At 31.5% G+C, this 219,598-nt stretch overlaps 24 protein-coding genes across 32 annotated transcripts; 11 read left to right on the top strand and 13 right to left on the bottom strand.

Moving 5' to 3' along the window:
- Positions 1–6,344: 6,344 nt before the first annotated feature.
- On the bottom strand, positions 6,345–38,160 carry LOC113396924 (uncharacterized). Its single transcript, XM_064215836.1, has 3 exons — positions 37,993–38,160; positions 11,647–13,380; positions 6,345–8,328 (listed from the first exon to the last, which is right to left on the bottom strand). The coding sequence occupies exons 2-3, from the start codon at positions 13,378–13,380 to the stop codon at positions 6,550–6,552; spliced, it is 3,513 nt and encodes a 1,170-aa protein (XP_064071906.1). The 5' UTR covers positions 37,993–38,160; the 3' UTR covers positions 6,345–6,549.
- Positions 38,161–45,274: 7,114 nt separating this feature from the next.
- LOC113396996 (B9 domain-containing protein 1) lies at positions 45,275–51,753 on the bottom strand. Its single transcript, XM_026635124.2, has 3 exons — positions 51,448–51,753; positions 50,934–51,161; positions 45,275–45,455 (listed from the first exon to the last, which is right to left on the bottom strand). Exons 1-3 carry the CDS (start codon positions 51,695–51,697, stop codon positions 45,355–45,357), a joined length of 579 nt encoding a protein of 192 aa, XP_026490909.1. The 5' UTR covers positions 51,698–51,753; the 3' UTR covers positions 45,275–45,354.
- Positions 51,754–52,063: 310 nt separating this feature from the next.
- Positions 52,064–67,703, top strand: LOC113396994 (proteoglycan 4-like). Of its 5 annotated transcripts, none has more exons than XM_026635120.2 (8): positions 52,064–52,675; positions 54,615–54,743; positions 57,764–57,876; positions 62,584–62,666; positions 62,829–63,142; positions 63,248–64,237; positions 64,316–64,584; positions 64,707–67,703. In XM_026635120.2, exons 1-8 carry the CDS (start codon positions 52,604–52,606, stop codon positions 64,999–65,001), a joined length of 2,265 nt encoding a protein of 754 aa, XP_026490905.2. In that variant the 5' UTR covers positions 52,064–52,603; the 3' UTR covers positions 65,002–67,703. The 5 variants fall into 5 exon arrangements, with proteins under 5 accessions (XP_026490905.2, XP_026490907.2, XP_026490902.2 ...); XM_026635122.2 differs by having other exon boundaries at positions 54,609–54,743; positions 57,779–57,876; XM_026635117.2 differs by having other exon boundaries at positions 54,609–54,743.
- LOC113396995 (diphthine methyltransferase) lies at positions 67,691–73,454 on the bottom strand. 2 transcript variants are annotated; one of them, XM_064215740.1, is made up of 5 exons: positions 73,243–73,454; positions 68,923–69,060; positions 68,384–68,863; positions 68,176–68,308; positions 67,691–68,101 (listed from the first exon to the last, which is right to left on the bottom strand). In XM_064215740.1, exons 2-5 carry the CDS (start codon positions 69,053–69,055, stop codon positions 67,777–67,779), a joined length of 1,071 nt encoding a protein of 356 aa, XP_064071810.1. In that variant the 5' UTR covers positions 69,056–69,060; positions 73,243–73,454; the 3' UTR covers positions 67,691–67,776. The 2 variants fall into 2 exon arrangements, with proteins under 2 accessions (XP_064071810.1, XP_026490908.2); XM_026635123.2 differs by having other exon boundaries at positions 68,384–68,851; positions 73,243–73,452.
- On the bottom strand, positions 72,693–73,043 carry LOC113396997 (cyclin-dependent kinase 2-associated protein 1-like). The gene has a single exon (XM_064215856.1). The coding sequence runs from the start codon at positions 73,041–73,043 to the stop codon at positions 72,693–72,695; it is 351 nt and encodes a 116-aa protein (XP_064071926.1).
- Positions 73,455–73,683: 229 nt separating the features above from the next.
- LOC113396993 (uncharacterized) lies at positions 73,684–87,991 on the top strand. Its single transcript, XM_026635115.2, has 22 exons — positions 73,684–74,217; positions 75,290–75,443; positions 78,256–78,474; positions 78,543–78,648; positions 78,904–79,044; positions 79,507–79,665; positions 79,778–79,917; positions 80,113–80,380; positions 80,715–80,968; positions 81,353–81,476; positions 81,681–81,801; positions 82,063–82,303; positions 82,398–82,519; positions 82,594–82,747; positions 83,120–83,276; positions 83,368–83,514; positions 83,878–84,009; positions 84,177–84,339; positions 84,721–84,859; positions 85,110–85,201; positions 86,142–86,268; positions 87,707–87,991. The coding sequence occupies exons 1-22, from the start codon at positions 74,031–74,033 to the stop codon at positions 87,837–87,839; spliced, it is 3,480 nt and encodes a 1,159-aa protein (XP_026490900.2). The 5' UTR covers positions 73,684–74,030; the 3' UTR covers positions 87,840–87,991.
- A 4,473-nt stretch (positions 87,992–92,464) lies between these two features.
- Positions 92,465–100,892, bottom strand: LOC113396936 (putative E3 ubiquitin-protein ligase UNKL). Of its 2 annotated transcripts, none has more exons than XM_026635019.2 (6): positions 100,540–100,892; positions 100,227–100,457; positions 99,132–99,415; positions 98,848–98,948; positions 98,500–98,737; positions 92,465–98,399 (listed from the first exon to the last, which is right to left on the bottom strand). In XM_026635019.2, the coding sequence occupies exons 1-6, from the start codon at positions 100,596–100,598 to the stop codon at positions 97,303–97,305; spliced, it is 2,010 nt and encodes a 669-aa protein (XP_026490804.1). In that variant the 5' UTR covers positions 100,599–100,892; the 3' UTR covers positions 92,465–97,302. The 2 variants fall into 2 exon arrangements, with proteins under 2 accessions (XP_026490804.1, XP_026490805.1); XM_026635020.2 differs by having other exon boundaries at positions 100,227–100,436; positions 100,540–100,891.
- A 1,279-nt stretch (positions 100,893–102,171) lies between these two features.
- LOC113396925 (N-acylneuraminate cytidylyltransferase A) lies at positions 102,172–103,330 on the top strand. The gene is made up of 4 exons (XM_064215855.1): positions 102,172–102,182; positions 102,489–102,688; positions 102,788–103,001; positions 103,158–103,330. Exons 1-4 carry the CDS (start codon positions 102,172–102,174, stop codon positions 103,327–103,329), a joined length of 597 nt encoding a protein of 198 aa, XP_064071925.1. The 3' UTR covers position 103,330.
- Positions 103,331–103,441: 111 nt separating this feature from the next.
- On the top strand, positions 103,442–107,036 carry LOC113396939 (sorting nexin-8-like). Of its 2 annotated transcripts, none has more exons than XM_026635025.2 (7): positions 103,442–103,714; positions 104,376–104,590; positions 104,948–105,168; positions 105,413–105,518; positions 105,603–105,735; positions 105,919–106,144; positions 106,348–107,036. In XM_026635025.2, exons 2-7 carry the CDS (start codon positions 104,515–104,517, stop codon positions 106,504–106,506), a joined length of 921 nt encoding a protein of 306 aa, XP_026490810.2. In that variant the 5' UTR covers positions 103,442–103,714; positions 104,376–104,514; the 3' UTR covers positions 106,507–107,036. The 2 variants fall into 2 exon arrangements, with proteins under 2 accessions (XP_026490810.2, XP_026490809.2); XM_026635024.2 differs by having other exon boundaries at positions 103,443–103,714; positions 104,943–105,168; positions 106,348–107,029.
- A 3,349-nt stretch (positions 107,037–110,385) lies between these two features.
- LOC113396945 (histone H3.3A) lies at positions 110,386–111,737 on the top strand. The gene is made up of 3 exons (XM_026635031.2): positions 110,386–110,620; positions 110,755–111,042; positions 111,150–111,737. Exons 2-3 carry the CDS (start codon positions 110,761–110,763, stop codon positions 111,276–111,278), a joined length of 411 nt encoding a protein of 136 aa, XP_026490816.1. The 5' UTR covers positions 110,386–110,620; positions 110,755–110,760; the 3' UTR covers positions 111,279–111,737.
- A 601-nt stretch (positions 111,738–112,338) lies between these two features.
- Positions 112,339–113,302, bottom strand: LOC113396946 (uncharacterized). Its single transcript, XM_026635032.2, has 2 exons — positions 113,141–113,302; positions 112,339–112,777 (listed from the first exon to the last, which is right to left on the bottom strand). The coding sequence occupies exons 1-2, from the start codon at positions 113,164–113,166 to the stop codon at positions 112,396–112,398; spliced, it is 408 nt and encodes a 135-aa protein (XP_026490817.1). The 5' UTR covers positions 113,167–113,302; the 3' UTR covers positions 112,339–112,395.
- A 118-nt stretch (positions 113,303–113,420) lies between these two features.
- On the bottom strand, positions 113,421–114,570 carry LOC113396926 (uncharacterized). Its single transcript, XM_026635009.2, has 4 exons — positions 114,486–114,570; positions 114,196–114,398; positions 113,570–113,841; positions 113,421–113,475 (listed from the first exon to the last, which is right to left on the bottom strand). Exons 1-4 carry the CDS (start codon positions 114,568–114,570, stop codon positions 113,421–113,423), a joined length of 615 nt encoding a protein of 204 aa, XP_026490794.2.
- A 382-nt stretch (positions 114,571–114,952) lies between these two features.
- On the top strand, positions 114,953–116,580 carry LOC113396942 (UPF0193 protein EVG1 homolog). The gene is made up of 5 exons (XM_026635029.2): positions 114,953–115,090; positions 115,174–115,354; positions 115,434–115,591; positions 116,089–116,304; positions 116,391–116,580. The coding sequence occupies exons 1-5, from the start codon at positions 114,967–114,969 to the stop codon at positions 116,531–116,533; spliced, it is 822 nt and encodes a 273-aa protein (XP_026490814.2). The 5' UTR covers positions 114,953–114,966; the 3' UTR covers positions 116,534–116,580.
- Positions 116,581–116,654: 74 nt separating this feature from the next.
- On the bottom strand, positions 116,655–118,660 carry LOC113396937 (ATP-dependent DNA helicase Q1-like). The gene has a single exon (XM_026635021.2). It carries the CDS (start codon positions 118,551–118,553, stop codon positions 116,667–116,669), a length of 1,887 nt encoding a protein of 628 aa, XP_026490806.2. The 5' UTR covers positions 118,554–118,660; the 3' UTR covers positions 116,655–116,666.
- A 600-nt stretch (positions 118,661–119,260) lies between these two features.
- LOC113396927 (sucrose-6-phosphate hydrolase-like) lies at positions 119,261–120,787 on the top strand. The gene has a single exon (XM_026635010.2). It carries the CDS (start codon positions 119,261–119,263, stop codon positions 120,785–120,787), a length of 1,527 nt encoding a protein of 508 aa, XP_026490795.2.
- Positions 120,788–123,075: 2,288 nt separating this feature from the next.
- LOC113396940 (glutaminyl-peptide cyclotransferase-like) lies at positions 123,076–133,285 on the top strand. The gene is made up of 5 exons (XM_026635026.2): positions 123,076–123,307; positions 124,886–125,216; positions 126,053–126,285; positions 132,114–132,339; positions 133,031–133,285. Exons 1-5 carry the CDS (start codon positions 123,218–123,220, stop codon positions 133,180–133,182), a joined length of 1,032 nt encoding a protein of 343 aa, XP_026490811.1. The 5' UTR covers positions 123,076–123,217; the 3' UTR covers positions 133,183–133,285.
- A 3,607-nt stretch (positions 133,286–136,892) lies between these two features.
- Positions 136,893–141,284, bottom strand: LOC113396938 (serine protease HtrA-like). Of its 2 annotated transcripts, XM_026635023.2 has the most exons (6): positions 140,840–141,271; positions 140,410–140,559; positions 139,807–139,984; positions 138,939–139,129; positions 138,311–138,496; positions 136,893–137,933 (listed from the first exon to the last, which is right to left on the bottom strand). In XM_026635023.2, exons 2-6 carry the CDS (start codon positions 140,548–140,550, stop codon positions 137,169–137,171), a joined length of 1,461 nt encoding a protein of 486 aa, XP_026490808.2. In that variant the 5' UTR covers positions 140,551–140,559; positions 140,840–141,271; the 3' UTR covers positions 136,893–137,168. The 2 variants fall into 2 exon arrangements, with proteins under 2 accessions (XP_026490808.2, XP_064071847.1); XM_064215777.1 differs by lacking the exon at positions 138,311–138,496 and having other exon boundaries at positions 140,840–141,284.
- Positions 141,285–142,257: 973 nt separating this feature from the next.
- On the bottom strand, positions 142,258–145,311 carry LOC113396941 (probable enoyl-CoA hydratase, mitochondrial). Its single transcript, XM_026635028.2, has 6 exons — positions 145,030–145,311; positions 144,006–144,182; positions 143,598–143,746; positions 143,013–143,217; positions 142,644–142,831; positions 142,258–142,476 (listed from the first exon to the last, which is right to left on the bottom strand). Exons 1-6 carry the CDS (start codon positions 145,136–145,138, stop codon positions 142,411–142,413), a joined length of 894 nt encoding a protein of 297 aa, XP_026490813.2. The 5' UTR covers positions 145,139–145,311; the 3' UTR covers positions 142,258–142,410.
- Positions 145,312–145,859: 548 nt separating this feature from the next.
- LOC113396943 (nucleoside-triphosphatase THEP1) lies at positions 145,860–146,972 on the top strand. Its single transcript, XM_026635030.2, has 4 exons — positions 145,860–146,004; positions 146,090–146,346; positions 146,424–146,618; positions 146,847–146,972. Exons 1-4 carry the CDS (start codon positions 145,962–145,964, stop codon positions 146,910–146,912), a joined length of 561 nt encoding a protein of 186 aa, XP_026490815.2. The 5' UTR covers positions 145,860–145,961; the 3' UTR covers positions 146,913–146,972.
- Positions 146,973–147,277: 305 nt separating this feature from the next.
- LOC113396989 (leucine-rich repeat and IQ domain-containing protein 4-like) lies at positions 147,278–149,616 on the bottom strand. The gene is made up of 3 exons (XM_026635111.2): positions 148,431–149,616; positions 147,933–148,021; positions 147,278–147,729 (listed from the first exon to the last, which is right to left on the bottom strand). The coding sequence occupies exons 1-3, from the start codon at positions 149,486–149,488 to the stop codon at positions 147,467–147,469; spliced, it is 1,410 nt and encodes a 469-aa protein (XP_026490896.2). The 5' UTR covers positions 149,489–149,616; the 3' UTR covers positions 147,278–147,466.
- Positions 149,617–151,590: 1,974 nt separating this feature from the next.
- LOC113396971 (uncharacterized) lies at positions 151,591–153,117 on the top strand. Its single transcript, XM_026635075.2, has 4 exons — positions 151,591–151,876; positions 152,024–152,142; positions 152,217–152,371; positions 152,910–153,117. Exons 1-4 carry the CDS (start codon positions 151,738–151,740, stop codon positions 153,076–153,078), a joined length of 582 nt encoding a protein of 193 aa, XP_026490860.1. The 5' UTR covers positions 151,591–151,737; the 3' UTR covers positions 153,079–153,117.
- A 1,708-nt stretch (positions 153,118–154,825) lies between these two features.
- On the top strand, positions 154,826–156,683 carry LOC113396928 (uncharacterized). The gene is made up of 4 exons (XM_064215920.1): positions 154,826–155,116; positions 156,042–156,165; positions 156,274–156,300; positions 156,484–156,683. Exons 1-4 carry the CDS (start codon positions 155,035–155,037, stop codon positions 156,596–156,598), a joined length of 348 nt encoding a protein of 115 aa, XP_064071990.1. The 5' UTR covers positions 154,826–155,034; the 3' UTR covers positions 156,599–156,683.
- Positions 156,684–156,826: 143 nt separating this feature from the next.
- Positions 156,827–158,896, bottom strand: LOC135193433 (uncharacterized). Its single transcript, XM_064215854.1, has 3 exons — positions 158,880–158,896; positions 157,580–157,821; positions 156,827–157,083 (listed from the first exon to the last, which is right to left on the bottom strand). Exons 1-3 carry the CDS (start codon positions 158,894–158,896, stop codon positions 156,827–156,829), a joined length of 516 nt encoding a protein of 171 aa, XP_064071924.1.
- Positions 158,897–159,492: 596 nt separating this feature from the next.
- On the bottom strand, positions 159,493–160,870 carry LOC113396929 (uncharacterized). The gene is made up of 3 exons (XM_064215903.1): positions 160,755–160,870; positions 159,917–160,153; positions 159,493–159,658 (listed from the first exon to the last, which is right to left on the bottom strand). The coding sequence occupies exons 1-3, from the start codon at positions 160,834–160,836 to the stop codon at positions 159,504–159,506; spliced, it is 474 nt and encodes a 157-aa protein (XP_064071973.1). The 5' UTR covers positions 160,837–160,870; the 3' UTR covers positions 159,493–159,503.
- Between the last annotated feature and the right edge of the window lie 58,728 nt (positions 160,871–219,598).

Below are 219,598 nucleotides of genomic sequence, written 5' to 3'. Positions count from 1 at the left end.
AATTTAAATTAATATTTTACTACATTTTCTTGAAGTTTTAAATATAGTAAGAGGTATTCTTAAAGTCGGCTCTAATCTAAATGATCAATGAGCTAAGCTCAACCGGCCATTACGGTTAACGCCGGTAGCATATAATTACGAATCCGGAATATCCTCACATAATAAATAAGAATTTAAATGAATATTAATAATATATTTACTTTAGATTAATAATTTTATAATAAGCAGAAATATTTTGTCACTAAAACATTTTTTAACATCAAAACAAAAAAGCCAATGTACCCATGTTTTAAATATTGTCATAATAAAACCTATTTCACAAGCAAATAAGTTGTTTCTTTTCGCGTAAATTTTATTGATGATAAGAATAATAAATAATTAAACGAAAAGTTATAATTACAAGATATTAAAAATTAGTTTAATTTATAGATTATGTTGACGATGCTTCTATTTTTGTTCACTTGTAATAGACATGCAAATCAAATATTTTATAATTTATATGTTAGTTGATTTGTAAATGCTTTGTATGTATGTTTGTATTTTAAAAGTGTATTTTCTCATTTTTATGATGGATTTTACATTTACTTTGGTATCTTCAAAATAGTGGCCTTGCAAGACTTTATAAGTACATTATTTTCTAAATCATGTTTATAGAGGGTACCTAAAGATAAAATAAGTATCCTCGTGTAAAGTAAGTGTCTCTCAATATTATTAATATGGATTAAACTTAGTGGCATTGTTGGATAATATTCGGTAGTATAAATCGAATAAGAGACTATATAACTTCCGACGTCTGTCTTAAAAAAAGTTATTTTTAAATTTTTAATTAATTTATTAACCAATTCTAGAAATCTTAATAAATAAACGCTTAAATGTTAATTTCAGATAACCTATGGCTATTGTAGCACCATTCTAGCAATTTATGGGATTTCATACATTTCAGTAGACATTTTTTCGGTTAAAAAACTTAGCCGACATTCAAAACGCTTTTATAACGCCATGTCAAATTCAATCTCAATGTTGTTTATGTTTTGAGTAGAATTCTTAAATCTTTGGAAAATATTTGAATTTATTAATGTTATATAATGGTCTAAAAACATAAAGTATTCACGTCAAAAATTAATAAACAACCCAGATATCTATGCAAATTACCTTATATGCAAGGAGTTTTAATTTTAAATATAATAATTCGAATAAGCTTTGTCAATGAAAAATTATTATTATAATTAGATTCCCAATGAAAATTTTATATTTTTAATCAAGTCTTGTTTATTTATACAATATATAATTTATGCAATTTTACTCGCTTTTTAGGGATTGGTCGTTAGGTTTTAGGCATATAAAAGGCCGTGTAATTCAAGCTTGCTTCATAACAAATCTCATCAAACTCTCTTCAGTGGTTTGGCCACATAAGAGCAACAAACAGACAGAGTTACTTTCATACTTATAAAATTAGTATAGATTGTCACTATATATTAAAACTACTTCAACATGTGATATATTAAAAGATTTTTTTTGTATTTATCAATACTTACTTTTTGTTAACGTTAACATTTTTTTAAGTCGCTAAAGAAACAATAAAGCTGCAATATTATTATCTTTGATTATTAATATTATGTCTTATTAAGCTTAGAACGTTTCAATAAAATAGTGGCCAACAGTTACCTCTAATCACACGCACACAAAAGTAGTATGACGTTTGTCGGCTATCAAGAGTAACCGTCACGCACACCAGGTTAGTAAAGTTGGCTTGTATGGTTTAGTTCTTTTGTACTGCGATATTATATCTATATATATAAATAATATATAGCCTATTCCAATGGAAGTCAATATCAATATAATGCAAATCAATATTGAATATTACATATTAATCAAGCTCTCGGCCAACGATATCGCGTCAATTTGCTGTCAAATCTTGTTTATTTGGCTTTTTTCCTGTTATTATTGGAATAGAGTATTTTCTATTTATAAAGGCGAGACGGCTCAAGGGCTTGAGCACGTGTATCTTTATCTTAAACCGACCTGGTGTTTGAAATTTGAACATCGGCAGACTTAGGAGATCATGCATATCGACAAACGCAAAATTATAATCTACTAATAGCAACTAAACCAAAGAGTAAAAAAAGTTATTTTAATAACAATAAGTCTAATTGTTTTTTTTTATATGTTTCTACCTCATATTATCCCTGGTGCACCGCCCTAGTCCTACACTCACAGATTTAGAGCAGGCTAGATAGCACAAGTCATCCGAACAAGCATGCCAGAAGTTTTTACTGTACACAAATTGCCGCGCGACAACTCAAATTTATATCCATGTAATTGTGGCGTTATAAACTTTTTTAGGGTAGTGATCGATTAAAAGTTGGTATTACCTAACATCAGTAATTTTGTTGCTAAAATAGCTAGTAAGTAATTTAAAATATATATTATGATCTTCAAGTATGGCTGGGGTGACGTCATCGTAGGTACGAAAAGAAAAAAGTACTATCTAATGAACATGTCGTATTTATTAGATTACCTTCCTTCCACAATAAAAAATAAAAATAATAGTAAATAAAAATAAAAAATAATAACTACTAAAAATATGTGATGACGGTCTCCGCGTGATACATATAACATATATCATATTTCCATGACTTTTTGTTGTCGTTATCTGTTAATAGCGACTAGCAAGTACACGCAATAATAATTACAATAATTCATGTACGAACACGACTCCTTTCCAGTTCAATGATATGCTTAGAATTAATTTAACAACGAGAGAACTAACACATTAGTTCAATACATTGTTACTAAGCGCCACATAAACATACGACACACTAATTACAGACAGATCAGGCATTAATTAAGGCTAATTAAAGCAATTAGGTATGTCTAAAGTCTAAATCACACGACAGCAATTCTCAATAAATGGAATGCTTTAGTTAAATGTCTTTGCTAACAATAAAATTATACACTACATCGCACAAGTCTTTCCTTGTTAGTCATAATATTTTTTTATCTCTATTTTTTTGTATAATAAAACCTAATACTACATATATATACATAGGTACTTATTCTGTGTACCAGTAGTTCTGGTATGCTTCCTTGTAGGAAAAAATAGCAATATTAGAAGATAAGATATTTTTATAAAATATTCAAGTATCAAGAATATCAGAATCTAAAGGATTTGTAGAAAAAATTAAATATATTCCATATTCTATATATCTCGAATAACAATATTGTTTTGCTTATTTTCGTGTAATCATACATATTAACGGATACACTAAGATTGTAGTGAAAATATTACGTATTAATAAACAGAACGACGATTATTATTCTATTCTACTCGTTAGTTTTATTACTTGTCATTGTGCTGTTTGCGAGCTCAGCTAATTTTAATATAAATAACGATTTCTACGAACGTTAATGTTGTGCTATTATTTTATTAGGGCTTATAAATAATAAATAATCAATTCAAGAATATGAAATGAAGACATAATTTTGCATTTGCATAAATTTGCAATAGTGTTCATCCCTATTTATTGGCTATTTTTAATTAAACATGTTAATAACTAAGATGGCACGGTGTTTAGAACACGTGAATCTTAGCCTATGATTGCAGATTTAAACTCAGGCAAACACCATTGAATTTACATGTGTTCAATTTTGTGTTTATTGTCATCTTGCGTTCGGCCGTGAATGAAACCTGCATGTATCTTTTTCTTTTGTATTATTGTTCGAAGAAGAAATTATGAATATCAATGGACATTGATGGTATGACGGTGATGATGATGAGGAATATGCATGAACACTTGTGACAAGATATTTATTTAACCCTTTACCTTTTTCGAGCTTCCTGTATTATATTTTTTCTATCAAAGGATTTTTTTTTAATAATTAGTACCTATATATTTTTAAAATTTTACGAAGATATGCTATCATTATTCAAATAATATATACTGTATATTATATTTGGATTCAACAATTTCATTAACAACATTTTTTTAAAACCAATTTTTAATCTACACTCTATTGAATAGTTCGGTCGTATTTAACCAACAAATTGAAAGCATGATTAAGTATATATATTTTGATTTAATTAATTATTTTTATTCATTCAATTTTGTTTTTAATAACTATCATCGGACAACAAATATTATTCATTATAGCAATCAAAATGTACCTACTTAACTAATACATCTAATAATATAAGCCATTATAATTATGTATTTTGATTAGTACATATTCGCAAGCATATCATAGGTACCTACTTAGCATAATCAGTATTGTGTCAAACCATTTATACTGTATCCTTCCGTATTTAATAATGATGGTAACGTACACAATAATGGGCGCAACGAATAATATATTGGATTTATTTGGTACAAAATAATATATTATTTATTATATGGACTTTTTTTTACATAAAAATGCTTAAACTTAGTATTTTCGTTAAGGATGTGTAACAAATAAATTAATTTATGTGTTATAAAAATAACAATAATTATTATTTTTATTTTTGTAACACAGAAATTGTATGTATCGTATGTTGTAGCGGACATTGTATAGTTATTATGGAGTTTTTTATATGTTATAAATTCAAATTACAGCACACACTTTTATTTATTTATTTAAAATACTTTATTGCACAGCACGTGAGTGCATAAGAGAAACCAAAAATATTGGCAAATGGTGCGTAAAGGCGGTCCTATCGCTTATAGCTCAATGTTGTGCATCTATATAAGAAAATAAAATTGAAGATCTATGATTTCAAATAACGTCGCCCTTTTTAAGTTCATATGGCTATTTACGAATTACCCAAACCAAAACAATATAATCTTTATTTTTATCTATGTTTGTCCGGAGTAATCTTCGAAACGGATGAACAGTATTTCCTTTTTATTATTACATAGGTATGCGGGCGGCCAAAGGGCCACCGGATGGTCAGTGGACCATTGACCGTTGACATTAGCGCTGTAAGAAATTATAACAATTCCTTTCACCGCCAATACCTTGGAAATATAGATGTTACGTCACTACAGGCACAAGGGACATAACATCTTAGTTCCCGAGGTTGTTGGCGCATTGGATGATGTAAGAAATTGTTAATATTTCTTATAGCGCCATTGTCTACGGATGGTGGTGACCACTTACCATCAGGTGGCCCATATGCTCGTCCGCCAACCTTTACCATAAAAAAAAACAAACCGAATTCCACGCAAACTTGATAGAAATCACTTCGGAAGCGCAAATTATATAAAACAATAAAAGTTTACTTGTGAGATGCTTACTTCATACACGTGACATTGTCATAATAAAATAAGCAACATATTATGAATTATACATAAAGGTATTGATTGTTTTGAAACCTGATCAGTAGGTATATGAAAATTTTATAGCAATCAGATAAGTTGTGTTTGCGTGAATTGAAATGAACATAAGTAACATTTTGTTAAGTATGATTATAATACTATCATGTTTGATCTAACGAGACGCTTAGTGCGTATAGTGAATCGCGTTTCATTTAACGACTTCGCATTATAAGATATCAACTTTATTTTAATTATTGTTAATTGCAGGTAAAAGGAAAAACTTGCGGAGATAATACGCACAATTTAAAACATAAAAATATAGTACATATATATAATATTTAATAAGCCTCATATATAGATAAAATACTTGAAGTTTTACAAGTCCTAATTTAGGATTCTTGTTCATAATAGCATTTTATTACTGATATATAATTCATTGTAATTATTATTGTTTCTTAATGAAAAAATGTTTGAATTAAATCTTCTCTATCGACTAAGCCCAACCCATCATTGGAGCAGCGTGGTGGAATAAACTTTAAATCTCCTTAAGATTAAAAGATTTTTCCCAGCTGTGGGATATCAGTCTGTTACTTTACTCAGTAACTCTACTTTATTATATTTCTAATAAACCGCTTTAACTTACATCTTTAATTTGCAGCTTACGTTTGTTACATTATTATATCACAAACTAAGTTTAAAAAAAAACAATAATTTATATAATTTTATCGTCTGTAATAATAATAAATAAGTTATAAATGTTATTGTAAGACTCTTTATTTATAAGTATAAAAACGTTATCAATAGTTTTTTCTCGTTTTTATAATAATGATATTGAAATAATTTTATTACTATATATGTTTTAATACGAAACTATTACATATGTAATACATTTGATAAGAAGTTGGGATATACATGTTTACATTGAAAATGCTGATCTATAACTAACAATTCATTTATTTATAATATAGTCTTCCCTATTGGTTACTGGATTACGTTAAATTTACAAGTTAATTACCTTGTATGCTTAGGGTATCAATAAATAAATGTATGGAAATGAAAAACAGTAGGTCTTTAATTACAACATTAAATTATCATTTAACTGTTAATATCACATTTAACTTAATAAATAAATTACAATACTTTTATATTAAGTAATGTATAAAACATATTTTCGCTTATTTCGAAACGTATTTTACAATACAATAAAAAAGTTGCTATAACTAGTCTAAACTTAACTTTTTAATATTATTATGATTTATAAAATTAGGCTAACAGAAGGAAAAGGGTCAACTGGGTTTTCAACAAGTATCATAGCCTTGCCATATCTTTGTAACAACTCGAGAATCACTCCGTTCGTCCAACCAAAACCATCTTGCACTATATACTCTCCCCCACTACCCTCATGACCTGGCTGTTCTGCATCATATTTCTCAAACATTTTCTGCCATATACTAAAACCTATGTAATTAGATCGAATCCATAACTTGGCTTGCTCTTTAGCTAATTGTTGAGCCTCTTCGTTACCACTAGCCTCCAATCCACCAATTAATATACTCTGAAGAGGTGGCCAAGCATTTGGAAAATCCCACTGTTCGCCGGAATTTTGTATCGATGCTGGTATACCACCAGGAAAGTTGAGCGCACCGGTCGATAGGAGATACTTCACTAATCGTGCAGCATATTTCGGTGCATTGTATTCCTCGACTGCACCTGCCCACAATGGCGTTGCACAACTTGGATAGAAACGTTTTCTAGATGATTTAGCTTGAGCGTCATAATCATACCAAACACCCTCTACAGGATCCCACAGAACATTATCTATAGCATTTCTCCAATATTTTGCTAAGCTCCACCACTTTTGGGCCTCTCTTCGGTCTTTTAGAGTATTACGAAAATTACCAGCAAGTTGAAGGGCTCCAGCAAATATTGCATTTAAATCAACTGGTAAAATTCGAGTCGCATGTACGTCCGTTAGATTTCCAACGACTTTGTTACTGTCTGTGACAAACCACCTCGAAGAAAAGTCCCAGCCGCTCTCTGCAGCGCTTTTGATTTCCGTGTAAAAATCTTCTCGTTTATCTTCATTTGGCAAAATTCGAGCGTTTGAATAATCCTCAAAGTACGATTCTGGCCGTGGCCCAATTCCTTTCCTATCTGCCAAATATCTTAGTAACATATATTTACTTCCTTTTACTTCGACTGTTACCTTTTTTTTATTTAACCAATACTTTAATTCCTTTTCAACAGTTCCAATATGTTTCTCAAGCCATGAAATATCTCCGGTAGTCGCAAAATAGCTAGCTACCATGGCAGCCAATAAAGGCGGTTGACTCCTGCCTAAGTAATACGCGCGACTACCGTTGGGTATATAACCATATCTTTCAACTAAATACAATAGGTTTTCTATCATGCCTTTAGCGGTCTGAGTCATATTACTAATGAGAAGACCACGAACCATCCAAAATGAATCCCAATAATATAATTCCTTGAACCTTCCACCTGGTACAATAAAACCGTTTGGCACATAAATGAAACTGTATTGTTCTGGATGGGTTTTTACATCATCTTGAACCTTTCGTCCTAATTTTTCCCATATTGCTATAATATTTTTAGCAAATGACCTCAATTTAGGATCAGCAATCTCTTGCAAAATCGGTGGATCGGGATCAAAATCTGGAGGTCTCCACTCTTCAAGTTCTTTACCTTCTTCGAAATGCTTATCAATAAAGTTAACAAGTTGTTCACGCGTGGGATTGTGATTTGTTTCGGCCATCAATTTCGCAAAATCTATTAGTGTTTCATTTTCAGAATGTTGTAACTTCAGATCAACAAAAGTTTTCGAGTCGGGAAAAATGCGTGCAAGTTGTACTCTTCGTAAGAGTTCTCCAGAACAGTAAACAGATGAATTGCAAGTTGGAACTAAGGTGATAGCGTGCGCACAAGCACCCAACAAACTCAGTACCGGGTAAAGCGGCACATAACGTCGAAGCCGTTGTATCAGCATGTTTAATTCAGTTAAATTCTTTTTCGCATTCTAGCCGGCGAGTGTGCGGACGCGTTTGATAAACATAACCTTTGTGTCGTAACGCAAGAACAAACCGATAGGGCGAACGTCCGCCTTGTGACTGCTATTAAGCACATAATCCGAGCCATGACCGATGTATGTCAGCGAGTCTTACTCAAATGCCCCATCGCAGCGGACGTAAGCGCTTTCACTGCAATCTAGCCAGCATTAGATCAGCTGGAACACGAAAACACTGCGATATTATAAGTTACGCTCCGCGTACCGTTCACTAGTCGCATCAGATGTAACTGTCAGTTTGACTTTATAATATTACGTGATAAATCTGTCTTATCATCGTTGGTCTTGTCAATTATTATTGCTTGTGAACGCACGCCTGCGTACACGAGTAGCAGTCGTCATAGTTACGTCACGTGCAACGTTAAATAACTCAATTTTAATGTAACAAGTTTATATTACATAACATTAATAGTATTTAATTACTTCATTATTTATTGTTTTATAGCTGCAAATATTAATATTTATTATTATCTTTAAGGTAATAAAATAAATCAGATATAAAAATAAAAAAATGTACAATAATTTTATAAAAGATCGCTTAGCAGTTTAAAGATTTCATTGCGCCTGTATGTTTTGTAAAATTTTGTTACTATGTAAAAAATTGCTAATAGAAAAAAATGCGTTTGCTTTTTTACCTATGCTTTTGGGCGGATGAGGTTGTATTTGAGCCCCTGATCCACTTAATGTGCCACTGTTCCCAAGTTAAGACAACCAAAATTATTGCATGAAATATATGTTGAAGCAGGCATGTAATATAATATTATACAACACGTGTATTTTACTTACGATGATTTCCTCCGCTGCCGATCATGAGATTAATTCTTTTTCTGTGTTTGTAATGAATTATTTAAAGCAAAAAACATTATAAACACAAATTACCACATGAAAATTTAGTACTTGCCCGGGCCCCGGCCATCTTTGATTTAATGTTCATATCTCCAAGCGGTTGGGCTCATCTCAGCTTCATTATTATCATTACATAGTATAAAAAAAGTCGCTTACCGCTGTCTGTCCCTATGTATGCTTAGACCTTTAAAATTACACAACGAATTTTGATGTTTTTTTTTAATAGATAGATTGATTAAATAGGAAGGTTTATATGTATAATACATGCACAATATAGAAGAGAAACACTGACAATTTTAGAAGTTTCGGAAATTATGTCGTAAATAAAAACATTTTTTGCGTTTACATTGCAAACGCTGGCTGAACCCTACGAGATAGATCAAAATTATGTACTACAGTATTGTACACCTTAAAAATGTCTCTTCTCTTACGGATAGCCCACAACAATCATTTTTTATCCTTTCCTTTTTACTAAAAATAATGGCTTATTTTCGAAGCGATTATAAGCAAAACAGCATTAATCCTTATCCAATTAAGTACCTTAAATACATTGTGAATTTAATTCATAGATCAATATGGCCCTTTACAGCATGTAATTTAAATGTATGTTTTCGAAAATATTACAGATTTAAAATGCAGGGACATAGCGGTTTGTATTATCTAATGACTAAAAAACTGTGAACCTTGTAAGACATTCTTTAGTATATTTACTATCAGCATTGCACCCGTGTGAAGCCGGGGCGGGTCGCTAGTAACAAATAATATTTTCTAATATTTGCTCACTATGTCGGAGCCTATAAGTGTCTAAGTGACCACATATCAAAAAATGGCTTATTTGCTAATTGTAATAGTAGTACTAGTGTTTACTTATCTTTCTAAAGTATAGAAGTACATTTTTTAGTATTCTACCTTACTAGCTTTTCGTGCCGACTTTGCATGGGTAAAACAAAGTTTTGGTTTTGTTTTTGGACCAAGAACTTTACCGGCAGTCTACAAACCAAAAAAGCATAGAGGACAAACATACAAACATTTATGTATGTATATAAAAATGTTTTGATTTATATAAAACATTTAACTTTACTAAATGTAAATGATTGAAACAAAAACTCGATCACGTGTAAAATTAATAGAAATAATAATTTAAAATGTTTTTATTTATGTATATAAAACATTCATCTTTACTAAATGTAAACGATTGAAACAAAAACTCGATCACGTGTAAAATTAAAAAATATAGTAGTTTTATAATTAATTGATTCGTTTAATTAGAAGAGAACAAAAAAAAACACGGATCAACGCTTTTTTATGTATCACACTACCCGATATAAATATAAAAGATTAAAAAAAAAAAAACAAAATAGCTAGTTAAGACACAGCCTTTTATTATTAAGTACGTCATTTATATTCCTTTGTTAGTTATTAAGGTATCAAATGGGTTTATAATTGTGATAGTACATTTAAATATATGTTTACATATGTTTAACATTACAAAAATAATTCTCAATTTTTTTGTTATGTTTAAAACTTATTTCTCTTAAATATATCATACTGTAATATATTCATAGTTATTCATTAAAATGATAACATTAAAGAATAATTAAACATTCTTATATACCGAATAACAAAAAATAATTAAACATAACACGTTAAATGTGATTTAAGAAGAAAAAAAATAAATTATGTTTGTATACATAGGTATCATAAGAAAATAGCCGCCTAATAATTATATTGAACATCATTAAAATACATTGAAGTGACATTTATAAAAAAAAAAACGTTTCCCACGTTAAATAATAATTGTTAATATATTTAATTTGTTCGGATTACAGTATTTGGCCGTATTCAGGCCTGAAGAATTTCTAGAACGTGCGAAGTTGAAATATGTTGATTATGAGAAAAATATTTGATCAAGATCTTAACTATTATTCCTAATCAATTACCAGTAACAAAATTTGCTTATATATAGTAAATGCCTTTTAAACTAGGCGTATATTTTTAATTTGTAATCACACGTAGGTCCTAACCGTCATATTGACTGAAATGAACAATAATACTTATTTATAACTGTATATAGGAAAATATAATTTTATAAATATATGTACATAATATTTTTATTTATACATTTATTATTATTTAATAGGAATAAAAACTAGTTTGTGCTTATTTGTAAATGGCACGCGACCGATCTTAAAATATATTTATTATGTAACTGGTAACTCTTACTTTCTTTCTATACTCAGAAGAAATATTTTTTAGGTATTAATGTTATGCTACTAACGTTTAAGGGTTTTCAAATCAATTAAGCCTGCCTTAATTTTTCGCTAGCATTGAATACTGTTAATTATTTATTTTATAAGGCATAAGTACTTGTTAATCCTTTTCTTCACTATCCGAATCTCTCTTTTTATCTTCACCAATCTAAGATCCCGTATTCTTTGATGATGCAGTATTAGATGGAATTACAGTAAGTAAATCATCTGTTGAGTCATGCGAGGTCATTTTATGACCATATTTTCCTAGGAACTCTAAAACTACACCATTGGACCAACCAAAACCGGTTTGGACTGTGTATTCTCCACCACCACCGACCCTTCCCGGTATTTCGGCATCGTATTTCTCAAACATTTGTTTATTCGCAGAAAATCCAGTGTGACACGCTCGAACCCAATTTTGGGCAATTTCAAAAGCCATTCGAATAGAATCGTTGGTGTTTAAAGCCTCTAAGGAATTTACTACAATACTAACTAGAGGAGGCCATGCGTTAGGAAAGTCCCATTGTTCGCCACTTCTTTTTAAGGAAGTGGGAATACCGCCAGGATAATTAAGGCCATTTGACGCTTTTAGCCATCCGAGAATTTTAGGGGCATTTTTTCTGATGAATCCTTGGTCAACAACACCCATCCATAATGGTGCTACATTACTCGGATAAAAATACTTGCGGTGTTGTTTGTTTACTAAATCCCAATCGTACCAAATTCCATCATCATTATTCCATAATACTTCTTTTATTGTACTAAACCATTGCTTAGCAAGGTACGCCCAGTGTGCGCTTTTACGACGATTTTGCAAAAGAACTTGGAAATTTGCGACGTCTTGAAGAGCATTTGCAAATATGGAATTTAAATCAACGGGAACGATTTCACTTGCGCGAATAGTCCTCAAACTACCATTGTTATTTCCTTCATCATTAATGAACCAACGCGTGGAAAAGTCCCAGCCGCTCTCAGCAGCGCTTTTTATATCGATATAGAATTGACTTTGACGTTCCGGTGTTTCAAAAGTTTGGGCTTCAGTATAATCTTCATAATATGATTCAGGACGTGGACCCTCACTAGGTGCGTAATACCTAAGCAGTGTGTAAACTTTATCGTTCGCTTCAAATGTTATTAATTGCGTTTTCAGCCAATAATCTAGTTCTTCTTCGAGAGCATCGATATTTTCTTTAAGGAAATCTATATCTTTCGTTTCTCGAATGTAAAGAGCCATCATTGCCGTCAATAATGGTGGCTGACTTCGTTCTTGATAATACCATCGGCTTCCATTTGGTATGTGTCCAATTGTCTTTAACAATTCGATGAGGTTACCTATAACTCCCTTGACTGTTTCTTTCATTCCACTTGTGAGAAGGCCTTCAATAATCCAATACGTGTCCCAATAATAAAGTTCCTTAAATCTTCCTCCGGGTATAATAAAACCATGATCGACAGGAATAAGACTAAATCGGCCAGGATTCTCGAGAACTTCCGCTTTGACTTTTCTACCAAGAATAGGCCAAATATCATTGATATCCTTTCCGAATTGCCTCAACTTTTCATCTTTAATAGACGCAAGAAAAGCTGGATCTGGCCTGTAGTCAGGAGGAGTCCAATTCTCGAGTTCACTCGTCGCATCGAAATGATCGTTTACAAATGTTTGAATTTGTTCTTTAGTAGGATTGTTATTGGTTACCATGAGTAAATCATCGAAAGCGGCGAGTGTGCTGTTTTCGTCATTTCTCATCGTAAGGTCAACGAACGTTTTTGAGTCTGGATAAATGTTTGACATCTGAACATAATGCAAGAGTTGGCTGTTGCAGTACACTGGCTTACTGCATGACGGCGGCAATTCAGATGCGTATGCCACAGACAAGGACAACACAGCTAGTAGAAACCGCTGCATCTGAAACAGGAAAAAATATAAATATTATATTTTTTTAATTTAATATATAAAGGTGTTCTTAATGAAATCTCGATACCATGAATATAAATACGGTAAAAAGTATTACCGGAATTGATCATTCTTGTTTCTGTCGAAAGACATTTTTATTTACAAATGTATTATATAATTCTCCCGATTGATTTATAATAAATAATAATAAAAATAGTTTTATATGAGTACATAAATTATACTAATGACATATGTATAAATACATTAAAACTTCCTTAATTAGCCGTTACTACTAAGACTAGGTGGTATGGCTTTTCACCCGTCTGGGTAGCTACCACCCACACATACCACATACCACACATACCACTCATCACATATTCTACCGCCAAACCGGTTATATATTAATATCGGTTCCGGTTCGAGTGAGCCAGTGTGACTACAGATACGAGAGGCATAACAACTACATTCCTAAGGTTGTTGGCGCATTGGTGATATAACCAATGGTTAAAATTTCTTGCAGCATCAATGTCTATGGGTGATGATAACCAATCAGCAGCAGGTATCTATTTTATATGAAAAAAAATTGGGTAAAAAAAGGTTAGATGACCGATGTCAATTGGTAGGATTCATTAATCAGTAGCACAATATACCGTCTGATAAAAAGATTTAAACAAAGGAAAACATTCTATGTTTCGATGTACTCGTACATATACATTACACTCGCGCGGACGTTTACGTGTAATAGATAAATTAAAGTGAATCTATTTTCCCTAGTGTGAGCTACCTTAACTGATTACGCGGCTGTATTACATAGATTAACGTTTATCAATAAGGTCATGATCTTATAATACTTCAATCACATACTGTATACATATAATATAATTAGAGTGTCTGTTCTAATATTAATAAATTTTTGTCTGTCTGTCTGTTTGTTCCGGCTGATCTCTGGAACAGCTGAACAGATATAAATATGGAGTAACTTCGGTTAAAACAATAACATTTTTGTTAAATTCGAACGCGCACGAAGTCGCTGGTACAACTAGTAACTACTAGTTCCATATAGATCTTAAGTATTACAATTTTTCGAATTTATCTTAAGTATTAAATTTTGGCTTACTACGGCCATAACATCATTTTACCTCGATCAAGGCACACAAACTATGTAACGACAAACGTTAATTCGTCCATTCCTTTATTGAAATTTTATTTAGTAGTTTTTTTTATGAACAAAATCCATTTCTGTTCCATAAAATAATCTTAACAATTATATCTGTACAACCCAGCACGACTAATCTCTGTGTCTAGTCGTAAATATTGTATGGATTATTCTCATACTTCAACTGAAATCACTTTCAATATTTGATAATAATAATCATTTAAATCAAATAATAACCAATCAACAATGCTGTTATTCGTATTGATTAGGTAAATTTGTTTACAAGGCAACGAACGATTCAAGTATGTTATTGTTAACACTTTAAATATCACTGCAATTTAACATGATAAGGCTGGGATTGAACAAATAAACCTATTCAACAATTTCTTATTTAAAGCAATCTTGAATTGTAATGAATATTGTTCGTCATATATAACGTCAATTCATGTACGTCTTACGACTTATCCTTAAAGGAAAACCAGCCAAAATTACGTGCTTCTCGCTTCAGCAGCGCTTCCTGGAAAACTTTAGGAAATATATTTGTTATCGACTTGTTCAAGGACCGTGTTCTTATTTTATAAATATTTTTTTTGTGTTACTATTTTGCTAGTAATTGAAACTTTTTATGTCCCAGCAGTGCTATTCTACATATCTGTATTCTAACTGATAAACATATGTACAATTTTACATATATAAGTATATCAGTTAATTAGATTACTTACCTTATTAATCAAGTAGCAAGCACCAAAAAATATTTTAATTATATTTAAAGATTGTGTCCTCGGGCTAGGCGTTACCATGATCAGAGCAATTAAAATAAAATGATATAAAAATAATTCCTGTGCTATCAATTCCTACAAAAATCGTATTAGCAAACTCTCTTCCAGTTAGTCTTATTTATTTGTAACATCCTAATTATCCTAATTTGTCTCATGTTTGTCCAGCTCGAAACTGCATAAAAATCGCACCAACTGGTTTATATTAAGCTTTCCGAAATGTCATGTTGCAGAAATTCGTTCCATGTCCTGGCTTCCTATACGTTGCTACCTGTTATCCTTCTTATTTATAGTTTAAATTTAAATTTCATGAAAATTTATTAAAGAAAAATATGATTTAATAATGTAAAATATTCTATTTATTTCCTTCTTCATTTATAAGATCATCAAAACTTAGGAGGCTATCCGGGATTGTAAGTTTTAGTTAATAAATGTTTGTATGTAAGTCTGTGACAGAACTCCATGTAAAAAATGTACAGATTCCATGTAAAAAAATGTCGTTGTTTGTCTCACGTATATGATTATTGCTACGATTTTTTTCTCACTATATTAAAGCAGTCTAGCTACAATAATAAATGAAAAAATCGATCACCACGAATGTCTACAACTATCGGAAATCTAACTTAAAATATACAATTGCTAATTTTTTTAAATTTTGTAACATACCTTTCAAATGTTTTTGAAATAAAAGAGATTCAAATTAGTAGATTTATCATTTTCGTAATCATATTTCAATTTGCATAAAATTGCTCTAACAGATTTTTTTACCTTGACCAATTTGCAATGTTTCTGTTGCAATCACGTTTTAAAATACCTAGATAAGCAAGTAATAAAATCCATGAAATTTAAATATACATCCTTTTCTGGAATCATACAACACATCATTACAAAATATTTTATTATCTGTTCATCACTCTGTGGATAAGTTTATTATTAATTTACAATAATTGCCTTTTGATATTAGGCGCAGCTGTTGATCTTATTTAAGAGTGACTTTGTCTTTTTCTTTAAAATAACGAATTAAATTTAAAGGACTGTTCCTTAATAATATTAAATATTTTCTATATAATATGCTGTTCTTCGCCCCATCACCTTCATCTTTTCCAAACAAAGCATAAATAAATAGACCAAACAAACAAATCAAGTTTAGTATTGTTAATTTATTAAGTAATTTCAAAAATATATATAAAAGAAATGAACTTGTTCCGTGGGGAACACTTGATTCTTGACTGAAGATAGGGTTAACAAATAGTGCCGCAGTGACAAGCACTGTGTCAAATTTATCTTTATCTTGTATTCGGCGGTAAAGTATCGCGAAGAAACCATATACATGTCGGATTATAGTGTACCAGATAGGTAAACATCCATCAACCCGCATCAGATAAGTATGGTTCAGTGAGCTGCAAACACGAACATTATTCAAAAAGGGCTTCACTTGGTAAGAATTTGTGCAAATTGGTCAGGGACGGTACAACAAACTTATCAGATATTCTACCGCCAGCAGCTGTTGTTCCAGTTTGAAGAGTAAGTGAGAAAATGAAACTAAAGGCACAAGGCATATTAGCTCTCGACGTTGACTGCGCATTGGCAATGTAAGGAATGCTTAATATTTCTTACTGCGCAATGTTACCTGGACGGTGATGACCATCCCGTATTATTATAAAAAAAGGCCGTCACACTTTAAACTTCACTTTACAAATCAAACAATCTGTTTTAACATTACATAAACATTATAACAACAATAAACAAATATTACATTCTTGTGATAACAATAAAATGGGTTTGACTTTTTTTTTGCAAACAATAAGAAATATAACCTTGTTCTTGGTTTTTTATCACATTATCTATTTGTGTGCCATTACCCCTGTAAGACGTGACACTTTTTTATTTAACATAGGAAGACAACACACGTTCTTATCTGTATTATGGTTTTTTTAATATCTAGGGCTTAGATAAATAAAGACTTAGTGTATAATTATCATTAAAGACTTCTCGAGTCTTGTTTAGTTATCATTTAAACTATGATCGATTCCGGCAACGGCGGGCAAACTCAAGGGAGACCAGCCAACTACGCTGGACATATAATAGAGCATAAGTGAGTGCACAAATACAGATGTACTCTAGTTTACCTAACCCTTATAATCCGATGGGACGGAAAAATCCGACACGGCACGGAGAGAGTTCATATGCTGGACCAACCGCCTTACGTGCTTTACAGGTTCACACTTCCTATTTCCAGACTCCTGGCTGTTACTGAGAATTTTTTCTATAATAAAAACCCCAATAATTATTTATCAGTCCGACCTCGACCTGATATCGACCGATCGAAAAATGTACTGCGTTTCAACTTCTAACTTATTTACAAATAAGAAATTTATATATTTTGGTTAATTTAATAGCTAGGTATTATAAAGGAAGAGTACAACCACGTAAAGTTATATCAGCTGTGTGAATAAAATTCTAATGTGTAAGTACTTGTGAAATGAAATAGTATATATTGCAAATATAATAGAGTTCGATATCGACACTTATTATTATAATTATAATGTTTTAATTATTTCCAATTTTAAATATCCGGGTCTATTAGCAGGCTTTATAAAGTCATAAAACGTGAACGTAATATGTTTAATATTCTCGTATATAATAATTTTACTTATTTTTATTTTCAATCAACATATGTACACGCTATTGGCCCTCGCATCGTAAAAACTTTATTGGTTTTAATAAAAGCAATGATTAAATTAACAGCAGTATAAGGACAATACTTTTATATTAATTCGAGTCTTGTGAATTATTTAGGAATGTAATTGTGACTTTTGAATTCGAAGTATTGATTCTAGAATTTCTGTTGGTCAAAATATTTGAAAAATAAAACTCTGATAATATATTTCGGGGTCATTCGTACATTAAACGAAACAGAGAGGGAGAAAGAGATGAAACAGGAATGTATATTATAAGAATTACGTACATCCAAATTTCAGGCTAAGAATTTCACTTCTCCTCAAAAAAAATAAGCAAGATCACACGTATAGGTATTTATTTTAATTTCCATTAATATTTGAAATAAATGATAATGTGAATACTTTTTTAATAAATTAATTCAGAACCAGGAGGAAAAGACGTATGTTTGTAATATGTGGCGTCATTCTAAATATAATATGGCCAATAGGCTTGGACAGTGATAAAAATGAATGCCAAGCGCTATAATTAATAACCAATACGGAACGACGGACAAAACAAAAATTTAGTAACCAATAAATAAAATTGTGAGAATAGAACTCTCAATAATAAAACACCAAATCAATTGATTTCAAACGAAGTTATAAAAATACATTTATTTCATACAGAGTTTTAATTTTAATTCAAGAAATATTATTTTCTTTAAAAGATTTATTGCTCAAATCGAATCGTTTAATACGTTACGAATTCATGTTAAAGTGTACCGGAAAATAAAATAATATGAAAATCAAGCGTATTAAATGTAACATTGGGGATATTTTTTCTTACGGGAAAGTCTCTCACAAGTTAAATAAATATGCATTTTAATTTCGTTATTATTTTATTAATAAACTAGATGAAAACCCGGCTTTGGTCGGGTAAAATAAATCAAACTAAACAAATGCAGTATATCATTTACTAATAATTTATTGTGGATAAGTTCCCAACGAGTTTACCGTACCTGCACGAAATTATTATTTGGAAAACACTTACTGAACGCACCTTTAAATTTAAAACATGGCCGCCCGTTGACCATCATGTCATTGAATTTAATGGAATTCATATTGAAATATCTCGATTATACGAATTTTGCGGATATATGTTGTCGACTAAAAAATTATTATTTTTTAACGATCAATAATTAAGTATAGATTTCGATCGGGTCTATCTTAGACCTGTACGAAATTATTCATATTAATTTAAGTGTATTAAATAATACTTTTATTATAAATGTTCGCATGAAAATATTGCGCTCTTTTTGCTTGCCAAAACTTACATATTAAATATGAACTATTTTGATAAAACAAAACGAACTGAAAACTCGTCCAACGAATTTTGTTTCAAAAGGTTAAGGTCACGATCGACATCATACAAGATAAAGTCGGTTACAAATAAGGAAAGTAAGCAGTTTTCATTTTATATTTAATTTTCATTTAATTAGAAACAAAATATAACCGGTTTCTAAAAATTTAATAATTTAAATATAAATATTCAAGATATAATGTGATGAATACATTTTTTATTATGTATTCATTATATTTTATTTATGAAGACAATAAAATGGTATTAGTTAATATTAAACTTTAATTATAGCTAATACGCTTGGGGCAGTTCAGTTTGTCCTGCTTGTCGTATTTACCTTATTTATTTATGATAATGTATGTCACTGAGAAGGAGGCGTCTTCTAACTTGCAGTGTTAAACTACCCATTACATAGGGTATCTTTTTTAATACATGGCAATACGCCAAGTGATGGGAAGTGGCCACCATTGGCATAAGTGCTATAATAAATATTACTAACATCACCAATACACGACCAACCATAAGAACTAAGAAACGATAAACCTGTGTGACAATCACACACAAACAGTACTTATTAATACTGTTTAGCGATAGAATAAGTTATTAATAGTTTAGCCATACCAAGAGACCAACAATATTAAAAAAGCATCAAAACCGAAATCAATTAAATGGTAAATAAAATAATTTTATAAATAAAACAAAATAATCCGGTCGCTAATATACGTATTCATCTATAAGAAGTACTTGACCTTTTAAGAATGTCACCTTATTCTAAATACCTACGTTCTCTCGTAATATACTACCTGTCGACATCTAATACCAGGTTTACATAGCAGACTTCCGCTGCTCCTCACACAGCCGTATTTACTCCCCGAAAATACTTTATTTACAAGTTACATGGCTGAGTATTTACCAAAGGTTTACTTCCTTGCTCGATAAGAAAAGCTGAATGTATACTTGGTATATAACTAATAATAGATTTGCCAACATCATATATGAATACATGCTTAGGATTATTAATATCGACGACCAGAAATAAAATGTCACGTATGGATAAAATGATTTTGGCAAACGTTGTATTTATTTTTAATATAACTGTTGTAGGACTTTCTTTCTTTTTTAAGTAAGGACCATTATCTTAAGGTTTTCGAATAAATTCTAAATACTAATATTTTTTATACCAAATTATAGCGAAAAAAAAATCGAATCACATCGAATATTTTCAAAGAGGCTTTTACAATCACTTTATTTTCCAGAATTATATTAAAAGTTAAGTTACCTATACCATTGTACTAATGCTAGTAAGTATGGTTAAGTGTTGTTCACAATAATAATAGTGTAATAATATATATTTCTTATTCCTGTTGACAGAAGCTTGATATTTAAACTTTTTAGATATCAATCGCGAAATTATTTCCAGCCTTGACGTAAAATTGTTTCATTACACAGTGTGACATATTCGTCACAATATAAAACATAAGTGCCCATTGTCTGTGCAATCACTCATTGAACTCATCTTGGTTAGTTTGACGCTAACAACTAATATTCGCCCTATTCGATTTAATTTATGACAGATATCGTCCTTGGCATATTCCTATCTGTTTTTTTAGTATATTTCTACTATCTAAAATTTAAAGTATATTTATTTAATAATTATTTGAGAAATTAAATAAGAAATCGAAATTTAAAAACTTCTGCATGGAATAGTAGCAAAAACTGTACCAGCATTTTTAAATTGAATTACTTTTCCGGTTCCCTGGGCGAAAAAATGTGGTGTTTCAGAAATATTTTTACATTTTTGACATATACTTTTAGATCGGCAACAATAACAATTATTATAATCTTGTTATTATTTGTATATATATATATGTATGTATATATAATATAATATAATATAATATAATATAATATAATATAATATAATATAATATAATATAATATAATATAATATAATATAATATAATATAATATAATATAATATAATATAATATAATATAATATAATATAATATAATATATATTTGTATATAATATATATATATGTTTGTATTATATTCTAAATACTTATCAAAAACTATTATCCTCTCCTGTAATACTGGCGTAAATATATTTTTTTAAATTTATGTTTTGATAATGAAATAATTTGTTAAGATTAAAAATATTGATTTCTCTTTTTCATTTGTTGGTATAAAAAAGGATAGATAGTCTTTTCATCTTGTATAAGTTAACGATTGTATTGAAAATTAGCAGCCAGCTCTGGTATTCGATGAATCAATGATGTTCGCGGGCCAAATCAAAAACTTAACATAATCTCTAAAACTTATAATTGTTATACCGTGGGGTTCATAAATTTTATTAGTTTTTAAATTAATTGCCACACCTCTTCTATCCGAACTGTCATCACCATTATGTTTGTCTTCAATATTTACCTTTAACGTATCGCATCTCATAAAATAACCTATGAAGTGACAGTAAACTATTTTCCTTTGAGGCAAATGTGTTTTTAATATCATATTGTCTTCAGGGATTTCCCTCGTGTTAATAAGTACAATTCTTCTTCCATTTCACGCCTTTCTCAATCAAATACTTTAATAAATAAAAAACCAACACTAAACTAACACTAGGAATCCTTACTAATAATATAAAGGCGAAAGTTAGTATGTATGGATGTTTCTTGCTCATTCCCGCAAAAACTACTAAATGGATTTAAATGAAACTTTACAATAATAAAGTTTATATATAAGAATAACATATGGGCTATAATTTATAAAAAATATAGTGTAAATAATACCCGACAACTGAACCCTAAAACGCGAGCGATGCCGCGAGCGAAAACTAACATTCAAAATAACGATAGCAGTTAATATTTATCTTAACAGCTGTATAACGACAATATTTGCAGTACATTATAATAATAATAATGTTACATTTTCTTTACGAGTAATTTATATAATAATGGAAAATGGTTAAGCAAAACATTTGTATTTGTTATGCAAATACATATTTAAGAGAATTGTTACATGACTTTGTCTTTGTCAAGGCTAAGGCGTTTCACGATCTAATTCTTATTGTTAAATTATTATTAACATTAATTAGAAATTAATTCATAATATCGCTGAGACTCCTTGCCTGTATAATTAACAACGCTTCTCTGCCCATCCGCAGACGCAAATTAATCAAAATCAAAATATACTTTATTCAAGTAGGCTTTGACAAGCACTTTTAAATCGTCATTTATAACTACAAACTATATTAAGTGAACCTACCACCGGTTCGGAATGTAGATTATATAGAGAAGATCCGGCGTGAAACTCAGTATTTACTCTTTTTCAACATTTAAAAATACAAAGTCATGTTAGTTAAATACAAGTGCGTTTTCAGCGCGACAAATACTTACATCGTATCCCAAATATCATATTTAAAGAGTTGATTTGATTAAGTTCAAGATAAAAGAGTAGAGTCACAGATAAACTCGAAATTTCGTCATCGTCAAAATTATGCCTTGAAACTTAATAATTAATATAGCGACGCACTCTCTATATTAATTACTAGCTTCTGCCCGCGACTTCGTCCGCGTAGATTTTTTTTTTTTTAAATAAATAGAAGATGTATTTTTTAAACTTTGCGTAAATTATGAAAACTTTATAACACTATACAGACCATGGATGTGATGTAAATAGTTATATTATGACTTGATTTTTGATTTTGTAAAATTATTTATCGACAATTTTGAAATTTTCTATACATATAATTAAGGAGTAAATCGACCGAATCTGTGTACATTGAATATTTTTTGAAAATTCAAAGCTTATTATATTTTTATATGTTTAATAGCGGTCGCCCGCGACTCCGCCCACGTGGATATCGGTTACCGTTGCAAAAAGCCTACCCAGGAAAGACACGGTCAGCAAAATGATCCCCAGGTCAATTCACAGACACCGACACTAACATCGACGACGCAGTCATTATCCGCAGGCTGCATAGATTGTCTTTATGTGGATGTTAAAGTTGTTAATGATGAATGAATGAATATTTAAATGTAATTAATACTAAGTTTTCACTTCTGCCGGCAGTCCCGGAGTGCAACCCGTTGTTTTAGAATAGATAACTAAAGCGATTATTGTAGAGCTTCTCTATAAACAACATTTGACGTTTATTTTCAGGTAACAAAATATACTGATGGTCGGGAGCCCCGACCCGTGGTAGGACAGCGTAAAGTCGCCCATGCGTAAAACATTATTTTCGTAAATCAATTCCTAATTTGAATGTTTGGGCCCTGGGATTTTTTTATCGTTAGTGCGAAAGAATTTTTTACTGGAAATTGGAGCCTTTTGAAGGGTATAGGCAAATCAGTAGGAATCATGGGTATTCTTGGTATATGAGCTAATTCACCAGCTCCAGGGCCGGTGATAATAATCTTCGCTACTATTAAATTATCTTTTATTTCCTTTATAAGAAGTCTCGTGTTGTATTACACACGTTGGGGGGGCTTAAATTTCTGAGAAGCATTATCGGCGTGCCAAGTTTTAACGACAGTTCATGAGGTGGTAGCCCAGCGAGGTTCAGAGATTTTTTTTAAATTTCCAATATTTCCTGGGGGTAGTGCACTGCGTTCTCGATGTTAGTGACGGTGTCTATGGATTTATACCACTTAACTTCACCCGGTACTTTCTGCATAATTAAATTGTTTATTTCGTTTCATTCCTGGGAGAAATTATTTTGATAAGTATTAATAGCACGAGTAAAATAAATGCGTTTAAATGTAGTCCAAATAAAATTCAAGATTTTTAAATAAAAAAATGGTTGTTGTGCCTCACTCGACATAGATAGGTATAGTGTGTCCAGGACTTTTTTGTAGATATTTATAAGATCTACAATTAATTTGAACATTTTATGGTTGTATCTTTTATAGTTTAGGCAGCGTACGCAAAATAAGTAACTTTTTTGGTTGATTTTTTACACCTTGTGTCCGAAAAACCCAAATATCTTACGGAACCCTATTTTTTCCAAAACAAAATTTAGCATATGTTACTCGTGGATAATGTAGCTTTCGAATGGTGAAAGAATTTTTTAAATTGATCCTGTAGTTTTTGAGCCTATTCATTACAACCAAACAAACAAAGTTTTCCTCTATATAATATTAGTATAGATATAAGTTTCTATCCTCCTTGATTTTTTGACACCCTGGCCAAAGATAGATTAACTAACTTGGCTTTATTCTGAACGCTGATTGGTCGCCTGTTGCGTCATAGGCTTTCACTGACCAATGACCATTCAACTGGCAGATTAAATAATCAGCGCTTCACAAGCAGTCCGTAGATATAACCTGTTAGTCATAACATTGCCTTTTATTTAGATTGATTTGAATTTCAATTTCATTTAATTTGATACATTTATTGACATTGTTTGGTGAGCAGTTTCCTGTTGCTTCGATATAAAAAAACTTGACCGCTCACGTTTATTTTTCTGGATAATTTTACTTTATATACAGTTAATTAGCTTAAATGCCTTATTATAAGACTAGCCCCATCTATTATTATTTGTTTGGCTAAAACGAAGCTATTCGATGAATAACAAAATAAGCTAATAAATAGCACGTCAATTCCAGGTCAAAGTTGTTTGTTCAATTTGACTTCTCCTGCCATTAGAATAGGCTATGTTATATATTAAAGGCACATTCTCTTGTTGCCACCAATGTAAGCTATAATCAAAGTTATTAATATTATAAATTTGAATGGTCATAACTTTTTTTGTGTGAGACAAAAACATATACTATACGATATAGACTCTAATAAAATTTGGCATAGAAATACTATACTAGGAAATTGAGCAATTTTTAATTATTTATAAAAAAATTACTAAATTTAATTTAAGGCCAGCATAGACATTTAATAGAGCATAGATTTAATTTACCGAAATTACAGATTAATTAATTATTTCTTCTTGTTAAATAAGTATTTTGAGATGACATTCATCATAAAATCCATTGACAAATAGCTGTATTATAGTTATCACTTATGTTATTAGGGCGGTATCACATTGTAAATGTTTGGTAATTCCAATAACTATTAGATATATTGTAAGTGACCACTTATCATCAAGTGAACCATTGATAATTCAATCGATATTAAAAAATATACTTTCAAGTAAGCTCTTGTACGTTTATCGTGTTGTTGAAAGTTTGAACGATCCTCGAAATGGAATTTTCGTTCTACAAATTATTTACGGGAAACTCTGTTGGTTTTCTTTTATACGAATACAGTATTTACTATTACTTTTATACTAATAATTCATCGTTCGCAATATTTGATCCTATTTATTTTATCTGCGGTCTGCGCAGTGGCGGACTAACAGGGAGTAGAAAGGGACGGCTCGCCCCGGGGCTCTTATCTTGGGGGGGGTCCAAATGCATCCGCGTCATCCTAAACAAGACTTTAAAAATGTGCTTAGTACCTTAATTTCATCAAGATCAAAACACTACACTCCACAGCCTTCTAGACTTTTTACGCGGTGCTAATGTTCTTTTAACTTCTGAACGCGTCCTATACGCTGGTGGAATCCTCTTCTTTGTATCGGGTACTTCCCCAGGAATCCCTGAATGAGTGAAGTGCAAATAATTCCCTCTTGTACAACGTTGATATTAATTAATAGTTTATTAGTGTGTAAAAAGTAAAAAAAAGAATATTTTTAAATTGGACATGGGAATCGTTAATCTGGGTTCAAAAACGAAAGATAATGGATGATTGTAGCAAAAACTGGGAAAATAAATATTGTAAACTATATTAAATATTGTTAATTATTTGACGTTCCTGTTTACTTGAAGCTGGGTCTTCCAGCTATTTTGATATTTTCGCGAACGGATAAGACTTTTTTCAAATTAACATAAACACGAATTTATACACACAAACTGAATAAAAAGCTTGTAAACCACTTCTATTTTAAAAGCTGGGGCTTCGTTCAACTCTGCCGCCCCGGATCTCTGAAGGGCTTAGTCCGGCACTGGGTCTGCGCAGTGCGTAAAATGCCCATAATTTTTACATCGTCGCTAACGTACTTGATGAATTGCGCTTAAAAAATATTCCCTCAGTCAGCACTAACGACACCACCGTATGGAAATGGGGTGGCTAATCTTAGGTACAGTAGCTTGGGGAAGGACTTAACTCCTACCTAAAGTCTACCACCAAATAGAAATACTTAAAATTGCTGTGTTCCTGTTTGAACAGTGAGTGAGCCAGTGTAACTACAGGCACAAGCGACATTTATATCTTAGGTTGTGGTGGTGGACGATGGTGCATTGGTGACATGACAATCGATTAATATTTCTTGCTCTACAAATGTCTATTACCCAATGGCTTATTTACCAGTCCACCTAACTAAGTAAAATTAAGAGATGCTGTTATTAATTTTATATATAGTTTATACTTAAGCTATTGATGTAAATAATTCTTAAGTAAATAAAATATATTATAAATATCAAACCAAATATTCGTTGTGTATAAATTGACATTGGTGGTGGGTGTTTGTACTTTGGTTGGTAGTTATTGACCTCCAGAAACAGAACAACAGCGAATAATAATAATTTTCCTTACAATGATAATTTAACTGCAATATTTTTCCTAATCAAATGAACCAATAGAATCAACTGTTATATTATAATCGGTGATTTGTTTTGTAAACGAAATGTAGAAAATGTTTAACATTCATGATTTATGCTGTAATTCTGTTATTTTTCTGTAAATATTATTATATATTAGACTTATCTTCTTATCTTAAATATATCTCTCTCCCCTCCAAAAAATATTTATAAGACACCTCACTAATTGTCCAAAACTTGCCATAGTTATAATGTATGTGATATATGTATGTATATAATAGGTCAAGTGCGATTCGGACTCGCGTAAAGAGGGTTCCGTTTCCCAACAATTAACAGAGAAACAGATGGTCGATATTTTAATTACTAAAACCGTTTACATTAAAATCATTAATTAAATTGCCTCCCAGGCTTAAAACGCACATTTTTAATTCGGTTATATATAGATATGTATGTACTCTATGTGAGTTACTTTATGTGTGAATTACAACTCTCTTTTGTCCAGTAGATTCGGAAATAGTTAGAAGTTTTTAATTCATCCAACAAATAGAAACATTAAGATATTTGAGTTAATGTAATTATGGACAGTTAAACTATGATAAAATGACAGAGGTATAGGAATATATTATCATGCGTCTCTGAAATGATACGTTAACCTCCAAAACGAAATGAATCACGGTCTGACACCGTGACAGTTTTCCGTGCGCTTGCGCCGTGCAGTTACTTGAACGAATAGTAATCTACGTCACGGCCTCCCGTAACTAACAATGTCATAACACTTTTATTTTTACAATAAGATAATTGAATTGGTTCAGTTAATTACGTGATAGAAATGAACATCTTATAATATTAAAAAAACCTTTGAGTGTACGAAAGATTATTACGCAATCACAAATGATTCTGGGCGGATTCCGATTGAAGGATGACATATATTTCTCAATCTTAATATATTTTAAGGGGGCCGTTATAATGCAGAAAAAAATACGAGTTTACTCGTTGATCAACGATATAAATCGACGTTATGTTCTGTTAAAGTCGACAGTAGTAGACAAGATAAGTTTTCAGTACTCGTCCGTGACATTGATGAATCAGTCCATTTCTAATAACGTTATCATTATTTACTATATGGATAGGTTATAAATGGTATTACAATGAATAAATAAGTATTATACGAAATTTTTGCCATGTACATAATATAATTAAATTTCGATAATTTTGCTTAACAGTTTATACGATAAGTACATTGAAATTTAATACCTATCTAAGACAACATTATATAAGATTTGTATGGTCGGTATGGTTATTAAACTTCGATTGTCACATCGAATCTTAACTCAATACTAAATGCATTATAATATTATACATTATAATATTATAATAGAAAAAAATAAGTATATCTAAGTATTTTCACAAATAATTTTAATATTACCGAAGTCACAATTTTTCAATAAAAATAGTTTTACTTCACATTAATTTCATAAATAAACTAATTCATTATGTACATTTTTATGGCGTCCTTATTATTTGATTAAGTATGATCTGAGTATTTTTTTAATTGTACAAAAACGTAACAAGGCAAACGATCGCGTTGTCACTTGCACGTAACGATGGAAGGTCTTATGTTTATGTAATTGTTACTATTGTCTAATAAATAACGGCCAGTAATATTAACGCTGACAGGTGACTTAAAAATATATAATAGAGAACAAAGTTTTTATATTTAAGGCTATAAATAATCATAAAAAAGGCTTTATGCAAAAAACAGTACCGGTTTTAAATTAATATAATACAAGCATAAGATTGAAGTCCGTATTGAGTTTTTTGTTTAATATGCTAATTATTAGCGTTTATTATTAGCTATAAGTCGACCTGATATTAGAATAAACTTATTCCTAACGATAAAAAAATAAATAGGTAAATAATTATGTTCATTTATTGTGTATAACTAAATTATTTTATTTATTTACAAATAATATTTTTAATTTTAATTACTAATACTTAAGGAAATTTAATTTATTTTTAAATGAGTATTAATTTAAATTCAATAGGAATTAAAGCTGATGTGTTTTTTTAAATCAAATTTTAGCAATAGGACTTTAGTTATAAACATTACTAACTAAAGTGTTATAATGTACTTCCGCTAAACTTAATCGCATGACTAAATACAAGCATGTTATTTTTTTTAGAACTACTCTACTAGTTTTAACTCAGATTGGTGATCACTGGTGATTCACTTCCATTTACCTCTAAATATAAAACATTTATCAAATACAGGGAGTGTGACGTAAATATTTCTATAATTTTAGATATTGCATATTCAATAAATTGAACTCTCTGTAATATATAAAAATCATTATTCTAAATAACATATTTATGTCACTATCAAATAGCGATAATAAATTATAGATTTATTTTACTTGCACAGCCCATTAAATATTTTATTAATTTAGTACGTAGTAACGTTTCTGATTTTTAACTAAATTAATGTTGTACTTCATTTTTATTTGGAACTGGTTTCTCGAAAAATTTAGAATATAAACTTATAAATATGTATGAAAAATATGGTTAGGAAAGAATCGAGCAAAGTTTTTATAAGATTGACTCCTTAGGTTTCTTAATTTCCAAAGAACGCATTCTGAGATAACACAAAGCCTGATATTTCCATTATGGAATTCTAGTATTAGTATGATTTAAATCAATGAAGCAATTGCACACGCGAACAAATTAATAATGGATCTAACTCATTTTTTTTACAAATTTATAACAGTATAATATAAAAATGCGAAAGACCTTAACCAACTGGATCAAAACGATCTAAAAAAAGAATAGTAGCAATTCCCTAAATTAATTAAGGAATTAGTAATATTCCTATCGTAATTCCATATAAATTTAAATTTAACACTTGTTTTAAGCGTGGGGAGGATAATAGCCCAAGGGGTCAGGATCGATCCTGCGATTTTTAACATCGCTAGTCGGCCCGTAAACCAGGGCGCTATTGACGCTTACTAAATCCTTTCTAAAAGATTGCATTAATCGAAGCTAAAACCCTATTAATGATAAGCAAATCTTACACCTTAAATTGTTCATATATCTTGATAGTGTCGCACTACAAAAGAACTAAAACAATCGTACCACGTTTATTATCTTGGTCTGCGGTACTTTATTAGTTTGGCTGTACTTAGTTGCAAGAACTTAGTTGCTAGATGGCCATTACCTATTTCGAGGCGTTCTCAGTTTGTACAGTCTTATCTAGACAAAAATAATCAAAGTCTTACACGTACAGAAAAAAGTCATCAGCTCTAATATAGTCGTTTGATAAAATCATAATTTTATTTTTAACCTGCCAGTATAGTATTTAAAGCCTACAGTAGGTCGCTGAACCATTATTTTTTTATTTTTTCTTTAGATCGGCGTAATTATTATTTAACAACATTACATATAAATAAAATAATGATGTACAGATCTCAAACAAGTAAATAGTTTTTACCGCCTACTTATATATTTTTATCTACGATTTTTTTTTTTATTTAACAGAATTATATGTTTATGTGATAGATAAACTGTGTTGTTTATCTATCAAAAAGAAACTACTAAAAGTGACTCTTCCTAACAGTTTTGAATCATTATTTAAAAATATATGTAATCTACCAGTGGTCGCCCGCAGCTTCGCTCATCGTTTTGGGGGTTGGTTGTCATGTGTTAGCCAAAAAAGCCTATGTCCTTCCTTGGAGTTCAAGATTGCTTCATACCAAATCTCATCAAATTCGGTTTTTTCGGAATTTGCGACAGACAGAGGGAGTTGTTGGAAATGTAGACTCTACCAAGAGACTAATTAACTCTTTTCGAGTAATTAGATTACATTTGCATGATCATTAAATATAATATAATTATTATTTCTCGATCTCAGTCATTTTTGTAACACCATGTATAACGTATGTATATGAATGATAATATATAGAATACTTCAATACCTACACGAATATAACCCATACCATTACATACATTCACCATGTGTAAGAAGAGAATACGAACAGTTCTAAGAATCAAGATCGAGTACTATAATCATTTAGACATACCTTCTAATGGATGTACATACATAGTTTCTAATTACTCCTACGAATGTATGTGTTATGTTTTTAGCACAACAATTGTCGAGATATTGGGAATTGTTGTAATAAAATGCTGGTTTCGTGTATTTTATATCGACACATTATGTTTTCGACTAACTTTATGAAACAATATAATTTTTATTATTTTTAACAATTACATTTCAAAATGATCTTGACAAATGTTTTACTACACTATAGGTAGGGTCACCATGCACTATCATATTGCAGAATATGTATTAAAAATATAAATTTAACATAATCAATGATTACAGATAATACATTTTATTAATAATAATTAATATAACCAATAAGATATAACATAAAATTATAAACGAGCCCAGATAAAATTCTTCATTTTTCGATTGAACTGAGGGCGGCTGTCGTGACATATGTCTAAATCTTTTACTTGATTACAATTGGTCGTATATAACAATGATAACCTCGATATGATGGATTTTTTTCCTAATTACGTTCTATATAATCCGGTATAAAAAAATGACTATAAAATAATGAATATGGTAATAACACCGTTATCATTTATGCTCCTAGGTTAAGATAATATTTTTAATAATGAATGAATAGTAAGAATGATTCCGCCTCCTTCTCTCCTTTCGAAGAGAAGATTAAAAGGTTATTCCAGCTCACTGCTCCATTACGGATTGGATATACAGGTGGCAGATTTTCATCTCGATTTTTGCTTTACCGATGAATACGAGATCACAACCATGTAAAAGTTCAGAAGCTTGCCCGGATTTGAACCGGTAATAATCGGTTAAGATTCCCGTGGTTTTATCTTATAAAATTAAAACACATTGTTATATACTCATAAGACATAAAAAGCCTATTTGATGGGTTCACTGACCTGATACAAATATTATTAAAGGATGTGTGTACACAAGTAATTATTTAATTGAAATTTAAGAGAACCTAATCGAGCAACCGATCTAAATAAGCATTATCATTTAAAGTCTCGAGATTTAAATCTACAATATGAACTGTATGTTACAATGACGTGTAGTTCATAGAAGTATGTTGGTGAAGAGCAAGGCAAGGATTGGCCTCGACTTTTCACGAGTAAACGCAAGGTTTATTATTTCTTTAAAAATAATTAATTTCTTCACTTAAAAAATGTATAAAATTAATAACAAATACATAAAAATGTGTTTACTATAAAAATCAATTTTTGAAACATTCATCCATTTTAATGTTTTGCAGTGATTGAATATTTACATATGTACTTTACATAACATTTGTTTCCAATAAAAAAATCTATAAACAGAATTAAACATATTGTATGACAAATCGTGACTTTCGAAACGACGATGTGGGTCGATTGAACAATCATTGAGATAACGTTAGATAAGAAGATTTGATAATAAGTGCTCCACCAGCTACAGGTTAAATTATACTAGAATTATTTGTGGCTGGACCAATATGTTTTGCACATATATGTATATACCGCAAAAGCTTTGATTTTGTTGAGTATTTATGCTCAAAATTCGTCAGTTTTTTCTTATATATCTTCGGCACATATTGTTGTGTTGTATTTCATAAGAAATACTTTAAAAAAAGTATCTTTACGTATTAATATATCACATTATATTTACACAATATCTTCATAAATTGTGTCACAACTCACAAGCCAAGTCAATATCTCCCAAACTTCGCGCCAAAAAGTATATCTCTGTGAAAGGCGACAGCGTATTATCTTTTTTTTTTAATGTAATACGTGTCAAGATGTTGATGCAATGCATGTTAAGATAGATATACTTTTACACAACCAGTAATCCTTACTGATATATAATATATAAATACAGTAAGGATCAATGATAGTACTGACAGTTTTGTTTTTTTTTTATTATTGTTTTGTGTATTGTTATGTGTATTTGTATATTGGGGAGATTTAAAAATTATAAGAATAAATAATTATTTAAAAATGTACAAATATATTGATAGTAATATTAACGAGCTTACTTTTATGAATTAAGTTTTATTCGCGATTTTTTTGCTAATTTTTGAATAAGGAAAACTAAGTCGTCGTGTATTAAATATTATAATGACGTTTGGCAATAATATATAATTCATAACTAAAATTTAAACTTAGCATATTTATTGAACGATTATACGAATATTCATCAAAAAGTATTCTAGTTGATGAGTTAATCAAATTGTAATAATACTTGAATAAAATTGTAATAATACATTAAACTGTAACTTTAAACTCCTCTCTCGATCAAATATACAAAATATTTATGCTTTATTTATTAGCATTTTTCTTTGCTAAAAAATATACATAATCTAGAGTTTTGGTACACTATATAAAAGTAAATACTAAGTATTAACAAGGATTTATATAATTACGTACGTAATTGGCCGGACCGTTTTAGCAATGCGACTCGATTTCGTCTTTATCGATCCAACTTTCTATCATGCACAGTATATCTTATATATTTTTACATAATACATAGTCATATTATTTCATGTTATATTTAGAATATCATAATTTACCGTCATAAGTATCAATACACTTATATCCTCTATATAGAACATTAGCAACACGAAAGCGGTAAAAGAAAAATATAATTGATGTACAATTATATTCATTTAATTTCAGTGAATGATATAATTTGCACCGCCATTATTAGTCTGTGTCTTAGTCAAAGGACTTAAACTAAAATATTAAAATAGATATTTATCAACTAAAAAAAAAAAAAAACTAGGCATGTTCTACATCACTTTTCGATGATTGAGAAACTATTTTTCTAATCGTCTATGCCATTCTTATAAAATAATGTAGTGTGACGTCCAAGTATTTTTTTTTTATTCATATGCGCAAAGACCGAAAATATGATAATTGTTGTATCAATAAAAATAATGAATTCAATTATAAATAATAATTTATGATTAGAACAGCGATTTATTAAAGATATATTTAATGTAATTTTATTTCGTACCAAAACCGTATTATATAAAGTTTTTATTTTATCTAGAACACAAAGTTCCGTAGTTTTTACTATCAGCAACTCTGACTTCGAACAAATTAGCCATATAAATCACAGCTGCAAGACTGAAAAACGTGCAGTTTTTACCAATCTATTATAGTGTCAAGGCGAAATAAAATAAATATCTTATGGAAATATGTTTTATTTTAACATTAGAAACATTAAAAAGAATGAAATGGATAGCATGACTCGTGTTATATAACTGAGCAACTATATTTATGAGTATTAAAATATATTAAACACTCATTACTATTATAAACATTAACAAGACAAAATAAAAATTCAACTGATCGTTATACTGGTGAGAAAAATGTGTAGTAATATATAATAATAACTAGTACCAAACTGAATTTAATTGTACATAATTATTTAATCAAACATCTTTTTATTAATATGTATATCTTTTACGCTATGTCCGCGGCTTCGTCTTGGATAGTGGTTTTATTCTTATATCTCCGACTGTCCTCGTCATATTATGATATAAAAACACATCAGTTCTTAAGTTTAATAATCAGCGTTTAAACAGAACCAGTTTAGTCAAAATTCGTCCTTTAAATATTGCATGATATATACTAAGAAGAGGATCGAACTGCCTGATTTATTTGATGCCTAGTTTTCATCATATTCAAAAGGTTTTAAGTAGGTAGCCATTAGCAGTGTTTACATTTCCGTGTAAATAAATAAATATCATTGAGCTATCGGATTTGTGCCTAAACTCTAAACCTATAGTGTCAGATGGCAAATCCACCGGATTTTGAGAGTGAAATTAGAAAGCTCATCTGCATCATAATATCCTGCGCCGTCACCATTGGTAAAAGGTACCGTGGCGGAATTAGGCTTGGAACATCTTTTTTATAGCATAGTTTGGCGGGACGTGCCTCCTTATGGTAAGTAATAATTGGCACCGTACCAAATTACAACTCTTTCTATATCCCCAAATCGCCATTAACCTTCATAACTAACCCTTCAACTGAAACTCAAACCAGAAAACAATAATAAAAAGTATTGCTGTTTGACCATAGAATATATGACGAGTGGGTTGTACCTACGAATAAATAAATATGTCTACATGAATACAGTTCATCCATTGTAGCCCGCGTTTTTGTCATATTAGAAATAAGAATAAAATAAAATGTAACATTTTTTTAAATCTGATCTTGTATCTGAAATCTTATAATTATTTAATAACATAAAATTAGCTTTATCATATGAGGTCATTTTAAAATATTGCATACACGTTTTAATGTTTTTATACTTTTCCTTATTCGGTTGTTACATTAAAATTCTGTGTTTCATATTATGTTCTTGCATAATGAAAAGCTATACGAATAATACATTTTTATTTTAGTATATTGTTTAATTATTATGCCTTTATGTAACAAAAAAATAACCCAATCGATTTAAAGATAAAAACTCAAATGTCGATAATGTATCCTTAGGCAAATTTTTTATCGTGCCATGTTAAAAATAAACAAAACTAAGACACACGTAACGGATTGAATTATTAATAAGTATACCGATTCAAAGGCTCAACATTTTCTTTCTTAATCTACAGATAAAATGATGAGCCTTTGAATCTCTTTAAATGTTACTTCTTTAAATATTTAATTCTGTAGAATTAAATATTTAAAGAGTAACATTTATCATTTCTGTAACATCAAATCATTACATTTATAAAATATATGACAAAATGTTTTACTTTCCGCTACGAAATCAATAATTTTTAATTTAATTAAAAAATAAATGAACATCTGTTTTTTTCATTAATATATGTAAAGTTTACCAGGAGCTTCTCATGTTGTTCAAATCGAAGTTTTTCTATAGGATATATACGACTTTCAGGCGTATAAATCTATTCACTCCTGATGGCACGCTACTTCACGCTAAATTGCGTGTATTGACGTGACGCTCATTTTTACGAGATGTCAATAGAACAGATTATTAGTCTATATTATTTTAAATTCTTTCTCAAATTGGGTACATTTGAAGCTCCATTTTAGTACAAGTGATATTTAAAATATAAAAATAAATAGTTTTATATTAAATATCAAAATCGACAAATAACTTTGTTTCTACTAGAAATACAAGAAATATTACTATTCGACATCGATAGATCTGAACGGATCTTAAAACACTAGTACTTAAAATTATGTTATTTAATTACAAAATAAAAATATGTGTTATAATAAATCGATGTCCTTAAAGACTTATTTTCAAATTTCGTCTGTCCGTTTTATGAAAGTAATGTGAAGGTATTATAGGAGAATCGCATTAAATTTAGTTCACTGATTTTTGTTTTTGCATTCTACATTGTAAAGCCACCCATTCTGTTCGAAGCATTATTTGTGTCTCATATAAAAATATTTATTATCACAATCATATCTTTAGACGTATTGTCATTTACGGCCGTCTTCAATATCCTATCTAAGTTTACGGATAGATCGCTATCTCCGATTATCAGTAAGAACTCATCTATCTTTAATTGGGTTTTCACAATCAAGGATAAGTATTATCTATCTTTAACCAATGACAGATTATTTTTTCCCCTCTCACCTATCTAAACTTCTTCAGATGTTTCGTTTTACTATAATAAAAATATATATATGATAAAATATAGATAAATTATTGTAAATACAAACAAAATATCAATATATAAATAGGTTTGTTTTGTTTGATTTTCTTTGCTTTTTAAGAAAGTGAATACTGAAACAAAACGTTCGACAGTTTGATCTTTGCTTTTCGGGAATATACCATGACTGAAAAAAGTTAAAATATTATTGAATTCTTATATAAGTTACCTACATAAATGTAACGAAATTAGTATGACAATTTTTTTTACATTTGTTACACTCAAATATGGCTGTATTAAATTTTTAAATTCATTTAGCACTTTTATTCAGTCTAAATCGATATGCAAATTCGGAATGATTTAATTTAGTCTTAAAATTCGCAAGAGGCGACAAGGCGAAAAGTGTATAACTTTCTGTGACCGTATGATATCGGTACCACTGCCTGCATCATAATCTAATATTCGAAATAATTGTACATTATTGTCATCACTGTTATGATAAACGAATGACATTACTAGAGATAGATTCGTCTATCCGAGAGTAACTTAAAGATGTTTTTGAAATACTAGTAAGCACGATCGGTATGAGCGTTCCTATCTCTAGTAAGCTATCCTATGGCTAGTTTCGATAGGAAATGCTGACCGTGATAGGTTATTGAAAAGAAAATACGGGCAAAAGAACAGATTTGTCTATCTTTAGTTACTGAAATTAGGGATAGATGAGTTATTGAAAACGGCCGTTAGTCAGAATCACCCACATAATTACTTTTTTAATTTATGTTTGTAGATGTTACATGTACAAAAACATATATAATAAAATATATAATATTAAATTAATGATTGTAAATCAAAAATTAATGATGCTAGTTTGGTTACAACTGAATTTAAACTAACCATGAGTTTTAGCTGTATTTTATAAATACGTATAGTGACGATTCGATATTTCTTGAAATTCTTATAAGTAACATTTACAGAGAGCGTACCAACTCAATCGCGCCTTCAATTACTACGAAAACTTTAATGGCATAAACCATTAAAATAAAATTAAGAATTTTATGATCGAAAATTATTTTACTGAAATATAAAATTATTTAAAATACCGCTTTGATCATATTTAAAATATTTACTTAAATCTTTTGTTCCTGTATACTTCCTAGTCGGTTTTTTTTTTAAATGTAAAGTTAAGTTTACTAAGGAGGTAGAGTATTTAAGTATATGTATATAAAATACAAATAAATAAATACATACATAGAATAATAATTAGAAATAGAAGCTGATGTATATTTGATTTAATAATGACAAATTAATTTCTACTATAAATTTATAATACTTAAATAAGCGTTATTAAGAAAAACGATTTATTCAATATATAAAATAATTGCCAAACTACAAATGTACATACCTTAGTTAGTTGTTCAGCACTCAATATAGTCACTAACACAATATTTTTAGTTAATTATAATCGTTATTGATACAATTTATGTCATTGTTTCGCTACGGAACGTGTACCACGGACGTTGGTCGGATAGCGACTGTTTATATCGTATTAAAAGATTGCCGATATAAAGTGATGCGCTTGCGCAGGATACAGGTATATTGATAATGATAAGCGGCTAATGGTCTGTAAGCTCGTTCACTAAAGTGACTATTACTCGTTGTAGAAATTAGTGAGATTTTATCAATTTTTTTACATATTTTGATATTTATTTGAGATGGTTGAAAATTCTAGTATCTGTTACTATGACGCATTATTGATTTTGAAATAAGAACATGTTTGTGGTAAAATTATAAATCGCAATATTGTAACGGTGATGTAGCGAATTTATTCGACAACTTTAAACTTCACCTTAGATAATGATCTCATTAATAACATAACTATTACTTTTCTAAATGTCGAGTCCGATTAAAGGCTTGCTTTTTCTCCTTTCAAAGGAAGTACGTTTCGAAACTTATTGAATGTTTTTGACATATTTAAGTTTTATTTATTTATATATGACATACAACATTACCAATATGTACATGTAAATTTTTTTTAATTCTCGCGCAGCAAAATAGCTCTTTAGTCTGCATTGCAATCTACGTTCTACGTTTGCACTAATTGAAATAAATTATGTACCATAGTAGCAAAAAAAGAAAATCACTTATCCAGAATTTATTTCCTACAAGAGATTTCTGACAGAAATTTTACAGTAGTTGGAAATTATTTCTATGAATCATTTAGTTTCAAAATCAACACACAAATAATAATAATTATTAAAAGTTTTATTAATTAAAATACAAACACAGCTTAACAATCAAACATAAAACGTAAAATCAGTAAAACTCATAAGGTTGCGTCAAAAAAGCCTGATGTCGCGTTATTAAGGAATTAAAACAAAAGACCAATTATTTTATGTTTGTCTATGGCTACTTTACTAGTACGCCTGTACTTAGTGTGTACAACTATTGGACACAATTTTTTTTCGAAGCATTCTCTCGATATTTGTCTAATACTTATTATTTATATATTATTGACGACTGCAATCACATAAAAAATCAGGTAGAGACAAATTAGACGACCTACTTTATTTCGATCAACTATTTATACCTATAATTCTTTTTTTCAATACTCAGCTTTTTTTTTTTATTATGACAACCCATATCCCAGCCATTCTTCGAATCACTATAAATTACAAAAAGTTACAATTGATATTTTCATCTATCAAACCAAAAGGGTGGATGGGGCAGCAGTTCGTAGCCTAATTCGACCAGTTTGGCCGTGGCGAAAATGGAGGTGTGAATCGGGGCGTTGTCATGATGGAAGAGCATGACCTGGGGTTTACGATTAATTTATTTTTATTTATAATACAACACTATTACACTTAACTACTTATATCTACTTCAATTTTACTTCCAAACTTCTGATAACAGTTTCGTCGATGTTCAAAATGCCATTTTTTGCTTAAAGAAATTATCGTAATAAAATTCTCTCATCTTAAATATGAAATATTTCATCACGTACGTACGTACGTAAGTAAATGGGAATTACATATATTTTCCCTATGCGGGTTTCGTGGGCGTGTCACATACGTCGCGGTAGGTAAAACGCAAACCACACTATTTTATTAAGTGTTTTCATAGGTAATTTATCTGTTTTCTCATAATTTATTTGGTGTTAGGCTTTATGTTAGCCCTAATGGGTAGTACCCCCACTCGTCGCATATTCCACCGCGAAACAGCAGTACTTATTAGAGTATTTTTGTGTTACTGTTTAAAGGGTGACTGAGCCAGTGTAATTATATGCACTAGGGACATAACATGATAGCTCCCAATGTTGGTGGCGCATTGGCGATGTAAGGAATGGTTAATATTTCTTACAGCGCCAGTGTCAATGGACGGTGTTCACTTACCATCACGTGACTATTTGGCACGTTCTAAGTTATAAAAAAATATTATATTAACTATCTTAATTTTTCGTTTATAGTTTAATAATATCATAATTTTTTCACCTATTACTACCCAAACTTCTGATTAAATGTGTTAATTGAACAAAATTTTATGACAGTAAAATGACTTGCAATTAATTCAAATCGATGACTGTGTGTGGGTGACTTATACACATTATTACGTATTACGAATATAATTTAGGTACCTATAAAATAAAAAAATGCATATTATTTTAAAGAAATTTGACGTAAAAATATCAGTTTTAATTGAACTGCACTTATGCTGCTAATAAAATAACAAAGATTATTATATTTTTTTTCTATTTGAATTTATTTTTTTATTAAACTTAAAATTTTATAGAAATAATTATGTACAATGAACCACCGGTTCGCAATGAACTTTTTTTTTAATGTGATAGTTGGCAATCGAGCCGGAGGCTCACCTGATGGAAAGTGACTACCACCGCCCATGGACATCTGCAACACCGGGGGGCTTGCAGATGCGTTGCCGGCCTTTAAGAAAGGAGTACGCTCTTTTCTTCCCAAAAGGAAGGTTCCCAAGTCGTATCGGTTCGGAAAAAACGCCGCGCCGTTGTGGATTTTCGGACATCTAGGCAGTGCGGGTGAAACTTAGAATTTTGACGAGGTGTCCGAAGGTGAAATTCAGCTGCCAGGATTAATCCAAACAATTCCTCGGAACATTCCCCGTAGAAAATTCGGTAGAAGATGCAGAGTGATCCAACATCTCTACGCAAAGCCAAAGGATCAAGCAGAAAAGAAAGGGCTTGATCGTCGATAATTCGAGCTGCTCTACGTTGGATACGGTCAAATGGAAGGAGCTAGTACTGGGGAGCACCCGCCCAGAGATGAGAGCAGTACTCCATGTGAGGCCGAATTTGCGCCTTGTATAGCCGGCTCATCGCCTAAGACTATTCTTAGGCGATGAGCCGACGTGAAATATTAGATACTATTGAGAAAACCGCCACGAAACTCAGTAGTTAATCTTTTTCTTGAAATAAATGCAACGAAATATATTATCAGAATCACCTCGAATACTGTGTTAATTTACAGACAGTTAAAATAACATTTGGTTCAATGTCTCCAAATACTTTATCTATTCATTAAGAACAGCAGGCATATAGGGAACTAGATACGATAATTGATCAGCGTTCAGTGACTAAATCATATGTCACCTTTGACTATATATATAAATTAAAAAAAAACGATATTGCATCAAAATATATCAGCTATCCAATGAACTCGATCTAGGATAAACTAGGTTGCTTAAAGTTATAAATTACCTAGGTTAAAAAAAGGTTTTAGATATTTTGTTACTTTATTAAAATATGTTTGGTGTGCTAGTATATTGGCGCGCTTTGAAGGTAAGACTCAAATTCCGTGACGGCAAACAGCATGCCGCTCTCTCATGCCGTCATGTCTATGCTTGCATACTGTGCATTTTCCATTTAATAATATTAATCGGTTTAATATCTGAACTTGGATTATTGAATCGGCATTTGTTCACACTATCAATACCAGTTTGTTTTGTAAGTTTACTCAAAATGTATTGTAACGAATGCTTATCTATATTTTATATCAAATATCTAAGTGGTTCAGGTTACTGTAAGGCAATTTGTGATCGAGGCATATTAATTAAGTTTTAAGTGACATTTAATTGATTTTTTATTTAATTGGAAAACTGTAATAATATTATATACGTGCATATTATTATGTTTTACATTATTTTGATAAATATATACAATCATGTGAGTTTATAAACTCAGATATATTCTTGGTTATATTTTTAGTACTTTACTAATATCTAAATTTAAATCATATGGCAACACTGTACTCTTTTGGATTATAACAAATTATTATTTTGACAACGACAATGATTAAAAGAAAGGTAATATTTGTGAAGATATACTTATTGTCAGGATCGACCTCCGGCGTATACCCCACTCATACATAGCGGTCTTATGAGTTATTATAATATGCGTCAAATAGATACTACTAAAAATCAATGAGATTTAGACAGAGACCATAACTACTTTTTTATATAAGATTTTAAATTAACATGGTTATTTTTATTACTAACAGTATTTAAAACGGGATATTTACCATGTTTGCCGTCAAAATCTACCCGCAAACGTCAGTCTCGAGAACAAGACCTTCGTAGATAATGTCGAAATATCGAGCTCCACCAAATAAAAATAAAAAACATTTATAATTAGATCCTAACACAAATAATCAAAATTACACCTTCATTTTGTATTTCATTGCCCATTAACAATGTCAATGTCTGAAATTTTCTCATCTATCTTAGTCTAATCTTTTATCATTTGGAAGTAAATAAACATATTTTATTATATTTACATATTAAATAGACAAAAAGGTATTTACAATACAAAGTGTGTTTTTATTACCTTTTCTAATACTTAAGTTTTCTTTTGCATAACTGTAATATTAACATTTCAAGAAGTATTTTATAGTTAATTTTATGTAACTGTCAACAATTACTATTAATTTTGGTTATTTTGGACCTGGTTGCCTGTGTATACTTAACTGCACATAATGAATCCCTAAATTCGAATCCCGCTTCCAACTTATAAAAAATATTTGACATTCCCATCAATATTTGTAATACAAATTAAACTAAATAAATACGGTTTATCCTTTACTTTTCATATAACATATAACTATTTTAGTAATTATTTTTTAACAATAATATTTTTTCTAAAATTGTGGATTGTTTTTGATCGGGTCTATGGTAGATCTGCACGAAATAGGTATAAATCTAATCTATGTATATGTATAAAAGCGAAATACCACTCACTGATTAATCACGAAATCTCAGAAAATATAACACCTACAAAGTTGAAATTAGGCAGGTAGGTTGTTTATAGGGTGTAGACATCCGCAAAGATTTTTTATGTTTACGGATTTTACGAAACTTCACGCCTGAACTAACACTAAAACGGCGATTGGAAATTTGTGTTTTATAAATTTGGCGCTAGTAAAGCCGCAGGTTCAGCTACTTATTAATATAGAAACGCTATGTATACCCGTACCTTAAGGTTGCCTGGAAGAGATCTCCGTTCTAACGCTGAGGCCTCCTCTGATATTTTTCGTGAATATGATTTATGTGTGTATGGTGTACAATAAAGAGTATTTTTATTTGATTTTATTAATAAAAGACCAAAATTGAAAACTTTTTACTGTTAACGTGCCTCAGAAAGATGTATAAGGATGTAAGAGGTTGCATATGGTTTCTTGCATACGACCCGTGCCTGATCTCCAGTTATGCCGTTTTGCTCTCCTTTCGGTTTATGAAACTACGTAGCCTTCTGCTCTACCTACTGTCAGACTAGCTCTATAATTTTAATACGCTTTCTCTGAATGTACACGATTACATTTTACTACTTTTTTCATTTATATTTCGTGACAAAAACAAAATATTTTAACTTTTTAAGACTTCATATGTTTAATGAGCCGTTAATCTGGTACAAACAAAACCTTTATCTCTAACATAAATTATTTCAACCTCGGCTCATACTATAGGGGCTGACATAGAAAAATATTAATTATTTTTGACTTAGAATTAATTTCAATGTCGAGGAAGCGCTATGTTTTTTTTTATAAAAAAGTGTTATTAATATAGGTACGATTCTTAAAAACATTTCATTTTTATAGTGGTAGCGCCACGCTGCATACCTTCGGGTTGCAGCCGAATGGGCCGGCACGCCCGGGGAAGTACCACTCTCTCACTTAAAATCGGGACGTAAAGTGGTAGCTATACTACCGCGTTTCATCTGGTATGTGAGAGTACCAAAACATGGCAGTTGTGTTGAATTCGGTTATATTACCCCATAAGGGTACCAACAGCGTTTGCGGTGGAGAATCACTCTCTGGGCATCCATGCTCAGGACGTACACCACCTGAGCAGGGATGCCCAGCCTGCCCTCCGAATTCTGGGGGGGAGCAATTTTGCGCTCGCAACTGTTTGGGGCAAGCGGAGCAGGCATACGAGTAAATCAACCTAACAACCTCGCTGTGGACTTCTGCACCATAAGGGGACTCAACTCCAACTTGAACGCCGTTCACTTTCACCTTGAGACGGCGAAGCCGGCCTTGCTCTTTCTTACCGAGACCCAGATATCCTCTCCTGTCGAGATCACTTTTCTTTCTACCCAGGATACAAAGCTTTGAAGGGCAGGACCTATCGATTATCTGGCTGCGTGTAGACTGTCACGACTATCCGCGAATCTAGGCGTGCTTTTATAGGTCCCATAGCGGTAATACCGAAACCGACCGACTGGTTGAGCACGTCCAAATGATTACAGATTCCGTACTGCAGCAGATCCCAACCGCAGAGATCGTAATTCTTGGCGATTTTAATGCCCACCATGCCGAATAGCTTGGATCACGCACTACAGATCTGTTCTCGACTTCGCTTTAACATATGATTTGACACAACTGGTCACCTCGCCAACGCAAATACTGGACATGGAGGATCATACACCTTCCCTGTTGGACCTTCTACTGACTTCCCTCTCTAGGCTCGTCGGACCACTGTCTCGTCCGGAGTATAGTGCCGGTTGCGCGGTACGCACGACCTCATTTTGTGGGCTGCCGCGTAGTGTGGAACTACAAGTCAGCAGATTAGGATGGGATGCGGTCCTTCTTTCAATCTTACCTTATGAGGCAGGCTTGTTTCTCGCCGGATGATCCGAGCATTGCTGACTCTGTTGCTGATGTGGTTCTTCAGGGTATAGCACTGTTGAACTGGAAAATCAATACCTATATTTTTTAATAAGAATTGATATTATGTGATATATTTTAGTGTTTCTGGGACTACATGTGTATTTTTTTGTAGAACATTAAAGTTGCATATATCACTCATACATATTTGTATGTTGAGATTTGTCAGCGACGTACAAGTTATATCTTCTGGGGACTTCCAGAACAGCAGCCGTCAAGATAGCAACACTTAAGCAACAAAGCATTCAAACCGATAACATTTCATCATCATCATGATCAGCCTGTATTATTCCACTGCTGGACGTAGGTCTCCCATAAGGCGCCACTGAGTCCGATCTTCAGCCCTTCTCATCCACGTTCTACCAGCCACTTTCCGTACATCATCGCTCCACCATACCACAGGGCGTTCTACACTACGCTTGCCGATTTGCGGTCTCGACTATCAGTTCTTCCACAAGTGTGATATTTACATTTATAATGAAATAAAAATGAAAAAAATTTGTATAATAAATACTTTATTCACTCAAGTATATAACAACTGTTTGATATTGGTTTTAATTAGACTTTATTATCTACATTTACAAGAAATGCGCCATGTTATCGTAGCCGAGTTTCCGCATATCTTTCGACACCATCGTCATTTTTAACCTGACGTGTCCATACGACTCGGTTCTTAGCACTGCAACAAATATTAAATACTACATGAACTCGCGGATGCACCAGAGTAAAACTTATAAAAAATTATAGCATCCAAACCTTAGTTTGCCTCCATAGTTTAAATTAAAAAAAGGAGTTTATTTCTTTCCTCGCGGCACAAACTATTCAACATACCAAATTTCATCAAAATCGGTTCAGCGATTAAGCGTGGAGAGGTAACATACAGAGTAACGTTCACATTTATAATATTATTAGTGATTGAAATTACTACATTTAACAATATTTTATATTATTTCGAAAAGTAATCATTTATTTATAAATGTAAATCTATCTATTAAATTGACAGTTCTCACGTACTTTCTCGATTCCTGAATAAATAAATGGAATTTATTGTCACACATATGTATGTGGCGGTACAATATATTATATTTATATTATTATACAATAACACAAGCCATAACCCATGTACACCAAATGCAATAAATGTGACGCAAACTGGGATCTACGATATCAAGTCCCTTGTACCTAAAATAACTCTGGCTAACTCGCCCTTCAAACCCACACAAAATCATACATAGTATTAACGTTTACCAAATAGGACGAAATTAGTACGATTTGTATATAAGTAAGTACCCAGTCGATCCTTCATAAAGCTCTTCTACCAATGTTGATTCAAAAATAACTTTAAAAACTTGATTTAACTGTTAACCAATCAACAGATTCGGAAAATCAGCTTAATTAGTGATTTAATGAAATTATTAAAACAATAATTACCCAATAGAATAATTTATATAATTACACATAAAAATACAATAATGAAATGAGAGACTTATTCAAGGTTTTTTTTTTATGTTTAATCTATCTAATCTCTACGAGCGCATTGTCCTTGCATTTTGTATTATTTAAACAAGCCTGTATATTTTTTTTCCATCCAGCATCACAATAAAAATTTCCGGATTACAAATTTTCATTTGTGTGTTCTTTATTGTTCTGTAACAATTGTCTTCCATGTGTTTTAGGCTACTCTGTCCCTGCAATGGTCTTTCATATATATCACTATTACAAGGTAGTAATCTAGAATCTCCTTGGTGGTCACTGTTTGCCCCCTTTCCATCAGTTTCTAAGCGACATCGTCACTGACGTCGGTGTCACATGTGTCTTCTCGTGACGCGTCATTGCAATCACTACATGAGATCACGTGAAACGGGTTTTCCTATTTTGTTTGTTCATAGTAAAAGAACTGTGGGTTGCAAAAACTCATGTCAGTACTGTTAAGGTCTTTATTCTTTAAAAACTATAACAATGCCATGATACTAACATAATTTTTGGACAACATATTAAATATATAAAGACAAAATAGCTACGTACGTTTTTCTTCCGTGGTTTTCAACCAATTTTTTGTTAGCTACTGACACACTTTAATGTTATCAATAATAAAATTTAGGTTTAAGAGTAATAAAACAAAGTCCGATTCATGCAAATTCATAAGTTTTTTCCTCAAACGATCTTTTCGACCAGAGTGTGAACACTATTTCAAATAAATGTCCAAGTAAGTCAACCTGATAGTTATGACGTACATTTTATTCTATGTCATGAATTATAATCATCTGCTATTTTTATCTCACCAATGACCCAGGCCTTTTCCAGATAAAATAAATATATAGGATTAGACTAGAATGTTAATTAGAATTGCTACAATTCCTTATAAAATCCGTTTGAAACGAAAGATTCTATGATCAGCTGATTTACTTTATGCTTTTATGTTAAATAGAGAAAAGTTTAAAGGCACGAACTTATTTATAATACTTCATAGACAAGGTGCAGCGAAGCATGTTCAGTAATAATATAGAATATAATACGTCAAAATGTATTAAAGGAAAATGTAAAAAAGGCACGGGCAACTGTGAGCCCGTGGATGTTGTTAAATTAAATAAAAAAAAAGAAGATGCAGATAATATCAGAGAACGAAACATGTTATCCTGTATACACTTTGCAATAAGTCTTACACTTGAATTGAACATTTCCTTCCTGAATCGTTTTCACACACACGTCTGAATTTTCAGAAGATATGCATAAAACAGGAAACAAATTTCTACGAAACTTTCTAGGATGTATTTAAATATGTTAAAAAGTAAAATTCCTGGGGACAAAAAGTTTTGGATTCAGCACCTACATTTATCGTTGTATTTGCTTTCCCAAATTTCCGATACATATATTAATCCAAAGACAATCAAAAATCAAGTATTAACTGTTGCTTATAAAAGCTGGTTGATCAGCTTAAATTTAGACTCAACACATCACACATAATATGCATTACTACGTACACGTACTGTGTACTAAACTAATAACATTGTTTTGTATACAATTATGAAATAAAGATAAAATCAGAGAATATTAGACGAAATTACTTTAAATATAAAATATGTAACACGCGTATCTCCCAGTCACAATCATTTTGGTGTATTTTATTTAAAAAAAATGCAAATGCATAACTTTACGTTTTGATTGGTAAAACCTAAACGTTTTAATTAAATCGAAGCCATATGGTAAAAAAGACAAATAAAATAAATAAGCGGAAACAAATCCTTAAATTAGTAGTAACAACATTATTATTGTTTGTAAGCTAGTTTTTATAAACTAGCTTACAAAACAGTGACTTGTATATTTTTTCGAGCATCCCGCAAAAACTACTGGGCCACTGATTCTTACACACTAGTACATATTCATATTTTATCCAGCCGGAATCGGAATAAAGCAATAAAAACACTTATAAAAAGTAGCCGATAGATAAATATCGACTCTTTAATAAACTAAAATCTACGCGTGGGAGACTGCGGGCATAATATTGTATTAAATACATCTACAATATGCATCTGAATCAGAAGGGACCAAGGAGAAACAGATTTTCGGTGTACAAAAGTAGAGCCAGCCCTCAAGGGCGGCGGCGGGTAACCCCAGACGTCAGAGCCGAAGGGGCGCGCTACTGGGGTGGCTGACCCACGATTGGATCGATAAAAATGAATCACTTAAAAAAGCTACTACTAATATATAAAATTCAAAATTACTTTATTAGCCGCTCAAATTTAATGCAAAGATATATACATATTTTTATTGTATAAGAGTAACCTAAAAATGCACAAGGCGTCTGCTGATACTGCTTTAAAGCATTTGTCATTATATTTTTTTGTTAGCTGACGACAGTGATCTTAACGTAACCGATACTATAGAAACTTTAGGGGCATTGTAATTTATAGTCCATAACGGGCACGAACAATTCTTATATTCTGGTCCGCAACATACCCTAGAAGGAAATAGAGCTAAAGAGATATCTAACTTACATTATCATTCCTCGATTGTAATATTTACGTTATTTTAAATGTATTATGTCATACGACACATTACAAAGAAGACATATCCGAACTATAAATTTGGAACTCGAAATTTCCTTCAAACTGTTTTAGTATGTTAGCAATACTTAGGGTATACCGTATAGTTCATCATTGATTAACATCAATAATATATATACCGAAATACATAAATATACTGCATTTTGTTAAAATCAGTACCAACTTTTCCGAAACCACTAAAAAATATGACAGAGGTTATCAGTTCGGTGTTTTCGTCTTTTTCTTTTTTTTTTTTAATATTATATTATAAAAAATCGAGAAGGAAAGATAAAATAACATAACAACAAGATTAAGAATCCGCACAGTCAATTCATCCCTTCGGGGACAAAGTGTTTGTTTACTTCGGAAAAAAAAATCTTTACTAAGCTTAATTCTACTGACATACTAATCATTTATTTAAAAAATAATTATTTACATTAAGGTCTTGACTATATACGAATATAACTTAAAAATATCATCATATCATCGTCGAATGATGGCAAGAATGCAGCAAATCCAACTTAAATCTGGATTGGCATTTTACCTTTTTCAAAGAAATATGGGTTACGATTTTCCTTAACCGTAAAGCATGAGATGAAATAAAAAATTAAATAGGCATATCAAAATTCTAGACCTGTTTTCCTCGTTCAATTAGTAATCTATTTACAGAGTACTGGCCTACCAGGATGATTAAAATATGAATTAAATAATCCATTCCGTCAGTTTATACCACAAAAAAAATATGCGTAACGGAAAACACACCGGATAACAAATATAACTGATTCTATCGTCATAGAAACGTCTACTGATATTAACGATTCAATAATTTATAAATGAATAAAATAAATCATACGTCATAATCACGAAATCATATCGTGGATACATAACAGCAATGAATTATTCGTTTGCTGTAAAGTAGTTATGCCATTAACGCGTGTATGTGTTTGTCTATGGCATCGTTACTGTTGAATGAATGAAGCGATTTTAATTAAGTTTTTTTTTTTAATTGACTTGATTTAGGATTTTCTTAGTTATCATTCATTTAACATCTTGAAGATCAGCTGTTCTTTTCTAGTTGGTGCAGGGATGTGAGCAATTTCTGCTGGCCTGATCAATTCAAAATGAAGTATACTTTGACTGGATACATCATAGCTCTAACTTAACAGACTGGCGGTTGAGCTTAACGTATTTATTTGCGGTCATAAAATCTATCACTAAAAGTCGTTCGCTTAAATATTTCTGTACCAAATACGTACGTAATAAATAAAATGTTTTTTTTTTTTAATGTAGATAGTCCTAGCCTTAATTAAGTATGACGCAACTTTGGATGCAGTCAGTGGCATAGCTATCAGGGGCGATGCGGTGCTACTAGCCCCCCTAGTTTAGTTTAATTATTTCTTAGTTTAATTATTTATGGTAAGGTATTAACTGACTGCTTACATCTTTAAAGAGTATCGCATAATCATGTTCTTGTGACTAATTTGGGCAGGATATATTATAACCAATCGTAAACCGATGAAACAACAAAACGCTACAATGTAATTACACACAAATAACGCGTATGTGTGTATAACACTAACAACAGGGATAAGAGACATCATTATTCAATGACATGAACGTCAATTGAGGCTTCCTTAAAACTTCTTATTGTCATGCAACGTGGCGTTCGTGCCAGAGGTCGAGACAGATCATCAGAAATACCTACATGTTTATTAAATACCAATTATATATTTTTTTTAATATTCATATAAAAATATACTAAAACTACTATATACATATTTGTCTTTACTAATATTATAAATGCGAAAGTTACTCTTTTAAATCTTCACGCTTAAACCCCTGAACCGATTTAGATGAAGTTTGGTATGGTGATAGTTTGAGTCCCAGGGAAGGACTTTTATTCACCCCTCGAGAAGATAAAATGGGGGGACCGTTTGTGCGCTATATGTAAAGTTTGACAGGGTAGAGCCGCAGTTTCAGTTAGTAATAAATAAAATTTAATTGTGATTGCAATAGGATGAGCGATATACAGCCTAAATCCTATTAAAAAATAAGATTTAATCAACTGTTGAGACATAGTAAATATCTACTTTTTACCATTATTATAAACTTACAATAATTTTCTTTTCCTGTAGCAAGCATCCTAGGATCCACTAGCTCAGGTTGCCTGCCCGTTAGCCAGGCGAGCCACTCCCCCAGCATCGTAGCCGACCTTGGTATAACTAAAGGTGCCGTCATTTCATGTGTACCAGCCACAGGCGGCAGGAGAAACAGGGCGTAGCCACGAAGCGTATCTCCACTGAAGAAGTTTTTTGCTCTGACTGTTACTACTAACTGCGGCCCTAAAAATATACCATACTAATCTATATCATAAAAAGCGGGTTTCCATTTTTTCTAAATCATTATTAAGTTATTAAACTACTAATACTGATATTATATTTATTATTAGATAATTATAAGGCCTAGCCTTACTTACTAATTTAACTTAAATATTCTTAACAAAAAAATATCCTGAATAATATGTATATATATATACACATAAATATAAGAACGAAATAGACTTTACGAGATCTTGAAATTACAGGTTCGATTGAATTGAAATTTACAATTATATAATGTAGTCCTTACACCCAAATATGTTTGTACTGCCTAATACCATTTCAACGGGCATATTAAATATTACTTTCTCTGGATCGCTGCCCGGTCGTGCCATTTGACTTGTTCCTGTACACAAGCCAGATTTAGGGTCCCAATCTATGCCCCACACTACTTCATACTGAATATACAGTTGCTCGTCAAATACGCCTGCAGGAAATATTACATACTCTATGTGTCCATTGAAAGAAACTAAAAACTTTGTTAATTCGATTTCCTTCATGTTACTCTAATTTGTAAATGTATCGTGTTTTATTTATCTATAGAAAATCTTTACATCGTAAACAAGTCCAGCACTCGTGGGTCAATTACCAAAATCCAAACAAACGTCGCTATAGCAACGAGTGCTGCCATTTAACTAATTAAATAACCGTAAAATAGTAATCTAAAATGTATGTGATAAAATATTTGTCTTATGCAAATTATACTTTATTAAATAATATGAAATAGAATTATTATTTTTTAAATAGAAAAAACTAAATTGACATATTCATTTATACTTTATCGGTTTTTCAAAGTCAAAGACAAGAAAAAAAACATGTTTCCGTTTGACTGCTTTATCGACGGATATAATTCGTATGTTGATTCGCAAGATGGCGTTGTACAAGCTTTCAAAATCCCAATCGGCCACCATTGTTGGATGTGATCCTTGTGCATAGTTTGATATAATTTGCTTTATTCTAATAGCTATCAGTGATATTTATAAAATTCCGTAAAAGGATAAAGTGTTCATCAATCAACGAACATTAATTCAACTTTAAAGTATCGGTGCAGTGCATATTTTCAAACCTTAAATGCGTTCAAAATGTCACGCGAAGTGAGCTTCAGATTTGTGAACACCATACCGTACTTGAAATAAATGTGGTTTACTTTTGAATAAACCTATCAATAAGTGAATATATGTGCGGTGTTTATTTCACGATGTCCACTAAATGCAATGGATGCTTAAATTTATAACATAAGCTAATGAAAACGTTTTAGAACTTTCTGTACACGTCGTAAGGGAGCGCAGTTACGCGGGCGAAGGCTTCAAAGTTGCCGGCAACATTATGGTGGACTAAAGGAGTGTTTGTTACGAAATAGGAATTAAATACATTTTGTAAACAGTGCCGCGAGGACTCCGCACACGATGTCTGGCGGGTCGCAGCACAATCCCAATGGTAGACAGTCGCAAATCGGATCGGGTTGGAGCCCCTTGCAGGTGGTGCTTATTATTCTTATTTTAAATTTTCTTAATTAATTATTTGTGTGATGGTGTAAAATCGCATCGGACTATAATTTTAATGCTCATAAATAAACAAGGCTATTTTTCATATTAACGTGAACGTTAACGATTTGAAGTTAATCTCGAACTTAAAAGAGCGCCCATTGTTTTTATTGAAAAAAATAATAACGAAACAAGTTTTCACATTGTACACTTGACTGAAGATTCATTGAATACCTATATAAATATGTATGTTGCAATACAAGAATCAGCTGTTTGCATGTTTGACCTCTTTAGTTAAAACACTGGCTGACACAGTTCTTTGAGCCAATGTTGCCACATTATTTATATTCAAACAAAAGTTTTCTGCTAATTAATACACTAAATAATTAAATAATACATTTGTGTATTTAAAAAAAAATACTTTTAAGACATAATTTTCATACACCTACCAAAGATCAAAGTAATACTTAATATGATGATTAAATTAATTGTTTAAAGTGATACAGTGTGTTTGAATAATTACAGGTATGTGTAATAATTGGATCCCATTTTAGGGCTTTTTTTTAGAACAAAAGTGACATTCTAATGAATATGTGTAAAAACAATTGTGTTTAAAAAAAAAACTTGCATTATTTAATTAAATATAAAAAAAAATTATAATACTAAAAAGTTAGATTAAACTTTAAATAAAAGTATCAAAGTTAAATTGAAATATTACATTATAGTGTAAATATTTTTCAAAAGCAAAAATTATATAAATTTATAAATATATAATAACTATTGTATCGTTCCAAGCACCTGATGGTCTATTTAAAATGCTATTTCATTTGTCATGTGCATCTTTGTTATCAATAATTAAATAAACTTTGAACTTACAAATTATATAAATATCTTCTTAATTACCTCATATCATCAAAGGTAATAAAAATTAGCACATTCTTCAATAGAATCTATGAGTTATAGTTAGAATTATTATTAAAAATTCTCTGTACCAAGTTTGTTTTATGTTCAAATTATATTTTATGATATACATATGTATATCATATAATTTTAAAGTAAAAAGTTATTGCTCTTTGGCCTGTCAGTCTATAGATTTATAACATGCTTAGAAATTTCCTTCAATAACTAAGGTCTAAGGTCAAAGTTCAATAGCTTATATAAAATTACATTTATACAGATAATTAATTATTTTATTTTAATATCTATGATATTATCATATACCATGGAGGAAAATGCAAATAAATAAAACACTTGATAAATATTTCTTAAAAGTAAATGATAACTTGGGAATCAAAATGTACTTAATTAGAGTGTGCTCTTATAAACACTAAGAATTGTAATTTTACAAGATTTATTTAAATATATATGTCATGTGTAGTTTTGTTATTTAGTTATAAAGTTAAGCTATAGTTTAAATAAATATTAGCACAGGTTGAGTTTCTCAGCTCAGTGGTAAAGTAACTTGGCAAAAAACTTAAGCAAAGGTCATAAGGGTCATTGTTGGGCAAAAGGCTACTATATTCTGGGACTTGTGCCATTCTTCTGTGCAAGTTAGTAGATATATGAGTCAGTATACAATTAGTTTACCAAAACACAATAGTTTATTACTGGGAATTGAACCCAAAGAGGTTGTTGTACTTTTCGTAACAACTGTAAGTTTATGTAGATATTCATTTTTTTTTTTTTTTACATTTGACTGGCCACCTCATGGTAAGTGATCACAAAGCCAGACATTAGCACTGTAAACTCAAGAACACAATAACACTAACAGAAGATAGAATCAAATAAGATTGGTCTGCAATCTGCGTACAGTAAAATTACAAAGCCAGAATTAAATAAATGAGTAAAAAGTCGTTCTATGTAAAAGTACTCCATAATCCCGGGTGCAGAATATTTTTCAGACGTAATTAATAAGTGATGAATTTAGTTACAGGTGGCGAACCTCCTTGCGCGCGCGCCGCAAGCCCACATGGCGTCGGAGCGCGGCGTGACGTGGCACACGCCGACGCCGCCGCCCCACCTCTACCACGTGCCGGCGCCCTCGCCCCCGGACCCGCTGCAAGTGAGACTCTCCATCATTCACATCTGATTTCGCTTAGAGCATGGAGTTGCAAGACCAGAGCTAGAACGGCATACGATGCGATAATGCATGGTTTGATGATCGTGATCACTAGAAGCTAGAACTGTAATAGTTTTATTGAATTTCCCTTCTAACATTACGTAAAACCAAAATGAAAACATATTTTTTTTCCTAAACGGAAGGTGATCTCTTCTTAATTATCATGTTTTGTTAATTGTTTCGTACAATGCATTATGATATGCTTAATCAAACTCAAAACGATTTCACTTAAATGTACCTGTTACCGGCAAAAATAATTTCATCGTGACGTAGCTAATATATAAAAAAAAACTTATATAGAAGGATCTTTGGTAACTTGTTAATGCATTATCTTTTTTTTTTATGTCTAATGTAAATATATTTTAAACGTACATTCGTTTTAGTCAATGTGTGGTTAATTTTTGGTAATGTATACAACACAAGTGAATAATTATATTCATTGCAATGTGGCGTCCCAAATAGTCGCTACCCTGGGGAATTCTACTGCGTTTTAACGATTCTGATACGGTCCCGATTCTATTCAAATCCAAATTCGATTCTTCACACAAATAATTCTAAACTGAATGGTTACTTGGGACCAATTTTAATAGTTTATAGCCCTATTTTCTTCCGATCCCAATTCGATTGAACTGCAATTGATTGTGTAATTAGAATAGGAAAACGGCTAAAAGGCTACGATTTCCTTTCGATTCGATTGCGATAAAATTACATTTTGTTAGTAGATTTAGTCCCCTTGGTACGGAACGGATAAATAATATTTTATTTCATTATGAAAGACTTCGCGTCTCCAGTAAATAAAAGTAAAAGCCCTAGTCTTTGCCTTGCATATTCGAATATGCTAGGCAAACCCATCTCCTAGATTAACTATTCCAAAATGCTATTCTGTCCATATAACATATATATTAGATAGCTTCTACTGAGACACGCAGGCTTCCTAAAGATGCTTAATACGAATTGAAATTTGAAACCGGCAAACAAAAATAACTATGTTGTTTTTCGATATGATTCCGCAATATTCAGTTACTATAATTCTATTTGAACAACTGTCTTATATCATACTCTTGGCTCTATCCAAAAAAAGTATATCGCCAAACAAAACTATCGAATACGATTCTGTAAACTGTAAACACATCACGAATATTTAACATGTTTTTCTTAAAATGTTTCGTGGAACCCTATTGCCGTTGTAATTCTTTTTATTTAAATTTATGAATACCTCGATCATTTTGCATTTGAGGTATATTGTAAAAATTATCATGCAAATTTACATGGATCAAACGTGTTGTACTTTTTGTCTCTAAAGGAGTATGACCTAATTGAAACTACTACTAACTCCTATCTGCACTAGAAAAGAAAGCATTGTGGTAAAGCTGTAAATACTCAGCAAAGTTTTGCCTGACTAATTATATATAAAGGTAGAATGCAAATAGATAGCTCATTTCATAACTAAATGAATTATCTAAAGACACGGACTAAACCAATAATGATAATGGACTTATATTCATTTTTGTTTGTACTCAAAATATTCTTGAGAGAAATTATATGTGAGATTCAATTTTTAATATTTTGCGTAGTATCAAGCTAAACGTTTTACCAAAGATGCTCCTTAGACGAATGTCGTGTAAGTAGATTTATAGAGAAGGCTTTGTGTATACTGGCAGGGTTGAATGAAACCTCGTAGTATGTGTTAAGACTTAAAAAAAATTGATAAACACCGGTTTTAAAGTAACTTAAATCTATAGAATTTAGTTAACAGCTTGTTTCCGAGTACCTGCTCTATGCAGCTATCCAGTACCAATATTTGCATCCCTCTTTCTAGTATGTATTATTTTTCTTTTTTTGTTGTTTGTTTAGTGCATCGCATGGATACCATCTGAATGTATACATATAAACTATCATATACAGAGCTGGATTGACCATATCAGGGCCTCAAGGGGAATGTACTTGTCTAACTTCCTTAAATATATATTTTCCTTCGACATTCATAATTAGGCTCTTTTTCATTATATTACGGAGTATTCTTATTTAAATGAATATTTAATATCAACAATCTAATTAACAGTTAATTTCGAAAATTCATTACTCAGAGGCGCCAAGCGGATGCGGGGCCTCTGGGCAGTTGCCTATAGTGCCTATTGGTCAATCCGGCCTTGATCAAAGTGTGTGCTTTTATTTTTTTAATACCTCGTATAAGGATAAGTTCTTAGATTTCTATTATTTGCAAAGATAATCCTACATACAGCCCATTCAAATAACAGGAATAATGAAAATATATAAACAATTCAATCCTTAAACGACATGAATTGCCGCAATCTAAAATATTCTAGGATATTAATGATAGATTCGTAAAAAGATTGCGTTTTGAATGTCAGCGAAATCATTATCGGAACTTTGGAACTCAAATGATAGTGGATATAAGTATTAAAGAGGAACTGATACCATGAATTGTACCAGCATGTAGCAGAGCTTAAATCGCTTGGAATATGTTAAATTTTGTTTAAGTTTTGTTTATCTCTACTCCTGTTGGAATAGGCTATAAGTTATTACGTCTAGCCTACTAGGTCTTCTATTCCGTTTCGATTTGAAGAATAAAAGAGCCATATTACTATAACAAGGAATATAGCATCATTGCAGGCATTTCATGGAGTTCACAAGGAATGGTTTGTGCTTCTTGAAACTGTAATGTCTACAGACATAGACATTATAGTTTTACGGCTTGCAATCATATTGTGTAGTGCATGCCTTTGTAAATACATTAGATAAAAATAAATAATCTTTAACACATTACAAACTGTGAAAATAATATAAAATATCCACATGGCGAACAGTTGCCATTATCTCGAAATCTTTAAACTAGATATAATCCGTGGTCGTGTTTTCGTTTGTTGTGTTTTAACTGTAAATTTGAAAGTTATACCCCAAGTAATAACTAGTTAACGCCACTGTCTATTGGACTACGGTAGGGTCTCTTGTTGCAGGCGATGAAGAGCGGCGCGAACTCGGTGTTCCGTCACACGGCGACGCCGCCCGAGCTCTACCGACACACGCCCACGCCGCCCGACAAACACATGCTCAGGTATGTACACACACACACACACCAGCCGCCTTCCCGACATCGCCCTTTTGAAATAAGACATTTATTCACTTTATAATTGCAGCTCAACCTACCGCCTCCAATCTCCAAAGACCCATTCAAATTTATATATACATATAAAAAAATATATATATCGATTTAGTTTCAATACAACTGTTTAAGGGGAGTTCAGTTATATACACACGTACAGAAGATTTAGCCGGCTTCGCACGGTACAGCAAAGTTCTATACAATTTTTAGATTGAAGAACAAACATAAAGAAAATCTTTTTACTATAATATATGTGTATAACACATATAAACCTTCCTCTGTTAGTTGATGAAAACCGATGCGTAATTAAACGTAGTTTGAAAGATCTACGCGGACTACAGACGGCGGGAAGCCACTCTTGTTTTATACTGTGTAGAGAAATAAAGATGACAATGCACTAGAGACATTTGAACTTTAAAAAACTCTGAAAACTATATCTACACTAATATTATAAATGTGAAAGTAACTGTCTGTTACATCTGCACGCTTGAACCGCTGAACAGATTTAGATGAAGTTTAGATTTCGTTGGTTTACTTAGTTTGACTCACGGGAAAGGACATAGGTTTGTCTTTATTTCGGAAAACCACCCTTAACGATGTGAAAAAAGGGGTGGAAGTTTATACGGAGGATCAATTTTTTTTTATGGGGGTAAAATAGAGATGAAAGTTAGTGTTCTACGAAGTTTAATAGATTTCAAAGAATAGGGTGTAGCCGTAGACTCAGCTAGTCAAATATAGTTTGTAAAGATGGCGCGAGTTATATATGTATGGATTATATTAGGATTCTTAGTGGGTGGGATATCATTGTCAAATTACAATACTTATTAAAGTATATGTACCGGTGTTTACTTTACAACATGTTCCAATATCCTTATGTTGTGTCGTCTGCTAGTCAGTGCGAGAAATAATTGATCCAACGTAACATTGCGCTTGCCTGCTCTGAACCCGTAATCATCGGTTAAGATTCATATGTTCTAATCACTGCCTGTCTGGGTACCTAACTACAGCCATTTTACAAACAGCGTGGAAACAAAACACAACTATACTAAGTAGTAATACTACTTAAACGATTAAGACTTAAAACGATGCTTTACAGTAAAATATGTTAATAATATTAAATAAATTCATATTACGATACATTTTTTTTTATCTGTCGGAGCTACGGAAATTTTGTTAAATATGTGTTTGCTGTAAACTAACGGGGCGGTTCAAATACCGTAATGTTACACGTATTTCTTAAGGAATGAGTAATTTACGTCTAACATACAATGTTATGTTGTGTACTGCTTTGTAAAAATTGTTATCGGTATTAATAATTTCGTGCACGTTTACGATAGACTCGATCGAAACCTATCCACGATTATAGATCATTAAAAGATAATGATTTTTAGTCGACAACGCAAATTATATTATACGCAAAAACCATAAAATTCAATGACATGAAGTTCAACGGGCGGCCATGTTTGACATTTACGGGTGCGTTTAGTAAGTGTTTTCAAAATAATAATCTCGTGCAGGCGTGCGGTAAACTCAATTAAAACTTATCCACAATTAATTATTAGTAAATGATAAACCGTATTTGTTTAGTTTTATTAATTTTACCCGAGCGAAGCCGAGGGTTTTCGTCTAGTAATAGATAGTTTACTGTTATTATTAAAACAGAATAAATCAGTTTAAATCCAAGAAACATTTTAATAAATTATGCTTATTATATATTTTTTAATTTATGAATATACTTTTTTGGCATACGAATTATAGAAATGATTAATTATTTATTGAATTCTTGTCACTGGTTGAATATCAAAATCGAACTATTAGCCAAGCTACTTAAGACAACGAGTTTATACCTAACGGTTTTGAATATTATAAATTTACTTTCTAAATATTTTTGAGATTTTTTAGCGATAAATTTATTTTATAGAATTTTTGCATATAGCCACCCGTGCAGGATATATTTTAGAACAATTGAATGCGCAAATACAGGTACAATTTCTGTTCCCTCACTTTACATGAAAACGTAATCGTGTCAAGTACTCAAATGCAGGCGATGTCGTAGGAGAAAAGTAGTAATAAATAAATAATTCTACATCAAAATATATATGATACTTATTTGAGCACGATGAGCATAAAATTTTTAATGTCGAACGTCTCCGATGCAATAAGGTTTTACTCGGGTCATAATACAGAGTTGCAAGAACTTTAGTTCATTAAATAATTAGTTTTAGACGTTATAGCAGTAACTTTTGTTTTGTGACTTTTGATTAAAACCTGTTCCAATTCTATGTTTATCGATTGGAATAGAGACAACGGCCTTACTTTTTCCAAATCCAATATATCGAATACTGTCAATATTTCAATTATTTTAAACAAACTTGTTCTTTTAAAACTCACCAAACTTTCAATAAGGTGTCCACAATTACTGTTCTTAATCAAAACCGTACATGCTTTAACCGTAGACTTAGTTAAAATGTAATTGAATATTTGGCTAGTTATAATAAAATAGTTATTAAATTCTGATTAAGTCGCGTATAAAATAATTCAGCCAAAAACGGCTACGGAATGGCGAAAAAGTATTTTCATTAACATTCTATGCATGGTACATATTATTGTGCACAAGTGTGTGTGTGTGCGACCACTAGTGCTCTGCTAGTGAAACGATCGAAAACAGTTCTGGTTCGGGAAAAACAGACTCTGCCTTCCGAAGCACTTGAGTGTAAACACTGAAAATTTCCAGACCTGAGCACATAAATCCAATAACTTTTTAATACACACGACACGCCTTCCCTACTAAAAAATATATATGTATAGAAATATTATAAGCAATCCAACAAATATTTTCAATAAATTCACATCATCTCTCTCGCTTGAAGTTTGAGCTTGGGTTAAATAAGACCCTCAAACCTTTTGAGCCATTGATTCTAACAATAGTAAAGGCAACAAAATCAGTAGTTAGTAACCTCCGTGGTCGAGTAGTGTGTGCACCGGTTTTCACGGGTACGCCACTCCGAGGTCCCGGGTTCGATTCCCGGTCGAGTCGATGTAGAAAAAGTTCATTAGTTTTCTATGTTGTCTTGGGTCTGGGTGTATGTGGTACCGTCGTTACTTCTGATTTTCCATAACACAAGTGCTTCAGCTACTTACATTGGGATCAGAGTAATATATGTGATGTTGTCCAATATTTATTTATTAAATGAAAACACTTACATTAACAATGTTCAATTAATTTATATATGTTACGTATAATCAAGTAATAACTGGATCGTCTATATACATACAATCAGACGACGCGCCAAGATGATTCAGTGCTTGAACGTATGAATCTTAACAGATCTTGTTTTTGTATTCGATCCTAACATACTATTTCTCGTGAAAATTAAAAAATGACGTGTTTTTGAAAATTTGATCTTCTACTCACTACAATCACTCTCATCACTATTTTGCAAAGGACAAACATCCACGATTAATAATTTCCGATTCGAATGTGTCGGACAAAAAAAAGTGTCATGTTACTCGTGATCTTGTCCAACCAAATATTTTTTATATCCTGGTAGTTAATATCTTGTCAAACTCTTACACCAAGCTATATTTGATAGCAATCGTAAACCAGCCCATATGAGTTTAGACAACGGCCCAGTACGCTCGCATTTTGACGGTAACAAAATGTTAACGTAGAAAAAACAACAGTCATTATGCATTTGAAACAATAATAGTACTAATTTGAAGGAACTATAGAGTTTGCTTCTTCGAGTAACGTAAATCAAAGTCGGCGAGACACCTTGAACTAAAAAAAAACATCGGGATACTCTCAAACCGTCATATTTTGTTGCATAATTTTGTTTTCATAAACGTTTAAGTTCTGTTATTAGGTCTAACGTTGACTATCAAAGCAATGACTGATGTTAAAGTTTTAGTTTTGTAACAATTTCGCTGAGGAGTGCAATGACATGTTGTTTCTATTCACGATTAATTACAGGTCTAGTATAAAAGCTACATCACGAACATTTTTCTGAGGTCTCACTCGGTCACACATCAATGACTTTTTTATATAACATATTCAAAATGTAATCTGTTTCGTGTCTGTGTCCTCGTGAATGGAAATAACATTAACGCATACGTCTCGTAAATTAATCTAACGATGAGAACTCTAAGCCGTGTGCCAATTTTCGTATACGTTTTGCAACAAAGTAACGACTTACTCCAAATTTCTCATATACGGCTATACTTGTATATATTTAATTAATTAATTATTTAATACATTCTTAAAATTGCACCCGTGCGAAGAGGTGGTAGATTGCTCGTTAGTGAAAATAAAGTTTTTGCATTATTTTTTTTTTTTTTATTAAGATGGTCTTCCGTGAGATTGTAGGTTGCACTAAAACTTTTACTACTAATCTAATGTCAAATATCAAATATTTAACCTGTAGATAATAAGGTATTTAAAGAAGTAATATGTATCACTATCAAAGATTATCTCTTCGTGTATAAAAACTTTCTCCCGTACTAATAAATATTTACAAAATGTTTTGTCTTCTTTTGTACGTCTAGAAAGAGACCAATCGATGTGGTAGCCTACCTTTACAACTTTCATCAGCAAATCGTTGTTTATAGTTAAATTCAAAACGTATTTATTTATGTTCAAATCCGTTGCTTTTTTTTTAGGCATACTCCTTCACCGGGCGATGTTAAAGCAGGGGCAGCTTTACCTCCGAACGATCTTTATCCTCATTTGGCGCCAGGAAGAGGTAAGTTTATGAAAGTATTATTTTTCAAGTTAATCACGAAGTGTCACTCAGGAATCATATCAAGTAAAAAACTATCCAGGTGATAGCGTTTATAATACATATATTATATATGTTCTCATGGTGTCGTGAGTTAATGTTAAGAAACTGTAATAATTATTTCAGAGAAACTAATGCGAGCAGACGAACTCTTAGCATACGCGCGTGGTGGCGTGGATCTCACTGTGGGTGGACCTCGTGGTGCCAATGGTTCCCCCGCGCCCATTCACCCCTCCACGGGAGCTCCTGCCCTGTCAGTACGGGATGCACCCACGATCAACAGTCTCATCGCTCGTGCGGCGCCGCATGCGCGCCCCGCGCACGCGAGGGTGGATGCGTTGCTGGAGAGACTGTCCGCAGCGCCTGCACCCGCGTCTCCACACTCGGTCATTGTGCACTCTCGTGCCGCACCCACGCCGTCGCCGCCGTCCTCCAATGAGGTAGGGCTTATAACCAAATAATATATCATAATTGATCAAACTCCTCCGTTCTTATCTACTTGACAAAATGCATATAGGTTATATCAAATATGTATATATTTTTAGGACTCGGCAGACTCTTGTGGAGCACCACCGGGATCGAAACGAAAAAGGAAACCTGAGCGCACGTTACGTGTGCCCGTACCGCCGCCCCCGCCTCTTGATATACCTAGACACTCATCTCCGCCTCGAGTTTCACCTTTAACTACACAACCACCTCTTGAAAATGGCGACATAGTACATTCAACTCAAAACGGACCAGAAAAACCACCTTCACCACAACCACCCGAACCTCATGCGAGAAGAAAAACCCGCTCCGGTTCAGCGGAAACTATAGATGACATCGCTGCGATGATCGCCAGTACAGACGCAGAACGTAGAGACACAGCTATAGAACCGACCCCACCACCCGAAACAGAAGTGCCAGTTACAGTAGACAAATTAAAGAGCGTCTTAGCGAGTCCTGAACCCGAAGCAAAGTCACCTATACCCGAAAAACCTCCAACCCCGAAGTCACCAGAACCTGAAATAAAACCTCCACCTCAAAAATCGCCTCTCCCTAAAAAAGACGAACCAGAACCACCTCCAGCGACGGCTGCAGCGCCCAGAAGGCGAAGTGCAAGAACTTCGAACTCGGAATTAACTAATGTACCTGTGGGATCGCCGTCTGAAGCGAAGCCCGCCGAGCCGGAGGCTAGCGAAGCGGGAAGTGCCGAACCAACCGCAGCAAGCTTCGTCGAAGTCGAAAATCAACTAGAAAAAATGTTTGCTGGAATAGAAGAGGAAGCACCTACAGGAACGGAACCGGCAGAGAAAGGCTTGAATGAGAAGAAACAAACGGCCAAAGCCCGAAAGAGGAGAAAATCGGCTCCGACGAAAGGAGAGAGAAAGGCGTCGAAGCGAGCGAGTCGCGCGTCAACAGGCGATGAGGCTCCAAGACGAAAGACAGCTAGGAAAAAAGGCGTTGAGAAGAAAAAGAAAGAAGCCCCTGTCAAAGATGCATATGATTCGGGAAGTAATGCGAGCTCCAGTCGGTCGAGAGGACCATACATACAGGTAATTCTCTACCACATACATTTAATGAAGAAAAATGTTAACTTTCGAATTTGCCTTATTAAAAAACATTATTTACAGATTGTCGGACCTCGTGATTCTCCCGTATCAGTCTCAGTGGTCAACGCATCTGCCAGTGCAACGGAAGAGGAGCGACGGACCGCCGGCGACGAGTGGCGCAATGGACTTCGTGCGAGAGGCTTACACGCCAGCACGCTGGGCCTGCGGTATGACGCTTCAACTCCTGATGCGTCGTGGTTATGCGCCTTTTGTGAAAGAGGCCCGCATTCGTCTGGCCTGGGAGATCTATTCGGACCCTACGCTATTGATATTAATTGTGAAGAATTTAGGTAATATATTAATTAATAAATATATATATATATACTTAATACTTATATTAAGAATAATTGTATTATATTTACTTTAATGAATACTTTAATAATATTAATAATGTCGTAATAATATTCATCAGATCGTTGGACGAGGCATCAAAACGACGGTTCGCGTCATCATCAGGTGGCGCAGAAGTTTGGTTCCATGAATCGTGTGGTGTATGGGCACCAGGGCTCTTAGCTGCGGGGTCTCGCCTGTGGGGCCTGGCCGCGGCGGTGTGCGGAGCGCGGTCCGCCCGCTGCGGGAGCTGCGGCCGAGCCGGCGCGGCCTTGTCGTGCGCCACCCGCGCGTGCCGAGCCACCACACATGTGCCCTGTGCCACCGCCTGGACCCTGCACGATGACTTCCGCGCGCATTGCCCAAGACATGCCTAGCGACTACATACGTCCGCGTCGAATGTCACGCAGCCAGTGAAAGTGTTACCCTAGTGATCTGTGAACGAAACGACGCTTGGACCAACGAGGCAGACAGACAGATGAAATTTTGTTACCTGATTGTGTTTAGTGAAGGTGACCTGTGACGTTTGTGATTTTCCGCTTCGCGAGTGGTGAGTGGAAGAATATTGTTACCTGATCATGTTTAAGTGGTTGTAATGCATTAAGTTGACTTAATAAATAAAAAATATGAAGTTTTCCTAGATGACTTCCTTATTAAATTGTGTTGTGGGTATTTTATTTGTTGCTAATATTTTTTAAAACACAATCGGTTGACTAAATTACATTGTAAGCGCGAAAAATACTCATTGTCGCGTAAATTCAAGCACAGCTATGAATTACATTCAAATCAGTGTACTTATGTTGTGGTTACTTGCCAGAGAACTCTATCTAAATATACTCATTATGTATCTGATGACGGAATCTCTTGATGCCCACAAGAATCACAAGCATTGTTAAAACTTATTGGTACCATAAAAGTTGTATTTCTTGCAAACACTGCTATTATTATGAAATTGACCATGAGAGTAAGATTTAATGTATTTACAATAATTTATACCTTAAAACAATGTTATTATGTAGTGTGATGTCGGTTTAACGATGTCATGCTTTTAAGGTGTTCTGATGCCAAAACGCCATACTCAAATGGTAATATACCCCATTCATATTCTATATCGAAACTGATCAAAGGAACTGTTTATTTGTTAGATTCTAAAACATGTAAGTTTTTTTACAATTATAATATTAAGTCATATTAAAAAAAGTTTGAGGCAACTATATGCAATAACTTGTTCGGTAATTTAACTTTTTATTTAATAAAATATTTTTAATGTTTGTAACAATGATTTTAAATTTTCTATTACATGGGGTATAATGGCTTACAAAAAAAAATTAAAGAACAAATCTTCCAAGCTCTGTTTATCTCCAATAAATATTTTGCCTGTACTAGATGTCTTATTAGATGTAATATAGAGAAAATGTAGATAAATTCTTGTTAACATTTTAGAACTAATTTATTAATACCAACATTTGATATAAATGAATCTTAACAACATATATGTACAGAATATTTTACATATATCGTAATTATGATAAATAGTTGTACACATTATCTTAACTGGATTTGCTATCATGTAAATATAGACGTAAAATATAAATCCATTTTATTGCATCAGAACACCATTTGTTTAATTGTAAATTAAACTTAAGGCGATATAATCAATAGAAAAACAGTATTTCATACAGTACAGACATATTATATTTTCCAAAATAAATGCATGGGTGTCTGCATCATTATCATGCAATTAAACCAAATGTCGCGGGCGATAAATAATAATTGGGCAATGTTTTCTTAGTATTGTTAGTTTTACCCAATAATAATAATATAACTCGCGCAAAAATGCTGAACAATTTCATTTTTGGTAATCTATAAACAGTTATTAAGTATGACATTTAAGTCTACAATAAATGTATTATAAAGTATATTTTGTTTTGTTTTTAAGGCATGATAGAAATTACCTATATTTAAATGCTGAAATTTGATGTCTAGCATTTGTTATAAAGAAGATTCCATAATAAAATTCATATTTGCATTGTGTTCTTTAGAATATTATAAAATTCAGTAAGTCTAAATAATGTATGTTTAATTGTTTATTAGATATTTATTGAAAAATCTAATGAACATGATGGCAATTTTTTAAATATTTTACACTTGGTTAATGACAATCAAAAAAGCAAAAAAAATTGTTTTGAATATAACTAAAATGATAGTGGAAATTAAACGGATTATATAAATGCTCTTTTGAACAACTTTAATATTTTAAGTAAATCAAAATAAAATTAGAAACAATTTTTTTTTTATTTTTTAATACATTTGATGTAAACTTCCATTCGTTTTATATGTATGAGTACAGTGATATTAAGAATAAAAAATTATTTCAATGCATTGAGTATACTTTATGTATCTTCAACTGTTTAGTTGCCATTTTAAATTCAACTAGTCTTATGTCATGTGATTGAAGAAAAAAATTGTCTTTGGTTTTAAAAATATAAATGCCCTTGTAGAATGTCTTGTTATGTCGAGTAGCCTAAACATTGTTATTCAAAAATGTAAAATGCCTTTTTCCCTCTATTTTCTATTCAAGCTCTATTTTATCTAATTTAATTACAGCATTCATAACGATCAATTATTTGTAAATTAATCTGACCACCTTGATTTAAAATTAACTATTTCAATAAAATCAGTCAGTAAAACACCACCATTTATCTTAATTCTATATTTAAAGAAATGTAAAATTAAAGCATGACAAAAACATAAAATTATTAAACTTAATTCCAATGAATAGAAAATAGACTGTATTTAGATAATATTAAGGTACAAATTTATAGTAGAAGAAACAGGCCAGTTTAGAGTTTTTAAAAAATTATTCTGACATTTAATAAAGCGTAACAGATAACATCCCAAAGCCTTCATATTGTAAATTGTGTAAGACTATCACATATGGCAGATAAATAATGACTTTATTAAGTATGTAATTGTTATAAAATATATTTATCATGACATTATAAGCAAATTGAAATACAACATGTTTAAAATGAAGATAATAACTTTCATTTCAATAAAATTTTGCTTTTGCATCCTACAGTATTTTTATTCTTGATTAAATAAAAACATTTTCAATGTTTTAGAATTTAGACAATCCACAGACTAAATATTTATACTAAAGGATGATTTTTTACCTTTAATTCACTTATATGTAAATTGCAATCATAAAAAGAGCATGTTGCGATTAAAGACACGGTATTATCAAATTTCCAGTCAGCTCCATACGATATGCTCTCGTGTTCCAAATAATCGGCCATCACGCAAACATTTTCCTCAACTTGAAGAATGCGAAAACCTCCATACATGCAAGCCGCTAAAATTATACTTTTGTCGAATGGATGCCACTTTAAACGCCAAACACCACCATTCACATCCGTTTCGCTGAGGCAGCGTTTTAGTTGTCTAAGATCCCAGAGGCGAACCTTTTCATCGTAACTAAAAATTTAAAAAAAAAACGGAAATACAACTTCAAATTTATTTTTGGACTAACTAAAAAAAATAATACTAACCTTCCAGTTACAAGTTGATGTTCTACTTCTACATTATTTCTAATACTAGTAACTCCTGCCTCATGGCTGCGGTTAATTACGACTGCTTCTGGTATTCTTATATCATAGCTTTTTAGCAAACAATCATCACCACCTGAAAAGTTTTATTTAACAACATTAAAATTAAATCTTAAATACTCTATCATTTCCAATTCTGCAAAAAAAGTACCTGAATAAAACAAATCTGTATTCCAATAGTTGTATGCTGCTATCCAGGCTTCAAATGAATGTGATTTCCATTGTCCGATCTTCTGTAAACAATCGCCCACTATCTGCAAAACCGTAATGGTACCCGACGAGTCACTAATAACCAAATTAGGTTCCTGCATAAAGGATTTATTTGACGACCAATCAACAGACAGCGCCAACGCCTCTCCACCGACTATGTTTTCTATCCACAAGAGCAAGTTTAGTGTACCGTTTTCTTCTACCAATCGGTAAAGTTGAGTTACCCCTTCTGATGTCACAACTGCTAGAACCGGATAGTCCTTTATCGTATGATAACACCATTTCTGATCAAGAATACCAGCTGTATCTACTTCTTGTATGGGAGATAAATGAGTTGTCTCATCATTAATAGAGAATAGATATATTCGTCCCAGTCGCTTCTGCTTAGGCTGATTAGCAGAACTTGCACCTGAAATAGCATCTTCTCTACTGAAATAGCATCGATATTACCTAATTTAATTTGAATTTCAATCTAATCACCTTCATCTTTCTTCTCCAATTGATAAGTTCCGCATACCAGCACATGTTTGAAGCGTTCCACAGGGCACCATTCAACTGAGTCGGCGCTGTACCCCGTAATCCACTTCCACTTAGTATTCCATGTAACCGCCATTGTATCTAAAAAGTAAAATTATCTAATCTGTTATATGTTAATGGTTATTACATTAAAAAATAGATTACTTATGAAACTGAATATGTAACCCTAACCAAAAAGTAAGGAATCAGGAATACCAGTCGGAGAAATTATTTTTTGAATACTAAACTTCAAAAATGTAATGTAATGATGATGATGATGAAGATGAAAAAAAAGTTAATCTTCTTCAGACGTTGGAAAAGTAATCGAACAAATAGTGACCACCGATTGGAATACACAAGATGTCGAAAGAAGCCTTATTTTTTAAATGCAGCTCAAAATAATTATAAAAATATACCGTGTTCACATGCCTACCTTTTACGGATTTCATAAAAGGTAGACATGTAAACATACATATGTGAATATTCGATAAGGAAAACCAAAACATAATACTGAAGTATATAGGTAAGCATACACAACAAATTAGGAGGCGTTGGACAACGATCGGCAATGGGGTAAGATCGTACTGATGGAATTATCGTTAATATTAATAATTTAAACAACTTATACATTTAGCATATTCGATTCATGAAAATAGAATTATGAAATAATATTTAAAATATATATGTATATATGACAGGAAAGACTAATCAAAGACTTCCGCATAAAAAAGTTACTAGAGCTCAACGTAAAGGAAAATTACACTCTCTCCTTACGGAAAAAACGTACAAGAAAATCGCATGAAGTTGTAGTTTGTTTTTTTTTTGTTAAAGAAAAGTTGGTATACCCTTTTTACGGATTTACTTATATTCCTATATACCCCTCCAATTAAGCTTAAACCTTGTGCTAGAAATGGGGACCAAAGGGTCAGGATCGAACCTGCGACGACGCAAAGCGTAGGTAGTAGTAGGTAAAACGTCGGCAATGCATCGCTAAATCAATACAAACTCATCAGTTATAACCGATGAGTTATAACCTCCTCTACGCCCTGCTGTTTCAATGTGATATACTTACTAAAGACATAGAATATCAAAAATATAAATGGATCAAAAAGATAACAGCTTATATGGTGAATTATGGGTCTATGTAAATAAAAACGCACTAATACTTTAAATCCATTTATTAATAATAAAATTGTCCATATGGGAATAAATACGGTATACAATCGCGTACTAGCGATTAATTCAACATATATATTTCGTTTCACATTTTTAACACGATACTAAATTACTAAAAATTTGTACTGTTTTATGGTTCATCACTTACAAATTACATTGATCACTAAAAGGGAATATTTGTTATAACAGTTTGAGACTATTTTCTATAGTATTTTATGTCACATTCGCAAAATAAAGCGAAAACAGACACTAGACATACTTCATGAGTAATTGTCATATAAAATAATATTTTGTGTAGAGGAAAATTCAATATAAAAAATATCAGTTGAAATGGACTTTTAAGTATAACATTATGTAAGTACACTAACAGTTAATGGTAACTTACTTTTATATTAAAAACTATTTCGTAATTTCTTCTTAAATCTAACTACTCGCTATCAAGTATACTTCAACGGCAGTTGGACCAAACTTTTTAACAAGAGATTTTATAATATGGTAACACTGCTACATTCTTTTTTAAATACAATTATTCGGTAAAATTTTGTGATAAAATACTTGTTTGCGTCCAAATATATGATGTAGTAAGCTTCTAAAAAGAGATATCAATAGATATTTCAGCATGTCAAATCTTGTATGGTAAATACTAATACTAAATTGGTGATTACTGTTAATAGAATATATGTTGTTGCTTCTAGCATTAAATTTGTCTTATACTTAAGAGCAGTGTAAAAATATATGCTAATACAAATATATTATGCTACTTAATACAAAATACAATTCCCAAAAACATAATTTGTGAAAAATTACAACAAAGAAGATTATCTTAAGCATTCAATTTATCAGCCCAGGACTGAATTATCAAACCACTAATACAATACTACTTCTCCTGTTGAAATAGATTATGTAATAAATGTTTACATATGAAAAGAAAGCAGAGTTTTTACATTTTTAATTTTAAAATACTAATTAGTTGTAGCAAAATAAAATTTTTAATTGTGGATTTGCATGTAAAAAAAAATTCATAAATCCTAGCAATGTTACCATTTAACAATAACCTCTTCATATTTCATTTATTTTATTACACGGAACATTGACTTGAGTAAGGTGGATTAGTGGTTTTAAGACTAAATTATATACAACCTAAAAACTATAACATAATATTTACCAAAAATGAATGAGCACATTTTCCCTTAAAACTATAATATCCTAAATTGAGGTCACGCACAAGGCTTTAAGACATGATTGTCTAATATTTAAATAACAGGGTTCATTAATTTATACTTTAAGAATGATGTTATATTTTTAAAAACTTGAATAGCTTATTTGGTTAAAAGTATTCCAGATTATTAGCTTTTCATTCAATAAAACCAATTGCACATTTTTAAATAATAATAATAATAATAAAAAAATCCTATTTTAATTAAATTAATTTAAATATCAAATTAATATCTCATTAAAATTAAATATACAATATTGAACCCTGAGTAGAGTGCAAAAAAAATAAGAATACAGGATTTATCATTGATTAAATTGTGCACAGATTATAAAGGCTAAGTCTATTGTAGTTGTCACTCTTAAAAATACAACTGTCTATGTTACACATTAAAAATATTTATTTCCGTTCTTAGCATTTGAGGTAGATGTTCACAATAAATGTTGCGATCACAGCCTGTGTTTGATCAGAACAGTCACACAACTTATAAATTATAATAATTATCCTTGTTATATAATAGGTAAATGCAGACCATAAAGAAATTAACATGATCCTTTCCTCAGAAAAACGAATGTGTTTATAATAACTAGCACATCAATTTTCATTGTTATTCCTTGGCACAGTTAGGAAAAAAAATGTGTTTAATTAAAATTTATTTTATAAGTTGCCCAGACTTTCAATACTTCACATAACAATCATTGATAAATATTAAAACAACACAAAGTTATTCATTAATATAGTAGTATAAAATATGACTATTAAATTTACATCTTTGACTTTTATATTAATGCCACCATATCAAACCTTTGGGATTTAGTTTTTTGTATGTTTTTATGACAAATTTAACATTCACAACTGCCAATTTACTTATAATAAATCTTTATATCCTTAACATTAATAAAAATATGCAAGATTTTACCAATTTAAGTATACTTTATAAAGCGGATAGTTGTCTCTTTGGGGACCTGTTTAAAACTTTGATCTAAAACAAAGAATGACCAAAAATAGTTTTTATCAATTTCAATATAAAACTGAAAGTTTGTCACACAAAAATTTTTATAAATTTAATGTCTAAGTACCCTGAATTATAATTTGATTTTATTCTAATATTTTCTTATGTGGTATACAAAGTTAAAGATATCGTTAAAATGTTTCAGAAACAATATGTATAGACACAGAACCATCGGAAAACAACATTATATTAGACAAAAACAGCTCCAGTTTTGTGTAGTTTGTTAATATCTATGTGAACATGTAAAAATTTTAAATTTCTCTACCTCATTTAACTCCAGCATTGTAGTATATGAGGTATCTTAAATTGACTGAGATTATTAATTGTTTATATTTACTGTCGTGCAGACCGTTCGGTTTCTATGAGGCATTCTCTGACAAGTATGCGAGCGTGAACAATACCACGTTTCAGTCGTTCAGCTGAGCTACGGCTTCCTGAGTAGCTAGGTCTGACTTCTTTACCCATCTCTTCAATGACAGCTAAAAGTTGAGCATATTTAGACATACCGTTATCCTTATCTTTTCCCACTGACGAAGGTGATGAAGCAGGTACTGTTGATATTGTTGCATGACTGTTACCACCTAATGTAATATCCTTGTGACTGTTTTTGCCGCTCATGGGTATCGCTGTTACTGTCACATCACTCAATTTAGATTCTACAGCTTGAATATCCATCGCCTCCATATCACTAAAACGAAAAATATAAGCGTAACAGACGTAACTTTTACTATCTATCAAAGAAAGTTAAACTTACCTAAACGAACAAAAATTACAACTTAATGACAAAGTTCACACAAATAATATTAAACGATCCGCACGCGTAAAGAAAGGTAATATGACAATAAAACGTTTAAAAGTAGATAATAGTCAATTTAGGACATACCCACTACAACGTCTTGAGCCTGTTCCAAAAGCACAACTTGACTACAACGGCCTCCAATACACAACTCACAAAACGAATTTACTTATAAAGTGTTGGAATGTATTAATTTTATCGTAAATGCAAACAAATTTCATAAATAAAACCCGTATTTTCCAAACAAGATCGAAATTACCACATTGACAAGAAACATTACCATAGAGAAAGAAAATTAAAAGATGTATAACCCTATCTAAGCGTATATGTATTCAAATAAACCAATTTAAAACACTACTTAAAAATAAATTATAACAAAAATGTTCGAAGAAGTAGAACATAAAAATAACTTTGTTAAAATTATTTAAATAATCTGATTGAGAAATGTACAAGTGTGTAATAGACTTTGTTTTATACTTCTTTTTCGATCTGACGACTGACTGACAAAAAGCTTTAAGTAGTCTGTGTGACAAAAACATTTGTCAAGTAATGATAATGAAATGAAAGTAAAGTCAAGTTATAGCTGAACGATTCAGTAGAGTTAAAAATATAATTTTTCTTTCTTATAATTTTTTTATGTCTCTATAACTGTATATTTAACCTAATGTTTCCGAACTACATTCTTTGACACAAAATTATATGGCTTGAAGCGTTCTCGTTTTTTCTGTGATAGTTTTGTCAAATTGGTCAAATGAATTTAAATAATAAAACAATAAGTGGTCGGTGTCAAGTGATATCTCCGCCCATAGTGCCCACTGCGATCATTATGTGATTAGTAAAGCTGACCAGTTGAAGGGGTTAAAGTGTTGTTTACGATGTCTGGAGAGGGCGAACGTGTATCTCGTCCCAACTCCTTGGTGCTCGAAGTGCCGGCGCCTGAACGTGAGCCGCTGCGCTTCGATGTGCAGCTGGTGGGAGCTCCTCCAGAGGTCGAGCAACTTGTTAATAACATCAAGCAAGTCGCTGAAGACTTCCTTTATCATTGGAAAACATTTCCTATTGGTAAGAATAGTGTTATTCGTAAAGAATGTTGTTAATATTAGCCTGTAAATGTTCCACTGTTGGGCTAAGTGCATCACTTCCTTTGCGGAAAATGATTGGAGATTATTCCTTAAAGAATATATTACTAACATTTTTTAAAATTGTTAATATGTTATGTTATTACATATTCAATTGTTTTTGATAAATTGAATTCAAAGAGAATAATAAAACAAGAGCTGTGGTTGATATAATATAATCAGCAAAAATGTCTAAACAAAATTGTTCATGCTAATAATATTCTCTCCTCTCAATAAGCATTATTTTAAATTGTCAAACTTCTAGGCTTATTATACCAACATTAAATTTAATCACTACTAATCAGATGCTTCAAAGCCTATTATCTCAAAAAGATAACTTAATTCTTATAAAATTAATTAGATATTCCCTTTATAAATTAAATAAACCGTTTTTGTGATACATCCTACAACCATAAAAAACAATTCTCTATTGTCATTGGAGAGTTTGTTTGTGTCCAATGTGAAGCATATTGTTTATTTTTTGCCTCTTTGATAAAGTATTTTCAATTCCATTTTCAATTACCCAATGTCTGTTTACTCAATAAATTTATTCATGATGACTACATGTGTAAATTGGAAATTAAAGGCTCACCTACTGCCTAACTCTACTCATTGCTAACAAATTGATACATATTAATAATCTTTCTTGTTAACTTAAATTGTACTAATTGGAGAAAAAATATATTTCACTAAAAAAAATCACAGTGTTCATTGATATTGCCGTATCCTGTACTTATAAGGTTAGAATCGTCTGAACCGAGAAGTTACTGAATTTATAAATTTGTAATTCTAAATAAATATTGAAGCTCTGACAATGACATGGATGCCCTCATAGAATAAGCTGTTCAGATCGAATTGCTTGTTTCATTATTGATTTCATATCAAAAACAGTTTTCTATTTTTGCTGGAGTTGTTGAAGATGTTTAAACTTATTCCTTTGTCTTAAATTTATTTTGTATTTTCTTTAACTACAAGCATCTTATATAATTTTATGTATAATTTTTCTCGTGTCATAGTGCTTCCTCAGTCAAGATTCGCGGGTCCGGGTAATCGTCCCTCGGATATTATAATTGCGCCGCCATGCGACGAACTTGAGGCCGCTGCACTTGACGCGGGCATCGAACCCCACCCCCTCTCGCCGAAACAGCTGCACTCAATACGAGAAAAAGGGTAAACTCTATTGAATATTACAAATATTACTTTAATATTTAAATAAAAAATAAATGTTATTCAAATAAATGTAACGCCTGTTCTGTCACAATGCGTAGAAATTAAATTACAGAGTGAATTTTTACGTAAAATACAGCCTTTTTCACGGCTTTATGTGTAATGACGTTTCTTTTACCACGACTTTAGGTAAATAATCTGAACATTACCTACTTTTTCGAATGGAATAAATAGTCGATTATTTTTCGCAAAGTTCATCTTTGTTACTTCAAAATGTATCATAATTTCTTATTTTAAAATAGTATTTATAATTCTAATTCATTGCACATTAATGTGTATTTTTATAAAATGATATTTCGATTTTCTGACCTCATTACAATAATCCAATGTAAGCGAATCCTCTAACTTAAACAGCCTCCTTTCCTTTTGAAAATCGTCCAAAACAAAAGACATGTTCCATTTTTAAATCAAAAACATGAAGAGAGTTTATGCGCATCACTATGCATTCATTTTCATTAAACAAAGAACCCCCATTTCATCGCGAAGCTTTTGATCCTTCAGCCTCATTAACTTCAATTAACGTTTTCACTTAGCGGTACATTTAAAATTGCTAAGTTAATTGTTGACCAACATTTTATTGTGTTAATCTGCACTTGGGTTGTCTGAAAATTTAATATTAATTGCGCTTCTTTTGGGGTGAACATAAGTGGTCATAGACAATCCCTCGTCGCTACCGTGCTATAACACTTCTCGAGATTTTTGAAGTGGAGCAATGATTTTTACTACATGAATGTAGAATGTTTATATTCTATTTTTAGTACATCGTTTATAATATATAATATACGAATATATTGAGTTATAAGGTAAATTTTCCCGAGGAGTTAGGTAACTAGTGATAATAACGTACACCCAAATAATAATTATTGTTTTTGTACAGGTTTAATTGCAAATATTATCTTATTATAAGACTGAAGGATATCTTCGCATCTCTTCTCGTTTGACCACATTTAAATCAAATATTATGAAGATGTTAGTCTACAATCTCCATGTAAACCAAAACAGTTTTACTTATAAATATAACGTTTATAATGTTTTTAATTTGGCAATTAGCATATTATATAAAACATAGAAGTCGAGTATGTCTTGAAAATCTTGAAATATGAGACAATTTAACTTAAAATCTAATGGACGGTATGTTCGATCGTTCAGTATACGTTGGTAGTAGCTAGGTGATTCAGATTTAGGTGTTTCTATTCGTAAAAATAAGGCCTTATCTCAATGTTATAAGCATATATAAAACGCACATACAAGATGTAATTGGTGTACAATTGTGATGATAATAAAAAAGTTATCAATCATATGATCGTTGAGCTTGCCGGCCAGTTGATATTCATTGAAAATAATTCACCCTTTAAATATCATGAATGCATAATGCATACGTACATTTGCTCGAGACGATAAAACTGTAAAAAAATAATAATGAAAATACAATTTAATGAATATTGTGATAATCGCTGATATATCGCGCGATCATCGTTTTAATAGTGATCATGATATCACCTTACTTACACCCCCTTGCAAATATTCATATAGACATGCTGTTATTATATTTTGTTCATATTGTGCAAATAATTTGTAGGTTGTTAAAATTCAACCATCATAAACGTAAAATTAAATAGAAATTTGTTATCTTTCATTCTCCTTTTTCCTTTTAACTATAACCGTTACAGAATTAGTATATTCTAACTAATACAAAAAAAAAACATTCTCGAAATCCACACTCATTCGACTTCAAATGCTCAACAAAAATATAAAACATATATTTATAATTTTTTTATTTGCTTTATATGTAAACGACCACACTACCTCGATTTCATTCAATTAGGAGAACTTTCATAGACATTATTTACCATACTTTTTTTTTTCATACGTAAGCTTGCACAAGGACAGAATGTATATACCGAAGATGCTAAATATAAAGCAATTGGAATCTATTCGTGAAAGGGGGTACGTTACCCTGATCTTAATGTAATGTTTATGTTTCTAATTAAAACATTGGCGCTAACTATTAAATAGCTGTACTATTATTTAACATTATCCATTTTTTTTAATTGCCGCTCAAGAAAAGGTCTGGCCTGTTGAGCCAAAAAAATTTTTAACGAATATAAAATAATGCTTAAAAATAGCAAAATAATTTCAATTAACAATGTTTGTTATTGATCAATATAAAATGACGTGTCAATAAAAAAATAGGTAATATTGGCGCCAATGTTAAATATTCATAGCATGTCCACCCACCATCATTGCCTTAGACGCTTTTAATGATATATGTATTCCTTTTTTAAATGTATTTATTTATTTTCTGCATTTTTATCACGGTAGAACGCATTCTAGTTAAAATAACAAATGACTTCACAATATTAACAAACACCCCCCCCCCCCCTCCCTATTTTCCCAATCGAGACATGAATACCAATTAGTCGTACCTAAGCCTAATTAATTACGAAAATGACTATTTTATTGCGTATTACCACGAACAGTTTTTGGCAACACGATAAATATTAACTACACTTCACCTAAATAGTGACCTAATTAGGTAAAGTAGGTTAGTCGCTGATAAGTTTGTTTAAATACAATTGATTTTTAAGTCCGTTCTCTATGACAAAACATTACACAATACAACTGATTCAAAGAAATATTCTAAGCTTGAATGTTTAAGTTAACCAAAATTACGTGTTCATTTTTATTTTGAGTGAAATAAATTTAATAAAGCTGTTGCAGAATATAATAAATTACACAGATGATATTTTCTTAGGGAGTTCGAGGTGCCGTCTCGACAATTCCCTGGACAGACGCACGTATGGCGAGTAGCTGGGTGGCTCCAACGAGGCAGTGCGAGGGCACGGGAAGAGCTCTATTGTCACGTAGCGAGGGCCATCGCCCTCGTCGTAGTAGTTTCTAGGGACAGATTGTTAAGAGATGAACCTCTCTCGCTGATCGCGGGGGCGAAGGCATTCATGGAAGGTTTGCATAGGTAAGGGTTTGTTAGTAAGATTGACGTTTGTGATTTGATTTTATTTTAAAGTGCAATATAATGTACAGGTTAATGGATATCATCTTTGGAATGCCGTCTCTTGAAGCGCGTGACCTCGAAAAGAAAATACGCGAGGAGCGTTCGCGTTATCTCGTCGCCGAACTTATTTGTAAGGTGAGAAAATGATATAAAATATGTTATGTGCTTATAGCTATATATATTTATATTAGCTTCGATTATAGATACATTATATGATATGATAAGCAAACTTAAATATAAATAAATAATAAAATTAATTAATTTAATTCTTAATTTAAAAAACGGACCAAACATTTGCCAACTTTTTCGAATATACAGACATTAGTCAGTTTTTTTTTATTATATTTAAGAAAAGCGATGTGAAATCATATGAAAGAAATGTCTCTATAGCCTGAAGATCAAGAAGACATAGCAGCTTTAGCGGCGTGGGTGACGCGGGAGATGCGACCTAACAAGATGAGAGACGCGAGAGGTGACCCACGCAATGCCCCCAGGGTACCGTATCTCTACACCACCCCTCAAAGGACGCAGGTAGATTTGTAGTTTGAATAACGAAAACATTAAGACATAATATTAATATTTAAAGAAATGCGATTATTTATTTAGTATATTATGTAATATCCTTATTTGTTAAAAGCTCATAAGTTTGTTTAAATACAGTTGATTTTTAAGTCTGTTCTCTATAGCAAAATATCTCTGTCACGACTTACTCAATATTTATATATTCTATATTCAAAAAGTTTGAACGCTTAAATTTACCGAGACAATGTGATCTCTTTTTATTTTGAGTACAAAAAAGTATTTTAATTAAATAGTATAAGTTATCATTATTGAATACAATGTTTTATATAGATGATATTTTATAAAATAATTAGTTTTTTTTTTTTTGTAAATTTTCATTATTTTAGTCTTAATTAATATAATTAATAGCATTGCTATGATTTCGATAGGTCCGTTTAGATGTTAAATGATTCAAAACGTACATAATTGCAGGTTGATCTTCGACTATTTAGACGAAAGTTATTACGTAGGGCAGCACCATCTCTTCAAACGATTCTGGACAGGGAGTCTCGTGGCTGGTTTCTACATTTTCGTGAAAGAAGAGCTGCGCTTCTAGCGAGTCAGAAGATGCCAATGAAGGATATAGAGGAGGTAGACTCATATTTACATCGTTATAATTATTATTCTTAAACGGAATTAGATCATTGGAATGTCCATAATTGGGGTATGGTACCCTAAATGTTTTTTTTTATGTTTTGATTAGGAAGTGAGCTCGGCTGCTATGCGAGAATACGTCTCGCGTGTGTGCAATGCGGTGTTGAGCTGTGAGCAGCTCGCAGCGCTGGGGCCCGCAGTGCCCGAGCTGCTCGCCTCGCAGCTGCGGGCCGCCGTCATCGTGAACAGGTCGGTCGCCAACGCGAACTAGTAAGTTTGATGAGATATGTGCTTTGTAATTAAATTATATTTCGTTTCTCGTCGATCATCACAGGAGAGGTTCTCGGCCCTACACCGCTCACATGCTCTATTAAAGGGAATCCATCCAAAACTCTGAATGCTGCTCTAACGAGCCATTTTAAATGAACAATACACATCCGGCAGAGCCGAGGAGGGCGTCCGGCGGAAACTAGAAGCCGGCCTGGCGTCGGCGGAGGCGCGCATCCGCGCGGCGCGCCCCGTGCTGTCGCGCGCCGACGCGTGGCGCCGCGAGGAGCTGGCGCGCGCGGCGCACGCGCTGCGCAGCGAGCTGCGCTGGGCCGCCATGGAGGACGCCGCCGCCGCCATGCAGGCGCACAAGCTGTCGCAGCACCGGTACTTCCTGCTGCGCGACCTCGCCTTCCTGCGCGACCGGGAGCCGCTGCTCATGAAGGTCTGATTATTGTTGAACTAAAGAAAACGAATCGATAATATTCAATTAAAAAATATTGCTTATTTGATTTAGTAATAAAATTATTAATTTAGCACAGACGAGATAAAACTCATGCAATGGTTAAATAGTCGGGCCGCCTCAGCTAGATTATAACATTAGCCCGTGTTAGGCCAGCCACCCCTAAGTGAGGATAACAGGTTAAGTTATAGCACAGGTGACTTATTATATATAGATATAAGACAAATAAATACCGGCAACCGTGTTCGTGTACGCGTGTATGTTTTAGTATATAGATAGCACATGGCATCGCTCAAGTCACAATGTTACCTCGCAGGAACTCCGCGCGGCGAAGACGCCGACGCGCGAGTTCTCGTGGGCGACGTACATCTGGCGGCCGCGCAACTGGAAGGTGTTCCGCGAGTTCCGCGGGCGCACGGAGCGCATCCCCACCGTCATCAGCAGCCGCGCCACCAACATCGTCACGCCGCGCTCCGACCCCTCGCAGCCCGTCTTCAGCCTCAGCCTGGAGAAGGTCCGCGTCAGCACCACGCGCTGGCCCGCCTGGCGGATCCTCAACTTCGCTCATAGGTGAGCCCCCCCTCCTTTGATAATAACTTCGTTTCAGATTCAAGTCGCAGATTTTTCTGGGGCCTTTTAATATTTTAATCATGATCCGTAATAAATATGTATGGTCCCTTTAAAATATTTTATGGTCTGTTAAGAACTAAGCGGTGAAATTTGTACCGTAATATTGACTGCCTCGATAGTCTAATAATTCGCTGCTAAATACAAACTTGAATCAGACTAATTAAAATTTTATTGGGTTTTTTTATCAAGAAATTCTCAGTAACAGCTCGGAGTATGGAGTATGGACATTGGTAATTTTTACCATTTTGTGCCTCGAAAAGCAAAACGATAGAGGCCCAGAGGGCCGTTGAGCTACTGAGGCTTTACCGCGCGGTGGTGTTGCAGGACGTGGTCGTGGTCGTGGAACCTGATGTTCCTGCTGGGCGTGCTGGTGCCGTGGTGCTCGCGCGTGTCGCTGCGCACACTGCTCTGCGTCAAGCCCTTCGTTCCGGACCTCGAGCAGTCGCAGGTAGTCTGAGTGAAACCGTACGCTCATTTGATAACCCAAAGGATCTATATTTGGAAAAAGATCGTCGAGATGCGCCCCACCATAAAATCTATTATATAATTTATTTTGGTGATCACGCCTCCGAGTGAGTGAATATATTTATATCTTGACCAAAATTTACCATAGAATATTATCATCATATATAATGAAAAAACATTGTTATAGGTGAACGGTACCCTGTTTCCTAAACGCAGCAGCGAGAAGCAAACGATGTGGTCGCTGCTGTTGAAGCTGTGGCGTCATGTATCAAAGGAACGGACGCGATTCGAGACTGAGCCCGACACAGGTATGAAGTTACCATTACTTATATCGCCAATACTCTAACGACCTTGGGAACTAAATTGTTATGTCCGTTTTGCCTGACTCACTCACCCTTAAAACCAGAAACAATACTGAGTATTGCTGCTTGGCCGTAGAATATCTGATGAGGGGGAGGTACCTACCTAGATGTGCAAAGCTCTACCATAAATTTTTTTTCAATTAAGCTATATACGGAACGATATTTTATATACATTTTTAAAACTAAATTGCTTGAAACTTCATTTAGGACTTCTTGGCAAAGGGCTCAGTAGGCAAGCGAATAGGTTATGGAACTACGGCCTAATCGGCGGACTAGGCTCCTTGGCGCTGCTGCTGGCGTTCCCGCTGTTGGCGCTGGCGGCCAGCGCGCTGTCACTGATTGCAGCAGCCAGCGTGCCGCTGTGGTTGCCGGTAGTGGCCCTGGCTCTTCACGCCGGCTGCGCGCTGCTCTATGACCTGGACTGTCCAGATCCCGCTAGGCTCAATAGGTAAAGTAATATGACAACCGTATATCCATACTCGGACTACCGGAAGTATTCCAATAGTAATGATAATTTTGATGTATATTTTTGAATATTTCAGACTCTTCGTTTTATTTGAAGTACTCGTCTGGCGAATCGGAATACTGGGACTGCTCCAGCCGATCATCGCGTTCGTGGTCGCCATCTTCCTCTGTCCCCTCGCCGCCCTCATTCTGCTCGTCGGTGAGTGAACTAGAGACTCGACCCCGGCGGGCGGTCGGCAGCGTGCGGAGTACCCGAGCGTGGTGTGTCCGCAGGCGGGCTGGGCTGGTGGGTGGTGCGCGGCGCGTGGGAGGCGGTGGCGTGGCGGGCGCTCATCGTGCGCGCGGCGCGCGTGCCCGCGCACGACTCGCGCTTCTGCCGCCGCGTGGCCGGGCCCGCGCTGCACTCGCACGCCTCCTACCAGATCACGTGCGTACTCCGCTGCGGCGCCGGTAGACACTCGCTGGCCACGTGCTCATTAATGCCATACCGTTCGTTTTCGGGGGCATTTTTCTAGACTGAACCATAAACCAAAAAAAAAAATCACCGATATTGAATTTTATTTTCGTTTATAATAAATGGAAATTAGTTAATAAATTTCTATTTAAATTTAATTTTTTTAAAGCGTTTCCGTCTTTGTATATAGTACGCCCATGTGAGCGTGGACGTACGAGTAGAGTTGAAGTAGCGTCCCGGCCCTACGTTTTACTCGTGCAGCGAGTGTTTTACGTTATTATCGTTATATACATATATATTAATCAGTAAGTCCATTTTGGTTTTAAGTTGCATTGTAATTATTAGAGCGGCGCAGGCATTAGCGGCGGTGTGTGCGCGCGCAGAACTGGACATCCTCGCCACGTGGGCGACGGACATCGAGATCGCTATCGAGCGGCCCCTGCGGGATTATGAGCATTTCGTGGATGCCTGCTTTGGACCTTTTTCCGTCCAAATCGCTAAGGTTGTAGTAATTTTGTTTAATATATATTAATAGTGTTTTCGCCTATTGCAATAGGATATATTTGAATATAAGGTGTAATATATACACTCAGACGGGGTCGTTCAAGCAAGTGGAGAAGGAGTGCGGCGAGCTGGTGTGGTCGGTGCGAGAGAAGCTGGCGGCGCGGCGGCGGGACCTCGCGCTGCCGCTCACGGACGCGGCGCGCGCGCGCGTGCGCATGTTGCCTCAGGACCTCCGGGTACGTGCCCCCCAGTGTTCCGGTTTGCCAGTAACGTGTTAATGAGTACAACCAAACTGACAATAGTAACCTTTTGTTGATTTATTCGTCATTCATGTAAAAATTATGATTAACTAGGGATAGTTAATATATATATTACGTGTATATAACATATGGTTCATACTTATTATTTAACTATTGAGTAATTCGACCGCGAACTAGTTTAAGAATATTTTTCAAAATAAGCTATATTTGCGACGAAGCACAACGACATTATCTATTTACAACAGAAATATGTCCAGATACTAAACTCATCATCATAACTAAATACGAACTACTAAGTACGAACTGTGATTATATACGGATGTTCGGGTGGGGTCGCAGAAAGCGGTGCACGCGAGCGCGGCCGAGCTGTCGCGGCAGTGGGGGGAGGCGGCGCGCGCGGACGAGTGGTGGGCGGCGCGCGGCCTCGAGCCCAACGACTGGCACGCGCTGGCCGCCAACACGCTCGTCGAGGTCTGCCCTGCTGTAACCCTTCATATTTTCCTCGTCTAGTGGCTTCGTGGCCGCTAATTATGAACTTTTTAATCTCAGATCATATAATTATAGAATGTATTTATCTCTTTCTGTAAATTCGCCTGGGGAAGTGGTACATTTTATGAATACATAAGACCGGTTCACAGGTTTTCGACGCGGAGGTGCTGGTGGCGCTGGAGGAGAGCGAGGCGCGTGTGGCGCTGGAGACGGGCGTGTGCGCGGGCGCGACGCGCTGGCGGGACCTCACAGCGCGCAGCCCCGCGCCGCCCGACGTGCTCGCCGAGCGCGACGACTGGCGCCCCGCGCCCGGTACGCCACCACTTTACAGATACACGATAGCTCCTCCAGCCCGTCTGGGGAGATACCACCCACTTATCAAGTATTTTGCTGCAATACTAAGTACTGTTGTGCGTGTGCGTTGTGTTGATGAGTGAGCCAGTGTAACTCCCAAGTACGAATTACATAACATAGTTCCCAAGGTTGGTGGCGCATTGGCAATACAAGGAATGGTTAATATTTCTCGCAGCATCTACGTCTATGGACGGTGGTGGCCACTCGACATTGAGTGTCTCATTTACCCGACTACCTACCTATTTCATAAAAATAAATCCTACTGTTGCAAAATAAATTGTTGTCAATATTATATGTCTTGTTAGAGAGATGTTCCAAGTAGTATGTGTGACGTGGCAGGCGTGTGGGGCGAGTGGAGCGGCACGCCGGCGCCGCGCGTGCCGCCGCCCGCGCTGGACGTGTCGGCCTTCAGCCCGCGCGCCGCGCACCTGCCGCCGCTGCCCGTCACGCCCGCCGTCGCGCTCGTGCTGCACAACCGGTACTGCTATATTACGAATGATTCATATTTCTAACGGTGCCTTTGTCCGTGGCCGGTAGTGACCACCTACCGTCGGTCTACTCATTTTCTAGCACGCTTGTCTATTCTATCACATTATAAGAGTCAGCGTAAAAATAATTTAATTGAGACATGTAATAACGTAATAAACATGTCTTATATTTCAAACTACATTAGCAGCCGAAATACGTCAATAATTTTATTTTCTCTAAATATAATCCTTCCATTACAGAGAATCCGATAACCCCGTGCCGCTGGATTCAGAACTCTGTATGGAAATACTTAAACGTCTGGATGATACGCCGGACCGCGATGACGTCAGAGGTACAGCTGTGTTTGTAATTCATATTATTGTGTATTCTTCGTTGTGCAATTCCTTACTTGCAACCTAATTTATATTGTTATATATGCATAGTATATTTACTATAACTTTGTGTACGCAATACCTGTTTGAAATGAAAAGTGATGACACTACAAGAAGAATTATTTCTATTTTTATACAAATTACAAGTACTCGTCACCAGATAATCTATATACCTGTGCAATCTATAACCTGGGCCCAAAAGATTCGTTAAGATGTAAATTTAAAGAAATTAAAATAATAACAATCGCTTCTCAATTTGTTTTTGATAATATTATGTATGTAAGCAAAAACATAAATGTTTTTTCCAGTAATTGTGATGTATATACATACATATTAACACTGGGAACAAGCGTAAACTTCTTACTCCAAGTACCCGATTACACAGGGTTAGTAACTCATTTTTGGGGCAATGTATATGTTTTTCCCAAGATCCCAAAATATGTTTATTATTATTGTACAAACAGAGTGAGAAAACCTTCGTCAATTTTCAAATTCGTTCCTTTATCAAGTCGTAAACTCTTAGTACATTTTGAAACTAAAGCATTAAACAGAAAACTGCACATAAAATTAAACTAACATAGTATGATAACTGGGTTCAAAATAGTGTATATTGTGACGCAATATGTCATACTCAATCGGTAAAGCAGATTATCGCGCATACTGAGCACACGAAAATGAAATTAATAAAAAAACCGCTGAGTTTCTTTCGCCGGTTCTTCTCAGGTCCGAGGTGTTAATTTCCGAACCGGTGGTAGTTTTTTAACTATCAGTAAGTAAGTGTAACACTTCCATATTGAATAAAGATTTTTGACTTTGACTTATGATTAGATATAATCAGTACTCATATTTAAATTCATCACAATACTTTTTACTAACGCGACGTTTTCGTATCGTTATCAGACGACGTCGAAAGGTACCGAGGCGGCGGCAGCGAAGCGACGAGCGAGACGAGCGGCTCCGACTCGCCGGACGACGACGCGGCGCGCGCGCAGCCGCCCGCGCGCACGCCCGACGCCGCGCTCTGCCGGTGCGTGCCGTGCCTGCCTGCACTAACCTTGTTCTCGCAGCTCGCCCGACTGCGATCCCGCGGCGGCCCTATTCAAGTTCTTAAGGTCGTCTGCCATAAAATTGACAGTCACGTCTGATTCGTCTGAAAGCCGTTGCTCCTGCGGTAGATCTTAGAGATCTCGCTCCGGTCTTGTTGACTCATCGTCCCATTGAGCTAACAATTTGAAGGAACAGAGTTGTGCCATGTTATTACATATTATTCATGCAGTCGGCTAGTCTCCGGAGAGAATGAAGGTCGCGGGCGAAATCTCTCGAAAGAATTAAACAAAATAACAACCGCGCGAGCTCCAATCGTGTTAGATAACCAGTTACAACAGTTTGCTATCGTTAGCATTGTCCCCTGTGTGAGCATTGTCGGGTAGAGAAACATTTTTTTTATTTATTTTAATCCAAAAATAAACAGTCAAACAAACGTAATGTTTTTTAGATCTGTGAATGTTTATATGAAATTGTATAAAATCCAACATCTGATTTAGTTTTTATTCGATCTGAAAAGCAAACCGGGAAAATGTAACAGTGATCATGAAGGATCATCGCCAGCCATAGACGACTGATAATGTAAGAAATGTAAACAATTCCATGTCTCTTGTGCGTAGAGGCTAGAACTTAAAAAGCTGAATTTAAAAATTCTTGAGGTGAGCATGCACAATGCCCTACCAACAAGAATCATGCATCGGTCATGTATTGTTAATAAATGGACACATTGTTATTAACTCGACCCAGAGGCGGTGTAAAGAGTGAGTGATGTGGTTCTAGTGAAGTACCTTAGTTTTAAGTGCACTCACAATAGGTTATATTTTTGCGTTGTTGTAACTAAAGGTCTCGGAATGGCTAAAACGGTCTGCCCACATAGAATTTTGTTTGCCCCACCACTGATTGGCTTGGAGAAAAATTAAAAAATTAAGTCATATTCGCAGCCGCCTGTCTGATGCCAACCTTTCTCGGGGAGGCTTTACTAGCTACTTGGTTTACAGTGACCTACACGATACTGCTTCATGAGGCGCTAAATACTGGTTTCGATGTTCTATTCTACTTTGCCGGAAGTCACACGGTATAAATCTTTACATAGTATAGATAAAGCAAAGTCGCTTTCCCCCGTCGGTAAGCTTAGATCTTCTAAAATACGTAACGGATTTTTATGCGGAATTCATCAAGAAACCGACTGATTCAAGAGGAAGGTTTACATGTATAATACAGGCATATTTTAGTAGAGACGAGTATTTCAACTTTACTAGCCGGAAAAAAACAAGAATTTTTCTTTTTATTTATGTTCTTCAATGTTAAAGTTGTATATAGACTATCTATATAGTTGTATATAGATAGAGTAATTAGTAAATTAATAAAAAAAATATTTTATAATTATCTTGTATAGTTACACTAACATTACTACGTTACAGGATATCCCCAACGACGGAAAGAGCCGCTTGTAGATGGACTCTGACTGGTCGAGGAGTTCGTTTAAGAGCGGATCTGGCGAGCCCAGAAGACGTCACTCTCGACATAGACCGACACGTCGGCACTTCGGTCTGAGCACACGCTTATAAAGTGATTTTCATTTGCAGCTAACTTCTAATTCAACGACGAAGAGAAGAACATATTATATAAATGCTTCTGTTTACACTACGTCTGGAGGTGCCTAAATGTTAACTAGCATCAAACAAGTCAAGGATTGTATAGGGAATATGCAACTTAAATATTTATATTTATGATTATGTTATTTAAATATATATAACTTAAATACATTTGGTTTGTTGAAAATATAATAAGAACAGAAATTACAAATAAGAAATATGGCTTTAGATCCATCTCTATTGCTCAGCAAATTGTGCATACTCCCTATAACATTGGAAACACTGTGTATGAAGATTTAAGCTTCGTGTGATGTACGTTGTGTTTAAATTAAATAACGCTCTCTATTTGTGTGATTTAAATTAACGGCTTAATATTATAAAATGTATTTATATTATTTTATGAAACTGAAATGATCTGATGACTGACGATATTAATGATTTTTGCCATATACAAATATATGATCAGGTTAATTTATATAAGTTAAATATTTACAGTTATTTATATTGTTTCATTTGCGTTGAAAATTGCGTGAAGAGCACGAAGGTCTAAAAATAATAGATAGTGCAGAGCTGCTAGTAAGAATAAATCTGATAGATTACTGAATAATGTTTAAGATCACTTTAAATTATTATGAAACATACTCCAGAAGCACACGTGTATAATATTATATAGTATTAAAAAAAGACACAATTTAAACATAATGTATACAAATAGTTATCAATGGTAATGTACGCGCGAGAGATAAGTGGACTGTAGTTGAGTAAAAAGGGGAGTTGTTACCTCAAAATCTGGGCTCTAATTATTAAAGCTTAAGTGAACTTTTATTAATTTCTAAATAATTTATTAGAAAAAGCAACTTATTTATTTTAAACATTTTAAAAAAATAACAACAATGTCATTCAAATTAATTTAAATCCGGCTCGAAGGACCATATATAAACATCAATAAAGTTATAACGATAGTATAACACACGTACTAAGTAAATATATAACTGGGATACGGCAAAATGAATGATAATGAATGAAATATATTGAGTATATTTTGATATGTATTTGCTTACATTATGTATAAATTGAAATTAAAATAGCATACTATAATTAGTTTCAACTCATTGAACAAAATCAAACATACATAGAGAATGCAATTTTAAAAACATAATAAAGTAGAAATAAGAAGAATTATTTACCGCTAAAGTGCTTTCATAGTAACGCGTATTGTATATATGCCTTATTATATAGAAATTTATTATATACAAGTAAATAGGGCAATATTAAAAACGCTATCTCGAAAATCGCCGATAGTTATTAGTATGTAGTTAATTAACGTGGAACGGTATCAATTGTTCATAAGATGGATTGTGGAATGAAAAGACTTGCAATACCTCGTTAGTAACGTAGTACACGTTTCAATCGAATATAGCTCGTATTATTATTACGATATGAAACTAAATCGATGGACAGAATGTTTAAAAAAAATTACTCGTTCGATTAAAATGTAAAGTTGTTTTTTTTTTAGAATTGTATAAGCTCATCAATAAGCCACTTTAATAATGAGTTGTTCGAATTTTTCAAATAAATTTTGTGTTATCATTTACACGGTAAATTAATTGTAAACAATTCACGTTGTACTTTGAGATTTTTTTTTTAATATAATTTGTAAGTTTTTTTTAACTTTAAATGTATTATCGCATTTCTATAATTCTTGAAAATGATGAATGTAATTACACTAATGGCAGAGTATATGCGAATCTTTGCCTGTGTTTGAAAACTATGGATAAAAACGATGACAAGATAATTTATAATATTATTAACTCTTATAAATTAGTACTGATATCTCAACAATATTGATATTTATAGCATCCAAAGTTCCGTATTATCGATACATGATCGAGTTGATTAATAACAGCCCTACAATACTAGCATCCATCGATGTCAAATATGGTTTCATATTCATGTGTATAACACCGATCTTAAACTTTTATATGTAAAATTATACCTAGGTAAACTTAATAATTAATAACGAAGAAACTCATTTGATAGCACAATACACTTATATTTTCTTTATTAGTTGTATTTAAGCCATTTTAATATAAGGTGTTTCTTATAAATACCTAAGTTTTTAATTCTAATAGTGTGTGATTGATTTTCCATAATGAGTGCTTGTATAATGATAGTTTTATTTTTATATTTTTAATTAAGCTTTATATATGAAGTTCATAGACACGCATATACATGTAAAAAAAAGCAATAGAACCAAAATAGCAATAATATAATCTAGTCGGCCTACAATTAAAATAAGAAAACCATAGCGCTTGATATAATTCAAAATTGATCTGTAAGTGTTTACAACCAAAGACAACCTAGAACAAAATTCGATTAAATGAAGTTATATTAATTTTAATTGTATTATAATGCAATACAACAGAGGGTAGAGGTAAGGAATGCATAAATGTCATTAAGAAATAGAAATATTATATACCATATAAGTGTTGCTTATTATTTTTGATAAAATGGCATGCAAAAATAGTCAGAATACATAGTTTAAAGATACGACGTGATATCAGTTTTTAATAATTTCTTTACAATATGGATGTATATCTTACTACTTTCAGCCCTTTCTTTGAAATTTGGAAAATATGCTCCCATTGCACCAGACTATACTTCACTACCTCTACCCTGAATTATTTACAATAGAAATCGCTTAATGCTTTTGACACACTATATACGTGAGCAATAATCTGGCTAGGAATAATATAACTTTTTAAATATCATGAAATAACATTACAAACTAAGATTTTTATTACCATAGAGATTTTTCATAGTAGATAAAAACAGTCGCCTAAAGGAATATTCATAATTAAGATACAACGAATTTTAATGAAATTGCCATACATTTCTTTCAGCACGGTTCATGTTTGTGTTAAATATGTTTAATTTTGAAATAAAATTTACATTTAATTTATTTTTATATGAAGGAGTTGTCTCAAAATATTTATTTTTATTTATAATGTTAGAACAACTGTTTCACATATTTTTTTTTAATATGGAAATATTGTTAACAATATTTTAATATTCAAAATAAATAAAAAAATGCATTTCTTTGACCATGACTATAAGCTTTAGTTAGGTTAAGTTGAAAAATAAATAATTATATTATATAGCATATAATTATTATAACATTAGATACAAATAGTCAAAAAATATTGTACGTTGCCACAGAAAATGCAAGAATATAGAAAAATATATATTGCAATAACAAATAGATAAACTAATTAATTTATACACACTCAAGTTCAATGAATAAAAACACCATTATTATGAAAAACAATTTCATCTAGTATAAATTTTTCATTTTAAGATAACACTAATTATGACCACACATACAATTTAGTCCTACTCTTAATCATTTAATCAAAATATTAAGTATTATCTGTGGCAACAAAATAATATGATATAATCGTTGATATAATAAATATCCTATTTGTTCATTTTGTTGCTAACGGTGTTTTACGCAATATTTACTACAGCGTAGTGAAGTATTAGCAAAACTATTTAGAAATCGTATTGAATCCAAAACTACCTAACGTAATTGAGAAAAAATATTTCTGCTCTCTCTTTTGGTCTGAATCATAATAATCAGAGCCGGATTTAGAAATCTTAATGTCCAGGAACAAAAAAGGAGTGGACCAAAAAATTCAAACAATTTGTTTCGGATTTTTTAATAATTTACTGAGGGATAAATCCATTTATTTCAGCAAAGATAATTATGTAGATATATTATACTTACATATAATTATACTTGATTTTTACAATAACTTATCGAAATTATGGGCTTTTTTTATATTTCATCTGTGGGGAGCACTCTCTTGTGGAAGTCCCGGTTGCCCTAATTCCGGCCCTGGTGGTAATTATTATTTCAGTAAAATACATATAACTACGATATCATGTTATATCAATACTAATTTTACTTACAATTATTATTGGTCTCAACATTGAATGAAAACTATAATCTAAAGTCTATTAAAGTATTAAATATAGATTAATTTATGTAAGTCTCAGGTATCTTATGTTGAATTTCATTGTATCTTTTTTTTTAATTTAAGCAAATAAGGTCGTAAGGGGATAATATTATTATTTGTATCTATTAATTTGAACAGAAATCTCAGCCAAATTAGTAACCAAAAATAATATTTATTGTTTGCACTCTAAACATGTTTCATAGAAAACACAAATTAATGTTTTAAAATATAACATCATGCAACATTTATCAAAAAACTAATTATTGTAACATCTATAACGTCCTTATTAAAACCAAACAAGCATTTTTTTCGTTGTAATTTTAATTTATCTCCTTCAAATTATTATCCGTCCCTCGAGAGCCAAAGCAACTAGTATCATTTATTTTTATTATTACCTGCCAGCGTTCGTAAAACTATGATAGTTTTACTTTATTTTTAGTAATAAGAATAAGCTTTTGTTTTTATTTGATATAATAAATTGTATTTATTGTACTATTAATAATCGATATGATTTAATTACATGTTTTAATTACATGAGGGCAAAGGTTTTTAAATAAAACACGTATTTTATTGAATGGAATTTAAAATTTATTAAACCTACCTACCTAGAATATTATAATCATCTCTGTTACATGTTTGTATCACATGGATTTGAAAATTACTTTGTTTATAATATACCTACTATGACATTACAAGCTTGAATGCATACAGTAATAAATATAAAAATTAAAAAAAAAATACATTTGATCTTCTGTGAACATATTTGTTACTATAACATCCACGTCTAATTAACAATAATAATTTGAAAAAATTTGTTGGACCTACCTACCTAACGATTAAATAATTAAAAATTATATTAAATATCTTTAAAAAAAGAGTAGTTATTATGCTTACACAACATTAAAAAGTTTAAAAACAAAATTGGTCCTAAATAAAAAACCCTAACATAAAATGCAAACTGTAAAACTGTTTCGTAATGCAGAATAAAATAATTTGCTTAATACAATAATATACTCATAATAAAAAACAACAACAAGAACCACACCACGCCTGTACATGTAGATGGAAAAAAACAAATATTTTTATTTATATGTATATAAATAAATCGATTAAAATAACGCGTTACAGATTTAAACGTTACCATTCTGCACAAAGATGTTATTGTTTTGACTTTCTTGATAAATATATAAATTATGAAAACAAACGTAAAGTACTTTTGTGCTAATTGTGATGGTACGGATGTATTGTTTGTTTGATATGTTTTGATTTAACGGCGAAATAATATTGGATTGTGTTATTGAAGTATCCATTATCGCATTTAAACAAAATTGAGTGCAGTTATGTATATCTTTAAATACAAAGCAATGAATACGTACTTTCAATTATATTTTTCTTCAATTCATAGATAAAAGTTAATCTCCATGTGATAAAGATTCTATATAAAAATAAATGTGACTCTAATACACATCTAAATTTTAAAATTATTAGAAATACAAACACTAGCAAGCTACTGTAGGCGATGGCAACACAGAACATTTTGTTTCCAACACTTACTCACACTTATCTCTTCTAATTTTATTCACGAGACTCCACACGATTATTTGTGACGATTTAGGCCAACTAAGCATCTGTCTATACTATTCATACTAGAGAAATATTAGTGAAAATATCTTTACTTTTTACTCCGAATTCTAACATGACAGTACATATCGTAATGTAAGTTTTGACAATAAGCCGTTGTGTTAAATATCTTTTTATAAATATTTTATTATTAAAAATTGGAAAATACGAAATATAGTAAAAGGGATAAACTTTAGCCTGTACTTTCACAAGTCGTCAATCCTCCATCAGGCTGTTCCTACACTAACACAATACACACATACGTAAAAGCGTGCATGCTCAGACCTTGACAAAATGTGCCGTATCGACATTTAGGTAAAGGGGACCGTCCTTTGTATGCTCTCTTTGTTCCTCTCGCTGATCTCAATGATAAGGAATTCAACACCTATATAATAATAATAATAATAACGTCCGGTCACCCCAATAAATATGTATATAATATTATCGAGTAAAAGGCGGTTGTGGTTGTATTGCTTCCGATTACAATGCACGATGCTTGCGAACTACTCTTAAAGTAATGTCCAATACAATTTGAAAACGCTACTTACATCTAAATATTATTCTAAATTCAATTTGTTATTACTATTACTATATACCGATACAAAAAAACAAAACTAAGATTTTATTATTTTTCAAAATATATAAATATGAATATTTTAAATTGTAGAAAAATTAGAAAAAATCTATAAAATGCGTTAGTTTATAAAGGTAGCTTTTAAGATTACGAGTATATATTTTTTTTCATCATAGATTCTTATTTCTTAATTTAAACAAAGATAAACATTTTAACCAAAAAAAAAAACAAGGTTTATGTATGTATTTAGTAAAAGGAAATTGAAAATCAATAGATTCGACAATCGATGCTTACTCTCTATTAGTCAACGTTTAAAAATATAAAATAAAACAAAAACGTTAAATAGTGGAATAACAACTGGCTGTTTTTATACAAACTTAAATCTCAGATAAGCGGTTCCGTTTCTTCACTTGAAAAAAGTCATTTATAATATAATCATTTTAAAACGTATTCCGTGATAAGACAACATTGTATTTATTGATGAGAACGAAATGCACCCGTACGGCGAGCGAGTCTGATCTGTGTTCGAATGATCGTTGGTAATTGCACAATTCCATTACATTTATTTTAACACCACATCAGACGCATCTTACTTTTGTTATTACAACGTAATCAAACATAAATTATTCATCCTATTTAGACAAGAACAAAAGTTCAAATCATGACGGAATCTACATTGGTCTAAAGCTGCGTCTCCACTAACGAAATATTGAAGCTACAAGAACAAGCATTTGTGACACAGGCGTTGGTTTGTGTAAATTATTTTGACAAAAAATATTAATGCTATCTAATTGCAAAAGTTGCTCCTAATTCAGAAGAATATCACCAAAGTATTGTGTACAACGAAAAGCTACCACTGAAATTATCCAAAATTATGTCGGATTTGTCAACTTGTGCATCCAATATTAAATATAGTGGTTTAAAGGATTAGTATTGGTCACAGCAACAGTTTAGGTTCATCCGATACAACGTTAGTTCCAGAAGATCACGCAACTACTAACGACCATTACTGATAATTACAAGCCAGTATTTGTAGATATTCTCATAATTCTGTTATATATGTACATATATTTGTCTTTACAACTGGAACAATGCAATTCGATTTTCAAAATGTAATTCATACATTTTTAAAATACCTATTTCGTTACAATGGATTCCAAAAAGATGTATAAGTAATGTAATGTAAGAGTTTAAAGATAAAAACAAAATTATTAAATTAAATTCTAATTTATACGAATAATATAACAGAATTCCAAATATTTTTCAAATCTCACTCGAAACTACGAGTTAACTTTGTCATAAATCATTTTAAAAAAATGAAATGGTTAATAATAAAAAGTAAAAAAAATGCAGTCAATTCAATGTATCACAACAAAAAAACTTCTACGTTATGGGAATGTACATAAAATGCACTCAACGATCTAATCGAGACATTACTCCTACTTCATTTTGATGATGTTTTCCTTTCGATTAAATAATAATAATCAACTACAACCAAACGTATTGGTTAAAGCCGAAACACAATACAAGACTGTTAATTTGGCTTGGAATATGATATTTATAATTACTTTATATAAAAGTGCCCTCAACAGACGAGAAAAATGTTAAATATTTGGGCAATATCTTTCACATAAAAAAGTAAGTTTTTTCTTGAATCGTAAATATAAGATTGCATACTGATTAGGTCAAACCGATATTGGTCCAGGCTAATGTGCCGAAACGAAGGAAGCTATAATATATGATGTTTAAGTTTAGCCAAGTGTAGAAACAACAATACTTGTCAATTTAAACTCATACAGTTTTTTAAATAGTCAATATAGATAGATATAGACTTTCTATGAACATGCAAAAACTCTTCGAATATAAAACTAAATCTACCGCTTCCGTACAATTCAAAGTCAATACCCTAATCCTATTTTAATTATCATTGCATCAACGTCTATGTTAATGCTAAAATAATACATAATTTCGTTTAAATAAATCACACTCAGGTATATTTTCACACGGGTGCTGTTTCTGTACTACAAACAACTATAGAACATTTAAACAACTGATTATTGCGAAAATATTCCTGTGTCCAATGTTATACGCTACGGTCAAGCACTTTTGTTGATATTTGGTTCGTTTTTTATATTTTTTATTTTAAACACAGTTTTATTTTCTAATGTCGATTAAAGAATTTCTTATTAAGTTCAATATAAGGTCTCGTAAATAGCTATATTCGTATAATTTATATGAGAAAAGCAACGAGTACACTAATACACGTCTAAACGAAACTTATCAGACATCGAAAGCATATTAACCTGTAACGTCAAACCTAATTGTTATCATGCCCTAGGTAATAATAACATTGTATTTGTTTATGAAAAATATTTCAGAAATCACTATATTTTAAATAGACAATTATAAAAATGTACGCATCTGCATTTAAACAATCATTTATCAATATTCATTATTTACCTTTGGTGTGTATATTCCTTCACCATAATTAATAACATTGTTTAAAAACATTCTGAAGCTATACCCTATTAGATAATATATAAACGATTCTTATTTTGGTTACACATAATTTGCTGTTCTATCGTTAAAAATATACTATAAGAGTAGAAAAAAGGTAAACATTTCTTAATATATTCTATCAATATTCGTTATTTCCTTGAGTGTTCACTTTTATAATAATCATGTCAGTTTAATAGTTGTATTCATACAGTGCAACGCGGGTCGCGATGTCGCTCAATATTAAATACAATGTCAGTGGCAGTAAATTTGAAAATCCTAATCCTGCACATCATTTCATTCAATAAATTTACCAGAATAAGTCTTGCTCTTCACTAAAGTTAAATATATCCTATAATTATTATCATCTGATATTACACTTCAATGTACCCATATATAAAAATATTAAGGAAAGATTTAAATTTAGCATTTATAGATAGCTCAGAACATAATTTTTATAATTATAATTTTTTGCGATAAAAACGAGTAGAGAGCTACTACGGAGGCGGCCCGACGACTACACGATCTAGACATAATTTATCTGTAAAGTTCGCGTAAAAAGAGGTAATATGTATAGAAAACATAGAACATTCCATTTTAGAATTAAAAGATCAGACGTAAGTCATTAGGGTTACAACTTAGAAAAGTTTCAGTTCAAAAAGATAGTGGCAGCGCGGTGTCATCAGCGGGCCGCCGCACTACGTCACCTCGCCTCACTGGTGGTGCTGCACGGGCGTCTGGCAGTACGGACACTCCTTGGAAGTGGCCGCGCACGCCTCGCACAGCACGTAGTGGTTGCAGGGCGCCAGCGTCACGCTGCGCGGCTGCTCCTCACACACCATACACTTGGTAGCCGTCTCCAGGTACAGTACTTTCTCGATCTCCTCCAGGTCGGTGCGCGCCTGCACCTGCATGGCCTTCAGCGCCGTCAGCGGCAGCCCGCGCAGCTCGCGGCGCGGCGCGCGAGCCGCCTCCAGCTCGCGCTTCAGCGCCAGCGCGTGCGCCAGCGCCTCGTCGCGCTGCCGCTCGGCCAGCGCCGCCTTGCGCTGCGCCTCGTCCGACTCGCGCTGCCACGCCTCGCACGCCGAGCGCGCCTGCGCGATGCGCTCGTCCCAGCGCGCGGCCGCGGCGCGCGACGCCACCACCTCCTCGCGCAGGCGCGACAGCTCGCCGGGCGCCGACGGCGACGCGGCTCCGAACTCGAACGGCCCTGCGCCCGAGGCGCCGAAGCTGCCCGCCTTGATCGCGTGCGAGTTGAAGAGGCGCTCCGTGTCGTTGGGCGTGTAGCGCAGGAAGGGCGGCAGCGGCGACCCGCCGGGAGGCGGGCTGAAGCCGCGGAGTGCGGACCGCGCCGACGGAATGTTGACGGGGGCCGAGCCCCCGAGTAGTCCCTCGCCGTCGGAGAGATCGCGGTCGAGCGACGCGACGAGATTGCGCGGATCGTCCAGGTGGAGGTCGTCGAGCGCATTGCCGACTACCTCCTGCAGCACGGTCGCGTCGAAGGTGGCGCGCGGGGGCCAGGCGGGCTGCGGCTTGTCGAGATCGAGCGTCGCGGACGCAAGTGGCAGCAGACCACGAGCTGGAGCGCGGCCGCCGCTGGAGCCGCCGGAAGAGGTGGAAGCGCACTCGGAGCCGTCGCCGGACCCATTAGCGTGAGGCGCGGGCGAGTGTGGTCGCCGCTCGAGCCCGAGGGCGCCGAGTACGCTGACTTCGCCCTTCTTGTCTGGCAGTGCCGATGACAAAAGATCTGCGAGATTAGTGCCGCATTCGAGTGGCGCGGCAAGTTCACGAGCCCCGGTCAAATCTTCCGCTGCATCATATAAAAAATGTATATAGTCATGCCAATCATCGAATAATTAAGCAATCCAGAGGCAATTTGGATAAAAAGTTATAAAAAAATATATATTTACGTTCGACATGCGCAAAGGCACAGAACAGTCCTCTAGGACAGTAGCCAGCTTGCTGAACATCATTGCACTTAGTGGATTTATATATCTCAGGGTGAAATTGTTGCTCAGTACGTGTATGACAATAACCGCAACCGTCACCAGCTTCACAATTACTAGGCTCACCCCACTCTTCACCGTGTTTAACATTAGGACATGGTGTACTACGATATTTATATTTTCTTGGTGATCTACGCTTGTCCTGCAAAAGATTATATCACTATAAAACATTGTATATTAAGTAATATAAATTCTTCATATTATCAAGTATATGATAAATAAATATCAGAGAGCAACTAAATTAATACTTACTTTACTATTGTGATATTGAGGGCAAGCATACCCTTGTCTACATAATCTAGGTGGTCTTTTACATGGTTCAGTTTTATATGATGATAATACATAATTTGTATCTGAAAAAAATAATATATATTCACACATTGTAAGACAGTTCACGATAAATTGAAAAACAACTGTAGCAAGAAATTTAATAATTAAAGAATTAAATAATTTGTTATTTATTTTTTAACAAAAATGGTACATAAAACCTTTGGTAACAAGTATTATTTTCAACTTATTTCTTGTCTTTACACTACCTTGCCATTTTGGATCTTCATTCATTACATTACGTTCTCTATCTAATGCATTGGGCGCTGCTGCATCACCATCAGTCCCATCAGGATTTTCCAGTGCTTGGAGTTCTCTCATGTCCAAAACTGGAGGGCGAAGATCAGGGGCACCATGTGCGAATGCACAATGTGCCCCATTCTTAGTACAAAGTCCTCTAGCATCCGTATCATGAACACACATACATGTTTTGTAGTAGCGCAGATGATATCGACGTTCTGTATCGCCTGCTGTACGATGTAGGTATGGGCACCTACAATAAATACATTTAAAAGGAATAAAACTCAACTAAATCAAAAAGGATAATGTAAATATAGATATCTTTTTGTCTTTGTTTGTTAATTTTTTCATCCTTTGATCATAAATGATGTAAATGAAACAATTATGATGATGATAAAGCTATGTAGCTATGTGGCTAACAAGTGGCCATATTTACACAGAACTTATATAAATATATATAGTTAAGTTGTCAATTTCTACATAATAATTTTAGTCTATATGTAAACTTGTCATAGTACAACTTCATACAGTGCAACATTTTAAGTAACATTTATAAAAAAAGAAGTAAGTTTATGAAAGAAGCTTTTTTTTTAAAAATTTTTAGATATATATTTTTTTAAATATAGTGGATTTAATTATTATTAGTTATTTGGTTTATGTTCTTTTTAAATAATAATATTAAACATTTTTTTAAATCTTCTGATTGGATTAATTGTTTTTGGGAAGTTTTTTTAATTTCATGAGGGTAAATATATAAGAATAATATATTTATTTTTTAAAATACAAGTTTGTAATAGCAGACTTTCCTTTACCAAGTACAAGTCTTATTAGCATGAACAATGGATCTATGAAACCATAACTAAAATACATGCACACCCATCACACACATACATTATCTTTGTGTTGAATTTCGATATGGTAGCATTTTCATGTTAGTAAATATTTGACAATGATGCTCCGAAGATATACAAAATATGTCATAATTATACAAAAATTATCAACTGAATTTTATCATGATAATAAAAATTGATTGTGAGAACAAAACAAAGCCCCGATGCACTTACTCGTCTCCATCCTCGCATATCCCCGACGTTTCATTATATTTGGTACAATAATTGTCTGCGCTGTAATTAAATGTGCCATCCCTCTTTCGAACTGGTCTTCTTCTTCTCTGATTATTAAAATGCCAATGAAAACATGTGAAAGGTCTATGTTGTGTACATTTATGTTGTAGGAACGACGGGCACTGCTCTACTCTGAATTCCTTCAGATATCTGTGAAACGAAATAGCCGGACTACATAAAACGCACATAACAAGAAACTACACGACGAGCACTATCACATTCCACTAAGAATAGATTGGTAAAGTATAATTACTTATAATGATTTGGTTTTTCTGTTTGGGCTGTCAACAAAGGCTTAGATTCCGACGGCATTTTGGTGAACTATTATTGCGCCTCTCGCGTCGCGCAGGGCACGCTCACCGATGACCAATTAAAATTCAATATAGGGTCACGTGATATCAAATATTGTCACAAAGTAAAAGGTGTAAATAAAACCTATTTAATGCTATAATTCCTATGGACACACTAATCATTTCCGATTTACGACCTTGAACTTAAAATAAGCTTATCTCTATAGCTCTTAAAGTTTACAAGCACAATATTAAATATTATACACAATCATCATTGACAGAAGTGTCACGTCGAATGTTTTCTATTTGTCTCATTCATACGCATTCTAAACATTTTGATATAAGTAGGATAAAAAATAGGTCGTTTTTTTAGTTAACATATTTTCATTTTTTTAACGAATGGGATTGGGATTGTAAAAAGAAAAGTATGAAATGGTGTTTTTATAAAACATTGATAAGTAATGCATAATAATCAATTCAAAGTCAAAAAATCTTTGTATTGGTGTAGGGCAAAATTAATAAACAATCATTAAATTTAGTTATATTTGTAAATTATAGCTAAGATTAAAATGAATACTACTGGTATATAATCATTTTTTAATAAATGTATTGATGTAATTACAATGTTATTTTATTTAAGTAAGTAAATAAAAAATGATATATGTAAGTAAATAAAAATGACATAATATAACTGTTAGTCCTTTATGGCAACACTGATTTTCCATTTAAACCTATCAGAAGTCGTTATAATGACTCAAGTCTCTAATCACGGCTGGCCAAAAAATATGCCCACTTTTTCAGCCAATAAAATTCTTATAACGCATATAAAGTATACAAATCGGCGAGTAAGAGGCATTCGATGCTAGCTGCTAGCTTTCACACGCCATTCTGAATTCTTTCCGAAATCCGAATAATAAGATGCCATTGTTAGACTGGTCACACCGTAATAATTTATAATAATCAAAACAATTAATTTTACTTTTTAAATGCGGAGTATTTCTAATTTTCCAATTCGAATTTAAAAGATAATAATCTAGTTTTCAATTTTCAGAATTTGGCTACCCTAAAACACAGATATTTTAATAAAAAGATGTTCTTTGCAAAATCTAAGAAATTTAGATTTAAAATAATTATTTTAAGCGTTGTAAAACTTTTACACTTTTTTACTAAAAATGTATTCTAATATTAACCAATACCATAATCTTAGTATTCCACTAGACAGAACAATGATTGAAGGCGAATACGTAGTGAGCCGGAGAAATGGAGTAAAACTTCTTAAAATACAATTCTCTCCAATTAAATCAATCTATTAATCATATTCAATCAAATTATACTTATATTATTATTTTTTTAAATTAAGGTACAAAATCATTTAACAGTAGTTGCCTCCCGCGCCCTCGCTCGCGCTCTAGTGGTGGTCGGGTTTCGGGCATTAAAAAGTAGCCTAAAACCTGCCTTAGAGCTTTCTTTGTAAAATTTCATCTAATTCGTTTTAGTGTAGCCGTGAAAAAGCAATAGATAGAGTTATTTCGCATTTATAATATTAATATAGATTCTTAAGGAATATTGTATTTAAAACGAGCATAGCAATCGTAATGCCTAAAGTGTAAGAAAGTATACAACTAATTTATATGTTAGTTAGTTAAATAAACATAAGAAAATAATGCTTATAGCCTTATCAACAATTACATAAAGTACATAACAACTTTCGTAATGTCCCAAACACGGAAATCATCCATTAGTAACAATATCCTTAATCGAACGTAAGTTTAGTTTGGACAGAATAATTTGAGCATAGGAACCATGTTTGTAAAATTTATTTTATTCGTTGGGGTGTACGTATTGCAACTAGTATATTTTAAATAAAACATTTATAAGTATCTAGTTGATTAATATTTTATTATTATTTTAGTGTTTCTCCAGTCTTGTCTGAAAATATAGCAGTTTTAATCTTAGCCCGTGGAGGTTCTAAGGGTATTCGGTTGAAGAATATACAAAATATCGGTGGCATTAGTTTGCTCGGTCGAACTATACTTACAGCAAAGTTGGCTGGTATACAAGATATAACTGTATCCACGGATCATCCTTTGATAGCATTGGAAGGTTTGAAGTGTACGTATAGTGTAATTTTACAAAAGTTTAATACATTTTATGACAATTGCCATTCAAAATAAAAATACTTATGTAAAAAGTAAAGTGATATGTTTTTAGATAATGTAAGCGTTTTGAAGAGAAGCTATGTCACATCAACTGACTGGGCACCATCGATTTGGGGAGTATCTGAATTTATGGAAACTAGACCAGAAATTAACATCGTGATACTCCTTCAGGCTACTTCACCATTTGTCAACTCCAAGCATATTAGCTCCTCACTAGCGAAACTCAATTTTCCAGTTTCTTATGACTGTATCTTTGCAGTTACCAGGTACGTTATAATAAAAGCCAAACTTTTGTAGATACTATTTATAGTTTTAAAAATATATTTTTACCTTTAGAGTCTATCTATCCAATAATATATAACCAATCTTGTGACTTCTGTATTAGCATTAATGTATAAGAATTAATAGTTTTTTTATTGTAGAAGTTATAAGCTTCGATGGACCTATATAGAATCGGAAACTAAACCAGTGAATTTTGACTACAAAAATCGACCTCGTAGACAGGATTGGAATGGTGAATTTATAGAAACAGGAGCTTTTTATATTACGAGACGAGAACTTATAATTAAAGGATATTTGCAAAATAATAAGTAAGGATTATTTCAACAATAATTTATATATATACACTTTTTTATATTAAATGTATTTACAATTTATCTTACGAATTAAAAATATTAGACAACAAAACGCAAATGTCAATGTCTAAAGTTTATCATTTGATAATATTTCCGGTTTCCGGACGTGGCAACTTTTCCAAACAAGAAAAACAAGTTTTTGGCACAATGGAAAATTGCTTAAACTTTTTGTGACTATTTTCAATAAAAATTGTTTTACTAGTGTGAAATAAACAAAAATATCTGTCTAATGTTTACAGTTGTACCGTATGGGAAATATCGCAAGAAGAGAGCTTAGAAGTCGATACTGAATACGATTTACGTTTGGCGAATATTTTAATAAAATATAAATTTATGTAAAATACGTAAGTATTAATTATTAATAAATTTAATTGTTTGATAATCATAAAATATATATAATTTAATAGGTTAGTACAAATGAGTCTTTTTACATAATAAAATAATTGTAAGTTAATTTTTGTGGTAAGAAAAATAAATTTTGATGATATGAGTTCTTATTCTATTCAAATAATATTTCGAACCATTTCATCTACTTTTAACTATATAGAAGTTAAAAGTGTGCATGATAAATATAAAACACACGCCTCACTACTATCAGCTATGTTACTATGTCCTGTTTGATATGCCTTTAATAAAATTGTGTATTAGGTTACATATATCAATATAAATTGAAATTACACTATTCTAATGCTATTTATTAAGTATGTTGGTAGTTAAAATTTATTAATATATATTATAAAAAATATAACTAAAATTTACTCTGAAAAAATGAGTAATTACTGAATTCTTGGTGATTCTTCTTAGTACAATCTACAACTACTAACAAGTGATTGTTTGAAATTCTACTAAAAGTTTGTATAGCAAAGCTTAGCTATTAAATTTAAATTGACCTTAACTTATTTGTTTATTCTAATATTTAACAATATATAGGCCTGTTTTATTCTGAGTATCAGCAAAACGGAATTCTAAATATTATGATTAACGGTAGTGTTTTTTTTAATTTAGTTTTCTAATATGACACATAATATTGAAGAAGTAACATTTGAAGAATTAGAAGCAACAGATGTTATATCAGTAGAGTTGGTTCCGGAGCGTAAGGGACTTATTTTAAAACATTGTGAGTATTATGTAAGCTCAAGACGACATGGTACAACTGTTACAAGACGATACAATGAGTTTGTGCAGCTCTATGATGTCTTATATGCCAAGTATCCTTATCGGTAAGTTTTACTTTTTTCAATTAATGATTTTTTAAATATTTTTTATAAAGTTGGAAGAAGGATGTGCAACTGGCCCACCTGATGGTAAGTGGTCACAGGCCATCAACATTGGTACTGTAAAAATATTAATAATTCATTACACCTCCAAATTTGTGATGCTTTTTCAAAAAATCTTACTACAGTCAAATCACCAATATATTCATGACATTGAAATTGGCATAAAATTAATTAGAAAACTTACTGCATATATTTTAAACACACTACTCCCATCTTCCAGCCTTAACTCTTATAAAAAACTCTTTGTTCTTCCACTGAAAACTTATGTTTTTTAAAATAATATTTATATCTTCAGTGCAGTGTGTAGCTTGCCTCCTAAACGTGTGGTTGTTGGAGGTGGTAGTCCACTGTTCCTACAGCGTCGTCGTGCAGCATTACAGCGTTGGTTAACGCTAGTAGCAAGACATCCAGTGCTTGCCCATGATGCAGATCTTAGGACATTCTTATGTGAAACATCTCCAAGATTAGACAAACCCAAACACGATGAGTTCATACTGGCGGGTACACAAGAAGATAATGCAGTAAATATTTTATTGTTTTTTACAAGTATGATTAAATTTGATTTTTTTTTGTATACAGCTAGTAATATTTTTGATAAAATTTATTTTGAACATTTTTCATGCATATCAGAGGGTAGTTTTGTAAGTATTTAAAAATAAAAGATACATTATTAGGTTTATATTATTTAGGTTTATTTAATTTAGATTTTACATCTTTGTGATTGAATTATTTGTTTTTAATTATAGTTTTCTGCCATATCTATAGGGTGATTTGAGTACAGATGAGATGCAGGAATCATTCGTATCAGAGCAAGAGCAACTTCGATTAGCGCACTTGGGCTTAGGAAGACTCTTCAAAATTTTCGAGAAAGGTGTTTTTTTCTGCAATTCCATTTGACATTATGAAATAAATTTAAAATGATTTATATGTTTTTTTTTTATATGTAATTAAATAGTCGAAGGCCGCTGCGATGCCGAGCGTACCGATATACGGGAATTGGGGGCTGCATTGAACGCGCTCTCCTCCCCAGCTGTTGCGGACACCGCAAGATGGTCGCGCATGAGAGATGCGATGAAAGCCGCCGCCGAGTGAGTTTGATTATATCGTTAGTCTTTTCCATGTCATGTCCAATGTTCCGCATTGTCCATCTATGTCTTTTCTTTTATAATTTGAGCAAAAAGCATCAAATTGCAAATAAATGAAAGTCCTCGTTTTAATGTGAAGTTGAATATCGAAGAATGCTCTTATTATAAAATTTAAAAAAAAATCAGACTAGCAATAGAAACGGGCGAGACTCAGCTCGAGGTGACGGAAGAGGAGGCGATGGACGGCATGTTGCTGGCGCTTGACGCGGTGGGCGCCTACCGACAGCTGTGCTCGCGACTGACGCGCGGCCTGCACGCCGAGCGCGCCGCCGCCGCCGCCGCCGCGCCGCAGTGCGCCGCCGCCCGCGCGCTGCGGGCTCGCCACCGGTACGCGCTGCGCTGCGCTGTCGAGGTGAGCCAGTGACACTCTTCTATGTTTGCACAGTAAGTAAGAAGTTAGAAAAAAGTGTGGGTTTAATACTGTATACTTTAAATTAATTTAATAAAATAATTGTTTATCAATGGAAACTTTTCATAATAATTATGGTTGGACATAACCACTGATATAAAAAAACTGACACATATGGTGACCTAATTATTTATCATTACTTTCAGGAGGCTCGGATAGCTCGAGTCTACGCTCTCTCAGCGTTGGAATTACTTCCTGAGCTTTTGCGCACATTGGGCACAGCACATGCGCGGGTAGCAGCTGTATGGGCAGACTTACATACCGCCTTACGACATCCAAATTCCAAACAAACTGCAAGAGATTAAATATATATTGTCTAAATGATCAATGTCATGATATTAATTCAAAAATATCAAGTCAATCTTGATGTCCAGAGATATTATTGAGTGATACCTATAATATTATCTTAAATGTTATTTCTTCAATTTAATGTGTAGTTATGCTTAGTATAAGATTTAATTATTTTATATGAATTTGGCTGGTGCACTGGTAACAGTTTACAATTACTTTTACGATGGATGATCATTCCAACATCCTAATCTTGTCACTGACTTACAAAAGGTCTAATAAACTATACTAATCTACTAAATATGAACACCTTTTGTAATGATAGCCCCTTATTTGGTATTTAATGAATGGACTATGATGTTAAGTATAAGATAAGTATTTCTAAGATAGAAAAGGAGAAGCGGTAGATCTGAGGATAGTAATGCATTATGTACATTACGCTGCACCTGCACCGGTAACACGTGTAAACTGTTATCTGAGCTTTCATCTCTGGTATAATATATATGTATCATAGTAATCTCAATAATTCTCGATTATATATTCATAGTTATATAATATATTATATAATACCTTTTCAATTTATTTTACTAACATGCACAGGTATAGACACTCTTGCACAATTTTAAATATCTATATATATGTATAGTGTATATATTATTTCACGTTATCACAATTATTAAGATATCTCATAGCATTACTTTTAATTATTATTTGGGTAATTCCTACGACACACAAAATTATATTTATTCATATGATATAAACGTACATATGGTGCGTTAGCGGAACGTGCAAAAAGTCGTAAAGCCTAGTTGAAATGCAGCTTTAGCTATTATTGCAAAACAAACTTCTCGAATACAAGATCATATTTCCTAAAATATTTTAATATAAGGAATATATTATTGGTGGCTGGTAAATAATTGTAAATGACCAAATCTATTTTTATACTGTGATAAGAAATATACATTTGTATTAACAATGATTAATGTTTGTAAGCAATAAATGAGCATAATATTAATAGTATTTAATCTGTTTTATTTTAATAAAACAATCTTGAAATGTACTTTTGTTCAATCCCTTTTGTCTTATGGATTTTATCTTTCGTATTCATAATTGTTCGCTTTCACATACATTTACAAGGAAATTTTTGTTTTAGTTTTTTTATACAAAGTAATACCTGAATCTCATTTGAACATTTTAGCTCGCTCGCTTTTAAAGCGGACATACTGTAATATAAACTATTATAATATGTATGGCAATGAAATAACTGAAAGCCGAACATTCATCCGAGTGAACTAAGAATTTTTTTCACTTCCCGATCGCAGCGCCACCTATGTAGTTCGATGTAAATTATCCTGGGACCCACTTAAATACGCACTAAAATGTTCATCGAAAACGGTCCAACCATTTAGGAGATGTTCAGTTACATGCATTATAAAGAAGACATATATAAAGGTAAGCGCAGATAAACTACAGCATACAAGTGGGTTTCCCGTAAAACTTTGCGTTTATTCAAAATATTTTTTAGAAATATCGGCAAGTCACTCGAATACATTTGGCGCCAAAATGATGAAATCTTACTTAAATGAAATTTATAATGTCAAATAGTATTGTATATTAGTTCACTTAGAATTGGAGTTTGTCGATAACGATTTACTTTAATTTTGTTCACGTGGATCATTTCTTTATTCACATCTACAGCTGGGGCACTTAAAGATGAGACCATAACCGATTTTTTATGTGAAGCTATCGTCCCATAATCACTGGGACAAAAATCGGCTTACGCTATCCCATTAATATATAAGATAATAATAAATAAGTCAAATTTTATTCAGTTTTTAATTCTTTTATCATCTTAATGTTTTCCCATAAAAATATTTTTTATTATTGTAGTGATTACTATTTTATATAATAATACTAGCAAGTAGCAACACACCCCGGCTTCGCACGGGTATTTGGAATTTATTACTAAAGAAAATCATGTTATATAATTTATATAGCACCCAAGAATATTAGCTTTTACCATTGAAAAAATAAATTGAATTGGATCAACAGTCTGAGATTTCGTCTCCATACAAACAAACAAATTTTATCACTTTGTAGTATTTGTATAGAGTATAGATTATAATTTCTGTTTGCATTTTTAACCATTATTTCAAATAATAAAAAATATTACAATATAAAATATGCTATTTATAATATAATTTATTATAATTATAATATTTACAGGTAGGTTAAATATTCATAAAATATTCAATGAAATTAAAAAAAATATTCGGTTTTTTTTTCGCTTTTTGTCTCAATGTAAACGAAGACGATATCGCGCAACTTCGATTTGTCATCATTGCAAAGACGCTGGAACAACTAACCAAAATGCTGCGTAGCCTAAGCAGAGTCTTCCTTGAACTTGGAGAAGACCAAGGGCATGTTCATCAGACACGTCGTGCCGGAGCCGATATGGGAATCAGTGAAAATTCTCGATATTGTCAGTGAATATACCTGGGTCTAGTTATACAGCTCGGTAGGAAAGTTTCAAGAAGAAAGCCGACCGAAGTATTCGTTTGGGATTGGCAGTGGGCAACCTTCGTCCAGTCTCACGTCGCCTATATTTGCAATGTTTGTAATCGAAAGAAATTTAACCCCTTTAGAGAATAAATTTTAGAAAATCCTTTTTTAGTGAAAATTTTTTCTTCATCTGCGTTCGTTTCATAAAAGAAACTGTGCGAAATTTCACCACCGGCATAGGCGGTGCTATATCAGCAATTCAGCATTTCATTTTTTTTAGTTCAGTATGCTCTATTCCAACCATAAAATGAAAAAAGCTAAATAAACAATATTTGACAGCAAATTGACGCGATATCATTGGTCGAGAGTTTGATTAATCTATGGATTTGCGAAAAAATACCGTTTTTAACGTCGACGAAACTGTTATCGAATTTTGGAAGTAAAATTAAAGTGGAAATAATTAGTTAAGTGTTATAATTTTGTAATATAGTAAGATATATTAGCTGCGATATGATATGATATATTCGAGTGGAGACCATGGACCGGAAGACGCAGCGAGGGTAGGCCCCCCATAAGGTGGTCCGACGACCCGGTGAAGGTAGCGGAAAACCGCTGGTTGCGGGCTGCACAAGACCGGTCGTTGTAGCGATCTTTGGGGGAGGACTATGTCCAGCAGTGGACGTCCTTTGGCTGATAGAGAGATATTATTTGCCTGTCCTACAGTCCAGGTGAAATCAAATTTAAGTTCTTATTTAAAAAAAAAACATCCGATCACAACGCCATCAATCAGGTCCACCTGAATCATTGAAAGACCCAAAAATTCCACAAAAAAAGATCATCAAATTCAGTCCAACCGTATAGAAATTACTATGTATAACTAAAACCTAATTTTAAATGATCTTATTTGGTATGAAACATTGGACTTAACATAAGTATTACTGGTCCGTCATTAGTTGCATATGTTTATTTTATACATATTTTTTAAACATACCTTTTATATTAATGTGATATTTTTATATTTTTTTATTATTATTATGTTTAGTTTATCCCTTTTAAAATTCGAAGTGTTAGCAATATACTAATAATATTATTGCCTATCATTTAGTTATAAATATTGTAATAGCAAATAGAAAGACGATGCCTTAACCATAAATATAACTATAATAATAATTAAATTTTCCACTTAAGATTATTAATCTGAAGGGCTTTTATTATATAAACATAAAAATTAAAAAAAATACAAGTGTGGCAAGAACGCTAGATATATTAATATAGTTTATAGATTATATTATTATGTTGATATAATAATATAATCTGTATTATAGATCTAGCAACACCTAAAAAATTATGTCCAATAAAAAGACAGTTTTACAAAATAAATATTGATATAGTTGACCAATGGCAGATCACACTTTACAACCAATAAAATAACGGTAACGTAAATATATCGGACCAATCAGGAAGCGTAAAAAAGGCGTCAGTGTTCGCCCGCCATTCTCTCGACGCCATCTTTGTCTGATATTGAGCATATGATCATTGTTGTGAGCTCCTTGATAAAATTTTATTAAAATTAGATTGTGTTAACAATTCGTCATAAAAGTTGTGTTTTTCGTAAGATTTTAAACGAAGGTTCATATATTTCATATTATTATAAGTGAAAAATCAAATCAATTTTGAATAAAGACCAATTTAAAATCAGTGCATACTCTTGCAACATCACTTGTTTATTGTTATTATTAAATTTACTTTTTCTTCATTTACAGTGAATAATGGCTCGTACCAAGCAAACAGCCCGTAAATCTACAGGAGGTAAAGCTCCTCGTAAACAATTAGCTACAAAAGCTGCACGTAAATCGGCGCCCAGCACTGGTGGTGTCAAGAAACCCCATCGCTACCGCCCCGGTACCGTAGCTCTCCGAGAAATTCGTCGTTACCAGAAGTCTACGGAGTTGTTGATTCGTAAGCTGCCTTTCCAGCGACTTGTGAGAGAAATCGCACAAGATTTCAAAACTGACCTTCGGTTCCAGTCTGCCGCCATTGGCGCTCTGCAGGTGGGTTGACTCAAAATGCTTATAATATGATGAGAATATATTGTCTTGAAAATTACTGCTTTGTTTTACTTCTTTATACGTAACTTTCTTAAAAATGTTTATTTCAGGAGGCAAGCGAGGCCTACTTGGTGGGTCTGTTTGAAGACACTAACTTGTGCGCTATTCACGCCAAGCGTGTCACTATTATGCCTAAAGATATCCAGCTGGCAAGACGGATTCGAGGCGAACGTGCCTAAATTAATTTTAGTGTACCTAATCATAAATTATTTGTAATTCAAATAGATGTTAATTCTGTAACTCTTAATATTGATTGTCTCGCATTTCTTTTTTATCTTATTAACATCGTAATCAATAATTTAATGTAAGGAGACAGCAGAACTGAATTTTTTTTATAAATATGTTCTTATTCTGTAAGTTTATCTATATTGTGTGTACAAGATATGTAGCTCAATTTCAATACATTTCATATTGTAATTTTCCTTGTCATCATGTGCAGAGTTGCTCATCATTCGTTACTGTGTCTTGTACAGCAACATAGCCTGTATTTTAGTGACTTGTGGTATGTCTAGGTTGTAGAATAGGCAATATTGTAACCACATGAAAGGAAACCTGTGTTTAAGTAATTTGATAGATGCACTTATCGATTATTGTGTAATGAAATACTTTGGTGTTAATAAATATAATTAGAATAAAAATGGTTTTATCTGTCTCTTCCTGAATATAATTCCCTACAAATTAAAATTCAACACAATTTGCACCAGTATAAGTTAAGATTAACCTTGTGGTTATAGAGATTGTATTTTGCTATCTACATGTTGCAGGCAACTAGCTAATTAGCCATCCAATGAAATGCCTAGCCACTTTTATTAAATGGTGCTGTTGAATCAGTGGTCTGAATGACACTCAACCAATTCATTTCCATTCATAGCATAGGAAAACTTGCTTTGGATTTTTCTTTCATTTGTTTATAAAAGCCAGATTCTATTTGGTATTCTCGGTCTGACCTACAACCTAAAATGTCTCAATATAAGTGCAATATTATAAATATTTAGCATATAATTATGTTCAATAATATTTCAATTCATTTTAATTCAGGCAGCTGGTTGAAAGACACTTTAGTAACTCTCTAGGGTATTAATTAAAAGGCTAATTTAACCAGTTGGCTGCAACTAAAGAAATTAATCATATAGTTACATACAGTTATTATTTCCAAATTAATCATTGTGTAATAATGTAAATTTTATGATTCATACAATCTTAGGGTTGCCTCTAGTAGAAGAAATAAATTACTAGCTGTTTGTAATAACTTAGATTTTATTTTACTTCACCTACTAAGGTGACATTTATCTTAAATTAAACTGCAACCTTTGCTTCTTCTTCTAATTCTTTTAATCTCTTTTCTATGTCCTCCACACTTTTTCCATGTTCCTTATTAAATCTATAACTTTGTAGCAACTGTTCCTTTTCTAAGCCTTGTATTCTATCATAGAGTGTTTTGTTAAATTCAAGGTCCACATCATTTTCTTCTCTAAGTATGCAGAAATAAATAAGAAATACAGCAATACTTCCTACCACGCTGAATGGCTGATACCATGGCATGCTTTCAGGGGTTTTCTTCCTAAATACTGATTGTACATTTTTTCTTGCAGCATTGCTTGTAGAAAACTTAATTGGTTCATTTTCTTTTACTTCAGTGCTGTATAATCTGTGTAATCTCTTTTGTCTGATGAAATATCTGAAAAATTAATGAAAGATTAAGCAAACTTCATAAATAAAATTGAACAGAAGCCCTACAAAAAGTAGTTAACTATATGTAATAACTTTACTGTTAAATAACTATTTTTCGTAATAAGGTTCCAAAATTTAAGTAATAGACTCCACTTGTTATTATGTCATTGAGTGTTTAATCATTCAGACAAAATATTCTATAAATATAAAACTAGTATTTAATAGAATTTACCGTCGATATCCGATTTCATCAAAAAGGTTTACCGAAACAACAATTAGAGGATTTCAATAAAAAATATAGATTTTACTAATTACAATAAAAACAATAGTGTGGAAAAAATATTGTGACATTATAACATATTTGTAGTACCTTAAAAGATGAAGATTCTTATTCATGTTGATTGATTTTAAGGTATTTAAAACCTGATCCTGTCTTGTTTTGTATTTATAAAATTATATCCATAACCATTTAACAAATCAGATTTACTGGCATTGGCATTTGGTATATTTCTTGACTATTTTGACAGCTTAACAGCTGATATTATAGTTAAAGAATAAAAAATAAATTGAAATAATTATTTAATTGGCAATAATAAAGTTTTTCTTGATACTATGTATAGTTATTATAAGTATATTGAATAAAAAAACATTTACTTATTTAATTGTTCAATTTTTTCTATTGAATAACGTAGTGCGTTTTTGATCCTGGATAGAAATAACATAAAAAGAAATGGTCTATAATCACGTCATTAACAATATAATATTTGAATTAGTAAATCCTTAGGAATAGCGATTTTACCGCAAAAACTCTTCACCATTATCTGGTTTAGCTTTAAGTCGGTCACGCTCCTTTAAAGCGATATCCCGTTTAGTAACTGCTTCTTGTAGTCGAATTTCAATGTCTAACACTAGATTATTGTCTTCCTGTTTTACAACTGTTTTACTCAGATAGCTCGATTCTAAACAAGTTGGCTTAATAAGTAAAGCCCAAATGTCATAGTTTTCAGTAGTGGTGTGAATTTTCTCACATAAAGAAGATCGTTGTTCCCACACCTTAGAAATACCTTCAAACTAAGCAAAGCATAAATATTTAGAAGTTATATTCATTTTATACTTTATGTATACATTACAATACGCACGCATCTTAGTTGACCGAAACGAAAATTATTACGAGTGGTTGGTTGCACTGAAGCAGATATCGTGTAAAAGTACATAAGCTAGGAGGATCAAGCTGTGAATCAGCATATTTCGTATTTACAATCATAAATTATTATTGTTATTCCATACAGTTTTAAAAAAGTATCCGTCCCGGATAATCTAGCTTCAGGTTGACTGACTTAGATCAAGTATAATTATTATTTGTATTTTAAAACCATTTCTAAGGAGCTACATAATTTGATATTATACTAAAATTGAAAACCGTACCGACTTAACTCGTAAATCCTCTAACTCTTTATTGAGTACGTGTAACTGTGTGATTAAAGATTCACGGCGTATTTTTTCTAATATTGCTTGTGTACGCAGCGTGGCAATGTTCTTTAAAAGCGTATCTTGATTTTGCTGATATTTTTCAACTTGAGAATAACATTCACGGATTTCTCTCTTTAGGGAAATTACAACAGCATCGACTGGCAAATTATTAACGAAAATGAATCGAATCTGTTAAAATAAATAATTAATTAAATACTTACCTATTTTGAAATATAAGTACATACTTTCTCGTTTTTCTTTCAGCTTTGCCTCTTTCTCTTGTTCTTGGAGTTTTATTTTTTCTATAGTTGAACCAAGAGAATCTTCCATTTTTTTCTGTAGTAGATGACTGCTATTATTTTTTTTTTTAAACGACTTGCTTGTTTTGTTTTTGTGATGTTAAGTATATTTTACGATGTGGTTACTGTTGGTTATTACTGAGTCATGTTCGCTTTGGAATTTGAGTTTAGATTAAAAAAGTATGGCTCATCTTACATGGAAAATATTATTAATTTGGGATACAAATTATGTAATTCAACAAATAGGTTTATATTTTAATAATGATAACAACCAATATAAACGGGCAACACTTTTGGCATCATAATGTTGGTTCAATATTCTTGTCGTTGCCCGGGATATTTAAAAGTAATCAAATTTGATTATAACATTAATACGTAGTGTTTTTATTCCGTTTATATAACGTACCTGTATTATTTTGTAAACGGGATGGAAAAACCTGATAGTCATGGATATGTTAACATAACGTGGCCAAGCAAGTCTATTCCCTATGGAGGAATATTTCATACAAGGACTGTAAGCCCGTCCGCAGCACAGCAAGAATTTTTAAAAGGTTTCAAACATTGATAGTTAGTAAGCATCTATATGTAATTAAAATGTTTTTAAAATGTAATTACATTTTTTTGTATTATTTAGTTTTACTGGAAGAATCTAAGTTGAGTATTTCCCAGCGTCAAAAAGGTGCTTTTGCTTTACGCCAGGAAGACGAATTTACGAAAAAGAAAATAAAAGTAGAAGTTCCACTTGTCCGACCGCGGACCTCACGTCGTCGGTCGCTGTCGGCAATAAGAGAATCGGAAGCCTCTAATGTAGAAATGTGCGCTTCCAATGTTATTTAATGTTTATTTTTGAGATACATTGGTATGGTTATCATAAAATGATTTTTTTGTAACTAGATATTGTCCTCTTAAGCGAGGAGAAGATCGAGAGAAATTAAAAGAAAGACTCGCCAATACGATGACTTATGGAGATATGGAGCAGAAACCACCAGCTCTTCCACGACTTCTGAGACAAAAGCCTAACTTGCCAACTAAAAAAGAACAGTGGAATGATTGTATGTTGACTTAGAAATATTTTTCACTTTGAATGAATAGATATGTAAAACGATTTGAATTTTTTTGATAATCATCAAAATTATTTAATTACTATTTTAATCTCATCTGCAATAGATTTGTTCATGAATCGTGAAAAATATAAATCAAAACCAAAATATACTTTATTCAATCAGGCTTTTACAAGCACTTTTGAATCGTTATTTTACAAAACTATATTATGCGAATCTAGTTCGGAATGTAGATTCTACTGAGAAGAACCAGCAAGAAACTCAGTAGTTACTCTTTACCAAAATTTAAAATACAAATTTATTTTAGTTAAATTTATATAAATTATATATGTATATAACATATCCTGCCTGGAAGTAAATAAGTATTAGCTCCACGCTTTTTTGTCATCTATATATTCTTATATTGAGTAATATGGTTTTTTTTAGTTAATGTATTTTTTACATATGATATAATATTAGTTTTATATTATATATTTGAAATATTTTAGTGGTGACTCAAATTCGAGAACGAGCAGAATGGTTAGCAGACATGGAATATCTAGGGCATGCTGGTCCACATAGAGAACTGATTAAAGATCAGATTGCTGAACGGATGAGAGCTCTTGACGCTATTGGCGTTGACAGCTGCTGCTCATCTGCCAGGTCTACTAAATCTGGGTTCAGTGTCGTTCCAAGTGTGCATAGTGTCCACTCTAATGGAAGCAGTAAGTATATTACTGAAAGGTTTAATTTGTATAAAAGTGTTATTTTAAAAAAATGTAACTGATTTAATCAATTATCACCATTACAGAATATTCTAAAACATCGAATAATATTCAGAAGAATATGAAGCCAAAATCAAACATCACTAAATTAACCAAAAAACTTGAAGAAAATGTTGCTGCTTATGAACAGTTATCACCATTACAATATTCTCCAAGGCGTCGTGTATGAGCTCTTAATAAAACTAATAAATATCAAACTTTAATAATTATTATACACCAAATTAGAAGTTTTTTACTACATTATACTTAGAAATTTTGGTTATGATATCAATAAAGATAATTTATTTGAGGAAGCAATTATTTTATTCATCAATAACAATAATCTTAGACTTTCTACCATTAACTTCAGAGCTTGCCTTTCTTTTTCTCGTTTCTGTAATATCATTCCCAATAACTGAATCATCTTTGGGAGCTGGTCTATCTAAATGGAATTCTGTATATTTTCTTAAGGGCATTTTCAAAGTAAAATTGTCATCATTAATTGCTTCCATATTAGGACCCTTTTTTATGTATGCAATAGTTGAATAAGCTGTGAAATGAAAATCTTCAATAAGATACCCTTCTACAAGCAGAAATGCTATCACATCTTCGCCTATAGACCTTGAAAAATTTGGTTCTTTTCCTTTATGTCTAAGTGGAACAGGTCCTTTTAAGTACCAAGCATCAAGTAACTTTTGAGCAGTAACTTTTGTATCTTGTGTGTGAGCATTATCAATAATGCCAGACAGTATTTTACAATGTGATTCCAGACTTATTTCCCTTATATTTGAATTTGGATATGAGCAAACATCACACATTTTGTTACAATCAGTATCACCCCAATCTTCATCAAAATGTTGAGCAATTAACTGCCTTCTACATAAGGTTCCATTTAGACAATACTTAACTATACCATATAGATGATCTATACTTCCGACCGCAGAGAATACCATGGTACTTATTTTAAAAACATCCTGCATTCTGTATAAAGTAAGACATTCTGCTCTTTTACCATCACGACCAGCTCTACCACTCTCTTGGTAGTAATTTTCCATTGATTTACTGATGGTGTGATGAATAACAAACCTAACATCTGGTTTATCAATACCCATTCCAAAAGCAACAGTTGCCACAATAGCCTGATAGCTTTTTTCATGCCACTTCAAATGTACATTAGATCTTGATTCTGCTTCCATATTGGCATGATAGCAGCCCACAGACAAACCCCTCTTTCTTAGCCCTTGGGCTAATTCTTCAGAGTCTTTGATACTATTAGTGTAAATAATACCACTCTCTCTTTTATACCTGTTTTTCAAAAGCTTTTCAAGTATTGTTAGGCATTCTTCCTGTGAGGTAGGTTTTTCTAAAATTTTGTAATATAAATTAGGTCTATTAAATGTTGATTTTATCACTAAACAACCGGGAATGTTAAGTATCTTCTGTACATCAGTTAATACATGGGATGTTGCTGTTGCAGTTAATCCTAAAATTGGAGTTTTGGGAAACATATTAGACAAAATACCAAGGTATCTGTAATCTGGTCTAAAATCATGACCCCATTGAGAGCAGCAGTGAACTTCATCAATAGCAATTCTTTGCAATCTACCTTCAGCATAACATTTTTGTAAGTTGGACATAAACCTCTTACTTTTTGCAAGTCTCTCAGGTGTAACATATAAAAGTTTAATTTTTGTATTCTTATCCTTTAATACATTTAAAGCTTTTAATGTTTCATCTTTTGGACTTGTACTTGTCATCAGCATAGCTTGGATATTTCTATTCTTTAGTGATCGCACCTGATCTTCCATTAAGGAGATAAGGGGTGATATAACTATAGTAAGACCAGGTTTGACCAGTGCTGGAAGTTGATAGCAGAGACTTTTTCCAGCTCCCGTAGGCATTACAATAATTGCATGTTGACCAGCAAGTGTAGAATTTATAGCACTCAATTGCTTTGGTCTAAACGAATCTATTCGAAAAACGTCGTTAAGAGTTTTCTTGACATCCTTTGACCATTCATACGTATTTCCAGCCCAATCTACATTTGCTAATGAATCAGACTTCATTTTATTTATTGATCTTTTTAGTAAAGATTTCTTCTCGTGCAATTCGCGCTGTAAATTTTTCCATTTTAATAACTCAGCATCAATTTTTTTTAGCTCTTTATCAACCTCTTTCACCTCCTTTTCTAAATCTTCTATTGATTTCATTTTAAAATTTGAATAAAACCATGTTCTGTTTCATATTTTGAAAGAATTATTTATAGTTAAAAATTTAAATTTAAAACTACTTCGCGTAAATACATGTAGTACTTCTCAGATAGACTTTTAGCGCAAGTGTCATAGTCAACTATCAATGACAATTGACTAAATCGAATAGTTTGAGTGTTGATTTTTTATTTGTAATGAAAAAATGTTGTTATATCCTTTGATAATCATATTCTTAATTATTACTAAAGGTTTTGTTATATATTATTTATTTGATCAAAATATGTTTAAATTATTTTAAAAAAATCAAATTAATTAAGTAAGTTTATTTCAGTGAACAAGGAGGCTTCGCTGTATGCAGAAAACGGAGAACCGGGAGTTTTTGGTGCAATTTGGGTGAGGCCTATATTCTATGGATTGTGTTTGACTAATGATTTTAGTTAAAATGTGTCTTTGAATGCAATACATCTGTCCCTTTAAATCAATGCCTAATTTTGATACTTTCAACTGGTTTAACGATGCAAAACTATATATTTTTTAAATAGACTGTAAAATACAAATAAACAAATACACGTTTATTGCATTATATCGTAGTACAAATATATGATGTAATACTCTATTAGAAAAATTTGTAAACATAATCTATTGTTGTTCATATTTCATTATCATACTTCATTATTTCATGATCATTCATAAATCAAACCTGCGTAATGGATATACCTGTTTTTTTCATCATATTGTGGGTTTTAATTTTACCTGGAGATTTTAGTGATCTTGGACATGTGAAATCATTTTTAAATCGCAACAAACGTTTTCTAAAAAAGAAATACCGACCTATTTATCACATAACAGCACCAGAAGGTTGGATCAGTAACCCTACTGGATTTATCTATTACAAGAGGCAGTATCATATATTTTTTCAGTATCATCCATATGATGGGGCATGGGATCATGTGAGTTGGGGACATGCCGTTAGTGACAATTTGATAGATTGGATACATTTTCCAACAGCATTGATGCCAAAAGATCATTATGATAGGCATGGTTGCCTGGCAGGTTGTGCATTAGTGGATAAGAACTTGCTGACATTATTCTATACGGGTAATGTATTATCCGGCTATGAATCATTCCAAACACAAAACGTAGCTATAAGTGATGATGGTATGTTCTTTCAAAAATATCTATTTAACCCTATTATAAGAGAATCACCGAGTGAAATAGGAGAGTTCAGAAATCCTAAAGTTTGGCGTTCCCGTAACATTTGGTACATGATTGTTGGAACAACATCCCGAGAAAGAAATGGTCAGCTAGTTTTATATACCTCAAGAGACATGTTTAATTGGGTATTAAATGGTACATTGGTAAATTCATATGGAGATATGGGTAATATGTGGGAAAATCCAGATTTATTTGAACTAGACGGCTACCATGTCCTAATTATTTCAGTCCAAGGAATAGAAGCGGATGGTTGGAAGTTCATAAATGTATACCAGACGGGATATATTCTAGGACATTTCAATTACGTTAAGAATCAGTTTGATGATATGGAAGTTTCTATAGCTACTTTTAATCAACTCGATTATGGACATGATTTTTACACTGTTAAAACAATGCGCGCTAATGATGGGAGGAGATTGTTAATAGGGTGGTTGGGAATGTGGGAAAGTGAGTTTATTGAATCTGCCTTTGGTTGGGCAAGCATGCTAACGATGGTTCGAGAATTACGTATAAACAAAAACGGTCGAATTCTAATGAAACCTATCGATGAAATTATTCAACTTAGGGAAGAATTAATAGAAAACGCTTGGTATAAACCTGGAGAATTTTTTCAAGCAGAAAGTCATTCTTTTGAGTTATTAGTTAATTCAACTTCAGTCTTTTCAGATGTTGAACTTATATTCGAATGGAAGTTTGGTCGATTTATTATTGGATATTTTGCAGAACATGGATACATTAGTGTAGATCGAGGTGGTATTGACGGTGTACGAAGAGCGTATTGGTCACCCGTTGATCACGTTCACTTACGAATTTTCGTTGATTCCAGTTCGATAGAAGTATTTTGCGGAGATGGTGACGTTGTCTTCTCTAGCAGAATATATCCAAGTAATATATGTGTACGAATAGCAGGATATTCTGAAGTCCACATAATGCAATATAAGTTAAGACGCAGCATAGGTTTTGATAAAAACCTTAGTCGACAAGTAAACAATAATCTGATAAACTCCTATATATATTAATCTTGTGTTTTTTTACGGAATATTATTAAAACCAGTAAAAAAATAAGTAGCATTAGTGGTTCTGTAAAAAATGTTAATTATGGAATTATAAAACAGTAACGAAGTTCATCATTTTTCGAAAAGTACTTTATAGTACTAAGTGTTTTTTATTTTAACAACAGATAAAGCCATTTTGATACTTAAAGATTGTTTAAAATGTACTTTTATTTGAATTACACCATTTAGTATTTGACTCAAACTATTTGACTCAAAAACCTTTTTTCATAGCGCTATTTTAAATGTGACTTAATCAATTATTCTATGCTTTTGATTTGAATTGGGAATTAAAAAAATATATCAGCGATTGGAAAGAACAGTGGGGATCGTTGTCGTCAATTGTTATATCTATTATAGTCTTAAATTAATAGAAATTTTGAATTTAAGATTTATAGATATAGAAAGTTTCCTTTCCTGAGAAATGTTATCCGGGGATTTCCGTTATACTGGGTACGTTGGAGTTTCCCTTGTAACAATATATTTTTTTTATTTAATTTATGATAGGTACGTATTAACAAAGTTTATCTCTCCTGGAGATACCCAAAACTTAGAGATGTAATAAATTATTTTATCGATTTGATTATCTTTTCTTGCTCGTATATTATAGTTACACTCAATTTTGGAATATTTATAATAAAAATTAACTAAGAGGGTTTCACAATAACAAATTAAGTAAACGCGTTGTTTATTGTTTGTTTTTGTGCAAAACTAAATACATTAATATAACTCCTTTAAAATATATTGAATACATGAACGAAAACAAATAACCTCTAGCATTATATCTCACGTCACGGGCCTTTGTGGTTGTATGAAATGGCTTTTCTTTTGTAACCAATAGCGTCACCCACGTAAGCATCTCTGCTAAATCTACAAGGAATATTAGATTTTGCATAATAATACGTTGTCATAGTTTTTTGCTTACACTAAGAGAAAAATATTATGAAAGTTTCAACCTTATTATTATTAGAGATAAGACGTATATTTACGTACTGAACGATAAATTGCTTTGGGAGAAGCCTTAACTACGTCACTCTGCCTGACGTCACTGAATCATTTAAAAGATTATGAAGATAATAGATGTATGATTAGGTATAAACAGTAATTCTATTTTGAAACGCATAAAAATATTTTAGTTACAGTTGATGCCAATGCATAGCCGTAGGCAGGGGGCGTAAGTTTTTTCAGTACTGATTGATGAAACAATAGACATTTCTAGAACTGATTACTGTAGATTTACGTGACGTTTTACGTTAAAACTTTCTAAAATGTTTTCCTTATTTTTTATCTTACTGGCGAAGGCATCCCGTTATGCATAATTAACCGTATGGAAATCAATGTAATAGGTAATACAAGTTGTGTTGACTAGTAAAAGCTATGATGATGCTTCAGCGATGAGTGAAAGTTTCAGCGGTGCTCAGACTGTAATAAGAAGAAACGTTTCCACGAGTACTTTACTTACATTATACTTTACGTAATGACACAACGGAGTGATGCGTTTTGATGAAATTCTTATGCCTATAATGCATGCTTTGAAAAGCTTTAACCAATTGCTGGTCACGATTCAATGTTAGGATTTTCTCATCAATCTACTTACGTACTATACCTCGTTGAGGAGACTGAAAATATTTTTGAAAAGGCAATTAACAGTCACGAAACACCCATACTAACTAGATAAGCCTTAAAGAAAATTAACCGTGACGAACTCATCATCTACGTCGTCGATTGTTTTTTAATTTAAATAGTAGTATATGGCTACGGCTATGTGCCAATGCATATGTCAGTAACATTTAAGGCTTGAATATAATAAATGTAAGTAAATATAAAAGTTTCATTTCATTCATTCCTTCGGTTATATTTAATGTATTTTATTATTCCTTACTATTTAATATTAATGTAATATATAATTACTATTTTAAAAAAAAGCATTAAATAAATTACATTATTATATTATTTTACCAAGTTTTGTTAATGATATTCTTTGATGCACAGTGTTTTAAAACTTTTATATTTCCACTATTAAGGGTAAACTGTTACATTTTTTCAAATTTAATATTAGTACTGTGTTTTCATTAAGGGAGTGATTAAAATATTAATAATCTGATCTTAAGAAATCAAAAAATATAATTAAAGACAAATTTACCTATGAGAGTTTAATTGCAACAAGACTTTAATAATTATTAAATCTCAATTTCAGACTTCCGGGACAATCGAGTCTCGGTGTCTGGCAGTACTGCCTTGACCTGTCAAAAGTAACTTAAATACCTACTAAAACACAGGGTAAGAGGTTGTGAAAGGCTAAACTTGAATGAGTGCAGTTGAGTTAGTTGCTCACGTACAAGAGTATTATTTTAATATATGTGGGTGACATACGGGTAAATTACATTAATAATAAAAATGTCTTATATAGTTACAACTTTATCCATAACAGTGCTATGTTTTACCTTCATAAACACGGACACACCATTGAAGTTTTACCAAGAAAAGGTAAGTTACTGACTTTCTTGCACATTCAAAACTTAAACAAGTTCTAAAAATAAATTTATAAAATTGAAACTTTAAAAAATATTCTTTGTTAATAAATATAATAATTAATAATAAGAAAATTCATTTAGATTTTTAATCAAATTAATAATATAAATATATTTTCATGTCCAAATTTATTTTATTTACTAACTATACAATATGTGCAATAGTTTTAACCACACAAATAAAATTTAAAATGCAAAATGTAAACTGTTCATAGTTACTTAAGGTGATGCAAATAAATCTTATTTTATAGATAAAATAAGCCATTTTATTACTGAAACTTAAAATAATGAAATGAACAGTAACCTTCTTTAGTTTATACATTTATGTATTCATTAAAAATTGTTATCATTAATATTGTTGTGTGATTGTAGTTGATAAATCTTTGGAGGTAATTTGTTTTAAAATATAAAAAAATATATTGATAAGACATATCATATATATACTTATATACCTATGACAAATGTTTTTTTCTTGTACCACATAATGTGATAACAAATAAAGTTTGTTGATAATCTTCTAAAATGTTGTTTAATAAAGTTTTATACCCAAATTACTGATGCAAATATAGTTTGAAGGGAAATGTTATCTAATGCTCAAGAAATATAGCCTTGTTTGCTATAAAGTTATAAAAAGTTTATTGCTTTTATAACACACATACAATTTTGACTTAATCAAGGCACTTTCGCTAAACCACAAGGTTTTCTGCTTCATTTATCATAAATGTGCTTTGTTCAGCTCTTCATATTTCCTTGAACACTTGCCTTCTTTGTTTAATCATTCGATACTTATATCCTAAAGTAAAACATATATTTATTTAAATTTATTTGAACCACTAACAGAAATATATGTATCATGATGTATAGTGATGTTATAATTAGGTGTTAATTGAAATTAATTAATACCTACAAAATGATATTTAAATGCAGTTAGATCATGCATCCAACACCAAGTATGATTTAAAATAAATTTTAAAATAATACTACTGAATATATAATAACTCAAATAAAAAATTACTTCAAACTTGCCCTTTAATGTATTCACCACATATTTTGTGATTGAATTAAACTGAATGAAAATAAATAACTGACTACTGGATATAATTAATTATAATAACACAACACGCTTCATTTTAAAGCATACCGAATTTCCTTAGTGAACTATGATTGCACTGTATTCAAGTTTGTTCTTACAAGCCTTTTTGCATTATAATTCACAATTAAATTGAATGTTAAACTTTTTGAAGAAGGTAGAGTATCTGAAAGAAGGTAGGTAAGTAAGTAGTATTTACAATTAAATATCCACTAAACCATCCTGAATATCAAAAATTATTTTTGTTTGTCTTTCTCATAATTATTAATTTGAACATTCTATATCTAATTTGAAATTTCTTATAATCTGTAAACACTATGAATATTGGTAGTATTAGAATGTTATAAACTGTTTACATAATATTAAGTTCCATAACTGTAATGAATAAGTATATTTCCATATTACTTCTTAGGGCAACTTGATGAGTTTTTGTAATCTTTACAGGATTTCCATGAAGCTCAAGAACTAACAGATGAAAATATCAAAGACATAGCCCAATTGTCTGATAGACAACAGTTTAAGAAGGTTCTAGATGAAATTCTAATACCGAGAGTAGTTGGTACTCCTAACCATGAAAAAGTTGGTAATTACATAGCAAACGAGATGAGAGGCCTAGGTTGGGATGTCACTGAAGATGTGTTCCCCGAGAAGACCCCCGTTTTCGGGACATTAAATTTCAAGAACATCATCGCCAAATTAAATCCTAATGCTGACAGGTATTTGGTATTGGCGTGCCATTACGACAGCAAGTATACAAGAGAACATGTTTTTGTCGGTGAGTTTTATGAATTTTTAACTACTTGCATCACAATGTCTATAACAAGGACTCACAATATGTAATCCTTAACATTTTTTTAAATAATATCGGTAGGCTGACGGGCATATTCGTCACAACGCATCACATTGACGCTATCATTGCCAATGCGTCACAAACCTGGGGAGCTAAGATGTTATGTCCCTTGTGCCTTTAGTTATACAGGCTTTCTCACCCTAACCATAACACAACAGTACTAAGGAAAACTGTTTGACGGTAGAATATCTGACGAGTGGGTGGTACCACCTGGAAGAGTACTACTAAAGTAAAAGTAAAGTTCCATTGTTAAGCAAAAAATTCCTCGTCTTTTGAGAAGGGAGGTCGTTCTACTACACGAGTCTAATGCGCGGTTGGCGTACGTGGCAGAATATCCTCGGATATATATCGGAGATACGTGCAGGTACCTCATGATATTTTCCTCTATCACCAAGATGAAATATTTGTGAAACCACAATCTTAAATTAAGATTTATGTTTTCAAGGTACAGGTTTTAGGTATAAAAGTAGCACACATGCTTTTCCAGAATATAATCAATATTTGTGCCAAATTGCAAACATCCACCCATCCAAAGTTTATTTGCATTTATAATAAGTAAGGTGATGAATCTGAAATAATTTGATACTGCTAGTATTCAGATTATTTCAGATTCTACCCCAAATTATTAATACTAAAACTAAACCAAGCTAAGAATAAATGATCACTAAGATATATTCACAGCATCATTCAATGATTCGTTTTTTAATGTCAACATTTATAACGTAATCAGACTAACATCGACATTGACCTTGGTTTATCAGGGGCGACTGATTCTGCCGTGCCTTGTGCTATGATGATCAATCTTGCTGCGGTTATGTCGAAGCAGTTGGATAAGTTGAAGAGTTCATCACCAAGTCTTATGTTTATATTCTTCGACGGTGAAGAGGCGTTCAGGCAATGGGGACCTAAAGATTCTATTTATGGTGCCAGGCATTTAGCCAAGATGTGGCACGGGACTCCGTACAAGGATGGTGCTAATCATTTGCAAAGAATGGTAAGGATTTTTTTTTAATTTACTACTAGGAAGGTTGGACCAAAACACCCGTTAAACAACCTAGTATTACGAAATGTGAAAAAAATTAGTATAGTTTTTAAAGTAAGCGTCATTTTTATAGTGGACTTTCGATCTGACTACGACAGTGGCCGAATAATGAATATAGTAAAACAGAAAAAAATATTGTCAATTAGTTCCTTGGTTTTTTGAGTATCTCTTCTGAATTAAATTCACAATTGTTCTTATTTATTCGTCATTAGAATCGTGTAACCAATGTTAATTGGTTTTTTGTCTTTCACTAAGTTTCGTATAAAACGTAGTCTATTAAGGAAATATCTGTGGAATAATCTAAAACATAACTATAAATGTCTACGGGTTTTAAAATTGAATACGCAGGAAAACTTCGGAAGTTAACTTTACATCTCTTTTTTTACACGATAAATTTGTCGCGTCTATTTAATTTTCAAAGTATTATTCATTTTCCACGTTTAATCGTATATTTGAGATGAACAAGAGACTCTTTTTTGCATATTCAAATAAAATAAACTAGGCACTCAGGCAGCGACAATTGCTTGAGTTAGGCCGGTAATATATAAATTTATGGCCTATACTAGATACTAATCTGCCACATACTGGTATATATATATATATCACCGTACAATTGTAAATAACGTTACATTATAATCTACCTCGCGAAATTTGAAACTGACGAAAGACTGAACCGTAACAAACTGCTTAAACTAGAACGCATTATTTTTTCGGTATATTAAAATCACTCGAAGTGAGTTTCACGTTAATTATAAAAAATCAACTAACCTAACCGAAAAATTATGGACTATATAATAATAAAAAACGACGGCTTATAATATGGTGAAATAAATTATAATCGAACGGTATTTACAATTTTACGGTGATATATATACCAGTAAATGGCGGTGGTGGTGATATCAAACAGAACAAAGTCAGGCAAGTTATACAAATATTATAAGCATTTCTCTGAGCGGTTTCACGCGAGTTACGTTAGATTCTGCGTAGCGTGAAATAGCCTTTATTTGCTAAAATTTTTCGCAAATCTGACTGGTAAGACCAGAGATCAAGTGCCACAAATAATTTAAAAAAAATCTTTAGCTTCATTACATTAATTCGTATATATTAGTTAATGGCAATGTTTTGCAATACCTATTTCAATATTCCGATGTGACTCGTACGACATCTATTGTACGTTGATAGTACTATCAAAGAAACCTTCACGGCTTGTAGTAACAATTGTGCAACGTTCAACTCAATAGTATGATAAAATACGGGAATGAATAGACTACGAATTAAATAAATTCATCTATACCTATATAAAATTTGAATATTAAATAAGTTAATGTGAACGAGCTTTAAGATTATCTTCTTCATGGCAGACGTTATTATTATTAGGATAAGTTTTATTGTTATTTATTGTATGCATAGAATACATAAGACGAGTTAAAGACACTATGATATAAGTAATCGTAGTCAAAGACGGGTCTTTAAAACTTTTGTACAAGTTCTCTCTGTCACGTGAAATAGATTTCATGAATGTTATTTAGTAATAATTACATACTACAAACAGTGACAAAATCATTGAAGCCTTTATAGAAATATCGTATAAATGGATGCGTCTCTTAAATATTTATTTAAGAATCAAATTATCTATCTCAAGTTTGTTTATGTAGTGCACGAATTGCGTTAACTATATTGGAATAGCCTTAAAAGTCCTTAATCAGTTGCTTTGAGATGTGCTCTGAGTAGATACGATACTAGTTATAGACAGTAAAATAATAACGCAAAATACACAGCGAAGCATTATACGTGTTATATACTATACTTGGAAGTATGTCGATGTTCCAAATGTTGTTTGGATATGACCGTTTAATCCTAACGTTACATGGCAGTGATTATGTGTAGAATTTGAAAAACAATCTGATGTATTTTGATACACTTAAAAGTAAAGTGTGTACGTCCTTATTATATTAGGTAATGCTTCGGATGAAGCAACGTATAACAATGAGAGGTAAGATTGTTATAATGCTTAAGGAAATCAGTAATAAATACCACAAGAATAAAAACATCGAGTTATTTTATTGTTTATGTAATGACAATAATTAAAAAAACATATGATTAATGTAATGTAAAATGTAATCATCTAATTCTTCTACTCAAAGAACAAGCATTTGCAAACATCACAATCACATGTTTAGCACTAAAATGGTTAAAAAGTATCATAAATATAAATAACCTCGGCAACTTTGCTACAACGGTACTTATAAGCGTCAGTTGACGTCACACGGCGCTCCGTTCCAAAAGATGTATGGGATAGAATTATTCCTATGTATCCATTATGTACCTACTTAATTTGTAGATGGTAATATTTTTACACCAAACTTTCTATTGGTTTTAGGTTCGTAGTACATATTAATAATTACATATCCGATGAAAAAATACTTCTTATTAAAATAATAAAACGTATTAAGTGTCCGAACGAAACACGAATTCTAGCCGAAATCGAAAGTTGTATTCGGCTCCTCTTCTAGTCACGGTAGAAACCAATCGAAGCTTACGAATTGTCATGATATAATTGGTCGAGATCTTAAATATCGATCGAGGTCGAGGTAGTTTTTAATTTTGGCGAAGTAATTACCGGACTAAGGAAGTAAAATTTAAGTGGATTTGAGTAGCTACATAAGTGGATTAGTGTTGTATTATAAATAAAGATATTTTAAATTAAATTAAGAACTGTGTGTAGTGCTTAGTATAGCAGAGCTGTTATAAAAGTGCATTGAAAACGTATACGTAAGATTTATTTGTAGTCCTCCAATTGAAATACAGTATAGTAGTTGAAACTTGAGTTTCTAACTCGATTTCTAAGTCAGTAGCTGAGTATTAGATAGCATCAAATAATTTATAAAGTACTTAAATTACAAAGATGATTCATTCAGTTATTAAAAAAGACTTTATATAATTGATTTGATAAAGATACTGACAAGACAGCCGATTGTTACCGAACCGAAACTGACCAAAAGAAAACCAGATAGTCAGGCGGTCTTTACAATTTATTCATATTTTATTCAATTATCATTATATTCTAGCATATTATAATATTATGAAACCGATTTTTGTCAGAAAATGTTGTCTCAAACGCTACAATGTAACTCTAGTAACTTCAAGCAATTATTCGACTTTAAAAAATATATTCGTAAAGCGCTCAAAAAAGTTCGGGAAATAAAAATAGTATAAAAAAAAAAAAGTTAGCGTTCAGTCAACTTGATTCCGAATATTTATTCAAGGAAAACAATAAATACATATCTCCTTGTCACTGGAAAAACCTAATTAAGATACAAATACCAAATATATATTTCATTAATTGTAATTGTAAAACAATTCTCAGATAATACAATAGTTTACAAAACGTCGACTATTGCGAAACCTAACGTAACGTCTCTGACTTATCTCTTTTAACGACGTATTTGTATTTACAATCAATCACACGTAGCTCGTCTATTTCTATAATATAATATTATTGTTCTAAATATTGGTTATCTTATTTAATAGGAAACAAGAAACAAAAATTTATTATTAAAAATGTTAAGCTTATTTATTCCCATACAGTGGCGCCTACAATACACGCTAAAAAATATTGATCTTTTTGTTCCTTACTGAAACTACATTTTGTATACATTTTCACTTTACGAATATTTTATCCGTGTTCCGTGGGAATTAAAAAATTTATCATGCGGGTATTCATCAAAACTTTGAATGAAACCTGTACAGCCTCTACTGTTGTAACACACACAGATACAGTGATAAGAAATGAAATTAGTATTTATTTATAGAATGTCGATGTTGATATATAGCGTATAAATTAGACGTTAATGTTTTTTTTTAATTCGTGAGTAGTGATGCGAAATAGCACAGAAAAAAATAAAACGCAAGTCTGTGGAAATACAAATGGTTACTTTAAAAAAAAAAATTCTGAATGGTCACATAAAGGCAGAAATCATTAGTATTGTTTTGATAGTCATGTGTTTACCGACAAATGTATTTTAACCAAAAGTTGACCATTTCGAGGTTAGATTATTTTATCATTCTTTATAAGTATCATGTAATAAGCGACTTTTATATAAGCAGTCTCGATTCAATATTCAATCTTCAATCTCTCCTGTACTCTTAAACTACAAACACTGAAAAGTTACGGTACCAATATAATCGGTAGCATATACGTATTATACCATAGGCATGTATAATACGTATTTGGTTTGTCGGTTGATAATTTATTATCCAAGAAGCATATAATTATTTTTTAATAATATTATCAGAAAGTTGACATTTTTAATCAGCGCCAACTAATTCTACCGGGTTGTATGCACGTATAGTTACAGGCGTATAATAAATAAAATATATAAATAGCTATATAATAGGCTCTACTACAAAAAGGTGCAACCTCTGCGACACTTTTTATGTTCAATAGAATCATTATATTATTGCAATGCGTAGATAATTGGGGTCATTGTCATTTGGCGACAAAAAAAAAAAAAAACATAAATTGGTACCTATATAACTATCGTAGTCTATTATAGCGATGCAATATTAATACGAGACCTGAATACAATAGCTTGGCAATGGTAGCGCGTAACGTAAAATACTCACATTAATAATACTAATTACATACGTACATACTCTCTTTCGAAAATTTGATAAAAAAAAAATCCTTGTAACAAGAACGGCAAAAAAAGTTTTTTCAAATTAATAAAAATCGAAGTACTTTATTTATTTAAAACCACTTTATTTATATTTATTTCAAAATAAATTTGTCTATCATGTAAATTGTATGATTCTCTATGGTTCATCCGATCAAGCTTAAATTCGCTTCCCGCCGTCTGTAACGGATTTTAATGTTCATCAATAAACAGAGCGATTCAAGTTTATAAGTGTAATATATGCCTAAAATAAAGTAATGCCGAGAATGTCTATTTCACCCGGACGAATTCGATACACCAACTAACTAGTATGATAATAGCAATGGGCTCATAGTCTAATAGTTGTTTTTGAAAAGGTTTCTGTAATAGAATCAAAGACAGTTATAAAAATGTTATTCTATTTATACGTTAATTTTGTAACATAACATAACATATCATTATCTAAATCCAATAAAAGAGGGATTACTCCCTCAAATATAAAATAATTGGGATAGGTTAAAATCGAAAATAATATATGGTAATTATGGTTTCTCGAAAAATACCCTTTTAAATGTAGGTGAAGTTATTATTAAAACTTAGCAAAATTTAAATGGAATTATGAATAATTAATGTAGTAAATTAAAGTGACATATCGTTGTTGTTTTATAAATAAATATATATTCATCGAGAACAATTTTTTGTGCATACTATAGAAAAGTTGGGTGTTAGCAAATCGGGTGAACTATTCAAATTTGAGGTTTGCTTATTTCTACTCCCTCTGCAATTGAAAACTTAGCTAAATATTTAACCGTAACGGAAAATGTATACGCTGGAACGAGCGTCAATAACATTTTGTTTTGGTGTTCGCAGTATAGTTATCGTTTCGTAACATTTTATAGATTGATCTGATTTTTTTTTTAAATATTAAGTAAATTCTGCAATAGAGATTTTTTTTAATCGAATTTGAGGGCACCATTTTCAGAAAATTAAATCTCTTTGTCTCATTTTGATCACGTGTAGGTTTTGAATTGTCGCGATTTTTTTTAAATTTTTATTTTAATTGGTTTGTTAAATATTTAAATATTCACGAAACCTCATATTTATAAATATATTTTCTGGTTTTAGGATGTATTAGTTCTTTTGGATCTTCTCGGCTGTCCCGATCCAGTGTTCTACAGCTACTTCAAGTCCACTGAAAAATGGTACTTACGAATGGCAACCGCTGAACAACGGTTAGCGGAACTCGGGCAGATGTCGGTGTATTCGCAGGGCAAAGCTGAGCAAACCTACTTCAGGCTCTCTAGCTCGAATGCTGTCATCGAGGACGACCATATACCGTTTATGAGGAGAGGTGAGTACATCTATCGCCTCAAGTTGAGTAACGTACTGAGCTGATCTAATGCAGGTTTGTGGTTATATATGTTGCAGATTGTAACCTGCGACATATAGGTTTCAAGATGTTTTCCTAAGCGCCACTAACAAATTATTGTTTTATCGCAGTCGAATCAAAACATATTCTTTGCTGTTTACCCGTTTCCAATTATTCTTCATAGATTATTTTGCATTTTCATCGAAGTTGGACCTGTATATAATTTAGATCGTATACCGATATAAATAAATAGACAATTAAATTTGCCCTCTAAATCTAAATGCTATGAATATGTTATCATAGCAAAACATTGAGGCTAACTTTAGTAAATCGTCATAGTTGAGTAGCGACTAACTCAACGATACCGATAATTTAATGAACGACCGAAGGATCCCTTTTGTAGTTCATCATAAATTCAAAGATACACAAAGATACAAAGAAATCAATAGATATCGAGCTACTAAAATGCTTTTACATTTATCAATTTCCGTCAATGTTCCTTCCCACGTACTATTTAATCATGGCTCATTCAAGTGAAAACATGACGCAAGTAACGCGAAGATAATTTAATGTGAAAGATTATAAATCCTATTGAGTTCCGATCTGTTAATTATTATAAAAAAACTTATATATAAATTTAAATAATAATAATCGTTCCTGTTTTATTTTCTAGACGTAGATATTCTTCACATAATCCCGAATCCGTTCCCACAAATATGGCACACGGCCCACGACGATATGACAGCGCTGGATTTCAATACCATAGACAACCTTAACAAGATCTTCCGAGTGTTTGTGTCTGAATATCTTCACTTAACACCCTAGCGGCGGTGGAGATTTGAGATGGCCGCAATCGTCCTAAACACAATGGATTTTTAACGAGAATGTCTTGACGCTTCGTATTCGTGCAAAATTATTTATATACTATTACAAAAATGATGAAATATCTATTATTGTTAAGACCATAAACAATTATGATGACGGTAAGTAAAGAAAGAGGCGCTGGCGCTCGAAAGGAGTTTTAATTCAAAAAAAAAAACAAATGAATGAATAAAGATATTCTTATACTATTATTGAATGTTTATATTTGGCTTATAAGTATTTAATTATTTTGAAATCATGATTTATCAAAACTCATACTCGAACGAATTTGTTAAAAATATTACTTATACGATGTAAATAGTTATTTAAAGGATATAAGGCGCTAAAATAGATAGTGGTAAAATTTAACCATGTGCATATTAGGGCCTATGACTAAACGAGGAAAAATTATTTAAAATATCTGCATATTTAACTGATTAAACTGTGTATTTCCAATCAGGCTATATTTAGATTAAAATGTATTTATTTATAATAATTAACGCCTGTGTTAAATATATTGGCTTCAATCGCACTAGGCAAACAATTCTATCGTACTTTGGTAAAAAATATCGTACAATAGTATCGATATTAGCGTAATGTTTCCTTGTAACATCACCCAGTGATATTCTCAAAATTTTTGGTAATAATAATATGTAAATATATATGTATAATTATGTATTATAAGTAATCATACGACAAACATATATTACTAAGCAAACTTACATCTTAAATAGGATGTTGACATGAAATTATCGTAATTGTACTATGATCATCGTACGGTTTCCATCATAGTGTATGATCGTTATTGTGACAGACCTAAAAATGGAAAATTTGACCAAATATAGAACATTTGTTTTGGTTTTAAAGTGTACTAGCAATTGATCGATATTTAGGCTTAATCGAATGAATAAATATTAATTGTGTTTTTATTTAAACTTGAAAACATAGCGATTTTTTTTTAATTCCTTGTGAAATTAATATGTATTACATAATTGGCATTATTAAAGAAATTTATTCGAAGCTGTTTTGAAAACAACTCTGTTCCTACTGATGGTTGTTCATTTCAATATTATGTTTTAAATCAATTTTATATATACTGACGACTTTTAATTGTAATAAGTATTAATTTTACTAAATAGTAGGATTACAATTTAGTAAAATGTTGAAAAAATAAATAAATATGGCAATGAAACATGTATATAAGTAATATATACCCATATGTAATTATAAGATAAGATGTATATGTTAAGCTCAAAGAAAGTAGCTCGTTGTGTGATAAGAAAAATTCACAGGACGAGGAGTTTTAAGTTATATGGTACTTAAATAAAAATAATTTGAAGTATAAAAACAAGACTGCCCTGCGATATGGATTTGTTTCAATGAAAGTATTTTGGATAAAGAAACTTACAAACATACGTGCATTCAAGAACCGTGAATGTTTTTATTTCCCCTATCTCCTTGTTCGAGCAGTCGTGTAAAAATCTCCATAAAAGCTTAATTTCACCTATTTTTTTTTGTAGAGGTCGATATTACTCATTATTTTCCTTTAAATTGTATATCTCTTCTAAAATAAATAGATAAATCTAAACCGTTTGAAATCGTAGTAACACTCGCAGCGCTGTGCCTTTATATAAAATAGCTTATAATTATGCCTTTAATAAACTTTCCTTATTAGCGATAAGTATTAATTTTGTTTAACAATATATCAAACGTTATCTCTATGATTGGTTTAATTTTATCATATCTTATTATTCAGTTTCGAGTGTTTTTAAATAATGATTCAAGTATAAAGTTTATAATCTTTATGTATAAAAAACGGACTCGAACACAATTAAAAAAAACTGAAATCATCCGCTCAAAGGTTTTTGAAAGCTATTTCAATGACGGAAATATGTGTCTCGTTTGTTTTATAAATAATGCATTGTTTTTCCGAGTCGAGTTATTGTTTATGATAAACATAAACTACTTAAGAAAGTAAACACGAATACAAGACAGCGAATTGGTGTGATCGACTATAGATAAAGTTTTATAGTCAACATCGTTATAATTAATATATAATTATAACGATGTTGACTATAAAATTAAATTACAATATATACGTAAAACTATTATTATTATTATTTCTCCTAAATATATATACTAACCGTTGATATCTGGGAATACTGATAATTCTAATGTGAATAACCTTATTAATTCAAGTAATTAAATAAATCTTATAAATAGTTCAAATTTACATTCCTTCTTGCTTTTAACTTTTAACACAGTCGTTGTTTATACTCAAAAAAATTAATTAATTAATATATTGTATTAACTAATATACTCACTTAAATATACTCACAAGTCATCCAGTCAGTTCTAAGTTTAAGAATTATGTAAAAAAAAAAAAAATTCTGAGCCCTGGTACTAAAATATCAAAACTTTTTCTTATCAGATTTGAAACAATAAACAGATTATGGTTGTTTGCCGAATATTGTTGTTATTAGTAAAATTACGCTTAAGCCGTTTTAGTACAGATAATTTATATTTTTTAAGGCTTTGCAAATGGCACTCAAAAGTGGTACTTTGGCCCTTTTAGCAACGGGCTAAAGATTTCTCATAATTATATTATTTCCAAGTTGAAATTGAGTGTAAAGTTTCCATGTTAATAAATATTTTTCCTATATTAATATATTTAATTCATGTTAAATCTACATTCCTGTATACAAAGCTTATTATATTAAAGTAATTCCATTAATATAATATATAAATGTTGCAAAATACTTGTGGTTTTATTTATCTTTATTATATATAATACTAGCGACCTGCCCCGGCTTTGCACGGGTGCAATGCTGATACTAAATATACTACAGAATGTCTTACAACGTTCACAGTTTTTCAGATATTAGAACCGCTATGTCCCTGTGTTTTAAATATGTAATATCTTCGAAAATATTCATTTAAATTACATGCTGTAAATGGCCATATTGATCTATAATAAATGCACAACGTATTTAAGCTACTTAATTTGATAAGAATTTATGGTGTATTGCTTAAAATCGCTTCGAAGATAATTCATTATGTTTCGTAAAAAGTAGATTAAAAATTTTTTGTTGTGGGCTATCCCTAAGAGATAGACTTATACCATCCTGGACTTTTTTGAAGACCTTTTTAAGGTGTACAATACTGTAGTACATTATTTTGATCTATCTCGTAGGGTTCAGCCAGCGTTTGCAATGTAAGCGCAAAAAAAAAATGTTTATTTACAACATCACTTCAGTAACCTCTAAAATTATCAGTGTTTCTCAACTACATTGTGCATGTATTATACATATAAACCTTCCTCTTGAATCAATCTATCTAATAAAAAAACCGCATCAAAATCCGTTGTGTAATTTTAAAGATCTAAGCATACATAGGGACAGACAGCGGTAAGCGACTTTGTTTTATACTATGTAATGATTATTTGTCGCCAGACATAGACCAAATTTCATCGAAATCGGTTCACTGGTTTGGTTGTGAAAAATGAACAGAGAACAAAAAATATTAATATACATTATTTCTTAGTGTATGGAAATTACAGTTAGATTAAATTAACTGTGTTGTCTAAAAAAAATTTTACATGGAAGATCGTAGAATAATTTATCTATGGCGGTTTAAATAAAACGTAAAAATTATAGAGTATAAAAACAAACGACTTTTAAGTTTTCCATTGTGTATTTCGATACAGATTATCTGTGCTACGGACATGAATAAGTATTGTGCTAGTAACATTTAAGCGATAGATTAAGACAAGATAAAATAATTTATACAACTCAAATCATACGAATACTATTATAAACAAAACACTTAAAGCTACTTCTATACCACTATAAAATAGCTATTAATAGTAATAATACAAAAATGTATAAAATTGGCGAAATAAAATATATTTTTTCAATATATAACTCGATTTATAATTTAGTAAGAACTTATTAAAATATGCTATCTAATAACGATCCTTTGAATTTTTTCAGCGTTCTCTCTTCTAACTCTGATAACATTGTGTCCACGTCTTTGTGACCTTGGATAGAATCGTTTAATTGTGCCCTATCTCCATCTACTGTTGTTCCTACATTTTCTATATTGTCCTTATAATTTTCCTTACTTACGTTTTGTTTACTCTGTGATATATTTAAATATTTATCTAAAACCTCTTCTTTCTTGTCTGTATTTTCAACAGTATCTTTTTTAATTTCCACTTCTAAATCAATCTGATTATTTTTTAAATCTATAGCTAGTTTGGTTGAATTTTCCTCCTGTTTATTTTCATTTTTAACAACTTCATTAATAGCATTACCGAAGCTCATTGGTTCAGTAAAATCTATTTCCATTGTTGTGTTTATATCATATTCCATGTCTGCAGTAAAAACTTCACTTGCATTATGTCTATACTCAATAGAGTTACCGATGTTAGGTTTATTATATTCTCTAACTTTATCATTCCTTAAATTTTTAATTAATGTATCATTAACTTTAAATTCGTTGTGTTCATTACCATTATTGACCACAATGTTTTTATTTTTCGTATCATGAATGGTTGCTATACATTCATTTTTATTTGGCATTTCCATTAAATCATCGCCCATAGTTATTCTCGATCTTTTGATTTTTGTTCCTGTGTCATCTTTATTTTTTCTGGTTTTCTTTGATTTATTTTCATTTATTTGATTCGTAATTAAATCTGATGTTAAAGAATTCTGGAAAAGAAACAAGTAATTTCGGATAACTGTATTAAAAATCTTAAGAATCATTTATTACAATATATCCATTCAATAGCTGTAATGTTTTGTTATTTGATGGGCTTATATATATTTTGATGGCTGATTAATATATGAAAAGCAATAGTTACGCAGTTATTCATGTGTTTTAGAAAATAACAAACATTCTTCAGCTTGATAACCACAAGGTGAAATTACAATAGCTATAAAAATATTTTTACATAATTTTTTAACTTTTTAAGTTTTAATAAATCAAAGTAACATAAATTTAAATTTATAGTGTAACTATTGCCTACGTTAAAAATGACAACAGCTTATTCCAATTAACAAGGTTAATAATACTATAAGGTACAAACCTTTGTTTTATCAAATTGTTTTATATTCTCTTCTCTTATAGCAAAATCCTCTAGAAATGTATCTAGATATATAGACTTCAGATAATGTTCTTTAGGGTTATTGCCAATAGGTATAAAATCCTTGACACTGATCTTTAGTTTTGGATACAGCCAATCGTAAATAAAGGCCATCATAGTAAGATCCTTCTGAAATATTTTTTTATTTTTAATGGTAAAAAATACACAATTTAGAAATTAATTGAGTAATTTCATAAAACATTTACACTTTAATTATATGATGCTAAAATGATAATTAAGAATTTCAATTTATTTGAGTTATTAGTAAAAAATAGTGAAAAATAGTGTTTTCCAGTTTGAAGAATGAATCCGCCAATATAACTGCAGGCACAAAACATTACAATCACAATGGTGCAATGGATAAAATTCCATGTGGCGCCAACGTCTATACACCCTAACAAAAATGTATAGTTTCACTGTGCAGTCTTTATTAAATGTTAATGTAAAAAAAAAACAATGTCACCCACTACAGAACTAAACAAATAACAATTTAAATTTCATAAATATTGTTGTGTGGCAACAGAAGCCAATTCAGCTTCAATGCGCAATGAGTAATTTGTAAGAATTTCACCTTCATATCAGTAGATGAAATCCATATTTTATACTGAGCATTAGATATCCGAGATATTTCCTTGTTGATTGAGTCATCTTTGATTATGACAATGCTCCAACTGTGTTGTTGATATGATGCTAGGTTATCTATATTTTTGATAAAGATCTTTTTGCCTTTTAATACCTTTGAGGATTCTATTATTATATCATCTGTAGAACATAAAATAATCATTTGTTAAGGAGAAATACCTAACCTTTAAATTACAATTATAGATGCATATATAAGTGCAATCAATAATAGATACATATAAAAGTTACAGAAAGTTAATATGATTCTACTAATAAATAAGCATTTGTTTTATAATGGTCAACTGAAAGAAGATTAAATGAATATACATAAATCTGATATTAGATGCAGCACATTTTTAATTACCTCTTTACAGTTTCACTCACTTTCAATTTAGGCTATTAATGTAACAAGCATTAATTTCATATTTTTGTACATTTTTTTTTATGATATATGTAGGCGGACAAGCAAATGGGCCACCTGATGGTAAGTGGACACCATCGCCCAAAGACAATGGCACTGTATGAAATATTAACCATTCCATATATCGCCAAAGAGCCATCAACCTTGGGAACGAAGATGTTATATCCCTTGTGCCTGTAGTTACACTGGCTCACTCAACCTTCAAACCGGAACACAACAATACTGAGTACTGCTATTTGGTAGTAGAATAACTGATGAGTGGGTGGTGCCTACCCAGACAAGCTTGCACAAAGCTCTACCACCAAGGTACTTATATAAACAACAGAGTTCAGTTAGAATCCCAGTCTCAGATTTTTACATATGTCTTTAAAAATTTATTAATCCCTAAAATACAAACCATTATTAAAATCAGTCCATTTTAACAAATTTTCTCTCCATATACACATTTCATTTTCATTCTTACAGAGTATTAACACAGGCTTCTCTAATATATTTCTTACTGCATATAAGAATAATGCAACAGTAACGGATTTGCCACAATGACGTGGAAAATTTACAATTGCACCTGGCTTGTTCTAAAACAAATAAGAGTAGATGAAATTTTTAAATTGATAACTTTAAATTACATATTAATGTCAAGTGTAAGTATATTTTTGCTAATTTATAATTTGTTACACAATTTTTAAGTGCTTCTAAGTAAATTTATAAATGTTTAATAGCTGGGCAAAGATTTTTTTTACAACAAAAGTTTTCTAGTTTATTCAAATTCCATGTTACATATTTGAGGGGAATTTAATTAGACAATGCAAGTTAACTGAAAAATGTTATTGTTATGTATTCAATAAATAAAATATAGGACATAAAAAATCAGTGATGCTAGCATTTATTTGAACCGGGATCTTTGTTCAAGAAATATTCGTATATTCTTTTCATTGTGGTAACTCAGATCTCATATATTAAGCTAACTAAATTTAGCAAGTAAAATATATATTTAACTCACCTTTTTAAATAGCATAAAAAGAAATCTCAATCCATTTATCTGATGTTGTTTTAAAAGTTGACAATTATTTACATAAATTTCATTTTGTCCTTCCTTTAGTAAATATAGACATTCAACTCTCATTTGAATTGTTTCAACCATTTTAATTAGCTAAAAGAAATAATAAATTAGTAAAATGGCAATGAATATACTTAAATTATGTGCTATTTCTTTCAGTAAATAATAATTACACTAAAATTTCAATAAATGAATCTACTCTTCAGAATTCAAACTTTTAACTTTAAATCTAATAATATTTTAAAATCATAAGAATATATATATTTATAACATAAATTACAATTTAATAGTTCAATTATAAGCAACCTTTTCTATATTTGGTAATAGTATTGTAATACCATACCATATATAGAATTAATAAAAAAATGTTTACTTTTATTATGATGACAAGTTCTGGTTAAGTCTATTCAGAATCGACAAGGTCATAATCAAAATATACAACATTTCCAAGTAAAACAACGCCACAAATACGGACACGCTTGTTTTATGTATTTCTATATCCTCAAATTCTTGCATAATATGTCCGTTTCGGTATCCATGATCCCAAAACATGAAGAACTCTTTAAACTACTTTTCGCTACAAATATAAATACTACTTTCTTGTATCTGAAATATTTTGGATTGGTATATGGTTATACTTCATGGTATAACGTAATTAAAGAAGTATGATTCTTATGTTTTACTGCCTTTCGTGTTTATTTTGTTCTAATAACGATATTTTAAATCGTGAAAGTGTAAAATAATATGTTTAGCCTTTTTCTTCGTTTTTAAATATATTTTCAGTGTTTATAAATGATAATTAATACGTTAATACATGCACTAAAAACTAAAAATATTGTGTAATTGTGTTGAATGTTGACACTTGATGTTGATACTAACTTTGACATTTCATTGACAGTGTTTTATTTAATTCCTTATTGTAGGAAAAGGCAAAAACACTAATCATACCGTTTAAAATAAAAAACAATATATAAGTCAAATGGTGTAGCTAGGCTGATAGAGGCCCCTTTGCGGCATTGGTTTGATAAAATTTATTAATATTCATACGATGTATCTTTAGAAAAAAAACCTTTTTTTTACCAATTAGTGTGCAAATATCCTTCGAAACAAATAACGACTACCTTATTACTATAATTTGTTGTTAAAACTAGATTTTTGTTTAAACATATATTATCAAGTCGTTACATCTATTTGGTATTAAAATTTATAAGTATTGAAATTATTTTTCATGTTTCCCCTATAAGTCAAACAAAATATTAACAACAAGTCTTTAAAATTCTTATACCTTGACCATAATATATATTTTATAAATTGGAATGAATTTTAATCCAAGCTTTGTTTCTATGCAATGGTTAGAATCTCAATTTTACATACAGTAAGTATTGGTGTAAAAATGTCAGAAAAACTGTATTTGATAAAATAAAATTTTCTCATGTTGGTTAAAATGAATTTGAAATTGAATGTATGTATATAAATACTAGACTGTTGCGTGAAAAACTATATCATAGTCAACAATTTGAATTTCATCATATTTCTTCACACATTGAATGCTGTGTGGTTTCAGCAGAGTGGGAGATCCACCTCAAATCACTGTCTAAAGAACCAACCCATGAATTTTTGCTGCATAAGTGTACACATAGAACACTATTTCAATACTAAAAAAAACATTCTCATTCAATCCACAAGTCTATCAAATGCTATTATAGTGCTAGAAACACATTACACTGGCTACTTAAATAAATAGGATATAAGAAAGAAACTGGTTTTGATTTCTTAATAATAAAGAAAATGGTTATTTTTTAAACATATATACTTTTTAAAAATTCAACAGGATCAATATTAAAAAATTACAAATGTGTATAAATTCTTTTGATTCTTACAACTATACTTTTATGGTGATACAAATGTTTCAAGTCACTTTCTGTGAACTACATACATTTACATTTAGTTATTTTTAAAATTTGGAGGTCTCTTCTCAACAAATGCACTCATGCCTTCTTTTCTGTCCTCCTGCAAAAAAATAATGTTTTCATTTTTAACAACAGTAATAATCTATCCAATTTCCAAAAAAAAACAACTATTTCTTTTACAATTGAGCAAGTCAGCATTATATAGCTAAAAATATTGTCACATTGAACAAAACAATATTTTAAATTAAAATAAAATTTTAATCTTACCGTAGCAAAAGTTCCATAGAATATTGATTTTTCGTATTGCAGTCCAGATTTTAGGGTTGTCTCATAAGCTTGATTAACTGACTGCTTTGCTAACTTCACAATCAGAGGAGAATGTGTTCCGATCCTTTCTGCTAATTTGATAGTTTCTTCCAGAAGTTTCTCTACAGGGAAGACTCTACTGACTAGACCTAATGGAATAGAAAATAAATAAATTGCCTAATAAATATGCAATATATAAAAGAGAAACATACAAGAATAAAGAGATTCCAACTTATGTCTCAATATTAGTATGATATTCAAATTTTTTTCTGTTCATTTGAATGACAGTAGAAATCAACAGATAATATATTTTTTTAATATTATTCTTACCCATTTTCTCAGCTTCAAGAGCATCAATGAAATTGCCAGTGAGGACAATTTCCATGGCTTTAGATTTGCCAACATAACGAGGTAAGCGTTGAGTACCACCAGCTCCGGGAATAGTACCAATATTGATTTCAGGCTGTCCAAACTTGGCTTTTTCTCCAGCATAAATAATATCACAGAGCATAGCCAGCTCACAACCACCTCCAAGCTAATTTAAAATTCATTAGCATTAAATTAGAAATGAAATAGAAATTAATTGTGTACTGAGTTAATTTTAAATTACATTTGCTAAACAAAAAAATGATTGAGGTATATTTAAAACATTAAACTAAGTTTCTATTACTTTTGAGGCTCTATATGGCAGACTTCAGTATATTTTATACTAATGTTAAAAACACCAAGACAAATAAAATTTTCTACCAACTACATTGAAACTATCAACATAATTTGTAACAGATTTTGAATATCTCATTGTATATAAATGTAAAAATATAAAAACATTAAAATAAATAAGTATCAGAAATTGATAAAAAACAGATCACTAGGTTAATAGAATATTCAGTTTTAAGGATGTTTTAAAATACTAACAGCAAATCCATTAACAGCAGCAATGATGGGTTTTCCACAGTTAGATATATCTTCCCACTCCTTTAAAAAGCCAATTTTTGCATTACTACTGTAATTATTGTTTTGCATCTCCTTAATATCTGCTCCGGCGGCAAATGCCTTCTCATTGCCTGATAGAAAAACAATGTGACATTAAGATTTTATTTCAAATAAAATGTTATTTTTCATTATACTTTATGTTGATTCCTTTTATCTTTAATCAAACATGCAATATATTCAGTATATTATACAATGTATAAAGAAATGTTGACAATATAGCCTTTATATGCTTATAATTATTATTATTTAAACTTTAGAAAGCAGATGGATAAATAGGCCACTATCTGACCATTCTGTACATAGTCAATTTAATAGTAATTAACTATTTACCAGTGATTACGATGGCTGAAATTTTTTCATCAGCATCAAAATCGATGACAACCTTGCCGAGTTCCTTGAAGAGAGCATTGCACAGTGCATTCAAAGCCTTAGGCCGGTTCAATTGAATTAAACCAACATTTTTCTTGGCACCTACAATATCTACCTTGATATTTTCATATTCAGGTGCTGTAACAATTAAATAAATTTATGTAATCATAATTCATTATATCTTAAATATTGAATACTATATTTACAAAAAAGTATGATAAAGTATCTAGCTGTTTAAGGTATTTGTATATTAAACATCAAAAGCTAAAGTTAAATATATGTCATCAGCAAGATAAATGATAAGGTTTTTCAGTAGGAGTCAAGGTCACAGTAATTTAGATAGTGCTTTGAATATTGTTATGCAATGGGTCAATAATCTAGTATAAGATAAATTAAATTTAATAATTTTTTTGGAAAACAAGCATATATAAATTCAATCATATTTATTATTTTGAAAATAATAACCAGCACGAGGACTACGAAAATTATCGTTTGTCGTAAAAATTTAGTCGCACACATACACATATGGAGAAGATGAGAAAAGTTTGTAAAATAGTTTTAATCAAACATGCAATATATTCAGTATAATATACAATGTATAAAGAAATGTTGACAACATAACCTTTATATGCTTATAACGTTATAATATATATACTTGATTATTATTCCATGTTAATTAGTTGTTTTTTAGTTAAGCCAAGGGCAGAATAGATACTCAAAATATAAGTCCTACGGTAAAATTAGACTCATTTCGCTGGGGATTATAGTTTTAATAAGGCTTCAATAAATTAAAATGCGAGCCCAGTGATTACAACTAAATTACATAGGTCTAGAGTTACATTTGAACTGTATGTGTTTAATTTCTATAAATGAGACTTAATTAAAAATTCTGTATAAGACATATACTTTTAGATACATTTAAATAATATAATTAATAGTATAGCCAATTTATGACTATTATTAAAATGCGAAAAAGTATAGTTACCGGTGCTGTAGAATTTTATTAAACTGGTATTAGATGCTGCCGCGAAACGACCGGTATTTATAACATTTTTACTTAATAAAGCACGAGTAATTGCGGCAACTGAAGCCATTTTAATAAATTGACTAATGTACTATCACCGCTGAGTCAAAAAATATACTAAAGATGAAAATGGAATATTATTAACTTTGTAAATGTGAATTGTGAACTTTGAAACCTACTATCCTTCTAACAAAAGTAATAAGTAGCGGCTTACACCTTACAGACTTACTGATAACTCGTCTGATATCTCCAGGGCTGCCAGTAGAATTAACTTCATTAATACCGTTGGATCTGTGAAATCATAAAGAGAATTGAGAAATAGTAATAGTCTATCGAACGCTGTTACTATTTTTTTCCTCAGTTATTTAGTTACAAGAATTAAGAAAAAAAGGTGATTTTAGCAGATTGTAATATTTTTAAAGCAATCCCTATTCCGTCTATCCTCAAGAAAAAATATAACATTGTCAGTAAAATAAAATAAAAAATTTAAATCTGAAAATTCGTATTACTTTTTAATTTCTTATTTTTTATCCAATTATGTAAGATGATCATCATAACATCAGCTCAATTTTGAAGTTTTCGACGCAAGCGTGTTATGATCTCGGTACATGCTTAGTGTCTCTCTGGGATTTATTTCGGAGGTGTACTAAGATTAGTAATAATAAACCAGAATTTTCAACAAAACTGATAGGATATAATTTATATTATCTTTGGATAAAATAAGACAGCTCGCAGATGTCAAAACTCAAATGACAATTGACATATTATATTATATTCATGCATATGCAATAAGCTGTTTCCTGTTTATATTACTAAGTTATGAAGAGAAAATTTAAACTTAAATTAATAACTTAAACTCTTACTTTAATACGAAGAACTAGGAAAGAATCGTAATGGAAAAGAACATTAAATTCTTTATCATCACCGGCGATCCGGGTTATGTATTAAGAGGCGCGAAATCTTATTTAATTTCTGCCTGCCTTCTTAAATTTATTGTAGGTTTTGGTAATTTATTTTTCAGGAGTTGGCAAGACTACTTTAGTAAAGAAACTGTGTACCTTATTAAATTCGAAGGGTGTTAAAACTATAGGATTCTTGACTGAAGAAGTTAGACGAAACAGATGTAGAGAAGGCTTCGATGTTGTTACTTTAGATGGTACAAGAGGACGCCTTGCCAGAGATCAAAATTTGCTTCAGTCTCCTTCAAAATATACTGTAGGGAAATATGGTGTCCTCATACAAGAATTTGAGAATGTAGCCTTGCCCTCTATAAATAACGTAATTATTTATATAAAGTAATTTATTATAAAATAGTTTATATAAATAATATATCAAATATTCATTATAATTTACAGACCAAAGTATTACAATCATTAGTAGTGATTGATGAGATAGGAAAAATGGAGTTCTTTAGTTCCAATTTTAAATCTAGAATAAAGGAAATCTTTGCTCCAGATTCAAAGACTTATGTGTTGGCCACAATACCACTAAGGAAGAGTGATCCTCTTATAGAATCTATAAGGACTAACAGTATGGCAAAAGTATGGACTGTAAGTACAGGGTTTCAGCATTATTTTAAAAATTACTGAAACTTTTGTTAGAAAAGTTCAACAATTGTTGCCTATGGTTTTACTTATATGTATATACCTTAAGTTACTTTTCATATTTTAAAGAGAAATACAATTATACAATAATCAACAGATTATAACAAGATAAGAATCAATGTTATTTATATGTATATAGTTATGTAAATGTTTTTAATGTAGGCTTTGTTCTAGGTGACAAGAGAAAACCGGAACAATATTCATGAAGAAATATTAGGTGAAATTAATTTATCTATGTAATATACGAAAATATTAGTATCTAATAGTAATAAATAAACACCATGATTTATTTTTATTGAGTTGACATTGTTATCTAGAAATTTTAATTGTAATAATTATAAAACACTCCTTTCATGCAAAGAACTACATGTAAAACAAAATTAAGTTTACTGCAGAATGAGATACAACACAAAATTATTTTTCAGTCTGGAATCTTTTACAGATGGTCCCCAAAATCATATGTACATATTTGACATTAAAAAAAAAAAAAGGAAACTGACAGATTTTATTTTTGTTAAGCAATGATTATGTATAATTATAGGATACCTAAGTTATATAAAAAAATTAACAATAACATTACTACTATAGAAGAGATAAAGTATCTTTAAATCTTTTTTTCCAAGTTATTTTACTTCAATACAGCTAATTATTTAATATATTCATGCACAAATAAATGAGGTAGTCAGTCCATTATTATTACTAGTATGTAAATTACAGTACAATAAGATTATACATTACTTGTATGATTTTGACATTTTTAGTTAGAAAATATTAGTGAGAAAAAAAAATATATATCAACTATCATCACCAGAATAATCATCAAATTGTCCATCTGATTCATATTCAGTTCGAGGATGGCACAGTTTTTCATATTTAACTTTATCAGCTATAGGTATGGGGTGGGCATCCATGGGACAGAAGTTGCCTTCTTTCATTTTCTGCTTGACAAAGTAAAGCCATTCTGATTGTGGTACATTTGACTGACGTGAGAAATATGGAATCCAGTATTCATCTGAATCCCAATCTTCGGGAGAACTGAGTGGTCTGTTATCAGCTTCTGCAATTATTTCAATATAACTGATAAAACAGCATAATTTTTTATAGAAAGTATTTTATTAGGTTAGTAAGAACATGAGTTATAATATCATATTTTTTATTAAAGATGTTGCTTATGTCTTTTGTCTAATTATGATAAATGTCATACGAGTTTCTTAATATGCCTCAAATTAAAAGCTAGTTATGTTAAGTGAGTACATTTACCTTTTTCTTCACTTTTTTCGCTGAACAAAAGTTCATCATCAGTCTCATCCTTAGAATATTCACTTTCTGCTGTTGTTATTTCTAATTTTCTATAAAGAAAAAAAAATTGCATTAAATGTATTGATCGCACTTTATGTTGATATTCAAATTTAGATTGTTTAGTAATCACTGACTTAAATTGAACCTTTGTTACTTTTACACATTGCATGCATCGCTTTCCCAAACATATGTCACACCTGCCATTCCTTGTCACCTATATGTAGGTAGAAACTAGTATGAATCTAAATATATATCCTGTTTGTTCTCTGTTGTGTCACACTATGACTAAAAGAGAAATTACTCCTGCTTGTACACTATATTTACCACACATGATTATTTATTATTGATTGGGGTCGGTGTTCAGAATTTCGTCAAGAGGACTTTAATAAAGTAAATACAGAAACAATAATTACTTTACTTATTGATTAAATATGTTAGTTTTTTTTATTTTTTTATTACCTTCCATCATATCTTTCGCGTTGGCTTAATCTGATTTTTCCTTTTTTATTTATATAATCAACACTATCTGGCTCATCAAAATAATTTTGTGCCAGGTCTATTTCCAGTAGCTTTTCTATTTCATCTGGTGCTTCATAAAGATAATTATCATACAAGTCTAGTTTGCTAAGATTTGGTAATCGACATAAATTTTCAGGAAGCATGCACAAGCTGTTGCTATCAATCAAAAGGCTATTTAATTTATCGAGTTTACAAAAGTTGTCAGGCAAGTATAATAAATTATTACATGACAAAATGCACACTTCTAACTTAACTAAGCTGCAAAATTCTTCTGGAAGACCAGATAATTTGTTTAACGAAAGATTAATTTTCTTTAAATTTTTGTAAATATTTATATTATGTGTAATACTGTAAATATTTGTATTACTTAATTCTAATATTTCTATATCACAACACTTATCTAAACCATTAAAAGGCACTTCTTCAATTTTGTTTGTAAAACACATATTTCTCAATTCAGAACTCCCCAGGATAAGCTCTTTTGCTTTTGGAAATGTACCTAATAACTTTAAATGTTTTATTAACATACAATTATTAATTGTTATCCTAGTGACTAGTGTATTATATTTGAGTAATTCTTCAAAATAAGCATTGTCAAGAGATTTTGTTATGTTCATATTCAATCCTATATTAACATCAAATAAATGTTTACATTTTTCTGACCATATCCAGTACGGAGGACCCAATAGTTTATTGTTAGATATATTTAATTTTTCAATTGTTTCGTAAAAGTTTGGAGTATCATCAAAGTATTGTATGTTATTGAACGAAATATCTAGAATTTTAATTTTTTCAAGATTTAATACTGAAACAGGCACTTCAGTAAGTTCATTGTGCTTTAAATATAATTCAGTTAGATTTATAGGTAGCTGCATATTCTTTTCTATGATATTATTATAATTATTGCTCAGGTCGAGGACAGTTATGTTTTCTTTTATCAAGGTAAATGTAGAAAAACATTTTTCTATCACGATAGATTTTCCTTCATTTTCTTCCATTTATGACGTAGTTTAAAGTGTCTGGTATTATAAATATAATAACAACATTTAGTTAGTAAAGAAGAAAAAACAACGGTGTTTTTATTTAAAAGGATAACCTCATAATAGTAAGTAATAAAAGTTAGCGTCAACCATAGATAATACACTTATACTAGCTGTCGTCAACTGTCAACTAACAAAGTGACAGTGACAATATCAGACATTTTAAAAACAGAAACCACTGCAGCTATAATTTATTTACATAAGAATTATTAAGTCCTTAAATATATACAAATATGAATTAAAATTGTTACTATATAAATCTTGGCCGAGTAAAAATGCTAGCATTTCCCCGTTGAATCGTAATTCCGATCCTCTGGGCAAAAATCGAACTAGCTCTCCTGTCACCAGTGGAGGCAATAAGACGAGGTGCTATACTTTTCGTTAAGCTTTAAGCACTATTACTTCAAGGTCCAAGTGTTTCAACATCAAATGAAACAAAAAAAAAATTTGACACTAATATTTGGATATTAGAATACCTTTTGATAAATTTATTTTAATATGCTTAGTAAATTAACTATATTATATACAGGGTTATAGGTAATTCGACGTATTCCTGGTAGGAGGTAATAGGGGTGACTATTTGCGATAATTTTAATCCCCATATGCATGTAGTAAAAGTGAACCATTTTCGAGTTATCACGTTTTATAGCTTTTTTCAAAATAAGTCGAAAATGCAACTACAAAAATTGATTTAAAAAAAGTATCCATTTAAATCTAATTTTTTCTTCTGATTTATAAAAACGGTTAGACACTGGGTATTTGTTATACTCATTGCTTCATATTTAAGTCAAAGAGTCCAGCAAGTTTTCATTAATGGCATAAACTCTTCTGGATCTACGTTAAAAATAGGTGTTCCACAAGGATCAATTTTGGGTGTCTTTCTATTTCTAGTATATATAAATGATTTTCCTTTTTATGTTAAAGGTATTTGTGATATAGTGTTGTTTGCTGATTTTTAAGGTAGACAGGAAAAAAACTATGATATGACTATGACGATGTGAACGGTGCATTATCACAGATACACGATTGGTTTACAGTAAATAATTTAGTTTTGAGTACTCAAAAAACAAAATGTGTAGTTTTTACCCTACCCAATGTTAGAAAGCAAAATTATAATATATCTTTAAATGGTGGCCGTCTAGATGTAGCCGATAGGTACTACGGTTTTTTTGGGAATAGCATTGGATTCCAAACTTCAGTGGAGTCTTCATTTATCAACCCTGACAGGAAGACTCAGCTCCACAGCATACGCGATTAGAAAAGTTAGACAACTAACTGATATTGATACCGCTCGTCTAGTATATTTTGGTTATTTTCACAGTATTATGTCATATGGCATATTACTTCGAGGTAATGCTGCAGATATTTAATCTGTTTTTATTTTACAAAAGAGAGCAATCCGGTCTATTTATAATCTTGGAGCTAGAGACTCGGGATGTTTTTAACAAAGTAGGAATACTCACTGTTGCGTCACATAATATTTACAACAATATTATGTATATTCACAGTAGTATTGATCACTTTGATAAAATCAGTGATAATCATTGTATGTGCACAAGAAGTAAGGATAAGCTTAGAACGCCAAGTTTCCGACTCAGCAAAGTTAATAAATCATTCTTGGGGCAAGGTATCCGCTTCTATAATAAAATTCCCCAAACATTTTTAACTTTGCCGTTTCATAGATTCAAGTCAATTGTAAAAAAAACATTGGTAAAGAAGGCATATTATCGGTACAATATTATATTGATTGAAAAGAGCGTGGAGTTAATGCTTGTCGACTTCCAGTATATCATGTCTCCTGCAGACATGACATACTTATATAATTGTATTTAACTAACATGACTGTATTTTTAGTAACTTAACTACTGAGTTTCTTCCCAGTTATTCTCGGTAGAATCTACATTCCGAATCGGTGGTAGCTTTACTTTAAATAGTTAAATGACGATTCAAAAGTGCTTGTAAAAGTCTACTTGAATAAAGTATATTTTGATTTTGATTTAAATTTTTTAAATACATTTTAGATTATTAGATCTATTTCCGAGGGTAGGTAAACTTAATGCCACTTAAATATGTTTACAAACAATAATTCATGACGCTATAATTGCCCAATTCATTCAATAACGTAGTTAAAGCAACATGTTTATAAACAGCTTGAGGTAAATCTTTAGTCGTTACTGGTTTTCGACACTTCATGTAATTCACTTAAAATGATTTTGCAAACATTTTTGATTAAGGTGCTATTTATGTTAATCGTTATAATGAATTGTGTACTATGTGACAAGAGTTCAGATGAATTCAATAAACCGGATATAGCTCGAGTAGGCAAAACAAGAAGAGATAAAATGAGTAATATATACTTGTTAATTTTTAAAATATGACATTTAAAAAATATATATTATAAATTGATAATGGAAGTAGATGTATTTAAAATTGTACTATACGTTTAATATATGTATATTTTTAATTTATTTTATAATAAATAATACTTTACAGAGCAAAATACAGCTGTAGGCACATTTTCAAACGTTATAACACAAATACAAAATTTACCGAACATGGATCTTGGCAGGAGGTTCAGAACACCCTGTAAAACCGGTAATAAATGTGGAAAAGTATGATTTTTTTTTGTTTTTAATCTAGTATCACGTGCAATATTCTGGTGTTATTATTACCTTTCTTTATACAGGTTATCAAAAGGCTTATGGTTCCAAAATTAGCTCAACTTGAAAACACCATTATGGGGGTAATGAAGGAACTGGCTAAAATGCCCCCCGGGTCCAGACTTCCTGATAAATATACAAAAACAGAACCAATTAAATTGTTACTTGATCAAAATTATAAGTAAGTTAATTCAAGAAGAAAATAAAAAAAAAATCATAAAAATGTTGGTAATTGGTGGTAAAATAAAGTTTACCAGTTATTTTTTAGTCAAAAAAATAATTTGTGAATATTATTTCAAAATTAAACGAGTTTTATGCATGTAAAAAGGATATACGACAAGTATTTGCTTACATTGGTGCGTATTGTAATGTGAGAAGTGATCTTTGTGGAGGTCATAGGTGTTTCCATCAACGTGTTGAACTTGAAGTTTGCCGAATATCAATGAACAATTTAAATTTATACAACTGTAATTCCCGCTTTGAAACCTAGCCGTTTTCTAGCACTTACTTTTTATGATAAGAGAAAATTTTATTTAAAATGAAATTAATTATTATCCTGCTTTTTAGCTGCAGTTTAAGGTGTTCTGCTTAACCTTACTGTTTACTCGTACCAAATTAATTATAGTTTATTTTACTTAGAAATTGTGTTCTTCTCAAGTTGTAAGGATGGTATTTTGTTTCACAATTTTGAACCTTATTGTTTTATAATGTTTTTACAGAGAAGATGTATGTATGGATAAACTGGAATCTTGTTTAAAAGAAGACAAACGTCGTAAACGGATTCTCAAGAAATTGTTTTTCAAAAAGTATAACTCGATACGCCAAGAATTGATTGGCTACGGCGGACGACGGCTGTGGGGAGGGGAAGGAAATTTGTTCTATAGATAATTTTATGAACAATTAAATAAATATAAAATAAGTTAATGTTCTCTTACATTTTGTTTATATTTACTCCTTAAATATTAGAACTTTGCCCATTTTGTTTCTATTTGAAAAAAGGCTATTTAATAAATTAAGATAATTAATATTTTTGTCTAAAGTTATGTAACATTGTAATTAGATTTATGACTTCGGGTTCAAACCCAGACAAGCACCACTGCATTTTCATGCGCTTAATTTGTATTTACAACTCATCTCATACAAAACATCGTGAGGAAACCTGCATGTGTCTAATTTCAACGAAATTCTGCCACATGTGCATTCCTCTTCGCATTGGAGCAGCGTGGTGGAATATGCTCCAAGCCTTCTCCTCGAAGGGAGAGGAGGCTTTAGCCTTGTAGTGAAAAATGTACAGGCTGCTAATGTAATGTGATGTATGTAATGAGTGTTCGTTTATATTACTTGCTAAGGTTTTTGGTTCAATTTCATCTAATATACGGGCTGGTATTTGGTAATTACATTACAATATACCGGCGTGCCAACTAATAAACCACGTAAATGTGCATACATAATTTATGCGATACGTAATTATGTTAAGTCGATAACTACGAGCATCGTGAGTAAGAAAGGATTTTTTAATTATAACTGAGATGCTAGACGATAATTGTCTAAGGTTTTCAATCCTAGTTAATGACTATTATTTTTTTTTTTATTAAATGAATGCGATACATGTTAACTTTTTGTTGCGTTATACGTGATTCTATTTTTTTATTTTTTTTTATTTCATTCTATTAATAATATTTTCAATATTTCTAAGAATAAGCGACTCTGTTCAGTTGACAGTTTTGTAATATACTTCTCATTATTTCCAGACTAAGCGTATAGGCTAAATTTAAATTATCGTTCACATACAGACTAAATTCATAGTATTTTTAGTATTCGATCCTGTCATAAGAATAACATAGAGCAACTAACAAGTAAATATTAGAGAAAACAAAGTGTGTTAAATTAATAAATTCAATTATAACTTTAACATTTTTAAATATGCACGTTGAGTTTGAATCTACATAGGTATGTGTCTGTTCTGTGTAATATTTTTTTAAATTTTAAACTTTTTTCTCCATTTTTTTTGCATACAGAATGTAGAAATCATATTAACATTGAATATATTGATATTCATAGATGACTATGTATAAATATTAATTTATATGCATTTTTTTATGTTAACTTCAACATGGGGGTGTCGATAAAGTTTAAAACCAATTTGGTTTTTCAAGGATCATGTATTTTTTACTTTATTCCCCTTTTTCGTAGAGTTACCGATAATAATAAACATATTATTGCCTTTGTTTGTTTCGTATATAAATTTTCTAAGAACACAGCGCGAGAATAAATTTTGATAAAAAGTCATGCTTATCTTAAGTTGCGAATATGCTTTGTAAAATCTTAAGACATATCGTTATAGTATTAAGTAACAGCCAGTGCAAGTACTTCAGCAGGGTAAAGCATTATCGCCAGTATTTTTAAAATTCTTAATCTGAATTGATGGACATGTTTTTAAAAAAAGTATCAACAAATAGTTAAGTATATACCCTCGCTCTTTCTGAATTAAAATCCAAAAAAAAATAAAAACATATAGATTTAGTATTATGCTGTGTAGGTGATTATAACATAGTTCAAGTGTTATAACGCCATTAACTGTTTTCAAGTCACGCGTTATTTCTAAACACTAAATCAAACAACGATTTCAACAATGGATAAGTTTGGGTCAACAACTTTTATTTTCTAAACTTTAACATAGAGGAAGTTGTGAGAACGTAATTACGAAAAAGAAAATTTGGACTCAATTTTATGCAATTTATTTTTCACTCAAAAGTTATAGTCATAGTAATAGTACGGTGACTTTTGAAGTAAAAGTAATATTTAAAGGGTTAAAGGGTTAGGATATAAAAAAAAAACTTGAAAATGTGTGAAAAACAATTAAAGCTCCAAATTGTTTTAATAGTTTTGTCTTTATTATTCAAAGGATATTACAGTGTAGATGACAGTGAGTATCAAATTGTTTCAGTTAAATAAAAACTAAGCAATAATTCACATTACGTCATTAGTTCTTAATTCAACACATGTTTGTATGTATTACTCTACGATAACCACACACGCAGCGTAAAAGTTGATACACAGGTAATGATCGATCGTGGTTGTTTTGTATACTTGTGTAAGATTGGACGCGAAGTGACACGACCATGAATGTGTCACCACTGTGCCGTGGAACAGGATACGGTCAGAATAGGTTGAAGGCGTACCTCACGTGAAATGTGAAGAGGCCGATCCTGGTTCACGGGGACCTACGAGACCTCTCCCTGCGAGAAACTATGTCTGTGATTCTCCGAAGGGTATGCCGTAGAAGGCCGTAGATTCCTTCTGTGAGACCGTCATCGTCCACGAGGAAATGATAGAACGGGAAGGGGAGATTGTCGATTCTCTTTAGCGGATACAACGAGGGGTTACGTCGGCCCTCATATAGCCCCAGCGCTCGGGTTATAAAATTAAGCCTTTACGTATCCCATTTCAAAAAGCCCTGAGGAGCATGACAGCTGGGTTAACCTTGCGTTCTCGTACGTACTACGCTTGAGCAGCCGTGGATGCGTAGTGCGTTATCAGCAAAATCCCTTAGCCTCTCGAACCGTGCCGAAGACAGCTATGGCTGTGGTTCTAGCACCGGTATCTTTCTGAAGGTTTCCCCTGGATATGAAAAAAAGGGTTGTCAATGTATCATATCCATACGGTTCCGCATCGCCAATCTGTGTCGAAGACGGCCATTGCAGTAGCTTTAGTGAGTAATAATCCCACATAAGCCGAATACTTTCCCTGAGAGGTCTGGGTACCTCTATCAAGGTTTGCACTGCGTGAAAAAAATAAGGGTAAAGTTCGAGTGCAACCAAATTATATAGTCATTGTGTTTGTTTGCTTAGGTGTTTTGTTTACTGTAACCCGAGCACCGAGATACTTCGGCATCTTACAAGATCACCGCGGACAGCCTCTTTCCGTTGAAATATCAGAAGAATATATGGATCAGGATTACATCGCTACAAACAGGTGAGATTAATTTCAGATAATGTGTCGTAGCCCGTTGGTTAATTTGATTTTTCGTTAATATATTTAACTAAAATATTTATTTAAATAAAAACCTTTTTTTTATTTCAGGAAACGACACAAAATTGATTGGAATAAGTAAGTATATCAAAAGTTATCTTTATGTAAGATCAAAGTTTAAATAATAATAATAGCAATGCTTGTAGTAGATTTTGCTAAAAAAAAATAACAGGAGTTTGATATAATTAAAGCAATTATTTATTTTAAAATAAAACGTTATTGCTTTATATGTATTTATAATTGAACCCTTTTTTATTTCAGAAATCCTCTCGATATAGATGATTTTGATGACGACGAGACAGATGAAATAGCAGACGAGAAAGACAAAGACGTTAAATTGCCAAACAAATTTAACTTACAAGCGGGACCGGTGTAGTTTTTAAATTATTTTTTAGTATGAACTCATATAGCTTTAAGATTAAATAGTGTAAGGAGCAACAATTCAAAACTTTATTAATTTGTAAATTTAATCAATATACAATTTTCTTTTTTCGTTCTATTAATGTTTTAATAATAAAACTGGATCAATATATTTCATCATTTTTTTTATTAATTAATATAAAATGTATTCAAATATACAAACGTACAAAACATATAAAGGGTTCTACACATCATCGTACATATAATTCAACTGTTGTTCCAAAGAGGCAGTCATAGGCTGTACGGGCATTTTTGCCATTTCCAAAGATTCTTCCGAATAATCCGTACTTTCATCGGAATACATTTCAGCTATATGGTCCTGATAGATCTTCTCACATTCGCTAGGATGCTCACTTTTCAATGTGCTTGGGTGGTAGCCTATAGCTTCTATTGGGCCCAATGTTAGGTATGGCACTTGAGTAGTTACTTGAAAATGTTTATCTGTGGAAAGAGTAATAATCCGTTTACAAAGTAAAAATCGCTAATTTTTTAAATTAGTGGATTCGTTTAATTAAAATAGAATAATTCTTTCCTTTTTTTAAATTAAGTAGCGGTTTTTTGGGTACAATCTATTTATTAAAAAGGATCATATGAATCGACGAAGAAGTGACGACTGTTTTATTTTTTTCATTAAAGCTTACTTTAGTTTCTTATAATTTAACGAAAATATCTTACCGCTTCGAGTTTTGTAAGAGTGGTACTTAACTTAGTCAAATAACATAATATAAAAAAAATGTCCAACCAAAAAACTAGATTAATCGAGAACATCCTTATTTTTGAAAGCCGGTTAATGAAAATATTAATTTTCACTTGTTTTGTCATATTATGTATAATTTTCTTAGTGGTTTAAAAAAGTTGGTTCAGTGGTTTGAGCAACAGACAGACGGACATATTTAATTTCGCATTTATAAAATTAGTATAGATTATCACAACTTACAATCGATATGATCAGGTATGATCACAGTAGCGACAGTCCTTGCCACCTTTTCGTCATAATAGTCTCCTATAATATCTACTTTATTCCCGTCATATACTTCTTGAGCTAGGGGCCGTTTGCTGCACTCGTCTTCGAAATGTCTTCGGCCAGAATGTGAGTGCGGAACGTGGGGTGGCGGGAACTCCGTTAGAGGAATCAATTTTTTGCTAACAACTGCGCCAACGGGTTTTACTTTTGCCAATCTGTATATCAAATATAATTTTTGGACATATTACAGAATGTTTAGAAGTATCACTATTAAGGCATAAGAGTTATATTATTAATAATTGTAATAATTAAGTAATGTAGTAGTAGTAATTACAATAATAGTATAGTATTAATAATATGAATGCTATTTTGTCGTTTTGTTGTTTTCCATTGAAATACATGTATTTCAATGGAAAACAACAAATGGATATATATAATAATTATAATATGTAAAATATATGGTGGTATATAATTCAATTACTTTGCAGGTCGTTGGAACTTGTTTTTTTTAAAAAAAAAAAAGATATTTTTTTCTATGGTGGCTCATTAGCTATATTAGTATTTTAAGATATTTTTTTTTCACTTTGACATTTTTTTAAATATATTTTTGTATCCATAGCCTTGACAACCCACAAAACGTGAAAAAAATGGTTCAGAGTGAGAAACGCCCTAAGAGGTCCTTCCACGTCTAACTCAGCAAGGACGTGATTGCAATGGAATCTTCCCTTGCACCTGTGCAGAGGTATTTAATGACTGAAATACTGTAAATATTGGTATACTTCCAGATTAATTACTGTCCCGTTCGCTTCTCCGATCTGGAAGAGAGCTGTATGAAGACATTGTATTACTAATGCGGTTAGAATCGCATATTCCTCGTGGATGTCGTAGCACTTATTTTGTAGATAGGGTATATGGTATCTTAGGTTAAATATATAATTACCTGAGTAGGTATACCAACGAAATTTATAATGATAAAAAATATATATTTGGCATCATCTACTTACTTGTTTAATATCACACTCCCCCTTATTTCTAAAGTAACAATCTTGCAGACAAAAAATATTGTAACGAATTGTAAAAATCGTTTCATTTTCAGTAACTAATATTAACACTGAAACATACCTAAAACTTAGTTGAAAGATTACACGAGTGTTCAAATTTAACTGAACATCTAAAGCTATTAGCTATAGGTATATATACCTCTAAATAATTGTAGAAGCCAAGTGAGATGCATTGTTTCGGTACAATACCACAGGTGTGCGGTTTTGGTTACCTTTTTTTAATAGGCATGAATGGATGTAAGCTAGATTGTTATATAATTTGCGTTACGAATAAGTTTTACGTGATCTAAATGTAGGGTTTTTTGGATAATAGTAATCGATATAGCTTGTTACTTGGCAGAGAGATTGCTGATACTTTGATAGTTATTTGCTCTTTGCTTGTAAGGCTCGTAAGGTTTATTGGGCTTTTTTGTCAAGATATTGTCAGTATATTGTCAGTTGCAATCATAGTTAAATTAGCAGTGAACATCTAAAAGCACGGCAAGCCATTGCTCTTGTACTGATCTATATTGATTAGAATGCCCCATTAGACTATGAGAGTTAGGTATTTTGCAACATTATTTTCGCATACACTTGTGTTTGTGGTTCATTCCGTAAATTGACGAGGAGCTAATCCCTAAACAATTTACTGTTTGAACTAACCCAGATGAGCTTGCACAAAGCCGTACTACCAAGTCTATCTATCAAATACACGAAGAGTTTTCCTGTGAGTGTCAACAGGAAAAGTTTTATGCAAAGGATTAATACGTAATTATTGGGTGTTTTAAAGAAATACTACATAGAGCAATATGACACGAATATATATTTTAGCAGCTTCTATTTCCATTTAAAATAACTTAATAATATCTGCTCTTCTTCTTCTTGTAAACAACAGGATCGAGATGCCAGGTTTGGTTGCCGCCACAGGAGATGAGTGTGAAGCAGCCTCCATAGACGATGGGAGGGTCGGTATCCGGCACGCAGATGTTGTCTTGACAAAATGTGGCTGTACCTAAAACGAGTTTAAAGGCCCTTTAAATACTTTTTTTAAATCGCCAATACACGAACCTTAGGAATTAAGATGTTATATTTTTTGTGCCTGTAGTTACGCTGGCTCACTAATTTTTCAAACCACAACACAACAATACAAAATATTCCTACTTGGAGATAGAATATACGAAGAGTGGGTGTCACCTATCCCGACTGGCTTGCATATGTATGTATTGCATTTGGTCATTATTATTTTATATAATAGAATTGTATTACTTACCGACGTAACCAGTAGGTCGTGCCTGACGTTTATTCTTCACGTAATCGACCACAGCCTTAGATAATGCGTAGAAATGCTTACTGGCTTTGTATCGCATTTTAGCCAACGCGGCGTCACAGTCACTCTTATCCGCTCTGCAATGATACACTAAATTTCTCGTATTCATTTTCACCATTTCTTCCCTCAGTACTTGATATTTCGTGTCAGTGTAGAGCATTTGTGCGAAGCGAACATTCACTAAAAAATAATCTTAAGTTATTTTAGAATTCGTTTAATCTATACTGCAATTATAATGCAATTATAATGAAAAGCTTATTTCGCATTTATAATATTAGTATGGATTAGGTTTATTCACAACCAGATTTCGTACTTAAGTAAACACAATTATTATATACAAACCTGTACGTAAGACTGCGATATTAATAATCTATATACATTAATATAATTTGTATTTTTTTCTTTGTGCGTGAATCACGTGAAAACTACTGAACGTATCGGTATGAGTATGGCCAATCGCCGCGGAATCGTCCGTAGATGGTTATAGAAGATAAAGTTTTTGAATTCTGTTCCCCTTTTTTACGTAATGCCTAGTGAAACGGGAGGGTAAGAGCCAGTATGTTATATATTAATGTTTTTGCATAACTGTGATTGGGAATCTATATCTAATGAACTGTGTATATAGAAGACGGGTTCCTTTTTTGATGTCCATTAAAATATTATGGTTTTTGAAATTAATGTAACAAATGTTAGGTAATTCCGACTTGAGCACCGAAACAGGTTTTAATCATGAAGGCTTATAGATATATAGGGAGAGAGGTTAATATTTTATGGAACTCACGTCCAGCCCCAACGAAGTAACCATGGCATAATTTATTTTGATATGTGATCAAAATACAAAGCGATACGACCTTCCACACCATGCTTTTTTACTTAAATGTCGTCGTTAAAAATAGCAATCATTCAAACAATCAAACTAACAACAACTAGAAGATTTATAGAGCAATTAATTTTGCAATAGTTATTACATGTACAAAAAATTCGAATGATTTTAAATATAAGGTTTAATAATAATCTTTTCAGTGTTTGAAAGGAAAGCGCCCGCGGTCAAAATTTTTTTCCACTTTAAATACGTATCTCATGAATAAAATTCGAATCTTGACAGTGTTAATTTAATTGGAAATTTTTGAGCAAGTTCGGAAAAAGTACCTTAATCAATTTTACTTTTTTTATAAAGTTATTATGGGTGCCATACATAATTACTACAATTTTTAACACATTCATAGCTTCTACTTTTATAATAAAACGCCTATTTGAATGAAGTATCTTAAGATATGCCTTTAGATGTAAACATGAGATTCTTAAATCGTTTGTTAACATTTACCCAAGACAATGCAGTGAATGTAATTTATTCATACCAATTAACAATGGATACCATTGCGCACTTCAAACAATGAAATTCCTTAATTACTAGCCTTTGACAGGGACAAGAGATAGCACCGAATTATAATCACATTTCACGCTTTGCACACAATTTACTGCAACGCTGTTTATGGAATCTGATCCGCTGCAGCCTTCTGTATACGTACGACGGGCGACTTGATCAATGTTCTGAGTATGTTTTTATAATATAACCAATCACAGAATTGATTTTTTATTTTATTACATAGGTAATACCAATGTCTGATTATAATAGTTATAATTTTCATTAATTTATTAATAAAATAAAAAATAACAATATATATATATAAAATTGAATAAATGAAATTATTTTTGTAATATAAATTTTAAGAAAAATATTTTAATAATATTGGCCTTTTTTAATATTTTGCCCTTTAATTACTTTTGAATTCCAATTTTACAAGATTAATTTAAATTTAATGTTACCACTGGTTCGGAATGTAAATTATACTAAGAAAAATCAACAAAAAACTCAAGTAAGGCGTATTGGTAATTAAATTATATACATTGGTAATTATCAGTTGAACTATTCTTTATCCTGCATGGAAATTAACAAATGCTATGGCCTTTTTATGGCCTTTTTATTCTGTATAATCTTTTATTACGTAATACGTTATTAATTGTTGTAATTTATAATGCGATAGGAATATAAACTATATTCGTTCTAAAATTAAAATAGTTACCAAATTATTTAAGTGCTTTCTAAACTATCGTCAGTCTATACAACAAATATGCCCTAACTATGGACTGTGCAGTGTGCACGCATGCTATCTGCAAAATGAATCGATACGATGCGACAATTATGTAATTGTAAAAGTCACAAAATAAATATATATTCTATTTTGGGGGAAAAATACTTTATAATTATTATTTACATATTATACATAATTATAATTATAAAGTAATTATACTTATGTATATAAAAACATTATTTACATAATTATAATTACTTTATAATTATTATATAATTATTATAGAAAATAGTACTAATCCAAAATTTTAAACGAATAATTATCTTTTAATGTCATTACGAATTTATTTATCAATTACTGTACAGCGTATATTTATTTTAATAACACTTTATAGAAGCGTTTGCGATTTCTTAAAATAAAGTAACATTTATAAATCCAAGTGTAGAGCGAACATAGTTTTCTACATTCCAGGTTATATTCCAGTGCCTCGACCATACATCTAACACCTGATATCGAAATGCACTTATCTCGATGAAATACTAAAATACACACACTAATCGCCTTATTAAAGATTAAGATATAATGTTGCAATTACAATTTGTCAGGGTAAGCTGTGCCCAGACATATCAAACCCACTTTTGCCATTCAATGATAAATTTATTTGCAATATTGAACATATAATATTAGCAAACGTAATTTAATAACTAAGTGAATTATAGTAGACAATATTTTCTCAATATTCTCTTTATTAATAATATTAACAACGGCTATATATGAATTGACAGTCTAAAATCGTGTTCAATTCATAATTTAGGTTTTAAATACGTGTGATTATTACTGAAAAAATAGGACGAGTAGTTACGATTGAGACAATGTTCGGATGTTAATAGAGGTTCGTAATACCTCGCGCTATCGCTTGATTGACCTTTATTTCCTTAAAGATGTTAAGAAGTTCGCGATACTTCTTGATTATGCCTACTTTTTGCCTTAAATAGCCTCGAAATGTTTGTTTTTAATATTTTTTGTATCGTAATTGAAGCTGAAATTTGTCTAAATCAGTGGATAAACGATGATTAGTTACATCTTAGACGAAATCCGCCGAATGCTGCGTCGCTATTTCAGCAAACGGAGTAGCCTTGCGACCTTAGATCCTGATTTACGTTATGCATATTATAGTAAAAAACAACTGTTTTTACTTTTTAAGCTGCACATTTGTTGCCAGTTATAAAAAAGGCAATGTATATAGTTCATAACATTTTAACCCATTCAGATGTGCGTAATGCATATTGCACTGAAAAGCACGCACTAATTGTACGACAAAATAATACATCAAATGCTTATCGCGCCATTGTTGTGAGATATTGTGGCGCCAATTACAAATAACTAACCGATTCAGCTTTATTGTTCCGAACTAAAGGATAAAATTGTGATGGTTGTGTAACTAGTTATCAATTTGGGTCGAAATCTTAGAAAATGTTGCTGGAATAACGCTCCATAATAATATAAATGTTGTATCTTTATTCATATATAAGTTATGACAGATAGCGTTTTGATACCGCATTTATTTGCTATGTTAGATTAAATAAATAAAAAAATTACATTAAGCATCTTGTTCGATTTACGTATTTTAAGCAAACTTCAGTAAGAAGTAAGAGTTACTGCATTATTCCTACTTATGATTTAATTATTTATAATTATTATGATTGAAAACATATGATATAATCTATGCAATACAAAAAATATAATATCTTTCAGCATTTCGCAAATAATTTATATTAGAATTTTATTGAGTTAATATTAATTTCACAGTTTAAAGATTCGCCGCGCTGATAACCATTCACCGACATGTTGATTAAACGTATTCAGATAAGTAAATACTAATTTATTACAATTCGCTTGCATATAAATTATAAAGCGTTTTTCCTTACAGCCAAGCGAAATTCGTGCCGCTCTAATGGGGTGAGACGGTTATCGGCACCATTGTTACCGCTATTAGACGATAGGGGGCATCTTATAACCGTATTGTTTTAGCCAATCGCATTCAAGATAGGATGCGAGCATTGCTGGAAACACAAGGCACGCGCGATACAGCGGCAAAATATAAATAATTAATTAATTACGTTGGAATTTATCTTAATATATATTTCCGTCAAGAATATTTTCTGTCCATGAAATATGAATATTTTAAAAGATTATAATTTATAAGTGTATCTGTAGGTGGTGGCTTAAGACATTGTTGCAGGAAGTAGTAGTCGAAGCACGAACGATTGTTATTCATTCCATATAAATAATTAATGATTTATTCGGACCGCAATCGTTTAATTATTTGCTTCAACGAGCTACCATTCCATCATGTCTGCTGATTAAGCATAAAATTTTACATCTGAATATACATATCTGTATAAATATTAAGAATTTGTTTTTACGTCTACTGCAAAAGACCAACATTTTTAATGAGAAATATAATTAAGATATAATAATATTTTATTACGAATAAAGAGTTTTGAATTGAACATTAACGTACCTGTAATTAAGCAATTGCTTATGCATTAAGCAGAGCATACACTATACATATTTATAGCGTTTTCTACATTACATAATTTAATGGATATTACAAATAGCTGTTGACATTTAGTGAACACTAATCCGGACCGTAGACTTTTCAAGCTCTCTGGAGACCTATCGAGCGATACCAGCGTCCTTTGAATGGATTATAGCCGATTGCAATCAAAGCTGCAACGTTTATATAATTATATTGTAGAGTATAGAGAATTTATTGACTATCAATTGTCGTCAGCGGCTGCACCCGCTTCGTCCAAGTTCGTGGTTTATTTTTCAATTTATCTCATTACAGTATAGAAGCCAAGTGACTGTTTGGATTATATGTTTTTTTAATTAAATTAAATAGAGTTGTACGGCATATTATAAACACGATTGGTAAATATTAAACTGAAAAATGATTATAAAAAGAAAGAGATTCTTGACCTCTGTTCATATGGTTGAGGCGCTTTCGTGTTTATTTGATGAGTGCGCTTATATATATATAGAGGCAGACTTCATATAATGTAAGGCATGTTAATTAATTATCAAAAATTAGTCCAAATATAAACAGAAGAAGTAAATAATATGAGAAACAATTAATCAGTCGATACATTTTTTTAATTAAGGAATATTTGGATTTCAAATCGTAGATAAATTTGAGTAGATAATTTTTTTTGTATTGGCATTTCAAAAATAAACTATTTCGTGAACTTTTTCTTTCGTATATATATATATATATATATATATATATATATATATATATATATATATATATATATATATATATATATATATATATATGCAAATATACATATATATATATATATATATATATATTTGCACTAATACTTGTTTAATTTTAATCTATATGTCACTTTATATATCTTTGTATCTCTTACTTATATGTGAGAACAAAAACAAGAAAATATATTATATAAGTAAAGAAAACATTAAATATCATTTTATACAATAACACGTAATATACAAAAAATATTCCTAAGTTAAACACTGACAGAATGAAATCATTCAATCATAAAACCAATTTAAATACTGTAAGAACTGAGCTTTGGTAATTGTTGTATATAAACATTTAGAAGTATATAAGAACATTCGATGTGCTATGCACTATGTGACATATCAATAACTTTGCTAATATCTCCTGGAAGAGAGTTGTATCAGACCCATCTCTTACAATTTTGACAATTTTAAGGTCATTTAATAACATACTATATTCTACTGCCAAACAGCAATACTTAGTATTGTTTTGTTCCAGTTTGAAGGTTGAGTGAGCCAGTGTAACTACAGGCACAAGGAACATAATGTCTTAGGCTCCCAAGGTTGGTGGCGCATTGATGTGATATAAGGAATGGTTATTATTTCTTACAGCGTCAATGCCTATGGGCGGTGGTAACCGCTTATTCAGATGGCCCATTAGCCCACCTGCCTACCTGTGGCATAAAAAAACATGTGGTACATATGAAAGATCGATTTAAATTTATGTTGTTATGTATGTTTATGTTTATTTTAATTTAGTCGGCTTATGGTTCTATTTAACGGTTCTATTCTACTGTGCCACAGCTACACGGTTCATGTAAAGACTATTAATTGAAGGATTAATAAGGAGAGAAAAATTGACACAAGTATATTTATTGCTTGAAATATATGAAGCTCAAATTTCAGAATTACATGGTTTAATATTCGAACAGATAAATTATAATGAGATAGAAATTGAACTATTTTGACCCATTTTTTTATATTATGTATTCCATAAGTATTTCCAATTATGTTGGTCATAAATACACGTGTCGAAAAGTAATATTTTAATATGAAGTTTATATTAGACAGATCTTCTATAACAAGATGCAATATAATCATTAGAGAACAATAGCGATCGACTCTGTTGGATAAAGGTTAAGACTTACGGAAGGGACAGGGTCTATTTTCTTTGTCAGATTTATTAATTATATATAGTTTTATACTTACTAATAAGTTTCAAGAGGGATTTTTTTTCAGATTCACTCAATAAATACTATTAATGCTTTTGATATGGAACTTTCAAACTATGGTGTAATGGTTTCAGGATACACATATATATTGTATGTTATATTTATTTATAATGTATATTTTTGAGATCTTATTAATTTTATTAAGTATAGTAGTTTAAATCGGATAATATAAAATCGACAGATCGTCTATTTAAAAATTTGTAACAGCATTAAATATCTTTATTATTATATATCTATTATTACTTTAATCATTACAAATATTTTATTGCAATAAATAGCAAAGTTACTTTTGAAGAGTTTACTGTATATAAAAATTACCATTTGCATTTTCAAATTTAGGCCGGCAGCTTAAGATACGTATGAGATATTTGAACAAACGCCAAAGATAAAGACGTGGCGTGTCAATGCAATACGGGCATATAGATCGTGGATAGCTTGGCTCAATATTGATATCGATATTCTTTGTTAAGATTTGTCTACATCTAAATTATTAAAAAATAACGGAGTTTAAGTTACTTTTATATTTTTGCATAGTGTTATATATATATCGCCGAAGTTATTGTATTCAGAACAATCTCGTTTTCAGAATAAATTTTAGAGTATATTTTTTTTTAAAAAATGTTCGACGTGCAATTTTGCTAGAGAAATTATTGGATGGATTTCTTAAAAAACTCGGCATTGATTAGAATGGTTATAAAATCGTCTTAAGAAAAATTACTTAATTCTATTAAGCATGCTAGTTATTTCAAAGGATCGGAACGAATTGTACGTAATTTAAGGATATTAAACAATAAACACAGACTCGAAAGAAATTTTTCGGAACGAACTTAGTTAAAAGTGGATGACTTTATTGTGCGGAGAGTGAGATAGCATATCCCAACAGTTCACTATGATTCCTTAAATTTTAAATAATTCTTCAAGTATTTCCTAATGTCCTCACCTTAAGTTCGAGAGATTATAATAGTAATCCTAACGATTGTTAAACTCTATTCGTACTTCCTCAACCATATCTGTTAAAAGCGGTTCGTGGCTGGCAAAACCATTGTTTACTTGGCGCAGGCTTTGTGCTGCATTTATGGTTAATAAACATTTACAGTTGAACTGGCAGAACGATATTAATTAGTATTATCGTGTTCTCCATGTCAACGTAATTGTGTTAGATATCATAAACCGTACGGAGCACGATTTATTGGATAGCTTGGAAAGTTCACGACAATTCATATTTGCACAAACCGCAGAATCGATAATCCATAAAGATTATTTAGGTGATAAAAAAGCGCAGAATAATTACCTTTTGATTATCATTTAGCATATTCTCCTGGATTTGTATTTGGTACATATGTAAAAAAAGTAGTTTTGAGCCAATTATTGTGGTATTATATTGTGGTATGGGTTCCATTAATGTATTACCCAAATGAAAGACATAAAATGATCGTTCAAAAGTATCGTAAATGCCGCTAGGAAGAGTATATTCAGATTTTTTATTAACATTTAAAAAGTAACGTCGGGACAAAAATCATAAAAAACTTTACTTCTTAAATTCTTAAGCAATAATTCAGTGTTAAGTCAAGTAAATTAAAGATAAAAAACAATACCAAGTTTTGTAAGAACAAGAGAATCGTTTGTGCAAAGTGCTGGTATTTATGGTTGATCTAATTTGACTCGAATCAAAAGCTGTTAGGGGAATTGGAATCTAATTGGAATATCTCGTTTTACAATCATAAACACATGGAATTCTGCACTCCAATTATGAAGAAATTATTTTATTCTGTTTATAAGATGAGGTAGTTATCGTAATGAGATCTCAGACTTTTCTTATTTTGTTATTATTAGATAATAAGAGAATCGTCTCTTTGGAAGTTGTTCATATTGACTGTTAAGATAAAGTTAGTTTTTGGATTTTACTGTCAGAGTTTTTATTAGTTAGCGCAGTGTTATTTTTGTAAATATTTTGATTCGTCATTGGTTTTGTGCCTGATCTATCGCTGTTGATGTCAGGTTGCCGTCCAATTGGCCAATAAGTGTGGAGAAGTAACATTATGCGTACGCAATTATGCTTTATAATATTACTGCGCAGTTGGTCAGCGTTGAGAATAACTACAGAGGTTAAAATCTGTTTGATGAAAATCATTAATCTTTATTTGCAAATGGTGTGTAAATGTTTCAACTCAGACATCATACCTAAAAACCCGCCTTTTTAATTCTTTTACTTGTTAGTATTTCCGCAGTTATTCTTTAAACTTAGATATGGTATGGTAAGATGGCACTTCCTAAAAGGAGGATTCTGAAAGAGGAAGTAGACTCTTCAAGTAGGAAATCCGGGAATGATATTTCCTTATATTTTAAACAAATTATTATTAAGGTCAAATGAAACGCCTCAGAACGATGGTCTTCCGGTGTTATATCTCAATCTCGTCTCATATCGGTACGTCTCATACTGCATCGCTTAACCCGCAGGTTCAAGAGACAACATCGCTACATTTAAATTCCCCAGAGGCTGGATGTAAACAGCTGATATCTGATTATGGACGTTGATATCAGAAACTCGATTATACGATCGGTTCTCGATTGCAATTTAATGTAAATTTTGATTTTTGTAATATTCGATTTATGTATTACAAAAATCAAAGTGTTCAAATCACCTTAATGTCTAAGCAAATAAACTTTAATAACATAAATCGAACTTACGATTTTACCCAAAATAATTCCTTAGATAATAGGTTTTCGCGATGAAAGTACGTTAATTTACAATTGATAATGTGGCTATTCAATTTAAATTACCAATTTCGAGGGATATGATTGCCAGTAAGAAAGTCAATATTATCATCAAATATCCAATCAAAGATCAAACAATTTCTTTTTTTTTAAATAATTGTTACATGTGTAACTATTATGTATTGTGTTTCATGATTACATTTAAGGAAATACTTTAACAATATTGATTTTATTTGTTATTAAAATAAAATTGATAACTTGCATTCATTCTTTTAAAGACTCGTAGTAGCGATGCCTGTTGGAACTTACGCTATCTCATCTGCCCGTGGCGAGCCGCATTTGTTTATTCAACTGTATTATTCTGTAATATTCATTATTTATAAGGAATTTCTATCTATCACAGCTGGCCAGTTCTAAGTCAATGAAGAATTCATAATAATGCAACCGAAATATTATTCTGTTTAAATATGTAGATATTATTATTATAATTAATTTAAATTATCTAGACTATTTATAATCTGAAGTGCATTAATTGTTAAGTGTTCTTATTTCAAAAATTATAGAAAATTACCGTTATTTTTTTATTTTAATTTTACTAAACAAAATATAATAAAATTAAACATAACACCTCTTTTATCTTTTATTTAAAAAAAAAAAAACGTCGTAAATTGACTAAACGTAAAAGTGAATATTTAAAGTACGGTGTTACAGCAATAATAATAATGTAGAACAATATCTATCTGATAAAGATAACTGGGAGTATTCGCGCAATCGATGCTGCGTGTGTAGATCGTATCCTTGTAGTCAGAGAGTTAGTTATCATTTTGTAAATTCAATTTATTATAATGATATATTTTTTGGGTGTATTTTTTATAACTGAAAAAAAAAAATTGTATCTGAAGCATTGCTGAGCCTTCCACTCTGCAGTGAACTCGCATTTTCTCATTGCGGTTATAAGTAACATTTTAGACGTATGCACCACGTTGTCTTTTATATTTTTTTCGGAATGTCTTTTTGTATTAGTCCTAATGGCCTCTACAGTGTCACTGTGTGGGAAGCGAGTTAAAATACTCAAACTTTAAGGGCTCAGAGTAGCTGAGTCCTAAGGATGCCTCCTGTGTGGCCGATTTTCGGCTTTGGACGCCGTCGACGACGGGAGGGTCGAAGTCACTAGGTACGTATTAGCAACATGACCAGAGTAACTGTATTTTTTCTAGTAACAGGTTTGATAATTACCTACTCATATAATAAGCTCATTTTTCTTATCTTTAAATTTCGTTACATTTTATTTTAAACGATTTGTAGAACATTACAAAAAATGTTGTTAAACTTATTATTTAATTTTACATTTTTTAATAATATGTATAATTGTAAATTAAAAATATAGTACATATGTAGTTATAAAATATCTTTCCTTTTTTAAAACGTAATTATCTCTAAAAAAATTCTAAAAGGTTTTAAATTGACTCTCAATCGCGTCTCTTAGTGCACAAAGGTCTCTCGGATCAGGATTCCAGAATCCCACACTAACAAGATTTGAAATGTCTGCTTATTTGCATAAACATAGCAGTTCCTAGTTTATTTTTTACAACACAATAGAAAGCCCTATAAAGTAAGGAGGTTTTAAGGTGATGTATTATAAGGAAAGTTGGTTTGGTTTTAAAATGTAACAAATTTGCAAAATTTTTATTATATTCCTACTTAGGTATATGCCTTTATGAACAGCTTTTTTATTTCGTTGTTTTAGAATTTATCAATTTTACATGAATAGTGCATGAAATGAGGTCAGAACCAATTGCTTAGTAATTTAAGATTGGCATGCTCTGCAAAGACTCTTAAGATGTTCTTGTAATCACTCATGATTTGCGCCTTGTGTATTGTTTGCTTATGGTATTATGCCAGTAACTTCAAACCAAGAGTCAACAACAAAAGTATTGAGAGCTAAATCAAGATAAAAAAAGAAACATGCATTTCCATACAATATGTATATATGTTCATACACATACCTGCCTTGTTGATCTAGTGTTTAGACATAAGGGCCTCGCTTCAAATCCCAGATTGAGTCAATAAAAAGTTATTAGGTTTTTCTGTTGTAAAATTCTCAGCAACAGCCCGGAGTATGGAATTTGGAAGTGTACATTCCCCTGTCTCCCCTGATCGTGTCGGATTTTCCTTCCGATCCGATTATGAGTCAGGCAATAGGGAGTTCATCTGTGTTTGCGTACACGATTGTGCACTATCATGTGTCCTGCGTAAAAGGCTAGTCTCCCTAGACATTGGCTAACGTGGGCCACGTTTGTCAGGTCGGTATTAATATGTTAAACAAACGTATTAACTTTTTTTACTTTCAATTACTTATAATAAAATAAACACATAGTCGGTAAAATTCAATAACAAACATGAAATTACTTGTCTTCCTCCAAATACAACGTAAATGATAAATATGTTAACGTTAATATTTTAATTATTAATTAATTATATTAATTATTAGGCAGAATATTTTATTTGAGACCGTTTATACAAACATCTATTAAAACATTTATTATATATTATAAAAATTGATTTAGTTATTAAATGAGAGTCAATAAAATATAAAATCAACAAAAATGTTGAGTTCGTATTTAAAAAAACCTTAAACTTTCAATTATTTGCGACTACAATTGTAATCGTACAGTAATTATTTTAAAACCACTCGTATATTGATTTATAATTTCATTGATACATAATAAAGCAACTTGGAGAATACAGTTGAACCGCCTACATATCATATCTTTATCTGCCGATCAGCTACCATTGAGATTAGGCGTGGAACTAATCTATAAACATACCTCAATCTAACAATCAGTTAGAAATATACGGTATTATTATAATTATTAGATTCTGTTTAAACTAATTACATAACACGTTATAAGCACACAAACAGGATGTGAACAGCATAAATATTATTTTTAGTTAGAGGTATTTTTTGTATTTAAGCAGACGGCTGTAATTTTTAATACTTTGTATGACGTCACTCGGGTGAAGGGCTTTGTGCACATCTGACAAGGTACCATTAGATATGCTACTAATAAACAGCAATACATCGCATTGTTGAGTTCCGGTTTGAAGGGTGAGTGAGCCAAAACTACAGGCACCAAGATTTGTGGCGCATTAAAAGTAATGTTTAATTTTTCTTACAGAACTTATGTAAATGGCTGGTTGTGACCACTTACATAAGGTGGTCCATTTGCCTACCTATACTATAAAAAAATATGCAATGTAGCGAATGTTCAATGTCCAATGTTCTTCAAAACTAGGAACAGTCTATAAATGTAGTCATTGAAATAGATAGTACGTATATTTGTTTCGTCTGTCATTCTCATTACAACTTAAAAACTTTGAATTACTATTATATATATTTCGAATTCGCGCTATACATAACATCCCTGGTATATGATATTAAGGTACAGTAATACTCGACAGACGACAGTAATACTCACAACATCTCTATAAATAATTGGAACTCCATCTACCGAACAACGGGCTTATTTAAAATCTGTTTGTATGCATAAAAAAAGGCATCGAATTATCTCGATGTTCTTAGCAATTTGTATTTCCTCTAACTGAGGAAGTACTAATGTAAAGTAAATTGTTTTATTATTCAAACTCGTTAGAATTAAAAACATACGTATATAACTGAGCTATGTGGAGCAACAAGAGTAATGAAATCAGGCGCGCCGCCTACATTTATGACTTTATCAACCTGATCGAAAACAACTCGCAATGGGTGTGGAACTAATCTTTAAACGCTACATTATCTGACATTTAGAAAAACATACGATGTTTAATTTATGTTGTTAAAAATAACGGTACAGATGTAATTAAAAAAATATGTGCTACGAATTAAATCTCGCAAAACATTATAAACAGTCATTACATTTAAAACTCTATTAGCCAGCCTTTTGAAAAATCACACTATATTTATGAAATATATTATGAAACTTTTACAGAATATTGTAAAAAAGTATATTTAAAGTTTAAAATGGTATTTTATAATCGGTAGTTAGTGAACATGATTGAATCTAATGTAGTGAACCTCAACATAGTGATATAATTGTATAATGATAAATGGCTAAATGCAAATGCATGGTAAGTGGTCACCACCGCCCATTCACGGTGCGACTATAAACCATTTCTCACACTCTCAATGCACCGCTCTTGGATCAAGATGTTATAAACCTTGTGCCTGTAATTATACTGACTCACTTGCTCTTCAATTAACAACACAACACAATTTTAAGTTATTTAATTTGTATTATTATAAGGTTTTATATATATGTATTTATATTATAGCTTGCGACTTTTGTTTGCTTAGGTCAAGTCTTACAAGCGGAATTAGAACCACTTCCTCTTATCCGTAGGAGTTGAAATTCTATAAGTCGGTTGCATGACAATGTATTTTTATATTAAGCATGAGTTGATTCGACACCCTGATCTATACTAATAAATACTATAGAACCTTGTTTTAAAAAAATGTTTTTAGTTTTAATTACTTTTTGGGTTTTTTTTTTTAAATTTAATATGAAAAAAAGCTGTACATATATTCTTTAATTCTGGTTTTACATTTGTATATTATAAATAAAATACTTTACTTTTTATGTGGACTGTTACATAAAAACCTTTCTTCCTTTTTCTTTAGTACTCCCACTTTGGGAATTAATGAATAATGTTTGGAAGTAAAATATTTGAGAGATGAGAGAAATCGAGCTTCCACAAACCAGTAAAATTTATGCAAAAATAAGATTCTCCAAAGTGTAGTAAGTAGTCATTATTTCGATTTCTAAACGCGTGTAAGGTCACAGAAGTAAACTCGATATACATCATATTACAATAATAATTGTAGGTTAATGTACGTCTTGTTATATTTGTTATTAAACGTATGTTTTATATATAGAAATAAACTACTTATGCATTATTTTAATGGGGCAGAATGATACAATTTTGCTAAATCAACCAATTGAAACGAACCTTTCTTCGGCAAAGGTTAAAATTGTTCGATAGCATTTAGCATCATTACCACGAACGCAGTATTGAAATCGAATGCGGTTTAAGGGATAATAGTCTTTAGTGTAACGAGGAGATAGAATGTGTTGGGCTAACGAAGTGCGATAGTTGGTAATGGACGGACTTCACGCCGCAGATGTCATCACCGAACGAAACGACGTGGAGTGGACATTCCTTCATATATGAAGTTCATTTTAAAAGAATATTTACCGAGCAATTTAATTACATATATATTCACTTTATAAAAACAATAAATTCATTTATTTGTAATATTAATTTTTAACTTAAAGTCAAAGTCTTTAAAATTAATACGTAAAATTCTCTTATTTACCGTAGAAAAATTACCATCGGTTGGAAAAAGAAATATAGACTAGAGATGAACCAAAAGGAACACGACTGCACCATTATTCTAAACGAGATCGTCTTTACTGTGGATAAGAACGCAAGATCTTTACTAATAGTCACGAGTGCGAATGGAACCAAAGTTTTACCAATGAAATTTTCAACGTGCCAATAACATGGAGCCGGGAGGAACTAATTCGAGCAGAGAGGCTTTACGAGGAACGCACTGTATCCACCCGCAATTAGTTTTATTATAGTTCATGCTATATATATCTACATTGCAATTTACATATATACAATTTATATTTATATATATATACGTAGATAGATGTAAACATACGTATATAAACGACGAAAAAAACAGCTATATCTAAATTATATGGTATGCCCAGTTTTTTATGATAGGGAGGCGGACAGGCTTTCGGGGTACCTATGGTAAGTGGTCAGTGGTCCGTAGAAATCTGCGCTGTAAGAAATATTAACCGTCATTTCTATCGCCAACACATCACCAATGCGCCATCAACATTGCGAACTAAGATGCTATGTCCCTTCTGCCTGTAGTTGTACTGATTCGATCACCAATCAACCGAACCACAACAATATTAAGTATTGCTGTTTGGCGGTTGAATATCTGATGAGTGGGTGGTACCTACTCAGACGACCTTGCACAAAGCTCCACGGTAGAAATAATGAGTCGTTTAAATAGCTTACATCGCCGTGAAAATATCTATATCTGTTAAGTAAATACTGCGAAAAGAATGTACAAAAACTACTCCACAGATTTAATCCTCAAAATTGGTAGCGATGCGCAGGACATTGTTCGCGCGTTCATTATGTGCCGCATACAAATTGCAACTTAGCTGCTATCGACTCATCTGTCAAATGACCAGCACGGGTTAGACGGGACCACGAGGTGAACTACATTTACATATGAAAACCTTGACCATTATTTTTATTTACTGCTGACAATAAGAGCGAAAGACCACTACGCCCCGAGAAAAAGTCCATTCAAATTAATATTATTTAATTGAACTATTTTTCTTTTCTAAAATAACAAATAAAGATTCACTTTTGTAAGTAGAAGATAAATGAAATAGTGTGGTATTATAAATATTAATCTAGAACTAAGTTATTCTTTTTTATTTACATAAGAATTATTGGCCGCGTGGTGTGGTGGAAGCAGCATTTCCCTGTGCAATTGCAATTTGGATCCTCTAGGCAAAAATGATCCAGCAGTCCTGTCACCAGTGAAGGCAAAAATTTCGCCGAAATTCAAACCGCCATTTTTACGAATAATAAGTACCATAGATTATGTAAGAACTTTTGTGATGATAATAATTTATTATCAAGGTTGCATTTATGTACAGAATGTTACGCAAATATTTATTTTTCTATTCACTCTGATTCCATAAGCAATATATTCTAATTGCTTATTTAACAACAGTATCAATGTATTTTATTTCAAAATAACAATTATAACGGCCATATACTTTGCACTTATTAAAAACTTCCAACTATAAAATCGTTACATTACTTGATACCAGTTTAAAATTGTCAAGTAATAAGATCCTTAATATCAGTGCTCGATAATATAAGATATTTTATCGATAAAAGTTTATTTTCTTATATAAAAGTTTTGAGGAATTCTAGGAATGCAATAAGACTTACTATTTAAAATGATCATTCCAGTTTAAATACGACTAATGAAATTTCCATGTTAAAAGTAGCAAATGAAACTATTAGTGTAATTATAATAAGGTTTAATTGCTTAAACTACAAAGATCTTTTTGTAATTAGCAAGAGTGGTATATTGTTATTGGAGAAATAGGTTAAGGGAAATGGTAGCGTGTAAGTGCCTCGCTCCTCACAACAAGGATGTATAGGAGCAATTGTCCGAACTGGGTAGGTTTAAATTTTTTATACATTATAGAATGACTATACTTATTTATAGACTGTAAAAGTAAAAAATTACAAGTGGTTAGCTACCCAGAACTGATAAGAACCAACGAAAGAACGTTAGCGGGGATTTTTTTTGTTGTCCTCTGTAGTGATTCTGTGTTCTTTGTAGTGTTCTGTCCATTTACCCGAAAATATTTATAACAAATTGTATCGTAACATATTCCAATTTGATTTTTTGAGCCCGTGTAATTAGTACCAAGGAACTAAATCTATTTTGTATATAGTAACAGTAGACAGTCTGGAAATGGTCACCATTTGGTTGGAATTTTAACCGTTTCTTATATAACCAATGCGCGACCAACCTTAGAAACAGAGACGTTACGTCCCTTGTGCTTGTAGTTACATTGGCTTATCCTTCAAACCGGAACACAATGATATGATAAGGGCACTCGCTCATACTCCCGGTATCACTGTATCTATCCAGATGGGCTTGCACAAAGTCCTATCACCAAGTTGTTGGCTATGTATGGTTTAAGAAGTATTTAAAGTTTATACCTCTGATAATATCACTTATCAAAGAACATTCAAAGAACATAAGAAGTTAGGTAGGATTTTGTGTTAGACCGTCTGAGGACCACATTAGATTATATATTCTATCGCAAATGGTAAAACTTAATTTTATTGTGTTTGGCTAACTAAAGGCATATGGGTCTTAATGTATAATAAGTTTGGCTGCGCCATTCTTACAGCGCCAATGTCTATAAGTGATAGGGACCACATGCCATCTAGTGATCTATTTGCACGTCCAGCTAACTAAATCATAAAAAAAAAATTAAAACCAGAATATTTACCAATCGCAGAACCGTGTATAATACGTATTTTATTATCTAGATCTAATTATCTCTAGCCTCATTAAATATGTTACATAGATATCACTGATAAATTTAAAATGTAAAGTTAGAGAATAATTTAGTTGTATTTTATTATTTTCTGTCATAATTAAATGTAGAAAGTAAAATATAATAAAAGTAGGCATCAACGTTTTATCAAATTGTGACTGATCTGTCTGAAAAACTAAAGAATATTTTGAGAAACAATAAATAAGAACCATTCTTCAACATAAATGGCATATCAAACCTCTAATACTGTTCTATCCGAGCTTAGTTTACTCGATACAGGGAATTTATGAGCTACACCACTGTTTATGTATTGTCGGTTAATCAAACCGGCCATGAATTAGAATCAAGTGATGCTATGCGGTGTACCTCTGTTCCTATAACTCATTTCTTCGGTAGTAACTCTCGCCTCGCTCCGGGCGATGCTCGGAACAATATAAGTGATAATATAAAATCGTTAGTGAGAGGAATATAACATTGAAATATGAGACGGATTATATTATATACTGTTATTTTCTATGTACACTTTCATCATTGCTATTAACATTAACCGTCAATGTTTTGAAAGGCTAAGGCTGCTTTTGTACTTTATATGTTTCGAATTCTATTTCAGTCATTTAACTTAAGTACGTTTAATTCTATTGTAGCTTTAAAACTTTAACAAGTTAATTTTATTTGTGAAATCGACTATGAAGACGTTAAATTTTACATTATACTCGGATAAATATATATATTTTTGTTAAATTAGAAAGTATTCAATTCTAACCTGTTATTTACTAGTATTATTTTGTTCTTTCGAATGTTTCATTTTTATTGAAAAACGCTTAATTTTATAAAATTGATCTTTTTTACAATTTGTAATAAATAATATTGAAGCATTTTTGATGAAAATTTGTGATATCGACATTGTCATGCCATACAATTAAGCTTATTAAAAATATATATATATATTCTTGAAGGAAGGAAATATGTATATATTATTTTATAAATAGAGAAAGCGACGGTGGCTTCAGTTCAATTCAGTCTAGCCGATATGATTCACGTTCTGTTCAAATCATTAGGTCTAGAATTTTCGAATTTTGCAGGATTTTTATCAGATTTTATTTTTACATTTACAAGTTAATTAAAATGCCTTTAACTAATTAGGATTAATTTTCTGTAACGTACAAAAAAACACATATATACGAATTCGATACACTGATAGACTAGTTTAAAGTAGGTGATGAACGACGAAAGAATATTTTAATTTAAATAATATAATAATAATAATAATCGAAATGTTTCGATCGAAATATTTATCTAGACAATAATTACAATAATCGTAACAAAGAAGCACCTCGTTTCTAGACCTTCGTGATCTAATGCAGATAATAATATTAATATTGTTTCTCTTCCACGTTTATTGAAATCTAAACGATAGGCATTGCGCAGACTGTTAAGGTATACCGTATTAGGCAGTTATGGGCGGCGAGCGCTTTGAGCCACGATATTGTCTAATTGTATTTCTTGGGTTGTAAACAGAACTTATCTAATATCTTTAAATCATCTCATATCGATATGTTGCTAAGTATCTGTATGTTTGCTCTTTGATATTGCTTTTAAGGAGAAAACTACAACACTACAAATATGAAACATTTTGTAATATTGACTTGAAATTTAAAATAAATTACAGAAACTTTAGTTTGGACATATTTTTAACAAATGCACATTAAAATACAATACAATTGAGTACAATAACTATGCAATAAAGTAACTTTACATACTTCTTCTATATTATATAGTTATATGTACAATTCAGTATATGTTAGTCGTCTGGTTTGTAACCGATTTCGTTTTTATTTTATTTGGTTTTGATGAGCTGATGTTTATTTATTAACATAGAATTTACGAAATGAAAATAGTAAATAATAATAGAAACGAATATGTTTGAATTTCGTCTACGAATAATATTATGTCCATATATATGTACACTGCAGTTGCTGGTTTTCACTATTAGGCCATATATTTTTTAAATTAAATGTAACTTTGTGTTTGTTGCTTAGTATGTTTTGTGTATTATAATCGTTTTTAAAAGTCAACTTTTGTTATGACTGTATTTTTATTTCATGTAATGTGCTCTGGAACGATATTTTGTCCGCGGCCGCTAAAACCATGGACTAGTCAATCGAGTAGGAGATCACACTCAAATCCGTCGGCGTTTATTGTGCTTTCCGCGGTATGGCAATGTAACACTAGTCATTTTCCAACTCTGGCAACGTTCGAGAATATCTTGATAGAAAAAATAATAGTATTTATTTGTTCTCAGGGTTTGCAACCCTATAATTTAGCTAACAGACGGACGGAGGTCAACTGGTTCTTATCTACGTACAACTGGTCCTTTACATAGTATATTTTGTTAGTTTAGAGATAAATTTATTGACTACAATTATATCCTTTTTTCACAATGATCTCGAGGTATTTTTTAACTTACAGATGTCATGAGGCTAGAAGACGTTAATGTTAATTAAAAATTGTGACTTCGAACTCGGTCTAGCAGTCCAGAATTTTGTGTTTTTAAATTATGAAATTAAATTTAATTCATCTCGCGCTTATGGGTGAACGAATAACTTCCGGTAGAAAACCTGAATGTATTGGGTGAAAACCTTAGACATTCTCATATACCACCTCACATTAGCGTGGTGGAATAAGCTTTAAATATTATCCTTAGAGGAAAAGAGGCTTTAGCCTAGCAGTGGGATATTTACAGAATGTTACTTTAGTTTCTAATAAAATACTAAAAAAATCCTTTGCCTACAATGGCTATGGCAGTTACAGCTTGCTAGTAAATAATTGGCGTCACACAATAATTTGTTCCCAGTTCGAGAATCCTTTGTGTAACGCATCCATAACTCTTGTTACGGTCGCCCGATTCTTTACTCTTCATTGTTGTAATAAAAACAAACGAGTTTTAAATCGTTTTAAAATATGTAACTGAATAAGGACATACGACGCATATTTCTTCGACCAATTATGAAGCGGCTTCATTATCGAATACCGCTTTTGTTAACCAAATACTGACATTCAATAAAGAACTTTCTTAGGATATAAGTCAGGAAAACGGAAATAAAAATGGGGCACATTAAGCGACAGTTGATGGTCGTGTAATTGACAGACTTTTTCAATATATTACATTTCATTCGGTTAGTTAAATGTATTAAGTTGGACACTTCTATTTTTCTTTTACTACATAAATCTTAGTTCTTTAAACTACACATAATATTACTTTAAATAAGGGTAGAGTGATTTATATATTGACCTATAAATATACAGATGATAACTCGGCTTCGCTCGGGTAAAATAAATAAAACTAAACAAATACGGTTTATCATTTACTTTTCATATAACCTATAACTGTTTCATAAATGTTGTGATTAGCAAACATCTACATTTTTTATCTAAGTGTTGAAAACTAACTATTAAGTCTTCTTAAATATCATACACAAAGCTCAGTCAGTAGTATTAATGTTTCGAATTTCGAACGTTTATTACACAGTAGTTGCGCAGTTACAATTTTCACATTTACAGACTACTAATATACTGCGTCGCGGTTTTTTTATAGGAGTCATTATATGAAGGTTCTTTACGTAGCAAAATCAATAAATGTTTAAGGGTTGGCAGGTGACATTTGGTAACGTGATTTAATTCACGAAATACGTTATTGACTCATATATTTTTTAATTTTTTATAGATCTATAATTTACTGTGAATAAGTTTATATTGAGTCTACAATACTCCTGTATTGTAGAAATTATTATTTAGAACACACTCTCTGAACGCACCCGTAAGTGTATTGACGCTAACGGGTGATAAGTTTAATAACGAAATATCTCGATTATACAAATTTTGCAGATATATGTTGTCGACTATAAAATAATTGTTTTTTAACGATCCATAATTGTGGATAGGTTTCGATCGGGTCTATCGTAAACCTGCTCGAAATTATTAATATAGATTATCATGTTTTATCTCGTGGACGGGGGGAAACTGCTCTCCTTTCACTAAAAAGGTTGTCAGGGTCTGTAAGAATATTAATATTAGTATTCATTAAACGATGAGATTAAAGACGGAAATCTTTATTTGAATCACAAATACTAAAGAACAAAATATTTCAAGTAATACATTTATTAACATATGAATTATATACATTGTGGACTTGAATAAGTAAAAATCAATCAAAATTAAAATTACTCTACAAATTATAATCGTGTAGAGTGATGGCAAGAATTTTAACGTAGCATTTGACAGTTGAGTCGCATTTTTAACTCTTAAGGTCAAAATTGTATTAGCACACATATCACCAGTGAAAACAATGAATCGGGCGTCTTCAAGATCGATGTTTTTTGCTCGTAAAGGAAACAAAGGTATAATTTAGAATAAGAGGCAAATATTATGACTAAATACTAAATTATTATTGCGAATTAGAACCAGATATAATGATAACCATGTTTTGTAATACTAAAAAAGTAGATTTTATACGGAAAGCGTTGCTCAATATTATATTATTTCAGTAGTTTCCGGAAAAACAAGATGCTACGTCAAATACGTCAGTAATTACACTAGCTCACTCAGCCTTCAAACCGGGATACAGCTATTTAAATTCATCCAATGTGCAACCTGCACGAAGGCCTTCTGACACTTTTACATGCACCAGAAACCACAGAAGCATTGCTATAAAATTTAATACATGTAATATAGCAAACGGTTATTAAAAGCTAATAAGGTGTACTAATAAAATAAAATATATGCGACATACATTTAAATATATCACGACAATTACATATTTTACCTCCTTCGACTGAACGTACATACATGTGTCTAGAAGCAGGTTGTCCGGAATGGTTCCTAAGTAGCGGTTAATTTGCGTTGACACGCACTTTGCGCGGGCGTGTCCGTTCGATCAATCACTGTTTTCTGAGAGTAGGCATTTGCTTAACGAGTGCGATTTATTTATGAGCTGAAGCGATTTTATAATATATTTCATTTATAAATATATAAAAGCTGGCTATAGCATATGTTAAAATTTAGCATGAGAAAGTTAGTATGTTCATGTGTGAGTACGCGTATGTGTGTACCTGTATATGTGTTCGTGTTTATTTCGTCATACAAATATCGACTTAAGCCAAGATTCTACATAATAACCATGAAACAATAAGTAATTTAAGTATTTTATTGCTATTTATAAAAAACATATACTGTTTATAATATTTAAGAGAAATACCTCTTGCTGAATCCTTCTAACTTTAAGACAGATTTATTTCGCCTTTCGTAGTTTAGTTATTTGTTTGTACTTTTTTTTACTTTCTATAATGAAGCTTTGTATTGTCATATTAAATTTTGAGGAACAACCTTGGGAACTAAGATGTCACTTGTGCCTGTAGTTACACTGGTACTGGTAATGGTATTGGTAATGGTATTGCTGCTTGGTGGCAGAATATCTGATAAGTGGGTGGCACAAAGTACACTTAAATTCTTCAACTAAAACTTAAATTCTCCTCTTGATACGTTATATTATTTAGTTTTTACAGGGCACAGATCCCTATCTTCTGGGTTCAAGGCCCACATGGGTCCAATAACAAAATATTGGGCTTTTCTGTCAAAAAAATCTCAGTCAGACTGCCTGGAAGTTGGAAATGTGTACACTCCCGTATGTGTATACTCCTCGTCTCGGAAAGCACGTAAAGGCGTTGGTCTTGCGCCTGAACTCATTCCGTTCGTTTCGGATTTACCGTCCCATATAACTGCGAGAGTGCACCTGTGCTTGCGCACACACTTATGTGCTGGTCCATGATTGGCGACATCATTATCATAAGATAATCTTATGAAACTCTGCTATATCGGAGTGGTAAACTTGAAACGCAAGTATAATATTCTGAAACAAGAACATAAGAGGAAAATGATTTTCATTAAAAAAATAAACAATGAAGAAATGTAAGGCTCGAAGAGGCGGAACAGCTTTTTCAGTAAAATTATTGATGGACTATGTATACATACATTTGGATTAAAATTGAACCGCTCAATAGCGATTGCATAATGGTAGTGGGATGGTTATCGCTTAAATAAGTCTTGTTTAAAGGAACTTCTAGTTATTACTGGATAGGTTTTGGATATTAAAGGAAACGCCGTTTTTTCTTTTCTTGTTACAGTCTCATGGATTTCATCTCTCACTCACATAACCATTAAACAAACATATAAAGCTTTGAGCAGATTCACCGGAGTGGTCCAAACATTTTTTTTGTGTTATAGAATTACGAGAGCGGTTTTATTTTCAATAGTTTTTTCGGCAATGGTCACGACTGACCAAAATATGGGATATTATCTTCCTAAAATAAAATACAAGTATTTTTCAAACAAAGTAGTAGGTTATTTAGAGATACCTTCTAACTTGGGCCAGAATAAAACCTCTCTGAGCACGTTAGTGTTGTTACTCTTATCGAATGTCGATATTAAATTAATTCGATATTGTAAAGAAGATCGCGATCGTGATGAATCGGTCGATGAATTAAATTGTATACAGATAAATGATTGATATTGATGTCTGTTTATTATTTATGTCTTATAATTACTGTTTGTATTTATTTTAAAGAATACATAATTGAGTAATACCGTCATATGTCAATACATTTTTAATGTACAAAGTAAAGTGATGTTATAATTATTAACGCGATACTTTTACCTGTATTAGTAACAGTCCGTTTATGATCCATAGTTGAGGCAAGGTTTCTTCTTATGTTAAGAATATACTTTTCTGTTCGTACCCGAATTAGAATGCAATAGAAAAAATATATTACATAAAGTATATAAAGAAACATTTTTATAATTGTAGGGAAAGACAGAACTATAAATATAAATTATAAATTTCAGCCTTGTGGGCTTATAAGATTGTAGGTCATGTAATCTGGGTGGTTGAAACCTGGCAGTTTACACTCCCGTGCCTCGGAAAATATGTAAGGCCTGAACCACTTACGGTCACGTCGGATTGTCGTCCCATTGCAAAATGAGAGTGAGGGAAAACAGAGTGCACCTGTGCATGTACATACTCGATTTTTTTTGTTATGACATCGATAGGCGGACGAGCAAATGGACCACCTGATGGTAGACAATGGCCCTGTAAGAAATATTAACCATTTCTTACATCACCAATGCGCCACCTACCTTGGGAACTAAGATGTTTGGTCCCTTGTGCCTGTAGTTACAATGGCTCACTCACCCTTCAAACCGGAACACAACAATACTGAGTACTGCTGGTTTGCGTTAGAATATCTACCCGGGCCCGTCTGGGTAGATATTCTACCGCACAAAACCCTACCACCAAGATATCTGATGTGTTCGGTTGTACTTATAATAAGTCACGTGCAGTTGGGTAGTCTCCGATAAGAATGGAGACTGTGGTAACTGAAATTGGTCAAAAGGTCATTATCATTATGACAATAATAATAGTCGTTTTATCATAATTTCGGTCTTGTTTATTATTTTCGGTATATTTATAATAAAGTGTAGGTACTTTCCAATGGGTTAATATCCAGTTAAACCGTTTATTCATTTACATTTAGATTAGTACGCTGATATTATACATTAAGATAATAATAACATTGAGCTAAAATATATTTACAAATAAAAGGATTATCTGCTAATTCAACACGATAGGAATGATACTTAATAAATATTTTCTTTTTGTTTTTCTTTTCGTCGTGACTCGTGTTTCATTGAGTTTCAAATCAAAACGATGCTAAAGAAGTTTGTCTTCAAAGTATAATCATTTTATGTTACCAGTTCAAGTTTCAATTGTGTTAAAGTAACAATTTGTCACTAGAATTGGCCCCCAGCTCATTGGTGTAATTGCTCCGCGTTGCAACATATAATTAGAAATGAGCTGTTAAAGTTACTAAAACAAACATCAATTTTATTAGCAGATGCGAACAATCAACTCAACTCGAATCGATTGGATACAATTATTCAAAGTATATAACAATACCAAATTATCGAACATTGTCATGATGTTAGCATCATTACAGTGACATGTACAAGTAATCAACGTTAATAAACTCAAATAATATGCTGTGTGCTTAAGGTATGGATGATTGACAGATGGTTTCAATGTATATACATGTAAGTATTCTCCTACCACGTACATATACTGTACAACTAGTATGTTATATGTTGAATATCTAGAAAATTATTCGTTTTTCAGAATTTATATTTGAAATAACCATTTATTTTATTGGTTGTAATTCGTTAGAAGACCCGAGGTGGCCTAGTGGTTAGAACATGTGCATTTTAACCGATGATTGCGGCTTGTAACCCAGACTAGCACCACTGAATTTTCATGTGCTTAATTTTATTTATAATTCATCTCGTGCTCGGTGGAATATGCTCCAAACCTTCTCCTCAAAGGGAGAGGAGGAGTAGGAAATTTACAGGCTGTTAATTTTTTTTTATTATTATTAATTTTATGATAAGTTGAATATAGGTTGTTAACCTACACAAATGTGCAACCTGGTGGTAAGCGGTCACCACTGACCATAGAAAGTAGTGCTGTAGGAAATATTTAAAATACCTTACATCACCAATGCGCCACCAACCTTGGGAGGTAAAATGTTGTCTCTTGTGCCTTCAGATTCAGCTTCTACATAGATTGCTCGACTGATTTTAGTTTAGCCTACAGTGACCATTTAACTAAAGCTTAAAACGAGTCCAGGTTAGAACCAGCTTGAAGTGGTTGCACTATAATATTCAGTTATAATTTATAAATATCAGTTCTACTCAATCGTTTTAGGTGAAACTTTGCATGCGATTATAGTGTCAATACTATAGTTTATAGGCCATAATTTGCATTTATTCATTAATTAAATTATTAATTTGAAATAAAGCTTGTTTTAAAATTGAATAGTTATAATATAATAAATTTATAATATATATAAATAAATATCTATGAGTTATGATAACTGGTAAAAAAAATATGCACCACACTATGATAAAAAATACATATTTAAGATATGATGCCCCAAGTGCACGCCATGGCTTTGAATATAAACATTATAATATGTATGTAATATCAGTCGAAAGCATAACATTTGCATATAAGATTGTAATCAATGTTTGAGATCAGTTAGTGTTAGTATTAACTAACTAACCAATTTATTAAAATTGTTAACAAGGGCTTATTCAATATCATCAATGAATATGTTTTAAGAAAATTAATGTTTCAAATATGTCTAGCATAAGTGTTTAAAATATTGATGTTATAATTTATTTTATACAGAAAAAATTTATTGTCTTAATAATATATTACAAGTGTACCTTAATAAACAATTGCATTCTAGCATGAGGTATAAGTATACTTTATTCACATTGTGTAAAACCTTATTTTAACGGCTTAATTACATAATATACCTATATGAAATGACTTGGAGAATTTAGCACTTATTTCATTTTACGACGTTTCAACAAATTGTTTGTACGATAACTTGCAGATGGTATCTTGATGAAAATAAATCGTCTGGTTTAATGATAAAGATAAGTGCACAGTAAAGTTAGACGCATACGATGCGACGTCACGATATAATTGAATAAGTAATAGATATAATATATTTTTTAAGGTCTTGCGCGACCGCGTAAAAGTTATATATGGAAATATGTTTAATGCGATTACATTAAAGTTTGAAAGTCGAATATAAATTGCAATGTTACATAATAAATGTAACAGTTTCGTCACGTAACGTATGAGAAGAAGACTATCAACGTAAAAAGGCTTACTTCCATTACGTGTGTCGTTTCTTTGTCCGTTTTTACAGAATTCACAAGATAAAATCTGGGATATAAAATTAATTTGTGGATGAAAGTCTGGGTGTTAAATGTTAAGTCCAATTAAATAAATATTTCATGCAGTATAATATATCTATAATAGAATATATAATTATATCATGTAGTTATTTCATGTATCATCAAGTAATCATTTACAGATGACAAACATTTATTGAAAGTATTGACAGTCGTTACAGTCATTAATTTTTTGTAAGGAATTTTAGTACTTACAATGTAAAATATGTAAATTTTGTATATCTTTAATTATTTTACTCTAGTTTGTAAATGCCCTTAGCGGGGTATTCATTTGCGAAATTTGATCATAGGATATTTTGTATCGAGAACGTCTGACACAGCGAATTGTATACCTGGCCACACCTTAAGTGCACTTTACAACGCTTGACATTTTCTTACATATTTTTTTTTTCATTTCTTTGTAAAAATATTTCTATTCCAGCCAATATAGTTGACAGCGATAATTAACTTATCTTCGTAGCGATAAATAAGAAACATCCTGATATATTGCTGCATTTTCACTCATATAAATACCGTTGGTAATGATTTTTTTTAATTGTTGAGTGTGTTAGTGACATTTTATTAGTATTTAATTATCCAGTTTGACGTGGAATACTAATATGTTTAGTGCAGAATGCAATCGCCGGTCCATATACAGTTAGTGTATTCAATACGTCAAACCGACGACAACGGATACGTTGAACCGTCATCGTTGTCAGATTGGCTTTCTTTTGTTTTGATTATTGTTATTATTATTTTCAATCGCAGTCTAAACAAACAATCTGTTTAAGGATACCATTATAATGTCGAAATTTATTTGTTTTGCTACTCATCGAACCATTTATAATACTAATATTGTTATTAGTCATTCGTTATGTATCGAGGAATGTTAGGTGACGCATTTCGAGTAATCCTTGTTGGTTATTCTTCCTCGTCGTAAGTTAAACCGGAATATTGTTTGTTTTTACTTTTTTCAACAACATAATGTTGTTCCTGACATCTAGAGGTAGGGCTGGCCTTGTAATACTGACAGCTATAAGAGCAAATGGTCACGATAAGTGCAATAAATGTTCCACTGTTGGATTAAGGCTTACCTGTCCCTTTGAGGAGAAGAACATGTTGCAGAATTTCATAAAAATAAGACACGTTCAGGTTTCCTCACGATTTTTTCATTCAGCGCTGCGCTAGACGACTAATTTAATAGTTTTTAATAATATTTTTTTCTAAGCGCGCTCTTCAAATGCACTGCTTGGAAAAACATTGTTTTCCACCCTTGGCAGTATTTCTTTTCTTCTAATTGTCACGTCACCTTTAAAATATTATATAATCGTTAAATAAATTCAAAGTAAAAATACTTTTTAATAAAAGCTTTTATTTAAATGCTCTAAAAAGAAGCAAATAAAGTTTTCCTTTAAAATTTTAACTATCAATTTATAACCTCATTATACACAATTTCTTTAATCATAAAAGCTTGTTGCGAGGTTTTCGTAAGTACATACATAGAAGTATTTAATTAAACTGAAATTAAAAAAATTAAACTTAGCAGATTAAATTACTAAATTATATGGTACTAGTTAATTTACGTAAGTATATTTATACGCGACAAGCTTTTATGAGCATTTAAATAAAAGCTTTTTTTAAAAAGTATTTTTACTTTGAATTTACTTTTTTAGTTATGACTGTCTAGGTTTCTGAGTCTATTCATCTCATTCAATGCATCATTGTTGCAAGGTCGTTTGCCGGTTAATTTCGAACAGTATAAATCTTCAATAACAAGACCATCTAATGATTTTACCCTACTTAAGGCCACGTACGCTTGACCAGAAGCAAAGAGCTTCTTGCCTAAATAAACAACGGCGTGATCGACAGTACTACCCTGCATTTTGTGTACTGTGCAAGTCCAGCATAATATAAGTGGCAGCATTCTTCGTTCCACGGTTCCGTGACTATATTTTGCTGGAAATTGCACAGACTTGGGCTGAATGAGGTGAACACCGTCTTTACCGAAATCTATACGGACGGATGGTATATCAGTGTCATACATTTGTGCTCTTCGGAAGCAGGGCCATATAATTTCAGTAATATGTATATCAGTAATATTTCATCATCATCATAGTATTTCAGTAATAATGGCACCATTCACCAGACCTTTAGATACATCTACATTGTAACGCAACATCATCTTGGCCCCAACAATATTATTTAGATCTAAGTTTTCAGTTTTTCGAATACAATCTACTAGACTATCCATATTTTTCAATTTATTCTTGATAATCTCTTTCATTTGACACCCATATTACATAAGTGCATAAAAAAATAACTACTCTGCCATCTCGAATGTTCCACCATATTGAATTTATAACTACGTCACATTATTTTTCGAATTACTCACATCGAGCCCTATCATTTGATACCTATATTGCAGAAGTGCATAAAAAATAACTATTCTGCCATCTCGAATGTTCCACCATATTCGACTTATAATGACGTCAAGCAGCTTATCGTGTATTGTCATCCAAACTTAACGTGTATACAAAATTTCAGCCAAATCGGTTAAATATATCTGCTTCAAAAATGAGTAGCAAGATTCCACCCGCACATACATATATACATACATTGCAAGTTAAATAAAAGCTTTATAAAATAATATATAATCACCCCTAAAGGGCTGATTTTTTTTCAAATGATATGCTTGAGAAACATACAAAACAAAACCTCATCTTCATTTTGAAGTCGACTAAAAATATTGTTACTGCATTAGTAGATCATTCGAAATAGTCTAATAAACTCTATGTATAATTAAGTCTTATTTACATACTCTGTAAAATCTCTTATACGTATCTAATTAAATAATCTCCAACTTTGCAAAATATTCGCAAATCACAAAGACGCGTATTAGTAATTAAAAGAAAACATATTTTGGTATTTATGTAATTAAGTAGTTGTACATAGTTTATCATTTATATACATAGTTGCAAATAATGCAATGAAACGGAATTAAAACATTTAAAGAAAAAAACAAAGGCACAAAAGTTTGAATAAACAAAGAAGTATTTTAATTTTTTCTTATATACAAAACTCCATTAACGATTTTATTATTAGTATAGATATTTAAACACATAGAAATCGTGAGCGAACCGACCATTCGTAATCCTTTCGAAGCGTTATTGTGTTGTTAATCGGGAGCCGCTTAACAGAGTTACGATCGCTTATGTGTAAATGAGAAACAATTTTGTAAGTACCCGCACATGCTACTCTGTGAATTTATGCGAGAATACTGCTTAAAATATACTGAGTATATACGCAAGCCTTTATATAAAATGTGTATCTTTTAAATAATAGGCCATAGACAAGAAAAAAGAAAATGTTGTCTATAGGAAATTCTTTAGTGATTATAAAAAATGGTTTATGATAATTAGAGTTAGGTTATAGCTGTAAAAGAATATTGATTTTTATTTAAAGTATTCGAATGTAGTCGTTAATATACATTTTGTTATTTAAAATTATTAATATAATGAAATATGTGATAAATAAAATTGGGTGACATAAATATTGTAGCTCGCTATTTATTAAGCACCGATTAGTAGCATTAATTACGACTTTTCATTAATTATATTCGGATTTTAACTGCGACCAGACCTTTATAATATTTTGTCCGACGTTTCGACAGAGGTGCACCTGTCGTGGTCACGAGCTGAATGTAACCCGAATGTAATGTATAAATTGGATAACACACATCTCGAAAGTTTAAAGTTTAAGATAGATTATGACGTCTTAATTATATTGAGGCTAAAAATTATTTTCAAATTGTATGATTTTAGTACAAAAATTAACGTAATTATAGAAGAATCACGTAAGGACACAATTTAAAAATAAAAAAAGATTTATAAATTTTATATTGCTCTCCATATACATATGTGTATCCTCTATATATGTATATAGCTCCACGGTGACTTTTTGGTAAACATTATATTTTATGAAAATGAATATAAAATATAATTACCTACAGATCACAGTCTAGCAAGTTGTAACAAAATCGTTTTAAGCAATAATAATTTTCATAAGTACATTATATCAGTGTCGCAATTAAGCACAAAAAAGAAGAAGCTAGAATAAAGTAACAAGTGTTAATTACTACGGTAAACTTTTGAAATATTTATGAATGGTTTTAAAAACTATAAGATGAAATACATGACATGACTCTGACCGTCGCGTCGTTTAATGTAAAGCTATTTCCAGTGCGGCAGCGATGCGGCTTGTATGCGGTTTTTATACATAAGTATATACGTACGTATTCGCGGACCGACATTCGTGTACACGAAGCTTATGCAGAAAATTCACTCATATATAAACATTTGATAGTTATATTACTCAATATGACTATAATTGTCCGAAGTAAAGACCATATGTTAGCCGACCCGCTCACCTAAAATCCATATATTCGAGTCTCGAAAATCAAACCGTCTGTTCTATTATTTCCATTTGCTATAAACACATAAACATGACGCGTAATAAGGACACCGTCGTGATCCGGCTGACCAGACCACCAGAGTTGAGGTGATATACGGATATCTCGCTAAACATAAGGATGAATCATATTAACTGTCGAGTATAAACTTTTCCTTAATACACTAGTATTTTGTTAACACAAACGTATGGCTTGTTACAGACTGTAATATTTAGTCTATTAACGTACTCGCTTGTAATGCTACGTGCTATTCCATTTTGAGGAGAACGGCTGCGAAAAAGGCTGCTTTGTTATGGGTGTGATATGTGTGCTGTTGCAAACGGGAATACGTCGAATTACCAATAACCCTGTATATATTTAATTCTGTTAATTATGAATCATCTCGCTGGAGTATTTTTTTGTTATCACAGTTGATGTGAAGGAACCTTTTAACTTAGGTCCTGCAAATGATCGAATTTATCTGTAATCTGGCGATAACTGTATCGAAGAAACTCGGCCCAGACATGTTTGTGGATTTTGTAACTAACGTTTCGCCAAGGACAATCACTTTATATGTATGTGTATATTATATTAAAGTGTCACTTATAAATACCACATGATCAAAATTACTGTAACAAAAGAAAATCAGTGCCATTTTGTAAAAGAATATGTAAAGAAAATAAGGCTAGGTACTTATACAATCGTACAACACAAAAAAGTCGAGAATTTATTTTGATTATACACTGCCGATGATTTCAAATTTTAGGGTCAACGACATGGCAACATTATCAAGTTTATTGTAAAAAGTCAACAGAAAACGTGATAAATACAAAAAAAAAATACGTTTGTCTAGCTGTAGTTACTCTTCCTGATTTAATGATAATATCACATTTACTGTAACTTTTCAAGCTTGAATTGAGGGCATCGTTTATTGCAAAAAACCATTTCGCTTCTATGTGTAAAATGAGTAATTTGAGTTTTACTATGTTTATTTTAAATATTTGTTAAGAAATGTACTAAGAGTTTCTGGTTTCTTGGTTATTTTCGGTAAAATCTACATGTCAAACCGGTAATAGCTTTACCTTACATTAAATTGAATCCTGTAAAATGTCGATTCTAAAGTGCCTGTATGAGTCTATTTCAATGACGTATATTTTGTTGATTAGTATTACGTGTGCTTTCGGGCTGTTTAAAAGGCACTACATAGTTACTTCGACCGAGACAACCACTTAACATCATAATTTTATGCTGTTTGTAAAGATAAAAGTTAATTGAGAATATATTCAACGCTTATTTTATGCTTCTTAAGCTCATAATTATTGCTGCGGAAAACTAATAAGAAAGAAAGAAAGAAAGAAAGAAAAAACATTTATTGACATACACACATATAAAGAAAAAAAAAAAAAATATATATATATATACAAAAATGGATATAAAAACAATATAATAATAAATAAAAAAAAAAATAATTTAATTAATATGAACTTGTGTGCAGTCAAAAGGAGACAGCTCAGGCTATGAGGGATTTTTATCCCTCTGCTGATTTTCAGCTGTCTCCCTTGTAGCCACGCAATGACAGTATCAACTTAGTATATCTGTAATCTGTAATTATATATAAAATTTAATCTGTGTTATACATTATTTACTTTGAAGTATGCATATGTATAATATAATGTAATCGTATTTTTGTATGTATTTTCAGGGAGTGAAATATCATAGGCGAGTCGAGGCAATCCGGCATCCGTGTTCAAGTACCTAAGGAGCAACTTCCGTAATGTAAGATGGCCATAACCGATAGGCAAGTAGTTTATCAAATTATATTGAATAGACAAGATCTATGTCTGCTTTTGTAAATTTAGCAGATGGTTCTTGAATTTTATTTTAAAATTATTAATGTTTTGCAGGCTACGGATAGGCGGTGGCAAGTTGTTCCAGATTTTGCTCGCGGAGTACCGGAAACTGCCTCGAAAACTAGCGGAGCTGTGCTTATGCTGTTTGAGCATGTATGTGGTCGCCCTGGTACCATACGAGGTATTTTCGTCTCTCGCCCATCGCAGTTTTTTGTAAAGGTACAAGGGTTCCTTATTTTTTATAATGCCAAATAAAAGTGTTGCTAAATGTAATTTTCTACGGCTTTCCATCTTTAAACAACCAGAATTATTCAAAAATGACGTGACGTGAGTGCGTGGGGGTATGTGTAATAACATGCGAATTATAATCAATCACTGGTGGCAGCATCCTGTTGGACGAGTGAAAGTATTTATATCTCGTCCTAGGATCAAGTCTAGAAATTGTGCGGTTCTGATAGGAACAGTTATGAGGATATCTTTAGAATCCGTTGAGCCAGCGTGGGAATCCGTGCTAGAAGGTAGTGAAATATGAGTGCAAAAATGCCTTCACCATGAAAATATCTCAAATGAAGTTCTTGCTTTAAAGAGTTGTCACTTGTTTCAACTAGTAGTTTCCCGTAGCTTTTTAATTTCCGTTAGAAAGGCAGATGAACAAATATTCTACACAATGGTAAGTGGTCCACTTATTTGTCTCTATACGATGTTTAAGCCACGCCATACACAGTTAATGTCAATGTACATACCACAACGCACACGTATACTTGTGGTAATCTATTTTTATTCATCTTTAATTTCATTAAGAGTAACAAAAATTTTATTAACATAATAATTGATAACATTAAGTGCTTAAATATATACAAATATGAATTAAAAATAGTTACTGTACAAATCTTGACCGCATGGAATGGTGGCAAGAATGCTAAGAATAACTAGAGTAACTGAATATGTATCTCTAAATGATCGTGATTAGAACAATGAATTATTCTTTTATGAATCACGGTAGAAGACAATATCGACTTTGACACTATATAATGTACTAGTGATATATAATGAATTATTCTTTTATGAATTACGGTAGAAGACAATATCGACTTTGACACTATAGAATGTACTGGTGATATATAATGAGTTATTCTTTTATGAATCACGGTAGAAGACAATATCGACTTTGACACTATATAATGTACTAGTGATATTTACACTGCTATTGTATCTCTTAGATTAATAGATATTTTTAAAATGAAGAGTGATAAAAAATGGAAGAAATTCTCATTCTGTTAATTGCTATAAAGTGGTCAGAGGTGTGAATGATACCATTGCTTGATAAGCAGTTTTGTCTTTCATAGACATTGACAATACGAGTGAATGATAATGTATTTGTTATTTGTATATTATTCAAAAATGGAATCCGGAAATTACAAATAACCTTTTCCTACTTAAACACATAGCGAGGCAGTAAAGGCTTTAAACGACTTGTGTATCCATGCGTTGAAAATACAATTGAACTATAATCTGTATACGTCCAGAGAGTCTTTAATGGCAGGAACGTTAGTCCAGAGGTATGCTATCAACCGCCTGTTACCAATACCAACAAAACCTTTAACTTGACAAATTAACTGTTAAATAAATAGCATTAATGAATTCTTAATTGTTCCTGTAATTAGTTAAGTGGTGCACATAAAAGTAAAAGAATGTTTCGGTATGTGGAATTGGCTATGAAACGTTGAGCGTAAAGTGTTATTATTCATGCTTTTTGTTATTACGATTAAGCAAGAGATATAATTTTCATGTCAGTTCAAAGACTGACGAGTTATTACAGTTCGCAATGTGTATAGATATATTTAATGTACGGTTAGCAAAAGTATGAAGTGGCTTTTATTATCTCTGTAATAAGGTAGGAATGTGAGAGTGAGTTTATCGTTTTGTTTCGGTTTTTTCGTTTTAAACTATTCATTGTTTCACACATGTCATGTCCTGTCATTTGTCATGAAAATGTCATAAAATACTTGAATTTTATTATTTTATATTTATGGACCAATGTACGGCCAATATTTATTGTTTTACATGATTTTGCATAAAATATTTTTGGTAAAGCATGGAATAGGCGCCAAAAATCAAAATATTTATAGTTTTTTTTTGACGGTACCTTTGGTCTTTTTTTATTATATTTTTATTATAAATTTCTTTGGTTATTTTGAAAGAAATGCGCTATTTATTATTTGCTTTAAAGCAATTTGTTAATGACCTTTAAGAAGTCACTTTTTAATTAATTTCTTATTTTTCACAACAATAAGTAAAAGTACGAATTGTTATAAAAAATGACTGACAAGCTTTAGGCCGTTACTGGATCTGGTATTAAGTTTTAATTATTGTTATATATGAAATGAAGGTCAAATTAAGCAATGACGTATAAGCAGCTGTGCCACCGTGATGCCACTGTGTGATATTACAAATACTCTGAAAGTGATTGGCGATGAACGACATATGAATTTTGACCTGAGAATATCATTACTATCACTTGACATATCCAAGATAAAGACCGTTTATCTTAAATTAAAAAAAAAAAACTCCGAAACAAAGGAGTTTTATTTTTAAACGAACCTTATATTGACATTTTCCATGTGATTTGTACAACTCTGTTTGATTATGCACTAGAGGCAGTCTTTGATTAATACATCTTTATTACAAATCTATTCAACTTTTTACTAAAATAAAAGTCAATTTCACCAAAATTCAATGTGCTAATTTTCGCGTCCGTTATCCATAGTGAATATCATAGTTACAAAATATCGACAAAAGATATCTTGTCAATTTAATATCAAATTTGTTTATTTTGTGTTACTCTTCACATCATAGTTTACCCTCTTGTGGTTACAATCGGCTATAGATATATACATAGTTTCAAAGTTGCGACGTACATTCTCAAGCAATGCACACAATATAGTTTCAAATAACGTTTTGTAAAAAAAAAACTATATGACTATAGAGGATGGGGAATAGTATTATATAGACTGATCATATCTATTTATTTTCTATAATTGTTTTCAAATATATACCTATTTACTTAAAAAATTAAATAATTAATGATAAAATAAGAACATATTTTACGAAAAGTTTCCAATATACTAAACAACAAAATTTGTTCCGACGTCATGGTTTTCAATATTTTATTAAATATAACATAACATAATAATTTATTAATATTATTTGCGGCCATTGATATGAAGTTTAACTTCGGCTACATAAAATATTGTAATATATATGTACATATTTTTTTTTGAAACGAAAAAATAAATATATCGTTTTAAAGTCATAGAAACTAGATAAATAAAAGAAGCTTGCGACTCGGAAGCTAACAATGCTAAACAATTTATTTTATTAAGTTCCCCATATAATATCTATGGACCCAGCGGGCGGCATAGATTATCTGTGCCATGCGCGCGCGATACCATCGGGATTATTCGGGTTTATTCGGATCCTATCGTACAGTCCACCTCACGTTTTAAACACAATTCTTATAACTATTACAATAAAGACGATAATTAAACGATTCTCTCTCAAATATTCGCGTTCTTGGTTAGACAATGAGGCGAATGGTATCACGTAGTAGTATACCGCAGTTATCGTCTTCATATAGCGTTCTTGAAAGAGAACAGCCATATTTTCAATAGCCGATGTTTATCGTAACATGAAAAGTATGATTTGCATTATTATTAAATCAGATGTAATATTTTATCGATTATATATCTGAGGTATAGTATGTTGTTTGTATTTTAGTTTTTATGAAGTAATATCTATTAGAAGATAGTTTGTTATTTTATCTGTCTCTTTTAACGCCTTTTATCTCTTTAATCTGCATTTAACTGTGAAGGCGTTAGAATGCTGTTATTGAACAAAAATGATGAAATCTGAATTGTAGGAATTAGTGGATTTTAAGTATATAAGGATAACCTCAACTTTTAAAGCATCGAGTAGAAGTCTTGATGTACTCCTGACTGTATTCGGCTACGGTGGTAAATCTTAAGGAATTGGAACGACAATCAGATACGACCGAAAAGAGTTTAGATGCAGGATCAACTACTTTTCGTGCTATGTATTACTTGAGAGAGCGAACTACTAAGTTCTAAATTCTGGGCTGTAACATTGAATAACACTTTGTCCGTACGGAATTTTACATAGATCTCGAAATCTACAAACAAAAAAATCACGTAGAAATACAGAAGAAATAACCAATGAAACACCAGCTGTAGTATGTTATGACCGCACAGATACATGTAGCATGAGGGAAAGGGCTAGTCGTCTTGGCACCGTGCCTCAAACTAAGGCATAACTCCCTAAAACTATAAATAATTTCCCCACCATTGTAATCAGATTGAAGCTCCGGGCTAGTGGTTGGTTATACAAAATGGCTGCCATTTTGAAAACGCGATATGAATTGAGAAACTCAGTACAAGCGATCTATCGGGGGCTGCATGATAATTAAGCGCATGTTTTATTGTATCGGCCAAGCGCTTCAAGCTATAACAGTTTCGAACTCCCTTGCTCTGATTCAGGAAATTTCTATCTTTGTTCTATTTTTTGGATTGATAGAGTAGTCGTATAATATTAACATGCAATTCATAGGTTTGAAATAGGTACTAATATGTCTTGTGTAATCGTCGTTTATTCTACGACTAATTAATAATCATTTGTATGTATATTGTATGTCTGTGTTTGTGTTTAATGGTTGTTGAATAAACCAACTAGTGAATACGAAACATCCATCAAATATATATTATATTATATTATATTATATAACATACTTTGTATAGCTTTGTTATGATTTAAATGGTGAATGAGCTAGTTATAACTGTTACAAGGGAACTCTTTGATATAAAGCTTGGCGGCGCATTGGCAATGTTAAAAGTATTATATATCTTTCATTGTCAGTGTCTATAGTAGGAGTAGAAAGTGTATAGGGTCTATTTTTGTCTTCCAGTCTTAAAATAATTAATTAGCTTAGAAATAATCAATGGACTCACTATTTCCTAATTAGTTACTGAAAATAATTAAGAAAGTACATTTAGTAGATGTTTTTATTTGTTTATTTATATAGCTGTGTGAAAACACAGACACAATCAAAGGTTTCGACAAATACCTGCCATATTAACGTACATGATACCTATTTTAATTATTAATTTAAAATATTTAAATTATTAATAAAGTAGCTGTTACCCGCGGCTTTGCCCGCGTAGAATATGAATATATTTACAAATTAACTTAAAATGTTACGTTAATGTAATACCTCTTTGTATACCACATTGGTGTGTATTTAGCCCTTAGGGTAGAATATCCAGAAACGCTTAAATGCGAATCAACTCATTTTTAATCGGTAGCCCGAAAATAAAATTTCATGCTTCTAACTTAAAAATGACGTACTTCCAGACTAAGCTGTATACGAAATGTCAACCCCTACTTTTTCCCTTTAGGCCTAAAATATCAAGAAATGCTTAAATACGTATCTACTCATTTTTAATCAGTAGCCCATAAATAAAGTTTCATGCTTCTAACTTAAAAAATGACTGTTTTCCAGACTAATCTATATAAAAAATGTCCTACCCCTATTAAACCCCTTAGAAGTAGAATATCTAGAAACACTTAAATACGTATATAATCATTTTTAATCAGTATCCCAAAAATAAAGTTTCATGTTTGTTATTTAAAAAATGACTGACTCCCATAAAAACTTTCAACCCTTATTTCACCCCCTTAATGGTAGATTATCTAGAAACCTTCAAATAAGTATCTACTCCTTTTTAATCAGTACCCTAAAATTAAAGTTTCATGTTTCTAACTTAAAAAAATCCATACGAACGTTCAACCCCTATTTCACCCATTTAGGGGTAGAATATCCAAAATTCTCTCCTGAGTGGGTGTCATGATATGTTATTTTATAAGCGTACAGCCTAAAATATAAGTTTTTATGCTTCTAGTTCTAAAAATTCTAAGCATGACAATACTTTCAACAACTTACAACATTTCATCTCCTCCCGTTATTAAAAAAAACCTCATCAAAATCCGTTGCATAGTTTTAAAGATTTAAACATAAACAGGAAAAGACAGTGAGCGGGAAGCAATTTTGTTTTATACTATGTAGTGATAACAAATAGGTACAACGTACACAGTTTTCACTCATTAGGAAGTACAAACCGCTATGTCCCTGCGTTTTAAAACTGTAATATCTTCGAAAATATTCATTTAAATTACTTGCTGTAAGGGGCCATATTGATCTATATTGAATACATAATTTATTTAAGGTACCTAATTGAATAAGGATTAATGCTATATTGCTTAAAATCGCTTCAAAAATAAGCCATTATTTCTCGTAAAAAGTAAACGATAAAAAATGTTTATTGTGGGTTATCTTTAAGAGATAGACATATACCATCTCGGACTTTTTTGTAGACATTTTTGAGTTGTACAATTCTGTAGTACATTATTTTGATCTATCTAGTAGGGTTCAGCCACCGTTTACAATGTAAGCGCAAAAAAATTTATAAATTTACGACATCACATTAGAAACTTAAAATGATCAGTGTTACTAAACTATATTGTCTATGTATTATATACAAAAACCTTCCTCTCGAATCACTCTATCTATTAAAAAAAACCGCATCAAAATCCGTTGCGTAGTTTTAAAGATTTAAGCATACAAATGGCCATAGGGACAGAGAAAGCGACTTTGTTTTATACTATGTAAAGATGGTTGTCCTTGTAACTTATAAATAGCTTCATTTACTTAAAAAGCGGCAGTAATATAAAATACACTTCAACTTTATTTATTTCTATAAATTGATTGGTCCAATTTTTTTCAACATATCAGAAGTTGAAGTGTTGCTATACTAACGTCTTGCTTTATCGTTTGCCTTATCATTAATCCTTATCCTTGCCTTAACAAATTTTGTTGACTATATTTCTGAAAATGTTGTTTAAACGCTCAAACGCATACTATACATAACGTGTTTATTTCAGTAGATATAATATGATCTGTGTACAGATAGACGGGAAATATTATTAAAGAGCTTTGTTTTAGCTCGCTTCAAACTCGATTTCATATGTAAACACGGTCCTGGTTGTATCATTTGCTTTCACTCTTTGAAATAATACCTTCAATGGATAAAAATATTATATAACCTGTGTAAGAAATACCGTTAGATTATAGTAACGTTGCAGTCTAATCGAAGTCAAATGTACTGCAATAATAGTAAGACTGGAAACATAAAGAAATCAAATAACTTAACATGTATCAATTTAGAATCGTTTGCTCTTTGCTACTCGCTATTAGAAATCATTGCTTGCGGGTACAGCCTTAACTCTAAGTTGTGCGACCATTACAAGCACTCGGCGATATTTAAAAGCTTGTTTAAAAGTATTCGTTTTGATATAAAAATCGCAGATACCGCTTCGAAATTAATAAATGTTATTAATTGTCAAGCTGAAACCTTAATTTTTAATAACATTAGTAAATATTATTGTATATATTTTTTGGGTATAGTTATTTGTTTACCTTCATGTAGTACCTATATGTTTAAATGTAATTATGTATGATTAACACAGCTATGTAATTTTAATAGTGGACAAGAGTATCTACTGAGTCGCTTGCGCAACTTTCGGTATATACTTAATATACATGATACATTTAATTGAATATTGTAATATGACTTGAAAATGATTCAAAAGTAGTTTTTGGAATTTTCTTGAATACATTCTGTGTTTTAATTTCTAGAATCCGCAAATAATATTAATTGGATTATTTTAATAAAGCTTATCGTGTTCTGTATAAAATTAAGACCAACGACGAAGGATCGTCATAAGACATTTACTTCATTGTGCTACAAAAATATTGGTCGCAGCGATGATAAAACCTTTTGCTAATTTAATCACAGCTTTGCTATACTAAGCTATCTTTGGTAGCGTTTGTCGAGTGTTAGTGTGATTAATAAAAGTTATTTACAATTCTTTAATAACACTTGGTAATAAAAAGATTGAATTTTTAAGTATAAAATAAAAAATAGAATTCGCTATATTCTACCACTATGTCCAGAGCTTAAAATATTGTTATGCTTACCACCTTATTATGGTGGAATCAAAGATCAACACTTGACGATTTGCCACCATTTGCGTCTGTGAATTGTGGTCACACTGGTTTAAAATATATGTTTTTATACGCGATTCTTGAGCAATGATTCCTTTATTTTAAAGTATCCGTTGAACTGTTATTTTGCTTCAAATCTATGATACAAGGTGTAATTTTTAGCTTATATGAATTAAGTTACTTTTACATGAGGTTGTTTTGATAGAATTGGTTGATTTATTAGATTACATCGATATTGACCAATTCCCTGACGTTTACCTATAAATTGATTTTATCAAAAGTGTCTTGAATAATAAAAAAGTATAAATTATGTTTAGATAGAATTATGGTATTACCGAAAATTATGTTTAACTGTTCGTACTCCTGGTATATGTTATTTGTACATTATAACAGGATGGATAGAATTATTTTTTTTAATTTTTACTTCCTTTTTTTTTTCGAAAGGTTGACATGAAAACTACGTGAAGAAATTGCTCATTAGACAGCCAATTAAGTGCAAGTCGCTTTAAATAGATAACTTCATACCTTATCTTATAGTGATTATTTTATTAAACATACAATGTAAATGGTTTAAATTTGTTAGTGAGTGTTGTAGAAGTGGAGAAAAAAAGTTTAAATTGCTCATAATAAGTAATTGTTATTTTATTATTAATAAGTAGATTTATTTTATTATTCTATATAACAAATTGGATTTGCTTGCAATTTAAATTTATTTCTCAAGCGTGTATCCAATACACGCACATTTAATTTAATTTACGATTGAAAACTACGCAAGTGTAAATACACTTTTACAATGCATTACATTGAACACAGTAAATTGATAAATTATGGTTAATATATGAATAGTTATACATATATAGAATATCAAAGATTCAAGTATTTGTAGAGATTGATGAGAAAGTATATTATCGTGATCGAAGTCCACATGATGTTCCCCTTTAATCAGTCAACAATATTAACAGATTTGAACATTAACAAACTTACAATCTGACAGCACAGTCACATACCATTATACCTGTTTTATGACCTATAATATTATCTGTATATCTTTATAAGATCTAGCATAAGAAATTCGCGTCTGCCCCGAAGGCAGCAGTGATTTACCGCTGACCGATACACGTTCCCTATTTCATAATTCATTGTTTCGAAAAGCGCGTTCTATTCTAGAATAATTATGTTTATTACCGTTTTGTTTTCTTGTATTTATTATCTTTGGAATTATTTTAAATATATTTATGGAATCTACAATTTGTGAATTAACATAGACAGTAAATTATTCGTCGTAGTTAATCTGCATTGATGATTGAAACTAGTTGTCTCGGCGGTTTAAATCGTTACTGATCTTCAATCTAGTAAAAATATTTGGATAAACTACCTTTATTTTGTGATTTTATAAGGGTGACTTTACACAATAACTACAATTATGTGGAGTGTCACGCTCTTGGAACTGATTCGTCATGTTCACGATCTTGGAGATTCCAATGTTCCATGCTCATCGTTAAGCACTATGTGGTGGCAGTTTTCGTATGAATATGATATGAAGGTAGGCAAAAAAGGTCTCAAAAATGTCACCTGATGTTTAGTAACTACCACCGTCCATAAATAATGGTACTGTAAGAAAGACTAACCTCCGCTTACATAGTTAATGCTCCACAACCTAGGGAACTAAGATGTTATGTCCCTTGTGACTGTAGATACACTGGCTCACTCACACTTCAAACATGATAATCAAGTGCGAGCAGGTTGCTCGATACACATTTTGGTTTTCTCACGATGCTCTGCTTCACCAACGATCACGAGATGAATTGTAAAAACAAAACACATGAAAACTCCCAGTGGTGCTTGCCTGGATATGAAGCCGCGCTTATCGAAGATCAATGAGTTCTACCCACTCCGATGGTACATAAATTCCATAAACATTTATATATAATATATGTACATCTCCATGTAATAAAAATTTAGCACAATTATATAAACTATAAAACAATCGCGAGACTCTTTATTGCTAGAAATTCCTTTGCCCATAATTTTATTATTGTATATGTAAATGAAAACAAGTAATACTAAATACTTTATTTATTATGATGATGATAATACTTGGCTAATTCTGCCCACGACATGGCAATTCTTAACGGAGACTAGCTGACTACGCAGGAGATTTTTGACCGGAAACACAGTTGCACACACTATTCCTACACGAGCGATGAGAGTTTAGGTGCGGGGACAACGGTTTTTTGCGTTGCCAAGTGGTAATGAGGTACAAACGCTCATTACCACTTGGCAGCCCTAATTTTTAATTGTGAAAGATACATAGAACTTTTTGACGGAAAAACTTTAATTAAAACGTTTGAATTGCCTCGAGATTTGACCCTGCACTGCAGCCCTATAAGCTCTAAGAGCCACTACACCAACGAGGCATTTAATTTACTATAAACGATATTTAATTACAATCGGCTTTATTCTTGGTTTCACAAATTTATCTGTGATCTGAGTCGAAAACAAATAAATGTTTACTTAAAGGGTTTCAATGTAATTGTCTTAAGTTAAGAGGAAACAAAGTAATCGTCGGTGTAACGGTTTTTCGAATAAGTTGGAATTAATTCAGCAATTCTTCTCAATAGATCGGAGCACTAATGGACGTTCAACAAGATGCTCGTTTCAGTTAAATGCGACATTGTAAAGGCACGTGTAAATTGTTGATGGATTGCCAATTATTTTAATGTATATAATAAAATAGCTTTCTAATCGTGGAATATAATCTCTGTATAATATCCAATTTATTACATATAGAAATAAGCCATTATTTTATATGTAAAGTTAACCCGTGTCAATTCGGAACGGATCTCTTATTATAATCGTTAAATTGAATAATAGCGTTGTTATCAAAACCATCATACTGTAATTGGTTTTCTAGTCCTTACTCACTTCACGTTAATCGTAATACATATATTAATCGTATACTCAATACATTGACATTGATACATTATGACGTCATCATTTGATATTATTTTTCTATTTAATTAAGTTACAAATTAAATATATGAATTAGCTATAAATTATTATATAACATTGTCTTCTAATAATTAAGTAGCATATGAATAAATCTTTCAAAAAATGCTGACTTGTATTGTCGACAAAATGACATCCAATCACATTCGGAATGAATAATTCTGTATATTGCCTAATGTTTTAAGAGTATTAAATGTTTATAGAGATCAGTAATCTGTATCGTCAGTACTTAATGCAAGAGAATTGTAACGAAGTACAATATATCGGAACATTCACTTTGTAATGCCGCGCACTACTTGATCGCAACGTCTTATTGATATAGGGCTGAAAAAGACACGGCAACGATAACGAGTTTTTATAATACATCATCATTTAAAGAAGACACAAAATAATACCGCTCATTGAAGCGCTTGTAGTTTTTTTTTTTTTTTTACAAATTCAAAATAAAATTACGTGAATACGGAATAGTATATACAGCATAAAAAATAAAGATTTTAGTTTATTATATTTTTATGTTAAAATATTAAAAATACATAAATTATTTCATACATATTAGATCTCCTACACAAACTTTTATACATTTACATATACAAACATGATACACGCCATTTTATACGTATCTGTATCAATTTTTTATTAAAAAAGGGAACAATATTTTTTTGGTACATAAAAATCCATTTAAAACTTTTCTTCTAGGAATGAGATGAATTGATTTTTGGCGACCTATCTTTATTGAAGTGGAGTTAGCGACGTACCAGTATTTGGTTACATAAATAATTTTGTTCCATTCCGTTATTCAGTTAATATGTCGTAATATAATGATAGGTTACCTTATATGGAAGTCGTAATAACTTGACACTTGACTGTAGATATATGAGTATGAATTCTTGAATTAGTATAAGTATTGAAATGTACAAGATATATCGTGAAGTTAAGTTTTTTTAGCTCTAGTATTTCGAGCTCACTAACTATTTTATTTATAAATACTTAAACAATTTAGATAGATTGCGTATAGGTACGTGGTTTGTATGAGTAGCTAAACTATGCGTAAAGTGATCGAAGAATTTTTTTAAATATATCTATGCTAAGCTATCAAAAGACTATTTCATATTAATTAACTACGATATATTTTAAAAGCGCTAACATTTTTAATCTATTTAAATAAGCATATTGGCTGTCTTAACGATGAACTGAGCGTTTATTGAAAGTATATATTTAATCATAAATCCGGGTGGTCCAGTATCTGAATATCTATCACCCTGTTAATGAAGTTCGTTGGTTGCAACTTGTTCTAATGGCCTATCCGTGTACTGATAACAGCTGGCAGATGGTTTGGATCAGCGCTAGAACGCTTTTTGTAGCCTTCAAGTAATGTTTTGTAAGGTATTCATAGTGGTTAGATAGTGAGGGGATTTATGGTAAGGAACTAGAAGATTATATATTAGATAGCTAAATATATATACTCACTTTGAAACCCTTATTAAGGACTAATTTTGCATGTGTCTTACAATAGACTCGACTGTGGATTGAGTAACTTCTATAGCTTAAAAATGGTAATTCTATTTTACCTCTCGTCTTTACAATTTCATGCCAATCAGTTAAATTACGAACGTAGAAAAACTGACCTAAAATTATTTTAGGGCATTGCATTGATTTGAAAGTTTGAAGGCTTGGAGCTTTATCCACCGCGCTGTTCCAATGAGCGTTGAGGTGTGACCTCTGACACATGCAGGTTTCGTTGTGATTTTTTCTTCAGGACTTAGCACAAAATTAATTATAAACACAAATTACAAAGCCGGTCTCGCTCGGATTATTACCAACAAATTTCGGTTAAAGCTCACGTGTTCTCCTGGACCGCTACGAAGTTACTTCTAGGATCTATCATCTGTCTAAACTACAATAATATAATAAATGTTTTGTGTAACTCAGTTTGTCTGATCGTCACTTCATTATTACTTAACCACTGAACCAATCGCAATAAAATGTAATATGTATATAATATAATATTTTAATAATATAATACCTGCTAACGGGACAAGCGCAGAAGGATACAAGGGTATTCATGGAAAAATACGGGATCTACTCGTATTTGAAAAATAATCTTAATGGCAGAGAAAGCTAGTAAAACATATTTTGACTTTGAGCAAGGGCATCACGCATGTCAGAAGTCAATATCTTTATTATATGATCGTTTCACTTGAAACGTAACACATTTTATGTTACAATCTAATTTGACCTTGAAATGTTGCTATCGTCGTAAGTAACTCATAGTTTCACTTAAAGGAAACAGCTTTCAAATTAAAGAGGCGTGTGTCAAGATTTATAATCGATTGAAGATAAACACCATGAAAATAACTGTCTACACAATATTTAATGGATGCTTAAAATTTACGACCGATTTTCAAATGACTGTAGCTAATGATATTGCTCCTTGCCCACGTTCTGTACAATCTGCGCTATTACAGAGTAGTTTGTACATTGAAGACTTTGTGAAATTGTAAATTCATACAAAGTTCAACACCTTTTTTTAATTATCAGTTGTTTCTATATTAATTAAAACTTGACCAAATTATCATCCAGGGGAGTCCCGGTACCTTTACACATTGCCTTAATGTCTATCTTTTTTACAGTCATGATTTCGCCACCCGATCCTTAGGAATTCAATTGCTGATGCAATTATTGATGAAATATATACTTTTTTTCACACATAATATAAAACATTCTTCTTGTTTAATTCTCTCAGCTTATCCCTCAAGCCTTTATCCTTTAACCGACCCTGAAGCAAATCTTGGCGACAAGTTTGAAAAGTTCCCAGGAAGATGGGAAAAATTATGTAGGCATTTCTAAGGCTAACTAAAAGCCGCAGGCACATCTGAAGATTATATATATCAAAAAGCACGCATATCAATTAAATTATCATAGCGAAGTTACCGCACGCGACTGCTGACTTATGGAGACGGCCACGACGTTGGATCGCCTTAAAATGACATAACTGCTATTTTTTATGATTTATTGTCGGTTTAAATTTATTTCTATATAATTAATTTTATTATGGTGTGTATTTGCGATCTAATATTAAATGATATATTATTTTAAAAGATACATATAGTCTTATCATTTGTTTTATTGCTTAAAAATGAATTTAACTATTCATTAAAAATAAATAAATCTAAAACGGAGATTATTGAAACCTCTTACTTGAAATATACTATGCAATGCGATTAAGAGTTGAATTCAGAAAAAAAATCGAATACAATGGTAAACATTTTAAAGAAAAGTCATAATTGACAGCCATTTTCAATAACTAGCTGACCGTGTAAAATATATAGTGTATCTGCGTGAGTACAGGCGCCTTTTAATTCCTTTTTTATATGATCCGATAACACGGAATTCAAAGTAAGGGAGATAAAACTCAATATCTCTCTCGATCAGTTCGACTCAAAGTTGAGACCTTGGGATTCGGACCCTTATAGACTAGCACTAGACCAATGAGACAGACAGTTAATAGGTAGCAAATAAAGTATAAAGGTGCGTTAATTTATTAAAAAAATATAGATGAATATCAACATTTTCTAAACAAATAGTATAAAATTACTCTCCGTATGTAACGAATGCACCAGTGGCATGATTAAAAATATCGATCTGAGGTTACCAATGTTTCTTAATTTGAATTGTCGAATTCAGTTTTCAATTTATTTTAACAGAATTGCTATAATATGTTAAATTTTTTTTTTTTTGAATATTCTGAATATTGATGTTTGGGTAAGAATAAATTGATCGATTTTCCAAATGAAAACATCGATTTTAAGTGAATTGTGTGAAGTTAATCGATTAATCTATAAATTGTATCAGTTAGTAGTTAGTTAAAGAATTATGTATCCTGGAAGCGTTACAGAATTAATTTTTAATCTATAAACTTCGATAAAAACGTACAAACTCGGCCATATATTTACATATAATGCTCATTTCTTATGTGACAAATTCCTTTCGCGTTTCTGATATTTTTAGAATATTCATATCGCAGCGGGTAAAATTTCTATTTTAATCAATATGCAGTCACAAATGGGACCGCAGAAGTCATTAATGTTTCATAAATAAGAAAAAAAGACACTTAAAATTCACCGATGTTTGAAGTACCACGAATCATTACTACATGCCGCGTTTATTCTTTTGACCGTAACCGTCTGCATGTGACATTACATGCAAAATTGAATACAATTTATTGCATTCGGAATATTTTATATGTATCAAAAACACACATACCATAATAGATTTGTTGACGACGGTCCGACGATGACGTATAAAAAACTGAAAAGGGTATATCTAAGCTCTTTTAAGGATTATTAAAAGTAACTGCCTGAGTGACTTTCTGAGCGGAGGCCATTTAACTACTGGTAGACGCATTTAGATGGAGTATTTACTGTTTGTGCACGATGTGTTCTGTCGGCAATCCCTGGGAATGAAAAGGAACTGCCTAACATAGAAAGACTTAATTAATTCAGCAATTAAATTTGACTGGCATCGTATAAATTATATCCAATTCATTGGCTATATTTGGTACGCATGGCGAAAATTACACACTTGAATGAATTATATTAACTGCTTAATAAAAAGAGTGATTTTTTTTGTTGGTTTCCTATTATTCAATTACGCATCGTTCATTTGATTCAGAAGAGACTCTGCCGTCGGTCGAGCTGAATTGAATATTTTGGATAAACCAAAATAAATTAAAGTGGCATCGTAACGCATGCCAGATATTATTTGTATAAGATATTTAATATACTCAATAATAAAATTTATAATACTAACAACATTTACATATGAATATAACGTATTTAAATGTATTTGCAACTTTTAACTGGTATATTAGTAACGAAAAGAAGTATTATGTTTATATTAACATAACAGATTAAGTCAAGCGTTAAATTTGAGTAAACTAGTTAAATATTTAAATTATATGAGTATTATAAAACCGAACTAATTGAGTTACTTCGCTTCGGCTGTATTCTCCGCACTGGGTGGCTAACGTCAATTATGAGATTTATTGCTGGGACAGATCGTGCGCAATACACATCGCAACAAGTAGACGAAAACCTTGATTCTTATTACAATAACCATAAATACTATAAAAGTCTAAAATGAGCCTTGCTTTGTGGTTCGCCGTACGTCAATGCATGTAAGGTGCCCTCGATGAGCATAGATTGGTTTGTACAGTACTTCTTCGTTCAAATCAAAAATAAAATGGCATTTAATGCTCTCCTTTTAAATAAATAAGACTTCATTGAAAAGATTCAGTGGTTTGAAAGTAGAACTTCAGTTGGTTTTAATATGTGGAAAGCGTCAAATGTAAAGTTAAAAGTGGTTTTAGTTCAAATTTTTAAATAATTAAGATATATCATATATTTTGTTAGGCTTAAGAGGGGTAGTAAGGTTTTCTTGGAAAAGTGCAGAGTAGGGGGAATTGTTTACCTATGCCAGTGCTCCTTATGGGATAGGTTTATTAATGTCAACTCACTTTGCCGTTGAGGCACCGAACTAGTGAAACCTAACACAGAAACTTGCACTCAGCGATGGCACACTAGTAAGCATTAATTTATAGATTTATGAAGTTAATTTTTTTGATCCATTCCATCAGGGAAGTAAAGATACGAATTAAAGCATTTATTGATTTTTTTGTCGCGTGGATTTGAAGAATGTAATTAGATAAAGACACACACATATATATTTTAGACTGATTTTCATATGACGCACAGCCTACACAGGTGGTTCTAACAGGATAAAATGCACAGGAATTATAATACGCCGGTGAGCATTAAGGAAGGATGGAAGGGGGGTTAAATATGGAATGGAAGTTTGTATGGAAATTCGTCATATCTAATAGTAGAAATTCATTATTTTTTTGTAAATTTTTATTACGTAAGGGGGTTAAGTTTAGGATGAAATTGATATGCTACTTCTTCACTTTTGACAATTCAGGTATTTAGTCCTTTGCTTATGAGTGAAATACAAACGTTACATCGTTTTTGATTAATCCCATAAAAGGGTGAAATTGAGAATAAAACTTACGGAAGTTCGTCATTTCGTCGTTTTTAATGATAGGTACCTACTTAATAATTTCGGGGTGTTATTAAGCTTAAATCATTACTGCTTTAATATATTTATTTCCTTTCTGTTTTGATTTCAAGTTGTCATTTACTTGTAATCATTTAAATGGAAACTCAATTAATTTATGTTTTTCTTATATTTTTTGTAATAATTGTTTGGCATAATATAACTAGTGGCTAGTATACATTTATACAAAATAAGAAGTTATGTATCATCAATTTAAGAAATTATTTAGCCCCCTCCCTGGTTTCCTCTGTCGACCGGCTAATTCTCAAGGTTAAGAGAATACGAGTTACACTATTCCTTTACTCTTCTAGTCTGATGCGATGGTAAACCGATACGACCGGAAACATTTCAGTTGTAAGACCAGCGACTTTACGGGCTTTACGAGGTGTTGGAGTGTAAATACCTACCGAGTATCAGTATCGGATAATAATCAGTAATCATAATCATTCATTAAGAGAATAAACGAAGAAAACTGAGGTTTCGATTTCATTTTAATTATAGTTATGATTATAAATAATATAATTCATAAACTTATTATAATTCATAAAAATAAAAAAATAGCTAAAGAAAAACTTAACATCAGTATCGAATGCTTACCAAAGCAATGCATACAAAATGCCATTGTTTTATTGTAAAAAAGTAGTATGCAGTACATTGTGTGAATGTTTTTTAAGAAAAGGAACACCTTTTTGTACGGTGTTTAATTACATTCAACAGTTCATTAAATACCTAATTACATGCATAGTAAACTTTTAAATTATCCTCGAAGCTATTTATTGCCTTCTTAAAACAGATATTCTTGGATTATCGGAAACATTAGAATAGTACCGAGTTGCACCATTTATAGATTTCAAATATTTACTAATTAGCTGATATAGTTTTTATATACACCGTTATATTGACGAACGAAACGTAACAATTGAACGTCAAATATGCGTGTAAAAAGTTATTGTCGAGTAAAAATCGTTAATTAAGCCGAGAAGTGTACTAATTCCTTTTTTAAAATAAGACGGATGTTTGAGCTACAAATAACGTTATGTAAATAAAAATGTAATAAAAATTAGATATTATTAATAAACCTAATTCCTATTCGCAATAAAATTTACAATGACAGGTTTTGTAATATGAAACCCTTTACTAGTCATATTGTATATATGTGAAAAACGTATCACCTTTTTAATCAAAATCTTATTAATATTGTTTGATTTTATAATATTTTCTGCTGATGTAATGGAATTAAATTTAAACAGATTTATTTTTTATTTTTTTTTTCATTTGTATTTACGTAGTTTTTATGAAATATATTTACATTTTATTGGCTCAATAGAGCATACAATCTAAACTGTCTTCCTTACAAACGGTAGCAATACTCTTGCTCTATTCCACTTGGAATGTTGCGTAAGCTTGACCCTGTTACTACATTACTAATCACGTATTTTCAGGCACAAGGGACACCATCATAGGTTTCATTTGTTGAAAGCGCATTGACGGTGTGAAAGTGGCAAATTTAACCGCGTATCAAAATAAAAAATCAGATCAGTATTTCAAAGGACTATGGTTCAAATTAAGGCCAAAATTTCTATTTAAGCTAATTTTCAATGTCTATTCTTGTATTCACTAATACGAGGAATTTATTTATTTATTTAATTGGAGAACATACAGCCGTTGATAAACAAAAATAACAAATACTCAATAACTATTAGGCCAATAACAGTTCTCACATATAACATTAAAGAGACTGAGAATAGGAAAATAAATGAAAAAAAAAAATACAAAAATGATAACAACAATACACATAAAACTAAGTGTCTGTAATTAAAAAGGCAGTGAGACCACAAGTTAAAAAGTTAAAAATTACTATGTCTTTGCAAACATTTCTTAATATCACGTTAATGGAGTCTTATATAAAAAAATCAAGAAGTGTACCTGCCAATGCAAACTAAAGCAGCGTAAAATTATTCAGTGTTCTCTGTAGAAAAGGAATTGTGACAAATGATATGCTCTTATATAAAGTAATATACAGTGATGTTTGCGGACACAGGTCGTATTATTGAACTGCTTAATGATATAGAATTTTTCGAAGAAACGACAAATGTTTCTGTTAAATTTATTAGTATTTTCGTAAATCCAAACTCAATTAAATTAGATGTAAATACTTTTATTTTAACATAATAGGTCTAATCGGCACAATTATCCAAGTTGTATAATCAATCACCCTTCATTTTAAGATAACCCCGTTGAGCTCCCGGTCTGACACCAGTCTCCCTTCTTCTTTTTTTTCTAACTTCTTTCTGTCACATCAAAATCTGCGCGATCATCCAATAGGTCAGCAGAGCTCGATCGTGATTGGCTGCTTTTTCAACCAGCCAACCGCCATGCAACAGGGTTACCATCTCTAAATCAGATTAACATAAATAAAAATCATCACAGTATGTTACTTATCTTATCCTGAGTTTTAACTCGTTTTTCTTTAGACTAGGGTTGGTGACTAGTGGAGCGATAAAGTAATTTCCTTTTGAATTAATGTAATCATTTTAAAACTGAAATAAGAATTTGTTCTTTCATCGCTTACAAAACGTATTTGGAATGAAATCTGAGAAAATTGCCGTGCCGTTTTTGCTTTCCGCTCCACCGTTTAATAAACACGAGTAGTTTGTTGTAATGCGATTTGATTGGTTATACACATTCGCACATGCTGCAGAGTGGAACGGATTCAGTCAAAGGTTAGAGTGGCTCCGCCTACTGCGCCTGCGTTAATGAGCCATCGCCTAAACATTATGGCGGTCTTTCGGTTACTTAGGAAAACTTTGTGTGAAGTGGAGACAGAAATCCATATACTTTTCATATTAAACTAACTGTTATTTTATCCACACGGAGGGTGCAAATGTGTTACCTTTGATTCATTCAGTTTCCAAAAGTTATTGTGTAAAGCTGTCAATTGAATTTGACATATTATTTTTAATCTGGATTTATATTTAAACTAACCGGTTTACGTATTATTTATTTGCTACTGATGAGGTGGTAACTAATTTACAGTATTAATATGGTAATTTTTAATTTTAATTCTATAATTAAAATTCGACAAGATTCAAAATTCAACAGTCGAAAGTCACCAGACATCTATATGTCTGGTGACTTTCGACTGTTGGCTTGACTTGAGATGCTAATGAATTAATCAGTCAATGCATAAGTTTCATAAAAGAGTTATTACTAGCTTATTCGCTTTCTCGTTGTGTGCACTACGGTTATATTCGACAAATAACAATATGTTGTGCTAAAATATTAATTAACGTTATTGTTAAACATATACAATAAAATCCTGTTTTTGAAATAAATAACTTTCAGTAAAGAATTTGTCGAATGATGTTCGTTTTAAACTAGTTCATTAAATATATTATTTACCTGTGTATTTACCTTTTTACGATCTACATTTCAGCAATAAATATACAGTCACGTTTCAACTTTACGATTACATTAAAAAAAATTACACATAATTAGCAGTGTGCAACAATTACCATACTAAAAACATAAATAAGTCTTCAAACACAAAAACACTTTCGCCGTAAGTGCCCAAGGCTTATTATATTGACGTAAACAAACTGGTCAGATATAACACTAAATAGCGCCTATTAAACAATATTACGATGTGTTCACAATTATAATTGCAGTAGTTAAAATCACGCTGGGTGTTGTAACTGTGGTTATTGATGTTATTGTTCATTCAACAATGAAAATAAAATGCAATGTAGGTTTCTAACACGATTCACTTTCGCAAACCGTTTCGTATAACTGTTGAAACCTTTGAGTTTGAATATTGCTATGAGAGTAGAACGATTTGTTTGATGCAAGTACGTTTTATTAGTGTAACGAAACTGTGCTTAATGGTAGATACATACAAATATTTGATAAACATTATAAGGATGTAATGTAAAATTTAATTCTCAAACGAACTTAAAGATAATTTGTAATAGGTAATGAAGTAAACTTGGTTGTAATTTACTATTTTGTAGATCTATTCACTCACGAATGCGCGCCCCTCCATTTTAACATATTATTGGCATAGATTAGTTTGAGTGAGACAGAGCGTCACTCACTCATTCTAATCTATGCTTATGAGATGGTAAATCATCCAATTATGTGTGACGACTTAGGGTCGACGACAGCAAAAAAATCGAATTAGTTGAACATTAGTTGCAGTACGAGGTAATAAAAATGGAAAGAAATGAAGGATGAACTTTCGTTTCCGTACCTAAAATAAATATGATATTATATTGCATTGAAGTTTAAGCACAAATTATTTAAGCAAATTATTATTTTAGGTTTCCAGTTAATATTTTTAAGAAACTATTCATTTTAATTACGAGTAAAATAATTGGATTTATTAAAAAGCATGTGAAAAAATCGTGAGACAAAAGTCACATGTTTCGTAAAAATTCTTATAGGAATTACATTAAGGGCTCATTATTCGTATCTCAAAAGATCGATTCTTGATGTACAATAACGATTAGTACATTCAACTGCCTAACATTGAACACATTGTATTCAATATCTCTATCACGCATCTGAACAAGCTGAACCGATTCTAATGAAACTTTCAAATATGTTAAGCATTATGCAATCTTAGAACTTCGCTATGAGCCTTTAGTAAAGGTTCACATCAGAGATAGTTCTCGACTTCCTTACTAATGGTTAGAGTCATAGATTAAGTTTATTAGAAGTTGCATTAACCACATACAGTAATAGTGTTTATAGCTCGACGATAGTGCCGCTACGAAGGTTGGTCCAGATCGTCTTTTAATTATTGTTAAAAATATTTCGATATTGTGTGGCAAAGAAAAGAAAAGATAACGAGATTTATTTTTATGAAGGTTCAGTCAAAATAATAAATCATTTTTTAATACTTTCATTTTTTTTAAATAGAACCTAAATTAGAGTGCATTGCAAGTATAAGCTAAATATAAATACCTACTGTATTATGGGAGAACTAAATTCGTCCTTAGGTCACAAGACTGGAGAGTACTCGATATCCTTAAAGACTCATAAAATATTAGGACAAGAATTATTTAAAATATTAAAGTGTAATGTACGAACATTTAAGTAAATTCAAATTAAAATCAACTTCATATTTACAATTATTTACATATATAATAACGTAAACTATGCAGTCCATAAATAAAAACAAAAGCACTTATATTTGATACCACTATCAATTATTATGCATTTACATGTGGTAAATTTTAAATAGTAAAAAGACAAAATGTATTAAACTCACTACTCCCAATGTAAGATGTGTCAAAACGAGTGTACTTTTAAACGAGGAAGCATTAGATGTTTTAGAATCAACAGAGTTCCTTGGTATGACAAGACTGTAAGCTCCAATGGGGCCTCCATATAAATAAATTGGCGATTAGACTCAGCTCTGCAGCCTATGGGGTAAAAAAAATTAGACTTTTGACTGATGTGGATACGGCTCGCCTTGTGTATTTCAGTTATTTCCACAGTATAATGTCGTATGGCATCCTACTCTGGGATAATGCAGCTGACATTAATACCATTTTTGTACTGCAGAAGAGGGCTATTCGCGCAATTTATAACCTGGGCCCAAAAGATTCGTTAAGAGGTAAATTTAAAGAAATTAAAATAATGACTGTCGCTTCTCAATTTGTTTTTGATAATGTTATGTATGTACGCAAAAACATAAATGATTTTCCCAGAAATTGTGACGTACATTCTATTAACACTAGGAACAAGAATAAACTTGTTACTCCAAGTACCCGATTACACAAGGTTAGTGACTCTTTTTTGGGATTGCCCCAAAAAAGAGTATACGTTTTTACAACAGGATCCCAGAAAACGTTCAAAATTATTCAATTATAAAATTCATAAGAATCGTTAAAGAGCGTTTGTGTGCTAAAGGATATTACAACACTAATTACTTTTTAGTTGACTGCACACCTTGGGAATGAAATGATCGCCTCCAGGCTGTTTCAAATAACTAAAATATAATTATTATTGTACATGCAAAATCGAAAAAAAAAAATATCCCGCTGAGTTTCTTTCGCCGGTTCTTCTCAGGTCCGAGGTGTTAAATTCCGAACCGGTGGTAGATTTTTGACTATCAATAAGCAAGTATAAACACTTCTATATTGAATAAAGATTTTTGACTTTGAAATATTTAAATTTCAATATATTATTATTTTCAGTATATTCTACTTTTTTATTTCTTATTGGTTAAACGTTTTAATTCCACTGTCAACCCTTTTTCCTTTAACTTTATATCATATACTGGTTATATACATTACATACCTTCTCTACTATATTTTGGTGTAAGCGTTGACGTAAATTCTTCATACCAAATAAAGGATAATTTTGTCGCTGACAATTGTAGTCTATTGTTGTAAAAGTTGTAATGGGTGATATTGATATATAGATATGTTAGCTATATAAGCAATATCTATCTAAAGTATCTATTGTCGAGATTATAGATTACAGTATTCATTCTTTGTTTGTTTTTGAAATACAAATTTCTAGAAAACAAATAAGAAAGAGTAAATTTGTTGCGTGGTTAAAAGCACGTAAAATCATTAAGATGCCAATCGTCGACTACGTGAGATGTGTAAGACAATAACAGCTAATACGATCTATAAATAGTGCTCTGTTATATTATTGACAGTTAACTGTTCTGGAAGACATCAAATTATAGAGTACCAGCTGCAGGTCCCGACTTCGTCCTATTGAAATAAGAATTTTATTAATTTTCCGATCGCAACGCCACCTCTAGATTCCAATCTAAAACATCAAATCAGAAAACAAAAAAAAAAAATGAAAATAGGCAACCATAAAGAGGAGATCAGTTATAAACAGACGTATAGAAGATTTATGTATATATATAAAGATACAATTTTAGCGATAAAATAATGATTCTAATGTATTATTTATTCTTAGGTAATAATAACTAAGTATTTTCTTATTTAAATGCCAGGCGATATCCGCAATCAGCCGGCGGCTTGGGTTGCCTTAAAATTTTATTGTTATAACCGCTGAAGCGCATCGCGGGGTTCCTTTTACATCTTTATTGCATTCGCATTCTTATCTCTCGGTTTCGTTATGGTTTGAGCTGAATTTTGTATTTAGCTGCTTACGAAATTGCACTCGTGAAGTCTACATAGCTGACAGAACAAGCTGTATCAAATCTCATTTGTTTGAAGTTTATTTTTGATTTGTAGTTGAATCTCATAAAGATGAATAAACATTACCGATCGAAGTTTTAATTTTAATATTTTATAATATATAAATTATAAACTTTACAAACTATGAATAATTTTTAACCAATTGACTATACAGCGTTCTTCATATGAGACTGAAAATATTTTCCATTTTATTCATTGCTTATGTGTTGCAGTAACTGCCTGAAAACTACTTTTCGTACTTTTTTTATTTCGTTTCGATGAGACTATCATTGTATCATAAATAAGTATTGTTTTTATAATTGTAAGCAAGTAATAAAGTTTATTTATTCGTTTTATTATATTTTATTATTCTGTTTTCACTTATTGTTTACCTCTTATGCTTGTGGGTAAGTAGTTGAGCTTGTAGATTCCAGCAAGTCTGGGAAACCTCCCACTCCAGAGCAATCAACGTATTGCTGTTTGGAAGGTTATTGTTGTGTTCCGGTTTACAATAACAACAGGCAAGCGACATAACATCTTAGGTGAGTGGTAATAAGCACGAATTCGAAGCTGTTTCCGGACGATCAAACTAACAAAAATTAGTTTTATAAATGTCACTTGTGCTCCATATCAATAACATGTAAACGCGTGTGTCTAAATAACTGACTTAATCGAGGAATTTAAATGAAAAAATTTAGAAGATTTTATACGGTTAGGAGCGCGCGTGGAGTTCACCTTTTAAGTATGTACATAAACGTGCAGTAAGTGGACAGCGAGCGTGAGCGACAACGTACCGAATAAATTCGCTGAGGAAAAATTAATTATTGTAATTTAAGTGAATAACAAATAACAAGAAATGAGAATGACCAAGCAAGGTGTAATCTTAATCTGTAATTACTCCATTTTCAAGTAACACTTGCGTCATTAACATTTACAAGGTGCCATTAATGCTATAATTTGAAATATATCTATGTCTTATACTTTCTATAATATAATTTAACACATTTGCATTATATTAATTACTTTAATTCTATATTTCTTTGTACCTATTTTTTAGTTTTAGATATGAGTGTGTTCGCTATAATTAATGTGCTAAAATATGCAAGTATTTGCTTGACATTAATTGACATTAAGCATTACACAGTGTTTGTTTTAATTTATATGAATATTTATTAAAAATAATTTAAATAGATCATTAAAATTCCTATTCGTTTTTTAATGATTCTATTAGTTTAATATAAATGGTTAATAAGACAGTTTTAACACTTCGCCACGAGCATTTAGTTTCTAGCATTTGTTAGACCTTTTTAGTGGAAGAACACACATGTTCTCATAAATAAAATATTTAATTATAAAGGTAATATTGAATAAAATTCTATAATTTTAAAAATAATGTACGAAATTAAAAAAAAAAAATACAATAAATTGTGATAAAAATTAATTAGCTAACTTAGCATTATTCAAACTTTGTCTATAAAATATTTTTTCGTTTTGTATAAGAGATAGCTTTTGATT

The sequence above is a fragment of the Vanessa tameamea genome, chromosome 9 (assembly GCF_037043105.1).
Source record: "Vanessa tameamea isolate UH-Manoa-2023 chromosome 9, ilVanTame1 primary haplotype, whole genome shotgun sequence".
In the NCBI taxonomy this organism is placed as follows: domain Eukaryota; kingdom Metazoa; phylum Arthropoda; class Insecta; order Lepidoptera; family Nymphalidae; genus Vanessa; species Vanessa tameamea.
This window is presented reverse-complemented; position numbering and strand designations above follow the sequence as displayed.

Excerpts from the sequence above, each read along its gene's own strand:
- LOC135193433 (XM_064215854.1), bottom strand. Across the intron at positions 157,084-157,579 it reads CATACCTGATCATATCGATT|ATAAACATTTTCAAGTAACT; the intron begins GTAAGTTGTGAT and ends CTCTTTCCACAG.
- LOC113396925 (XM_064215855.1), top strand. Across the intron at positions 102,689-102,787 it reads AGCATTGGAAGGTTTGAAGT|ATAATGTAAGCGTTTTGAAG; the intron begins GTACGTATAGTG and ends ATATGTTTTTAG. Across the intron at positions 103,002-103,157 it reads TGTATCTTTGCAGTTACCAG|AAGTTATAAGCTTCGATGGA; the intron begins GTACGTTATAAT and ends TTTTTATTGTAG.
- LOC113396997 (XM_064215856.1), bottom strand. The coding sequence starts at position 73,043 with ATGGAGGCGATGGATATTCAAGCTGTAGAATCTAAATTGAGTGATGTG.
- LOC113396924 (XM_064215836.1), bottom strand. The coding sequence starts at position 13,380 with ATGCAGCGGTTTCTACTAGCTGTGTTGTCCTTGTCTGTGGCATACGCA. Across the intron at positions 8,329-11,646 it reads CATCATCAAAGAATACGGGA|AATGCGAAAAAGAATTTAAC; the intron begins TCTTAGATTGGT and ends CTCGCCGGCTAG.
- LOC113396996 (XM_026635124.2), bottom strand. The coding sequence starts at position 51,697 with ATGAAGGAAATCGAATTAACAAAGTTTTTAGTTTCTTTCAATGGACAC. Across the intron at positions 51,162-51,447 it reads CAGTACAAACATATTTGGGT|GGCCGCAGTTAGTAGTAACA; the intron begins GTAAGGACTACA and ends GTATATTTTTAG. Across the intron at positions 45,456-50,933 it reads TACAGGAAAAGAAAATTATT|TGCTAAGAACCGAGTCGTAT; the intron begins GTAAGTTTATAA and ends TATTTGTTGCAG.
- LOC113396995 (XM_064215740.1), bottom strand. The coding sequence starts at position 69,055 with ATGGCGGTTACATGGAATACTAAGTGGAAGTGGATTACGGGGTACAGC. Across the intron at positions 68,864-68,922 it reads ATTGGAGAAGAAAGATGAAG|ATGCTATTTCAGGTGCAAGT; the intron begins GTGATTAGATTG and ends TCAGTAGAGAAG. Across the intron at positions 68,309-68,383 it reads TACAGATTTGTTTTATTCAG|GTGGTGATGATTGTTTGCTA; the intron begins GTACTTTTTTTG and ends AAAACTTTTCAG.
- LOC113396994 (XM_026635116.2), top strand. The coding sequence starts at position 52,604 with ATGTCTGGCGGGTCGCAGCACAATCCCAATGGTAGACAGTCGCAAATC. Across the intron at positions 57,877-62,583 it reads CCCGACAAACACATGCTCAG|GCATACTCCTTCACCGGGCG; the intron begins GTATGTACACAC and ends CTTTTTTTTTAG. Across the intron at positions 64,585-64,706 it reads ATTAATTGTGAAGAATTTAG|ATCGTTGGACGAGGCATCAA; the intron begins GTAATATATTAA and ends AATATTCATCAG.
- LOC113396940 (XM_026635026.2), top strand. The coding sequence starts at position 123,218 with ATGTCTTATATAGTTACAACTTTATCCATAACAGTGCTATGTTTTACC. Across the intron at positions 123,308-124,885 it reads TGAAGTTTTACCAAGAAAAG|GATTTCCATGAAGCTCAAGA; the intron begins GTAAGTTACTGA and ends TAATCTTTACAG. Across the intron at positions 125,217-126,052 it reads AAGAGAACATGTTTTTGTCG|GGGCGACTGATTCTGCCGTG; the intron begins GTGAGTTTTATG and ends TTGGTTTATCAG.
- LOC113396929 (XM_064215903.1), bottom strand. The coding sequence starts at position 160,836 with ATGGTGTGGAAGGTCGTATCGCTTTGTATTTTGATCACATATCAAAAT. Across the intron at positions 160,154-160,754 it reads TTACTTCGTTGGGGCTGGAC|TGAATGTTCGCTTCGCACAA; the intron begins GTGAGTTCCATA and ends ATTATTTTTTAG. Across the intron at positions 159,659-159,916 it reads ACGACCTACTGGTTACGTCG|GTACAGCCACATTTTGTCAA; the intron begins GTAAGTAATACA and ends AACTCGTTTTAG.
- LOC113396989 (XM_026635111.2), bottom strand. The coding sequence starts at position 149,488 with ATGGAAGAAAATGAAGGAAAATCTATCGTGATAGAAAAATGTTTTTCT. Across the intron at positions 148,022-148,430 it reads CGCGAAAGATATGATGGAAG|AAAATTAGAAATAACAACAG; the intron begins GTAATAAAAAAA and ends TTTTCTTTATAG. Across the intron at positions 147,730-147,932 it reads CGAAAAAAGTGAAGAAAAAG|AAGCTGATAACAGACCACTC; the intron begins GTAAATGTACTC and ends AAATAATTGCAG.
- LOC113396943 (XM_026635030.2), top strand. The coding sequence starts at position 145,962 with ATGGAAAAGAACATTAAATTCTTTATCATCACCGGCGATCCGG. Across the intron at positions 146,347-146,423 it reads CCTTGCCCTCTATAAATAAC|ACCAAAGTATTACAATCATT; the intron begins GTAATTATTTAT and ends TATAATTTACAG. Across the intron at positions 146,619-146,846 it reads GTATGGCAAAAGTATGGACT|GTGACAAGAGAAAACCGGAA; the intron begins GTAAGTACAGGG and ends GCTTTGTTCTAG.
- LOC113396928 (XM_064215920.1), top strand. The coding sequence starts at position 155,035 with ATGTGTGAAAAACAATTAAAGCTCCAAATTGTTTTAATAGTTTTGTCT. Across the intron at positions 156,166-156,273 it reads GATTACATCGCTACAAACAG|GAAACGACACAAAATTGATT; the intron begins GTGAGATTAATT and ends TTTTTATTTCAG. Across the intron at positions 156,301-156,483 it reads CACAAAATTGATTGGAATAA|AAATCCTCTCGATATAGATG; the intron begins GTAAGTATATCA and ends TTTTTATTTCAG.
- LOC113396939 (XM_026635024.2), top strand. The coding sequence starts at position 104,385 with ATGACACATAATATTGAAGAAGTAACATTTGAAGAATTAGAAGCAACA. Across the intron at positions 105,519-105,602 it reads CTTCAAAATTTTCGAGAAAG|TCGAAGGCCGCTGCGATGCC; the intron begins GTGTTTTTTTCT and ends GTAATTAAATAG. Across the intron at positions 106,145-106,347 it reads CGCTGCGCTGCGCTGTCGAG|GAGGCTCGGATAGCTCGAGT; the intron begins GTGAGCCAGTGA and ends CATTACTTTCAG.
- LOC113396937 (XM_026635021.2), bottom strand. The coding sequence starts at position 118,553 with ATGAAATCAATAGAAGATTTAGAAAAGGAGGTGAAAGAGGTTGATAAA.
- LOC113396941 (XM_026635028.2), bottom strand. The coding sequence starts at position 145,138 with ATGGCTTCAGTTGCCGCAATTACTCGTGCTTTATTAAGTAAAAATGTT. Across the intron at positions 143,747-144,005 it reads TTCAGCCATCGTAATCACTG|GCAATGAGAAGGCATTTGCC; the intron begins GTAAATAGTTAA and ends TTTTTCTATCAG. Across the intron at positions 142,832-143,012 it reads TCTTGAAGCTGAGAAAATGG|GTCTAGTCAGTAGAGTCTTC; the intron begins GTAAGAATAATA and ends CTATTCCATTAG.
- LOC113396926 (XM_026635009.2), bottom strand. The coding sequence starts at position 114,570 with ATGGAAGATTCTCTTGGTTCAACTATAGAAAAAATAAAACTCCAAGAA. Across the intron at positions 114,399-114,485 it reads GCTGAAAGAAAAACGAGAAA|TCGATGCTGTTGTAATTTCC; the intron begins GTATGTACTTAT and ends ATAATTTGCCAG. Across the intron at positions 113,476-113,569 it reads AATGGTGAAGAGTTTTTGCG|GATCAAAAACGCACTACGTT; the intron begins GTAAAATCGCTA and ends ATTTCTATCCAG.
- LOC113396945 (XM_026635031.2), top strand. The coding sequence starts at position 110,761 with ATGGCTCGTACCAAGCAAACAGCCCGTAAATCTACAGGAGGTAAAGCT. Across the intron at positions 111,043-111,149 it reads CCGCCATTGGCGCTCTGCAG|GAGGCAAGCGAGGCCTACTT; the intron begins GTGGGTTGACTC and ends TGTTTATTTCAG.
- LOC113396946 (XM_026635032.2), bottom strand. The coding sequence starts at position 113,166 with ATGAATAAGAATCTTCATCTTTTAAG. Across the intron at positions 112,778-113,140 it reads AAGAATCTTCATCTTTTAAG|ATATTTCATCAGACAAAAGA; the intron begins GTACTACAAATA and ends TTAATTTTTCAG.
- LOC113396993 (XM_026635115.2), top strand. The coding sequence starts at position 74,031 with ATGTCTGGAGAGGGCGAACGTGTATCTCGTCCCAACTCCTTGGTGCTC. Across the intron at positions 78,649-78,903 it reads TCGCCGAACTTATTTGTAAG|CCTGAAGATCAAGAAGACAT; the intron begins GTGAGAAAATGA and ends ATGTCTCTATAG. Across the intron at positions 83,277-83,367 it reads TTTCCGTCCAAATCGCTAAG|ACGGGGTCGTTCAAGCAAGT; the intron begins GTTGTAGTAATT and ends ATATACACTCAG.
- LOC113396927 (XM_026635010.2), top strand. The coding sequence starts at position 119,261 with ATGGATATACCTGTTTTTTTCATCATATTGTGGGTTTTAATTTTACCT.
- LOC113396971 (XM_026635075.2), top strand. The coding sequence starts at position 151,738 with ATGATTTTGCAAACATTTTTGATTAAGGTGCTATTTATGTTAATCGTT. Across the intron at positions 151,877-152,023 it reads AACAAGAAGAGATAAAATGA|AGCAAAATACAGCTGTAGGC; the intron begins GTAATATATACT and ends AATACTTTACAG. Across the intron at positions 152,143-152,216 it reads CCGGTAATAAATGTGGAAAA|GTTATCAAAAGGCTTATGGT; the intron begins GTATGATTTTTT and ends TTCTTTATACAG.
- LOC113396938 (XM_026635023.2), bottom strand. The coding sequence starts at position 140,550 with ATGGTTGAAACAATTCAAATGAGAGTTGAATGTCTATATTTACTAAAG. Across the intron at positions 139,130-139,806 it reads ATGGACTGATTTTAATAATG|ATGATATAATAATAGAATCC; the intron begins GTTTGTATTTTA and ends TATGTTCTACAG. Across the intron at positions 138,497-138,938 it reads TTTCATCTACTGATATGAAG|AAGGATCTTACTATGATGGC; the intron begins GTGAAATTCTTA and ends AAAATATTTCAG.
- LOC113396942 (XM_026635029.2), top strand. The coding sequence starts at position 114,967 with ATGGAAAAACCTGATAGTCATGGATATGTTAACATAACGTGGCCAAGC. Across the intron at positions 115,592-116,088 it reads AAAAGAACAGTGGAATGATT|TGGTGACTCAAATTCGAGAA; the intron begins GTATGTTGACTT and ends GAAATATTTTAG. Across the intron at positions 116,305-116,390 it reads TGTCCACTCTAATGGAAGCA|AATATTCTAAAACATCGAAT; the intron begins GTAAGTATATTA and ends TCACCATTACAG.
- LOC113396936 (XM_026635019.2), bottom strand. The coding sequence starts at position 100,598 with ATGCCGTCGGAATCTAAGCCTTTGTTGACAGCCCAAACAGAAAAACCA. Across the intron at positions 98,738-98,847 it reads CTCAATATCACAATAGTAAA|GACAAGCGTAGATCACCAAG; the intron begins GTAAGTATTAAT and ends AATCTTTTGCAG. Across the intron at positions 98,400-98,499 it reads TGCCTTTGCGCATGTCGAAC|CGGAAGATTTGACCGGGGCT; the intron begins GTAAATATATAT and ends TATATGATGCAG.